The 288,358-nt window shown below is 36.5% G+C and overlaps 2 protein-coding genes and 1 pseudogene across 7 annotated transcripts; 2 read left to right on the top strand and 1 right to left on the bottom strand.

Annotated features, from left to right (window-relative positions):
* Window positions 1–24,999: 24,999 nt before the first annotated feature.
* LOC132419586 (small ribosomal subunit protein uS2 pseudogene) lies at window positions 25,000–25,860 on the bottom strand (annotated as a pseudogene).
* Window positions 25,861–69,151: 43,291 nt separating this feature from the next.
* On the top strand, window positions 69,152–135,717 carry G2E3 (G2/M-phase specific E3 ubiquitin protein ligase). Of its 5 annotated transcripts, none has more exons than XR_009518363.1 (15): window positions 69,152–69,692; window positions 92,595–92,635; window positions 97,621–97,718; window positions 100,411–100,512; window positions 103,149–103,273; window positions 104,294–104,459; window positions 108,450–108,556; window positions 109,236–109,352; window positions 115,443–115,567; window positions 115,674–115,803; window positions 116,737–117,044; window positions 118,868–119,049; window positions 122,767–122,939; window positions 127,164–127,428; window positions 132,369–132,480. XR_009518363.1 is itself a non-coding variant. In XM_060004734.1 (15 exons), the coding sequence occupies exons 1-15, from the start codon at window positions 69,622–69,624 to the stop codon at window positions 132,623–132,625; spliced, it is 2,082 nt and encodes a 693-aa protein (XP_059860717.1). In that variant the 5' UTR covers window positions 69,152–69,621; the 3' UTR covers window positions 132,626–135,717. The 5 variants fall into 5 exon arrangements, 3 of the variants coding, with proteins under 3 accessions (XP_059860717.1, XP_059860716.1, XP_059860718.1); XR_009518362.1 differs by lacking the exon at window positions 132,369–132,480 and adding an exon at window positions 131,302–131,434; XM_060004734.1 differs by lacking the exon at window positions 127,164–127,428 and adding an exon at window positions 131,302–131,492 and having other exon boundaries at window positions 104,405–104,459; window positions 132,369–135,717.
* A 2,161-nt stretch (window positions 135,718–137,878) lies between these two features.
* Window positions 137,879–269,967, top strand: SCFD1 (sec1 family domain containing 1). 2 transcript variants are annotated; one of them, XM_060004730.1, is made up of 25 exons: window positions 137,879–137,969; window positions 141,389–141,459; window positions 150,570–150,658; window positions 151,230–151,320; window positions 170,173–170,295; window positions 171,568–171,655; window positions 176,019–176,108; window positions 178,220–178,275; window positions 179,429–179,514; window positions 182,576–182,675; window positions 192,563–192,702; window positions 195,441–195,531; window positions 196,476–196,549; window positions 197,238–197,319; window positions 216,180–216,276; window positions 226,810–226,880; window positions 229,876–229,955; window positions 239,362–239,424; window positions 241,688–241,763; window positions 249,663–249,716; window positions 253,281–253,333; window positions 255,545–255,578; window positions 256,080–256,145; window positions 263,882–263,950; window positions 269,585–269,967. In XM_060004730.1, the coding sequence occupies exons 1-25, from the start codon at window positions 137,879–137,881 to the stop codon at window positions 269,606–269,608; spliced, it is 1,959 nt and encodes a 652-aa protein (XP_059860713.1). In that variant the 3' UTR covers window positions 269,609–269,967. The 2 variants fall into 2 exon arrangements, with proteins under 2 accessions (XP_059860713.1, XP_059860715.1); XM_060004732.1 differs by lacking the exons at window positions 137,879–137,969; window positions 141,389–141,459; window positions 150,570–150,658; window positions 170,173–170,295; window positions 171,568–171,655 and having other exon boundaries at window positions 269,585–269,965.
* Window positions 269,968–288,358: the final 18,391 nt, after the last annotated feature.

Raw genomic sequence — 288,358 nt, 5'->3', positions numbered from 1 at the left:
ATCTTAAGATCTACGCTGAACTGTCATTTTCTTCCAGAAGTGTTCCCTGGCCCTCCAGTGCAGGTGAGACTCTTTCATTTCACACCTGCCAACAAAACTTGTTTTTTTTTCTTCAGGACATTTATCTCAGTTGATTTGATTCATAGGTTTAGTTCATTAATGTCTGTCTCCTCTCCTTGACTAAAAGTTACCTGACATCATAGACTGTATTTCCTTTTGCTCACCATTGTATCCACCAGTATCTTCAATATGCCAAACAGAATTGGTGCTTAAAAATTTAGTGCTCTATTTACAATAGCCAAGACATGAAAGCAACCTAAATGTCCATCGACAGATGAATGGATAAAGAAGATGTGGTATATATATATATAATGGATTAAAATTTAAGTCTTTAATCCATTTTGAATTTAATTTTATGCATGTGTGAGAGCGTAGTCCAGTTTGATTCTTTTGTGTGTAGCTGTCCAGTTTTTTCCAATACCATTTATTGAAGAGGCTGTCATTTCCCCATTGTATATTCTTGCCTCTGTTGTTCTAGATTAACTGACCATAAGTGTGGGTTCATTTCTGGGCTCTCCATTCTGTTCCGTTGATCTATGTGTCTGTCTTTGTGCCAGTACCATACTGTTTTGATTACTGTAGTTTTGTAATATAGTTTGAAATCAGGGAGCATGATTCCTCCAGATTTGTTCTTCTTTCTCAAGACTATTTTGGCTATTTGGGTTCTTTTATGTTTCCATATAAATTTTAGAATTATTTCTTCTAATTCTGTGAAGACTACCATTGGTATTTTGATAGTTTTTGCATTGAATTTGTAGATTGCCTTTGGTAGTATGGTCATTTTAACAGTATTAATACTTCCAATCCATGAATACGGTATATTTTTCCATGTTTGTGTCCCCTTTGGTTTCTTTCATCAGTGTCTTATCATTTTCTGAGTATAGGTCTTTTACCTCCTTAGTTAGATTTACTCCTAGGAATTTTTTTTTTTTTAATGTGACTGTAAATGGGATTGTTTTCTTAATTTCCCTTTCTGATGGTTTGGTTTTAGTGTATAAAAATGCAACAGACTTCTGTATATTAATTTTGTTTCCTGACACTGTATGAAATTAATTGATGAGCTCTAGTAGTTTTTTGATGATGTCCTTAGGATTTTCTATTTGTAGTATCATATCATCTACAGTGACAGTTTTACTTCTACCTGTCCAATTTGGGTTCCTTTTATTTCTTTTTCTTGTTTGATTGTGGTGGCTAAGACTTCCAATATTAGTAGACATCCTTGTCTTGTTCCTGATCCCTTGACTTCTTCCTGATCTTAGAGGAAAATCTTTTAGCTTTTCACCCATGTGTATAATGTTAGCTCTGGGCTTGTTATATGTGACCTTTATCATGGTGAAGTATATTCCCTCTATACCCACTTTGGTGTATACCCAATGTGGTGTATCACATTGATTGATGGTTCAAATATTGAACCATCCTTGTATCCCTGGGGTAAATCCCATCTGATCATGGTGTATGATCATTTTAATGTATTGTTAGATTTGGTTTGCTAATATTTTGTTGAGGATTTTTGCATGTGTGTTCATCAGTGATACTGGCCTATAATTTTCTTTTTTGTGATATCTTTGTCTGGTTTTGGTATCAAGGTAATGCTGGCCTCATGGAATGAGTTTGGAAGTGTTCCTTCCTCTGCAATTTTTTTGGCATAGTTTGAGAAGGATAGTTATTAACTCTTCTCTAAATGTTTGGTAGAATTCACCTCTGAAGTCATCTGGTCCTGAACTTTTGTTTGTTGGGAGCTTTTTTATTATGATTCTATTTCATGACTGGTAATAGTTTCTGTTTCTTCCTGGCTTAGTTTTGGGAGATTGTCCATTTTTAGAAAGTTGTCCATTTCTTCTAGGTTTTCCATTTTATTGACAAACAGTTGTTTGCAGTAATTTCTTATGATCCTTTGTATTTCTGTGGTGTTGGTTATAACACCTCCTTTTTCATTTCTGATTTTGTTGATTTGGGCTCTCTCTCTTTTGTTTTGATGAATATGGCTAAAGGTTTATCAATTTTTTTTATGTTTTTAAGGAACCATCTCTTAGTTTCATTGATTTTTTTCTCGTTTTTTTGGTCTGTATCACTTATTTCTGTTCTGATCTTTATAATTTCGTTTCTTCTACTAACTGTGGGTTCTGTTTGTTCTTTTTTTTTCTAACTCCTTTAGGTGTAAAGTTACGTTGTTTATTTGAGATTTTTCTTGTTTCCTTAGGTAAGCACATATCACTATAAACTTCCCTCTTAGAACTGCTTTTGCTGTGTTCCATAGATTTTGGATTGTCATGTTTTCATTTTCATTTGTCTCCAGGTATTTTTTGATTTATTCTTTGATTTCTTCAGTGATCCATTGTTTGGTAGCATATTGTTTAGCCTCTGCATGTTTGTGGTTTCTGTAGTTTTGTCCTTGTGGTTGATCTGTAACGTTATAGCATTGTGGTCAGAAAAGGCGCTCAATATGATTTCAGTTTTCTTAAATTTATTGGTACTTGTTTTGTGGTCTAGAATGTGGTCTATCCTGGAGAATGTTTCACGTGCACTTCAATGTGTATTCTTCTGCTTTTAGATGGAATGTTCTACAAATATATATCTATTAAGTCCATCTATTGTAATGTGTCATTAAGGATTGTGTTTCCTCATTGATTTTCTCTCTAGATGACCTGTTAGCAGGGTGTTAAAGTCCCCTGCTATTAGAGTGCTGCTGTCAATTTCTCTCTTTATATCTGTTAATATTTGCTTTATGTATTTAGGTGCTCCTATGTTGGGTGCACATATATATATATATATATACAACTGTAGTATCTTCTTCTTCGATTGATCACATGATCATTATGTAGTGTTCTTCTTTGTCTCTTGTTACTGTCTTTGTTTTAAAGTCTATTTTGTCTGATATAAGTATTGCTACTCTGGCTTTCTTCTTTTTTCCATTTGCATTTCCTTTGTCTTTAAATATGTTCTCTGCTTCTTTCTCTCTCTTCTTCTTCTTCTGGTGCCCCTGTAATGCAAATGTTAGTACTCTCTTTTTTTTTTGTTTGCGGTATGCGGGCCTCTCACTGTTGTGGCCTCTCCCATTGTGGAGCACAGGCTCCAGACGCACAGGCTCAGCAGCCATGGCTCACGAGCCCAGCCGCTCTGCGGCATGTGGGATCCTCTTGGACCGGGACACGAACCCGCGTCCCCTGCATTGGCAGGCAGACTCCCAACCACTGAACCACCAGGGAAGCCCAAATGTTAGTACTCTTGATGCTGTCGCAGAGGTCTCTTAAACTGTCCTCATTTTTTTAAATTCTTTTTTCTTTTTTCTGTTCAACTTAAGTGATTTTCATTACTCTGCCTTCTAGCTTGGTGATCCATTCCTTTGTATCATCTAATCTACTGTTGATTCCTTCTAGTGTATTTTTTTAATTTCAGTTATTGTATTCTTCATCTCTGTTTGGCTCTTTATATTTTCTAACTTTTTAAAAAAATCTTCTAACTTCTCACTGTATTCATCCAATATTCTCCCAAGTTATTTGAACATCTTTATGATCATTACCTTGAACTCTTTATTGTGTAGATTGCTTATTTCCACTTCACTTAGTTCTTCTTCTGAGGTTTTATCTTGTTCCTTCATTTTAAACATATTTCTCTGTCTCCTAATTTGCTGTTTTTATTCCTATGTATTTAGTAATTTAGTTATATTTCCCCTCCTTGGAGAAGTGGCTTGTTGTAGAAGATTTCCTATGTGTCCCAGCAGCACAATATCCTCTGATCATCAAAGCTGTATGCTCTAGGGATGCCCCCTATGTGAGCTGCATGGATCCTTCTTTTGTGGCAGGCTGAATACTGTGAGCGGTCTGGTATGCATGACTGGCCCCTGGTCTAATTGCTTGCCAGGCCTTGCCTTGTGAGACAGCTGATGGCTGGTAGTGGGTGGGTCCAGGTCATGGGGTGGCTGGCTGTAGAGCCCAGAGGGGTCCCAGGACTAGCGTTGGCCCACTAGTAAGTGGGGCCAGGTTCTAGGGTGGGTGGTTGTCAGGGCAAGGGTCCTGGATCTAGTGTCAGCCTGCTGATGGGCAGGGCTTGTTCCTGACATGGCTGACTGTGGGACCTGGGATGTCCCAAAGCTGGTGTCAGCCCACTGATCAGTGGGGCTGGATCTTGGGGTGGCTGGCTGAGGGGTCCAAAGTGTCTCAGAGCTGGTGTCAGCCTGCTGGTGGGCCCAAGGTTCCTGGGGCTAGTGCCTGCCCACTGGTGGGTAAGGCTGGTGCCTGGGCTACGGCCCACCCACTGGTGGATGGAGCTGGGTCCTGCCATCTCTGGCTGCAAGGCCCTAGGGGTCCCAGGACTAGTGCCGACACACTTGTGTGTACAGGTGGGTCATGGTCCCTTTAGTGGGCAGGACTGCATCCCAGGGTGCTGTGGGCTCAGGGGGTGTTAAGGCAGCCAGCCTGCTGGTAGGTGGGGCTGTGTCCCCACCCAGCTAGTTGCTTGGATTGGCCTGAGGCATCCTAGTACTGGTGCAACAGGCTGGTAAGCAGGGCCGGGTGCTGGCACTAATAAGCTAGAGGGATGATTCCAAAATGGTGCTTGCCAGCACCAGTGTCCTCATGATAGAACAAACTCCCCAAAACAGCTGCCACCAGTGTCTGTGTCCCTAGCATGAGTTCCAGTTACCTCCTGCCTCTCCAGGAGGCTCTCCAAGATCAGCAAGTGAGTCTGACCCAGGCTCTTTTCAAATTACTACTTCTGCCCTGGGTCCTGAAGCATGTGAGATTTTGTGTATGCTCTTTAAGAGTGGAGACTCTAGGGACTTCCTTGGTGGTCCAGTGGTTAAGAATCCGCCTTCCAATGCAGGGGATGTGGGTGCAATCCCTGGTCATGAAACTAAGATCCCACATGCCACGGGGCAACTAAGCCTGCACGCTTTAGAGCCCATGCACCACAACTAGAGAGCCCGCATGCTCTGGAACCTGTGCGCCACAACAAGAGAGAAGACTGCATGCCACAATGAAGAGCCTGCACACTACAACAAAAGATCCCACACACTGCAACAAAGATCCCACATACCTCAACTAAGACCCGATGCAGCCAAATAAATAAATAAACAAATAAATATTTAAAAAGAGAAAGAAAAGAGTGGAGTCTCTATTTCCCATAGCCCTCTGGTTCTCCTGAAAGTAAGCGCCACGTCTTCTGGAGGATCATCTTTTCAGTGCAGGACCCCTGAGCTGGGGAGCCCGATGTGGGGTTTGGACCTCTTGTTCCTTGGGAAGAACATCTGCAATTGTAATTATCCTCCCGTTTGTGGATCACCTGCCTCAGGGTATGGGTCTTGACTATACTGTGTCTCTGCCCCTCCTATCCATCTCATTGTGGTTCCTTCTTTATATATTTAGTTGTAGAAGATCTTTTCTGCTAGATTCCAGTCTTTCTCATCAATTAGTTGCTCTGTAAATAGTTGTAATTTTGGTGTGCCTATGGGAGGAGGTGAGCTCAGGGTCTTTCTACTCTGACATCTTGGCTGCATCCCTTCATTTATTTTCCTAAAGCTGCCATTAACTTGGGATCTTGAGAAGTCGTTCTTAGACTATTCCACCACCTACATTACCTGATGTCATCTTTCCAAGTCCTGTTCCCAAGCACAGGGTGGTTATATTTAAGTCTAAGTATAGACTTAAGTCTAAGTACCAGCCTAAATTCCCAATTGCGTTATTTTTCATCAGTTGACTTCACAACTTTAGTGTTAATTAAACGTAGCTGTTTTTGTCCTTGTGCCTTTTGTTTCTAAAAGCTTTAGCTTTTTAAATTTATTTATTTATTTTTGGCTGCATTGGGTCTTTGTTGCTGTGCACGGGCTTTCTCTAGTTGCAGCGAGCGGGGGCTACTCTTTATTGTGGAGTGCAGGCTTCTCACTGTGGTGGCTTCTTTTGTTGTGGAACACAGGCTCCAGGTGCACGGGCTTCAGTAATGTGGCACACAGGCTCAGTAGTTGTAGCTCATGGGCTAAGAGCACAGGCTCAGTAGTTGTGGTGCACGGGCTTAGTTGCTCCACGGCATGTGGGATCTTCCCAGACCAGGGTTTGAACCCATGTCCCCTGCACTGGCAGACGGATTCTCAACCACTGCGCCACCAGGGAAGTCCCTAGTTTTTTGTGTTTCTTTTAAACCAAAGCAAGCCCATTCTCTAAAAACAGTTTTATGTAAATATGCTTTCATTAATGTAGTGATTATCTGATACAAATGGACTTAAGCGAGAAAAAGGATGCCTGAAGGTTTATAAAGCACTAATAACACTAAAACAATTGTAAAATAGTTGAAGCTCAAAATTCTGTTTGAGTTTATGGAGTAGTTCTTTACAACCAGAATTGTGTTGTAACAGGAGGAAATTAAAGTATACACTTTATTAAGCTGTCATCTTCCAGTACTTACTATCATTATAGTTTGTCACATTTTAGAAACTGCATTACTGTTACACATGAGAAATTAAACTGAAGCTTATTCCAACTCCCTCCTAAATGACGTCTTTGTCCATTTGGGCTGCTATAACAAAATACCATGCTAGGTAGCTTATAAGCAACAGAAATTTATTTCTCAGTTCTGGAGAATGGAAGTCTGAAAACAGGTTGCTACCATGGTCAAGTGAGGGCCCTATTCTGGGTTGCAGACTTCTTGTTTCCTTGCATGACTGAAGGGGCAAGGGAGCTCTATGAGGTCTCTCTTATAAGAGCACTGATCCCAGTCGTGAGGGCTCTACCCTAATGACCTAAGCATCTCCCAGAGTTCCCACCTCCTAATACCATCACACTGTGCATTAAGATTTCAACATATGAATAGGGAGAGGGACACAAATGTTGAGAACATAGCAGACAGTGAAGGAAAACAGCATGCAAAGACAAAGAGAAAAGATGAGATAGACAAGAGCTCGGAAGCTAGAAAGAAAGTGGATGATGATACTGATTTAGCAGGCCAAAGACAGTATAAACTTAAGCTTGGAGGAGGAAGCCCGTAAGCAGCAAGTTGGTTCTGACTCGCCCTCAGAACCCCTGATAGGCTTGGGAATTAGAAGCACCTGGAACTTTGCAAGTGGTACAGTATAAGGCTAAGGACTAGAGAATCTGTTGAAGGATAAGTAGCAATGAGATTCCCAGATCTCCTCCCCAAGGAGCAAGATGAGTTCCTCTCTCCCACCCTGGCAGAAATTATTCTCTGGGGAAGTTAAAGCTAGAAAACTCCAGTCTTGGGAGTTTTCTCCAGTCATCAGAAACTGCTAAGGGCAGAGATGCCATAATTAAATCAGAGAAATTAACTAAAAGTCCACACACAAAATTGTAAAACCCATAACTCCCCTCCCCCACTTGACTCCCAGAACATTGGCAGCAAACTTTATAGCCTCCACCACGAGAAATTGGAAGTGACCAGCCCTATAGAAACGGTCTCTTAAGGGCCCCTCAAAGAAAGGGTCAATGCACACCCTACTGTCTTACTCCAGTCAGCAAACGCCAACCACAAAATTTAGAACATCCTGTCAACATTAGAGTGCATCCTTCTCATGTGGACAACCAAGGAGCGTTTGTCAAAATTCTATGACTCTTTCAGGGCCCTCTCAAATGTTTTTTTCTCTTTCTCCATGAGGTTTTCCCTGAGCCATCAATTTAATGTGACATTAACTATAATCTACCTTGCTATGTAGTTATTCTGTTTCAACACTTCTCAGATGAGTGCAGGTACATGTCCCTATATCGTTACCTCCTAAACAGTAACTTAGATAGCCCTGTTTTCCTCAAACTTAACATGTCCAAAACTGAACCCATTATTCTGCCTTCCAAACCCAAGTTCCCTCTCTCACCAAGTGACACTTCCATCTACCCCATTACCCTTGTCAGAAACCTAGCCTCTCATCTTCTTCTTCATATATAATCTTTCAACAAATTCTGCTCATTCTACTTTCTATATGTATCTCAAATACATCTCTCTATCTCCAGTCCCTTACTGAAAATACTTCAGTGGCTCCCCATCTCACTTAGAATAAAATCCGAACTTCTTAAAAAGCCTGATGATACCCTGGTTTCTGCCTTGCTTTTCGGCTTCAAAGACCCCACACTCTCTCTAGAAACAGAAACTTTGCAAGACTTCTTCCCTCTACTCAGAATGTTTTCCCCTCCTACTCCTCTGGCTAACTGCTACTCATCCCTTAAGTCTCAGAGAGGACTTGCCCCACCAGAGTATATCAGGTACACCTATTATCCTTTTGCACGGCACCCCATACTTTCCCTTTAAAGCATTTATCTTTTGTAGCTAATATGTATACTGTAAGATTATTTATTTAATATCTACCTCATCTATGACTCTGCAAACTCCATGAAAGTAGGACTATAGGTGTTTTGCTTGTTATTGTATTCCCAGCACAGAGCATAGTCTATAATAGGCTCTCAAACATTTGTTGAATAAACAAGTGACTATTCATTGAATGAATTGATGATTTGTAATTTACTTGAAAGCCTGGTGAGTACAGGAATGGAAAAAAATCATCAAGCAGGAGAGACATTATCAAAATAGAATCTTTGCTGCATGGCAACAGAATGGATATGAAAAACAAAAGAAGATTGAAATATGGATCTTAGGTCCTCTGATGACTCAGATATAAGTGGGCTGGGGAAAGGACAGGGCCACTGAAATAAGTAGGAAAATTAGAGGTGTTGTTTGGATAAGGAGATAGTGAATTTAGACATGTTGAGTTAGAGGAGCTAATTTCATCTAGGTTGAAACTGTAAGCAAGTAATTAGCAATATAGATCTCTAACTCTGAAAAGAGTCTGAGATTAGAGATACATCCATCTTGGAGTCATTTTAATGGTGTCAAATACTCCATCTACAGTTCGTTCGAGCAGATATATACTCTCGGTGCATCCTGGACTTAACTTTTGTATATCTTCTCACACTTGCAGTAGCTTGTTCAGTGCTGGTCTTCCCCCCACTCAGCTATAAGTTCCATAAAGACAATATTGCTCTTTTCTTAGGAAAGACCCACTAGACTTCCAACAGTGTAGGGACTCTGGGAACAGAGTAATCAGGAAAGGCAGACCTCAAGTTGTTGAATGGAGAAATGCCCCTTTTCTCCAATGGCAGTGATGGCAACCACACTAGAAAAATTTCTGTTTCACAGTGGCCCAGCACTGTTCCACCAAAGCAATGAACAAATTATTTTAAAGAATTTAGTTGGCTTGTAGACAGTTGTAATTAAAATTTGTGGTTCTCATTCGAGTAGCTTCTCTCTGCAACTTGCACTTACAACTGCAACTGCAACATGCACTTCTACTAAATATCTACCTCAATCTACCCTAATATGAAACAGATTATCCCACTATCTCAGGTATGTTATAGATGTAAATTTGCCACTTTTGAAAGTGCTTTAAAGCTTTGAGATACAATCTGATGTGCAGAATCCTAGACGGCTTAGACTTTGAAAGTATCCACCCATAGAGGTCTGCTGAGATCTTCTCCCTCCATTTCTTACTTAAAAAGATTTATATCTTGTCAAGGTCATTAAAATTGGTTCTGAAATTCAAGTTGCAGACTATTTGATTGTGTTTATGGATACAGCTCAAAGAACTTCCCCAGAAGTTCCCCAGGGGACAACAGACAGTCTTTATGATTAATACATCTGCTATTTACAGATAATATGGTAACACTGTGACCTTATTTTTTTTTTACCAACTTAAAAAAATATTAATTAATGTATTTATTTTTGGCTACATTGGGTATTCGTTGCTGCACGCAGGCTCTCTCTAGCTGCGGCGGGAGGGGGCCACCCCTCGTCACAGCACGTGGGCTTGTCATTGCAGTGGCCTCTCTTGTTGCAGAACATGGGCTCCAGGCGTGCGGGCTTCAGTAGTTGTGGCTCGAGGGCTCAGTAGTTGTGGCACGTGGGCTCAGCAGCCGTGGCACAGGGGCTCAGTTGCTCCGCGGCATGTGGAACCCTCCCGGACCAGGGCTCGAACCCGTGTCCCCTGCATTGGCAGGCGGACTCCCAACCACTGCGCCACTAGGGAAGTCCCGACCTTATTTTTAAATTATTTAATTTGATGAAAACATATCAACATTATCTCCCTTTATTAATGATTCTGCTCCTTGACTTCAATGAAATTCACTGAAACATGTGCTTGAAGCATACAGGCACTTAACAAGTATTTCCTAGAATGAACTGAGAAGTACTGTGTTACATCATTCCCCATTAATGGGAGATAAAGTAATACAGAGCCTGCCTTTAAACAAAAATCCAAGATTGCTACCATTAACAGTAATACAGTGCTGATCTACTTCTCATTCTGTTTTACTTTTTGTGAAGTATACTATATTGTGAAACCTATATGCCTAGTTGTTTAGTTTTAGTTGAAAAACTAAATTATATGCCTACATCATATAAATTATTATATGCCTATTTATATAAATTATGTAATTGTTCATACGGTGGGTTATTACAGAATATTGCCAATTCATTATTTACAAAAAACTTCTTTTCCAAAGAGTTATATAAAACACACATGGAATTACTCCATCTTTAGTTTTTCCCCCCACAGTATAAATCATTTTTCTCTGCCTAAAATGTAACTATCTCTCTAGCAGGTTAATCCCAGGAGGTTTAGCAACTGCAATTACTACATTTAAATATTCCGCATATCTGTCAAGATTTAAAAGAATTCCGTGGTGTCAGTTTAAATGTAAATATATATAATTCTAGTTAATCATCACTTAAGGCAGTTTTGAAAACCACGTTACTTACTGCTGCAAATTTCAATGTTATATTGTGTATGTTGTGCAGTTTGCTATATTGCAACCCTCTCTATTGATTTATTGGTTAAGAAAATGTCCATACTGATTCTGCCAGGCATAAGTGTTCTCTTTATACAGAAAATACATAGTTTCTCACCGAGGTAAACTTGTCAGACTCATTTCATCTAATCGTTGAAGAGAAAAGAACACCAGAAAAATCACTTTGTGCTTTACATAGTGCTCAGAGTGAGGTGGGAAATCTCATATAAATACAGTATTTCAAGAAAATGCTAGCAAAACATATTACAGGCTTTTCATTTGTTTCCTCTGCTTCTAAAGGAAAGCTTTATATTTACCAGTGACCATACTAAAGGTCAATAGCTTTCATTCTTCTTTTGCCTTTTAATGTAAGTGCAGATTTTGTGCATTTTGTAATTTCATCTTATACACAGCTTCAATGACCCTGCAATGAAAATCAAGCATTTTGATGGTATAGTAACTACAGCTACATAATTTTACACTGGGATGGGTTATAGGTTTGCTATATTTACCTTTAAGTTACATTTGTTCATGTGTCTGTATTTATTTATCCTACTTGAATAGCCCTTACGGTGAAGATAAAAGTGTAATTATTTTTACAACAATGAAAGATTCAGGGTGCCAGAACCTAATATCCTAGTGCCCAGCAACCAGTGAATAACACTTCAAGGCTTTTAATCTCCATGACAACCTACCTTGCGTTCTTCAATAAAATACCACTTTGCATGCATACAAACATATTCTTTATGCACACAGTCTACTTGTTAATAAATATCACCTGCATAAACACCAAAAAATAACCCTTCCTTTTAAATAACTCTGAGTTCTCCCTATAAAACTAATTAATTGAACTGAGAAAGAACTTAATTTATATCTTTACATCTATAGCACACCCACACAATAAGCCACCAAAAGATTTTCTGAAATAGATGTTGAAACTGATACCTTCTTCGATGTGAAATGCTACAGAGACACTACCCCCAGAAGCCTCTTGGGTGTTGTACCAGTAGTACTTCCTTGTCGTGAGTAGGTAATTTCACTTTAGAGCTAGCTGTTGCTGATGTTCTAGCATGGGGAGAAATATGCTTCTATAGACTTAGGATTTTCTGTTTATTCTCTCAATTGTTAAAGACAACTCTTTAAATTTTAGGGTAAGACTGACAGGTTTGTTGATTGCTCTGGTTCTTTTTTTTTTTCTTTAATTGTTTTGGTTCTTGATGTCTCCTTTAGGGCACAGTTTTTGTTCACTTTGCTCCCTATTAGTTTTTTACAATCAAGAATAGATCAGGAAGAAGTGGAAGAGAAAACCTGAAATTTTCAAGGGGTGATTTCCTCTGCCCACATTACTTAAAGGTGTCAGGGTGAAAGATAAAGTAGTATCTAAAATGAGATTTGAGTGTCTCTGTTGATTTGGTTTATCCACATCTCATTTTTCAACAGAAACAGAACTGGTTTATTGCATAAAACCTTACTTTTTAAAAAAAATTAGAATTCTAAGGAGGCTTCTGCAAAGATCTTTGAAATCAGAGAAACTGATACTCACAATGTGCAGGCCATTGAAAGTTCTGACCAAGATAGATCACAATTTTTTTTTTTTTTGCTGTACGTGGGCCTCTCACTGTTGTGGCCTCTCCCGTTGCGGAGCACAGGCTCCAGACGCGCAAGCTCAGCGGCCATGGCTCATGGGCCCAGCCGCTCTGCGGCATGTGGGATCTTCCCGGTCCAGGGCACGAACCCATGTCCCCTGCATCGGCAGGCGGACTCTCAACCACTGCGCCACCAGGGAAGCCTGATAGATCACAATTTACTTTTTAGACGATGCTCTGCTTTCTTATGAAAATTATTTCTCCTTTCATGTCTCTGTTTCCTTTTTTAAATGGTTTCTTTACTCTCTTGCTTACTTAGCAGACTAAGGTGCTGTTAATTACTGTACAGATCATATAAAACTCTTAGTATATTCAGAAAAAATATTTTGAATATAATAACCCCTATCTAAAGAAAACACTTTAAAAGATACTATAGTCTCAGCTTCTCTAAACTAACATGATGTGGAAGCAAAGTCTAACCATGACTCCTCCTGTCTAGATAATTTCAAATAGGTTGTGCTCATCACGTCCATGAACCACTCATTTTGCCTTTACCTGCACAGGATGACATGTCTATTTTGCTGTCTTTTCTACCACAATGGCAGTATCTTCAGTATCCTGAAGGCTCACTCTACTCATTATCTCACTACTCATTATCTCAAACAGCCAGTGCAGAATCACAAAAGCAGTTATGCAAATACTCTAACAAACTCTAATAACCATTTTATTAAAATAAATCAATTCATTGTTTTCTTTGGATTTTACAAAACAACCAATTTCTGTAATATTTCTTGTTTTACAGTATAACTGGATTGTTTTTCCTGAATTGACTGATGATTTTGGCATATAAAAAGACTTTCAAGTGTAGTAATTATTATATGATAATGGCAGACAACCAGGCCACCTGTTTTTTCAGGGTTCTGAGAGCTTAGACAAATAGGCACACTTTATAAAATATCATGAATCTAGTATTGTTGGGATTTGGGTAGGTCTCTAACAATGGTGGCTTTTTTGTTTACATGACAGCACCTTCAACTGGTCTTTGACCTCCTTGAGAGTCAGCACTATGTGTCTAAATTCAAAACAGTGTCTACCACGTGAAAATATACATCACAAATGTCTGTTTAATCTAACCAGACACAACATTCTCATCATTAGGTTCTGGCACATTTCTTGCTTGGTATTGAGTTAGAAGTCTGCATTTAGAATTAAAATTGGTCCACTTAAGCAATTTCCAATCGCTTTGATTAGTGCATTAAAGCTGAGTATCAACATTTCTATTTTTGTGTCTTTAAATATTGCTATGAATAGTAATAATGCATCCTCAGCAATAGTCTCTCTTTCCCTGACACTACCGTGGTGAGAAAAGCACTACATGGTAAGACCCAGTAACTCTGAGTGAGAAGAAAATACCAGTTCTCTCACTATTTTTAAGTGAATGTAATTCTTACAAAAATATGTCCACCAAAAAAAAGGTTTTATAGGCACAAAAGCCTGAAAGAAACTACGAAAATACCATGTGATTTACCTTCTGCCTTCAGGAAAAATAAAACCAAAACCAAAAACCCAGCATTCTATTATCTGAAAAGTCGTCAAAGAAGGAGGCTATAGGTAATTAATTTCATCACACATTCTAGTGATTCGAAACACTAATATGTAACTCAAATTGCAAATAAAGCTAAAACATAAACTTACCTTTCCTGGTTTAACCCTCACTAAAACTAGTAAGATTTCTTAGGTAGGGAACAAAATAATTCTGAGGTCTCTTTGTGGCTTTGTTTATAGTGAGTCAAAGAATTGAGAGCTGCAATTGCTCTTCTCAAGCCAGAATTTGCTACCGAATCAGCCAGCATTTTAATGTTTTCATTTCCAGTGAGCCATTCACCAAGGTCACTTGAGATTGAGTTTTACAAAAATGAGTGATGTATAAAGGCAACCCTGCCCCAACTCTTGAGTCTCTATGGACTTTCTAGTTGTTTATAGAACCAACTGACTACCCTTTCAGCTCATATGGAGATGCTGGTTGCCTGTACTGGTAAGTAGACTCTCTAAAGCTAAAGCCCTGATTTTTTTTTTTTTTTTTTTTTAATATTTTGGCCAAGCTGCTCGGCATGCTGGGATCTCAGTTCCTCGACCAGGGATCAAACCCACGTCCCCTGCAGTGGAAGTGCGGAGTCTCAATCATTGGACCACCAGGGAAGTCCCAGGCCCTGGTTTTTAATGTTGCCAATTTTCATGATGTAAATGCGCCCACTACAGGCAGATTTCAAGCTACCAGCATGAGATCACTGAACAGGAAGTTGAGAAGAGATGCACATAATCTGCTCCTTTGATCCAGGAAAAGCAGTTCCAGCACATCACAACTGGTTGCTGAGTATGTTTTAAGGATTTTTTTGGTCTGATTATAAAGATAATTGACACACAACATTGTAAAGCAATTATACTCCGATTAAAAAAAAAAAAGCAAACAGAAGCTGTTGGAAAGGCCTATTTGCTTACAGAAATTTCCAGAGAGAAAAAAGTGAGGCCTTTGTTTGCTATTCTTTTCAAATACATACATCATTCGTCATTCAAACTCGGGATCAAATAGATACAAATATATTTTCAGATAAACCACCTCCTCTCCAAACTCTTGCTACTGGTACTATTAGAAAATCAGGAGTCAAACAGATTTGTATAACACAGTATCTCTCACTGTTCAACCTTGCTATTTAATCTCAGAAATTTAAACAATTCAGATAATGAAAAAAATAATTTAAAAATTAAAAAAATAAAGATAATTTGCATGCTAAATTGGAAATGATTAATAGTAAAAAGAAATGGAGGAAATAGCCTAGAATTCTAAAAGCCAGAGATACTAATTAGTATGGTATGTGGTACCAGCACCTACTACAAGTAACCCTTATGTGGAATTCTAGAATATCTGGGTTTATTTCAGTATACCTTTCTGGAAACCATAGAAATTTCAGTATATGTTCAAACTGGAGTCATTCCTAATGGGAACATCAGAAAAAGAAGGATTTGGAACTCAAAAGGAAAATTAAACATATTGGCTAAGAATTAGTACATGATTTAGCAATGAATTCTTAGCTAGCTAAAGCTGGAAGAAAATAAACTCAGAAATTAGAACTGTATTCCTGCATCTGTTAGCTCAAGGGAACTGAGGATGAAGGAAGAACTGAAGACATGTGCTTTGGCAAGATATCATTAAGCCAACCATCAGATAACCTTGGATATTGAGGAAGAGGTTTAAAAAATAACCAGCTAAGCTGAATTAATTATATAATAATGGCCCAAAGATTTTTCCATCTCAAACATCCAAATAGCTATGGATCTCTTTTGGTGTCAACCAAAAACATGACCCTAGAAGTGGGAGTTGACAGTTCTGAGTCATAATATCACAAAGGCATTAAGCACCGAAAAATTTAATGCTTCTTATTATGCATATTATCTGCAACATAGTACTAATTTACACGTATTTTGTAAAAGAACGTAGAAGGAAGGCGATCTCGAAGAGCAAGAGTGGTAATAAAAACATTATTACAAATTCAAGATATATAAAATGAAATTGATTTCCTTATTTATGGTACTTTTTAAAAATATTTTTAAAAATGAAATTCAGAAGCATTTACAGATGATTCTATGGCATAACCTATAATTAAGTTTCACTATGGAGATTTTCAAAAACTTAATTTTTATCGTTGAACATTGCTTTTACATATTTGCCTTAAAATATACTCTTTCTTTACTCATATGCTTTTATTAGTGAAATGATTCATTCATTATAGAGTATCTCTCTAGATTTATATAGGTTGATCCTGGCCCATTTTTATAAATAAACATTATTATTGAAGTATAACATGCATAGAGAAGAGTATACAAATCACAAGTGTCAGTTCCATGATTTACCACAAAGTAAACATCCATATGAACGGCATCCAGATCAAGAAATGAGAAGTTTATTCAGCATTTCAGAAGTCCCCTTGTGCCCTCATCCAGCCCTGTTCCCACCCTCTTCCCAAAAAATAATCACCATACTGACAACAAACATTATTTTTTCATGTGACTGGCTTTTCATTCAGTATTTTTTGTGAGGGACATCCATATTGTTGTACATAGAAATTTTTCATTTCCATTGCTGTGTAGTATTCCATTGAATACTATTTTTATCACTGTTTTTACCCAACATATGTTTTATGCTTATAGGTTGCCTGGTATGTATTTTTTCCATCCTTTCCTTGCAATTTATTTCTGTCTTTTTCTAAAGACTTATCTCTTATAGACAGTATATAATAGTATGTTGCTTTTTTTAACCAGTCTGACAATCTTGGCTTTTTAATTGGAGTATTTAGCCCAATAATGATATTTAATGCTAGACCTAAATCCAACAATATTTAGTATAATTATTCATATGCTTGAACTTAGATGTATCATTCTGCTATTTGTTTTCCAGATGTAACTCTATTTCTAGGAATATGCATCTTTAACTCACCACATCCTATTTAGAGTCAATATTATACTATTTCATGTAAAATATGGGAATCTTGCAACAGTATATTTCCATTTGCCCTCTTATCCTTTGTGCTATAGTTGTTATAAAAGGCAATAATACAGAAAGCAATATTATAATTTTTGCTTTTAATGTCTTTTAAATTTTTTATTTATTTTTATTATTTTATTTTATTTTATTTTATTTTTTTGCAGTACGCGGGCCTCTCACTGTTGTGGCCTCTCCCGTTGTGGAGCACAGGCTCTGGACGCACAGGCTCAGAGGCCATGGCTCACGGGCCCAGCTGCTCCGCGGCATGTGGGATCTTCCTGGACCGGGGCACAAACCCATGTCCCCTGCATCGGCAGGCAGACTCTCAACCACTGAGCCACCAGTGAAGCCCTTAATGTCTTTTTTTAAAAAGAAAATACATGTAACCTTTTATATATAGTCAAATATTTATCATTTCTAATGCTCTTCATCTGTTCCTGAACATACAAGTTACAATTGTGTCATTTCCCTTCAAGCTAAAGAACTTCCTTTAGCAGTTCTTATAATGCAGTCTTATGGTAGCAAATTCTCTGTTTTTGTTTATCTTCAAATGTCTTTATTTCACCTTCATTTTTGGTGGATAGTTTCTCTAGATTTAGAATTCTTGGCTGAGCCTTTTTCTTTTTCTTATTTCAGTGCTTTTAAGATGTTGTTCTATTGTCAGCTGACCTCAGTTGTTACAGATAAGAAGGTAATGAAGTAAGAATGCTTATTGTTGTAAAACATACTGAATGTTGTTTCCCTGAATATAATATATTGTTTTTCTCTGGCTACCTTCAAGATTTTCTCTTAATCTTTGGAGTTCATCAGTTTAACTATGATGTGCCTTGGTATGGTTTTCTTTGTAATAATTCTTTATGGGGCTTGTTGTCTCTTGGATCTGCATGTTCATGTTCATGGGTTTTTTTAATTTTGTAAGTTTCAACCATTAAGTCTCCAAAGTGTTTTTTTGTTAGTGTTTTTTCTGATTCATTTTCAATTCTCACCTTATGGGACTTCAATTCCACGTATACTAGACCTCTTGATCCTGTCCCACTCTCTCCGAGACTCTATTCATTTTCCTTTAATACTTTGTTTTCCCCTAATTGTTTCCAAATTAATAACTTCTATTGCTCTATCTTCAAGTTTACCTACTGTTTTTTTTCTGCTATCTCTAATATGTTGTTAATCTTATCCAGTGAATTTTTTATTTTAGTTAATGTATTTTTCAGTTCAATTTTTAATTTAGTTTTTTTTTTTTTTGGTTTCTAGCTCTCTGCTAAAATTTCCCATTGTTAATTCATAATATTTTCCTTTAAATTTGTATTTATTTATAATAGTAATTTTAAAATCTTATTTTTTAAGTATCTGAATCATTTGGGGACTAGATTTTAATAAGTGCTTTTTGTCCTAACCATGGATCACATTTTCCTATATCTTTGCATATATTGTATTTTTTTATTGTATACTGGACATTATGACAGCCATGTTGTAAAGACTCTGGATTCAGTTATATTCCTCTGAAGAGTATTAATTTTGTTCTGACAGGTAGTTAACTTGGCTAGACTTAAAATCCAAACTGTATTTCCCTTATATAGGCAGCAACTAGAATCTCTTCCCAAGTCTTTTATCTTCCAGCTGCTGCTTTTTCACCAGGCTTACCAGGGTCTCTCTGAGGCAGGTACAGTTTAGTGGTCAAACAAGAGTTTGGGTGAAATTTATACACAGATTATGAGATTCATTTTCTCTGTAGCTCCCTCTCTTCCAGGATTTTCCCCCTGAATTTTCCAGCCTAGAACTCTATTCTTTTTTATCCCAAGCCAGTAACTTTCTGTTACCCAGAACCTGGTGCAGATTGGGATGTACTCTCAGGCAAAAAGGTGCATACTTACAAATCTCACTGATTGCAGTTCTATCTTTCAAGGATAGATGCCCTCTAGTATCTGAGTGCTTTGTTTTTCCCCAGTGCTTTCAAACAGTTAGGGGTTTTATTATATTATGTATATAGTATAATTGTTATCTGCAAGAAGGTTATTCTGGCTCAGTTACTCTGCCATTTCTAAAAGCCTACATCTAATATATTTTCTTACATTCTGTTTTTTTCAGTTAATATATAATTTGTCTTTTTGCAAGGCTATTTATGGTGTGATGTGCTTATATTCTCTGATAGGTATATTCATCATATCTGTCAGTTATTTAAATTCAGAGCCTTTAATGTGATCTTCACGTAAGAAATGTGAAGCTCTCAAGTCATAACATTTTTCTCTGAAGTCAGCTCAGTCTGTAAAACCCAGTAAAGCATTATTAGAAGGTAAAAAAATCACTCATTTTATGTTATAAAGCCAAATTGAGTCTTTCAATGAATTCAACTTTTAGCAATATACTTTTTTGATTTAAAAAAATTTATTAAGGTATAGTTGATTTACAATGTTATATTAGATGTACAACATTGTGATTCAAAATTTTTATAGGTTATACTCCATTTAAACTTATTATAAAATATTGGCTATATTCCAAATGCTGTACAATATATCCTTGTTGCTTATTTATTTTATACATAATTACTTTGTATCTGCTAATCCCCTACCCCTACCTTGCCCCTCCCCCATTCCCTCTCCCCAATGGTTACCACTAGTTCTCTTATCTATTAGTCTGTTTCTGTTTTGTTATATATAGTCTTTTGTTTTATTTTTTAGATTCCACACATAAGTGATAACCTACAGTTTTTGTCTTTCTCTGTCTGACTTATTTCACTAAGCATAATACCCTCTAAGTTCATCCATGTTGTTGCAGATGGCACAATTTTATTCTTTTTTATAGCTGAGTAGTATTCCATTGTATGTATAAACTACACCTTCTTTATCCATTCATCTGTTGGTGGACATTTGGGTTGCTTCCATATCTTGGCTATTGTAAATAATGCTGCTATGAACATTGGGGTGCATGTATCTTTTCAAATTAGTGTTTTCATTTTCATCAGATATATACCCAGGAGTGGAATTGCTGGGTCATTTGTTAGTTCTGTTTTTGGTTTTTTTGAAGAATCTCCACACTGTTTTCTGCGGGGGCTGCACCAATTTACATTCCCACCATCAGTGTATGAGGGTTCCCTTTTCTCCACATCCTCACCAACTCTTGTTATTTGTGGTCTTTTTGATGATAACCATTCTGACAGGTATGAGGTGATATCGTTGTGGTTTTGATTTGCATTTCTCTGATTATTAGCAATGTTGAGCATCTTTTCATGTGCCTGTTGGACATTTGGGGTTTTTTGTTTTGTTCTAAGTAATTAATTTATTTTTTATTATTTATTTGGCAGTGTCAGGTCTTAGTTGCAGCACATGGGATCTTCATTCCAGCACGCGGGATCTTTCATTGCAGCATGCAGGCTCTTCATTGCAGCATACAGGCCTCTCTCTAGTTGTGGTGTTCAGGCTTAGTTGCCCCACGGCATGTGGGATCTTAGTTGTCTGACCAGGAATTGAACCTGCTTCCCTTAAATTGGAAGGTGGATTCTTAACCACTGGACCACCAGGGTAGTCCCCTGTTGGGCATTTGTGTGTCTTGTTTGTCTATTCAGGTCTTCTTTCCATTTTTTAATCAGGTTATTTGTTTTTTTGATATTGAATTATATGAGCTGTTTATGTCTTTTGAATATTAACCCATTATGAGTTGTATCATTTGCAAATGTTCTCCCCCATTCGGTAGGTTGTCTTTTCATTTTGTTGATGGTTTCCTTTGCTGTGCAATGCTTTGAAGTTTAATTAGGTCCCATTTTTGTTTATTTTTGTTTCTGTTTCCTTTGCCTTAAGAGACAGATCCAAAATAATATTGCTAAGATTTATGTGATAGAGTGTTCTGCCTGTTTTTTTCTAGGATTTTATGGTTTCAGGTCTTACATTTAGGTCTTTAATCCATTTTGAGTCTATTTTTCTAAGGTGTGAGATAATGTTCTAATCTCATTATTTTACATGTAGCCATCCAGTTTTTCCAGCACCTCTTGCTGAAGAGACTGTCTTTTCTCCATTGTATGTTCTTGCCTCCTTTGTTGTAGATTAATTAACCATAAGTGCATGAGTTTATTTCTGGACTGGGCTCTCTATTCTGTTCCACTGATGTATGTGTCTGTTTTTGTGCCAATACCATACTGTTTTGATGACTCTAGCTTTGTAGTATAGCCTGAAGTCAGGGTGCATGATACCTCCGGCTCTGTTTTTTTTTTTTTTCCTCAAGATCGTTTTGGCTATTTGGGGTCTTAAATGTTTCCATACAAAGTAATATAATTTAATTATTTAATTCATTAAATAATAGTATGTTTATAGTCACAATCAGTATCTAAACCATTTCCTTGTTTTTCTCATTAAAATTTTTTTTCTTTCCTCTGATTTTAAAAAATTGGTTTTTGTTCTTCTACTCCATAAATTTATGGAGAAGTGTTGTGTTTTTCTGCTTTACTTTTACAGTCCTCAGCCAGTTTTGGCTTAAAAACATTCAGTAGTGTTTTACAGTTTTTGTGGGAACAAGTTCACCTTTCCACAGATCACACTGAAGTTTGTTCAAGGAAGATTTAGCTAAAGTTTCTTCATTCAGTTATTCATCAAATGTTTATTATATTTAAGGCACTGTGTGAGGCACAAGGGATACTAGAATAAATAAGACACCGTCCAGATCCTCCAAAGGCTCATAGTCTATTAGGAAAGATAGAGAAGTAATTTAAAATAGCAACAAATTAAAATGAGTGCTACTGGTGATAAATATAAGAAGAAATTATAAATTCACAGGAAGGATTTAATTAGGCTTAGAGTGATCTAGAAAGTCTACTTAAGGATCAACAATAGTACATGAGTTTGAAAGATGACTGTGCTTGCCAGAAGCAAGAACTCAAGGAAAAAACATCACAGATCCAGGGCACTGCAAGTACTTTATCATAACGGAACACAGTAAGGAAGTGCAGAATAGCAGAAAATGAGACTAGAAGACTAGATGGGGCCAAAAAACAAATAATAATAATGCCCTTGTGAATTATACTTGATATACAAGTATTATATCTGAATTTTATTCTGTGGATTATGGGAAGTCAGTGCAAAATTTTAAGCAGGAGTAATGATCATATCTGAGTTTTTGAAATATCATTCTGGCTGCAGAGAGGAGAAGGATTATGTCAGAGGTTGGCAAACTTTATCTATAGAGGGCCAGATCATAAATATTTTGGGCTTTGTGGGCCAGGCAGTCTCTGTCACAACTACTCAGCTGTGCTGCTGTAGCATAAAAACAACAGTAAACAACAGGTAAATAAATAAGGATAGCTGTGTTCCAATAAAATATTTTTTTAAAAAACGGGTAACAGACTGGATTTGGCCCATGAGCTATATAGTTTGCCAATCCGTGAATTAGATGATTTGTCCCAAAGCAACAAGATCAGTTAGGAAGTGATTGCAGTAATCCAAAGAGTGATAATGAGAGCTTGAACTGAAGCAGTGGATATGAAATTGCAGAGAAGGACGTGATTCCAGAAACATTAAGAAGATAGAAATGTCAGACTTGATAACAAATTGGATGTTGTGGCTGAGGGGGCAGAAGTTGGATTGGATGTTGTGGCTGAGGGGGCAGAAGTCGGGGAGGACTCCAGAGTTTATAGTTTTAGTGATTGGAAAGATCATGTTGCCACCAATAAAAATGGAAAAAATAAAAGGTCAGGAGATTCAGTGATGCAAAGATTTCACCAGGTCATGAGTTATAGTTTTTTTAATTGTTGCAATACAATAAGTATTTTTAATCACAAAATATGTAATAAACATGTCTAATATAAAATTATATTTTTTCCACTTAATCTGTAGACTATTCTGTTCTAGGAAATTAAGTCTGCTCACTTAAGCTGTAAATGAACTCTCTCCCCAGTCCTGTATGACTTAGGTTCCCTTGATAAACAGAAAACTTTAGACTCTCTTGGCCTAACTTTTTCTTTTCATACTGTTTGAGATAAAGAATACTTCTAGCAGTTTCAAATCTACTAAAAACGTGTGAAAACACTTTCTCCTACACCTTGTAGGCCCTGTTTACACAAAATGCTGAATTGATGGACCATAAATCTCACCCAGTTGGCAGTTCCCAAGTTCCTATATAACACACTTGATCTCTATTGCTTTAGTATGAATGAGTATCAGATCATGTGAGAGGAGAATATGTGTGGTGTAAAAACTCAGAGGGTAGGGGCTTCCCTGGTGGCACAGTAGGTAAGCATCCTCCTGCCAATGCAGGGAACATGGGTTTGATCCCTGGTCCGGGAAGATCCCACATGCTGCAGAGCAACTAAGCCTGTGCGCCACAACTACTGAGCCTGCGCTCTTGAGCCTGTGCGCCACAACTACTGAAGCCCATGCACCCTAGAGCCCGCACACTGCAGCTACTGAGCCAATGTGCTGCAACTACTGAAGCCTGCGTACCTAGAACCCATGCTCTGCAACAAGAGAAGCCACCGCAATGAGAAGCTCACGCACCGCAACGAAGAGTAGCCCCAGCTCACCGCAACTAGAGAAAGCCCATGTGCAGCAATGAAGACCCAATGCAGCCAAAAAAAGAAATAAAATTTTTTTTAAAAATTGAAAATAGTACACTTGGTATTAAGAGGGATATGAAAATAAAGTAATAATAGTGTTTTAAAAAATAAATAAAAACACAGAGGATAAAACTCAGAAAGAAATAAAGCTCTGGAAAATAAATCATTACCCTATGTATCCTACTTATAGTGATTGTAATTTATAGAAGTCAGTTGTCAGTAACTATAAAGCCAGCTGGTATTATGTCCACCCTCGTTTCTTCTCTTGCTTTTCTTTTTTCTGTTCTCTGTTAGTTCCTTTCTTATTTCTCTTTTGCCATACCTTTCTTCTCCTTTTCAAGTTTCACTCTCTCTCTTTTCATCTTCTCATCATCTTCCTTATTTCTAGTCCGATTTTTAGCTCCCTTTCTTCATCTAGTCAAACACATGTTTTTGTGAGGAACTATCACAACTTTTTTTAAAGTTAACCTTCATTAACTAAGCGTTCCTTTTAAACTGGAGAGAGACAAAGACAGATTGATGGAGAGAATTGTTTTCTGATTTTTTAAACCTAAAGCATGCTATATAATGAGAATATACAAAAGAATACTACTTTAAGTCATTTTATGAGTAGTATATAAGGGATACATCCAGGGTTGGTGGTGCCTAAAGCTAAATAGTACAAAATTAAGTATGAGAGTAAATAATTACTTTTAACAAAAGCAATCAAAACAGACTGAAAAATTTTTAAAGATTACAAATACTATATACATCTCAAATACCAGAAAAATAATGTAATATTTTTGTGAATTAACTATGTGACACACCTCTATGATAATTTCCCACCCCCCCATCCTTTGGCTTCATATTCTTCGACTCCTTCTTCAAATGGCAATGAGTTTACAATATTCCCTGTAGAAAGAATAATAGTCCAGCTACAAGTTTGTGCCCTAAAACAGGAACATGAAATAAGTCCTATCTCATGCAATTCCTATTAATAAAGAACAAAATGAGTAGTACATTTGCAACTGCCTCTGCTCCATTATCAAATACGTTCCTGACAAGAGAAAAACTCCATTTTGATTGGAGTCTGATTGGAGTGAGTAACAAATCCTATAACTTTTCACATATGATGATTGGAAGAATTTTCCTAAGATCAGTTCTAGTCGATACATTTCCAGCATATTTGTCCTCCACTACCCACATATTACTGGTGGAAGCCTTCCATGATAATTCCAAGCAGAGGGGAAACATTGCAGGCTTAGAGAAAGGGCACGGAAGGACTCTGAACAGTGCTTACTCATCTAATTAATATTTCAAAGAAAGTTGATAGCAAGAAATTGTACTGTCCTGATGATTTACTGAAAATAGTTTACCAGGAGCAACACGCTACTGAGAATCTACTAAACTTCTCAAAAAGCAAACCATTTTCATTCTGAGGAAGGTTTTATTTTTTACATTTTTTTAGAAACTGCTTTTTTTCCGTCAACCTATTTCCATTTTAAGAGTTTGTAGAAGAACAGCTTAAGACCACTCAGTGGCTGTTCCTACTCACTCAGTGGCCTGAGCAGTGGGAGCTGCAGACCAGTCTTCAGTGGGGAACTGCTGAGTAGGCACAGAGGGCACCTGCACACCTTCAGACCAGTCTGCCACTTCAGGTTGGGCAGCAGTGAACTCAGGAGCTAGAGCGGTCCATTCACCCTGAAATTCCTCCTTGGTCACAGCCTTCTCAGCTGCCATCTGCTCTTCCTTTTCAATCTCTTCAGGATCTCTGTAGAAGTAGAGATCAAACATGACCTCCCATGGTTGTTCACAGAAGATGGTGCCACGCATGCGCAGAACTTCCCAGGCAAGCATCCACCACATCAAGCCCACTGAATGAATTCCCTTGTTGTTACATGGGATGGCAATGTCCACATAACACAGAGAAGAGTCTGTGTTACACAGAGCAATGGTAGGCAGGTTAACGTAAGAGGCCTCTGTGAGAGGCTGGTGGTCAGCCCTGGGATCAGTAATCACCAGAAATCTTGGCTCCAGGAAGGCTTCCTGGATATGGTTCGTGAAGGTTCCAGGAGTGAAGCGGCCAGCAATAGGAGTGGCTCCAATGGCAGCAGCAAACTTCAGCGCAGCTCATTCGCCAGTATTCCTGGAGGATATGACACTGACATCAGCTAGGTTTTCAATGGCAACAATGGCATGAGCTGCCAACAGAAGCTTCTCCCAGGTTCTCTTCAGATTTATGATGTAGATGCCATCACTTTTCCTTTTGTAGATGTACTGTTCCATTTGGAAGTCAAGGTTGGTGCTACCTAAGTGGGTTTCTGCTGCAAGGAATATGAAGACATCCTCCTCCTTCATTTGCAGGACATCAAGGGCTCCAAACATTGTGAACGTTTCCATTTAAGTTATGATGGGAATCCAGAACAATGCCATATGGACCCCTGTCTGGGTAGTGGGGAAAGGAACAAGTTTTTGTTTTTAGTGGTGTTCTGATGTCAGCAAGATTTGGGAAAACAGTCTCCAGTAATTCCAGGTTAACAAACTTTGCCTATTTCCCCCCTTTCCTTTGAAAATCCTGCTGACAGGTAACAATTATCAATTAGTGCACACCAAACTCTAAATAACTGAGAAGAGCATTCTTAGTCTGTGTTCCTTGGAACACTAGTTTCCAGCCATGTTAGTCATGTTATATGAAATGCTGCACGCTCTCTCTTCTTTGAGTGTCAAAAGACATATTAGTATGTTAAAGACTCAGTGAATTTTGCATAGATAAACCTATTTAACATTGTTTAACGAAGTTTTTCCCAAATGTGTATGACTGTGGAATCACACACACACACACACACACACACACACACACTTACTTGTGGGGTTAGGGGGGCAGTTAGTGAAATAGCTAAAAGAGTATTCTGTAGTTTGGAAAATGCCCTCTCCCAAAGAAATCAAAACCAGAGCTAAAAGAATGAGACTTCAAGCCTAGAATTTTGGGTGAATGGAGACAGTAGGCATTTTATAGCTCCTAAAATCGTATCAGTAGGCAGTCATTTGTCATTATTCAATATAAAGACCCTGATCAAGGCTATTGCTATGTCAGTAATTGTAAAAGGATATGTCCAGTAGTTCAGTCCATCTGATTTCCCAGGCCTTGTAAATATCTGCTTCAATGTGGTACACAGAAAAGCTGTAGCAGATTGGGCATATTTTGAGCCACAGGCAAAATATTCTAAGTTCAAGCATTTATTGAATTTTACTTGCCAGTTTTCATGGCATGTGTGATATTTTTAGCTGACTAGTGATAGTCATTCAATCCAACAATATTACACATTTTATATGAGAAATGAGCTAGTATATTGACAAAGACTCTCTCCTTGACCAAACTTTAGTCAGGCTCCCCAGAACTCTCTTCTTATGTAGGTCTAGACCTTTGGACTTCCCTGTCTATCTTTATATCACCCAATTTTAGCAAAAACCCTGTTTAGTCAGTTTTGCAGGAATCTCCACCCTCAATATCTGATCAAATTCCTTATTCCGCCATCTTCCCCCAGGGGATATCTGATCACCCTGGCCTACCTTCAGCAAGAATCCTATCAAGTCAGTTTAGCCAAAATTCTCCCTTACCTTGATGTTTCCTCTAAGTAATTTTCCATCTACTGACCCCCACCCTGCTCCTTGGTTATAAATCTCCACTTCCGCCTATTGTTTTTAGAATTGAGCCCAGTTCTATATTGCGGTCTCTTTTCCCATATTGCAGTAGTTCCTGAATAAAATCTGTTTCTACTGCCTTAAGTACTCTCCATCTCTGGTTTTTCCTTGACAATATGCAAGATTGTAATCATTAATTTGCAGCAAAAAGTAAAGAGCACTTGCATTAACTTGGGAAGGCCTTATTAAAAGTACTAGAGTATGTTGAAAAATTAGACTGACAGCTTTGAAACACAAAATCCTCTGTTTATCCATAAAACAGCTATATGATTGCCACCCGCAATTCTAAGCTTCCTTTATGAGTGAACCTCTGTCTGCCCCTTTAGAGAGTGAGAAAAGGGCTCAGACTCCAGACCCGTTCAATTTTTGGCTCCTCTGCTCAGACTGCCAATTAGAGCATCTTGTGATATGGACATCTGTCCACTGGACTGAGACCAGCTCATTTCACAAAGCAGTTGTCAAATGATAGCAACTTTCTGTGACAACCTGTGTTGGATTCAGACCCATGCCCTTGGAGGTTATGTGGCTTCCTCTCCTATCTCTAAATCCTTTAAATGCCCAGAACGTAGGCACACTAATTTTCAAAGCTAACTAACTATAAAATCAGAGTCATCCTCATTTCCCTTAATTCATGGAAATTTTACTGGTGCTTGCATTTATTGTAGAAAAATGATCTCCTAAGCAAATTTTTATTCTTGAAAATCTTGGCATTATTTCAAGTCATTTTGAAAGAAATGTATATGTTTAACATTGTTTCAGTGAGTGCTTTTTGAGCACCTACTACCTGTTAGGCAGTGTGAAAATGCTACCAGTTTCCCTTTTTGTTCCTGAATATATCTACTGAATAGCTGAGAAATTCATTTTAGCTCTTCACTATGACTAGTTTTTTTGTTTTTCTTTTGTTTGTTTTTGTTGTTAATTTAGTACAGTGCAGGATAAGAGGAGCAAAAAGTTTTATAAGGGGAAAGGTAATGTTTGAAATTATATTAGTTTGAATTTAGTTTAGTTCCTCAACTATATATAATTACTTTGAAGAGGAAAAATCATAAGAATAACTTTATTGTTATATTTTTGCCAGTGGGTGTGTGAAGTGATTTAACTTACAGGTAATGATTATGTAATTGTATTGATACAGGGCATACAGCCTACCAAGCTTAGTGAGTCATCCAAACTGACAAGAGGAGGTGTAAAAATTCTGCCTGCTTCTTTTCTGTTTCATATCCCTGTCTTTACAAAGGAGAGAAGTCTTTCTCACAAGTGAGGGAGGGCGGTGGTAAGTGAGGCATCAAAGCTCCAAGATCACAGATATAAATGCATCAAGACAATGTGTCAATTTCTTGTGGTATAATTTAAAAATTAATTGGGTGGTGGTGAAACTACCCAGCCCAAATGATGACTGTGCCGTAAGAGATACAATTCAAATGGCTGTCAAAAGCTACCTACCATTCAGAAATGAAGTTCTAAACTTTACAGAGCGGAATTAAGAGACAAATTAATCTCACTGAACTGTTCCATGTTGTTTGTCCCTGTTTTACCTCTTTAGGACACATTTGTTGCATAAACCCAACCATTTATTTGGACAGGAAAAAGCAACACAAAATATGAAGGTCTAGTGATAGCACTGTATCCTGAGGTAATTAAAATTTCTATTTTTGCAGCCAATGGCCCCTGTAGCCATAGCTGATTAAAAGTACAAAAATTTAGATCTGGAGAATAATTGTGCCAAGGACAATGCTTGACCAAATGTAATTAGCTGAATTTAGATAAATTCTCAATCTGGCTTTCTCTAACTTGAATAGAAAAATCACACACTTCATTGAACATGAATAGATTTGAAAATGAACATTTGGATTATATGTGAGGATATTTTTCCCAGAATAATAGGCCCAAGATTTTTCGATATGCTAAGTGGAAACTCTCTGTTGACCCAAAGACTAGATCAGCCTTCTGTTTTTACTCTGTAGTTCTATTTGCTGATTTTTGTTAATATTTATCATAAGAGAAATAGGAGGCAAGGGAAAGCAGGAGAATAACAGATCCAGTTAAATCCTTACTCTTTGTTTTTTCAGTGCTTCTTGTTCTTTTTCCTAGAGAGAATTAGAGATAAATGGTATGGTATTATATTTGCTCAGATAGCAATACAAAAATGCCTATTTCCATCATTTTCAGTAATAGACTTTCAAGCTATATTTTCCTCAAACTTGATCCTCATTATTCCAGTAATATTTAAGCTATTAATTTCTCCAGAGAGTGCTTTTTGAAAATGGTAAATTATAAGACAAATCCCCAAATTACATTTTCTTTAATTTACAGTATTGTTCAAGCTCTACTGTTAGCATAAATGAATAGTCTGAGCTGCAGTCTGAAATAAAGCCTTGCACGTTAAACAGTTGGCTTGGAAACGGAAACATTAAGAATATGATTGAAATTTTTTACAGAAGATGAAATAACAGCATGCGTAAAAGCTCATTTATGATAATTCTAACATTTCTGCTAGAGTTATATAAAAGTAACAACATTTACCAAAAGGAAAAAAAAAAGGAAGAAAGAAAGGTGAATGGTTTCACTTCTAACCAATTGCAATGATATCAATTTTGCCCTTAGTGAAAAGTGATTTTCACAGTTATATACATTTCATTTTTTTCTAAGCTGTAAGTTTACCCTCTTGAAGGAAGAAAAAAGGCTTTTCAAAACAGAAGTCAATTGAAGCAAAAGTTGTCGTGTTTGATGTCTAAAATGCAGTCATATTACAAACACGCTAAAATAGCAATAAATACAGTCAAAGAACATGTTACCCTGAAAGACATTGAGGTCTACAAAGGTCTAGAAACATCAGTACATTTATCTTATTATAAAAAGACATTAATTATGCTAATGTGCAATGAAATCATGTGAAATTTCTCTCAGAATCTAAAGGTATATATATATCTATATATATATCTATATATATAGATATATATATAATTTTCTTTAATTTTTATTTTTTGCAGTACGCGGGCCTCTCACTGTTGTGGCCTCTCCCGTTGCGGAGCACGGGCTCCGGACGCGCAGGCTCAGAGGCCATGGCTCACGGACCCAGCCTCTCCGCGGCATGTGGGATCTTCCCGGACCGGGGTGCGAACCCGTGTCCCCTGCATCGGCAGGCGGACTCTCAACCACTGCGCCACCAGGGAAGCCCTAAAGGTATATTTTAAATCACTTATTTAGGCAATCTCGTTTCACCCTAGTAGTTATATCTGTTTGCTTTATTTTTGTTTTTCCTTTGTTAGGGGTGGGGTCTTGAGAAAGGAAGATAGAAAATACTTTTTATAAAATTATGAAGAAAGCTGGTCTTCTTAAAGATATTGATAATCTGATGAATTGCCAATGATAACCATCTGAGGTCTAAGCAAGCATTTGTAATTCTTCAAGTGAAAAACTTTAAATTCACTCAGAGACTAAGAAAATCACTTCCTCCATCTAGTGGTAACTGATTGCAATTTCTCCCTAATTCTAAAACACATTTCAGCTTCTTAAAAATGTCATTTTGTTCTTATACCCATGCTTGTGTCAGATCATTGTATTTATGCGGAAAATTAAGCTAAATTTTGTTAGTTTTCTGAAAGACTTTACTACCGTCTGAAGAGATGTGGCATTACTATCTGCAATATTTCACCCTTAAGCCAAAATAAGTAAAGCATACTCCCTGTTTACAATGTAGTCAGGGAGACCTGACATATATGTATAAAGCGGTGGGGGGGGGGGGGATGGATAAAAGAGAGCACTTACTAATTATCAAATGAGTGATAAAGGCAGATACTATTGTACAAGAACTCTGAGGAAGGTGTGGTTTTTGATGGTCACCATTGATTGGAAAAGACTTTTCATCATGGGATGACAGAATACATGGAACTGAAATGACCTTCAAAGAGATAGTAGGAATTACATAACCAGTTAATAGGCAAATTTTAAGGGTTTTGAACAGAAAACTGACATATTGAGCTTTGGGAAGATCCTCTGGCATTGGTGTGTAGGATAGTTTGATGTGGGCAGAGAACTTATTATATATATTTGAACCCATATTTTCCCCCAGCACAAGCAATACTAAGACATCTGCTGGCCTGGTTACATGGTACTTTGTTCCTCACCTCTCTGGGCACATAATACTTCCTTATGAGATGTTATAAGTCTAGAATTAGCTCTATGATAATTTAGACTCATATAAGTGATCCCTTCAAAAAATATTCATAAGCATGTCTAAAATGTAGGTTTAGTAAGTATATCTTCCTCAACACTGATGTCCATTCCAACTGCATTTATATTTGGGATTCAGACCTCACAATGATAGTAGTAATCATTAAAATTTCCATTTGTTGAGGATAATATGCCAGGCACTAAGTTAGGTGCATTTGTTCAGTGAATACTTACTGAGTGCTTATTATGTGCCAGGTAGTTTGTTAGTAATTCTTAGGATAATCTAATGAGTTAGTTATATTCCTCCAATTTTACAGATGAGAAAACTAAAGATTAAAGGGGTTAAGTATCATTCCCATAGTTGATAGCTAGTATATCTTTGATTTCAACCCAGATCTCTCTGATTCAGTAAGATGTGTCAGAGGTAGAACTGAAGAAGTATTTGGCCAGGATGCAAGATTTCTGAATGCCTGTATCTCATTCTTTCATAGCAATACCTTTCTTTTCCCTCCCCTTCTCTCCATCCAAACTACCCTAGCCCCCTTGCAAGGGTTATAGACACAGAGCCCAAAGCCAGGTAAATGTGACTTCCTTATTACTATAAAACTTTTGTCCAAAGCCTCAGAGTATGAACTAAGCAGGAACCAGTAACCACATCCCTTTTCATAGCTTGGTGTTTCTCAAACTCTCTTCCTAAGAAACAGTTTAAAAGATGTTATTTCATTTGCCATTTTAAAGTATCCTGTGACCAAAAATATCATGGAATTACTGAATTGTATATTTTCTTCTTGGTGTTTAAAAATACACATTAACAGATTAAGAACTGAGAAGTCCCACAGGAAAACAAAGATTGGGTAAGTCTGCTAGAGACAGTTTTTCTCAAATTTGTTTGACCAAGAATTCTCTTACCATAAAACTAATAACACACTGCAGAACAGTGTCCCATGGCCCAGCTATCACAATGACAGACTTAAGCAAGCTAAAAATATGCTAAAAATTAATCCCCTCCGATCTTCCACTGGAATTAATGTAGCTCCTTCAGCACCTATAAAATTGAATTTCTCTGACCCCAAACATTTCATGTGCTCACTTCTCGTAAATGCCAGTGATGCAGCATGGTGCATAAAGAATATGATTGCAAGCCTCACACTCACAAAAAAAATTACAAAACACACTTCCAGAATAAATATGACCACTGCTTCAGCAATTTACAGTGCAAGAATCAATTATTTTTGAATAGCATTCCCCAAACAAAACCAATGCAATCAAATCAGGAAATACTGAAATCTAGAACCATGTGATTCTTAACCAGCCATAAACTATAACAAAGAAAACAGAAGAGAGGAAAAGAAAAAAAGCTTCTTGGTTTCAGCTTCACTAGGATGCCAGTCAATCCATGTCACTTGTCTCAAGTCTCCCATCTGTGAACTTAAATTTCACTTGGGAGAAAGAGCCCATGAGGTTAACTCTGACCCTAGAATTCCATATCCTGAGGGGAAAGGGGAGCAGATGGGAAATCCATCATTTATGCACGCTGCTGCACTGCTACTCTCAGAGAGTACTTGAAACACTCCTGTTTTCTTTCAAATTTTAGAAATTGCATTTTGGGCACTACCACTCATAAAGTCTTCTCTGAAGCCCCATTCTCCACCTACCATCTATCCTGTATATCTAAAACCTCAAATTTTCTCTTTCTACCTCTCCTTGGTCCCTGCATTCCTAGCGCCCGAGTCTGAATTGACAGTGGTCTCCCTCTAGGAAACAGCGTCTGTGCTTTCTTATGAGCAAAGAGCACCACATTTATATCATGCAGTTCACACAGTCCTAATCTCCTGTACTTCCTCCTGTGTTTCTTCTCCTCAGTGAGATCCCACAATATGATGGCCTAGGGCTGCCAAGATGCTGCTGCCCCTGCCTTCTCCTCTTAAATTCCTCAGGCCAGTCCTTCCATCTTCCTAGCAGAGGAAGCCCTTTTTTCCCCCCACATTTGCCCCAGCTGAAAAGAATCGCTCAACAGTTTTCTGAACTGGACCTGCTGGTGGTGATGCAGCTTAAAGCGTCTACTGATATATAATATCCATGTGCTCATAATACAACCTAGACCTGAATTGCTGTTTTCACCTGAAGTCCATAACAGAAGTCATCTGGAGAAAGCAGATAGATCCCCCAAAAATGAAAGAGAGAAGCCTAAGACGAACTTCACGCTTTCAAGCTTATGAAAATATTTGTCAAGTTGCCTGGACAAACAAACATCTTTGTGGTGAGAAACTCTAGAAGGAATTTATCATGAGAGTATTTTTATTTACCATTACTTGGCAACTAATGAACAGTGCTTTGATTCTTGTTTTGTAGGAAATACAAGAAGAGCTGATGAGGTTCTCAGCTTTAAAAGACATGGTCTCCCACCTTCCATAATTTATTTTGATACTTATATGTGTCCTACAGTATTTGCTGCTAACACTACATGATGAGTAGCAAGCTCAAAGTTACAATAAATTATGCATAATGTAGTCTCTTGGAAGGTCTATAAATACAGTGTGAAGTGTTCAGCTTGTTATTTGATGCAACATCTGAAATCAGATTGCTTTGATGCAAATGTTTATCTCAATATTATAATTGTGGCATGAATTCTGAATTTATTTTGTTTGTAAAGAACATTTTATTAATTAGTTACACTAGTCTCAAGGGTATTCGATTTTTCTAAAGACATCAGTGTCAAAACTTCTGCAAATATAAAATAATAACTCATTTTTAAAAGAAGAGAAGTTTTATTAAGTGATTTTAAAAATACCATTTGGAGAATGTAAGTACTCCCAGGGGGTATATTTTCTAAACATTTCTAGGCATTGAGGAATTTACTAATTTTATTATTTATTGTTTCTCATTATCATCCCTTGTAATTTCTTTTGACAAAATCAGAGTACAAGGATCTTATCTTTGTGTTCAGTTGTTATGAACTAAAGTATCCAAGAAATTTTCCTTTATGTTCTGATAAAATTATCTGTAATTCTTGCTTCTCTTCCATTCATATATATTGTCAAACTATTGATTGGGATGAATCTTTGTATAGGACAATATTGCCTTCATTTGTTCCCATTTAAGGGTATGACTTTCAAGAATGAAATTGAACTTTATGTATGAACTTTATGTATGAAATTTATTTGAGACTGAATTTAAGGTAAGATTCTTTCAACAGATTTGGGTTTTCCTCTAAAAAATATCTGTGGGGACTATAACCTAGAAGCACTTTTAAAAAAAATTCTCACCTTGGATTTTGGGGGTGAGGGCACATAGATAGTAGGAATTCCTGCTCCACAACCCCACTCTCAAGATCCCTTGTGTCAGTTCAGGTCTTCCAAAAATCAAATGCCCAAACAGGATTAGACACATAAGAAATTTATGGGAAAAACAAACAAAAACGCCTGGGGGATGAGAACAGGGGTAAATAGGGAGAGCCTTCAGAACATATTATCAGAAGATTTCAGATTATAGTGTCATTCTGAGAAAGCCTTGGCCAAACCAATGGTGTGTCCCTGAGCAACAGTTGCCCTTAGAGGAGTTCCATGTTTGGCAGAAATAGCTCAGCTCTAGTACCTCTGCCAAGCTCAGTCATTGACTAAAAGCACCTCTTCGGGAGTGTGACCTCATCATATATGCCACAGTGGATCCAAAGATACAGCAGGTGGAGGCTGTAAGTCAGCTAAGCACCCAAACAACAGATTCTCTTGAAGGGAGATCTGAGAGGTGCACCTCCATGGGCACCTCACAAGTGCTGGGGAGAGTATTTTTCTTATTTCATCATGATGGTGTCTCCTTAATTTGAATGGAAGAGCAACTATGCCACCTTCAGAAATTTTAGAGTTGTCATCTCAGCATTATCATGGGAGCCCAATGAGGTCCCCATAACGGATGTGAAAAATCAAGAAATGAAACATAAACAGGAGCTGTCTTCAAAAGTCTGTGCTCAACCCGGAGGCCAGTTCATGATATTGGTGAAAGCAGGAGAAGACAGAGACAATGCTATAGGGCAGATGTAGGTGATTACCACCACGTGCTAGGACACATGAAACAGCTAGGAATTATCATTGAACCAGGAAGGAACAATGTGAAGCTAGATTTCCAGCTAGTTAGATAAGCTCCAATTGTAAGTCTCTTGTTTGAATATTATTTTATGAACCAGGCTGTGGGCTAGGAAAACTTGGGCTACACATAGTTTTAAATGGAAACCTGTCATTTCCCCTTCAATGTCCCACTCAAGGACCTAGTATATAATACGTAGAACTGAAGAGATTACATCACACACCCACACAAAACAAAGCATACAACACGTATCCTGACCACTGTATCTTCTATCTCATTCAATGGCGTAATCATCATAATCATTATTTAGTCACCCAGCTAGAAAACTAAGAAGTATCCTTCTCTCTTTCACTTTTACTTTGCATAATTTAATCACGTTATCAAATCTTATTAATTCTGCCATAAAAGCTCTTTTGTCTGCTCTCTCTTCCTCTTACACCTCTAATTACAACATTTTCCTGTGTAAAAACCTCATATAGCTCCATAATGCATGTAGGACACACTTCAACATTCTTTATATGGCATGAAGAGTCACAACCCAACATAAACCTCACTTTTCTACATTGACCATCCAACACTCATCCTTCATTCATTTATTCAGCAAATATTTCTTAAGTGCCTACTCCGTACCAAGGATGTATATTAGCCACAGAGTCATCTGAATTTTCCATTCTCTTAGTCATGGTCTTTCATGCTTCTATGTCATTGCACGTGATGTTTCTGATGCCCCTGACTTCACACTCTCAATCATTCAGGACCTAACTTAAATGCCACATCTTCTGTGAAGCTTTCCATGACTCCCTTATGGTATGTTACTCCCTCTTCTGTGCTTCTTTATATATTTGTATATAACTTAATACAACACTTATTACAATAGAATATTCAACTACCCAATGTTTATTGCAGGAACAGTGTTAGACACTGATAATATGTGAATGAGACATGGGCCCTTCTATTGAAGACCTCAGGATCTGTTTGTCTGTTTTTTCTTCATTTGACAATGAGCTCCATCAGGACTTACACTTCTTGGTTCCTGAAATATGACAAGGATTCAGCCATTTGTTGGGGAAACAAATTATCAAGTTTGGTTCTGATGCTTTTTTTTTTAACCGTATATTTCACATGCTTTTGTTCCAAAACGATGTTCTCTTAAAGCCAGGCAAAGAAACTTTGTCCTTTCAAGGCCTAGAGATATTATTTAGGACATCCAGTCTGCCAACTCAGTTTGCCTCAGAGTGTGATTTGACATTCTTCCTAACAAAAAGTGGTGACTAATTCTCCACCTCTTGAATATGGGCCGGCCTTACAAACTTGCTTCTAATGAATAGAAGGCAGCAGAAGGGATGCTGCCTGACTTCTGAGGCTAGGTTAGAAAAGGTGATATCGTTTCCACCTGGTTCATTCTTGGAACCCAGCCACCATTGGGATGCTGGCTCTTAGAACTAAGCCACCACTCTGTGAGGAAGCCAGGTAGCTACATGGACAGATCACATGTAAGCATTCTGACCACAACTGCAGCCAAGGACCCTTGCTGACAGACAGCCTCAAATGCCAGATGTGAGTGACCCAGCCTTACATGATTCCAGCCCTCTTAGGTGATGCCAAGGAAAGCGGAGAAGATCTGAACTGATGAGCCCTGCCAAAATGACAGGTTTGTGAGCAAAAACAAATGTCATTATTTTAAGGGCGATATTTATTAGGGTAGCAGTGGATAACTGTAATGACAAAGAAATAAATTGCAACCCAAATGCTAAGAGAAGCTCCTCAGAGAAGCTGCCAAATGGATACAAAGGCCACTTTGCAGAGCTGCAAACCCAGAAAGCTACAAAGTTTCATGGGTTCAGTTACTTTTTAAATATGCACTTGAATTATATTACCAGCAGAGCACAAGATACATAGAGTTGATCTAAAGCTTTTCAATGTCATGTTATTTATCTTTGTAACAAGTCTCCCTGCTTCTTCTCTTGACCTCCATGCACTCTATTCTCAACACAGCAGCCAAAGTTTTATGTTTAAAACATTAGTCATATAATGTCCCTTTCCTGCTCCAAACCCCTCAGTAGCTTTCCATCTCACACAAAATAAAATTCATATCATTATTATAGCCAAAAAGTCTACATAATCTGACCCTCCAGCTACTTCATCTCCTCCAGCTCTGTCTCATTCACTCTATTTCAGCCAGTTGACACCCTTCCTATCCCTACAACACACCAAGCACATTTCTGTCTCAGAGTATCATTCCCTCACTTTATTCGTATCTGTTTAAATGTCATTTTATTAGAGAGGACGTCAATGATCTCTCAATTTAAAATAAAACTCCCTCCTTTCTATTAATTTGCTTTGTTATATTTTTCTTCACTGCACTTACCATCATCTGACATATTACCTATATAAGTTTACTTGTTTATTTTGTGTCTCCTTCCACTAGAACATGAGCTCCATGAGAATAGGGACTTTGTTTACTACTCTGTCCTCAGGGCTTAGAACAATACCTGGCACTTAATAATCATTGTTGATTATATGAATGAATGAATATTTTTAAAGAGGAGAGCCAAGACATAAATGGCTTTAAATCATGAATTATTAGATTTTGCTCAGGCAAGATTCCATTTATGCTCAGATCATTAGTAAATGATGTTAGTCATATGACTTATATTTCTGTTTATAGAAACACAAGGACTTGTAAAGTGATTTTACTAGGAAACATTGACTATGAATTACATATATGAGATGAAAAAAATCACATACTTAAAAGACATAGCTTGAAAAGCTGAGGTGTAGAAAAATTAATTGGCACTATTTCAGAGGCTATAATAGGAAATGTTTTTTCATTTATTTTATCTATCATAAATTTGTTCGAAGATGCTTTAACTGTACTATAGTTAAAGGCTGAAGAGACACAAGTAATGGACAGTTCATGGAAACAACTTATAATGCTGTGATCATTGTTGACATTGTTTTACACATTTCCAGAACTCTTCATCTCTGTGCATAGATCCAAATTTCCATCTAGTATCATGTTCATGTTCTTTCTGTCTGGGAGAAGTTCCTTTAACGTTTCTTATAGTTAAAGTCTGAAAAAGTTTTGAAATATCTTTATTTCTTTTTCACTTTCGAAAAGGTTTTCATGGGTATAGAACTCTGGGTTGACTGTTTTTGTTTTTGTTTTTCTTTCAGTACTTAAAAGATGTTGCTCCATTGACCTCTGGCGTGTGTAGTTTCTGTGGAGAAGTAAAAAGACAGAAACAGATGTGTCATGCTTACAGTAAGCAAACAAACAAAAAAGCTGTAGTGGCTATATTAATATATTAATAGCATACAGAGCAAACTTCAAAACAAAGATTACCAGAGATATAGAAGACTATTTCTTAAAGATAAAAGGGTCAATCATAAAGATGATATAACAATCCTAAACATGTATGCTATACCTAGTAACAGAGTTTCAAAATAAATGAAGGAAAAACTGATAGACCAGCAAGGAGAAATAGATAAATTCACAATAACAGAGGTTTCAATACCCTAGTCTCAATAGAAAGTGTACACAGAAAATAAGTAAGGATATGGAAGACTTGAACAATATAATCAACTGACTTGACCTAATTGATTTTATGAAAACACTACCAAAGAACTGCAGAGTACATATTCTTTACAAGTACACATGGAACATTTATTAAGACAGACCAAATTCTGGGGCATGATAAAAATCTCAATGAATTTTAAATGATTCAAGTCATACAAAGTATATTCTCTGACCACAGTGGAATTTAATTAGAAATTAATAACAGATGGTACTTCCCTGGTGGTCCAGTGGTTAAGACTCTGTGCTCCCAGTGCAAGGGGCCTGGGTTCAATCCCTGGTTAGAGAACTAGATCCTGCGTGCCACAACTAAGAGCCTGCAGGCTCCAACTAAAAGATCCCACAGGCCACAACTAAAGAGCCCACATGCTGCAACTAAAAAGGATACTGCATGCCACAACAAAGATTCCACGTGCAGCAACAAAGATATCACGTGCCACAACTAAGACCTAGCGCAGCTAAATAAATAAATAAATATTTTTTAAAAAAGAAATTAATAACAGAATAAGATTTCTGGAAACCCCCCAAATATTGGAAAATAAATAGCATAATTCTAAATAACCCATGGTCAAGGGATAAATCAAAAAAGAAATTAGAAAACATTTTGAATTGAATGAAAATGAAAACATACATATCAAATTTTGTGGGAAGCCATTAAAACAGTACATAGGGAGACGTTTATAAAACTAAACAACCATGTTAAAAAAAGAGAAATGTCTCAAATGGCCTCAATATCTACCTTAAGAAGCTAAAAAGGGAGATCAAAAAAGCACAAAGTAAGCAGAAGAAAGGAAATAATAAAGAAAAGAGCTGAAATTAATGAAATAATAACAGAAACACAATGGAGAATGAAACAAAAAATGATTATTTAAAAAGATCAATAAAATTAACAAACCTCTAGCAAGACTGACAAATAGAAGAAAGAACACACATTTTACCAGTATCAGGATTATCTTTACATTACATCACTAAAGATAGTACATATATGTAAAGAAATGTTATGAACAACACTATGAAATAAATTTGACAATTTAGACAAGATGGACAAATTCCTTGAAAAATACAAACTACCAAAACTTATTCAAGAAGAGATAAATAGCCCCCAATTATCCCATATTTATTAAAGAAACTGAATTTGAGGTTGAAAATCTTCCCAGAAACAAAACTTCAAAGCCCATCACTGGTAAATTCTATCAAATATTTTAGAAGAATTAATACCAATTCTATAAAAACTTTCATAAAATTGAAAAGAAGGGAGTATTCCAGAATCATTCTATCAGAGGCCAACATTACCCTGATGCCAAATCTACAAAGACATTACAAGAAAAGGAAACTGAAAAGGCCAATATGCCTCATGACCATAGATGTAAAAATTCTAAATAAAATTTTAGCAAATTAAATTAAACAATATATAAAAGAATTATTCAAGTAAGGTTTTTCCTAGGAATGCAAGGTTGTTTTAACATTCAAAAATCAATCTAATTCAGTATATTAATAAATTTAAGAAGAAAACCATTCTGTCATCTAAAGAGATCATGAGGAGGCATTTGATGAAATCAAACATACATTCCTGATCAAAACTATCAGTGAGGGCTTCCCTGGTGGCGCAGTGGTTGAGAGTCCACGTGCCGATGCAGGGGACACGGGTTCGTGCCCTGGTCCGGGAGGATCCCACATGCCACGGAGCGGCTGGACCTGTGAGCCATGGCCGCCGAGCCTACGTGTCCAGAGCCTGTGTTCCACAATAGGAGAGGCCGCAGCAGTGAGAGGCCCGCGTCCTACCAAAAAAAAAAAAAAAAAAAAAAAAACTAACAGCAGATTAGGAATAAAGGAGAACTTCCATAACCTGATAAAAAGCATCTACCAAAAAAAGGTCATCTAACATCATATTTAATGGTGAGAGACTGAATGCTTTTTGCAGGATACAAAATTGATACATAAAAAAATTATATCTCTAAACACTAGAAATAAACAATTGGAAATTAAAATAAAAACAATACCATTTATACTAACACCAAAAAATATGAAATACTAAGGGGAAAATCTGAAAAGAAGATGTGCAAAACTCGTACACTGAAAACTATAAAACGCTGTGAGATGTATTTAGTATCTAACACCCACATATGTAGAGATATTTACAGTGTTCTGTGTTCATAGTCAGAAGACTCAATATTGTTAATATGTCTACTCTCCTCAGTTTGATCTATAAATTTAATGCAATCTCAACCAAAATTTCAACAGGATTTTCTTGTAGCTACTAGCAAGCTTATTCTAAAATTCATGTGGAGGGACTTCCCTGGTGGTCCAGTGATAAAAAGTCCTTCCAATGCAGGGAACGGGGGTTAAATCCCTGGTCTGGGAACTAAGATCCCACACGCCACGGGCAACTAAGCCCGCATACCACAACTACTGAGCTCGGGCGCCTCAATGAGAGAGTCCGCATGCCGCAAGACTACAGAGCCCACGGCCTCTGCACCCTGCACGCCACAACTACAGAGCCCACGCGCCCTGGAGCCCATGTGCCACAACTAAAGAGAGAAAACTCGCACACCACACCTAGAAAGAAACCTGCGCACCACAACAAAGAGCCCACGCTGCAACGAAAGATCCCACACGCCTCAATGAAGACCTGATGCAGCCAAAAAAATAAAGAAAATTAATTAATTACAATTAAATTAAATTAATGTGGAAATGAAAAGATCAAGCAAGAATGGCCAAAACAACTTTGTGAAAAAAAGAACAAAGTTGGAGAACCAAAGCTGCAGTAATAAAGAGAGTATGGTACTGACATCAAAATAGACAAATAGATCAATGGAATGGAATACAGAGTCCAGAATTAGAACCATATATGTATTGAAAACTGATTTTTGACAAAGCTACAAAGGCAATTCTGTGGAGAAAGGATAGTCTTTTACTGGAACAATTGAATATCAATATACAAAAAAATGAAATTCAGTTCATATTTCTCACCATATATAAAAGCTAGCTAGGGCTTCCCTGGTAGTGCAGTGGTTGAGAGTCCGCCTGCCGATGCAGGGGACACGGGTTCGTGCCCCGGTCCGGGAAGATCCCACATGCCGCGGAGCGGCTGGGCCCGTGAGCCATGGCCGCTGAGCCTGTGCGTCCGGAGCCTATGCTCTGCAACAAGAGAGGCCACAACAGTGAGAGGCCCACGTACCGCAAAAAAAAAAGCTAGCTAAAAAATGGATTACAGAAAAAATGTAAAACCTAAAACTATAAAATTTGTAGAAGAAAACATCGAAAAGAAGTTAGTGACCTTGGGTTAGACAAAGATTACTTTGATACAACACCAAAAGCACAATCTACAAAAAAAAAAATTGATGAAGTGGACAAGATCAAATTTTAGAATTCTGCTTTTCAAAAGACACTGCTAGGACTTCCCTGGTGGTACAGTGTTTAAGAATCCGCCTGCCAATGCAAGGGACACGCATTGGAGCCCTGGTCCAGGAAGATCACACCTGCCGCAGAGTAACTAAGTCCGTGTGCCACAACTACTGAGCCTGTGCTCTTGAGCACACAAGCCACAACTACTGAAGCCCGAGTGCCACAACTACTGAAGCCCGCGTGCCCATGCCCTGCAACAGGAGAGACCACCGCAATGAGAAGCCCGCGCACTGCAAGGAAAATTAGCCCCCGCTCGCTGCAGCTAGAGAAAGCCCACGCGCAGCAACAAAGACCCAACACAGCCAAAAAATAAATAAATAATAATAAAGTTAGAAAAAAAAAATGAAGCTTAGAAGCATAGCATTAAAAAAAAAAAAGGCACTGCTAAGGGACTTCCCTGGTGGTCCAGTGGTTAAGACTCGACGCTTCCAGTGCCGGGAGCGTGGGTTTGATCCCTGGTCAGGAAACTAAGATCCCACATGCCACATGGCACAGTGAAAAAATAAAAACAGAAAAATAAAATAAAAAGACATTGCTAAGAGAATTAAAAGGCAAGTTATATCCTGGGAGAAAATATTTGAAAATTATACATCTGATAAATATAAGTTCAGAATATATAACGAGCTCTCAAAACTCAGCAATAAGAAAATAAGCAACTCGATAAAAATGGATGAAAGATTTGAGCATATGCTTAATCAAAGGAAGAACATACATGGAAAGATGATCCACATTATTAGTTATTAGAAGTGAAGTTCAATACCACAATGAGATGCCATTACACACCTATTAGAATGGCTAAGCTTTTAAAAGACTGGAGTAATTGGAGCTTTCAGTCTACACACCTACTATAATAGGTAATATTTAAAAGCTTGATCATACCACGTGTTGATAAAAATATGGAAGAACTGAAACTCTCATACATTGCTGATGAAATGTAAAAAAATACTGCCATTTTTCAAAATTTAAAAAGTTAAACATACACCTACAATATCCTAGGTATTTATTTTACAGAATGAAATCTTCTGTCCATACTCGTGACTTGCACATAAATGTTATAGCAACTATATTTCTAATAGCCAAAAACTGGAAAAACATAAATGCCTGTCAGTAGGGTAAATTGTATATACAGCGGAATATGCAAAAACAAACAAAACAAAAAAAATAAACCGTGGATGCATCTCCAAATAATTATGCTGAGTGAAAGAAACCATACAAAAAAAAGAGTGCATACTCTATGAATCCATTCTGATAAAATTCTAGAAAACATAAAAAATCTGTAGTGACAGGAAGCAGATCTTCAGTGCGTTGAGACAGGGTAGGACAGTAGAACAGGGAGGAACAGAAGGGAGGGATTACAAAAGGGTATAAGACGAAACTTCGGCGATGGTGGATATGCCCCTGCTGTGTTAATATCTTGATTGTGGTGATGGTTTCACAAGTGTATACATAATATGTACAGTTTATTGTATGTCAATTATACCTCAATAAAGCTGTTAAAAATGGATTTAACAAGACAAAATAATAGCTTGGATTTTTTTTTTTAATTTTCCAGATTTACTGAAATATAACTGACAGAAAATGCTTGCATGTTATTTAAAGAAATACTCTTTTTTAAAATGTATTTTACTTACATATAGTTGATTTACAATGTTGTGTTAATTTCTAATGTACAGCAAAGTTATTCAGATATACATATATATTTTTTTCATATTCTTTTCCATTATGATTTATCACAGGATATTGAATATATTTCCCTGTGCTATACAGTAAGACCTTGTTGTTTATCCATCCTTATATAATAATGTGCCTCTGCTAACCCCAAACTCCCACTCCATCCCTCCTCCATCTACGTTCCCCCTTGGCAACCACAAGTCTGTTCTCTATGTCTGTGAGTCTGTTTCTGTTTCATGGTAAGTTCATTTGTGTCATATTTTAGATTCTACATATAAGTGATATCATATGGTATTTGTCTTTCTCTTTCTGACTTACTTTACTTAGAATGATAATCTCTAAGTCCATCCATGTTGCTGCAAATGGCATTATTTCATTCTTTTTTATGGTTGAGTAGTATTCCTTTGTGTGTATATATATATATATATATATATATATATATATATACCACATCTTGTTTATCCATTCATCTGTTGATATACATTTAGGTTGTTTCCATGTCTTGGCTATTGTAAATAGTGCTGCTATGAACATTAGGGTGCATGTATCTTTTCAAAGTAGTTTTCTCTAGATATATGCTCAGGAGTGGAATTGCAGAATCTTATGGAAACTCTATTTTTAGTTTTTTGAGGAACCTCCATACTGTTCTCCACAGTGGCTGCACCAATTTACATTCCCACCAGTAGTGTAGGAAGGTTTCCTTTTCTCCACACCCTCTCCAGCATTTGTTATTTGTGAACTTTTTAATCATGGCCATTCTGACCAGTGTGAGGTGGTGCCTCATTGTAGTTTTGATTTGCATTTCTCTAATAATCAGTGATGTTAAGCATCTTTTCATGTGCCTTTTAGTCATCTGTGTATTTTCTTTAGAGATATGTCTATTTAGGTCTTCTTCCCATTTTTCCATTGGGTTGTTTGTTTTTTTGTTATTGAGTTGTATAAGCTCTTTGTATATTTTGGAAATTAAGCCCTTGTCAGTCACATCATTTGCAAATATTTTCTCCCAGTTTGTAGATTGTCTTTTCATTTTTTATAGTTTCCTTTGCTGTACAAGAGCTTGTAAGTTTGATTAGGTCCCATTTGTTTATTTTTGCTTTTACTTCTATTGCTTTGTGAGACTGACCTAAGAAAATATTGATACATTTTATGTCAGAGAATGTTTTGCCTATGTTCTCTTCTAAGAGTTTTATGGTGTCATGTCTTATATTTAAGTCTTTAAGCCATTCTGAGTTTATTTTTGTGTATAGTGTGAGAGTGCATTCTAAAGTCATTGATTTATATGTGGTTGTCCAAATTTTCCAACATCACTTGCTGAAGAGACTGTCTTTTCTCCATTGTATATTCCTGCCTCCTTTGTTGGAGATTAATTGACTGTAGGTGTGTGGGTTTACTTCTGGGTGCTCTATTCTGTTCCACTGATCCATATGTCTGTTTTTGTGCCAATATCACATGTTTTGGTTACTGTAGCTTTGTATTGTGGTCTGAAGTCTGGGAAGGTTATGCCTCTTGCTTTGTTCTTTTTCCTCAGGTTTTCCTTAGCAATTCTGGGTCTTTTATGGTTCCATATAAATTTTAGGATTATTTGTTCCAGTTCTGTGAAAAATCTCATAGGTAATTTGATAGGGATCACATTAAGTCTGTAGATTGCTTTGGGTAGCATGGCCATTTTAACAGTATTAATTCTTCCAATCCAAGGTCATGGGATATCTTTCCATTTCTTTGAATCATCATCAATTTCTTTTATTAACATTTTCTAGTTCTCAGCATATAAGTCCTTTACCACCTTTGTCAGGTTTATTCCTATATATTTTTTTGATGTGATTTTAAAAGGGGTTTGTTTTTTTTTTACATTCCCTTTCTGATATTTCATTGTTAGTGTAAAGAAATGCAACTGATTTCTATATGTTAATCTTGTATCCTGCGATTGCTGAATTTGTTTATCAGTTCTAGTAGATTTTGTGTGGAGTCTTTAGGGTTTTCTATGTGTAGTATTATGTCAACTGCATATGACAATTTTATCTCTTCCCTTCCAATTTGGATCTTTTATTTTAAAGAAATATTCTTTAAAAGGATTTTAAAGGGATTGAAGATGGAATTTCTGAAATTAAGGTAATTAAAATGTGTTTGACAAAATAATAGTTATAAATATATGTTTATTATGTAATATAAATATTTATATAAATATATGTATAGATATAAATGTTTATTGTATTCTATTATTTGTTTATTTTAAATTTTGATTTATTTCTTTTCATTATATTGCCAGCCCACTAACAGAAAATCATGAACATTAATAATTAAAATTTTATCTTTGATTTCTTCCTTTCAGTCATGCCAAAATAATAACTTTACACATTTAAAAATGTTTGTTGTAATGAGCAATATATTTCAAGGAGGTTATAATATGTTTTCTTTAGCAGTTATCTCTTAGTCCTAAATCATTTCAGTTGACAATGTGCTAGAAACACTTGTGCTATGTGAGGTCAAGGGCTATGGCCTATTTCAGTTACACCTATTAGGTAGAATGAGATTGAGAAGTGGCAAGAGTCCAGGCCCTCAAACACCCTACTCCCGTTACGTCACAGCTACACTTCATTGCCAAACTCCCCAGGGATGAATATGCAGAGAGGATGATACCAGGCAAATATATACTTTTTGCTCCCATGAGCCTTTTGCTACAAACTCAAAGTCCTCAGTTGAGATGGGCATGCCCCACTGATGTCTTCCTTTGCCTAGGCTAGAAGCAGACTGTTTGACATTGTGATTTATAGTAAGAATATATATATATATATATATATATATAATATATATATATTTGGTGTTCCTCCTGTTTCTTGCATGGAGCTCCTAAAATCCTTAGAGTTCTCTAAGTGACGAAAGCTAAAAGGTATCTTTTGTTATCTTAAAGAAGTGACTTTCAGACCCCCACCTAAGGATGAGGACTGACTGCCAGGAGACCCAAGTATATGATTAGAGGAAAGGGGAGAGGGACTGGAGATTGAATGGATTGATGCCTATGTAACAAAAGCATCCATAAAAACCCAAAATGATATGGTTTGGACAGCTTTCCAGTTGGTGAACACATAGAGATTCCCAGAGAGTGGCACCTGGGGAAGCACAGAAGTTCTGAGCCCTTTTCCCCATACCTTGCCTTATGCATATCTTCGATCTGGCTGTTCCTGAGTTACAACCTTTTATATAAAACAATAATCTAGTGAGTAAACAGGTGCCCTGAGTTCTGTGAGCCACAGGAACCTCTGATTTATAACCAGCTGGGCAGAAGCACAGGTGAAAACCTGGACTTGGAACTAGTGTCTGAAGTTGGTGGAGGACAGTATTAAGGAACTGAGCCCTTAATCTGTGGAAACCAATGCTCTCTTCACGTAGATAGTGTCAGAATTGAATTGAATTGCAGGACACCCACCTGGATCTGAGAGTTGCTTGGTAGTGTTGGAAACCACCACCACCACATACACACGCACATTGGAATTGGGTCCAGAACCTTTAGACCCCTTTGGACATCCTTTATGTCTCATTTTACATCCTCCTGGCTCACTTTTTGGTTCCAAAACTGTTGCCACAACAAACTGTAGGAAGGCGTAGCCTGGCAGCTCCTTGTCTGGGCTGCAGCAAGGGTCTCTTTCTTTCTATGAGACCTTTCTTCTGTCACCACGTAGGATGCCTTTGGAAGCCCTCTCAGCCATTCTGGCACACCTGAAAGAACCCTTGATAAAAGGAGGACAGGAGTTTGAGAATAAATACCCTCCTCTTCTATCTCTCCAGCAGGTAATTTTAAGGCACATTCTCCACAGTTCTTATCTCACCTGCCACATGATGGAGAGAGAAAAATCTCAGAGAAACTACAGCTCAGGAAAAACTTAGGTGGAGTAAGAAATGAAGTTGAGGAAGAGGAGAAGAGCCTGGCATTCTCTCTAGGCTACACACAAACTTTACACATCTTCATAACCCTCCAATGTTCAGCTGAATGTAGCTGGTTAATAGCTGTGTTGAAAAAATGAGTATGTGTACTACAGTAGGGGAAAAGTAAAGAAATACTTTTCTGGCATATATTTGACTAAATTCCTATGGATAATATAATGTATTAGCACTAGAAAAATCAGCTTTAAAATTTTCATTTAAAATCAGGAGCCTTAAAATCCTGCAGCCCGTGAAAGGAAAATCACATTCACAGAAAAATAGATAAGATGAAAAGGGAGAGGGCTGTGTACCAGATGAAGGACCAATATAAAACCCCAGAAAAACAACTAAATGAAGTGGAGATAGGCAACCTTCTGGAAAAAGAATTCAGAAAAATGATAGTGAAGATGATCCAGGACCTCAGAAAAAGAATGGAGGCAAAGATCGAGAAGATGCAAGAAATGTTTAACAAAGACCTAGAAGAATTAAAGAACAAACAAACAGAGATGAACAATACAATAACTGAAATGAAAACTACACTAGAAGGAATCAACAGCAGAATAACTGAGACAGAAGAACGGATAAGTGACATGGAAGACAGAATGGTGGAATTCACTGCTGCAGAACAGAATAAAGAAAAAAGAATGAAAAGAAATGAAGACAGCCTAAGAGACCTCTGGGACAACATTAAACACAACAACATTCACATTATAGCGGTCTCAGAAGGAGAAGAGAGAGAGAAAGGACCCGAGAAAATATTTGAAGAGATTATAGTCGAAAACTTCCGTAACATGGGAAAGGAAATAGCTACCCAAGTCCAGGAAGCGCAGTGGGTCCCATACAGGATAAACCCAAGGAGAAACACGCCAAGACACATAGTAATCAAATTGGCAAAAAGTAAAGACAAAGACAAATTATTAAGGGAAAAACGACAAATAACATACATGGGAACTCCCATAAGGTTAACAGCTGATTTCTCAGCAGAAACTCTACAAGCCAGAAGGGAGTGGCATGATATACTTAAAGTGATGAAAGGGAAGGACCTACAACCAAGATTGCTCTATCCCGCAAGGATCTCGTTCAGATTCGATGAAGAAATCAAAAGCTATACAGACAAGCAAAAGCTGAGAGAATTCAGTGCCACCAAACCAGCTCTACAACAAATGCTAAAGGAACTTCTGTAAGTGGGAAACACAAGAGAAGAAAAGGACCTACAAAAACAAACCCAAAACAGTTAAGAAAATGGTAATAGGAACATACATATTGATAATTACCTTAAATGTGAATGGATTAAATCCTCCACCAAAAGACACAGGCTTGCTGAATGGATACAAAAACAAGACCCATCTATATGATGTCTATAAGAGCCACACTTCAGACCTAGGGACACATACAGACTGAAAGTGAGGGGATGGAAAAAGATATTCCATGCAAATGGAAATCAAAAGAAAGCTGGAGTAGCAATACTCATATCAGATAAAATAGACTTTAAAATAAAGAATGTTACAAGAGACAAGGAAGGACACTACATAATGATCAAGGGATCAATCCAAGAAGAAGATATAACAATTATAAATATATATGCACCCAACAGAGGAGTACCTCAATACATAAGGCAACTGCTAACAGCTGTAAAAGAGGAAATTGACAGTAACACATTAACAGTGGGGGACTTTAACACCTCACTTACACCAATGGACAGATCATCCAAACAGAAAATTAATAAGGAAACACAAGCTTTAAATGACACAATAGACCAGATAGATTTCATTGATATTTATAGGACATTCCATCCAAAAACAGCAGATTACACTTTCTTCTCAAGTGCACATGGAATATTCTCCAGTATAGATCACATCTTAGGTCACAAATCAATCCTCAGTAAATTTAAGAAAATTGAAATCATATCAAGCATCTTTTCTGACCACAACACTATGAGATTAGAAATGAATTACAGGGAAAAAAATGTAAAAAACACAAACACATGGAGGGTAAACAATACGGTATTAAATAACCAAGAGATCACTGAAGATATCAAAGAGGAAATCAAGAAATACCTAGAGACAAATGACAATGAAAACATGATGATCCAAAACCTATGGGATGCAGCAAAAGGAGTTCTAAGAGGGACATTTATATCTATACAAGCCTACCTCAAGAAACAAGAAAAGTCTCAAATAAACAATCTAACCTTACACCTAAAGGAACTAGAGAAAGAAGAACAAACAAAACCCAAAGTTAGCATAAAGAAAGAAATCATAAAGATCAGAGCAGAAATAAATGAAACAGAAACAAAGCAAACAATAGCAAAGATCAATGAAACTAAAAGCTGGTTCATTGAGAAGGCAAACAAAATTGATAAACCATTAGCCAGACTCATCAGGAAAAAGAGGGAGAGGATTCAAATCAATAAAATTAGAAATGAAAAACGAGAAGTTACAACAGACACCGCAGAAATACAGAGCATCCTAAGAGACTACTACAAGCAACTCTATGCCAGTAAAATGGACAACCTGGAGGAAATGAACAAATTCTTACAAAGGTATAACCTTCCAAGACTGAACCAGGAAGAAATAGAAAATATGAACAGATCAATCACAAGTAATGAAATTGAAACTGTGATTAAAAATCTTCCAACATGGACTTCCCTGGTGGCACACTGGTTAAGAATCCTCCTACCAATGCAGGGGACAAGGGTTCGAGCCCTGGTGCAGGAAGATCCCACATGCCGCGGAGCAACTAAGCACATGTGCCATGACTACGGAGCCTGCGCTCTAGAGCCTGTGAGCCACAACTACTGAGCCCTCATGCCACAACTACTGAAGCCCACGCACCTAGAGCCCATGCGCCACAACAAGAGAAGCCACTGCAATGAGAAGCCCACACACCACAATGAAGAATAGCCCCCGCTCACCACAACTAAAGAAAGCCCGCGCGCAGCAATGAAAACCCAACGCAGCCAAAAATAAACAAATAAATAAATTTATTAAAAAAAAAATCTTCCAACAAACAAAAGTCCAGGACCAGATGGCTTCACAGGAGAATTCTATCAAACATTTAGAGAAGAGCTAACATCCATCCTTCTCAAACTCTTCCAGAAAATTGAGGAGGAAGGCACACTCCCAAACTCATTCTATGAGGCCACCATCACCCTGATACCAAAACCAGACAAAGATACTACAAATAAAGAAAATTACAGACCAATATCACTGACGAATATAGAAGCAAAAATCCTCAACAAAATACTAGCAAACAGAATCCAACAACACATTAAAAGGATCATACACCATGATCAAGTGGGATTTAGCCCAGGGATGCAAGGATTCTTCAATATACACAAATCAATCAGTGTGATACACCATATTAACAAATTGAAGAATAAAAACCATATGATCATCTCAATAGATGCAGAAAAAGCTTTTGACAAAATGCAACACCCATTTATGATAAAAACCCTACAGAAAGTGGGCATAGAGGGAACCTACCTCAACATAATAAAGGCCATATAAAAGAAACCCACAACAAACATCATTCTCAATGGTGAAAAACTGAAAGCATTTCCTCTAAGATCAGGAACAAGACAAGGATGTCCACTCTCACCACCATTATTCAACATAGTTTTGGAAGTCCTAGCCATGGCAACCAGAGAAGAAAAAGAAATAAAAGGAATACAAATTGGAAGAGAAGCAGTAAACCTGTCAGTTTGCAGATGACATGATACTATACATAGAGAATCCTAAAGATGCCACCAAAAAACTACTAGAGATAATCAATGAATTTTGTAAAGGTGCAGGATACAAAATTAATGCACAGAAATCTCTTGCATTCCTATACACTAATGATGAAAAATATGAAAGAGAAATTAAGGAAACACTCCCATTTACCATTGCAACAAAAAAAATGAAATACCTAGGAATAAACCTACCTAGGGAGACAAAAGACCTGTATGCAGAAAACTATAAGACACTGATGAAAGAAATTAAAGGTGGCACCAACAGATGGAGAGATATACCATGTTCTTAGATTGGAAGAATCAATATTGTGAAAATGACTATACTACCCAAAGCAATCTACAGATTCAGTGAAATCCCTATCAAATTACCAATGGCATTTTTTACAGAGCTAGAACAAAACAATCTTAAAATTTGTATGGAAACACAAAAGACCCCAAATAGCCAAAGTGGTCTTGAGGGAAAAAAATGGAGTGGAGGATTCAGACTCCCTGACTTCAGACTATACTACAAAGCTACAGTAATCAAGACAATATGGCACTGGCACAAAAAACAGAAACATAGATCAATGGAACAAGATAGAAAGCCCAGAGATAAACCCACGCACCTATGGTCAACTAATCTATGACAAAGGAGACAAGGATATACGATGGAGAAAAGACAGTCTCTTCAATAAGTGGTGCTGGGAAAACTGGACAGCTACATGTAAAAGACTGAAATTAGAACACTTCCTAACACCATACACAAAAATAAACTCAAAATGGATTAGAGTCCTAAATGTAAGGTCGGACACTATAAAACTCTTAGAGGAAAACATAGGAAGAAGATGAACACTCTTTGACATAAATCACAGCAAGATCTTTTTTGATCCACCTCCTCAAGTAATGGAAATAAAAACAAAAATAAATAAATGGGACCTAATGAAACTTAAAAGCTTTTACACAGCAAAGGAAACCATAAACAAGACGAAAAGACAACCCTCAGAATGGGAGAAAGTATTTGCAAACGAATCAATGGACAAAGGATTAATCTCCAAATTATATAAACAGCTCATGCAGCTCAATATTAAAAAAACAAACAGCCTAATCTAAAAATGGGCAGAAGACCTAAATAGACACTTCTCCAAAGAAGACATACGGATGGCCAAGAAGCACAGGAAAAGCTGCTCAACATCACTAATTATTAGAGAAATGCAAATCAAAACTACAGTGAGGTATCACCTCATACCAGTTAGAATGGGCATCATCAGAAAATCCACAAACAACAAATGCTGGAGAGGGTGTGGAGAAAAGGGAACCCTCTGGCATTGTTGGTGGGAATGTAAATTGATACAGCCACTATGGAGAGCAGTATGGAGGTTCCTTAAAAAACTAAAAATAGAATTACCATATGAGCCAGCAATCCCACTACTGGGCATATACCCAGAGAAAACCATAATTCAAAAAGACACGTGCACCCCAATGTTCACTGCAGCACTATTTACAATAGCCAGCTCATGGAAGCAATCTAAATGCCCATCGACAGACAAATGGATAAAAACAATGTGGTACATATATACAGTGGAATATTACTCAGCCATAAAAAAGAATGAAATTGGGTCTTTTGTTTAGACGTGGTTGGATCTGGAGAGTGTCATACAGAGTGAAGTAAGTCAGAAAGAGAAAAACAAATTTCATATATTAACGCATATATGTGGAAGCTAGAAAATGGTACAGATGAACCAGTTTTCAGGGCAGAAATTGAGACACAGATGTAGGGAACAAACGTATGGACACCAAGGGGGGAAAGTGGCGGGGGGGTGTGAGGGGTAGTGGTGTGATGAATTGGGCGATTGAGATTGACGTGTATACACTGATGTGTATAAAATTGATGACTACTAAGAACCTGCTGTATTAAAATTTTTTTAATAAAAAAATGTTAGGAGTCTTAGACGCAAGAGGGAGGAGATATGGGGATGTATGTATATGTATAACTGATTCACTCTGTTATACAGCAGAAACTAACACACCATTGTAAAGCAATTGTACTACAATAAAGATGTTAACATAATAATGATAATAAATATATGGGAACAGATATTCAAGGAAAAAAAATTAGGAGCCTTGAAAAACACCATGTGTAGTATTTGGCTTCTGATCAGAATTTTTATTGGAATAGGCCTATTATTTCTTCTACAATGAAAATTTTTACTTACATCTTCTTTTTGCAAACAAAACTCTAGCAAGAGTTAGCGTGGGTTGATTGGAGGCAAGAGAAGGAAAGCAGGAGGGAACCTGAATAAATGCTGGCAAGGACTTCCCTCCTGCTGATTTTACTATTTTCAAAAGGCAGATGAGGAAGTATGGAATTTATTTAGTGGAATGTTTGATAGTTTTTAAAGAGATTACTTTCAGTTTAAAAACATTGACAAGGGCTATTGACATTAATTTACTTGAATAGATAGAAACATACTGAAACTTTTATTCCAGAATGTTATAAACAATAAATTTCATGTATATTTATTGCAAAATCTACCAAATTGTAATTCTTTACAGTGTATTGTTCACCTAAATTTTCACTGTCATAAAGTCATAGCACATTAAGAGTCTGGAATGCCTGGTATAAATATTTACTAAATGAATTAGAATCAGGAGTAGTTTCCCAACCATTCTGACTCCCTCTGATTCCACCAGGGCTTCTCCATCTATACCATCACACCCAGAGGGACTCTAGGAGGTAAAGGACCCCATCTTCCAATACAGGAAGGAGCTTACTGGTGTTTTGTTAACAAGAGGTAAGTGTTCATTCAGTGCATTAAATTGGATCCTCAACAAAGTCTCAGGGCAGAAGTAGGTGTCCTGAGGAGGTGGCAAGGGGCCTTGGAAGGGATCAAGTATATCTGTATATATTTTAGTCTCTTATCTTTGATTTGGCACTAATTACGGACGTCTATCCTTTCAGGACCCTAATATTTTATTCTTAAGAGACTTAGCTGAAGTCTTAAAAATAATAAAACTTGCATTGATTTCTGCTATTACAGTTTTAGTTTTCCCCCAAGGTAATAAAGATAACACTGTCAACTAGATAGAGAACAAGTTGGGAAGTTCAAGAAAGAAAGAAAAGCACACGGAAAGAATGGATAGGTCAGAGAATCATAAAATCTTAGTGTTGGAAGATGCTGTACAATAGTGGTTCCTAACTACTGGTCAGTGGGCCAATGCAGAAGAGTGAGAGAGTTTTTACCAACCTTTGGTTAATGAGAGAGAGAGGGAAAGAAATAGAAGGAGAGCATAAAGAGGCGTCTCTATTTAGAAGGTTTCTTTTCAGGAAATCACAATATCTTAAAACATGGATTATAGTGATTTTTCAGCAAATCTGTAAATATACTGTCATTACACTGTTTACCTAACATGAGTAAATTTTACAGCATGTGAATTACTTTTAAAAATAAAGATAATTTTAAAAGTTAAAATAAAAAGAAGCAAAGACTGATAAATTCAAGAGTTTGCTAAGCACTGACAAAGTAGAGAAATGCATTGTTCTGCTGTCTGGAGAGATGAGTGGATTTTGAAGAGTTAATTTAGGGTTTTAGAGACATATTGACTAATAAAGAGACCCCCACTTGCACTAGCTTTGCTGGAATGCTCTTCCCATTCTTCCACCCACCCCCACCTCCATCTTCACAAGCCTGGCTCTTCTTTATCATTTCTATCTCTGCTTTAATATCACCTTTTCATAAAAGTCTTCTCTGACTGCTTAATCCAGACTAGCTACCCATTCATTCTCTATCACATACTATATTTTAATTCTTGCACTGCTGTTTTAACTATCTAATGCATTTGTGATTTTAAAAGATGTCTATTGGTTTTAAAAATTGAAACCGTATACAGCCATAAGTTACCGTCTACATAAATATGACTTTACTATTCTGCCGTCTTCACTAACAAAACTTTGTTCCTCCATCTTCATTGACATGGTTTATTTTTTCAGGAAACTCTTATCCAAAAAGATAAAAGTTACAAACAATATTTGTATAGTGGCTTTATTGAGATATAATTTACATACCATAAAATTCACCCTTGCTAGATCTATAATGCAGTAGCAGTTATATTTATAGACTTGTACAAAAATCACCACAATCTAATTTTAGGATGTTTTGGTCACTCCAGAAAGAAACCTTGTGCCCAGTCAATCTCCCTCTCCTCGTGACAGCCTTAGGCAACCACTAATCACTTTCTGTCTCTATAGATTGGCCTATTCTGGACATTTCATGTAAATGGGTTCATATAGTATGTGATCTTTTGTGTCTACCTTCTTTCATTAAAGATAATGTCTTTGAGGCTCATCCATGTTGCAGCATGTATCAGTGCTTCATTCCTTTTAATTGCTAAATAGTATTCTTTGTGTGGATATACTAAATTTTGTTTATCCGTTCACCAGCTGATGGACATTTGTATTGTTTTTACCTTTTCGCTATTATGAATAATATTGCTATGAACATTTGTGTAAAAGTTTCTATATGAGCATATAATCTCACTTCTCTTACAGAAATTCCTAGGAGTAGACTTGTCAGTAACTCTGTTTAACACTGTAGGAAACTGCCAAACTGTTTTCCAAAAAGCTGCACCATTTTACATTCCCACCAGCAATGCATGAGAGTTCTCATTTCTCCACGTTTGCCAACACTTGTTATTTTCTATTTGTTTGTTTGTTTCATTATCACTATTCTAGTGGCTATATTTCTTGTGGTATCTTTTGTGGTTTTAATCAACATTTCCCTGCTGCCTGATATTGAGCATTCTTTCATGAGCTTATTGGCCATTTGTGTATCTTCTTTGGAGAACTGTTTGTTCAAATCTTTTGTCCATCTTTTAGTTGGTTTGTCTTTTTATTGTTGAGTTATAAGTTCTTAATATATTCTGGATACAAGTCCCTTATCAAATTATATGATTTATAAATATTTTATTCTAGTTTGTGGGCTTGTCTTTTACCTTTCTTGTGGTATTCTTTGAAGTGCAAATGTTTTTAATAATGATGAAGTTCAGTTTATCAAATTTTTCTTTTATGCTTTGATGTTGAATCTAAGAAATCATTGCCTAACCTAGGTAATTTTATAAGTTTAAATTTCTAAAAAAAAAAAAAAAAAAAAAAAAAAAAAAAAATTTCTAATTATTTGTTGCTAGTATATAAAAATACAATTCATTTTTGTGTACGGATCTTATGTGCAAAGATCTTGTTAAAGTCATGTATGAGCCCTAGTTGCTTATTTATAGATGCCTTCAGAACTTTAGGCAATCATGTCATCTGCAAACAAAGTTTTACTTCTTTCTTTTCTATCTAAATGCCTTTTATTTTTCTTTAAAGCCCTTCTTCTTAATATTAATTTCTGTGCGTTTAGTCACTTGGTATGAATCTAACACCTGGCTGCAATTTACTCGTGAATTGACTAAAGTATACAATCTTCCTGACTCTTAGGTTTGTATGCATTTTCCTTTGCGAGACACTCAGCTTTCCTTGGCACCAGTTTATTGTAATGAATCAGTTGGTTTCCTGGGCAACTGGACTCAATCATTATGTGAATATTTACATGGTAAACAACATAATAGGCCAGACAGCCATAAATCTAAAATCCCCCATCATACTGTCCCTATGATAGGAATGGAGTTTTGTATCTTTGCTGAAACAATTGGGGTGCTTTCATAGGAGTTAGCTTTTGTAGTCAATTGTTTACAGAAAAAGAACTTCAAAAAGCTCTAGGAGCAAGGAGTCTACTACCTCTTTTTTGCTTTAGATCTATCTCAGCATCTTAGCACTACAAAACAAATAGCATTGCTTGGTACCAGACCATGAGTGATGCCAAAATGTTACCACAGTATTTGACAGTTCTTCTGGGTATTTTGCCAGAAGACAGATCATCAAGTGGCCCTCAATGACTGGTATAGGGTTTGTGGTACAGAAGCCTATGGGCTTTTACCTAATAAATGGACAGGCATTGTACCTTGGTAAAATGATGTCAGACATCATTTGGGGTTCATTTTAGACATCAATACTGCCTCTTGGAAAAGGAAATCTTTAGATAACAATTAAATGAAGAGAAAAACTGGGGCTTAATTTGAGATCCAAACCCTATCTAATCAAGAGGAATTCTGGACTGCTTTCTTTTCACCTCAATTCCCTTGAATATGTGCTTTAAAAAAGGCCAGAGAATTGGGAGGGTTTTACATGCTATGAGTTGGAGAAGAGTGAAAGTGTTAGACAATGCCATCTGGACTATTGAACTCCTCACTTGAGAGGTTCATAAAATTGGACAGGCAGTACTTCAGAATAGAGCCACACAGATATGATATTGGCCTCTCAAGGGGAAACAAGTGCTGTTTTAAGGGAAGAATGTTGTGCTTACATGCTTACAGATCTCTCTTGAATCTTTAACATTACAAAAATGATCAAGGAAATAAACATACAAATCTGTGATATCTTCACATTAGGGATGAGATCTAGTCTCTTGGGTTAACTGTGGCACTTTTGATTCTTGATGAGAAGTGGACTTCAAGCACTGATCATGTGTTTGTCCGTGATGTAGAGTTCATATGTGTTGTCTGCAATGTGTTAAATGATGCTGCATAGCCAATGTGTCATCAAATGATTCAATAAATAATCATGCTAAAACAAAACAAAAACAACAGGGAACCCAGGTATTTATGGAGATTGAAAAACCAAAATCACACCAGAAACCTAATTTGCATGCATGACACCTCAAATAGAGTGGAAAGTGTGGACTGATTTGTCCCCAAATGTGAATGCTCTTCCCTTCAGCTTAGACTGAAAATGACCACAAGGGGGGGATATTGAGAACAGGAACCGTCTACCCAGCTTACTGTCTACATTAATAAGACTTCACTAATATAACTTAACTTTTCCACTGTCTTCTTCAACTTGATTTTACAATTTCAGGCATCTCTTGCCCAGGAAGACAAATATTACAAATGGCTTTAATTTTGTTTCAGAAACTTGCCAGAAAAATACATCTAAGTGAAATCAAACTCTTCAAATTTTCAGTAGATAGCATCAAATAACTATTAACTCACCAAATCTATTTGAAACCCTTGCTTCAACATCATCGCTTTGCTTTATCCACCAGTCTTAAACTGTTACATTATGATCCTTACCGAATCTTAACCAAGTCTCCTCATCTCCATTAAAAGACCTCCTTTTTTGTTGTTTTAATATTTATTTATTTATTTATTTGGCTGTGCCAGGCCTCAGTTGCAGCATGCAGGATCTTCCTTGCGGCGTGCAGAATCTTTTAGTTGCGGCACGTGTAATCTAGTTCCCTGACCAGGTATCAAACCTGGGGCCCCTGCGTTGGGAGCACAGAGTCTTAACTGCTGGACCACCAGGGAAGTCTGAAAGACCTCCTTTAACACATCTCTAAAACCTCTTGCTCTCTTCCTGTGGAGATGGAATGAAGACTCAGTCAAGGTTGTGCCCTCCCTTACTATGGTAAAAATAAATCCAGTTTTGTCCTATCAACAAGTTGTTTCGCAATATTTGAGGAGAGCCTTTCAACAGTTTGAGCATAGTCTTTCTCTTTCACTATTATGTATCCATGACAGTAGAGGCCTTGCCTTGCTTGTTCATTCTGAACCTACAATGCCTAGAATAGGCCCAGCAAATAGGGGAGCTGACTACTGTATACATTGTTCATTTATATACTCATATTACTGTACTTGGGAATTAATGGGAATTTTTTAGAATAATGTTTACTATACTTAATCTTAACCTTCTGTGCTAAATTTAAAACCTAATTCTCTTATAAAATATGATTTCACCAAATTGAATTTCTGCTAAATGATAAGCATATCAAAGTGTGGTCTTCTTAATTCTTTACAACTTTTTTGATGGTAAAATACCCTATATTTTGTAAAAAATATGCTCCTGATAATGATGGAAGAAGTTTCTTAATGTTCTTACTTGGTGTTACGGGTGGAATCATATGCCCCCCAGAATGATGTGTTGGAGTCCTAACTCCCCATACCTTAGAATTTGACTTCATTTGGAGCTAGGATCTTTACAGAGGTAATCAAATTAAAATGAGATCATTCGTGTGGGGCCAGATCCAACATACCAGGCGTCCTTATAAAAAGGGGAAATTTGGACACAAACAAGCACACAGGGAGAATGCCATTTGAAGATGAAGCAGAGGTGCTTTCACAAACCAAGGAATGCAAAGAGAGCCAACAAATCACCAGAAAAAGGGGTATAGTCATAGAAAAGATTCTTCCTCACAGCCCTCAGAAGAAACCAACTCTGACAACACCTTGATTTCAGATTTCTAGCTACCAGAACTGTAAGACAATTAATTTCTGTCATCTGAGCCACTCAGTGTATGGTACTTTGTGAACCGCAGCCCTAGGAAACTCATAACACTTGGAAAAATAAGGAGTGTTGGCTCTCAAAATTTGGGAAAGACTTACTGCTTCTTTTTAGCTTGTGTTTATTGGCCCTAAAAATCGAAAGCCTAGAAATTATGCTTTAGATATTATGTAATTCTTCAGCTCTCAAACTTTTTAGATTTCTTTTTGCTTTCGTAGACTGGGCGCCCCAAAAGTTTTTTGTTTATGTGGTTTACACCTAATGACATTTACCATATTAGAAATTTTAAAATGGGTATTTAATTCATTTAATAATAGTAGTAAACCCATTACATTAATATAAATATTTTTATCTTCCAGAACAAAAATAATTTAGTGAGAAGGATGACATTGTTTTATATTTATGCATTAATGTATGACTTAATAAAAATAATTAGATCCTTATATCAGTTATTGCATTCAATCTGTCACAATATTACACCACAGGTAGCCTCCAGAAAACTCGACTGTACACTTATGACAAAATTCAAGTGAAAAGAAGCAAAAAGTCTTAGCATTATTATGTAAATGGTTTGATCTCATGGACCACATTTTAAGAATTGCTCTAACCTGGTACTGAAATCTTCTCTGTACTAATATTAATAATGCTTTTACCTATATATAGATTGCTATTTATACACCTCATGGTAACCACAAACCAAAAATCTGCAATAGATACAAGCACAAAAAAGAGAAAAGAATCCAAACATAACACTAATGATAGTCATGAAATCACGAGGGAAGAGAACAAAAGAAGAAAGGAGCAAAAAAGGATTACAAAAACAATTAACAAAATGGCAATAAGTTTATACCTATCAATAATTACTTTAATTGTAAATGGATTAATGCTCCAATCAAAACCACAGAGTGGCTGAATGGATACAAAAACAAGATCTATATACATGCTGCCTACAAGAAGCTCACTTCAAATCTAAAGACACACACAGACTGAAAATGAGGGGATGGAATAAGGTTTTCCATGAAAATGGAAACAAAAAGAAAGCCACAGTAGCAATACTTATACAGACAAAACAGACTTTAAAACAAAGACTGTAACAAGAGACAAAGAAGGGCATTACATAATGATCAAGGGATCAATACAAGAAGAAGATATAACAATTGTAAATATATATGCACCCAACATAGGAGCACCTAAATGCACAAAGCAAATATTAACAGACATAAAGGGACAAATTGACAGTAACACAATAATATTAGGGTACTTTAACATCCAAGGCAATCTACAGATTCAGTGTAATGCTTATCAAAATACCAATGGCATTTTTCACAGAAGAAGAACAAATAATTCTAAAATTTGTATGGAAACAAAAGACCCTGAATAGCCAAAACAATCTTGAGAAAGAAGAACACAACTGGTGGCATCTTGCTTCCTGATTTCAAACTAGACTACAAAGCTACAGTAATCAAAACAGTATGGTACTGACACCAAAACAGACACATAGACCAGTAGAACAGAATAGAGAGCCCAGAAATAAACCCACTTGCTTATGGTCAGTTAACCTACAACAAAGAAAGCAAAAATATAGAGTGGGGAAATATAGTCCCTTCAATAAGTGGCACTGGGAAAACTGGACAGCTACATGTGAAAGAATGAGATTAGAACATTTTCTCACACCATTTGCAAATATAAACTCAAAATGGATTAAAGACCTAAATGTAAGACTGGAAACCATAAAATTCCTGGAAGAAAATATAGGCATAACACTCTGACATAAATCGTAGCAATATTTTTGGGTCTGTCTCCTAAGGCAAAGGAAACAAAAACAAAAATAAACAAATGGGACCTAATTAAACATAAAAGCTTTTGCTCAACAAAGGAAACAAATGAAAAGACAACCTACTGAATGGGAGAAAATATTTGCAAATGATATGACCAATAAAGGGTTAATATCCAAAATATATAAACAACTCATACAACTCAATATAAAAAAATTAAACAACCTGATTTAAATATGGGTAGAAGACCTGAATAGACAAAGAGGACATACAAACGGCCAATAGGCACACGCAATGATGCACAACATCTCTATCATCAGAGAAATGCAATCAAAACCACAAAGAGGGGCTTCCCTGGTGGCGCAGTGGTTGGCAGTCCGCCTGCCGATGCAGGGGACGCAGATTCATGCCCCAGTCCGGGAGGATCCCACATGCTGCGGAGCAGCTGGGCCCGTGGGCCATGGCCGCTGAGCCTGAGCGTCCGGAGCCTGTACTCCGCGGCGGGAGAGGCCACAACAGTGAGAGGCCCACGCACCGCAAAAAAAAAAAAAAAAAAAACCACAAAGAGATATCACCTCACATCTGTCAGAATGGCTATCATCAAAAAGACCACAAATAATAAATGTTGGCGAGGATATGTAGAAACGGGAAACCTCTTACACTGTGGTGGGAATGTAAACTGTTTCAGCCCCTATGGAAACCGTATGGGGCTTCCTCAAAAAACTAAAACTGAACTACTCAGGATGTATGAATCAAAATATTGTGAAGGAAAAAGGGCAGGCTTTATATACAAACAAGCTGGAATTAAAATATCAGTTCTGCCTACTGTGGCCTTGGGCAAATTACTTAGTCAAATTAAATCCTGGTTTCATCACCTATTATATTAGTCAGGATTATGTAAATCAACTTTTGGATAGTTTTAGCACAGTGTTTGGAATACAGAGAGTATTGAACAAATGTTAGTTCCCTTTCTCTTTTCCAATTTCCTTTTGTTAGTTTACATTTACAAGAAATCTGATTGCCATTTATGATCACTGTCCACATACTGAAATTTAATATCTGTTACTGTACAAATATCAAAGAAGACACAAGCCACTTCTGAAATACTAGAGTTGCAAACTGAAATTAGTGAAAAGAGAAGGATGTAGCAAACATAACATCTGACTCCCCCAAATTCTCACTATCTACTTGAGCTGCAGATATAGCTTGTTAAAGCTAATCTATTATTAGCTCTGTATATGAACGTGATTAAAATTTTCAGGTTAGCTGCAAAGGTGGAAAGTAGAGAGTGAGTCACTGAGGAATTTACTGTAGGCACTGAAGGGAAGAAGAAAGGAGTGAGGCTAAGATCCACTTGGGAGGAGAGTCCTGGGTGACTCTAAAGTGGACCACCAGCCGAAAGGAACTGGACGTGGAATGCCACATGCCACCAAGGGGAGAAGGAAGGGTAAGTTGACTGTATGTTTTGCCTAATCATAATTATCATTAAAAATATTCTCTCATTTAAAGTTCACAACATTGTTCATAAAAAAGAATGAAATAATGCCATTTGCAACAACATGGATGGAACTAGAGATTATCACACTAAGTGAAGTAGGTCAGACAAAGACAAATATCATATGATATAGCTTATATGTGGAATCTAAAATATGATACAAATAAACTTATTTACAAAACAGAAACAGACTGACAGACATAGAATACAAATTTACAGTTACCAAAGGGAAAAGGTGGGGGAGGGATAAATTAGAAGTTTGGGATTAAAATATACACACTACTATATATAGAATCGATAACCAATAAGGACCTACTGTATAGCACAGGGAACTATACTCAGTATTTTGTAATAACCTGTAAGGGAAAAGAATCTGAAAAGGAATATATATATGTGTGTGTGTGTATGTACGTATAACTGAATCACTGTGCTGTACACCTGAAACTAACACGATATTGTAAATCAACTGTATTTCAATAAAAATTAAAAAAAATAAAGTTCACAACAAACCTGTGAGGTAGTTATTATGATTTACATTTTTTTTAACCAATAGTGATGCTCAGAGGGTCAGGTTGGGTTCTTCATACTTAGCTTGCAGGTAATACTGTTAGCATTTAAATCCCAGCCTGTCTAGATCTAAAGTCCAGGCTCTTAACATTGTACTCTGGTGTCCTTGAAGAATTTTCCCTAAAGAACAGCCATAAAGGTCTAAGCCAAACTTTAAGCAATTGCCTGCTTCCTAAATGGTAATTCTATGTCCTGGACTTTTGTGAGAATTTGGTCTTTTTCCACCTTCATCAGGATATGCTGGTGAGAATCGGGCTCATTATAACTGAATCACTTTATCGACACACTTGAGAAGTCATTTTCCTAGAGTATTCTGGCAGGGATTAAAAAATCAAAGTACACAAAATAAACTGAAAACAGTTTTGATTGCCAGCAATTGTATCCAAGAATTTTTAAGATTCACTTCAAACATGTTGTTCATGACTTGATTTTTTTTCTGGGTGGTATTACCAACGTGTATGCTTACATTTGGAGTTACTCTTAACTGGAAAGAGGCTCTGATTTCTGTGTAAACACTTCAGGCCAAAAGACAGCAATTAAGAAAAGCAATTCGGACAATCATTTGTTTGAAACACCAACGTGGAGAGGAGGAAAGTTAACATAAACATATCATACCTTAGACCTATATTGGAACACCATGTTTCATATTGGCTACAGGCAATCTTTGAGCCCTTTTTGCTAAAAATCATGTAGTTACCCAGCAGGAACGGTATCATTCCAAACACTGCTGTTAATAAACCTGCTTATTATCCAAACAACCCTGAAACAAGAGACCTGAAATTGATGTTTTGGGTGGTGCTTCCTGCTGCCAGGAGGTGGTGTGTTTGATTTAAGACACTGAACCAGGGTTAGATTAAAAATTTAGATCAAAACATTCATGTGAATGGGACATTGAGAAAAAGAATTCTGTTTGGTAGCAAACAACAACCCACGTTTCCTAAAATCTTTTTTTTTTTTTTTTTTGCGGTATGTGGGCCTCTCGCTGCTGTGGCCTCTCCCGTCGCGGAGCACAGGCTCTGGACGCGCAAGCCCAGCAGCCATGGCTCACAGGCCCAGCTGCTCCACGACATGCGGCATCCTCCCAGCCCGGGGCACGAACCCACATCCCTGCATTGGCAGGCGGACCCTCAACCACTGCGCCACCAGGGAAGCCCCCTAAAATCTATTTTGATTCAAGTTCAAAATTGATGTAAAAATACTGGTCAGGCAAACTAATATAAGGAACATTTTAGTATACACTGTGAAAACTCCATTCAGAAATTTATTAACACTGCTGATAGCATAGAATATGCTTGACAAATACTTCTTGATCATGGAGCCATACACTAATAATGGTCATATGCGTATTTTGTACAGTATTCTCATTATGACCTGTTCACGAGGTGATCAGTTAAATCGACTAATTTGTTTTGCAACCGTGGGATGAAAACTCTGTAGCACTAATGCCATAATTATAGATGTTAAATATATTCCAAAGTATTCAAATACTTTGCTGAGAAATAGAGAAGAAAGCTTAAGGAATAGACAAGGAGAGTGAGAATAGAGAGGGTAAGAAAAAAATTCATTAGAGGAGGAAGTGAAAAAAACAAATCTGAGGTAAATATGGAAGCAGTGACAAGATCATGGTAGAGTAGGAATAATTAAAGTTGGGGGAAAGATAATTACTTCTATTTCATGCTTTCAAATGTTTGTTAGAAGTTGGTGAAATAGAATTTTGGGAACAGGGTCCCATGGTAGCCTGTATTCTTAGAAGGGAAAAATTGTGACATATTTTAAACTGTGCTGACCAGTATGGTAGCCATTACCCATGTGTGGCTAATGAACACTTGAAATGCGGCTAGTACAAATTGAGATGGGCTATAAATGTAAAATATATACCAATTTCAAGACTTAGTACAAAAAAATGTAAAATGTCTCAATAATCTATTTGATTGCATGTTAAAATGATAACATTATAGACATATTGGGTTAAATAAAATATATTACTTCAATTAACTTCACCTATTTCTTTCAATTTTTTTAAATATGACTACTAGAAAATTGCAAACTATATATGTGGCTAACACTCGTATTGGGCAGTGATGGTCTAAAGAATTGCTGAGGAGAGACTAGATGGACTCTATTCTAGAGTTCCTGAAAGGAGAAACAGTCACCTTGCCTACCTATTGTTTTTACCCCTGTCCTTTAGATGTTTTAGCGCCATTGCACATAGTAGACTAGTAAGTGGAACAGAGAAAAACTGGCATGTAAGGGACAGGAGTAGGAGGGAGTAGGGAAGCTATTTGTTGCTCCCCTTGCATAGCCTCCAAAAGAAGTACTTTTTTGTAAGGCAGTATATTGACATTAGACTTAAGTCTATAATGATATATTAAAAGATATTGAAGAAAGATGTGTGAAAGCAAAAGTGGGAAACATAAAAGTGTTTTTACATGTTTGCTCACTTCCTCAACATCTACCAACAGCCCCCTCCCTGGCCCCCTCCCCCCTCCCAACACACACCCACATTCCATTTCTAGGTCAAGTATCATGAGAACCTGACTAGGCTGCTAATTAGACTTTTTGAATGCTCCCTTTTATTTTATTTTATTTTATTTATTTATTTATTTATTATTTTTTTCCGGACGCGCAGGCTCAGTGGCCATGGCTCACGGGACCAGCCGCTTCGCGGCATGTGGGATCTTAAGATCTTAAAAGTTCTTAAGTCTGGATTTACTCAGGCTCCTTGAAATAGTCAGTGGGTATTTATTGCAGATCTTCTTCGTTCATGAAATACTGTCACATTACTTGAATACTGATTGTATTCAAATTCACCTGCACTCATTCTCAGTAAAAAAGGGAATAACAGTTTAAATATGCAAATAACTTGATATTCCATTCAATAAACACTAGCCCTAGGCAATTTATACATTAAACCTGACCAGTCCTACGAGAAAAATATGTCAATGACTTTAAGGCGCTCTCTATTGCTGAGGAGAAATTAATCTCATTAGACTGATTGATGGCAGGGCTGCTGGGTGATGATAACTTTGTCAACATTTTGGTGGAAGAAACTAAAGAATTCATTAAGGGTCCTAAAGAAGGACTGACTAAAAAAAAAAGAGGACAAACATTAAAAAAAAAACCAAAACAAAACCTGCTTATATAGTCATATTTTAAAAATCATATACCTAGGGCTTCCCTGGTGGCGCAGTGGTTAAGAATCCGCCTGCCAAGGCAGGGCACATGGGTTCGAGCCCTGGGCAGGGAAGATCCCACATGCCGTGGAGCAACGAAGCCCGTGTGCCACAACTACTGAGTCTGTGCTCTAGAGCCCGCGAGCCACAATTTCTGAGCCCACGTGTCACAACTACTGAAGCCAGCGCGCCTAGAGCCCGTGCTCCACAAGAGAAGCCACCGCATGAGAAGCCCGCGCACCACAATGAAGAGTAGCCTCCGCTTGCCGCAACCAGGGGAAAGCCCGTGCGCAGCAACAAAGACCCAACACAGCCAAAAATAAAATAAGTAAAAATTAAAAAAAAATCATGTATCTATCTATTCTATCTATATATACTATACATATTTTTATGATTGTTTGGGGGAGTTTTTCAAGGGCAATTTGAGTACATTTAACTTTTTTTTTTTTTGGCTGCACTGTGCAGCTAGCAGGATGTTAGTTCCCCGACCAGGGATTGAACCCTGGCCATGGCAGTGAAAGCTCCCAGTCTGGACCACCAGGGAATTCCCTGAGTACATTTAACTTTGTTTTGTTTTGTTTTGTTTTTGCAGTACGCGGGCCTCTCACTGTTGTGGCCTCTCCCGTTGCGGAGCACAGGCTCCGGATGCGCAGGCTCAGCGGCCACGGCTCACGGGCCCAGCCGCTCGGCGGCATGTGGGATCCTCCTGGACCGGGGCACGAAGCCGTGTCCCCTGTATCGGCAGGCGGACTCTCAACCACTGCGCCACCAAGGAAGCCCACATTTAACTTTTGCTTGCAGATTAACTTGAGAATTTAATTCCTGTGAAGGACGGAACTTAATGGTGGGAAGGTGCCAAGAATTATGAAAAATATAGGAAAATATATGACATAGTTTCTGCCTTCAAGGAACTTGAAACAGCAATATATTTAATGGGGCAGTATTAAAAATGTGGGACATTAAATAATACAGCATATTATGAATGACAAAATGTGTGGTCAAACCATTACTATATAACTGCTGAATGAATTGATGAATGAATGAATGGACACAGATTATTCAAACATTATACATTTCCACATTTATTAAACCTGATTCTTCATCCAGAATATACTCAATTTCTAGCAATCTTTTAAAAGCAATTAAAATTGCAAGAGTAAAACATGCTTATTTTAAAAATTCAGCTGGTTATAAAGCAAAAGTTTCTTCCCATCCCCATTCACCAATCTGACTCCCACAGGTAACATTTTACAGTTTATGTATCCAAATTTTGTATGCCATACACATACACATACTTTAAAAGGATGCTATATATATATATATATATATATATATATGTATAGTCTTTCTGAAGCTGATTTTCAATTGAGTACCTACTGATCTACATCATTATTTTTAGTGCCTGCAGTGTCAGTATATCAGCTACTAAATTATCATAACTTACAGTATTTAATCATTTCCTTATTGGTAAACACGTAGGTTATTTTCTACTTTCCACTGTTAAAAACAGTACATCACTTAATAGCTTTACACACCCTTATGTCAGATTATCTATAAAATAAATTCCCAGAAATCTAGTGAATCTTTCAAATTTCAGTTTGATAGAATCTGAAGATGTTGTGTTATGGCTTGGTTTGAACTGATCAGTTTAGGTCAATCAATGCTTTTAGATGTGAGGATGATCTGGTGGTAACGTCAAGATCAGGGCTAGAGAGGTTTTTTTTGTTCGTTTGTTTTTGCCTAACAACATGTTGTCCTTCCTTTCCTTTCTGTAGACTTTTCGGATCAAGGATACATTGTGTGGTCCTTGGCAAAGGAAAATGACACTGTTGTCCCAAGAATCTCATAGGACAACCACATAGTAATCTTGTAAAATGGTCTGTCAGAGGGGGAAAAAAAATTTGTCGCTTTCTAACACTTATCCTCAAAAATGTTATTTGGGACCAGGAACTTTTCCGACCACTCCATTTTCAATCTGTTGCTGGAATAAAGTGATTGGCGCACTTGGCTTTTTGTTTCCCTCAAACGGGGGAAGGAAAGAGGTTAAAAGTCCTGACTGTGCCGCGACAGGTCTCTGGAGATCCAAAGAAACCCCGTACTAAGTATGCGGAGGATTCGTTTCTTCCTTCCGGCTGTAGCTCGTGTTTAGGCGACGGCGGAGGGGTAAAAACGTCCGGGCTCGGTTAGTGCTTTTATTTTCTCCTTTCCTGGAAGTGAAGAAAATTCAGCATGTCTCGATCCATTTAAGAAACAAGAGGATCCTCTCACGAGCCACCCAGCAGCAACACCAACCCCGCACTTCTCTCTGGACCTAAGTAGGGAGAGAGACAAAAGAAACAGAACGGAAAAAGACCGAGCAGAGAGGAGACCGCGCGGAATAAAAGCGCGGGGGTGCCTCTCCCTTCCCCAACTCCCGCGTCGCCGCGGGCCCCCCCTTTCAGGGGGCGGAGCTGAGCCCTCCTTCCGGGTTGCAGGCGGAAGTGGACGAATTTGAATTGTGTGGGCCGTTGGATGGGGCCGTTCCCGGATGGCGTGTGGCGCAGCGCGAGAAGGGAAAAGTGACACAGCCGCTCTGGAACTTCTGCCCAGCGCGCCTCGGTGAGTGGATGGCGGACGGGAAGGAACTGAGTATTCCAGGGGGAGAAGCGGAATTGTCGGATGGCACAGGGGGTCGGGAGGCGGCACAGTATAGCGGGGGCCTCGGAGTGCCTTTGGGGGTGTCGGGTGGGGGGGCCGGACGTGGGGACTTTGAGAAGTCGGGGCAGACGGTTGGTGCATACATGCCAACCCTATAGAGTACTGACGATTCAGAAGCCAGACCGCCCCCGAGATTAAACCTTGTTTAATCTCTGACTTTCTGGTAATCGCAGTTCAGTATTTACGCTAATTCGTTTCGAACGCTGAAGCTTCAAAAGTAGTTATTGAGAAACCTTTACCGTAAGCAAAAGAATCTTTCTTTATTAAAGATGGAAGGTTGGGGGCAGGTTTAGAATGAAGAGATGCTCTGTAGGGATCCGAGTTCCTCCTAAGAGGAGTAGTCTTTATTACTCTGGACCGCAGGGAATTGACAGTCTTTGAAATGCCTGGTGGGGATTTAAACTGAAATCTGAGTATCCTTTGTGTTCAAAACCCGGGTATTTTTCTTTCACGGTTGTCATTTTTCAGGTAACGCAAAAATCCGAGACTCTTGCTCATTTAAACTGGACATGTTGTAACAGCGGTGATTAACAGGGGTCTTAGTTTGCTAACAATAGGGATGAGTTTTAGTTCCACAGACCTGCCTTTTCACCCCCTTCATTCATTGTTGAACTGGGTTATTGGGGAGTCATTTTGAAGGTACTCTACTAATGTTTCCAGCATCGGGTTTTCTCTGTTTCGGTTTTTTGTTTTGTTTTTAATGACTAACTACCTCAGATATCAAACTCTAACCTTCTAACAAAGTCATGCGTTCTGGAATAATTTAAATGTGTACCCTACATGTAAACTATAAGTGAGCATTTAAGTGTGTAGAAATTTTATATCTTGCCTTATTGAAAACTTGCAGAGTAATTTTGTTGCTTTATAGGATCAAATATTTTATGCTTCTTTTAAGATTTTAACACCAGGGTATCTTACCATATAAATGTATAAATTTCTTTTTAAAAGTAGGACTTAATAATATTCAGAATAAAGATTCCTTCATCCATGCTGGCTACTCCTACTCTCCCATCCCTGGTAATGAACTTTTGTTTCGTTATTAGCCAGGAAAAATAAATTTAAATATTCAGTAGTTATCGTTAAAAATTTAAACATTTTGTGTAGGACTGCAGTAAAGATATAAGCTATACTTTGTTAAGCTTTGCTTATTCAAACCTTAAGGTTCTGTTTATTTCATATAAGCTACCAGCAAATGGTAATTTCCAAAAAAAGTTAGTCTCTACATTTTAATCTGTTCCTTTTCCTTACCTGGACTCTTTTCTTTGGATTTTTGCTCTATCTACCTAAGTCAGTGAGTTTCAACTTTTATTGTGCACACATTACCTTGTAGGGTTTGTCAAGTGCTGATTCCTGTATTTCCAGTCTCAGAGATTCTGATCCCATAGGTCTGGAGGATGGAGTTCTGTAAATTTAACTTGAAGGTTAGAAAACTTGACCAGAATTTTTAAAACACTGACTTGATCTTTCCTAGAGAGGCATTGTAATATGTTGGTTAAGGGCAAGAAACTGGACCCAGATTGCTTGCATTTGAATTTCATCTCCATGACTTGGTAATTGCCTGACCCTAAGGAAGCTGCTTAACCTTTCAATGCTTCAGATTCCCTCAACTATAGTGGAGATAATAACAATACCTATCTTGTAGGGCTGTTGGGAGAATCAAATGAATCAGTACTTATTAAAATCTTAGAATAGTGTGTGACACATAGTAAATGATACATGTATCTCCTATTATATTGAGTAAGCATTGTGCAGTATTTACATACATTATCTCATTAATCTTCACAAATAACACTGAGATATGTACTGGAATTTTCACATAAGAAAACTGAGGCTAAGAGGGGTTCTGTAAATTTGTTCTCACACAGCTAGTAAAATGTTTGAACTGGGATCAAAAACTAGATTTAGTTAGAAAATTTATAACTCTTACTGATTGATTGATTGTAATGCTTCCTGCCTCTATCTGCAATCTCTCCTTCCAAATATTTCTCTATAAAAATCTCTGATGGCTTCCCATTGTCTACCATATATATTTCAAATTTTTTAGCTTTTCCTTTTTTTTTTTTTTTTTTTTTTTACAAAGCCCTTCTCAATCTGGTTCCACCCTCTCTTTTTAAGAATCATCTTCATGGGGGCTTCCCTGGTGGCACGTTGGTTGAGAGTCCGCCTGCCGATGCAGGGGACACGGGTTCGTGCCCCGGTCCGGGAAGATCCCACATGCCGCGGAGCAGCTAGGCCCCTGAGCCATGTCCGCTGAGCCTGCGCGTCCGGAGCCTGTGCTCTGCAACGGGAGAGGCCACAGCAGTGAGAGGCCCACGTACCGCAAAAAAAAAAAAAAGAATCATCTTCATAATTTTCCACCATTTTTTTCCAACCTGTGATGTTCTGTCATACTACCACAATTCTCCAAATCTATCCTCTGTCATGTTTATGCATATTTAGCCATTGACCTTTTTTATTTCTCCTTAAAATTTTATCCAGTGGGTTTCACATACTTCCCTAGACTTCCCCCAGTAGAGTGCTTCTTCCTCAGTGCAGTTTAGTTCTAAACAAAATAGCACTAGACTGAGCGCTCCCATCTTCTTTGTCTCTGTATCTGCAATTCTAGGTGCAGAACAGTAATTAAGTATCCTTACAGTCTGAAACTGTGTGTGTTCAGGGAGTGTAACAGTTTTAACACATTGTATCTTATTAAGCTGAAAAAGTTAAAAATTAAAAGATGACAATATAATTCTGTGTAGGTTAGTAGAGGGATTTTAGTGATATAGCACATAGTTTGTAAATTTCACAACTATGGAAAAATAAGTATTGAAATTGTAGGCTCAGAAGACATGTCATATGGGAAAAAATTTAGAGCAGTATTTACTAATATTCACAGAACTCCAAAGGCTTTATACATATTTGTCACTTCACCTTTACAGCCATTTTATTATTATCCCTATATTAAGGTGAAGAAACTGAAGCACTGAAAGATTTAGTAACTTTAAAAAAAAAAGCTTTTTTTTGTCTGTTTGTTTTTGGGGTTTTTTTGCATTTCATTTCCTGTGCAGGATTTTTTTTATTATTATAAGAATGATATATGTTAAGTGTAATTTAAGAATTAACTTTATAACAGAGAATTAGCCTCATTTGTCCATGAGTGTTCACTTCTACAGTAATTCAATTCTCTCTCTCTCTCTCTCTCTATTTTTTGTTGTTGTTTGTTTGTTTGTTTTGGCCACGCCACACAGCATGCGGGATCTTAGTTCCCTGACCAGGGGTCGAACCCGCACCCCCTGCAGTGGAAGTACGGAGTCTTAACCACTGGACTGTCAGGGAAGTCCCAACATTAATTCAATTCTAAATTAAGGAAATATTGGGAAATTAAAACCAGAAAAGTTTGCCTTTCCTTTTCAGTTTGAACAGTTAAGACGGTTACCTGACCTCCTGGCCCACAACCTTTTCTTTAAAAACCTGCCAACGTTGTAGGCACATCATTCTAAGGACCAGTGGGCAGTAGGTAAGGGATTGGACTAAGGAGCAGATGATCCTAATATGCTCTCATCCCACATACCTTCTCCAGCCAAAGTAGCACCATGTATTTGAATCAGAGCTGAATATCTGATGCAGGCTAAACCATTCACATTGTTTCTTCTTGAATTTGGAATTGTGATACCAAGAAACTATTGGTAACCAAGCTGGAAAGGTCTTTATGTGCTGAGATGACAACGGAATGATGAAGAAACATGAATAGTGGGCATAGGGAGCCAATATATAGAGAGGGAGGGAGGGAAAACCTATTTCTGGAGGACTAGCTATAAAGTAAGTCAATATAAACTTATACTTGCTTTTACTTTTTCTTAAGACTATATTTTTATTTTTTATTTTTTAAGACAAAACATATAACTTTTGAATTTTTTTTATAAACACATTTTACATGAAGCAAAAAAGTTTAGGGCTTCCCTGGTGGCGCAGTGGTTGAAAGTCCGCCTGCCGATGCAGGGGACACGGGTTCGTGTCCCGGTCTGGGAAGATCCCGCAGGCCGCAGAGCGGTTAGGCCCGTGAGCCATGGCCGCTGAGCCTGCGCGTCCGGAGCCTGTGGTCCGCAACGGGAGAGGCCACAACAGTGAGAGGCCCACGTACCGAAAAAAAAAAAAAAAAGATGGATAGAAAAGTTTATTCATAACTGTATTAACTAATTAGGGTTTTCAACTTTTTTTTTTTTAATTAATATTTATTGGAGGGCTTCCCTAGTGGCGCAGTGGTTGAGAGTCCGCCTGCCGATGCAGGGGACATGGGTTCGTGCCCCGGTTCGGGAAGATCCCACATGCCGCGGAGCGGCTGGGCCTGTGAGCCATGGCCGCTGAGCCTGCGCGTCCGGAGCTTGTGCTCCGCAACGGGAGGGGCCACAACAGTGAGAGCCCCACGTACCACACACACACACAAAATATATATATATAGGAGTATAGTTGCTTTATAATGTGTGCTAGCTTCTGCCATACAACAAAGTGAATCAGCTATATGTATACGTATATCCCCTCTTTTTTGGAGTTCCTTCCCATTTAGGTCTCCACAGAGCATTGAGTAGAGTTCCCTGAGCTGTACAGTGGGTTCTCATTAGTTATCTATTTTATAAATAGTATCAATAGTGTATTTATCGCAATCCCGATGTCCCAATTCATCCCACCCCCTTTCTTTCCCCCCTTGGTGTCCATATGTTTGTCCTCTACATCTTTGTCTCCATTTCTGCTTTGCTAATAAGAAGGAGTATATTTTTAAAGGAGCAGTTTTAGGTTCACAGCAAAATTGAGGGGAAGATGGTAGAGATTTCCCGTGTACCCCACCCCCACACATGCATAACCTCTCCCATTATCAACATCCCACGCTAGGGTGGTACATTTGTTATAACTGATGAGCTTACATTGACACAAGGTAATCACTCAAAGTCTATAGTTTAAATTCTAGTTCACTCTGGGTGTTATACATTCTATGGGTTTGGACAAATGAATGATGACATATATCTATTATTATGGTATCATACACAGTATTTTCACTGTTCTAAAAATCGTATGTGCTTCACCTACTAATCCCTCCTTTGCCCTTTGTAACCACTGATCTTTTTACTGTCTCCATAGTTTTGCCTCTTCCAGAATATCATATAGGTGGAATCATACAGTATGTAGCCTTTTCAGATTGGCTTCTTTAACTTAGTAATATGCATTTAGGTTTCCTCCTTGTCTTTTCATGGCTTGATAGCTTTTTTTTTTCTTAGCACTGAATAATATTTCATTGTCTGGGTGTACCATAGTTTGTTTATCTGTTCATCTACTGAAGGACATCTTAGGTGCTTCCAGGTTTTGGCAATTATGAATAAAGATGCTGTAAACATATGTGAAGGTTTTGATGTGGACATAAGTTTTTACCGCCTTTGGGTAAACACCAAGGTGCCTGATTGCGTAACTGAGGTAAATCCTGCTTGGTCGTGGTATATAATTCTTTTTATACATTGTTGAATTTGATTTGCTAATATTTTATTGTGGCATCTATGTTCCTGAGAGATATGATCTGTGATTGTTTTTTTTTTTTTTTCTTGTGATGTTTTTGTCCGGTTTTGGTATTAGGGGAATGCTGGCCTAATGGAATGAGTTAGGAAGTAGTCCCTCTCCTTCTATCTTCTAAAGAGGTCATAGAGAATTGGTGTAATTTCTTCCTTAAATGTTTGGTAGAATTTTCCAGTGAACCCATCTGGGCCTAGTGCTCTCTGTTTTGAAAGATTATTAATTATTGATTCAGTTTCTTTGATGCAGATATATTCAGATTGTTTATTTTCATTGTGTGAATTTTGGCAAAAAATGTGTCTTTCAAGGAATTGGTCCATTTTATATAGATTATCAAATTTGTGGGCGGGGAGTTGTTTACAGTATTCCTTTATTATACTTTTTGTTGTTTTTTTTTGGCCATGCTGCGCAGTTTATGGGATCTTAGTTCCCCAACCAGGGATGGAACCGGTGGCCCTGCAGTGGAAGCACGGAGTCCTAACTACTGGACTGCCAGGGTCCAGTACTTTTAATATCCATAGGATCTGTAGTGATACCACTTTTTTCAAATTAATTTCTTTTGGAGTATAGTTGATTTACAATGTTGTGTTAGTTTCTGCTGTACAGCAAAGTGGATAAGTTATACATATATCCACTCTTTTTTAGATTCTATTCCCATGTAGGTCATTACAGAGTACCGAGTAGAGTTCCCTGTGCTATACAGTAGGTTCTTATTATCTATTTTATATGTAGAAGTGGGTATATGTCAATCTCAAGCTCCCAATTTATCCCTTCCCCCCTTCCCCCTTGGTAACCATATGTTTGTTTTCTACATTTGTGATTCTATTTCTTTTTTGTAAATAGGTTCATTTGTACCATTTTTTTAGATTCCACATGTAAGCGAGTGATATCATTTTTTTTGTTTTTGATATTCAGAAGTTGTGTCCTCATTTTTTCTTAGCTTGGCTGGAGGTTTACTGATCTTTCTATAGAACCAGCATTTGGTCTTGTTGATTTTTCTCTATTGATTTCTTATTTTCATTTTCATTGACTTCTGCTCTAATTCTTTTTACTTCTTTTCTTCTTAATTTGGATTTAATTTGCTCTTCTTTTTCTAGTTTCCTAAGGTAGAAACTTAGCTGATTGATTTCTTTTTTTTTTTTTTTTTTTTTTTGCGGTACGCGGGCCTCTCACTGTTGTGGCCTCTCCCATTGCAGAGCACAGGCTCCGGACGCGCAGGCTCAGCGGCCATGGCTCACGGGCCCAGCCGCTCCGCGGCATGTGGGATCTTCCCGGATCGGGGCACGAACCCATGTCCCCTGTATCGGCAGGCGGACTCTCAACCACTGCGCCACCAGGGAAGCCCAGCTGATTGATTTTATATCTTCTTTTCTAATATATGCATTTAATGCTATAAATTTGCCTCTAAGCATTATTTCCACAGGATCCCCCAAAATTTTGATAACTGTATTTTCATCTTCATTTAGTTCAAGATATTTTGTGTTTTCTCTTAAGATTTCTTTGACCCTTGTGTTATTTCATCTCCATATATTTGGGGATTTTCCAGTTATCCTTCTGTTATTGATTTCTACTTTAATTCTGTTGTGGTCTGGAGGCAGACAATGTATGATTTCTATTCTTTTAAATTTGTTAAGGTCTGTCTTATGGCCTAGAATGTGGTCTCTCATGGTGAATGTTCATGTAAGCTTGAGAAGAATGTATTCTGTTGTTGTTGGATGAAGTAGACCATTATATCTAGTTGATTGATGATGCTGAGTTCAGCAGTGTCCTTACTGATTTTCTTTGTGCTAGATCTATCCATTTCTGATAGAGGGGATGTTGAGGCCTCCAACTATGGCTGTGTATTCATCTGCCTCTCTTTGCAGTTCTATTAGTTTTTGCCTCATATATTTTAACATTCTGTTGTTAGGTACATACATGTTAAGTATTTTATACCTTCTTGGGAAATTGTCCCCTTTATCATTATGTAATGTCCTTCTTTATTCCTGATAAATTTCCTTACTTTGAAGTCTGCTGTTTCTGAAATTAATATAGCTACTCCTGCTTTCTTTTGATTAATGTTAGCATGGTATATTTTCTCCATCTGTTTACTTTTAATCTATGTATAAAGTGGACATCTTGAGACAACATATAGTTAGGTCTTATTTTTTTATCTACTCTGACAAATCTTTTTTTTTTTTAACATATTTATTGGAGTATAATTGCTTTACAATGGTGTGTTACTTTCTGCTTTATAAGTGAATCAGTTATACATATATCCCCATATCTCTTCCCTCTTGTGTCTCCCTCCCTCCCACCCTCCCTATCCCACCCCTCTAGGTGGTCACAAAGCACCGAGCTGATCTCCCTGTGCTGTGCGGCTGCTTCCCACTAGCTATCGGTTTTACATTTGATGCTGTATATATGTCCATGCCACTCTCTCACTTTGTCCCAGCTTACCCTTCCCCCTCCCCGAATCCTCAAGTCCATTCTCTAGTAGGTCTTCGTCTTTAAATCTGTCTTTTACTTTTTTTTTTTTTTTTTTGCACTACGCGGGCCTCTCACTGTTGTGGCCTCTCCCGTTGCCGGAGCACAGGCTCTGGACGCGCAGGCTCAGCGGCCATGGCTCACGGGCCCAGCCGCTCCGCGGCATGTGGGATCTTCCCGGACCGGGGCACGAATCTGTGTCCCCTGCATCGGCAGGCGGACTCTCAGCCACTGCGCCACCAGGGAAGCCCTAAATCTGTCTTTTAATTGGTGCATTTAGACCATTGACGTTCAAAATGATTATTGATATAGTTAGATTAATAACTACCATATTTGTTACTGTTTTCTATTTGTTACCCTTGTTCTTTGTTCCTATATCTGTCTCTACTCTTTTTCTGTCTTTCATAATTTTTTTTTAAACAGGATCTGTCTTTTCATTTATTTATTTTTATTTATTTATTTATTTTTGGCTGCATTGGGTCTTCGTTGTGGCATGTGGGATCTTTGTTGCAGCATGCAGGATCTTTTTTTTTTTTTTTTTTTTGCGGTATGCGGGCCTCTCACTGCTGTGGCCTCTCCCATGGCGGAGCACAGGCTCCGGACACGCAGGCCCAGCGGCCATGGCTCACGGGACCAGCCGCTCTGTGGCATGTGGGATCTTCCCGGACTGGGGCACGAACCCGTGTCCCCTGCATCGGCAGGCGGACTCTCAACCACTGCGCCACCAGGGAAGCCCAAGAATCTTTTTTTGTTGTTGCGGCACGTGGGCTCTTCGTTGCAGTGTGTGGGCTTCTCTCTAGTTGTGGCCTGTGGGTTTTCTCTCTCTAGTTGTGGTGCACGGGCTCCAGAGCGTGTGGGTTCTATAGGTTGCGGTACCTGGTCTCTCTAGTTGAGGTGCGCATGCTCAGTGGTTGTGGTGTGCATGGGCTTAGTTGCCCCGCGGCATGTGGGATCTTAGTTCCCCGACAAGGGATCGAACCTGTGTCCCCTGCATTTGAAGGCGGATTCTTTACCACTGGACAACCAGGGAAGTCCCTGCTTTTTGTGATTTTAACTGAGCATTTTATATGATTTTCTCTCCTTAAGATATCAGTTATACTCTTTTAACTTTTTTTAGTGGTTGCCCTAGAGTTTGCAGTACACAACTAATACATAATCAAATACATTGGTGCTATTGTTATTTTGAATAGACTATTAACTCATTATTAAGAATAAAAAAAATAAAACAGTTTATTTTACCTTTACTTATTCTTTGCCTGATACTTTATGTAGATCTGAATTTCTGATCTGTATCATTTTCTTTCTCTCTCAAGAACATTTAACATTTCTCGCAAGGCAGGTCTACTGGCAAAATATTCCATCAGTTTTTGTTTGAGGAAGTCTTTATTTCTCTTACATTTCTGAAAGGTAATTTCACAGGATACAGAACTCTGGGTTGGTTTTTCTCCTCCCTCCCACCCCCCAATGCTTTAAATATTTCACTCCACTCTCTTTTTGCTTGCATTGTTTCTGAGAAGTTGGATGTAATTCCTGCCTTTGTTCCTCTATAGGTAAGATTTTTTTTCCCCTGTAGCTTTTTTCAGAATTTTTTTCTTTACCATTGATTTTCTGTAGTTTGAAATGATAGACCTAGGTGTAGTTTTTTGGCAGTTATCCTGCTTGGTTTTCTGGAACTTTCTGGATCTGTGGTTTGGTGCCTGACATTAATTTGTTATTGTTTCAAATATTTCTCCTGTTCCTTTCTCTCTTCTGGTATTCCTAGAACACTTTTGTTACACTGTCTGTGGTTGTCTTACAGTCCTTGGATATTCTGTTGTTTTTTTCAGTTTTTGTCCTCTTTGCTTTTTAGTTTTCAACGTTTCTGTCGAGTTATCTTTAAGTTCAGAGGTCTCTCCTCAGCCTTGTCCCATCTACTAGTAATCCTATCAAACAATTCTTCATTTCCATTAGTATTTTTGATCTCTAGCATTTCTTTCTTAGAATTTCCATTTCTCTTCTTACATTGCCTGTCTGGTCTTGTGTATTGTCTACTTTATCCATTAGTGCCCTTAGCATATTAATCATAATTTCAAATTCCTGTTCTGATAAATCCAACATCCCTGCCATGTTTGGTTCTGATGTTTGCTCTGCCTTTTCAAATTGTGCTTTTTGCTCTTTGATATGTCTTGTAGGTTTTTTCTTGATAGCCAGACATGAGGTACTGAGTAAAAGGAATTGTTGTAAATAAGCCATTAGTACCATGTTGGTAAGGTGTGGAAGAAGGGGAAGTGTTTTATAGTCCTGTGATTTAAGTCTCAGTCTTTTTGTGAGCCTATGCCTCTGGACTTTGAAGTTTACAAGTATCTCAGCTTTTTTCTCCCCTCTTATGTGGGATGGCTACATTATGCTGGAGTTGGGTGTTTCCTTTTCCTGGGTCACTTAGGCTCTGATAATACCCCAGCAGCTTAGGCTCTGGTTAACTAGTTTCTCTTGAGGGCAGGCCTTATTAAGAAGAACAGAGTGCTTTGATGTATTTCAAAATGGCACCTTTTCCCCTCCCCTTGCCAAAATCACAAGGGGATTTTTCTCTGATATTTACTGTGGACCCTCGAGTTCCTGGTGATAAATCTCACAGTATTGTGAGAGGCCCCATGATTGGATGCCCCTTGAGTTTTTAATTCTCAAAGTTTTCCACACTGAGCCTCCAGCAATCAATTAATCAATTATAGTTCAGGTTTTCCCACTGCAGTGCTGGATCCAACAGCAGTTTCAGCTGGTAACTGCTCAGGTAAGCTGTGACTCCCTGTATTCACCTTTCTCTTCAGTCTTGGAGGCAGTGGCTTGCTGTGTCCTCCCTTCTTACAGATCCAAGAAGTGTTGTTGGTTTTTCAGTCTTTTCAGCTCTTGCTGTTAGGATGGAGGGGTGACTTACAAGCTTCTTACCTGGTACTTTTCCTTTTAATTTAAATAAATATTTTTATTTTTTAATGGTGGTTGTTAACTTTTAAACATCTGTCTGGTAATATAATAGTATAGAATAAAATTAACCCATTTTAAGAGTATATAGTTCAGTGGGTTTTAGTAATTGTATTTCATTATATGAATATTTCACAATTTGTTTTATCAGTTGTCTGTTGATGGGCATTTAGGTTGTTTATGTTTTTGGCTATTACAGGTAAAGCAGCTATGGACATTTGTGTACAGTGAACATATGCCTTTATTTCTCTTGGTTGCATCATATGGTAGATGTCCATTTAACTTTTTTATTGTAATAAAATTCACATTCATAAAATTAACCATTTTGAAGTATACAATTCAGTGCCATTTAGTACATTCACAGTGTTGGGCAACCATCACCTCTATCTAGTTCCAAAACATTTTCATCACCCCAAAAGGAAAACTCATACCCATTAGGCAGTCACTTCGCATTTCCCATTTTGCCATCCCTAGAAACCACAAATCTGCTTTATGTCTCTATGGATTTACCTATTCTAGATATTTCATATAAGTGTGATTATAAAATATCTGACCTTTGTTTCTGGCTTCTTTTACTTAGTATGTTTTTAGGTTCATCCATGTTGTCGCATAAATCAGTACTACATATTTTTTAATAGCAGAATAATATTCTATTGTATGGATATACCACATTTTGTATATCTGTTAATCAGTTGACAGATGAGTTGTATCAGTTTTTTAACTATTGTGAATATGCTGTTATGAACATCTTTGTACAAGTTTTTGTTTGAATACCTGTTTTCAAATCTTTTCAGTAAGTACAGGTTTCCGCAGCCATCTGAAAGTAGAACATTCCTGTGGAACCTTTTGTAGGCTGAAATGGCATAGAGTGAAGAAGTAATTATCTTTTTTTATAAAGGTGAAAATCTTTTTTTTGATTTCTTTGGTTAGCAAAAACAGGTATTAACATAGGCCTTTTGTAAAAGTGAAGTGGCATAAAGGGAACTTTCGACAAGTGGGGAATACCTGTACTTAGTGTGATTGTTGGGTGATGTGGCAACTCTCTGATGTGTTGAGCAACTGCCAAACTGTTGGTCCATAGTAGCTGTACCATTTTACATTCCCATTAGCAATGTATGAGGGTTCCAATTTCTCCATATCCTTTGCAGTGCTTATTTTCCTTTTTTTAAAAAATTATCATCACCTTAGCAGGCATCAAGTGGTATTCTCATTGTTGTTTTCATTTGCATATCCCTCAGGAGTAATGATGTTGAGCATTTTTTCATGTGCTCGTTGACCATTTAAATATTTTCTTTGGAGAAATGTCTATTCAGATCCTTTCCCTATTTTTAAGTTCTGTTATTTGTCTTTTTGTTGTTGAATTCTAATAGTTTCTTACATATTCTGGATATTAGATCCTTATCAAGTATATGATTTTCAAATATTTTCTTCCATTTTGGGGATTGTGTTTTCACTGTCTTGATTACGTAGTCCAGCTTATTTATTTATTTGCTGCTATGATTTTGGTGTCATACATAAGGAACTGTTGCCAAATCCAGGGTCATGAAGATTTACATAATACTATGTTTTCTTTTAAGATTTTTATAGTTTTGACTCTTACATACTAAATCTTGGATCCATTTTGAGTTAATTTTTGTATCTAGTGTGAGGTAGAGGTCCAACTTTATTCCTTTACATGAGGCTGCCCACTTGTCACAGCACCATTTGTTGAGGAGACTCTTCTTTCTCCATTGAATGGTTTTGACATCCTTGTTGAAAATTAATTGATCGTATATGTATGCGTTTATTTCTTGACTCTTAACTTTTTCTCTATGTTTTTCCTTATGCCAGTCCCATCCCACCTTTTTTAAATTACTGTAGTTTTGTAGTAAGTTTTCAAATTGGGGAGTATGATTCATTCAACTTTTTCTTCTTACATTGTTTTGACTATTCAAGGTCTCTTGTAATTTCTTATGAACTTTAGGATCAGGTTTTCCATTTCTACAAAAATGGCCATTGGATTTTGATAAGGATTACATTGAATCTGTAGATTGCTTTGGGGAGTATGGCCATCTTAACAATATTAAGTCTTTCAACCATGAACAGAGTTCTTTCCATTTATTTGGGTTCTTTAATTTCTTTTTGCAATATTTAATGGCTTTCAGTGTACAAATTCTTGCACCTCTTTGTTACATCTATTCCTAAGTAGTTCATTCTTTTTGATGGTATTGTAAACGAAATGGATTTCTTAATTTTCTTTATGGATTGTTCTTTGCTATCGTGTAGAAATTTGTCTGATTTTTTGTGTGTTGACCTTGCATCCTGCCACTTTGCTGAATTTGTATATTAACTCACAGTGTTTTATGAATTCATTAGGATTTCCTGCATATAAGATCATGGCTTCTGCCAGAAGAGCTGCGCTGCTTCTTGCTTTAAGTTTGGATGCCTTTTATTTCTTTTCTTGCCTAATTGTTCTGGCTAGAACTTCAAGTACAATGTTGAATAGATATGGTGAGAGTGAACATCATTGTTTTGCTCTGGATCTTATGTGGAAAGTTTTCAGTTTTTCACCATTGAGTTTGATGTTAGCTGGGTTTTTCAAAGATGCTCTTTATCATGCTGAGGAAGTTGCCTTCTATTCCTAGATTGATGAGTATTTTTTATCATGAAAGAGTGTTGGATTTTGTCAAATGACTAGTCTAGCTAAAGGTTTGTCAATTTAGTTCATCTTTTTAAGGAACCAACTTTTGATTTTACTCTCTTGTTTTTCTTTTCTTTACATTTATCTCCACTCTAATCTTTATGAATTCCTTCCTTCTACTAGGTTTGGTTTTAGTTTGCTCTTCTTTTTCTAGCTCCTTGAGGTATAAAGTTAAGTTATTGATTTGGGATCTTCTATTTCAGTGTCTACATTACAGATATAAATTTCCCTCTGATCACTTTTCGCTGTATACTGTAGATTTTTAGTATGTTATGTTCTCATTTTCATTGGTCTCTAAGTATTTTCTAATTTCCCTGTGGTTTTTTTCTTCCCTCTTTTTCTTGTTTAAGATTGTGTTGTTTAATCCCTACATTTTTTTTTTAATCCCTACGTTTTTGAGAATTTTTCAGTGTTCCTTCTTTCATTTGCTTGTTGGTGATGTCCTATTTCTTTTCTGAAGTGTATGTTCAACTCCCAAGCTCATTTTTTGAGGCCAACATTACCCTGATACCAAAGCCAGCTAAAGGCACTACAAGAAAAGAAAACTATAGGCCAATATCCCTGATGAGTATAGATGCAGAAATTCTCAGCAAAACACTAGCAAACTAAATTCAGCAGCACATTAGAAGGATCATACATCATGATCAACCAGGATTTATCCCTGTGTGCACACTAATGGAAGGAGAAATAAAAATCAAAGTCATCTCAAAAGGTGCAGGAAAAACGTTTAACAAAATTTAACATCCCTTCATGATAAAAATTCTCAACAAATTGGGTATAGAAGGGATGTACCTCAACATTATAAGGGCTGTACATGACAAGCCCACAGCTAACATCATACTCAACAGTAAAAGGTTGAAAACTTTTCCTGCAAGATCAGGAACAAGATAGGGTACCCACTCTCTCCACTCCTATTCAGTATAGTACTGGAAGTCCTAGCCAGGGCAGCCAGGCAAGAAAAAGGCATCCATGTCGGAAAAGAGGAAGTAAAAATGTCTGTTTGCAGATGACATGACCTTATTTATTGAAAATCCTAAGGATCCTACCAAAAAAACTGTTAGAACAGCCACCCAGCTAGAATGAGAGGGAGTTTGGCTTACTTTATTGTGTTAGTTATCTATTGCTGTGTAACAAATCACTCCAAAACTTGGTGCCTTAAAACAACAGACATTTATTATCTGACAGTTTCTGTGGGTCAGAAATTCGGGAGCAGCTTAGCCTTGGGGTGTCCCATGAAGTTGCTCTCAGGCTGTCAGCCAGGCTGCAGTCTTATGAAGGCCTGAGTGGGGTTGGACAATTTACTTCTAAAACGGCTCACTCGTGTGACATGGGTAAATGCCTCAGTTCTTTGCCAAGTAGACATCTCCAAGGAGAACCTTAAAAGAAAGCATTAATGACGTGGCAGCCAGCTTCCACCAATGCAGGTGATCATGACAGAGAGCAAGGAGGAAGTTATAATGCCTTTTATGACCTAGTTACACTTTGTCATTTCTGCCAGGCTTTTTGGTGGAAGTTACTAAGCACAGCCACAGTCAAGGAGAAGGAAATCAGGCTCCACCTTTTGAAGGGGGAGGAGTATCAAACTGCGTGTCACTGACCAAGTGGAGGTAAGCAGTGCAAGAGACTCAGAATACCTCTTGATAGTGGCTTCCTGGAGCTTTCTTCATTAAATTATTAATGATTTCTCAAGGAAGAGGGGAATGCTTTGATATTATTTCTAAGACCAAGACTGTTGTTAAGACTTGGGCTGTTATTGAGATATATACTTACCTAGCATTGTTTTCCTTCTTCCACTTAGGAAGTCTTAAAATTCATGTACTGGAAAGAAAAAAAATGATAAAATCCAACTAAAAATATGTGAGTTTTTTTTTCCTGAAGTTTTGTTTTGGAGACTGTTGATTGAAATAAAGAAATTCATCACCAGGATTTAGCAACAAAAGTTTTATTTCAGATGCTGTGGATTAGTAAGAAAGCTGATGTGAACTAGTCAAAAATATGAATTTTATAATATCTTTAGAACATTATCTGATTCGGGGATAACTTTTTTTTTCTTTTAATTAATTAATTTAATTTATTGATTTTTGGCTGCTATGGGTCTTTGTTGCTGTGCACAGGCTTTCTCTAGTTGTGGAGAGCGGGGGCTACTCTTCATTGTGGTGTGCGGGCTTCTCATTGCGGTGGCTTCTCTTGTTGCGGAGTACGGGCTCTAGGTGCGTGGGCTCCGTAGTTGTGGCTCTCGGGCTCTAGAGCCCAGACTCAGTAGTTGTGGTGCACGGGCTTAGTTGCTCCAGGGTATGTGGGATCTTCCCAGACCAGGGCTTGAACCCGCGTCCCCTGCATTGGCAGGTGGACTCCTAACCACTACACTACCAGGGAAGCCCTCAAGGGTAACTTTTAATTTGATGTAATCTTTTTTAAAAAAATTAATTTATTTATATTTTCGGCTGCATTGGGTTTTTGTTGCGGTGCGTGGGCTTCTCACTGTGGTGGCCTCCTCCACTGTGGAGCACAGGCTCCAGGCGCATGGGCTTCAGCAGTTGCAGCACGCAGGCCCAGCAGCTATGGCTCGCGGGCTCCAGAGCGCAGGCTGAGCAGCTGTAGCACATGGGCCCAGCCGCTCCGTGGCATGTGGGATCCTTCCGGACTAGGGCCTGAACCCGAGTCCCCTGCACTGGCAGGGGGACTCCCAACCACTGCGCCACCAGGGAAGTCCCTAATTTGATATAATCTTAAACTTAGAAAAAAGTTATATGAATAGTGAAAGGAACTCCTATATACCCTTTAAACAGGTTCACCGATTATTTATGTTTTGTGACATTTGCCGTATTCTTTCACCTCTCCTAGCCTAGTCAGCCTAAAACCACCGGGGATAAATCTGTAATCTGATAAAGTTAGGTTTGTTGACTCATTGCAGTGAGAGAGGTCCCTGACCCGAGGAACCACAAGGCTTCGCACCGAGCAAAGGGTAAAATAGATTTCTTATAACATGTTGGAGAAGGGTGGCATTGATGTGAAATTTAAATGAAGTAGTGTTTTAATGGGGTCAAAGCGAAGCCAAGGCTGTGTGTGAAAGAGGCAACATCAGATCTGAGCTACGAAGTGGGCCTAGGGTGTTTCCTTGAAAACTACAAAAGGAAGAGGAATGTTGTGTTCAGAAAGCTCTTATCTGTAGTTCTGTACCTCCGTTAGAAACCGAGATTTCTTCTCTCTATCAAAGTTGCTTACTTACATCCTCTTAGCAAAAGTAGGATATTTCAGAAAGTTTACTTAAGTCATTTCCAGTCTTCTTCCCACTTGAGAGACAAGCACTGTTCTAATATTTTTCATGATAGATTAGTTTTGCCTATCCTAGAACTTCATATGAATGGAATGATGTGGATAAGAAGAGTGTACAGTTTCTTTCACTTAGCATATTTATAAGATTCATCTGTTTTGTTGCATCTTGCAGCACTTGTTACCTTTTCATTGCTAAGTAGTATTGCATTTTATTAATATACTTCAGTTTGTTTATCCATTTTCCTGTTGATGGACTTCTAGGCTTCCAGTTTTGGAGTATCATGAAGGTGGCTACTATGAACTTTTTTGTATAAAGTTTTTTGTCTATATATTTTTTAATTTTTCTTGGATGTATACCTGGGTGTGAAATTCCTACATCAAAGGCTAGGTTCATGGGCATATATGTTTAACTTCTATGAAACTACTAAAACTTTTCAAAATGATTATTCCATTTTGATTATTGTTGATTATTCACATCAACAGTTAATGAGAGTTCCCCGGTTGCTTCATATCCTGTCCAATGTTTCGTGTTGATAGTCTTTTTAATCTTAGCCATTATTATAGGTATAAAATAGTCTTTCATAGTCTTTCATTTTTATCCTCCTAATTACTAATGATGTTGAACATCTTTTCATTTGTTTATTGGCCATTTGTATATCTTCCTTTATGAAGTGTCTGTTCATGTCTTTTGCCCATTTCTTTAAATGTTTCCTTTATATTATTGTAAAAGTTCTTTATGTATTCTGGGTATAAGTCTTTGTCAGACACATCTTTTACAAATATTTTCTCCCAGTGTGTGGCATACATAATTCACTTTTTTTTTTTTTACATCTTTATTGGAGTATAATTGCATTACAATGGTGTGTTAGTTTCTGCTTTATAACAAAGTGAATCAGTTATACATATACATATGTTCCCATATCTCTTCCCTCTTGCGTCTCCCTCCCTCCCACCCTCCCTATCCCACCCATCCTGGCGGTCACAAAGCTCGGAGCTTATCTCCCTGTGCTATGCGGCTGCTTCCCACTAGCTATCTACCTTACGTTTGGTGGTGTATATATGTCCATGCCTCTCTCTTGCTTTGTCACAGCTTACCCTTATCCCTCTCCATATCCTCAAGTCCATTCTTTAGTAGGTCTGTGTCTTTATTCCTGTCTTACCCCTAGGTTCTTCATGACATATTTTTTTCCTTAAATTCCATATATATGTGTTAGCATACGGTATTTGTCTTTCTCTTTCTGACTTACTTCACCCTGTATGACAGACTCTAGGTCTATCCACCTCATTACAAATAGCTCAATTTCGTTTCTTTTTATGGCTGAGTAATATTCCATTGTATATATGTGCCACATCTTCTTCATACATTCATCCGATAATGGACACTTAGGTTGTTTCCATCTCCGGGCAATTGTAAATAGAGCTGCAATGAACATTTTGGTACATGACTCTTTTTGAATTATGGTTTTCTCAGGGTATATGCCCAGTAGTGGGATTGCTGGGTCATATGGTAATTCTCTTTGTAGTTTTTTAAGGAACCTCCATACTGTTCTCCACAGTGGCTGTATCAATTTACATTCCCATCAGCAGTGCAAGAGGGTTCCCTTTTCTCCACACCCTCTCCAGCATCTATTGTTTCTAGATTTTTTGATGATGGCCATTCTGACTGGTGTGAGATGATATCTCATTGTAATTTTCACTTGCATTTCTCTAATGATTAATGAAGTTGAGCATTCTTTCATGTGTTTGTTGGCAGTCTGTATATCTTCTTTGGAGAAATGTCTATTTAGGTCTTCTGCCCATTTTTGGATTGGGTTGTTTGTTTTTTTGTTATTGAGCTGCATGAGCTGCTTGTAAATTTTGGAGATTAATCCTTTGTCAGTTGCTTCATTTGCAAATATTTTCTCCCATTCTGAGGGTTGTCTTTTGGTCTTGTTTATGGTTTCCTTTGCTGTGCAGAAGCTTTGAAGTTTCATTAGGTCTTATTTTTGTTTTTATTTCCATTACTCTAGGAGGTGGGTCAGAAAGGATCTTGCTGTGATTTATGTCATAGAGTGTTCTGCCTATGTTTTCCTCTAAGAGTTTGATAGCTTCTGGCCTTACATTTAGACCTATAATCCATTTGGAGCTTATTTTTGTGTATGGTGTTAGGGAGTATTCTAATCTCGTACTTTTACATGTACCTGTCCAGTTTTCCCAGCACCACTTATTAAAGAGGCTGTCCTTTCTCCACTGTACATTCCTGCCTCCTTTATCAAAGATAAGGTGACCATATGTGCGTGGGTTTATATCTGGGCTTTCTATCCTGTTCCATAGATCTATCTTTCTGTTTTTGTGCCTGTACCATACTGTCTTGATTACTGTAGCTTTGTAGTATAGACTGAAGTCAGGGAGCCTGATTCCTCCAGCTCCGTTTTTCGTTCTAAGATTGCTTTGGCTATTCGGGGTCTTTTGTGTTTTCATACAAATTGTGAAATTTTTTATTCTAGTTCTGTGAAAAATGCCAGTGGTAGTTTGACAGGGATTGCATTGAATCTATAGATTGCTTTGGGTAGTAGTGTCATTTTTGCAATGTTGATTCTTCCAGTCCAAGAACATGGTATATCTCTCCATCTATTTGTATCATCTTTAATTTCTTTCATCAGGGTCTTATAATTTTCTGCATACAGGTCTTTTGTCACCTTAGTGGGGTTTATTCCTAGATATTTTATTCTTTTTGTTGCAATGGTAAATAGGAGTTTTTTCTTGATTTCACATTCAGATTTTTCATCATTAGTGTATAGGAATGCCAGAGATTTCTGTGCATGAATTTTGTATCCTGCTACTTTACCAAATTCATTGATTAGCTCTAGTAGTTTTCTGGTAGCATCTGTAGGATTCTCTATGTATAGTATCATGTCATCTGCAAACAGTGACAGCTTTACTTCTTCTTTTCCGATTTGGATTCCTTTTATTTCCTCTTCTTCTCTGATTGCTGTGGCTAAAACTTCCAAAACTATGTTGAATAAGAATGGTGAGAGTGGGCAACCTCTTGTTCCTGATCTTAGTGGAAATGGTTTCAGTTTTTCACCATTGAGGACAATGTTGGCTGTGGATTTTGTCATAGATGGCCTTTATTATGTTGAGGAAAGTTCCCTCTATGCCTACTTTCTGCAGGGTTTTTATCATAAATGGGTGTTGAATTTTGTCAAAAGCTTTCTCTGCATCTATTGAGATGATCATATGGTTTTTCTCCTTCAATTTGTTAATATGGTGTATCACATTGATTGTTTTGTGTATATTGACGAATCCTTGCATTCCTGGAATAAACCCCACTTGATCATGGTGTATGATCCTTTTAATGTGCTGTTGGATTCTGTCTGCTAGTATTTTGTTGAGGATTTTTGCATCTATGTTCATCAGTGATATTGGCCTGTAGTTTTCTTTCTTTGTGACATCCTTGTCTGGTTTTGGTATCAGGGTGATGGTGGCCTCGTAGAATGAGTTTGGGAGTGTTCCTCCCTCTGCTATGTTTTGGAAGAGTTTGAGAAGGATAGGTGTTAGCTCTTCTCTAAATGTTTGATAGAATTCGCCTGTGAAGCCATCTGGTCCTGGGCTTCTGTTTGTTGGAAGATTTTTAATCACAGTTTCAATTTCAGTACTTTTAATTGGTCTGTTCATATATTCTATTTCTTCCTGATTCAGTTCTGGCAGGTTGTGCATTTCTAAGAATTTGTCCATTTCTTCCAGGTTGTCCATTTTATTGGCATAGAGTTGCTTGTAGTAATCTCTCAGGATCTTTCGTATTTCTGCAGTGTCAGTTGTTACTTCTCCTTTTTCATTTCTAATTCTATTGACTTGAGTCTTCTCACTCTTTTTCTTGATGAGTCTGGCTAATGGTTTATCAATTTTGTTTATCTTCTCAAAGAACCAGATTTTAGTTTTATTGATCTTTGCTATCGTTTCCTTCATTTCTTTTTCATTTATTTCTGATCTGATTTTTATGATTTCTTTCCTTCTGCTAACTTTGGGGTTTTTTTGTTCTTCTTTCTCTAATTGCTTTAGGTGCAAGGTGAGGTTGTTTATTCGAGTTGTTTCCTGTTTCTTAAGATAGGATTGTATTGCTATAAACTTCCCTATTAGAACTGCTTTTCCTGCATCCCATAGATTTTGGGTCATCGTGCCTCCATTGTCATTTGTTTCTAGGTATTTTTTGATTTCCTCTTTGATTTCTTCAGTGATCACTTCGTTATTAAGTAGTGTATTGTTTAGCCTCCATGTGTTTGTATTTTTTACAGATCTTTTCCTGTAATTGATATCTAGTCTCATAGTGTTGTGGTCAGAAAAGATACTTGAAACAATTTCAATTTTCTTAAATTTACCAAGGCTTGACTTGTGACCCAAGATATGATCTGTCCTGGAGAATGTTCCATGAGCACTTGAGAAAAATGTGTATTCTGTTGTTTTTGGATGGAATGCCCTATAAATATCAATTAAGTCCATCTTGTGTAATGTATCATTTAAAGCTTGTGTTTTCTTATTTATATGGTATCTTTTGATGAGTGGAAGCTTTTAGTTTTGATGAAGTATAATGCATTACTTTTTGTTTTAAAACTTTTATAGTTTTAGCTTTTGCAGTAAGGTCTGTGATTCACTTGAAATTAATTTTTATTTATGGTGTAAAGTGTGAATCTCAAGGTTCATTTGTTTTCCATTTGGAGATCCATTTTTTCCAGCATCATTTGTTGAAAAGACTTTTCTTTTTCTCACTGAATTGCTTTGGTACCTTTGTTAAAAATCAAGTGACTGGAAAAGTCTGGGTCTGTTTCTAGGCTCTTTATTTTTGTTCCATTGGTCTATGTGGAATACTGTATATTAATACACTTTGCAAAACTATATAGAATACTTATTAGATTGGTACAAATAGGAAAAACCTTTTCCGTTCACGTTTCGATAGCACTGGAGAGCGTTCGTATGATCATCCTGTAGCCGGTGATATTTGGAGCCTTTTCAGCATGGTACTTTATATATTCCTATGTTACTTTTTTTGTGACATGCGAGATTGATGTTCACTTTTATTCTCTTCTGTTGTAAAGATGAGAAAGCACTTGTGTAGTACGGAGTTCTGAGGCTAGTAAGTAAGAAACTTCAGGTACCTTTCTTTAAATAGCATAGGTGTCTATACATATATTATAAAGATCTGGACAGAACTTCATTTCACTGTGCAACCAAGAGAGATGCCTTGGGTCCTTGTATCGATAGTTTGAAGGGAAAGAGGAGGAGAAGACAGAGCCCCATAGAAATTGTGATTTCCTTATAAAGCAAAATTAGTCTATAACCGTGTAAGTTACCTATATTTTGGAACTCAATCATTATTCTGAATTACAGTAAACTTAAAAGTAAGCAGTAGTTGCAATTCATCTGCACAGGAGAGAGGGGTAAGAAATTAGAAGCTGGAGAGATTGGATCTCAAATACAAATCTGTGTTGTTGGGATACTAACTAAATATTATTTATAAGTTAAAATGTTTATGTTTACTCTAGGTGAAGGACTGTTATCGTGTGTTTATGGAATTTTCTTCAATAGATTTGTGAAACTGCTAGAAATTAGAAAGTGTAGGTCTCTGTTCCTGGTATGTCCTGCAGTCCTGGCTCCTTTCCAATATAAATGCCAGTAGTCATCTTAATCTTTTTGATAACTAAAAAACATTCCCTCCAATTTCAACACTGTCCCCAGAATTTACCACCCTTGTTGAGAATTACTGGTCTTAGATTTGGAAAGGTGAGGAAATTAAGTACTAGAGTAAGAAATGATGCAACGTATTTGTAATCATACACTGCCTAAATCTAATTAAAATGGATAATTTGAGAATTTTAAAATTAAAATGGCTGATTGTATATTCTTATTTTTCCTAGTAAAATGAATGAAAGTAAAACTGGAGGCTCACAGAATCCCAGTAAGTAACCATATTTAAAATATTTTCAAATTTATTTTAAAATGTTAAGATATTTTACTCTTGCTTTTTTATTACAATAAATCTTTTTAGACTGGTACTCAAACAATAGGAATGAATTTCCTGATATTCTTAGTTCATGTTTCTGTATACTAAAATAAAATGCTGTGTGTATTCATTTCAACAAAAATCTGCTAGAAAAGGATAATTTGCCGAATATTATTTGTATTCTCTGTGTATTTATCAAGTATGGTTTGTATCTGAATAAAACAGTATTACTTATTTAATAAATATGATTTTTTTACCTTTTTGTGTGATTTTTTTCTTCTTACAAAAGATAAAATGCAGATGAGAACAGTTTAAACAACATATGAAAGTTTAACATGAAAAGGAAAACTTGCCTGTTAGCGCTCACAGCAGTCTTCTCAAACAGATGTAGACCTTTGCTTTTAGTTGTTTTCATTTATTAGTTATAAACAGTACATATTGATTAGCTACTATGGAAGATGGAAATTTTAAATTGTTACTTTATACTCCTTTGCCACTACTTCTCCCTGATCTACCCTTTATAAAATTTATTTTTTGATTCCCTCTCAAAGTATTACAGTTAAAACTCTGTATCTTGACTCTCACTTATAGAGTATCTGATAACTCCATATCATGTTGGATATGGAAATTTGTGCTCTTAAACCTCCTCTACTTTGCTTTCCTGCTTTTACCTACAGACTTCTATCAACTGTGCTAATAGTTCTGAAACTTAGTAATTCATGGACTACCTTCACATATTTGCCAAATGGAAATACTACCTATTACTGTTATTTACTTAATATTTTTTTTAAGATTGACTCAGTTTTTTACTGACATGAATATGTTCATTTTATTATTGTAACATAACCAGTATCATTTGCTGGAGTATAATAGAAGATGGTCTTAATAAATATAATGAAGTCAGAACAATTTTACTGAATTTTAAACATTAAAATTAAACAACAGCAAAGTACAAATAAAAGAAATAAATAAAGTACAAATAAAATAAATAAATAAAAGGTAACCTACTTATAAAAATGCATGCCTGAAACCTAGTCTGTTCTGTGTCCAAGGGTCTCGGTACTGGGCAAAGGGAGGAGGAGAACAGATGGAAAGCACAGGTCCACAGCATATAGCAGATGCAGCTCCATCCAGCATTCACCTTAAGGACTCCTCTTACATAATCTCAGCTAATTCCTTGTATTCCTCTTCCTCTTGATAGCTGCATGCACACTTACAGCTGAAAGTATAGGCACTGGGGATGAAGAAGTTAAGACAGGAGCTGCTGGTGTAAGAGGTCCAATAAACAAATGGCAATTTGCTGCAATTGATGTGGTCAGGTACTCTGTATGGGGGAGGAAGGGGATCCGAAACCTTTTAAAAGATTGAGGGAAGGGCCTTTCAGTTACTGCTTATTAAGCTGGAGTGAGGGAGGACAAATATGGGGGGATGTTTCACAATACTAAGTATTAGCTCACGCTGTTTCTTTCCAGTCCTGCAGTCTATTTTCTGAGTAGCCTATTAACAGATACAGTATATTTTCAACACATAACATCCATTCTTGATTACATGTATTAGTTAAGGTAAATATGATTAGCTGCTGCAATAGGTAAACCCTGAAGTTTTAATGGTTAATACAGTAAACGTTTATTACTTGGTCAAGTTACAGTTTAACGTGGATTGGTTAGGGGAGATTGGACAGATAGGGAGTTTCTGCTCCACGCAGTAACTTAGATTCACGTTCATTTCATCTTTTATTGGTTTGCCGCCTTGAGATGCTCAGAGTCTTTGCAGCTAGTGATTTTCTTATTGTTTTATTAGTATGGTATTAGAAATTTGCTGAACAGGTAAATATCATAAGATAGAAAGGATTGGTAATTATAGTACTAACATTCAGTTCTATCTGTGTGCCATACCCTTTTAATTATATTGCTGTATACTCTCTCATTTAATCCTCATTAAGGCATAGTTTGAGGTAGGTGCTGCTGTTGTCCTTATTTTTTTTTTTTGCGGTACGTGGGCCTCTCACTGTTGTGGCCTCTCCCATTGCGGAGCACAGGCTCTGGACGCGCAGGCTCAGTGGCCATGGCTCACGGGCCCAGCCGCTCCGCGGCATGTGGGTTCTTCCCAGGCCGGAGCACGAACCCGTGTCCCCTGCATCGGCAGGCGGACTCTCAACCACTGCGCCACCAGGGAAGCCCGTATTATTTTTAAGATGAGGAACTGGAACGATAAAATGTTTATGTGACTTGTTCAAGGTTACACAGCAAGAGTGTGGAGCCAAGTCTTAACTCAGATCTCCCTGACTCTACAATTTGCCTTAAAAAATTTTTTTTATTATTGTGGTAAAATACATATAACATATCAATAGAATTCATCATCTTAACTATTTTGAAGGGTACAATTTGATGGCACTTCATACATTCACAGTGTTGTGCAACCGTTACCACTATCTAGTTCCAAAACATTATCATCCCCCCAAAAGAAAACTCTGTCCATTAGGCAATCACTTCTCATTTCCCCTGTCCTCAACCCGTGGAGACTACCAGCCTGCTTTTTGTCTGTCTCTGTGGATTTACCTATTTTGGATAACGCAATCTATTGTATAAATGGAATCATATAATATGTGACCTTTTGTGCTTGTATTCTTAGATTTAGCATAATGTTTCTAGGCTCATCCGTGTTGTAGCATGTATCGGTATTTCATTGCTTTTTATAGCTGAAAGATACTCCATTGTATGGATATGGTATATTTTGTTTACCCATTCAGCCATCCATTGATGGAAATTTGATTTGTTTTCCTTTTTGGCTATTGTGAACAGTGCTACTGTGAACATTAGTGTACAAGTATTTGAACATCTGTTTTTAATTCTTTGGTATTATATATACTCAGGAATGGAATTGTTATATCACATGGTAACTGTGTTTAACTTTTTGAGGAACTGCTGACTATTTTCCAAAGTGGCTGTACCATTTTACATTTCAGCTAGCAGTATATGAGGGTTCTGATTTCACCAGCTCCTTGCCAGCATTTGTTATTATCTGACATTTTTATTGTAGCCATCTTAGTGGGTGTGAAGTGGTATCTCATTGTGGGATTTGCATTTCCCTGATGACTGATGATATTAAGCATCTTTTAATGTGCTTATTGGCTATTTTATATCTTCCTTGGAGAAATGTTTATTCAGATCCTTTGTCCCGTTTTAAAATTGAGTTGTGTGTTTATTGTTGGGTTGTAATACTTATATATTCTGGACACTAGACCCTTAAAAGGTATATGATTTCCAAGTATATTTAACCATTCTGTAGATTATCTTTTCACTTTGTTGATGGTGTTCTTTGATGCACAAAAATTTTAAACTTTGATGAAGTCCAATTTATCTATTATTACTTTTGCTTTTGGTGTCATGTGATATCTGAAAAACCATTCCCAAACCAGCGTTTTGAAGATTTACCCCTGCATTTTCTTCTAAGAAAGAGTTTTATAGTTTCGGCTCTTATGTTTAAGTCTTTGATCTATTTTGAATTAATTTCTGTATAAGGTATGAGATAGGGATTTAATTTATTATCTTGCATGTGGCTATCCAATTGTCCCAGCCCCATTTGTTAAAGAGTCTATTCTTTACCCATGGAATGATCTTGGAATACTTGTTCAAAATTAATTGACCATAGATGTATGGTCATTCTGGATTCTTTTCCATTGATCTATATGTCTAGCTGTATGTCATTACCACACTTTTGATTTTTGTAGCTTTGTTAATAAGTTTTGAGTCTTCTCTCTTTGTCTAGCTGAAGGTTTGCCAGTTTTGTTGACCTTTTCAAAGAACCAACTTTGTTTATATTTATTCTATTGTTTTCCTATTCTCTATGTCATTTATCTCTATTCTAATCTCTATTATTTCCTTTCTTCTGCTAGTTTTGGGTTTAGTTTGTTCTTTTTCTGGTTCTTTAAGGTTAAAATAAAGTCATTGATTTGGGATCTTTCCTTTTTCATATAGGCTTGCTATATGAGTCTACAAGCCTAAAGATCAGCCAGAGGTGAAAGCTTGGAGTTTCTAGGGTCATTTCTGAGTATGCATCCAGTCCTGGGCATGTGGTGTCCTTCTAGATTCCCTGGTATATTTGGGAGCTTTTCAAAGCCCTTATTTTCCCATGTATCTTCCTTTTCCAGACTCTTCTTTCCTAGCCTTTTTGGTCTGTGACCTGCTTACCCTGTGTGTTATCCTTTGCTTCAAGCTGCTGCCTCTAGTATATTTGTCTTAAATGTTTTTGACAGTCAGACTCCAGCCCTGAGAAATTTCTGAGGCAGGTGAAACAAGGGCAGGCATCTGAGCCGGTCCCTTGGGGAGCCACCATACAGGTCAGAACACACATTTCTTTGACAAGGTCCATATTACCTCCTCTTAGACAATCCACACCAGGAACATGGCCCTAAGGAACAATACACATTGAACATGGGCCTAAGGCCATTGCCCAGCTGGAGAGTGGGGGATGGTTGGCAGGTAAGTTAAAATGCCACAAATCTCTCATCAAATTTTGGCAGCTTGTTTCTTTATGAAGCATTCTTCTGATTATTTTAAGTTTTTAAATCAGATTTCAGATTTTCTGAAAAGTTGATTCTGATGGTTTTGGCAGCATAACCAAATGCACAACCAGCATTTGGCAGGTTTTATTGCTTTAGAGAGATGGAGTTTCAGAGTTTCCTAATCTGTTGTTTGCAATGAGTTGCCATTTAAACAACACACTGGGATTCATCATTAAAGATTAATGAAAAAAATGTAAAGTCACATTATTGTTTTAGAAGTACGTATTGGAAGTTTTAATTTACTGATAACAATATAAAGTGATTTGCTCTCTCAAAAAGAATTGAACACATCAATTGAGAGAAGCACCAATTCCATAGGGTTTTTTTTTGTTTTTGTTTAAAATTTTTTTATATCTATTACTTTTTTCACTGTTAGCTTGTGTTTTCTGTCGAAAAAATGATGACTGTCCTATTAAATATGGAGAAAAGAAAACTAATGAGAAATGGAATCTCACTGTACATTACTATTGTTTGGTGAGTATAATTTTTAATTAAATCCTAGCAATCTGATATTCTTCTAAAGAAGAGAATTCGATCCTGATGGCTGGTTTCTGAGAAATGGATAAGTCATTTAACTTTTCTGGATCTCCTTTTGCTTATATGTAAAAATAAGATTTTTCATTTATCAAATTCTAAGATTCTGAAATTACTTGGTACGTAGAAATACCTGTCATCATTACCTGCTTATTTTTGTCTAACCCTTTAGGGCCTCAGTGGAAAAAACGAGAAAATGGTTAGGTCTCTAAGGGAGTTGTTCATTTTAGTACTTTGTTTTCATTGTTGCTAGTGATAAGTCTCAGAAAAGACTTGTTTGAAGGTTTAAGAAGTAAAAGAAAAGTATTTTATTTCACAGAGAACCTGGAAAGAAAAGTTCTGACTAAAGGTAATAAATACTTGTGTAAAAGGAAATAGGTTAATTTATGTGTCACTCAGAAGAAAGAAAAAATGTCATATTGAGAATTAGTCTCTCATTTGTTCCCCATTCCCTCCACCAGCTTCTCACCTCACTGAATCTGCCTTAAGATATTAGTGGCACCATCACTGCCTTAGCATGCTAAGGTTGCATGAGCACATGCAGCATTTCTTGGCACTTGTATTAGTTATATATTGCTGCTTAACTATTTATCCTGAAATTTAGCAGCTTAAGCAACATTTATTGTCTCAAATGGTTTCTTTTTTAAATTAATTTTTATTGGAGTATAGTTGATTTACAATGTTGTGTTAGTTTCTGCTGTACAGCAAAGTGAATCAGTTATACAGTGAATACATATATTCACTCTTTTTTAGATTCTTTTCCCATATAGGTCATTACAGATTATTGAGTAGAGTTCTCTGTGCTATGTGGTAGGTTCTTATTATCTATTTTATATATAGTAGTGTGTATGTGTCAATCCCAATCTCCCAATTTATCCCTCCCTCCCCCCCACTTCCCCCTTGGTAACCATAAGATTGTTTTCGACATCTGTGACTATTTCTGTTCTCAAATGGTTTCTGAAGGACAGGAATCTGGTATTGGGTGAGCTGGGTGGTTCTGGCTCAGGGTCTCTCATGAGGATGCAATTGAGATGTCAGCCATGGTTCAGTCATCTGAAAGCTTGACTGGGCTGGAGTATCCATCTCCAATGGCTCACTCACGTGGCTTTTGGCCTCAGTTCCTCCTAACTGTTGGCAGAAGGTCTCAGTTCCGTACTTCCTGGGCTATAGGGCTGCTCACAGCATGGCATCTGCCTTCTCCCAGAGGAAGTGATAAAAGAGAGAGACAGAGGGATAGATATACACCAAGATGGAACCATATGACCTAGTTTTTACAGTTGCATACCACTGTTACTTTCGCTTTATTCTGTTAGAGGTGAGTCGTTAATTCTAGCCCACACTTAAGGGGAAGGAATTAGTTCCCACCACTTTAAGGAAGGGGTATCAACAAATTTGTGGACATATTTTTATACCCACAACAGCATCCATGTTAAAACTCTTTAGATGTTTCCTTGAGAAATCATCTAACATAAATTCTTGGTGTTTCTCTAAAATTTGTAGACTGGTCTAGGAACCTACTTACTTTGTACCAAGATTTAAGGGACCATGAAGTTGACATTCCAAACATATTTGTAAGTTAGAGCCTTATAGTCTGCATCACAAAAGAAAACCTTTTCATTTTTCTAAAGAGTGTGTTTTACTTTTTATGTAGTAGAGTTAAGACAACTATTTTATTAGTCAGTGGGTTATTTTTTCATAATTCTTAAGTAACATATATCACTTTTGGGTTTTTTTAAGGATATATTATACTGATTAAAATAAAACTCTGATCACAAATCTGAAGTATGTTGGAGTTATTTAATATGCTTAAGTTGGTCATATCAAAATTTCCCTTATATTCTTTATTTTATTAATGAGTATAGTAATCCTGAAACATACTGACCCTAGGCTCAACACTTAAAAGATTCTGTTTCATTGTGAACACGAAAGTATAGTAATGTTATAAATGGTAATGGAATGTTAGAGCGGAAAGAGACTTGGAAACAACCTAGTCTATTGTTTTTATTTTTGTGTTTAATGTCAGAAACATTAAATTACTTGCCTAGGCTTTCAGAAAGTTGGACACAGAGCCTGGTTTGCAAAGTCAGGATTTCTTATTCACAGTCTCATGCTTTTTCTTGATTCATGTTCCTTTAACATATTTAAATTAAAGTTAAAACAGATTTTTTAAAATTCATTTGCATTAACTACAATTCAGTAGATTCCCTATAAATATGTCTTCTATGATTCAGAATCCAGCGAGATTTAAAGTTAACCTAAAATATCACTGATAATTATCTCCATAGTATTCATTATTATTACATATACGCCTTTAGGTATATGCCACTTTTTTTCCCCTAAAGCTTGATTATAAGTGTTTTTTGTTGTTTTTCTTCCTTTCTTTTTCTGTTATTTTCTGTAATACTTTTTAGAAACCAGTTTGGTTACATGAACTGTTAATATACAGTGTCTTCCAAATCAAAGAATGTGAGTAGCCTCTTACTTTGACCATGAAAAATAACTATTATAGGTAAGAGATACTTAAAATTTGAATTGTTTTATGCCCATTTTTTATTGGAATATTATAGGTATATATTTTTTATTCCAAACTAGTTTCTTAGAGTTTATTTTCTAATTGAGAATATATTCATAGTTGATGTCAAGTGGAATTTGGCAGAGGGGCAAAGAAGAAGAAGGAGTTTATGGTTTTCTAATAGAAGATATCAAGAAAGAAGTGACTAGGGCTTCGAAACTGGTAAGTAAATTATTTTACTCATTACACCTAATACCATAAATATTGTCAATACTAAGGAAGTCTATTCTATCACTTTCTCTACTAGAAATCTGTAAGATATTGTTTTTATGTTCCAATGCTTATTTTTGTCAAATACAGTAAATTTTAGAAGAACATTTTGCTAAACCAACCCTGGATAAGATATGTGACAATACTGATTTCACTTCCTTATCTTCTTCTGACTTACCCATCATTTCATCCACTCTTACCATCAGAATTATGACCATACTTCCACTCAGCTGTTCTTCAGACCTCCAATCCTGAGGCAACCCAACTATTAACTTTCATTCTTATATCTCATTTGTTGGGTTGGAATGAAAGATTGACATGGAAATTACACAACTATACAGACTAATGATTTATGATCTCAACATCTCTTGTGGCTCTTCTGTGACATGGTGTTCTTGTGTTCCATGCCTTTTGTTCTCCAAGATAGATATTCTAAACCTTAACTCCTTATTCATTCAGTTATAATTTGTGAATCTTTTGTGTGATAGCTTACTATGTTATGCAATGAACAGACTGTAAGTCTCCATGTGGCCTGAGTAGAAATAATGAGAGTTAAGAGAATGAGAAGATTGGAAGTACAGGGGTTTCTGTTCAGAGAATGTGATAATGGAATTGATGATTTCCATGGTGGAGCAGTTTGGGGTGATGAGAGGATTCTTCATTACACTGGAGTGGTGATGAAGTGCATTGACACATTTTAGTTGAGGAAGTCAAAGAAAGGTTGTCCCATCAGTGCAGAAGTCATTTAGAATGACAGCAAGAATTAAAATACAGAGAAAGGTGCCAAAGTCTGGAGGTGGAGAACTGACCAGGAAATTATTAGATGGCAGAGAGTAGATGTCATTAGGTTCAAAGGACCATATCTTTTTAAGTCTGATAGAGTAGTGGCCTACAATCTGCCACACAGAACTAAAATAATGTTCTGCTTGTCCTCCTTCCTGCCTCTATCCATATCCCACTCCCACTCCTTGCCAAGTCTGGAAATTAAGGAGGCTGGAAAAATAAGCAGCTTCATTCAAGAGATTCTATAAGGGAAGCATGCAGAGACCTTTCTTTTAGTTGAGACAAAGAAATGGAAGCAATTATTTTTAAAGATGTTGAAGATGCAGAGGAGTTAACGGTAAAATAGAGGTTCTAAGGTACAAGGGAAAACCTTGGGAAAAAGGTTAACAGTGGCATTTATCTAAGGGCCATGTGGAAGTATTAGTATCAAAATTTCTCAATCTTCTGGTGATAGTGAACTTGTCATGAAACATGACCTGTATAGGTCCCCTTGCAGTTTGGAAATGTTTTCTTAAGACATCTGTAACCTCTCTGAGTATATTGTGAACCTTTGAGAATATCTTGATACTGAAGAGGTGTCTGTATTTGTGACCTTACAGTAGAATTCCATACGTCAGTTTACAGGGAGAACCTCAGGTTGGCAAAGTATACAACCTGGTGTTGTTTGACGGGTCAGCAGTATAATCTCTCCATCAGTGGCCATTATAGTTGTCATCTCAAGGGTTCCAAGATATTTTAGGTACTGTTCTGTATTTTACTAATGATTGATTCATCTAATAGTCTTTCTGTTTATATACCACCGTTATATTTAAGTTAGTGGCAGTGGTATTGTATTTGTTTGCTAGGGCTGCTGTAATAGATTACCACAAACTGGGTTGCTTGAAACAGAAATTTATTCTCTCACAATTCTGGAGACTGAACGTTCCAAATCAAGCTGTTAAAGGGATTGATTCTTTCTGGAAGCTCTGAGGGATAATCTGTTCCATGCTTCTCTTCGAACTTCTGATGCCTGCTTGGCAACCTTTGGCATTCCTTGGTTTGTGGCAGCATAACTCCAATCTCTGCTTCCATCTTCATGTGGCCTCCCCCTGTGTGTGTCTCTTAAATCTCCCTCTCCTTTTACTTATAAGGACACCAGCCTTTTGATTGAGGGACCACTCTAAATCCAAGATGAACTCATCTTGAAATCTTTAGCTTTCAAGATACTTGTAAACTAAAGATAGCTTTGTAGATACTTGTAAATCAAGTATCTACAAAGATCTTGTTTCCAAATAAGGTCACATTCAGAGGTACCAGGAATTAGGACTTGAACATATCTTTTGAGGGAATCACTACTTAACCTACTGTGGGTATCTAACACTTTTTCATTTGGTTAGGATAGAGTGATCCTAGCCAATATTTTACAGATTGGTTTTTAGTATTGTTTTGCTGTTGTCCTTAATAAATATTTCCTAACTATGTGTTTTCTATTGAAATTTGAATGACACTTTCATGTATAACCATTATGTTTACAAACCCTTCCGTTTAAAATATTTTAGCAGATACGAAGGAAATGAAGCTTCTCTGGTTAGAGGTGTTTCCTTTACCAGAAATTGTTATGGGAGTGAATCTTTAGTCCCTTTAGATTGTTTCTGGGTAGAACAGGTTTTTTCAGGAAATTTCTTTAATATACTATCTTCACAGCTGTTGTATGATGAAAATAATTTTCAGACTCTCCACAAAGAATATTCATTTATACCTCGGTCTTATCTATAGTACTCAAGTTTTGTACGTGTTATAACTCCTATTTTTATACTTGCTTTTAGAAATGCTGTATTTGCAAGAAAACCGGTGCTTCAATTGGATGTGTCACACCCCGATGTAAACGAAGTTATCATTTCCCATGCGGACTTCAGAGAGAATGTATTTTCCAGTTCACTGGCAATTTTGCGTGAGTTAATTAACTGTTGAATATGAAAGAAAATGTAAAAGAAAAATGGAAAGTGGATCTCCCAATTATATAATTCCTTTGTCAAATTTCTTTTCAAAGCTGCATTGAGGTTTTATGTATACTTTAGATATGTGTGTGTGGGTGTGTGTACATATATATATAATTTCTCTCCCCTTCCTTTATGATCATTTCTATTTGCAGAGTCTGGAGAATTGCAATATCTGTAATGGGCTTAATGATTAATATTCATCTCTAGCTTTCAGCTCTAGAATGTAATATGGAACTGTTAATATACTCATATTCAGTGAAAATTTCCAGCTTACATAATTCTAGATTTTATGTCATTCTTTAGATTTAATAGTTTACTTTTTTTTCACAGGGACATATGTGTTTCTCATTGAGTAAAGTGAAGGCATGTAAATTTGGTGGAGTCCAAAAAATAAATATTATGCCCTGGGATGCCCCTAAAAATATTTGCTTCTTCACTTTAGCTCTAAACATCAAGATTTTATGAATTTTGGTATTTGGTATCATGAGTGTTTTATTTCTTTTAGTCTTTGTGCTCTTGACCTATTTAATGGATTGTTTTCTATGAGAATTGCAGTTTAGAAAATACAAATGGAAATACATTTAGGTTAAGAATAAGTTATTATTTGCATTTTATTTGTTATATTATTAATATATTATTTTTAAGTTTAAGTTCCTTCCTTTGATTTTGTGCAAGGTTGAGTACAATGGTGTGTATACTCTGTTGCTAACAGTATTACGTAGGATTCTCAACATAATATTAGTTACTGAAATTCTGTGAAGTAAATCTCACCAGCAAAAGGTTCACATTTTGAAAATTCAGCTCTCCTTAGTTATAGATAATGAGACTGATTTATAGTGCCGTTGTTCCAGTCTGTTGTAGGTTAATTACGAGAGAGACGAATGAATTTTCCCTTATAAACATGAATTGTAAAGCTAGTCTAGTTGTGCTGTATAATTTATTAGATGTTTTAAAATAATATACGTTTTTAGGTCATTTTGTTGGAACCATCGACCTGTTCAGATAATTACATCTAATAATTATAGAGACTCCTTACCATGCACCATTTGCTTGGAATTTATTGAGCCTATTCCAACTTACAGCATATTACGAAGTCCTTGTTGTAAGAATGCTTGGTTCCATAGAGACTGTTTACAGGTAAGATGTTTTGTCAGCTTTTTCTGGTATAAAATTTGTTGCTTGCTAATTTGAATTTTAAATTAGAAAAAATTGATGTGTATTTTAGCTCTTACTACTTGTAACTTTTTAAAACAGCTTTATTGAATCAAATTTTACATATAAAATTCACCCTATTGAAGTGTACAATTAATGTTTGTTTGGTTTTTTTTTTTGCGGTACGCGGGCCTCTCACTGCTGTGGCCTCTCCCGCCGCGGAGCAACAGGCTCCGGACGCGCAGGCTCAGTGGCCAATGGCCCACGGGCGCAGCCGCTCCGCGGCACGCAGGACCCTCCGGGACCGGGGCACAAACCTGTGTCCCCTGCATTGGCAGGCGGACTCCCAACCACTGCACCACCAGGGAAGCCCTACAATTAATGTTTTAATAAAAGTTTAGATACTACCTTTTAAGGTATATTTACACTTTTAAAATTTTGTTGTTTTAACCTAAGGATTTTGTTTGTATTTCACAATGAATAATACACAAATTTTAATTCCCAAGTTCATTTATATATTTAAGCTTAGAAAACAAGATATGTGAAATAATTAACTGTAAGCTAATTTAATGTTAAGAGGTCTATTTTTTTTAGCTGTAGTAAACACTATCATAACTTTTTGACAGTAAACTGATTACTATCTAATGAATTGATACTAATATTAGTTCTTTGAGAGCCACCTTGTATGTCAAACCTGACGACAAGTTTTCAAGTAAATGAAATATCATAAAACACACATTAAACAATTTAGTTTCTTCAATTCAGAAGATAATTTAAAATTTTTAAAAGATCCCAGTTATTAATAATGTCCAATATATAGTATAAATGTGTGAAAGTGCCAATTGTTAGACAGTTATAGTTGATAGAATGCCAAGTGACACAGGGTTTACTTAAGTTTATACTGTTTTTTAAAGCTTGGCTTTTATTATTGTTTAGTAAAATGAAATGTTATTATTGATTACAAATTAACTACAAAAGTTCTTTTTTTTAAGTTAGGAGATGTAAATCCTCTTATATTTCAACAAAATCTTAAAAGTACTAACAGTAGTCAAAGTAGTAAAGCTTGATTACTTCCTGGTTTTTTTTGTATGAGCCTTGAACTCTTATTCTTAGTATTAGTTAGTTATTATTAGTTATCAGTTAAAAGTGGCAGGATGGAGCCTATTTTGTTGGGTAAATATTAGAAATCCTGTTCATTCTTACAAAGAAGTGTTTGTAAAGGGATCTAGCGTGCAGTTCATAAACATCATGAAGTGCTATCTTTACCTATTGAGGAAGAAGTTCACATTATGTGAGAATCTTTAAAAGGTAATTTATCTTAATTCAGGGTTTGTATTTGAATGAATTGAATGTAATTGCTGCCAAATGTATCATCTTGTTAACTTTGTATAATTTGTAGTAGTATGTTATTTTTCAGGACAAATAAGATTTGCCTCATTATGCATTAATAATGAAACAGAGAGAGGTTCTCAAATTTGACCTAGTATTCATAGGACTTTTTGTGAACTCCGAAAATACCACGTTTCTAATTCTGTCATTAAAAACTAGAAGTAGTACTACTAACAAAAATGTAGGTCTACTTTATGCAGATATAAGGTCATGGCTCCATGGACACCTGTCTGTGATATAAATATTAACAAGCAAGCAATTATTACTTGGTTAGAGCACACCAGGACAGAGCTCATTCTTGAGTCATTGTTCCTTAAAAGAACTCCAGTGGCTTTTCCACTCTGATACAAGTCTTAACTGAAATAGTAAATGGAGTCTACCCTGTTCAGGTAGCTATAATAATACCCAAATAATTTTTTTTAATCTCTGAACTCCATTAATATAAAAGAGTTGAAGGAAGAACAAACCTATGCAGTAGGATGAGAATTGTATGTGGTTAAGCAAATTTCATTTGTGACCACTACAAATGCTATATACATTGGGATTTTGTGAGGAGAGACTATAGATTAATATCAAAGAAATTGACTTTTCACTCTGTATGCAGAGAATTGTCACTATTCTTGTTCAGTTTGGATTTCTCACATCATTGCTGTGGTCTTGTTGGTATCATTCATATGTCCTATGCTGTTTTTCTTTTCTCCATGCTAGACAGTTCTTGTATCATATCCTATACTTAGTAAGATCTTGGTATCTGTGTACAATTGCTCAAAGATCCTTTAGGTTCAGCAGAGATTTCATTAACTTGTTGCTTCCCTCTCACATGTTGTGTGTGTGCTACCTGCTAGTTGTTTGAACCTGGATTCCTCTTTGTCCACTTCTTTCTTCACCATCCACAAATCATTCTCCAAGTCTGTCAGATCTGCTTAATATTTTTGGTGTATCCTTTTTTGTTGCTACCCTCTACCTTAAACCCTTTGTGATTTCACTTCAGACACTTTTTTTTTTTAACTAAACTTTTGCCGGAGGCCACTAACTCCTGCATGCCTTATTCTCTGTCAATTCTTCACACTACTAACTTTAATTTACCTGTCTATTTTAATTACTTAGTTCAGTATGATCAGCGTGTAATTTCTAAGTATATTATTATTATTTCCCCAATCACATGTACTCTTTTGCTATTCCCTCTCCTTGTATTGTCTTTTGTCCTATTTTCCTGGCACACCCCTACTCCTTTCATACTTAACTTTGACCGTACCATCCCTGTGACATTTTTGTCAGGCTCTTACATAAACTTCAGTACTTCTTCCTTTCTCTTCCGTATATACTTTTTGTTTATTTGTTTAGTTATTTTTAAATAAATTTATGTATTTATTTTTGGCTGCGTTGGATCTTCATTGCTGCGCACGGGCTTTCTCTGGTTGCAGTGAGCAGGGGCTACTCTTCTTTGCAGTGCGTGGGCTTCTCATTGCGGTGGCTTCTCTTGTTGCAGAGCATGGGCTCTAGGCACGCAGGCTTCTGTAGTGTGGCACACGGGCTCAGTAGTTGTGACTCGTGGGCTCTAGAGCACAGGCTCAGTAGTTGTAGCACACGGGCTTAGTTGTTCTGCGGCATGTGGGATCTTCCCGGACCAGGGCTCGAACCCGTGTTCCCTGCATTGGCAGGCGGATTCTTAACCCCTGCGCCACCAGGGAAGTCCTAAAAGTATTTTTTAAAAAGTATCTATGGAAGAGAGGGAAGATCCCACATGCCGCGGAGCAACTAGCCCATGTGCCACAACTACTCAAGCCCGCACGCCTAGAGCCCATGCTCCGCAACAAAGAGTAGCCCACACTCGCTGTAACTAGAGAAAGCCTGCATGCAGCAGCGAAGACCCAACGCAGCCATAAATAAATAAATGTATTAAAAAATAATAATACTTTTATAGTATATGCCTACTCACAAGAATTCCTTGAAATAGGATCTAAGTCATTTTATGTTTCTATTTTTGGTACTAGCATAGTGTTTGGCGCCTATATAGTAGGGATTAAATATTTATTAAATGAGTGTGTGCTACTAGCTTTTTAAACTGGTGATTGGCTACGCTTTCTCTCTCTTTCTGCTGCTTCTGTATTTTTATTTGCTGAAGCAGTGAGAATAGGTTTTATGCTTCTCCCCCTTAGGAAGAAAACTTACAGAGATTGAGTTAAAAACAGAACCAACGATGCTTTATATGTAACATTTATTTAAACATCCTTCCTAGATGGAGTAACTAAAGATGTTTACTGTTTTATTCACAGAGAGTGATGGACAACACAATATTTGGGAACAGAAATGACATTAGATACAAAGGGTTGAGAAACACATATTGGTGATAGATGTAAAGAAGAGTCAATTCATTAGCTTAATTTTTTTTCCCATTGGGAGAAATATCCCCAAGTTTTAGCACTAGGGTAACTTAGTTTATCAAAGTTTATGAACCACAAACATAAAAAATAAGTTTCCATAATATATATGTGAAAAGTAGCACACATGTTCTGTTAGCTATCTTATTCATAACCTGATAACCTGTTAAATTATTAATCATATATTTTCTATTTTCCACTATAGGTTCAAGCAATAAATGCAGGAATGTTTTTCTTTAGGTGCACAGTATGCAATAATAGTGATATATTTCAGAAAGAGATGTTGAGAATGGGAATTCATATTCCTGAAAAGTGAGTAACATTTAGCCTTTTGATGAAAAGATGTTTTAAATATAGGATTTAATAACAATGGAAATAATCATTGATGTCTGATTAATTACTCATGGACAAGCAGCCATTTCAAACAGGGAAATGTAAAACCGTCCCCGCCACCTTTCCTCCTCCTCCCCAGATTGCTAGTTCTTGAGAACCAGGTCCTGACTTAAATGTCTCATTAGTTGTTTATAGTCTCTTAATAATTGTACACCTCACTTGTGTACAATATTGATTGATTGATTGATACACAAGTATAATAGGCTTCAAAATGGTATGTATAAATTATTTGAGAGAATCAAGATGTGGTTTAAAATGTATAAGAATTTTCTTAATACTTAAAGGTGAGGAATCCAGAAATATGGTACTAAACTTGAAATTCAAAAAATTGGAAGTGAAATATTAGGAAAAATGTAAGTTTCAGAAAATTTCTACTTAATTTTTCATTTAGCATTTGAAATTCACTGTGAGACTAATTAACTGTAGGATAAAATGACACTAAGGGATTTATATATTGAAGTGAATGATTAATCGTAAAAAGAACAAGTTTCATCCTTGTTCCTAAGTTTGTGAAGAGTTTATAGTTTTAGATTCATTATCAGTCCTTTTATGTAACATTTTAGGCCAAAGTATATTTTATATCTTGCTTCATTTACAGAGATGCATCTTGGGAATTAGAGGAAAATGCTTATCAAGAGCTTCTGCAGCACTATGAGCATTGTGATGTCCGAAGATGTCGTTGCAAAGAAGGGCGAGACTATAATGTGCCTGACAGGTATATGGGGAAGTTCAGTTGTGCTTAGTGTCCTTTTTTCTTTAACATCTTTATTGGAGTATAATTGCTTTACAATGGTGTGTTAGTTTCTGCTTTATAACAAAGTGAATCAGTTATACATATACATATGTTCCCATATCTCTTCCCTCTTGCGTCTCCGTCTCTCCCACCCTCCCTATCCCACCCCTCTAGGTGGTCACAAAGCACTGAGCTGATCTCTCTGTGCTATGCGGCTGCTTCCCACTAGCTATCTAGCTTCCCACTAGCTATTTTACGTTTGGTAGTGTGTATATGTCCATGCCACTCTCTCACTTTGTCACAGCTTACCCTTCCACCTCCCCATATCCTCAAGTCCATTCCCTAGTAGGTCTGTGTCTTTATTCCCATCTTACCCCTAGGTTCTTCATGACATTTTCTTTTTTTCTTAGATTCCATATATATGTGTTAGCATATGGTATTTGTCTTTCTCTTTCTGACTTACTTCACTCTGTATGACAGACTCTAGGTCTATCCACCTCATTACAAATAGCGCAATTTCGTTTCTTTTTATGGATGGGTAATATTCCATTGTATATATGTGCCACATCTTCTTTATACATTCATCCGATGATGGACACTTAGATTGCATCCATCTCCTGGCTATTGTAAATAGAGCTGCAATGAACATTTTGCTACATGACTTCTTTTGAACTATGGTTTTCTCAGGGTATATGCCCAGTAGTGGGATTGCTGGGTCATATGGTAGTTCTATTTGTAGTTTTTTAAGGAACCTCCATACTGTTCTCCATAGTGGCTGTACCAATTCACATTACCACCAGCAGTGCAAGAGTGTTCCCTTTTCTCCACACCCTCTCCAGCATTTATTGTTTCTAGATGTTTTTGTTTTGTTTTGTTTTTTGGTACACGGGCCTCTCACCGTTGTGACCTCTCCTGTTGCAGAGCACAGGCTCGGGACATGCAGGCTCAGCGGCCATGGCTCACGGGCCCAGCCGCTCCGCAGCATGTGGGATCTTCCCGGACCGGGGCATGAACCCGTGTCCCCTGCATTGGCAGGTGGACTCTCAACCACTGTGCCACCAGGGAAGCCCTGTTTCTAGATTTTTTGATGATGGCCATTCTGACTGGTGTGAGATGATATCTCATTGTAGTTTTGATTTGCATTTCTCTAGTGATTAATGATGTTGAGCATTCTTTCATGTGTTTGTTGGCAATCTGTATATCTTCTTTGGAGAAATGTCTATGTAGGTCTTCTGCCCATTTTTGGATTGGGTTGTTTGTTTTTTTGTTATTGAGCTGCATGAGCTGCTTGTAAATTTTGGAGATTAATTGTTTGTCACTTGCTTCATTTGCAAATATTTTCTCCCATTCTGAGGGCTGTCTTTTGGTCTTGTTTATGGTTTCCTTTGCTGTGCAAAAGCTTTGAAGTTTCATTAGGTCCCATTTGTTTATTTTTATTTCCATTTCTTTAGGAGGTGGGTCAAAAAGGATCTTGCTGTGATTTATGTCATAGAGTGTTCTGCCTATGTTTTCCTCTAAGAGTTTGATAGCTTCTGGCCTTACATTTAGGTCTTCAATCCATTTGAGCTCATTTTTGTGTATGGTGTTAGGGAGTGTTCTAATCTCGTACTTTTACATGTACCTGTCCAGTTTTCCCAGCACCACTTATTGAAGAGGCTGTCCTTTCTCCACTGTACATTCCTGCCTCCTTTATCAAAGATAAGGTGACCATATGTGCATGGGTTTATATCTGGGCTTTCTATCCTGTTCATTGATCTTTCTGTTTTTGTGCCAGTACCATACTGTCATGATTACTGTAGCTTTGTAGTATAGACTGAAGTCAGGGAGCCTGATTCCTCCAGCTCCGTTTTCCGTTCTCAAGATTGCTTTGGCTATTCGGGGTCTTTTGTGTTTCCATACAAATTGTGAAATTTTTTGTTCTAGTTCTGTGAAAAATGCCAGTGGTAGTTTGATAGGGATTGCATTGAATCTGTAGATTGCGGAGTAGTGTCATTTTCACAATGTTGATTCTTCCAGTCCAAGAACATGGTATATCTCTCCATCTATTTGTATCATCTTTAATTTCTTTCATCAGGGTCTTATAATTTTCTGCATACAGGTCTTTTGTCACCTTAGTGGGGTTTATTCCTAGATATTTTATTCTTTTTGTTGCAATGGTAAATAGGAGTTTTTTCTTGATTTCACTTTCAGATTTTTCATCATTAGTATATAGGAATGCCATAGATTTCTGTGCATTGATTTTGTATCCTGCTACTTTACCAAATTCATTGATTAGCTCTAGTAGTTTTCTGGTAGCATCTGTAGGATTCTTTATGTATAGTATCATGTCATCTGCAAACAGTGACAGCTTTACTTCTTCTTTTCCGATTTGGATTCCTTTTATTTCCTCTTCTTCTCTGATTGCTGTGGCTAAAACTTCCAAAGCTATGTTGAATAAGAGTGGTGAGAGTGGGCAACCTTGTCTTGTTCCTGATCTTAGTGGAAATGGTTTCAGTTTTTCACCATTGAGGACAATGTTGGCTGTGGGTTTGTCATATATGGCCTTTATTATGTTGAGGAAAGTTCCCTCTATGCCTACTTTCTGCAGGGTTTTTATCATAAATGGGTGTTGAATTTTGTCGAAAGCTTTCTCTGCATCTATTGAGATGATCATATGTTTTTTCTCCTTCAATTTGTTAATATGGTTTATCACATTGATTGTTTTGCGTATATTGAAGAATCCTTGCATTCCTGGAATAAACCCCACTTGATCATGGTGTATGATCCTTTTAATGTGCTGTTGGATTCTGTCTGCTAGTATTTTGTTGAGGATTTTTGCTTCTATGTTCATCAGTGATATTGGCCTGTAGTTTCCTTTGTTTGTGACATCCTTGTCTGGTTTTGGTATCAGGGTGATGGTGGCCTTATAGAATGAGTTTGGGAGTGTTCCTCCCTCTGCTATATTTTGGAAGAGTTTGAGAAGGATAGGTGTTAGCTCTTCTCTAAATGTTTGATAGAATTCGCCTGTGAAGCCATCTGGTCCTGGGCTTCTGTTTGTTGGAAGATTTTTAATCACAGTTTCAATTTCAGTGCTTGTGATTGGTCTGTTAATATTTTCTATTTCTTCCTGATTTAGTCTTGGCAGGTTGTGTATTTCTAAGAATTTGTCCATTTCTTCCAGGTTGTCTGTTTTATTGGCATAGAGTTGCTTCTAGTAATCTCTCATGATCTTTTGTATTTCTACTAGTGTCCTTTTTTAAACCTTCAGCTTGAGAAAGTAGGTTTTCTATTTAGTGAAATGTACTTTTGCTCTTAGGATGTTAGAAATTTTAACTTGAGATGAGGTATATTTATTAAATGCATATTTATATCTGCTTACAGAAATTATTGCAGTTGGCATAATTGGAACTTTTGTGGTGTGTTTTCATGAGGCTCTGTTTTCTAGAGCTCTACTGTGGTAGCCAGTAACCACAGGTGGCTATTGAGCACTTGAAATGTGGCTATTCCAAATTGAGAGGTGTCGTAAGTGTAAAATACACACCGAAGATTTATGTGTATCTTAGAGTACTAGGACTGCCATAACAAAATACCACAAACCAGGTGGCTTAAACAACAGAAATTTTTCTTCTCAGAAACCTAAAGGCCAGACGTCCAAGATAAAGGCATTGGCAGGTTTGATTTCTCTTGAAGCCTCTCTCCTTGGCTTGCACATGGCTCCCTTCCAGCTGTGTCCTTCTGTCTGTGCCTTAATCTTTTTTTCTTATTAGGATACCAGTCATATTGGATTAGGACCCACGCATATGGCCTCATCTTAATTATCGCTTTAAAGGCCCTATCTCCAACTACAGTCACCTTGTGAAGTACTGGGTGTTAGGTCTTCAACATATGAATTCTGGGCATGACAGAATTCAGCCCATAACAGTAAGAAAAAAAGACCTTAAAATATCTTGTTAATAATTTTTTAAATTGATTACCTGCCAAACAAAATGACTGTACTTTGGAAATACTCAAATTTATTTCACCTGTTCCTTTTACCTTTTAAAATCTGGTTACTAGGAAAGTTTAAATTACATATATGATTTACATTATATTTCTATTGGATGACACTGTTCTAGAGGTTAAGAAACTAGGTTAATCTATCAGCGTTTGTTTTGGATCACTATAAGAAGGATTTGGCATTTGAAATTTATTGATTACTCTTTTGTAATATCCGTAGACGTTGACTATAATGTTAACAATCGTTTTTTGCCTTCTCTGTACACTATACTGTGTGGGGTATTAGAAATCAAGAGTATCTTTATTTTTTAAGATGCAGGATAAAAAGTAACAAATCTAATTTTGTTGAAATTTTGATAAATTTTTATCCCTGTTATGTAGTCTTAATTAATATGACAAACTTAAAGTGCTGAGCAGAATATTGGGAGCCTTATCTCTTATGGAAAGTGATTTGGCTAGGTGAGCTACAACTTATTTTGGAAGACTCAGCTGAAGTCTTGCAAGCTTTGGAAAGTTTCCCCTAAGAAGCTCTTACTATTCCTGATTCCCTGTTCTGGGCTGGATTTTCCCTTCCTTGTGCTTGTTACAATAGAGTTGACAATATTTAAATTTGTCTTTGCCATTAGACTAAAGATTCATTAAGGGCGGAGGTCTCATTGAAGATGTCAAGTAATGTGTATTCTTGCCTAAGTTACTTGATCTGGTGACCCTGATTATTCATCTGTAAATACTAATAATACCCTGCTCAAGGGTTGTGCTGAGGTAGAGATGAAATTAATGTATATAAAGTGCTTTGTAGACAGTAAAGCACTTTACAGTTCTAAGAAGCAATATATTCATTAATAATGATATTTTCTAAATTCATTTTAGGCTATTTTGATTAACTAATATACATATTCCTTGTATACCTCTGGTCACCTAATCATTTGCTACCAAACTCCCTTTTCTTTCTGGCAACTACTTTGCCTTTTCTCCTAGGACACAGAATCCTGCTATCTGAATGCTTTCTTTGCAGTCTCACTCCCTCTCATCCTAGTGATAGGAAGGTAACTTGCTGAAAGGCAGCATGGTGGAGTGGTTAGGAGCATGGGTCTGAAGCCAGGTAAACTGGATTGGAAGCCTCACTCTGAGACTTACTAGCAGTGTGAACTTGTTTGGGCAAGCAATTTACCCCTCTATGCTTTGGTTTCCTCTTCTTCAAAATGGAGGTAACTGGTTTTTCCAACCTTCTGAAATTTTTCCAACCTTCTGAAACTTTACATGTAAAGAGTGAGAACTGGGCCTGGTGTATAAGCACTCGTTAGCTGTCATCTTTCTTCCTCTTCATCATCAGTTGGCAGAACTATCTGGGGAAGAGAGGGAGACACAGAGAGGACATACCCCTACACACCCAAGTCCACACAGAGGGAGATTCGCCCACACCTACAAGAGGTGAAGTTATGCAGCTAAGTCTCTTATCACCCACATATCCACACACTCAGGGAGTATATCCATTTCTGTACAGACGGACGTATTCATAACCAAACAAAGAGGAGGCTGCACGCTATAACCCACACCCGTACAGAAAATGTGAATGCTGACTGGTACATGTCACACAACACAGTGGGGAAACATTGGGAGTGGGGGATTGAGGGGAAAAGATGAGAGAGAATATGAATGCGGATCACGTAGTAAGTCTGGATCCTGTTGAGCTGCACAGTACTTGGGGTGTCTGAGCAAGCTTATTATAGGAAATAATTCCTCACCTTGAATGGGAAAGATAGTATTTTAGGTAAGATAATGTATTTACTGAATGCTTCTTCCATATCAGACATACTTTGGGTATATGTGCATGTACATGCTGATATTTAGTTTAGTATTTTAAGATAGAGAATGTTTAAAGGAGGAAGTTACAAACATAATAAATGAAATGGGGGGGAAAAACAACTTTAGGAAAAAGTAATGCAGTATCAAAGCAGATAATTTATTTTCCTTCCTTGGGTAAAAGGGTTGGCTGTGTGTGTGAGGTGGACAGTGAGGTGTGCAGTGGTGCTGATGGTCGGAATTAGACTAAGTTAATACCACATGGAAATAATCTGCTTCTCTTTATGTCCTCAGCAAATGGGAAATAAAGCGCTGTCAGTGTTGTGGTTCTCGCGGAACACATCTAGCCTGTTCCTCACTACAATCATGGGAACAAAATTGGGAATGTTTGGAATGTAGAGGTATTCTTTACAATTCAGGTAATATTTTGTGATTTTGAATAAAGATGTTTTTATTTAAATGCATATTATTCAAAAGTTTCTACCTATATTCCTATTATACTAACATTGGGTTTTAAATCTGTAGGCGATTTCCAAAAAGCCAAAAAACACACATTACCCAGCACTAATGTGGGAATAACTGATTGTTTGTTGGAGGAATCTTCACCTAAATTACCCAGACAGTCTCCTGGAGCCCAGCGTGAAGACCTGCTGAGGTGTGTATTTTGAATTGGAGAAAAATATAAAACTCTGTTTTGAGAAAATTAGAACGGGAAGTAGCTATATACATTTAGAGTATTAGCTGTTCTCAGAGTAGTTTGGAAGGGTATTTTTCAAACTGCAGTCCCTAATTTGATGTAGAAAGAGGATCCTTGGACATTGCCCCTAACAGGATTATTTTGAGTACATTAATTCCAATTACAGATGGAGAAACTGAGGCAGGGAATAATTGAGTTAGTCCAGATAATTGTCTGGAGGTCTTGTTAGGGCACTGGTTGCCTGGCCTCATGCTCAGAGGTTCTGATTCTGTTTATCTGCTGCGGGGCTTAAGAAGCTGCGTTTCTAACAAGTTTCCAGGTGCGGCAGCTGCTGCTGTTGCTGGTCTGGGGCCACACTTTGAGAATTAATAGTGTAAACTGAAAAGTACTATTTAAAGGAGTGTGAATTCTGCTTAAAATATGTAATCTCTTAAAAATATAGTTCTCTCATACAGTGAGCAGAGATTACATTTGCTCTATCTTTAAAGGATCTAGTGAACATGAAATAAGATGCAGTTAAAAGCAGAAACTAACACACCATTGTAAAGCAATTATACTCCAATAAAGATGTTAGAAAAAAAAAAAAAGATGCAGTTAAGCAAGTATGTCCAGAGAGGTAAGAGTTTGAGCTTTTGACTCTTATACCTAAATCCAGTGAATTGTATAACATTAGATGATTTTAATTTGGTAAAAGATTGGGTAGAAGGAATCAAGAATTTAGAACTAAGGTTATCAAATAACTTTTTTGTTCCACTGGCGGCCATTGTTTGCTTTTGGGTGGGAGTTGGGGAAGAACTTCTTTCTATTCTTTTTTTATTTGGCTGTGTAACTGCTGTGACACCTAAAGTACTTTAGAGTACTTACCTCTATGTTTAAATTCATGTTTTATAGGCAAGGCAGCAAATTTAGAAGAGATATTTCAACTCTAATAATAGAGCTAGGATTCCAAATTAAAAAAAAAGCTAAAAGATTATTTATCAACAAAGCCAATATCTGGAATAGTGCCTTAGATGGATTCAGAAATCACAACTTTAATCCTTCATATACAATTGAAATAGCATATGTTAATGAAAATGATCATTTTGGAAAAGAGCAGCCTGGATCAAAGCAAGAATTCCTAAGTCTCTTAATGCAGCAACTTGAGAACTCACCATTGTTTGAAGGGTCCTTGTCAAAGAACTTGTCTCTCAATTCTCAAGGTAACTATTTTATTATTGTACATACTGAATATACCATGTATTAAGAAAGAGATAGCAGGTTAGAATTGATACTCAATACCTGTCAAAATGTATAATCACTTTGTTACTAAAATAATGATAGAATCACAGAAAAGGGGGGAAGTGATGTTTTTTAAAATAAATTTTGTAGTGAAACATTTTTTATTTTAGAATATCCTTAATTTCTTTATAGCAAAATCCTACTTAAAGTGATTCTATAATTAAGTATAACTTCTGAAAAATGTACTTAATTTTAATTCATTTGAATAGAGTGGCCAAATTGGATGAATGAGTTTTTGAGCTCTTCTTGTTCATATATTTGAAATTTGCAGTTGGCATGTTTCTTCACAACCTAGGATTTTTATAACATAATTTTTTGGTTCACATATAACAGATTTTTAGCATACTTTTGCTTTCAAGAGTTTTTTTTATTTATTTAACAGAATTATTTATATGATACTTTTCTGTCTTTACTTCTGGTAAGGAATTAATGTGATTAAAACAGGCATCTCAAAACACTGGTTAATTCTAGCATTCTTTTTTTCGGAGCTTTTATAACCGCTTTTGCTGTAATAGGAATTTGAGAGAGAGTGAGAAGACATATCATCCCATTTGACTTCCTTCTATGTTTTCTTTAGAACTTCCTCACCATTGCCTGAAGTATCATTGAAATAATTGAGAAACTACCAAGGATCATTAGTACTATGTATAGTACACACAGTTTAATTCTACACTCCCTTTAAAAAAAAACAAAAACGCTCCAAGTAATCAGTATGTTATTAATTCATGGCAGTTTTGGTACAGTGGAGAGAGTACATGGAATTTAAGTCACAAAATCTGAGTTCAGTTTGTACACATCTACTTCAGTAGCTTTATTTCCCTAGATTAATTGCATAGCCCCTCTGGATCTCAGTTTCTTCATCTGTAAGATGTGACTACTAATATGTAGTATATAAGGTTATTGTTGAGGAGATTTTATTATTATTTCAGGTATTGTTAATGTTACTTACTAATAAATTACTTTTAATTTTTAGAAAAAATAAAGGAAAATTTACATAATATCTTTTTGAGTTATCGAAGTAGCTAAAACATTTTTAATGACACATTGAAAAATATTGTGATGATATGGTAAGATAGCATATAGTGTTGAGAGTTAATTTGTACCATTTTGTATATCAACAACCTTAAAATTGTTCATATCCTTTGAACCACTAATACCGTATGTAGGAATCTATCCTAATAATCAAAGATATATAAACAAGAATGTGTAAATAGATGTTGACTGTAACATTGTGTCTCATGTAGTTGAAACTGGGCTAGCCAGTAATAAGGGGGTGGTTTACATTGCAGCACATCTGTAAATTAGTTTGAATGCATTCATTAACTGTATATTTGAATAATTTCAAGTAATATTTTAAAAATTTATAATACAGTAAGTGGAAAAAGACAGAAGTCAAGCTATTTATGTATATATTTATATGCATATGAGACATATTATAAATACACCAAAGTGTGTACACTGGTTATTATGGTGGTAGGATTATAGGTGATTTTATAAAAAGACTTTCTGTATTTACATATTTTTCTATAATAGATTGTTACTTTGAATTCAGAAAAAAATTTGTAAAATTGTATATTTTGGTTGAAATTTATATTTTATACATTATTATACCTTCTATGAATTAGGTTATTATACATTTGTCTAAAGCTTGGATTTTAAAATTTATTATATATGTATTAATTACATATGATGGTTATATAATAATAAAAGAAGTGTATTTGATATATTTTATCTGTATTTACAGCTCTGAAAGAGAATCTTTACTATGAAGCTGGCAAAATGCTTGCCATTTCTTTGGTTCATGGTGGTCCTTCACCTGGTTTCTTTTCTAAAACCTTATTTAACTGCCTTGTTTATGGACCAGAAAGTACCCAACCAATTTTAGACGATGTCTCAGACTTTGATGTGGCACAGATTATAATCAGGGTAAGAAATGTACCTGTTTGTTCAGATGTAGACTATGTTCTAGGTGTATTTGAATATAAATGATGGATCTGCAATAGAATAGTACTCTTTGTGGAGTAGTTAAGGGGTGTCATTATTTTTGTTTACCAACAAAGTTAACAACCATTTAATAGACAGATGTAAAGGGCAGGCAGCTAGAGATCAAAGTGCCATGTTTAATGTTGATAAAACCAGTTGGATAATGTGACTTAGATCTGTGGTCAGAATGGCTTGCTAACACTCCTCAGAACTAGGTGGATTTATCTGCCCTGCCAGGGACAACATAAGGCAGGTTCCTTGTTGCATGCTCAAGAGCAGATGAAAGTGCACTTTCCTATCGTCAGGTGGAGCTGAAGAAAGGATGGTTACCAGCAGAAAATTTATCCTTCCTCCTACAGGGAGATATGAGTGATGGGTGGAGAGAAAGACCAGGCTGAATTTCTTCTCTGTGGAAACAGTTGGGGAGACTCAGCATTCCTCCCCTCAAAATATTACCATGGGCTTCCCTGGTGGCGCAGTGGTTGAGAGTCCGCCTGCCAATGCAGGGGACACGGGTTCGTGCCCCGCGTCCGGGAAGATCCCACATGCCGCAGAGTGGCTGGGCCCGTGAGCCGTGGCCGCTGAGCCTGCGCGTCCAGAGCCTGTGCGTCCGGAGCCTGTGCTCCGCAACGAGAGAGGCCACAACAGTGAGAGGCCCGCGTACCGCAAAAAAAAAAAAAAACAGTTACCATTTATTAAGCCCTGTACTACACATGTTATCCGTACAAACTCAGTTTACTTATCATAAGTAACATTGCCCAAGTGTTACTGATTTAGAAAGTAATGAAACAGTTGAGACAATGAAATCCAATTCAACTTTTCTTCCCTTAACTTGTCCCATACTTAAGCCTACTCTATCCATTGTCTCAGTTAATAGGCAGTATAGTTTAATGGTTAAAAACAAATGCTCAGAAGTCAGATTTTAGTTTGAAATAACTGATATAAGCTATGTGACCTTGGGCATGTTGGGTTAATCTTGTTAAACCTCAAGTTTCTAAACCAGAAAGTAAGAAACCTGGAAATGTGTATTTTGCCCAAGACTCCTCATTCTAAAATGGTATTTTAAACTGACCCTTTAACCCTTCAATTTATTTTTTCTTTTCTCCTCTTTATGAGAAAAAATGTACTTTAACTTCATTGTTTCCACTTCCTCTTTCCTACTCATTTAACTTACAGTCAGACCTCTGTTCCCACCACTACTCTTCTGAGTTAGCTAGTTCATTGCTGATATGCAGGGATCTAAATCTCCACATGCAAAGGCCTTTCTTTTCTAATTCCTCATCTCCTCTGACTTCTGCAACCACCACTGTATTTGAATTCATCTCTATTGTTTTCTTTAATATCTACTCCCTCCTACTTTTGACTATTACTGTCTTTTTTAATGCTTCTTCTTCCTACCCCTAAAACTTAGGTAATTTTCAGTGTTGTCTTAACAGTCCTCCTTCTATACTATTTGGAAAGAGTCTCCTCATCTATAACCTTTCTGATGATTTCCAGACCTGTATTTTTGAGCCCCTAGATGTTTATATCCAGATAAGATCTGGGTCTTCCTACCAAATTGAGCACAGCATGTTTAGGACAGAAATAATTTTTTGCCCAGAATTTGGTTTTTTGCCTGATTTTCCTTTTCTTTTCAAGAGATTTATTTCCAAGTTGTTCTGGAGACAGGGTTGTTTTCATTCTTCCATACTCCATTTATCGGTTTGTGTCAAGTCATCCGTCTCTAACAGTGGCCTTTCCTTCTTATTTCTAGTATGCTTACTATACCAAACTCAGGTTATATCTAAGTTTAAACAATTAAGATATTATTCTAATCATCTTCTTCAGGATGATTCTTTCACAAGTACAGGTTTGACCACATTGCTTTCTTCCTCAGGAATCCTAATGGATTCTCATTGCCTATTGAATGGAGTTCAAGTTCTTCATTAGGGCACTTGGAGCTCTCCTCATGGCTTTACTAACTCCAGACTCCTAGCCAGTGTTCCTTCACTGATTTAGTCAACAGATACATATATCTACAAGGTGCTATGTACCCCATATGGTTTTTTGTTTGTTTTTATTATTTATTTGGTTCTGCCAGGTCTTAGTTGTGGCAGGTGGGCTCCTTAGTTGCAGCTGGTGGGCTCCTTAGTTGTGGCATGCGAACTCTTAGTTGCGACATGCATGTGGGATCTAGTTCCCTGACCAGGGATCAAACCCGGACCCCCTGCACTGGGAACGCGGAATCTTAACTACTGTGCCACCAGGGAAGTCCCTGTTTCCCATACTGTTTTATCACTGAAGATAAAGTAGTGAACCAAACAAAGCCCCTGCCTTCTTGGAATTTACATATTAGAGGAACGACAAGATAAATAAATATATAATATACTGTCATGTAGTAAAATATATTATAAAAATAGAACAGAATAAGAGGAAGGATATCTTTTCCAAGATAATGCTTGGGGTATAGTAAGTTAAAGCATAGGCTAAGCTTCTGTAACAAAGAGACCCAAAAGACAATGGCTCAAAAAAGGCAGATATTTATTTTTTTCTAAAATCTAGATTTTAGAGTAGGAGTTGGCAAACTATAGCTGTAGGCCAAGTCTTGCCTGCTGCCTTTTTAAAGTTTTATTGGAACACAAACACACCCATTTGTTATGTGTCTGTGACTGCTTTTACACTACAGTGGTGGAGTTTAGTAGTTGTGACAAGCACCATATGGCCCACAAAGCATAAAATGCTATCTGGCCTTTACAGAAATGGCTCCTGTTTTAAGGTACAGTTGTGATACACCAAGTCACCCAGAGAATTGGATTCCTTCCTCTTGTTGTGTAGTCATTTAGGATATTGTCTTCATAGCTGAAGCTTGCTGTACAGGGAGAAAGTGGAAGTAGAGTGCAGGGAAATTTGACACATTTTCACTCATGTCCCATTGGACAGCTCTTAGTCACATAAGGCCACACTAGCTTTAAGGTAAGTTTGGCTATATGCCTAGCTAAAACTTAGGGTGATGGGTTTGGGAGGACGAGAACATATACGCAACTATTAGAGTGTGAAGGTAGTTTGAACAGGGTAGTCAGGAAAAACTTCTGAGGTCACAGGAGAGATCTGAAATAAATGAGGGAATCATGTAAATACCTGGAAGAAGAGTTTTTTGGAAGAAAGAAATAGCAAGGAGATTGTCCATTCAAATGGACTTTGCCTCCTAATTTTATCTTTCTCCCTCTGTAACTTTGTTCAAGAGCTAACCTATGTGAAAGTGTCTGGCACATAAATGGTTAAGTATATCTTTGTTTATGTTGTTCCCTCAAATACTCTTGAGTGTATCCATTTTTTTAAATCTCAGCTATTCTTTCTTTCATGAAATCTCTGCAGGTCCTCTTTCTTGCCTCTCTAGTGCTATGTAACTGTTCTATATCAGTTACCGCCTTTTATGGAAGTAATTTCCTATATTAAAGTGGCATTATAGTCTAGATTTCTTAAAACCTAGGTTTTGGCAGAAATATACAGTATTTATTAAACTGGATTATCAGACATTTATTCTAGGAAAATAATTCTTAGTATACTTTCACTTCACCCAGGTGTACTCAAGAATTGAGTATAAAGTAATGTGTCATTTGAAATGTAAATATCTTTCACAAGTAAATGAGTAAACTGGGTGTATTTTCTTCTTCATTACAGATAAATACTGCAGCAACTGTGGCTGACTTAAACTCTTTACTAAATGAATATTATAACTACCTAGAGCTTATTGGATGCCTAAGACTTATAACATCATTAAGTGATAAATATAGGTTGGCAAAAGACATACTTGTGTATCATGTAATTAAGAGAGTCCAAGCACCTTTTGAAAGGTAAGTTGTTCATATGTTAAGGATTCTCTCAAATTACATGTTTAAAGTGGTTAATTGTCTTACAATGTGAGATATATTTGATAAAATGTAAATGCTATTTTAAACTAATGCTTTCAAACTAACCTCTTAAGGATGAATACTGTTCTTACATTCTACACAGAATTGCTTAAATGTGTACTGTTTAGGTAGGAAAAGTAATCGTTATCTCAATTTATAATTAATTTTTCTAAATAAAAATTATTTTTATGTTCTCACACGCTGCTGTTCTTTTAATAGTGGGAAACCTAAAATATATATGAAAGTAGGCAGAGTGATACACCATGTAATCACCACCCAGATCTAACAGTTATCAAGCAACCAGTGGCCAGTCTCATTTAGCTAGCCTTCCCTTGTTACTGACTCCAGTTTTATTTTCAAGCAAATTTTAAAATTTCAGTATCATTAATCTATGTATTTAATGTATTCAAAACTGTTATAGTTGGCTATCCTTACTGAAGTTAAGATTGTCTCATCTTTAACCAGTATAAACCTCTTTATGTTGTTTCTTTTGAGTTCTTTTGATGTTGACCCTTAATGGTCTTTGATAGCCTTCTTGCTATATGGTATGACAAGGTGTTTCATGCTCCTTTTGTACATTCTGGCCTAATGAGCTTTGTTTCTTTGAATGGGAAATGGTATTTCAAATCCACAATCTGGATGCTAGGGATGCTTGTTTTTGCCACGTTGGTCATAGTTTCTAGGCCTTTTCAGTGGACTAAAAGAAGAAATATAGGGGTTTTTTGTTGGGTTTTTTTTTATTTTTTTAAGATAAAATACATCATAGGTTTCTACTGATACTTCAGATTCACTACTACAAGATTTTTGACTTTTCCTTTGTCCCATGTTCATAATCCCAGTTCTCAAAGACATTGATGAATTAGAGCATGAAGTAATTCCTTGATTTAATCCACATTTCGTAAATAATAGTCACAGAATGATAATGCCAACATTATCATCAGTAACATAACATTATTGAAAATAGGTTAAACTTGTTTTTCTATTTCTTTTTGTTCTAGGGCTATGCAGTCAAATTACTGTGTTTTAAAGTCATTTGGCATAGTTATTTTCTTTGTTGTTATAATACTAACTGGGTATACATTTTATTTTCATTTTTATCTTATTTTTTCTTTTTATTGACTTTTATTAAAGTTTGATTTTATTTTAAAATTATATAAAATGTTTGCATGATTCCAAAGTCAAATCTATAATGATAGTACATTGAAAGGACTCAGTTCTGTCATACAGATTATGTTAAGATAAGTATAGCTTTCATCCTTATCACACCTACCTTCCATCCCCTATGAAGTAATTATTTTAGTGGCTTTTACTGTTTATCCTTCCATTATTTTTTTTAACTGATAGCAGATAAATATATGAGTATATGTGTGTGTGTATATTCATTTCTTTTATTACATAAATAGTAACATACCATCCACCCTTTTTCCTCCTCATTTTTTACTTGACAGTATATGGTCCTTATTCCTTTTTTAGAGCTCTACAGAACTAAAGCACTCTTCCAAATTAAAATTTAATATGATATCATAAGCTTAAACAGTTGTAAAGGATATAATTTCCAATATATATATATATTTTAAATAAATTTATTTATTTATTTATTTTTGGCTGCATTGGGTCCTCATTGCTGCACGCGGGCTTTCTCTGGCTGTGGCAAACGGGGGCTACTCTTCGTTGCAGGGTGCGGGCCTGTCATTGCGGTGGCTTCTTTTGTTGTGGAGCATGGGCTGTAGGCGCGCGGGCCTCAGCGGTTGCTGTGCACGGGCTCGGCAGTTGTAGCTCGCGGGCTCTAGAACACAGGCTCAGCAGTTGTAGCACACAGGCCCAGCTACTCCACAGCAATGTGGGATCTTCCCAGACCAGGGCTCGAACCCATGTCCCCTGCATTGGCAGGTGGACTCTTAACCACTGAGCCACCAGGGAAGCCCTCCAATGTATTTTTAATACTGTAATTAAAGTAACACTGTTACATAACTGTTTAAAATGTATCCAGTGTCTGACTATAAGACTCTTACATAGCAAAATTTTCTTACAGTTAGAATTACCATTCATAATTATGATTAATACATAGAATAATCCAAACATATTATAAATTTTGATAGTTATTTAAAAACTTATTTGAAATGTATCTCTTAATGACATAGATGTACAAAATATTTTTTTCCCAAGGAATTCATATGCTTATCAGGTGCTTTTTTTCTCATTGCTAAGTTAGATAATTCATTGCTGTTTGTTTATTTTGTGTGTGTGTGTGTGTTTATAGGTATGAGTAGTCTAGTTGTCAGGAAAGGCTTCCCTATCTGTATAAGTGGTGTTTAAATTAAACCCTGATTTATAAATAGGAGTTAGGCAGATCAAGATGAAGAGGGCAAGAGAAAAGAAGCTGAAGACTGATCCCTCCTTTTATGTGAAAGATAAATCATATAGCAAAAAACAATATTTTAAAGCTCAAGAGTCCTGTAGATGTCAGAAATAACAAGGAAATCAAAAGCCATAGTACCTCTTTATTCCCGCCCTGCAACTAGGTTCATCATGGGGTAGGAGGGCGAAGTTGGGGGGAAGTGAGAGTAGCATCGACATATATACACTACCGAATGTAAAATAATTGGCTGGTGGGAAGCTGCAGCATAGTACAGGGAGATTGGCTCAGTGCTTTGAGATGACCTAGAGGGGTGGGATAAGGAGGATGGGAGGGAGGCTCAAGAGGGAGAGGATATGGGGACATGTGTATGCACATGGCTGATTCACTTTGTTGTGCAACAGAAACTAACACAGTATTGTGAAGTAATTATGCTCCAGTAAAGATCTATTAAAAACAAAAAAGCCATGGTACCCTAAATGTCATATGAAATCAGAACCCTCAGTTTGCCCCAAACTTGGGTTTGGCATTCTGAATGGACCCCAATCTGAACCAAAGACATTAACAAAGTAATTGGTCTTAGGATTCGTAGTACTTACAGAGTGCAGGCAAAAGCAAATACGTAACAGTGTTTAGGGAAATTTCTACAGCCTGAGCCTGATGGGAATGCTAAAGTTACATTGCTAAAGAAGAGGAGGTTCCAATAAAAGACAAAACACAACCATCCTAAACAGCAAGTATTGGGAATAGCACATCAAGGATTTAAATAACAGGACAAACTGAGACATAAAAAGTTATTACAGTGATTTAAAAGAAAAAAAAACCCAAACATAAAATGTGAAATGAATCAAATAGTGCTTCTAAGTTGAAAAATGATCATAGACTTCCAGTTGTGGATAACGTGGAATAGACACTCTTCTCTCTATCCTTCCTGATAAGCACAGTTAAAAACCCTGAACAGTGTTTATAAAACAAACTTAAGAAGACTTTTGAGAGGTAGAGAGATGAAAGCAGACCAGCTGGGGATCTCAGCAAGGACACAGCTTAGAGAAGTCTAGACATTCTTATTTGAAGGAAAACTAAACGATTTGTCACCAGCAGATCTACCCTAAAAGAATGCCTATGGGAATTTTTTGAAATAGAAAGCAAATTATTAAAGGTAGAATCTTGTAACATCAGGAAGGAAGAAAGAATAATGAAAAGAATAAAAGCATGTCTCCTCTTGTGTCTACTAAATTATGTTTGATGGCTGAGGCAAAAATTATAACATTCTCTAATGTGATTCATAATGTATATAAAAGAAATACTTAGGAAATTATAAACAGCAAAAGGCAAAGGGACATGAAGGGAAGTAATGTTTCTATACTTGAACTGATAAAATGTTGGCAGCAGTAAATTATTACATTTTTAAAAAAATCTTCACATAGAAATACACTCAAAACACTATAGATAAAAATGGAATCCAAAAAAATAAGCAACCAACAGAAAAACAAGGAAAACGAAACAGAAACAAAAATGATCATGGAAATGAAACTTGGTGGTTGTTAAATGCTAGGCCATTGAAGAGAAAGAGAGAGAAAAGGACTGAAACAAGAAATGTCATGAAAGTTAGAATAAGAGCACCCACACATATATTTGACAAAAGAGACAGAGGCTGGGCAATATTATAGAAAATGCTGCTTGAGAAGTTCTTCAGGTTCACAGGGCTTACCATGCTGAAGTATAGTGTACTTTGTGATGAAATTGTGTTCTGAGCAAAAAGACATTATTGTAAAAATGAGCATCAATTATATTGGACGCCTTTTTTTCAGTGACATCAACGTTGAAAACAGACAGCCAAGATAGTAACTTCACAGAGCTAGTTACGTTATCATTCAAGAGAGAGGAGGAAATAAAGACATTTTGAGACAGGTTTACTTCTTTCCTGGAGAGATTAATAAAATACCTACTTAAGGAAGAAAGAAATTGGACCCAGAAGGACAAAGTAAGATACAAGCACCAGGAGTAAGCAAAGAAATGAAAAAACCTGAATAAATAAAAACAAGCATTGGCCATTTAAAAGACAACTAAATTTTGGTAAGAAATGGTTAAAATAATTAAAATACTAGCTAAAGGTTCATCTGTAAGAAGAGAATGGACATTGTATTTATTGTTTTAAGGAACTTGTATTCTTGAGGTAGTAGTGGGGAAGCATTAATTACCTTAAGATTGTTAAGCCAAGTATGTATATTTTAAGGGAAAACTCTAAAATAACAGGAATAGAGTGTGTAACTTCCAAACCAGTTTGATGGGGGTGGGGATAGAAATAAAGAAAACATATTTAATCATATAGTGAACAGAAAAAGAGGGATGAAAACAAGCAAGGGAAAACACATGCTCAAAGAAAACATAAGATAGAAAACATATAGGTAATTATATTACATGTAAATAGCTTATATTCGTATTTAAAAAACAGAGGATCTTAAATTGCATTGCAAATAAATGACTTTAAAGCAAAAAAAGAGAGAAAGAAATTCTAATAATCTTTTTAAAAAGCCTTGTCCTTAAATGACCCTAATAGTGTTAAAAAGAACAAATTCTTTAGGATTCAGCAGTCTTGAATATATTTGTATCTAGCAACATGGCCTCAAAATTTACTAACAGTTCTGAGGACTGTTTATGAAAGGAAGCAAGGCAGGTAGAACATCAAAAAAAAAAATCTTGCTTTAGTGCACTCCACTAATAGATTAAAAGAGAAAAATCAAACAATCTTCATACAGTTATACATGCAAAAAAAGCAATTGCTACATTTAAACATTTATACATAATTTTAAGCTAACAATTTGAAATATCCTTATAAAGATTAGCTAGTAAAGATTCAGCAAACATTATCCTTAATGAAGTGTGATAGACGTTCCTCTTAAGGCCATGACAAGCCTGGGATACATATAATTACCCCCTTCATTTCTACAATATGCTGGAGGTCCTAGTAGAGCAACAAGACTAAATGAATAAGTGAGTGTTATTAAGGATTGGAAGAATTAAAATTATCATTGGTAGTCTAGATGACTGTCCAACTAAAATAATCTTAGAACTGCTTCTGTAAAGAGTGTAGCAAGGTTACAAGAGGTAAAGGACACTAACAGGGAGGTGTGCAAGTGAGAAGGAATGGTAACGAAAGAAATTTGTTAATTTTAGAGTAAACACTGATTGTACAAAAAATTAATGTTTACTTTGGGGATTTATGATACAAGGTGGAACAAAATGTTTAAGTAGCATAGGAAGAGAGAGCTACCAGAGTTGCAAGTGTTCTAAGGTCTTTGTATTGTTCAGGAAGAGGGTAAATACCTGATTCACTTTAGATTTCAAATATGCCGATTAAAATTTTGAGGTAACCATTTAAAAAATAAGAATTAGTATAACTTTTTAAATAGAAGGTAAATTGGAATTTTGTTTTAAAAATACAAAAATCGGCAGGAAGGAATAAAAAATTTTTTTGTAATTCAGTACAGTTGCCCAAAATAAAGTGACAGAACTAGTTTCCTAAATGTAGTAATAACTATTACTATATAACAATTAGAAAAAATTACTCTCAAAAAAGCAAATTGCAGAAAAATAAGTATACAGTATGGTACCATTATTGGAAAGTTTCAAAACAAGCAAACCAATGCTAGTTATTTTTTAGGGATACATATATAGTGAAACTAAAATGAAATGCAGGCTATAGTAAAAATTTCAGAATAGGTAAATAGCAGTTTCAGATAGTTTTCTTTGTAAAAGGAGAGAAGGGAAACTGATGAATGGGCAGATTTAGTTGAGTGAATAGAATATTTTCTTAAAAATAATCTGAGCAAACATAAAATGTTAATGTCTTTCAAAATCAAGTTTGCAGTCATGGTTTTCTGTTATTTCCTGGATTTTTATATAAGCTTGAAATATTTCATTTTAATTAAAAGTAAAATTATAAAGGTGAACTCAAGTTTGGCTGAAATTTGCTTCAAAGGTAGGTGTAAGGTGAAAGTTAAAAGCAAGCAAGAAAGGCAGCAATTGTATTGTGGAGGACCTTAAAAGCCATGTTAAGGAGTTTGGACTTTATTTCATGTGCAGAGTGTGTATTATTAGTTTCCAAACTGAGTGGCTCAAAACAAAAGAAATTTATTCTCCCATATTTTTGGAGGCTAGAAGTCCAAAGTCTCGGTGTTGGCAGGGCTTCATTCTTTCTGGGAGTTTAGGAAGAGAATCCATTCTTTGCTTCTTTTAGCTTCTGGTGGCTTGTGGTTGCATAACTCCAATCTCTGAATCTATATCACATGGCCTTTTCCTCTCTATCTTTTATAAAGACAGTTGTCATTGGACTTAGGGTGAGCCCAGATAACCTAGGTAGAATGATTTCAAGATCGTTAACTTAGTTACATCTGCCTGGACCCTTTTTCCAACTAAGATCACATTCACAGGTTCCAGGGAATAGGATGTGGACATATCTTTTGGGGGCCTCCATCCAACATACCTAAGGATGAATGACAGTATGGGGTTTACATGGAAAATCAACTTGGAAGCTTACATACCTGGTACAACAGTTCCACTGGTATATGGAGATGTGAGCAGATAAAGGGGATTTCAAAAAAGGAAATTCATAGGATTTGTAATTAGGAGTGGCAGAGGGAAGAGTTAAGAATGACTTTCAGATTTAGCTGTACTAATAGGGTGAATAATGGAGGCATTTGTTGTCACTTACGGTTCTGATTTTGGTAGTAAGATAATTAGCTTTCTTTTGGACTTAATAAGTTTGGGTGCTTGGAATATGTGGTACCCAGCAGTCTGTTGGGTATATATTCTGGGCTGAAATAATAGATTTTATAGTTAATGAACATAAACCTGCTTAAATAAAGCCATGGGATATGGTAAGAAAAAAGAGAAATTTGCCTTGTTACAGATCCATGAGGGACAAACAGTAGCATTTAAGGCAAAGCAAAGAAAGAATAAGCTTTGTAAGAGACTCGGAAGGTTTGGCCAGAGATATAAGGGGAAACCAGGAGACTGATCCCATACATCATTCATGCACTTAGGGCAGTTATTCCTGAGATGTAGAAAGGAGTGGAGGGAAAGTGAATAGGAAATTAAGAAAAGGAGACAGTAAATGTAGGTAAGTCTTTCACATAGGTTGTCTCAAAGGAAAGCAGATGGGATTGAGTGAATTTTTTCCCTTATTCAAAGATGGAAAAGATAAGCATATTTTTGTGCTCTTGAGGAAGAGCTAATAGAAGGGAAGATGAGTCAGTGTAGCAGGGTACCTGAGGACGTGGATAGGGAATCCAGAGCCACAGTTAGGGTTAGTCAGTCTGGTAGGCAAAAATGGTATCTTCTTCATTCTTTGCTTATTAGTGAGAATGTGCATTTTTAAAAATTCATTTGTTACTTGTATTTTCTTAATGATGCATTCATATTTTGTATTTCCTGTTGAGTTCTTTTAGAAAATGATTTGTATTTTTGTTATATTAGAGAAATTAGTGTTCTATCATGTATCAATATTTTCCCACTTTGTTTTGTCTTTGTTAATTTCTTTTTAGCAATACATAAGTTTAAAATTTTTATGTGGCTCAAGTTTATGATTCTTTTTCTTTGCAGTCTTTCATTTTATACTAACTAGCTTTGAAGTGTAAAATTTTAGATATCTACTTTTTTCCTCTTAATAAAAAATTGTTAGCTTAATTTTAAAACTATTCCATAAAGCCAAATAATGTAGGCATGGAAAATATTCATTTTATATTAATACATTTGCTTGTTATTGATTTGAAAATACCATATCACATAAAGTGTATCCATATTTTTCTTTGTTTTTCCTCACCTTTTTTTCCCCACATCTTTTTTTTTCTGTCTTTTTCACACGTATATGTGATAGTAAATTAGCTAGAAATGTTCATTCCAAACACATGTGTATGAATGTTGGCTCATTGTTTTTCTTCTCTTAAGTTTTAAACAGGGTCTGAGAACTCTTGGTGTTTTGGAGAAAATTCAGACTTATCCAGAAGCATTTTGTAACATCTTCTGTCATAAACCTGAGAATCTTTCCACAAAAATTCTTAGTGATCTTTTTACAGTACACACATTATCTGACGTACAGGCTTTGGGGTTTTGGAACAGTTACTTACAGGCTGTTGAGGGTATGTAGATGTTTTATTTTTATTTAACTGTCGTAGAAATTTTGTTTTGGGATATTTATTTCTTTGAGTTTTGCTTTTTATAGTAAGACTTTAATCTAACTACTTATTTACAAAACTTGTTTCAAAACAAGTTTATATGACTGAGTTGAAAGTGATAGGAAAGGTTACATAGTAAAGTTATATTTTTCGGTTGTTTTCCTCTAGGTAATTTGAAGTGAGAGGCATTCTTCCTAGAAAACTTTAAATATACGGGTGATTGCCACAGCACAGGATAGTCTCAAAGCTAGTCATTTACTTCACCTTTTTAAATTTTAAGTTAAATTGAATTATTCCTCATCCATTGATCAGAGCATGGTAATGATATTTATCATTGAGCCTTAGCAATGTAAATTCATTCTGTTTAATATGTTGTAAAACAATTTAACTTTTAGTTGAAAATTTTTTAGCTAGGTTGTTTGGATGTTTTATACCATCTTAGTTTTTTCCTTTGTTGAAATAGTTTATCAAATAGCAATGGTCTAGAATTGGTTTAAAATTGTTTGTAGGATCATATCCCCGAAAGATCAAGTTTCAAAACCTACTGAACCTCTTGGACTATATGATAATTTTATATTAAGGAAGACATTTAAATATACAGTGAGTAGGTCAACCAAATTATTGTATGAGTCCTACTTTGAAATTCAAATAAACATGTATTCAATATACCATTTTCCTATTACTACACTTAGTGATTTAGTTTTCCTCTTATGCATCTCTGTTAATGTGGGTGTCTCTGCTTTTCAACATGTCTAGTCTAGTTGGGGAAGAGTCTATGATGGTAGCAATATATAACACAGATTTTTTTTCTTTTTTTTCCTTTTTTGGTATTCTTTTCAGATGGTAAATCTACAGTAACAATGGAAGACATTCTTATTTTTGCTACTGGTTGCAGTTCCATTCCACCTGCTGGATTTAAACCCACTCCATCAATTGAGTGCCTTCATATGGATTTTCCTGTTGGAAACAAGTTTAATAACTGCTTAGCTCTTCCTATCACCAGTACCTATAAAGAATTTCAAGAAAATATGGACTTTGCCATAAAAAACACTCTAAGATTAGAAAAGGAAGAAAATTCTCACTTCATTGGACATTAACTGTTTTGAACAAAGAGATGCTTCTTTAAAAGCTGCTCTTGATACTTTTTGTTTCAGAAATCTGTCTGTCATCACTTTTGAGCAAACTTGGCCCAATAAAATATATGATATGAACATAAAGGAATATTTTGGCCACTTAAGCTAAAAAGTTTTTTTGTTAAGGTGTACCAAAGTTGATACTTTTCTATTTTCTTAATATACATGCTTCATAAACCTCAATACAAATACTTTTAGAATGGCTGTACAGACTTTCTTCAACTATAGTAGCATGCTATATATAATAAGAAAACTTGTACTCACTGTTTTTGTAAATTGGGATTAGCTATAGGATGCCACAGTGATTTTTCTAGTTTTATTCAATTTTCAAATTATTACTTATTTTATTTTAAAGCATTAAATAGGAAAGCTAAATGATAAATCTTGTTGTATAAATCAAAGTCATATTTTGGGGGGTGTGTTATATGTATCCTTTTCTGGGATGGCACTAAATTAGTTAAAAATGTTTTTAGATTATTAAGTTATGTTAAAATAGATCCACACTGCAATTAGATTATGCCTAAAGGGAAGTATTATATTAAAAAGCAGAATTGCACAAATATTCTAGAATCTATGGACATTCCATAGTCTTAAAACACTTCTGAGGTGGATTAAAATACAGTTGAAAATCCCTAAGTAAGTGTCTTCTTTAAAGCCTTTGGCTTTAATCATAGGATTTTTTTTTTTTTCATGTATCCCATGTGTGGTATTAGACCACATTATGTCTGATCCACATTTTAGGTTATCTGAATAGAATGATCTCTGTGGATTGCCATTTGGTAGGTTTGGCTATTTGACAGTTATTTATTATCAAGATGGTTGTATGAAAGGTAAGCTGGCACCATTGCATTATATAGTTATCTTCTTTGCTTTTGAAAGGTACCTGTTATATAAACAATGTAGAAATGTGTAAGAAAGAATTACAAATAGAATGAAAAACCCACTCTAATCTCAACCATGCAGAATTAACTGTTATCCTTCTATAAACTCTTCCATTTCCTTTTTTAAACTTTATTAATGCTACTAAAAGTCAAAGAATGCCTAGAAGTAACAAGAGATTATGTAATAACAATTTGAAGATACCTAATCCCATAGTTGTGTCACCATATTTGTACTCTTGCAAAAGAAGAAACTGGAAAAGTCTAATGTTCCTAATCTGTTATCAAATATAAATGGGTTTTTCACCAGAATAAATCGTATGAGAGGTAAAATGCTTGGTTTTAAGCACATTTTTCTTGCTACATAAAGCAGGTATCAGCCATATTCTCATCCTCTCCAAGAAGCATCCTTAAATTATTGATAGTTTTAAAGACAAATGACAGGATTGGTTTGATACTGGTAATTAATCTGTTATTAATACCAAAGGAAAACTAAAACATAATCCTAGTAAAATTTTGTTACATTTTCTAACAGACCCAGCAAATTAAAGTTTAACTTTAACATGAAGGTTTTAAAACATTAAACAAGGCATTTCTTTGTCTTGTGTTGAATTCTGTTAAATTATCAAAAGTAATTAAAGGAGCAATTATCAAAAAAGAGGTTTAACCTCACCATACAGCTTTTATTCCAAATGTGTTGATAAACTGGATATTTTATTTCTTAACCTACCTAGTTTTTATAAAGTTTTAAAAGCCATTAAACCAATACAAACCAGAAAACCTAATTAAAGCTATTTTCTGGTTATTTGTAGTTTGAATTCATTTAATTACAGTGGTAATTAAAGCTGTTAAAACTCACATGCTTTTTGGGTGGGGAGGGCTGGTGGGGAGGCAGTGTGCTTGGGTTAGCTACAATTAAAAACAGTGTTTCAATTCTTTTATGTGTAGACAGGGCCTTAGGGATAAAGTGATGTAAATAACTTAGTATATTCACGTTTTAAAGTGAAGTATAAATATTCATATTGCAAAATATTTTCTGGCTTTAAGAATGTTCCATCAGTATGATTTTAGATTAATCTTTACAGTCAAGATACATCAGAGAAACCTGACATAGGTTATTTTCTGCATTGTTACTATGTCAAATGGTTGGTATTACGTTTGTTCTTTTTCTGTTCATTGTTATAGCCAATGCATAGTTCCTACTGACATTGATTTTAAAAAGGAATTATGCTATAAACCTTTATAAATGTGTATATGTATTTCTTAAATATTTCAGTTGTCTAAATGACATATATTTCAAGTTTGTTTTCTGTTACTCTCATTATCAAGAAAAAGCATAAATTCGCCTTGTATGCATCTACTGTTAATGGTCTTAGGTTAGTTTTATATTCATTTTTTTTAATAATTTTAAATTTTTTGGTGTGAGAACTTCATCTGAAGGCATTTATGCAATTCTCTACTATTCTTGTACTTAGTCATTTTACTATTTTAGTATTTAAGGTAAAGATTCTTTAAAATATCAGAAACTAGCTCATGACTTTATACTTTGTAATATTTAATTTCCGTATTACAAATTAGTCATTATTTGTTTGGGTGAAGTAAAAAGCTTTCATTTGATTACTAACTTGAGAATTTACTTTGGCTTCTGCTTTATTCCAAACTTCTTATAATTTTTTCCCCTAATTATATGGAAGCTCTTGGAACTTTTGTACTCAATGCTAAATGTGCAGTAAAGGAGAGTGTAATATAATAGGTAAGTTTTCTCCGTGACTTTGCCTTTTACATTCAGTCATTATAAGAAAATGATTAGAACAAGATTCTATTTATAAGTGTGTAATTCTTATATATAGTGCTTATCACAGCTTTGTTGCTAATTTTACAATAAGCTATTAAACTAGTTTTATGCTCTACGTGATGCAATGTAAAGCATAAAAACACATTGATGGATTACTTGAATGTGTATTACATATAGTTTAGGAAAATTTGCATTGCTTTGAAGAAATCCTATTTTAAAGTTCTCATTTTGACTGTTATCTTTTCAAATTGCCAAACATATTCCAATATCTACTGTATGCCAGGTATTATGTTAGGTGATAGTTTATGTCAGCCTAGTTTCCCTTTTTTTAAAGACTTCAGATACAACAAAAAAAAATGACACTTATAATGAAGTTTTCTAAATAAATGTGTTTCTGCTACTAAATGTGAAGTGCTTATATAAACTAAATCAAGTAACTTGTTAGGATTTAACAAGGTTAAAATTCTGACAATACTGTGTAGATAATAGATCCTTTCCCCATTTGAGAGATCCTGCAAGCAATTATCGGCTGACAGGTAGGAACCTCTCTTGAATGAGCTGTTCTGAGGTATTCTCTGTTAAAACTATCTATCCCCTAATGTAAAATAATAGTTTGCCAGAATAATTATATTATTTTAGCCCAACATCTGGATAGGTAGAGTCAGTTAAACCACTAAAAAAGTTAGGTTAACTAACACTCTAACAGCCATAGTTTAATTCTTTCCTTATTCTAAAAACACATTACAAATACCTTACTCAGTCTTAGCATTACAGGGACTGTTTGTTTACTGCCACTGTTCTGTGGGACATATATTTCCTATACATTTGTTTGCCCACACTGTGTGCACTCCTTGGTCAGGACAGTTTTTATCATTTCAAATGTATATACTGTACACAAATGTTAAACATGCCTTAGTGTTCTATGTCATATGAGTCATATATTTTGGGAGGTCTATGCTGGAGCTCTGAAATGGTTAGGTAGATTTGCATTTGAAAGTAGAAGTAAACAAATGAACAAGATTGGGCTCTCAGATGTTGACAGTGGGAAAGCCTGTTTATTTTATATTCCATGAAGACAAAAAATTAAGTAGAACTTTCCCATAGGGCAGGAACTGTCATTTCTGTTTAATCGCAACACACCTAGTTCATTGGTGATTCCAGTTTTCTTTTTTTTATTCCACATATAGGAAGCAGTAAAAAATCAGCTATAAGATGAGTATGGTCTGAGGATCTAATATATAACGTGACTGTAGTTAACTGTACTGTATAATTGAAATATGCTAAGAGAGTAGAACTCAAAAGTTTTCACCAAAAAATAAATATATATGTGAGATGATAGATGTGGTAAATAAGTGGGGGGAATTCTTTCACAATGTATACATATATATCATATCATCACAATGTACGTTTCAGATATGTTGCCAAATTTATCAATTATACCCTCAAAAAAGGTGAAAAAAATTTACACAAGGAAAAAAAAGAATGTAGGTCCAGTTCTAGGGTGTTCCCTAATGGCATTAAGAATGAGATCACCTGTCAAGTTTCATAAAAATAAACCTTTGTGTTTTGTTTAAAAATTTTGCTCTTTATGTAATCGTTGGGGTAACTTAATTTCTCATAAATTCGAAAAGTTAAGTTTTCAAACCAGTTTTTGAGGCACAGGGTCTCTAATTTCATTTCAGAATTTGGTGAAGCTTCAGAATGAACATATTCAATAACTAATGCAATATCCTAAGTGAACTCTGTTGACCATACGGGAAATGAGTTGTGTCCATTTTTGACATCCAGTAAAAAAATCTATGGATTAAATTAGAAATCATTAATATTGGATACATTTTGTCATCATATGGCTTTAAGTGTACATTAAGACACCTGCACTATCCACTTACACCCCCTGCCAAAGTAATGTTTTGTGATTTTGCAGTTACTAAAAGGAGGAAAATACAAACTGCCATTTTGCGCCTTCCTGGCTTCTGTGTCCATGTAGGCAAAACAACCCCATGCAGCTAGACCATTTTGCCTAACAGATGAGATTAAGAAACCTGCCTGATTAGAGCAATGCTCCGAAGCTGCCTGTTTCCCAGAAAAGGAGCAAACGGGAGACCCCTCCTGCTGCACTGGGGAAACAGAAAAGGGAGCTAGCATTGAAGTGCCAATTTTGTTCCAGGAGCTTCATTTACTTTAGTCCTGTGATCCTTAAGCTCCTAGATTATTATCACCACAAGAGATCTGTAGACGACCAAACTAACAGTTCAGTATTTAGGGTCTTAGCACTACAACACGCTCCTGCCCTAAAGAGCTCACTTTAAAGCAGCTACCCTTTGAGAAGCTGTGGCTTGATTAGACAGGATAAAAATTCCTACTATTACGCCGCTGGAAAGTAAAGACTGCCAGGTGTTCGGGTATTATTCCCACGTTGGGTCTCTTAAGTTTTGTGGAGAGAGCTGAGAGAATGGGAGGTTCACCCTGGAGGAGGCGGGGTTCGGCTTTCTATGGTCCCGCCCCTCCGATTTTTGCTTCCGGGGCGGTCGGGGCGGCCACGTCATGATCGGGCTCCGCTCTCCAGCCGGGCAGTGTATGGTGGGAGCCAAGATGGCGGCGGCCGCAGCAGCCAGTATTCGAGAGAGACAAACAGGTACCGGCTTATTCCCTTCTCTTTCCTGCGGTTTTGTGCTTGCCGTGAGGACGTATTCCTCTTCTTGTCGCCCTCACTCGGTCGCGGTGCGTGCAGTTCGGAGACGGACCTCCAATAGCTTAATCCCGTTCTCAGACCATCGAGAGACCTTCCCCTTTTGAGTTTTTAGGGAAGAGATGCCATTAGCTTGAGAACTCGGCTCTCAGATGTGCCGGAGAAGGGGCTTCAGGGGTGAGCGGGTTGCTGCGGTCCTGCTCTTGTCTCTTTCCTACTGGGCCTCAAAAGGCCATGGCGACCAGATCTGACACCTGGCATTTCCAGCCCTTGCCACTTACGAGGTCTTCGGGTTTGTTTCTGCGCGTGGTTAAGTTCTCTCCCATTTTAATGTTGAGAGTTTCATTTTCGGCACTTACACCACAGTTACAAATTTAGATGCTCTTTTCAGAGCAGATTACACTCTGCCATTTGTCTCCTGTGGACCAGTCTTTGGGGGTACCTGAAGAGAAACGCCTTGTGATAAAGATTTCCGTCTTCAGCATGCGGGAATGGGATATAAGAATGGCAAAACGAATGAATTAATACCTTTCCCATTTTAATTATTTGGCAAATTAGTGTTTTTAAACTACGCCTTATTAGTTTCATGTTTAACAGAGCATGGTTATATAGCTTCCATTTATACCGTGAAGTATGGTTTTAAAAAATACATATTCTTTCCCTTGAGCTTTGATATTTTTTCCACCTTAGATAATTTTAGTTTTGCCTTATTTTTTGGAAACTTCTGATGGCAACTTGGTTTATACCTGTTAGCTAATTGTCTTGAAAGTTGGCATACTATTAATTCTGAGAAGCTAATAGAGATAAGCCATTAAGAATTTGCATATTTGGAAGTTCTGTCTCTTTTAATTATGTTCTTTTGCATATAAATCGGAATAGGAATATAACTGGTTATAATTAATATGACCTACAGAAAGGATTTTGGCTGTACTTGATTCTTTCCTTTGCAATTCAAAGAAAAATTAATGATAGACTTCAATCTACTAACGACACAGTGCGTAATGAGTTGTGTTCTGCATTTCCCCAATAGATAATGTAGTGTAAGCTATCAGATGAAGTCAGGTGTAACTTAAATATATGAAAGTCCAAATAAAATTTGGGAAATAACTGCCATTCATTTTATCTGTGTAAGCAAATAGAAGCCCCACTTGTCTTTGCAGTATGGTTCTGACAGCTTAATGAACCTCAATGAATTAGGTCATACTACATATTAAAATAAAAACATGTTAAGGGAGACTCTGTACCAGTACAAAGGAGCTTTCTGAAAAATGAAATTTGGATGGTAATTTTTATATGCAGAAACTTTGTAAAATGTTAAAGTCTAGTAGTATAATATGGATTTCTGCAGAAATAAACTTCATTGTAGCAAGATTTCACATCATTACTCCATAGGTTATGCCAGGTTTATCAAATTAGTACTCCAGTTGAGTTCTGTCTTACTTTGAGAGAAAGGTAAACTATGTGCTATAGTAGGACAAGTAAACATTTCCCTGATGCCTACTGAGAATGTTTTGGGAAATAAATCACAATTGAGTCTTAGGCCATGTACTTTATTAACAAATCCATTGTGTCAGAATCCCTGTTAACAAGTTAGCCAAGGCTCAGAAATGGGGAAATTCACCAAGATGGAGCTGAGAAGGCAAACGTGGGAATATCTGCTGATATGGGCTTCTTTCAGTTAGCGAAGCTCTGGAGAGCACCATGTACCTGGAACTCATATGCACCACAGGCTGTGATTCTTCCTAGGTGTCCTCTGTGAACTATTGTAATATCTGTGAGCTTCTGAAGTAGGTCTAAATTATGGGCGAAGTTATATATATTTTTTTTTTTTTTTTTTTTTTTTTTGCGGTACGCGGGCCTCTCACTGTTGTGGCCTCTCCCGTTGCGGAGCACAGGCTCTGGATGCGCAGGCTCAGTGGCCATGGCTCACGGGCCCAGCCGCTCCGCGGCATGTGGGATCTTCCCGGACTCAGGCACGAATCCGTGTCCCCTGCATCGGCAGGCGGACTCTCAACCACTGCGCCACCAGGGAAGCCCTGGGCGATGTATATAATTGGCTGGACATTAGGTACTAACATTTTACCAACAAATCACCTCCGTATCTCTATGTATATATAAATATATTACTGATGTGCAATCTCTTATTATTTTAATCTGCTTCAAGAAATAAGCATTTAATAGAAGTTTTTCTAGTGAGTGAATATGCTGTAAATTGATACGCAGGTGATTTGAGTATTATAATCTTCTCTGGTAGGTGTTTAGCTTGTAGATTATTCTGTATTACTTAATAAAACCTAATCCAAATGCTTTTTAAAAATCAACCAAGGGGGCTTCCCTGGTGGCACAGTGGTTGGGAGTCCGCCTGCCAATTCAGGGGACACGGGTTCGTGCCCCGGTCCGGGAGGATCCCACATGCCGCGGAGCGGCTGGGCCCGTGAGCCATGGCTGCTGAGCCTGCGCGTCCGGAGCCTGTGCTCCGCAACGGGAGAGGCCACAGCAGTGAGAGGCCCGCGTAACGCAAAAAAACAACAACAACAACAAAAAAACAACCAAGTAGATTTTAGGATTACCAATCATTTAAACATTTAATCAGATAACTACTACCCTCCCTTGAATATTTGGCCATCTCAACTTCACATAAAAGTGTATCAAGATTTTTATTTCCCTTAGAAAATATTTCTGAGTCTTCTGTAACACATGAACAGATGAGCAGTAAAAACCACAAAATACTATAAGACATAGAGCATAACTGCTATGATTATAGAATTGTGTATTTTTTAAGCAGGAGTTATCAGTTACGTACCACATCTATAGGAAAGTCTCACTAGTGAATCTGACAGGATAATTGGCGGTAGAATGCACTCCAGGATAACTAAAAAATAGATCTGCTGTATTTAGGTTTTAAACCATTTAAATATGAACCAATTAAATATATCATAGAGGATTTTTGTTTTTAGAAAAACTTAAAAATCTATGCTTTCAGCCACACAGTAAATAGACAACAGCACCAGTTATCTATCGAGGCCACTGCAAGGTCGTGATTGACGATTTCTTTTTGCATCTATATAAAACGTAGTGTGGTATCATCAGGAGACATGGAAAAGGCTTCTTCCTGAACATTTTTCACATTTTAATCTGGGCAAAGATGCTTAAATTAGAAAATCTCCCAGGCAATATCCCTTTAGTTGTTGATGAAACTGTCTTACAAAGTCTGACCCTACTTCTACATATGCATTAATATTGATTAATCAGTTTTACTAGAGTGATTTGTGCATTTTGTTTTGAGGTAATAAGTAATAAGTGTGGTGGAAAAGTGAAATCCTAAAAACATTGGTAATATTTAATAAGACTGTTTTCATTTCCAGTGGCTTTGAAACGTATGTTGAATTTTAATGTGCCTCATATTAAAAACAGCACTGGAGAACCAGTATGGAAGGTAAGAGACTTTATGTTAATGGGGATTATTTTCTTTCTCTCGGCCCTTATTGGTGGTGATTAGAGGGAATTTCTTGTTAATACTGAACAGTAGCACATTTTAGTTGTAATGCCTGAATATTTCACTTTTACTTAGCATGGCTTATTAATGTGAATCTTCTTTTTTTAAACTGAAGTATAGTTGATGTACAATATTGTGTTCGTTTCAGGTGTACAGCAAGGTGATTCAGTTATACATACAGAATTTTTTCAGATTATTTTCCATTATAGGTTATTACAAGATATTGAATGTATTTCCATACGTTATATAGTAAATGCTTGTTGTGTATCTATTTTACATACAGTAGTTTGTTAATCTGTACTCCTGATTTATCCCTCACCCCCTTCCCTTTCCCATTTGGTAACCATAAGTTTGTTTCCTATGTCTGTGAGTCTGTTTCTATTTTTTATATAGATTCATTTCTATTATTTTTTAGATTCCACATATAAGTGATATAATATTTGTCTTTCTCTCTCTGACTTACTTAACTTAGTGTGATATTCTCTAGGTCCATCCATCTTGCTGCAAATAGCAATATTTCATTCTTTTTTATGACTGACTAATATTCCATTGTATATATATACCACATCCTCTTTTTTTTTCCCAGTTTTGGGAAAAATTTGATTTTATTTTTGAATTTAATTTTATTTATTTGTTTTTTATATAGCAGGTTCTTATTAGTTCTCTGTTTTATACATATTAGTGTATATATGTCAATCCCAATCTTCCAATTCATCCCGCCACCACGACCACCCCCCTCCCCACCCCGCTTTCCCCCCTTGGTGTCCATACGTTGGTTCTCTACATCTGTGTCTCTATTTCTGCCTTGCAAACCGGTTCATCGGTGCCATTTTTCTAGATTCCATATATATGCGTTAATATACGGTATTTGTTTTTCCCTTTCTGTCTTGCTTCACTCCCTATGACACTCTCTAGGTCCATCCACGTCTCTACAAATGACCCAATTTCATTCCTTTTTATGGCTGAATAATATTCCATTGTATATACGTACCACATCTGCTTTATCCATTCGTCTGTCGATGAGCATTTAGGTTGCTTCCATGACCTGGGTGTTGTAAATAGTGCTGCAATGAACATTGGGGTACATGACTCTTTTTGAATTATGGTTTTCTCTGGGTATATGCCCAGTAGTGGGATTGCTGGGTCATATGGTAATTCTGCTTTTAGTTTTTTAAGGCTGTCCTCCATAGGGGCTGTATCAGTTTACATTCCCTCTAACAGTGCAAGAGGGTTCCCTTTTCTCCACACCCTCTCCAGCATTTGTTGTTTGTAGATTTTCTGATGATGCCCTTTCTAACGGGTGTGAGGTGATAACTCGTTGTAGTTTTGATTTGCATTTCTCTAATAATTCGTGATGTTGCGCAGCTTTTCATGTGCCTGTGGCCATTTGTATGTCTTCTTTGGAGAATTGTCTATTTAGGTCTTCTGCCCATTTTTTGATTGGGTTGTTTGTTTGTTTTTTATATTGAGCTGCATGAGCTTTTTATATAGTTTGGAGATTAATCCTTTGTCCATTAATTCGTTTACAAATATTTTCTCCCATTCTGAGGGCTGTCTTTTGTCTTACTTATAGTTTCCTTTGCTGTGCAAAAGCTTTTAAGTTTCATTAGGTCCCATTTGTTTATTTTTGTTTTTATTTCCATTACTCTAGGAGGTGGGTCAAAAGGTTCTTGCTGTGACTTATGTCAGAGAGTGTTCTTCGTATGTTTTCCTCTAAGAGTTTTATGGTGTCCAGTCTTACATTTAGGTCTTTAATCCATTTTGAGTTTATTTTTGTATATGGTGTTAGGGAGTGTTCTAATTTCATTTTACATGAAGCTGTCCAGTTTTCCCAGCACCACTTATTGAAGAGACTGTCTTTTCTCCACTGTATATTCTTGCCTCCTTTATCACAGCTTAATTGACCATAGGTGCATGGGTTTATTTCTGGGCTTTCTATCCTGTTCCATTGATCTATATTTCTTTTTTTGTGCCAGTACCATACTGTCTTGATGACTGTAGCTTTGTGGTATAGTCTGAAGTCAGGGAGCCTGATCCCTCCAGCTCCGTTTTTTCCCCTCAAGTCTGCATTGGCTATTCAGGGTCTTTTGTGTCTCCATACAAATTTTAACACTTTTCGTTTTAGTTCTTTAAAAAATGCCATTGGTAATTTGATAGGGATTGCATTAAATCTGTAGACTGCTTTGGGTAGTATAGTCTTTTTCACAATGTTGATTCTTCCAATCCAAGAACATGGTATATCTGTCCATCTGTTTGTGTCATTTTTGATTTCTCTCATCAGTGTCTTATAGTTTTCTGAGTACAGGTCTTTTACCTCCTTAGGTAGGTTTATTCCTAGGTATTTTATTCTTTTTGTTACAGTGGTGAATGGGATCTTTCCCTTAATTTCTATTTCTGATCTTTTGTTGTTAGTGTATAGTAATGCAAGAGATTTCTGTGCATTAATTTTGTATCCTGCAACTTTACCAGATTCATTGATTAGCTCTATTAGTTTTCTGGTGGCATCTTTAGGATTATCTATGTGTAGTATCATGTCATCTGCAAACAGTGACAGTTTTACTTTTTCTTTTCCAACTTGTATTTCTTTTATTTCTTTTTCTTCTCTGATTGCCATGGCTAGGACTTCCAAAACTATGTTGAATAATGGTGGCAAAAGTGGACATCCTTGTCTATTTCCTGATCTTAGAGGAAATGCTTTCAGTTTTTCATCATTGAGAATGATATTTGCTGTGGGTTTGTCACATATGGCTTCTATTATGTTGAGGTAGCTTCCCTCTATGCCCACTTTCTGGAGAGTTTTTATCAGAAATGGGTGTTGATTTTTGTCAAAAGCTTTTTCTGCATCTATTGAGAAGACCACATGATTTTTATTCTTCAGTTTGTTAATATGGTGTATCACATTGATTGATTTGCATACGTTGAAGAATCCTTGCATCCCTGGGCTAAATCCTATTTGATCATGGTGTATGATCCTTTTAATGTGTTTTTGGATTTTGTTTGCTAGTATTTTGTTGAGGATTTTTGCGTCTATATTCATCACTGATATTGGTCTGTAATTTTCTTTTTTTGTGGTATCTTTGTCTGGTTTTGCTATCAGGGTGATGATGACCTCATAGAATGAGTTTCGTAGTGTTCCTTCCTCTGCAGTTTTTTGAAGAGTTTGAGAAGGATAGGTGTTAGCTCTTCTCTAAATGTTTGATAGAATTCCCCTGTGAAGCCATCTGGTCCTGGACTTTAGTTTGTTGGAAGATTTTTAATCACAGTTTCAATTTCATTACTTGTGATTGGTCTGTTCATGTTTTCTATTTCTTCCTGCTTCGGTCTTGGAAGGTTACCTTTCTAAGAATTGGGCCATTTCTTCCAGGTTGTCCATTTTATTGGCATAGAGTTCCTTGTAGTAGTCTCCTACGATGCTTTGTATTTCTCCGGTGTCCATTGTAATTTCTCCCTTTTCATTTCTAATTTTATTGATTTGAGTCCTCTCTCTCTTTTTCTTGATGAGTTTGGCTAAAGGTTTATCAATTTTGTTTATCTTCTCAAAGAACCAGCTTTTAATTTTATTGATCTTTGATATTGTTTTCTTTGTTCCTATTCCTTTTATTTCTGCTTTGATCTTTATGATTTCTTTCCTTCTACTAACTTTGAGTTTTGTTTGTTTTTCTTTCTATAGTTCCTTTAGGTGTAAGGTTAGATTGTTTATTTGAGATTTTTCTTGTTTCTTGAGGTAGGATTGTATTGCTATAAACTTCCGTCTTAGAACTGCTCTTGCTACTTCCCATAGGTTTTGGACCGTCATGTTTTTGCTGTCATTTGTCTCTAGGTATTTCTTGATTTCCTCTTTGATTTCTTCAGTGATATCTTGGTTATTTAGTAATGTATTGTTTAGCCTCCATGTGTTTTTGATTTTTACGGGGTTTTTTTTTCCCCTGTAATTCATTTCTAATCTCATAGCGTTGTGGTCAGAAAAGATGCTTGATATGATTTCAATTTTCTTAAATTTACCAAGGCTTGATTTGTGAACCAAGATGTGATCTATCCTGGAGAATGTTCCATGTGCACTTGAGAAGAAAGTGTAGTCTGCTGTTTTCTGATGGAATGTCCTACAGATATCAATTAAGTCTATGTGGTCTATTGTGTTATTTAAAGCTTTGTGTTTCCTTATTAATTTTCTGTCTGGATGATCTGTTCATTGGTGTAAGTGAGGTGTTGAAGTCCCCCACTATTATTGTGTTACTGTTGATTTCCTCTTGTATAGCTGTTAGCATTTGCCTTATGTATTGAGGTGCTCCTATGTTGGGTGCATATGTATTTCTAATTGTTATCTCTTCTTGATCCCTTGATCATTATGTAGTATCCTTCCTTCTCTCTTGTAACATTTTTTTTGTTTTTTTTTTTTGTTTTTGCGGTACGTGGGCCTCTCACTGTTGTTGCCTCTCCTGTTGCGGAGCACAGGCTCCGGACGCGCAGGCTCAGCTGCCATGGCTCATGGGCCCAGCTGCTCCGCAGCATGTGGGATCTTCTCGGACCGGGGCACGAACCCGTGTCCCTGCATCGGCAGGCGGACTCTGAACCACTGCCCCACCAGGGAAGCCCCAACATTCTCTATTTTAAAGTCTATTTTGTCTGATATGAGTATTGCTACCCTAGCTTTCTTTTGATCTCCATTTTTATGGGATATCATTTTCCATCCCCTCACTTTCAGTCTATATGTGTCCCTAGGTCTGAAGTGGGTCTCTTGTAGATAGCATACATATGGGTCTTGTTTTTGTATCCATTCAGCAAACCTGTGTCTTTTGGTTCGAATATTTAATCCATTCACATTTAAGGTAATTATCGATACATGTGTTCCTATTACTCTTCTCTTAATTGTTTTGGGTTTTTTTGTAGGTCCTTTTCTTCTGTTGTGTTTCCCACTCAGAGAAGTTCCTTTAGCATTTGTTGTAGAGCTGGTTTTGTGGTGCTGAATTCTTGTAGGTTTTGCTTGTCAGTAGAGCTTTTTTTTTTTTTAACATCTTTATTGGGGTATAATTGCTTTACAATGGTGTGTTAGTTTCTGCTTTATAACAAAGTGAATCAGTTATACATATACATATGTTCCCATATCTCTTCCCTCTTGCGTCTCCCTCCCTCCCACCCTCCCTATCCCACCCCTCCAGGCGGTCACAAAGCACTGAGCCAATATCCCTGTTCCATGCGGCTGCTTCCCACTAGCTATCTACCTTACGTTTGTTAGTGTATATATGTCCATGCCTCTCTCTCGCCCTGTCACAGCTTCCCTGGTGGCACAGTGGTTGGGAGCCCGCCTGCCAATGCAGGGGATGCGGGTTTGAGCCCCGGTCCGGGAGAATCCCACATGCCGCGGGGCGGCTGGGCCCATGAGCGATGGCCGCTGTAGAGCTTTTGATTTCTCCTTCGAATCTGAATGAGATCCTTGCTGGGTTGAGTAAACTTGGTTGTAGGTTCTTCCCTTTCATCACTTTAAATATATCGTGCCACTCCCTTCTGGCTTGTAGAATTTCTGCTGAGAAATCAGCTGTTAACCTTATGGGAGTTCCCTTGTATGTTATTTATCGTTTTTCCCTTGTTGCTTTCAATAATTTTTCTTTGCCTTTAATTTTTGCCAATTTGATTACTATGTGTCTCAGCATGTTTCTTCTTGGGTTTATCCTGCCTGGGACTCTCTGTGCTTTCTGGACTTGGGTGGCTATTTCCTTTCCCATGTTAGGGAATGTTTTTGACTATAATCTCTTCAAATATTTTCTCGGGTCCTTTCTCTCTCTCTTCTCCTTCTGGAACCCCTATAATGTGAATGTTGTTGTGTTCAATGTTGTCCCAGAGGTCTCTTATGCTGTCTTCATTTCTTTTCATTCTTTTTCTTAATTTTGTTCTGCGGCTGTGAATTCCACCATTCTTTCAGGTCACTTACCCATTCTTCTGCCTCAGTTATTCTGCTTGATTCCTTCTGGTGTATTTTTCATTTCAATTATCATATTGTTCATCTCTGTTTGTTTGTTCTTTAATTCTTCTAGGTCTTTGTTAAACATTTTTTGCATCATCTTGATCTTTGCTCCATTCTTTTTCCGAGGTCCTAGATCATCTTCACTATCATTCTGAATTCTTTTTCTGGCAGGTTGCCTATCTCCACTTCATTTATTGTTTTTCTGGGGTTTTATCTTGTTCCTTCATCTGGTACATAGCCCTCTGCCTTTTCATTTTGTCTGTCTTTCTGTGAATGTGGTTTTTGTTCCATAGGCTGCAGGATTGTAGTTCTTCTTGTTTCTCCTCATACCACATCCTCTTAAACCAGTCATCTGTTTATGGGCACTTGGGTTTTTTCCACATCTTGGCTATTGTAAATAGTGCTGCTATGAACATTGGGGTACATATATCTTTTCAAATTAGAGTTTTCATCTTTTCCAGATATATACCCAGGAGTGGGAATCCTGGATCATATTGTAGCTCTATTTTTAGCTTTTTAAGGAACCTCTGTACTGTTTTCCATAGTGGCTGTACCAGTTTACATTACCACCAGCAGTGTAAGAGGGTTCCGTTTTCTCCACACTCTCTGCAGCATTTATTTGTCAACTTTATGATGATAGGCATTCTGACCAATGTGAGGCGATACCTCATTGTAGTTTTGATATGCATTTCTCTAATGATTAGTGGTGTTGAGCATCTTTTCATGTGCCTGTTTGCCATCTGTATGTCTTCTTTGGAGAGATGTCTATTTAGATCTTTTGCCCATTTTTTGATTGAGTTGTTGGTGTTTTTGATATTGAGTTGTATAAGCTGTTAGTATATTTTGGATATTAACCTATTGTTGGTCACATTATTTGCAAATATTTTCTCTCATAACGTTTTTCACAGAACTAATAATCCTAAAATTTATATGGAACCACAAAAGACCCAGAATTGCCAAAGCAATCCTGAGAAGAAAGAACAGAGCTGGAGGTGTAACCCTCCCAGACTTCAGACAATACTACAAAGTTACAGTAATCTAACAGCATGGTATTGGCACAAAAACAGACAAATAGATCAATGGATCAGAATAGAGAGCCCAGAAAGAGACCCACACACCTACAGTCAATTAATCTGTGACAAAGGAGGCAAGAACATACAATGGAGAAAAGACAGTGTCTTCAACAAGTGATGGACAGGTACATGTAAATCAGTGAAATTATAACATTCCCTCATACCATATACAAAAATAAGTTCAAAATGGTTTAAAGACCTAAATGTAAGACATGACACCATAAAACTCCTAGAAGAGAATATAGGCAAAACATTCTCTGACATAAATCATAGCAGTATTTTCTTATCAATCTCCCAAGGCAAAGGAAATTAAAAAATTACCAAATGGGACCTAATCAAACTTAAAAGCTTTTGCACAGCCAAGCAAACCATCAACAAAATGAAAAGACAACCTGCAGAATGGGAGAAAATATGAATCCTCTTTGATAAATATTTTATGGAATGGCACAGGCAGTGATAATAATATTCATCTAGAGAATTCAGCTGATTTCTTAGGTGGGGCCTCACTGATTCTAGGTCTTTACTCCAGTTGAAGTTTTGTTCCTTAACTTTACAAATCCAGAATTTTGATCTTGCAAGCTTTCTTAAGGTTACTCAGACTTAGGGATACTGGTCCATTTTAACCAACTAATGAGAGAGTGATCTGTAACCCAGAATGCCATTTCATTAATTTATGATATATAAAACTGTCAGTAAAAATGTTAATTGGACCAGAAAGCAATCTATAATCTTTTTCCTTTGAGAAATGCTGGAGAATCTTTTAAAATTCCTATTCTTTGAGCTCCTTCATTCTAAACCTCATGCTCACTGTTTCTTTTTCTTCAAAGAGATTATAATACAGTTGATTAGGTCTAAACTTGTTAGATTATCGTCAGTTTATACTTCTCTCTTTGTAAGAATCAAGAACAGACCAACTTGGTTACAGTTTGGGATGTTTTGAAAACTCTCATGAGTCCTGGTAAGTCCTTTGGGTTAACTCTAAAGGTGATTAAAGTCATCTGAAAAATGATTTATAATTTAAGCTTTAGTGTGTCCCCTCATTTTCCTCTTCCTTCCTGTTTATTTGTAGTCATCTTCTTATTGTCCTTTGCATAAGCTATACTTGTTTATTCTTTCTAGTGCCTATGTTCAGCATTTGAATTAAATAACTTGAGAATTTCTGGGGTGTAGATTTGTGTCAGATGCTTTCCCTACCCATCACTTCTCTATCACAAGATTAATAATACAGATATATTGAGGTGTAAGGAAGGAAGATTTTTGAAGGATATAACATCCAGCCTTTTGTAACTGGAGCAGGAAGATTTTTAGCTTTTCTAAAGGAAATGCTGGCATTCAAACAAACCATGTTTTTGTATGACAGCATGTTTCATCCTCTCATGAGCAATTTCTTACTCCATTAAGAATTATTGATGTAGTAGTGGAAAACACCTATTAGTTGAAGTGTTTCTTTTATTTGCCTTAACTCTAAAACTAGTTCTGAGTTAGAAGACCCAGTTGGAATACTTACTACTCATCAGAGGTGTCAGTTTTAACACTTTCACAATGTGAGGAAATGCATGAGATGCTTAAATTACTAAATTTTCTTTACAGTCTTGGAACTTGTTAAGCATTAGTTTTGAGAGTGACTAATTTTTACTTCTCTTTTTAGAAAGGATATATGTGAATGGGATAGGGGAGTGTAAGTGAGTCTGCTGTATGTTCCAAGTCCTTTATTATAACCTAAGATGAAGATTTTATAGTCTCTGGTATGTTTTTTAACTTAGAAAAAGTATTTTATAAGAAAAAATTTATGTAATAATTTATTTTAGCCCAAGTAATAATGCTTTTAAGAATGGATTACTAGATGAATGGACATTTTGGTAAATAATTATGGAAAATATTAAATTGAGGTAAGTATAAGAATTCAGTATATTAAAATAAAATGTACTTGAACATTATCTTAATATTGGGTTCTCTGTTGACTGTTCACTGATAATAATGTTTAAACAAACGCATGACTTTTGTTTTGCTTCTGCTAGGTGCTCATTTATGATAGATTTGGCCAAGATATCATCTCTCCTCTGCTATCTGTGAAGGAGCTGAGAGACATGGGAATCACTCTGCATCTGTGAGTTTTAACGTGTTTCTAGTAATGGCATCTGTTTTCAAATACATTGTTTTCTTTTGTTTTAATCAATTTATTTGTATCTTATTTATTTTTGGCTGCATTGGGTCTTTGTTGCTGCGCACGAGCTTTCTTTAGTTCTGGCAAGCGGGGGCTACTCTTTGTTGCAGTGCACAGGCTTCTCACTGCGTTGGCTTCTCTTGTTGTGAAGCACAGGCTCTAGGCGCATGGCTTTCAGTAGTTGTGGCGCATGGACTCTAGAGCGCAGGCTCAGTAGTTGTGACGCACGGGCTTAGTTGCTCTGAGGCATGTGGGATCTTCCCGGACCAGGGCTCGAACCCATGTCCCCTGCATTGGCAGGCGGATTCTTAAGTATTACGCCACCAGGGAAATCCCTCAAATACATTTTTTAAAATGTCTTTAGCCGCCCTGAAATCAAATTACTTTGATTTCAGGGCGGCTAAACTGGTCCTTGAACTGGTGAACTAGTTTGAGAAATACTATAAAATTTTTAGCTATCTTTTTAGATAAGTGACTAAGAAAAAGTGAGTTTTATATTCTTTATGTGTCCTAGGCTTTTGCACTCTGATCGAGATCCTATTCCAGATGTTCCTGCAGTGTACTTCGTAATGCCAACTGAAGAAAATATTGATAGAATGTGTCAGGTAATATGAGTTCTTATTTTCCTTATTCTTGAAGGTGGAAACAGATTTTTTTTCAAAAAAAAAAAAATCTTAGATGTCCAGTGTGAAATATCAGAAATTTTCTTAACCCAATTTCCCACTTCGATTTTTTTTTTTTTTTTTTTTTTTTTGGTGGTACACGGGCCTCTCACTGTTGTGGCCTCTCCCGTTGCGGAGCACAGGCTCCGGACGCGCAGGCTCAGCGGCCATGGCTCACGGGCCCAGCCGCTCTGCGGCATGTGGGATCTTCCCGGACCAGGGCACGAACCCGTGTCCCCTGCATCGGCAGGCGGACTCTCAACCACTGCGCCACCAGGGAAGCCCTCCCACTTCGATTTTTGAGACTATCTTTGAATTTTAAATAGACTGAAAGATTTAAAATTTTTTGGCTGAGGAAGCATTATTTTGATTGAGACTGAGTCTGGCTTTAAAAAACAGAAAACCTAACTATATGAGCTTTTAAAAATAAGGTTTTATTTTTCTAAGATAATAGAAAGTCTGAATAGGAAGTCCAGCTTGGTATAGCAGCTCTTTAAAGTAATCAAAGATCCAAGCCCCCTCTGTCTTTTTGAGCTGTCATCTTTAGTTTGTTGTTCACTGTCTTGCTCCTTGCTTCACGGATGCAAGATGGCAGCTGCAACTTTAGACATCACAATATATGTTCAGGGTAAGAAGAAGGGAGAAATTAACTATGCCAGTCCTGACTGTTGATTTTGGTCAGGAAAGCTAAGCTTTCCCAGAAGCTCCCAGAAGACTTTAATTTATGTCTCACTGGATAGAATTAGCGTCAGGGGAGGCCACAAAAGTTAATATTTAGTTTAGTGTATTGTCACCCCCAAATAAAATCTGTATTCTTTTAGCAAGGAAGAAGGGGAAAATAGATATTGGATAGGTAGCTAACGGTGTCTGCTGTTAAGTCACAAGCATCTTTACTTGTTATTGACTGTTGAATCAAATTACTTTGTTTGTTAGTGAAGGTCACATATTTTGTGTCCTATAGAGCTAATAATGCCCAGCTTTCTCTTTTACCCTGCATAAACCCAACAACTATGCCATTTTTAAAAGAAGTACGATTTACCAATCCCTTCTTCTTTCCTTGTTTTAAAACATCTTTATTGACATATAATTTACATACCGTACAATTTACCCAAAGTGTACAAGTTATGCAATTCATTGGTTTTTAGTATATTCGCACAAGTGTGCAACCATCACCATAATGAATTAAAGAGCATTTTCATCACCTTAACTATTACATCCCCAACCCCTGAACCCCCATCCCTAAGGTACTATTTGTTTCTGTATATTTGCCTGTTCAGCATATTGCATATGAATGGAATCATATACATGGTCTGTTGTATCTGGCTTCTTTTTCTTAGCATAATGTTTTCAAAATTCATCCATACTGTAGATGTTATCAGTACTTCTTTGCTTTTTATTGCTAAATAATATTCCATTGTATGGATGTACCAAATTTTGTTTATCCATTTATCATTTGGGTTGTTTCCACCTTTTGGCTGTTGTAAGTAATGCTACTATAAACATTTGTGTACAAATTTCTGTGTAGGCATATGTTTTCATTTCTCCTGTGTCCATGAACACCTAGGAATGGAATTGCCACATTAAATGATAACACCATGGTTAACCTTTTGAGGAATTGCCAGACTATTTTCCGAGGTGGTTGCATCATTTTGTATTCCCTCCAGCAGTGTTTGAGTGTTCCAGTTCCTCCAGATCCTTGCCAGTACTTCTTATTATCTGACATTTTGATTGTAGTCATCCTACTGGGTGTAAAATGGTACCTCGCTGTGGTTTTGATTTGCATTCCCTGATGACTAATGATATTAAGCATCTTTTCATGTGTTTATTGGCAGTTTGTATCTTTGGAGAAATGTCAATTCAGATCCCTTGTCCAGTTTTAAATTGGGTTGTCTTTTCATTGTTGTTAGAGTACTTTATATATTTTGAATACTGGACCTTTATCAAGTATATTATTTGCAGATGTTTTCTCCCATCCTGTGGGTTATCTTTTCACTTTCTTAATAGTGTCCTGTGGAGTACAAAAATTTTTAATTTTGGTTTTAAACTTAATTTCGTTTTTTCTTTAGTTGCCTGTGCTTTTGGTGTCATATTTAAGAAACCATTGCCAGCTCATAATTGCTACTGAACTTGTATTGAAAATACAAATAAATGTGTATTTCTTAGAAAAAGAAACCATTGCTAAATCTCTGTTTTATTTGAAGATTTTTATAGTTTGGGGGCTTGTATTTAGGTATTTGATAGTTTTTGAGTTAATTTTTATATGTGCTATAAGGTAGGTATCCAACTTCATTCTTTTGCATGTGGCTATCCAGTTCTCCCAGCATCCTTTTTTTTTTTTTTGATGTTGGGGGTAGGAGTTTGTTAATTAATTTATTTATTTTTGCTGTGTTGGGTCTTCGTTTCTGTGCGAGGGCTTTCTCTAGTTGTGGCAAGCGGGGACCACTCTTCATCGCGGTATACGGGGCCACTCTTCATCGCAGTGCATGGGCCTCTCACTATCGCGGCCTCTCTTGTTGCGGAGCACAGGCTCCAGACGTGCAGGCTCAGTACTTGTGGCTCACAGGCCTAGTTGCTCCGCGGCATGTGGGATCCTCCCAGACCAGGGCTCGAACCCGTCTCCCCTGCATTAGCAGGCAGACTCTCAACCACTGTGCCCCCAGGGAAGCCCCTCCCAGCATCCTTTTTTGAAGAGACTGTTCTTTCCCCAATGAACAGTCTTGGCAGCCTTGTCAGAAATTAATTAAGAATAGATAAATTGGTTTATTTCTGGACTGTCAGTTCTTTTCCATTGATTTCTGTGTCTATCCTTATGCCAGTACCACCCTGTCTTGCTTTGTGGCAAGTTTTTTATTTTTTTGTTTTTGTTTTTTTTAGTGTGAGAGAAAACAGATGGAAATAGAAAATCAGAGGTTAAGAAATAACCCTATACTCTTAAACTTGAATTGGAAATATCAGTATGAACTCATGATATATTATCTCCTTAAAAAAAAAAAAAAAGGATTTCCTTACTCTGCCCACTGAAAAAGCATAGAAACAGTGACTAACCCATTAGCAGTGCACGTGCTAGCACATAGACTGCTGTTGACCTGAGACAAAAACACTGCCAAATATTTCTCCAGCAAAGATGGGTTTATTCAGTATTAGCAGAGAATTGCAATTTGGGGTCTGCAACCATGCCAAACCACATGCAAGTCCCAGCATGGCAAAGGAAGGAGAACACTTATATAGAGAGGAAAAGGACTTGTCAAAACACCTGGCCAGTAAGATGGGTACTTCAGAGTTCTAGAGGAGTTCCCCAGGTAAGGATAACCTTTTCTAAAAAGACTTTAGCCACAAAAGAGGTAGTCTGTCTTCAAGGGAAGTCATCAGTCCAGTGTGAAAATATACAGACCATAACTAAAACAAAGAGCTCATGGCTTTGCATTGGCTGAGTCCTTGCCAGGCAAGGAGTCTTTCTTCTTCCTGTTAGGTTCTATCATCAGAGGGTGTGAGAGCTCACCCTTCTGGTCTCCCAACTCTATTTAATTGAGATTTTTGTTTATTAATGTATTACATTTTCCTTTTTTAAATTAAATTAATTTTTTATACAGCAGGTTCTTATTAGTTATGTATTTTATACATATTAGTTTATATATGTCAATCCCAATCTCCCAATTCATCCCACCAGCACCACCCCCCACCCCACCCCCACTTGCCCCGCTTGGTGTCCAAAAGTTCTCTACATCTGTGTCTCTTACTTCTGCCTTGCAAACCGAATCATCTGTACCATATTTCTAGATTCCACATATATGCGTTAATGTATGATATTTGTTTTTCTCTTTCTGGCTTACTTCACTCTATATGATGGTCTATAGGTCCATCCAAGTCTCTACAAATGACCCAATTTCGTTCCTTTTTATGGCTGAGTAATACTCCATTGTATATATGTACCACATCTGCTTTATCCATTCGTCTGTTAGTGGTCATTTAGGTTGCTTCCATGACCTGGGTATTGTAAATAGTGCTGCAGTGAACATTGGGGTGCATGTGTCTTTTTGAATTATGGTTTTATCTGAGTATATGCCCAGTAGTGGGATTGCTGGGTCATACGGTAATTCTGTTTTTAGTTTTTTAAGGCTGTTCTCTATAGGGGCTGTATCAGTTTACATTCCTGCCAACAGTGCAACAGAGTTCCCTTTTCTCCACACCCTCTCCAGCATTTGTTGTTTGTAGATTTTCTGATGATTCCCATTCTAACCGGTGTGAGGTGATACCTCATTGTAGTTTTGATTTGCACTTCTCTAATAATTAGTGATGTTGCACAGCTTTTCATGTGCCTGTGGCCATTTGTATGTCTTCTTTGGAGAATTGTCTATTTAGGTCTTCTGCCCATTTTTGGATTGGGTTGTTTGTTTTTTTCATATTGAGCTGCATGAGCTGTTTATATATTTCAGACATAATCCTTTGTCCATTGATTTGTTTGTAAATATTTTCTCCCATTCTGAGGGCTGTCTTTTTGTCTTATTTGTAGTTTCCTTTGCTGTGCAAAAGCTTTTAAGTTTCGTTATGTCCCATTTGTTTATTTTTGTTTTTATTTCTATTACTCTAGGAGGTGGGTAAAAAAGATCTTGCTGTGATTTATGTCAGAGAGTGTTCTTCCTATGTTTTCCTCTGAGAGTTTTAGAGTGTCCAGTCTTAATTTAGGTCTTTAATCCAGTTTGAGTTTATTTTTGTATATGGTGTTAGGGAGTGTTCTAATTTCATTCTTTTACATGTAGCTGTCCAGTTTTCCCAGCACCGCTTATTGAAGAGACTGTCTTTTCTCCACTGTATATTCTTGCCTCCTTTATCACAGCTTAATTGACCATAGGTGCGTGGATTTATCTCTGGGCTTTCTATCCTGTTCCATTGATCTATATTTCTGTTTTTGTGCCAGTATCATACTGTCTTGATGACTGTAGCTTTGTAGTATAGTCTGAAGTCAGGGAGCCTGATTCCTCCAGCTATGTTTTTTTCCCTCATGATTGCGTTGGCTATTCAGGGTCTTTTGTGTCTCCATACAAATTTTAACATTTTTTGTTCTAGTTCTGTAAAACATGCCATTGGTAATTTGATAGGGATTGCATTGAATCTGTAGATTGCTTTGGGTAATATAGTCATTTTCACAATGTTGATTCTTCCAATCCAAGAACATGGTATATCTGTCCATCTGTTTGTGTCATCTTTGATTTCTTTCATCAGTGTCTTATAGTTTTCTGAGTACAGGTCTTTTAGGTAGGTTTATTCCTAGGTATTTTATTCTTCTTGTTACAGTGGTGAATGGGATTGTTTCCTTAATTTCTCTTTCTGGTCTTTCGTTGTTAGTGTATAGCAATGCAAGAGATTTCTGTGCATTAATTTTGTATCCTGCAACTTTACCAAATTCACTGATTAACTCTAGTAGTTTTCTGGTGGCATCTTTAGGATTACCTATGTGTAGTGTCATGTCATCTGCAAACAGTGACAGTTTTACTCCTTCTTTTCCAATTTGTATTCCTTTTATTTCTTTTTCTTCTCTGATTGCCATGGCTAGGACTTCCAAAACTATGTTGAATAATGGCGGTGAGAGTGGACATCCTTGTCTATTTCCTGATCTTAGAGGAAATGCTTTCAGTTTTTCACCATTGAGAATGATGTTTGCTGTGGGTTTGTTGTATATGGCCTTTATTATGTTGAGGTAGGTTCCCTCTATGCTCACTTTCTGGAGAGTTTTTATCATAAATGGGTGTTGAATTTTGTCAAAAGCTTTTTCTGCATAAGTTGAGAGGATCACATGGTTTTTATTCTTCAGTTTGTTAATATGGTGTATCACATTGATTGATTTGCGTATGTTGAATCCTTGCATCCCTGGGCTAAATCCCACTTAATCATGGTGTATGATCCTTTTAATGTGTTGTTGGATTCTGTTTGCTAGTATTTTGTTGAGAATTTTTGCATCTATATTCATCACTGATATTGGTCTGTAATTTTCTTTTTTTGTGGTATCTTTGTCTGGTTTTGATATCAGGGTGATGATGGCCTTGTAGAATGAGTTTGGGAGTGTTCCTTCCTCTGCAACTTTTTGGAAGAGTTTGAGAAGGATAGGTGTTAGCTCTTCTCTAAATGTTTGATAGAATTCCCCTGTGAAGCCATCTGGTCCTGGACTTTAGTTTGTTGGAAGATTTTTAATCACAGTTTCAATTTCATTACTTGTGATTGGACTGTTCATGTTTTCTGTTTCTTCCTGGTTCAGTCTTGCAAGCCTTATACCTTTCTAAGAATTGGGCCATTTCTTCCAGGTTGTCCATTTTATTGGCATAGAGTTCCTTGTAGTAGTCTCTTATGATGCTTTGTATTTCTCCGGTGTCTGTTGTAACTTCTCCCTTTTCATTTCTAATTTTATTGATATGAGTCCTCTCCTTCTTTTTCTTGATGACTGGCTAAAGGTTATCAATTTTGTTTGTCTTCTCAAAGAACCAGCTTTTAGTTTTATTGTTCTTTGCTATTGTTTTCCTTGTTTCTGTTCCATTTATATCTGCTTTAATCTTTATGATTTCTTTCTTTCTACTAACTTTGGGTTTTGTTCTTCTTTCTCTAGTTCCTTTAGGTGTAAGGTTAGATTGTTTATTTGAGATTTTTCTTGTTTCTTGAGGTAGGATTGTATTGCTATAAACTTCCCTCTTAGAACTGCTCTTGCTACATCCCATAAGTTTTGGATCGTCATGTTTTCATTGTCATTTTTCTCTAGGTATTTTTGATTTCCTCTTTGATTTCTTTAGTGATCTCTTGGTTTTTTAGTAATGTACTGTTTAGCCTACATGTGTTTCTGATTTTTATGTGGTTTTTTCCCTTGTAATTTATTTCTAATCTCATAGCGTTGTGGTCAGAAAAGATGCTTGATATGATTTCAATTTTCTTAAATTTACTGAAGCTTGATTTGTGACCCAAGATGTGATCTATCTTGGAGAATGTTCCGTATGCACTTGAGAAGAAAGTGTAATCTGCTGTTTTCGGCTGGAATGTCCTACAGATATCAATTAAATCTATGTGGTCTATTGTGTTATTTAAAGCTTGTTTTTCCTTATTAATTTTCTGTCTGGGTGATCTGTTCATTGGTGTAAGTGAGGTGTTAAAGTCCCCCACTATTATTCTGTTACTGTTGATTTCCTCTTTTATAGCTGTTAGCAGTTGCCTTATGTATTGAGGTGCTCCTATGTTGGGTGCATACGTATTTCTAATTGTTATTTCTTCTTGATCCCTTGATCATTATGTAGTATCCTTCCTTGTCTTTTGTAACATTCTCTATTTTAAAGCTATTTTGTCTGATATGAGTATTGCTACTCCAGCTTTCTTTTGATTTCCATTTGCATGGAATATCTTTTTCAGTCCCCTCACTTTCAGTCTATATGTGTCGATAGGTCTGAAGTGGGTCTCTTGTACATAGCATATATATGGATCTTGTTTTTGATTCCATTCAGTGAGCCTGTGTCTTTTGGTTGGAGCATTTAATCTATTCACATTTAAGGTAATTATCGCTACGTATGTTCCTTTTACCATTTTCTTAATTGTTTTGGGTTTCTTTTTGTAGGTCCTTTTCTTCTCTTGTTTTTCCCACTCAGAGAAGTTCCTTTAGCATTTGTTGTAGAGCTGGTTTGTGGTGCTGAATTCTCTTACCTTTTGCTTGTCTGTAAAGCTTTTGATTTCTTCATCGAATCTGAATGCAGTCCTTGCCAGGTAGAGTAATCTTGGTTGTAGATTTTTCCCTTTCATCACTTTAAATATATTGTGCCACTCCCTTCTGGCTTGTAGAGTTTCTGCTGAGAAATCAGCTCTTAACCTTATGGGAGTTCCCTTGTATGTTATTTGTTGTTTTTCCCTTGTTGCTTTCAATAATTTTTCTTTGTCTTTCATTTTTGTCAATTTCATTAGTATGTGTCTCAGAGTTTATCCTCCCTGGGACTCACTGTGCTTGGGTTTATCCTGCCTGGGACTCTCTGTGCTTCCTGGACTTGGGTGGCTCTTTTCTTTCCCATGTTAGGGAAGTTTTTGACTATAATCTCTTCAAATATTTTCTCAGGTCGTTTCTCTCTTTTCCTACTGGGACCCCTATAATGCGAATGTTGTTTCGTTTAATATTGTTCCAGAGGTCTCTTAGGCTGTCTTCATTTCTTTTCATTCTTTTTTCTTAATTGTATTCCGTGGCAGTGAATTCCACCATTCTGTCCTCCAGGTCACTTATCCGTTCTTCTGCCTCAGTTATTCTGCTATTGATTCCTTCTAGTGTAGTTTTCATTTCAGTTATTGTATTGTTCATCTCTGTTTGTTCTTTAATTCTTCTAGATCTTTGTTAAACATTTCTTGCATCTTCTCGATCTTTGCCTCCATTTTTTTCCGAGGTCCTGGATCATCTTCACTATCATTATTTTGAATTCTTTTTCTGGAAGTTTGCCTATCTCCACTTCATTTAGTTGTTTTTCTGGGGTTTTATCTTGTTCCTTCATCTGGTATATAGTGCTCTGCCTTTTCATCTTGTCTGTCTTTCTGTGAAAGTGGTTTTCATTCCGCAGGCTGCAGGATTGTAGTTCTTGCTTCTGCTGTCTGCCCTCTGGTGGATGTCGCCATCTAAGAGGCTTGTGTGAGTTTCCTGATGGGAGGAACTGGTGGTGGGTAGAGCTGGCTGTTGCTCTGGTGGGCAGAGCTCAGTAAAACTTTAATCTGCTTGACTGCAGATGGGTGGGGCTGGGTTCCCTCCCTGTTGGTTTTTTGGCCTGATGCAACCCAACACTGGAGCCTGCCTGGGCTCTTTGGTGGGGCTAATGGCAGACTCTGGGAGGGCTCATGCCAAGGAGTACTTCCCAGAACTTCTGCCAGTGTCCTTGTCCCCATGGTGAGCCACAGCCACCGCCCGCCTCTGCAGGAGACCCTCCAACACTAGCAGGTAGGTCTGGTTCAGTCTCCTCTGCGGTCACGGCTCCTTCCCCTGGGTCCCAGTGCGCACACTACTTTGTGTGTGCCCTCCAAGAGTGGAGTCTCTGTTTCCCCCAGTCCTGTCGAAGTCCTGCAGTACAATCCCACTAGCCTTCAAAGTCTGATTCTCTAGGAATTCCTCCTCCTGTTGCCGGACCCCCAGGTTGGGAACCTGACATGGGGCTCAGAACCTTCACTCCAGTGGGTGGACTTCTGTGGTATAGGTGTTCTCCAGTCTCTGAGTCACCCACCCAGCAGGTATGGGATTTGATTTTACTGTGATTGTGCCCCTCCTACCGTTCCATTGTGGCTTCTCCTTTGTCTTTGGATGTGGGGTATCTTTTTTGGTGAGTTCCAGTGTCTTCCTATTGATGATTGTCCGCCATCTTAACAGTATTAAATTTTCTGATCCGTGAGCATGGGATATCTTTCTATTTATTTCAGTCTTTTAATAATATTTTGTACTGTGCAGAATGTAAGTTTTACACTTCTTTTGCTAAATTTATTCCTTTGTATCTTTTTAATGCTATTGTGAATGGAATCGTTTTCTTAATTTCATTTTCAGGGTTACTCATTGCAAGTGTATAGATACCCAGTTGACTTTTATGTATTGATCTTACATCCTGCAACATTGCTCAACTTCTTTTGAAATGTCTCCCGCATTCTTTGATCACTGCCTTACTTTTTTCCATAATAAGCTATTCCAGTCTCATCTTGTACTTTCTCTGTCTGAGTCCAAGGTTCAGCCATTTGTCTAAGGAGCGCTGGTTGCTTTTTGTGGAGAATGGTGTTTAGAAATCAGTGTCTGAGCATTAGGTACTCATTGCTGCTAGGATGTCACAGTTCTTGGGTCCTCTGAATGGACAGAACTAAGAAATACATGTATATCAATATTTATACCAATATTTAATGCTATAAATCTTCCTGCTTATCTCTCTATTTAGACAAAGATAGATAACCTCTGAAATTGTTTCAATTCAGAAATACAGGATTCATTCTAGCTTTTCCTTCTCCCTTTACAAATTTATAATTTCTTTCGCTGACAGTGAGAAACATGGCTCCCAACATCCTCAACATAATTACTTATTTATCAATTCTCAATTCCTTAACCAATCTCCCAGTCTTTGTTGAAACAATGCTCTGCTCAGCCACCTTCCTCACACAGGCTTCAGACCCCCAGTTTTTCACATTTCAGCATCTTTGAAATCATATGTATCTTAAAATTGATGGTGTGTTATAGAATTTTATTGGTAACATTCATTCTTCCTTAGTGCTACATAAAATAGCAGTGCCTGTTATAATGACATCATCTTAGATTTGAAGAAATATGCTTATTTAGATATCTATTTGCCTAGAGTCTAAGAAGCTAAGTAAATTTGATTTAAGAATTAACATAAGTTTAAATGACACTGTTTTTGGGTGATTGAGAAGGAATAGTTCTAGAATTTGTCATTTGAATTATAACGTGTCTGTGTACAGTGAAGGAAATATTTGTTGTATCATCACATGACTACAAACAGTATAAGGTAGTGTCTGCCCAATATAATAAGCATTTAAGCTATATAAGAGAGCCACTTCTGGATTTTTTTTTAACATCTTTATTGGAGTATACTTACTTTACAATGGTGTGTTAGTTTCTGCTTTATAACAAAGTGAATCAGTTATACATATACATATGTTCCCATATCTCTTCCCTCTTGCATCTCCCTCCCTCCCACCCTCCCTATCGCACCCCTCTAGGTGGTCACAAAGCACCGAGCTGATCTCCCTGTGCCATGCGGCTGCTTCCCACTAGCTATCTGTTTTACCTTTGGTAGTGTATGTATGTCCATGACACTCTCTCACTTTGTCACAGCTTACCCTTCCTCCTCCCCATATCCTCAAGTCCATTCTCTAGTAGGTCTGTGTCTTTGTTCCCGTCTTACCCCTAGGTTCTTCATAACCTTTTTTTTTTTCCCTTAGATTCCATATATATGTGTTAGCATACAGTATTTGTTTTTCTCTTTCTGACTTACTTCACTCTGTATGGCAGACTCTAGGTCCATCCACCTCACTACAAATAACTCAATTTCATTTCTTTTTTATGGGTGAGTAATATCCCATTGTATATATGTGCCACATCTTCTTTATCCATTCATCCGATGATGGACACTTAGGTTGCTTCCATCTCCTCGCTATTGTAAATAGAGCTGCAGTGAACATTTTGGTACATGACTCTTTTTGAATTATGGTTTTCTCAGGGTATATGCCCACTAGTGGGATTGCTGGGTCGTACGGTAGTTCTATTTGTAGTTTTTTAAAGAACCTCCATACTGTTCTCCATAGTGGCTGTATCAATTTACATTCCCACCAGCAGTGCAAGAGTGTTTGCTTTTCTCCAAAGTCTCTCCAGCATTTATTGTTTGTAGATTTTTTGATGATGGCCATTCTGACCGGTGAGATGATATCTCATTGTAGTTTTGATTTGCATTTCTCTAATGATTAATGATGTTGAGCATTCTTTCATGTGTTTGTTGGCAATCTGTATATCTTCTTTGGAGAAATGTCTATTTAGGTCTTCTGCCCATTTTTGGATTGGGTTGTTTTTTTCTTTTTTTGTTATTCAGCTGCATGAGCTGCTTGTAAATTTTGGAGATTAATTGTTTGTCACTTGCTTCATTTGAAAATATTTTCTCCCATTATGAGGGTTGTCTTTTGGCTAGTTCATGGTTTCCTTTGCTGTGCAAAAGCTTTTAAGGTTCATTAGGTCCCATTTGTTTATTTTTGTTTTTATTTGCATTTCTCTAGGAGGTAGGTCGAAAAGGATCTTGCTGTGATTTATGTCATAGAGTGTTCTGCCTATGTTTTCCTCTAAGAGTTTGATAGTTTCTGGCCTTACATTTAGACCTATAATCCATTTGGAGCTTATTTTTGTGTATGGTGTTAGGGAGTGTTCTAATCTCATACTTTTACATGTACCTGTCCAGTTTTCCCAGCACCACTTATTGAAGAGGCTGTCTTTTCTCCACTGTATATTCTTGCCTCCTTTATCAAAGATAAGGTGACCATATGTGCGTGGATTTATCTCTGGGCTTTCTATCCTGTTCCATAGATCTATATTTCTGTTTTTGTGCTGGTACCATACTGTCTTAATTACTGTAGCTTTGTAGTATAGTCTGAAGTCAGGGAGCCAGATTCCTCCAGCTCCGTTTTTTGTTCACACGATTGCTTTGGCTATTTGGGTTCTTTTGTTTTTCCATACAAATTGTGAAATTTTTTGTTCTAGTTCTGTGAAAAATGCCAGTGGTAGTTTGATAGGGATTGCATTGAATCTGTAGATTGCTTTGGGTAGTAGAGTCATTTACACAATGTTAATTCTTCCAATCCAAGAACATGGTATATCTCTCCATCTATTTGTATCATCTTTAATTTCTTTCATCAGTGTCTTATAATTTTCTGCATACAGGTCTTTTGTCTCCTTAGGTAGGTTTATTCCTAGATATTTTATTCTTTTTGTTCAATGGTAAATGGGAGTGCTTTCTTAATTTCATTTTCAGATTTTTCATCATTAGTGTATAGGAATGCCAGAGATTTCTGTGCATTAATTTTGTATCCTGCTACTTCACCAAATTCATTGATTAGCTCTAGTAGTTTTCTGGTAGCATCTTTGGGATTCTCTATGTATAGTATCATGTCATCTGCAAACAGTGACAGCTTTACTTCTTCTTTTCCAATTTGGATCCCTTTTATTTCTTTTTCTTCTCTGATTGCTATGGCTAAAATTTCCAAAACTATGTTGAATAATAGTGGTGACAGTGGGCAACCTTGTCTTGTCCCTGATCGTAGTGGAAATGGTTTCAGTTTTTCACCATTGAGGACGATGTTGGCTGTGGGTTTGTCATATATGGCCTTTATTATGCTGAGGAAAGTTCCCTCTATGCCTACTTTCTGGAGGGTTTTTATCATAAATGGGTGTTGAATTTTGTCAAAAGCTTTCTCTGCATCTATTGAGATGATCATATGGTTTTTCTCCTTCAATTTGTTAATATGGTATATCACGTTGATTGATTTGCGTATATTGAAGAATCCTTGCATTTCTAGGATAAACCCCACTTGATCATGGTGTATGATCCTTTTAATGTGCTGTTGGATTCTGTTTGCTAGTATTTTGTTGAAGATTTTTGCGTCTGTGTTCATCAGTGATATTGGCCTGTAGTTTTCTTTCTTTGTGACATCTTTGGTTTTCGTATCAGGGTAATGGTGGCCTCATAGAATGAGTTTGGGAGTGTTCCTCCCTCTGCTATATTTTGGAAGAATTTGAGAAGGATAGGTGTTAGCTCCTCTCTAAATGTTTGATAGAATTTGCCTGTGAAGCCATCTGGTCCTGGACTTTTGTTTGTTGGAAGATTTTTAATCACAGTCTCAATTTTAGTGCTTGTGATTGGTCTGTTCATATTTTCTATTTCTTCCTGGTTCAGTCTTGGTAGGTTGTGCATTTCTAAGAATTTGTCCATTTCTTCCAAGTTGTCCATTTTATTGGCATAGGTTTGCTTGTAGTAATCTCTCATGATCTTTTGTATTTCTGCAGTGTCTGTTGTTACTCCTCCTTTTTAATTTCTAATTCTATTGATTTGCGTCTTCTCCCTTTTTTGCTTGATGAGTCTGGCTAATGGTTTATCAATTCTGTTTATCTTTTCAAAGAACCAGCTTTTAGTTTTATTGATCTTTGCTATCGTTTCCTTCATTTCTTTTCATTTATTTCTGATCTGAATTTTATTATTTGTTTCCTTCTGCTAACTTTGGGGTTTCTTTCTTCTTCTTTCTCTAATTGCTTTAGGTGCAAGGTTAGGTTGTTTATTTGAGATGTTTCCTGTTTCTTAGGGTAGGATTGTATTGCTATAAACTTCCCTCTTAGAACTGCTTTTCCTGCATCCTGCAGGAATGGGTCGTCGTGTCTCCACTGTCATTTGTTTCTAGGTATGTTTTGTTTTGTTTTGTTTTGTTTTGTTTTTTGCAATACGCGGGCCTCTCACTGTTGTGGCCTCTCTCGTTGCGGAGCACAGGCTCCGGAGGTACAGGCTTAGTGGCCATGGCTCATAGGCCCAGCCGCTCCGCGGCATGTGGGATCTTCCCAGACCAGAGCACAAATCTGTGTCCCCTGCATTGGCAGGCGGACTCTCAACCCCTGTGCTACCAGGGCAGCCCTGTTTCTAGGTATTTTTTTGATTTCCTCTTTGATTTCTTCAGTGATCACTTTGTTATTAAGTAATGTATTGTTTAGCCTCCATGTTTTTGTATTTTTTAAAGATCTTCTCCTGTAATTGATATCTAGTCTCATAGTGTTGTTGTGGAAAAGACACTTGATACAATTTCAATTTTCTTAAATTTACCAAGGCTTGATTTGTGACCCAAGATATGATCTATCCTGGAGAATGTTCCATGAGCACTTGAGAAAAATGTGTATTCTGTTGTTTTTGGATGGCATGTCCTATAAATGTCAATAAAGTTCATCTTGTTTAATGTATCATTTAAAGCTTGTGTTTCCTTATTTATTTTCATTTTGGATGATCTGTCCATTGGTGAAAGCGGGGTGTTAAAAGTCCCCTACTATGAATATGTTTCTGTTGATTTCCCGTTTTATGGCTGTTAGTATTTTTTTTTTTAACATCTTTATTGGGGTATAATTGCTTTACAATGGTGTGTTAGTTTCTTCTTTATAACAAAGTGAGTCAGTTATACATATACATATGTTCCCATATCTCTTCCCTCTTGCGTCTCCCTCCCTCCCACCCTCCCTATCCCACCCCTCCAGGCTGTCACAAAGCACCAAGCCAATATCCCTGTGCCATGCGTCTGCTTCCCACTAGCTATCTACCTTACTACGTTTGTTAGTGTGTATATGTCCATGACTCTCTCTCGCCCTGTCACAGCTCACCCTTCCCCCTCCCCATAACCTCAAGTCCGTTCTCTAGGAGGTCTGCGTCTTTATTCCTGCCTTACCCCTAGGTTCTTCATGACATTTTTTTTCCTTAAATTCCATATATATGTGTTAGCATACGGTATTTGTCTTTTTCTTTCTGACTTACTTCACTCTGTATGACAGACTCTAGGTCTATCCACCTCATTACAAATAGCTCAATTTCGTTTCTTTTTATGGCTGAGTAATATTCCATTGTATATATGTGGCTGTTAGTATTTGCCTTATGTATTGAGGTGTTCCTATGTTGGGTGCATAAATATTTACAATTGTTATATCTTCTTCTTGGATCGATCCCTTGATTATTATGTAGTGTCCTTCTTTGTCTCTTGTAATAGTCTTTATTTTAAAGTCTATTTTGTCTGGTATGAGAATTGCTACTCCTGCTTTCTTTTGATTTCCATTTGCTTGGAGTATCTTTTTCCATCCCCTCACTTTCAGTCTGTGTGTGTCCCTACGTCTGAAGTGGGTCTCTTGTAGACAGCATATATATATGGGTCTTGTTTTTGTATCCATTCAGCCAGTCTGTGTCTTTTGGTGGGAGCATTTTATCCATTTACATTTAAGGTAATTATTGATATATATGTTCCTATTCCCATTTTCTTAATTGTTTTGGGTTTGTTATTGTAGGTCTTTTCCTTCTCTTGTGTTTCTTGCCTAGAGGAGTTCCTTTAGCATTTGTTGTAAAGCTGGTTTGGTGGTGCTGAACTCTCTCAGCTTTTGATTGTCTGTAAAGATTTTAATTTCTCCATCAAATCTGAATGAGATCCTTGGTGGGTAGAGTAATCTTGGTTGTAGGTTTTTTTCCTTCATCACTTTAAATATGTCCTGCCACTCCCTTCTGGCTTGTAGAGTTTCTGCTGATAGATCAGCTGTTAACCTTATGGGTATTCCCTTGTGTGTTATTTTTCCCTTGCTTCTTTTAATATGTTTTCTTTGTATTTAATTTTTGACAGTTTGATTAATATGTGTCTTGGTGTGTTTCTCCTTAGATTTATCCTGTATGGGACTCTCTGTGCTTCCTGGACTTGATTAACTATTTCCTTTCCCATATTAGGGAAGGTTTCAACTATAATCTCTTCAAATATTTTCTCAGTCCCTTTCTTTTTCTCTTCTTCTTCTGAGACCCCTATAATTCGAATGTTGGTGCATTTAATGTTGTCCCAGAGGTCTCTGAGACTGTCCTCAGTTCTTTTCATTCTTTTTTCTTTATTCTGCTCTGCAGTAGTTATTTCCACTATTTTATCTTCCAGGTCAGTTATCTGTTCTTCTGCCTCAGTTTTTCTGCTATTGATCCCTTCTAGAGTATTTTTAATTTCATTTATTGTGTTGTTCATCGTTGCTTGTTTCCTCTTTAGTTCTTCTAGGTCCTTGTTAAATGTTTTTTGCATTTTCTCTATTCTATTTCCAAGATTTTGGATCATCTTTACTATCATTATTCTGAATTCTTTTTCAGGCAGACTGCCTAGTTCCTCTTCATTTGTTAGGTCTGGTGGGTTTTTATCTTGCTCCTTCATGTGCTGTGTGTTTTTCTGTCTTCTCATTTTGCTTATCTTACTGTGTTTGGGGTCTCCTTTTTGCAGGCTGCAGGTTCGTCGTTCCCATTGTTTTTGGTGTCTGTCCCCAGTGTCTAAAGTTGGTTCAGTGGGTTGTGTAGGCTTCCTGGTGGAGGGGACTAGTGCCTGTGTTCTGGTGGATGAGGCTGGATCTTGTCTTTCTGGTGGGGAGGTCCATGTCTGGTGGTGTCTTTTGGGGTGTCTGTAACCTTATTTTGATTTTAGGCAGCCTGTCTGCTAATGGGTGGGGTTGTGTTCCTGTCTTGCTAGTTGTTTGGCATAGGGTGTCCAGCACTGTAGCTTGCTGGTCATTGAGTGAAGCTGGGTGTTGGTGTTGAGATGGAGATCTCTGGGAGATTTTTGCCATTTTATATTACATGGAGCTGGGAGGTCTCTTGTGGACCAGTGTCCTGAAGTTGGGTCTCCCACCTCAGAGGTGCAGCACTGACTCCTGGCTGCAGCACCAAAAGCCTTTCATCCACACAGCTCAGAATAAGAGGGAGAAAAAGTAGAAAGAAAGAAAGGAAGGGAGGGAGGGAGGGAGGGAGGGAGGAAGGAAGGAGATAAAATAAGATACAGTAAGATAAAATAAAGTTATTAAAATAAGAAATAATTAAGAAAAAAATTTTCCTTTTAAGTAGAAAAACAAAACAAAAACAACAAAAAGGACAGATAGAACCCTAGGACAAATGGTGAAAGCAAAGCTATACAGACAGAATCTCACACAGACACATATACATTCAGAAAAAGAGGAAAAGGGGAAAAAATAATATATCTTGCTCTCAAAGTCCACCGCCTCAATTTGGGATGATTCGTTGTCTATTCAGGCATTCCACAGATGCAGGGTACATCAAGTTGATTGTGGAGATTTAATCCGCTGCTCCTGAGTCTGCTGGGAGAAATTTCCCTTTCTCTTCTTTGTTCGCACAGCTCCCGGGGTTCAAATTTGGATTTGGCCCCGCCTCTGTGTGTAGGTCACCGGAGGGCGTCTGTTCTTAGCTGAGACAGGACAGGGTTAAAGGAGCCACTGATTCAGGGGCTCTGGCTCACTCAGGCCGGTGGGAGGGAGGGGCACGGTGTGCGGGGCGAGCCTGCGGCGGCAGAGGCCAGCATGACGTTGCAGCAGCCTGAGGCGTGCCATGTGTTCTCCCGGGAAGTTGTCCCTGGATTCCGGGACCCTGGCAGTGGTAGGCTGCACAGGCTCCTGGGAAGGGAGGTGTGGATAGTGACCTGTGCTCGCACACAGGCTTCTTGGTGGCGGCAGTAGCGGCCTTAGCATCTCATGCCCGTCTCTGGGGTCTGTGCTAATAGCCACAGCTCGCGCCCGTCTCTGGAGCTCCTTTAAGCGGCGCTCTTAATCCCCTCTCCTCGTGCACCAGGAAACAAAGAGGGAAGAAAATGTCTCTTGCCTCTTCGGCAGGTTCCGACTTTTTCCCCGGACTCCCTCCCGCTAGCCGTGGTGCACTAACCCCTTCAGGCTGTGGTCACACCGCCAGTCCTCTCCCTGCGATCCCACCAAAGCCGAGCCTCAGCTCCCAGCCCCGCCCACCCCGGCGGGTGAGCAGACAAGCCTCTCGGGCTGGTGAGTGCTGGTCGGCACCGATCCTCTGGGCAGGAATCTCCCCGCTTTGCCCTCCGCACGCCTGTTGCTGTGCTCTCCTCCGCGGCTCCGAAGCTTCCCCCCTCCGCCACCCGCAGTCTCCGCCCGCGGAGGGGCTTCCTAGTGTGTGGAAACCCTTCCTTCTTCACAGCTCTCTCCCACTGGTGCAGGTCCCGTCCCTATTCCTTTGTCTGTGTTTATTCTTTTTTTCTTTTGCCCTATCCAGGTACGTGGGGAGTTTCTTGCCTTTTGGGAGGTCTGAGGTCTTCTGCCAGCGTTCAGTGGTTGTTCTGTAGGAGTTGTTCCACGTGTAGATGTATTTCTGATGTGTCTGTGGGGAGGAAGGTGATCTCCGCGTCTTACTCTTCCGCCATCTTTCCCCTCTCCTGGATTTTTTTAAGAAGTATGCTAATATACAAGTATGCTAATTCAAAGCAGTTTTGTACACTACTGTAATTAATAGGATTTTATTGATAATATAATTATATTATCATAACTTTAATTATTAAAATACATGTCAATTATATCTGGTAACCAAGTAACCAGTACCTCTTCATAACTTTATTCTCCTGGGATACTTTTTTGTATCATTTGTATAACCTGTCTTTTAAATATGCATATTATCCTCTAAAACCTTGCTCTATTGCATCTAAAAGATTTGCATTGGTCATTATCCTTTATACTATCCTATAAGAATGAAGTATTCATTGTATTCATAGGATCTTCGAAATCAACTCTATGAATCATATTATTTAAATTTTATTTCTGCTATTTCAAGAAGTAAACTGGAAGATATTGCAAATGCAGCATTAGCAGCTAGTGCAGTAACACAAGTAGCCAAGGTAAGAGGTTTTGGTTGGCTGATAACATTTTGTTAAATGTAAAATTCAGTAATATTCTGAAATCTATAAATAGACATTGGTGTCTAATTTACAAAGGACTGGAACAACCTAAGAAATATTTAGACCCAATACTTCTAGAAAGAGTTCTGATAGTGTAAATTATCTTCAACTTGGACTAGGCAAAATAAACCAAACTAAAGGAACTTATTACTCAGTTAATTTGAAAGACAAAAATAAGAAGCTGAATCAATTTTTGTTTTGGGCTGGGATTTGTATAATTTTTTTAGCTCAGCTTAGAAATAGTTTGACAGTTGTATTGTCATAAATTATTCCCAGAATATTTTGGCATTGTTTTATCAGTGATCACTATAGTCACCATACTATCTTCAGATATTTTTTTAGTTAGGAGAGAGAATCCAAAGGGGCTATATTGCATATTATAAGAAAGAAGGCCAGCAATTCTATATCATAGTCACTTTTAGTCATGTTTGGCTTAATTATAAATAAATCTATAAAATATATTCTTGGTTGTAGCCCTGTTTTGCCCTTTGTTTCTTGAATTTGGACAAGATATAACTGAAAATTCTACAGAATGATATAGGGCGAATAAAAGACTAAACAACCATGCATTTAATTCCCATTCTTTCATTCTAATAGATTTTTCATTCTTAGATTTAGATAGTCCACTACTACTTCTGATTAGTTTTTAAGGCTTACGTCTTATTCTTTCTCTTCCAAAATTTATCATTAGTTTTACATGAAATAATATGAACAGTTTTCGATTTAACTACGTTTAACGTATCTCAGATAGTCTTCTTCATTTTTCTCCTGATTTACACTTCTAAAGAACTAGTGTAACTTTTCCCCGCCTATAAATATAGTTCACAGTGTAAAAACAGTTACTATGACTTTCTTAGAGAAGTATGATTAAAATGAATATAAAAATTAAAATTGTGGTTTTTCTTCATATTTGATATCCATTCCCATCCCAACCACAATTTATTTTAAAATTTTATATGTTCTTAAATTTTGTTTTCTGAAACTGTTACTCTCCTTGATAATTTATTGCCCAGAGTCTTGTTTTTTTTTATTGCTTTTTTATGTTACTTTCTCATTTTTGTCCAATTTGACAATCTACATGCTACATGGTATAACTTTTAGTTATTGAATATAATTATAATTTTATTCATTTTATCATTAGTAGATTAAATCAAACTAAAAGTGCATTCAATATTGTAAAATTGATTTGAAAACCTTTTCTTTTGTTTCTAGGTTTTCGATCAGTATCTCAATTTTATTACTTTGGAAGATGATATGTTTGTATTATGTAATCAAAATAAGGAGCTTGTTTCATATCGTGGTATGTAAAAATAGGAATTTTATAATTCATTGTTAACAAAATGAACAGTGTACTGTAGAAAAACAATAGTAAACATGTTTAGTGCACTCCAGAACCAGCTTTGTTTACAGCCCATAAAGAAAACAAGTCTCAGACTTGAGTTCTGTCACATGTAGACAACACTTACTAAATCTGTTTTGTAAGCTCAATGAAGGACCAATTATCTGACCTTTTAGTTACCCCACAGCAACTTGCATGAGTGGTTCACTCATGGTGTGTAAGACAGTATTTTAGTAGTAAGATTCAGTTAATCTTTTAGTACTTTGATCCTTGGACAAGAACAAGTTTACTTTACTTCTCTGTGCTTTAGTTTCCAAATCTGTAAAACGGGAATAATAATACTATCTACCTCAGAGTTTTTAATGGGAGTTAAATGCATTCGTGTATGTAAAATGCTTGGAAAAGTTACTGGCATATCGTAAGCACTCAGAAACGGTTGGTTAATGTTGCTATTTGTCAAGATCAGACAACAACAAAGAGTCAGCAGCTACTAATGTCCTATTATGGAATGAAGTATTGATATAAGTACCATTCTCAAATATAGGTTGTTAGACACCCTTGATTCTTACACCCTGTTCATGCAGTGGTAGGTTTGAGTATTGGTATTTGATCAAATGCTATCTAACCACCTCTGAAGTTTGTATTCCTAGCTTTGATAAACTGACCATTCCTTGGATGTAGATTAAACTTAACAGATGCACACGCATACACACAGTTAACAGACACATATGCATACACACACACACATGCACACAGGAACATGGACACCCACACCATGTTTTATTGTCTATGCTGATTCTTTTTCTTTGTAAAAACACTTAACATGAGATCTACTCTCTTAACATTTTTAAGTATATAATACAGTATTGTTGATTTAGGTACAATGTTGTACGGCAGATCTCTAGAACTTATTCATCTTGCCTAAGTGAAACTTTGTGCCCATTGATTAGTTATGTCAAATATTTTAAATAAAATTGCAGACTACAAAAGATGTAATTAGCCAATTCATAGAAATAATTATTAATTTGATACCTAAGTATTGAGATGTTTGGGAATGACTAGAGTTTCAGAGGTTCTAAAGTAGGGGCCTCCCATGGGGGCATTTGGAAATGTGTAAGGACATTTTTGATTGTCACAATTAGCACTAGCAGTTAGTGAGCAGGGACTAGGGATGCTAAATCTTCTGCAGTGTGTAAACCATACTCACATAGAAAATCGTTCTGCTCAAAATACTAGTGGTATTCTATCATAACACACTGGACCAGGTGGTAAGCTCCCAAGAGAAGAGAGCATGAATCTTTTGGTTTCACTGAGCTCCATAGTATGCCTTCTTGCTGAAATTAAGCAACATCTCTAAATGGGTGTAAGTATTTGCTGAATTGCCCATGTAAGAGATTTTTGACAGTACTGTAGTTATTTACAGAAGTCTGTTTACATTTAATTGACCTTTAACTTAATTAGCTACTTAAGATACATGTTTAAAACCTAGTTTCCCTTAAGCCTTTAAACTAAACTTGTAAATTTTATTTTTAAGTCTGTTTATTTGAAAACAAGCACCTTTACTTTTTCTTTGATTAACTCAGATTGAACTGACTAAATTATAATCAGTCTCATTTAACAAACTTAGTCAACAAACTTAGTTTGTTAAATTTCCTTAAACAGTTTAAGTTGCGTTTATAAGTTCAACCTATTCATTTTTTAATTATTTGTTTTTTAATTGATGTATAGTCAATGTACAATATTATGTAAGTTACAGGTGTATAATATAGTGATTCACAGTTTTTAAAGGTTATATTCCATTTATAGTTATTATAAAATATTGGCTGTATTCCCTATGCTGTACAATGTATTCTTGTAGCTTATTTTATACATAATAATTTGCACCTCTTAATCCCTACCCCTAGGTTGTCCCCTCTTCCCTCTCCCCACTGGTAACCACTTATTTGTTATCTATAGCTGTGAGTCTGCTTCTATTCTGTTACATTCACTAGTTTGTTGCATTTTTTAGATTCCACTTATAAGTGATACCATGCAGTATTTGTCTTTCTGTCTGACTTATTTCACTTAACATAATACTCTGCAAGTCCATCCATGTTGCTGCAAACAGCAAAATTTCATGATTTTTTTATGGCTGAGTAGTTTTAAGTACTTCAAACACCAGACCAGGCAACTTTATAAATCTAACAAACAAAATCTGCCCAAATATTTAAATAATTATTAAAAATAATTAAATTTATAGGGAATCTAAATTCATTAAACATTCAAGTGTTTATAAATTTGTTTTCTTATATCTCTCAACTTAAAAATCACAAGTCTGAAATTAATAATTATTGAATTAAAAGTATAAATTTAATTTATTAATTTTAAAGTATAATCACATGCTTAATCGCCCAGATTCTCAATAGTATAATTATAGTATAATAATAGTAGTAGATTGCCCTATACACATTTTACAATATAAGCTCATTTACTCCTCAGAATAACTTAATGAAGTAGGAATTAATATTATTTCTGTTTTCTAGATGAAAAAACTGAGGCACAGATACTAAGTAACTTGATAAGGAAATGGCAAAACCAGGTTACTAAATCCAGGCACTCACTCCAGAGTTAGTGCTCTTAATTATTATGTAATTATGTGGCAAATCCTCTCAAACATTGCAAGTGCTTTAATTAATAATCTTAAACAGATTATTCAAAACATAAATCAACCATATTGATACCATGGATTCAATTTTTATCACCTGTTTTCCACGGATTGGGAATTTATCCAATAAAGGACGCGGAGGTGTCACCTTAGTTAGACTTATGCTAATGTCTCAGACAAACCAAGTTGTTTTTGAAAGTGAGTTGAAGTTAGTGATGGACAGTGTTTTGACTGTTGAGGTCAGTGTTTCAGAGGTGTGGGACTGAAGGGTATGGACCTGGAGGGTGGAGGCTTCGTATAGATTTTACCTGAACCAGTGATTGGCAGAATGAGCTGAGTATTTCACTGGATTGGTATCCCCTGAATTTACATAATTCACGTTGTATCCTTATGCCATTTCTGTCATCTGATTTGGATAGATGGCAGTCTGAAGTACTGAATAGCAGCACGTTTCCTCATCCAGATTATGGTTAAAGTCTTTGTTATTTTTATGTTCTCTGCATGTACCATACTTTCTTTGAACACTCTGTTGTATCCAGTTGGATTCTGATTTCCTCTTATGCTGATCACAAGTTGTATTGAATTTTATATTTGTTTTCACATTCAAGATGCTAGGAAATTAAACATATTATATAGATAATATTTTAGTCCAGCCAGTCTTTTAACAAATAGTTACTGGGCATCTACTTGTCAGACACTGAGCCTAGGTACTCTGAGAGATAGGAAGATGAATAAGGCAAGGTCTTTGTCAAGAAAAGTCTTCACACCAATGTTTCTTAAAGTGTAGCCCCAACAACCTGTTTTTCAAATGTGGAAGCCATCGTGTAGTAGAGCAGCCAGGATAGCAAAGTCACTGGTTGTCAACCTAGTGAGTAGGCTTGCCACCTCTCCATTTATTCTTCCCTCCTGGCTAGGGACCATTATTACTCTTACCTTTTAAAAACATTTGACGTGTTGGTTCTTAAAGTTCCAGGAAAGAAATGGGACAGAAAAGAAAAAAATGTGTAGCCCCAAGTATCACCTGAGGTGTTTGTCAGAATTGCAGATTACCTAGAATTATCCCAAATCTATTGAATTGAGTCCCTGAGGGAAAGGGCTAATAGTCTTTCATTTTTAATAGCTTCCAGAGAAACTTCTTTCTCTTCTCTCCTATTCTTAGAATGAGTCTTCTGTCCACTGGAGTTTGAGAACCACTTAAGCACAGTCTAGTAGATCAGAAAAGAAATTTATATGATTTGTTATAATACAAAGAAAATGTATGTGATGTTGGTCTTGCCGTAATTGATTTATTGATACATTGTCCTTTTCTGGCAGTATTTGGATAGTAAGATCAGTAGTTTCTTGAGGCCATTTAATGTTTGTGAATAAAATTATGGAAGTCGATATTTCCTATTTGCGCTGGCAAAAATTTTGTATAATTTATGTGGTGGGTTTTTTCTTATTATTACTGCTCTAATATTGATACTACTCATTACTACTACTGATATTGAGGTGGTATTTTTTTGAAGTATAATTTTTGTGGATACTTGTTCACTTAAAATTTAAAGCATAAAAAATTTTACTTCTTTAACTATTACAAGTATTATCAAACTGAATATTGATAGGTGTTGAGTAATAATTTGAATAAAAATAAGGGATAAATTTTGGTCACTTTCTTCTCTTTTATCTATGTCATTTTAGCCATTAACAGACCAGATATCACAGACACAGAAATGGAAACCGTTATGGACACTATTGTTGACAGCCTCTTTTGCTTTTTTGTTACACTGGGTAAGTTTTCAAACCTTTGTTTATTTCTTGAAAGTAAGTTATTTAACAGCTCATTTTAACTTGTTACACTGCAATATGATCCCTTATTATCTATCTGGATCTCTACAATCCCTCTCTCCAGAGTTGAGATAAAATATGCATTCTGTACTATATAAAACCACAATTCTTCTAATAATTTGATGAAGTTAGCATTTAGCAGCTCTCTTGAGTTGTCACCTTAGATGTCTTTGGTAATTGTAACTTCCTAATATATTGTTTGAATGTTTGCTGGTGGCTTCACCTATGTGCCTGCTAATTTTCTTTTAATAGTTCATTTTGAAAAATTTCAAATGCACTTCTAATTAGAGAGATATATGCCTGGTAAGTATTAAGGCAAACTCCCAAGGCTCCAGGAAACAGTAACTTTACGTAAAATACTTATCCAACATACTCTCAAAATTTTAAACATTTCTTTGGAGTATCTAAATTTACTTACAGCTACATTGTGTTTAATGTCTAATGTATGATTTTATTCGTTACTATTAATAATGTATATGTTTAGAAATCCTCTAATTGCGATTTTAATTTTGCAGACACTGAAAACTTTTCAGTTAAAATGATCCTCACACTACATTAATAAAATTTCTCTCTTTTTCACAAATGAGAAAATTGAGAGATACATGCATAGTTTAGGATATAGACAAAAGCTTGAGGAGAATTTGCATACAGATTTTGCGGGTCCCTCCTTTCAGGGATTTTTCCCTTTAATTTCCAGCCCTGAACTCCAGGCTTTGATTTCCCAGCTCAGTGAGTCTTCTGTTTTCTGCTTGAGCTCTTTCTCCTCTGTGCCATGCAAACTGGAAAGTACCCTCAAGAGGAAAGCTGGTTAAAAGTATCTCTCACTGTTCAAGTATTTCTCTTCTTTCAAGAGTTTTACCCTCCTCCACTTTCTGCTTGCTTTCGATTGCTCTCAGTACCTTCAAATGGAGTTGTTGTTGGGTTGTTTGTTAAAGAACGCACATGTATACCACTTTTAGTCATTAAACAGACATAATTAATCTTTCTATTTTTGCACACAGTCTCCAGAATTTTGCTGAATGCTAGAGTTATTGTGGACATTAAGGTTATTTTTGCTTGATGATAACTATATTTTCAAGGTTAAGGTAGATTGAAAAAGAAGTGTACAGACCACTGAAGTGTTAGAGCCACTTTTATTATGTAGAGTATCAGAAAGTGATTTTTCTTAAAGGAAAAGTTGAAATTACTACCAACCTGACATAGAAAGATATCAATAATAAATTAAGTGGAAAAACAAATTTAAGGATGGTATGCAAAATATCCTGTTTTTGTTTTTTATGCACTCCACACACACACTTATTTAGACTATATGTAGAATATAACCTGGAAACATTCATATCTAATTCTTAATGGGGTTATTTTGGGATGCTTGAATCAAGAGGATTAACTTTGTACATTTCTAATATTATTTGGATTTTCTTAGGACAGACATGTATAGCTTGCCATCAGAAGAAAACAAAGTTTTAAAAAATGTACTAATATTTCACGTTTTTACTTTTACAAGTGACTGAGCATGCTTTGTATAGAATCTAAAATGTAAGAATTTCAGCATATAAGTATTACAATGTTCTTTGTTTTATGAGATTTTCAGTGCAGTTTAATTTTTTTTTCTCATTTTAGGATTTCAGCCTTCAATAAAACTTGGAATAATAGAGAGAAATTAAGAAGTCTAAAATGAGTTGATTTGATAATAAACTGAGGCCAACTTTTAGGAGTATTTTACATTGTGCAAAGAATGTGTTTTCTATTGATATTATCTTTTAAATTAGTCAAAGTGCTGATTTAGTCAGTCCATTGAAAAAATATGGTCACACTGATTGACCCACACAATATAAAAATCATGTTTTTCTGACTCCCTTCATGTTGTCTTTATAAATGGTAAGGTCTATTTCTGAAACCTTGCTTTTATTTTCAAGATTATAAATCCTTTTATGTTTGTAGCCTGAAATTGTATATATCTATTGTATGTTATTATTTGAGGCTGATGTATTTTATAAGTATCCATTTTAATTATTAAGAGCTGAAATCATTGCTAACATCTGTTGTTAAAATAGGTGCTGTCCCTATAATCAGATGTTCAAGAGGAACAGCAGCAGAAATGGTAGCAGTGGTGAGTTCATGCAAATATCCATTGGGGATAAATAATGTGTCAGTTGTTTTCCCTAAATACCTCAAGTATTTTTTTTAATATTAAGTATTTATACAGTTGTTATGGGTTATATATTAAGTGCCAAAGGCAAATATTTTTATTTTATAACATTGGGATTACACCAAAAATAAAAAGTAATCATTGTGATCATGTGATGGAGTAAAATGATCTATTCCAATGTGAATGTGCTATTCCAGCCCTGTTTCTTTTTTACTCAAATAAATATTCCTCATTTAGCTTTGTCTCTCTAAGTAGTATTTTACACTTATTTGATTCCTCAAATCATTTAATATTTAACTTCATTTAGCAAACATTTATTAACAATTATAATCATTTTTAACATGATGAAGTGTATTTTGCTTTCCCATAATACTGGAGTAGAACATTCTGTGTAAAATGAGCATTCAAATATTTGTTTTAAAGATTAAAAAATAAGATATTAGAGAAATTACAGAGTTACTGAAAAGAAGGTAAATGGTATGGGAAGATGGAGGAAGATACACTAACATTTTTGAGTTTTAGTAGCCCGAATGAGTCATTGACAGATAGAGGGCTAGTTTCTTTCACATATTACATTTCTATTCTGGAGCCTCTTGCAACCACCACTATTGAGATAGCTTCCTCGGTGCAGCAAGTTATGCTTTGGGAGAGAGTGTGGGTTATTACTGCAAAACGTTTCCCATACCTAAAGTAAAAATAGTCAACAAAAAGTGATTATTAGTGAAATCAGGTCTGAGTCACAATAGAAAAAGCATTGGTCTTTTCAAGTCCAAGTTAGGATAATATTGAATAGTAAAGAAGCTAAAATGTGAGAATTGCTGTTTTGTAAAGGAATTCTAAATTTCTTAGTTCCAAAATTAAGAATACAATGTGTATTACCCTATGCAAAGTTGTCTGAAACTGTTCTTCAAGAGTTAATGTAGCACAGGGAACTCTACTCAATATTCTGTGATAACCTATATAAGAAAAGAATCTAAAAAAAGATGAATATATGTATATGTATAAATGAATCACTTTGCTGTACACCTGAAACTAACACAGCATTGTAAATCAACTATGCTTCAATAAAATTAAATATTTTTTTAAAGAGTTAATGTAAAACTTCATTTTTCAGAAACTAGATAAGAAACTTCGGGAAAATCTGAGAGATGCAAGAAACAGTCTTTTTACAGGTGACACACTTGGAGCTGGCCAGTTCAGGTATTATGTTAGTTAATACACCTTATATGCTTGAAAATGAAACATTTGTAGAGTTTTTTGGGTTGTTTTTCCTTGTCTGATAGAATACCCTTATACTGGAAAGTCTAGATCAGGGTTTTGATTCAAATCGTTCTTAAAAATACAAATGGAATATTTTATTTAATTTACCTTCTTTTGTTAGAATTTTTTGTTTTTCATTTTTATCATCTGTAGGATAAATTTTTCTGTTTATATGGCTTTTTTTTTTTTTTTTTTTTTTTTTTTTTTTTTTGCGGTACGCGGGCCTCTCACTGTTGTGGCCTCTCCCGTTGCGGAGCACAGACTCTGGATGCGCAGGCTCAGCGGCCATGGCTCACGGGCCCAGCCGCTCCGCGGCATGTGGGATCTTCCCAGACCGAGGCACGAACCGGCGTCCTCTGCATCAGCAGGTGGACTCTCAACCACTGCGCCACCAGGGAAGCCCTGTTTATACGGCTTTTGCAGTAAGAAGCCACTTCCTTTTAATTATCATTAAGCCTCTTGGTAATGAAAAAAAGTAAGTTGAATAACTTGTGATGCCTATGTCTATTTCTACCTGTCTATTAACTGGTTTCCATTTTTACATTAAAATACCGGCAAAGTATTTTTGTCTTTTTTACCATGTCTAGTATAAATAGATAATGCCAAAGTTACTGACTGCTCAATTATTATTGAATAGAAATTTTTTTTAAAAAACTGTCCATTGTAGTATATTTAACTTTTGTTTATTAAAAATAATGGACAAGGCTTCCCTGGTGGTGCAGTGGTTGAGAGTCCACCTGCCGATGCAGGGGACGCGGGTTCATGCCCCGGTCCGGGAAGATCCCACATGCCACGGAGTGGCTGGGCCCGTGAGCCATGGCCGCTGAGCCTGCACGTCCAGAGCCTGTGCTCCACAATGGGAGAGGCCACAACAGTGAGAGGCCCGCATACCACACACACACACACACACACACACACACACACACACACACAAATAATAATAATAATAATGGACAGTATTGGGGTGAGGAAGTAAAGAAACCCACACCAATGGCTGAAAATTATTTCAAGAGGAATAGGCAGTATTTTGGAAAATTAATTATTATCCCTAGTTTTAGGTGAATTAATAAATAAAGCCTGTGAAAATAAACTGATACTCAGTATAACGGCCTTCCAGGAATTATACTCTTATGGTAACCTTTCATAGACTTCATTTTAAGTCAATTTGATGGCTCTTACAGTTTTATATACTATTCCTAAAATTTGCAGTTGATACTAACATTGTGTTTCAATTGTTCATTCAACTGTTTCACCTCCCATGTTACTTTAAACTGTTTTGCAATTTCATCGCTGGTCTAAATATTCTTCTAAATAATGATATTTCTTATTAAGTAGAGCAGAGATATCAAATTCTCATCTGATTTTTTTTTTCAACAGAAGCAACCACTATGTCATACCTTACTGAACAGTTCCTTTTTTATTGTGCTCTTGTATAGGCCTTAGAAACCAATATAAAGGCACTGTTTTATTTAGATAAATTTTTTTTTAGTGTATTCACATGATCATAATATAGTTGTCTTACTTTTAGTTTGTTGTATGCATTTCTAAATTATTTGAATTAGGGGTCAGCAGCCTTGTCAGACTATTTATTGTTAAATGTATTTGAATCCAGTTGTAGGCTAATGATTCTCAACGAGAATTTGGTAATGTCTAGAGACATGTCAGTTGTCACAACTGGGTAGTTGCTACTGGAATCTAATGGGGTGCATTATGGGATGCTGCTACACATCCTACACTTCACAGGACAACTTCCCATAATAAGAAATTATCCAGCCACAGATGTCAGTAGTGCTGAGTTAAGAAACCCTGCCGTAGGCTATCCTCCCTACCTTCCACCTAGCTCTGGAATAATGAACGATGGTAGGTGGTGGTAAGCGTGCCACTCCTACCTTTTTATCGCCAAGTCTTATAATTAATGCAGTTGGGAGTTCACTGTCTTACACCCAGTAGGGTGTAATGAGTTACTGAAATTGTCAGAGGTCTTTCAGGAGAAAATACATATAGTAAATAAAATCAGGTAGCAATGCCTATTGAAAATTGACGTGTACTCTTGATACAGTAGTGCCTCTAAAGTGAAATCTCTATGCCTTTTGGAGACACATGGTAACCAGATGACTTTGTACCTCAATTTGCTTTAAATGTAGTTTATTTCATATCTAAATGATAGTGATGGAGTTAAACAATATATGACATGTCTGGTAAGTGAGTAATTATATAATTAGTTACTGTTGTAGTATAATGTTTTGGTTTCATATATTATAATGGGATAGGGTTTTGTGAGCCTCTTCTCTTGAGTCTGCTTTTTTGAATTTGTGTTTTCAGGAAAAAATTGGAATTTGTAATTTATGAAACGATTGAACATTTGTATAAATTTGTAAGATCCTACTCTCTGTAATTGTTTTCCCTGAACCTGGCAATGGGTTTTCTTTTTTTCCTTTTATTCAAAAATGTAAAATATAAATCTGAGCAAAAGCAACTTATTCTTACTTTGATAACTATAAAAATTATTCTGTAGGGCTTCCCTGGTGGCGCAGTGGTTGAGAGTCCGCCTGCTGATGCAGGGGACACGGGTTCGTGCCCCAGTCCGGGAAGATCCCACATGCCGCGGAGCGGCTAGGCCCGTGAGCCACAGCCGCTGAGCCTGCGCGTCTGGAGCCTGTGCTCTGCAAGAGGAGAGGCCACAACAGTGAGAGGCCCACGTACCGCTAAAAAAAAAAAAAAAAAAATTATTCCGTAGAAGTATTTGTGTAGATTTTTTCCTTTAAGAAAGTTCCCTAAGTAAGACGTATAATCTAGCATCATACACAGGCTCTAGGTAGTACAAAGCATTGCTTTACTTGATTGTACTAGAAAATTTTTTAGAAAGCAAAGTATTATGGAATATCAATATTAGTATACTTATTGTTCATATGAAAATGACATGTACTGAAAGTAGTAGAAGAATGTAGATGTATACACAGGTGTTAAGAGTTACATAACTTTTTTTTTAATATATTTACAGCTTCCAAAGGCCTTTATTAGTCCTTGTTGACAGAAACATAGATTTGGCAACTCCTTTACACCATACTTGGACATATCAAGCCTTGGTGCATGATGTACTGGTAAGAGGCTAAATATACCACTTTTTGTTAAAATGTAGTAACATTCAATGGTCTTAATTTAAAATTAACATCATGGCTACAGAAATACAGATGAGAAGGATGGAGCTGAGAAATAGAAACAAAAAAGGTGATGGAATTTGGTATCACTAGATTGTGGGTGCTGGAGAATAATGAAGCCTTGAGGTTTAAAGTTCCAAATTTATGGTCTTTAAATTACAGGATAAATCAGTAGTATTGTTGGAATGATGGGGAACAAAAGAATGGAGGAAAATGAGTGGCTGGTTTTTTTTTTAATTTTTCATACTGAGTAAGTAAATAAATTTGTTCTACTTGGGGAGAAAAGATGTAATTTCTCCTTTTTTTCCTGGGAATCTGTTAAGCCTCATTTTATGGTAAAAATAAATAGTATTTTTTATATTACATCATATGTTTTTTGAAGTAATTCCACATAGGTAATTTCATGCTTAAAACTAAAATCTGTTTTATCTATGCATATATTGATCTACTAAACATTGTAAATAGCATGTGATATACACAGATAAATAAAAACAGCCCCAATCTTCAAAGGCAATGGAAAGAAAAGATGTATACAAATAATTTCTATAAGACACTATGTAAAAGGGCCAGAATAGTCCCCATTTGTAAGATAGAAAAATTGAGACACAGAAGTTAAAGGATATGAAACTAAATTACTGGCTTTGCCAAGACCAGCACTCTAATTTACTAAATCTTAGCCCAAGCCTCTAGGGATTATAGTATATAATAGCATCATTATTGCAAAGATTGCCTGAAATGTCATACAGAAAGGAAATGAAAGACATGCAATAGATGGTTTTGATTTAATGGTTTATTTCTTTAAAACACAGACTCTAACTGTAAAGTATCTTTTAATAAATCAGATTTTAGGATTACTGATGGAAATTGGCAGTTCTGCACACTTCTCTATCCGAGAGTCCTTTGTGATTCTGGACTCGAAGATAAGTGTCAATGATAGTAGTCAACTCTGATTCAGTAGAGAGAGTGAGAAGAATCAAAGGGACACTGGAGAGTGAGAAGAATCAAAGGGACAATGGATCCAACCCTGAGTAACAGAACATGGAAAGTAGTTTTCATAGGTCAATAGAGGCTGAAGAACCACTATTGGAGTGCCTACTCTTTGACAGAACATTCTAGACCCTGGTTTTAGCAATAAATAAAGTCAATGAAAATATTCCTTTCTTCCTGTATCTTACATTCTAGTAGGAGAGACAGGCAATAAATAAAATAAAATATGTAATATTTCGTAAAGTGAAAAATACTCTGGAGAAAAGTAAAGTAAGTAATGGTGAACAGGATTGCAGTTTTAAAATAGGGAAGACCTCACTGAAAAAGAGACATTTGAGAAAGATCTAATGGAGAGAAGGTAGTGAATTATGTAGCTATTTGGGAGAATAGCATTCCAGGCAGAAGGATGCCTGATATGTTTAAAAGATGGCAAGGCAGCCAAAGTGGCCAGAGCAAGTAAGGCAGGGAAAAGTAGCAGGAGATGAAGTTAAATAGAACACGGGATGCAACGTAGCATAGGACATTAAAGGCCACTGTAAGGATATTGATTTTTAATTTGAGGGAAGCAGAGAGCCTCACATAGTTTTGAGTAAAGGAATGACATCTGATACACATTTTAAGAGTATCATCCTAGCTACTGTATTGAAAAAGACTCTTTGGGGGCATAGGAAGAGTCAAGGAGACCAGTTAGGAGTTGCAGTTATCTTAGCAAGAGATGATGGTGTTTTACACCAGGATGGAAATGGTGAGGGTTGTGATAATCTATTGAATGTAGGGTATAGGATTGACTGATGAATTGGATGTGAGATGTAAGAGAGAGAAGCCAAAGAAGACTCCAAAGTTTTGGCCTTTGCAAATGGACGGATGTTCTTTATTGAGATGGGAAAGACGTGGGAGAAGCAGTTTTCGGGGGAAAACCAGAGGTTGAGTTTTGGACGTGTTAAATGTGAGATGCCCATTAATATATTCAAGTATAGATATCATTAGATAGTTAGATATATGAGCCTGGAGTTAAGGAGAAACATCTAGTCTAGAGAAATAAATTTAGAAGTAGTTCATATATAGATGGTATTTAAAGCCAAGAGGTAAGATGAGATCACCAAGGGAGTGAGTATAGATAGAAGAGAGAAGAGGTCTGAGAACTGATCTCTGAGGAATTTCACCATTTAGATATTGAGGTAGTGAGTAGGAATGAACAATATAATATAGGAAGTAGCAGCCAGTGAGGTATGAGAACTAGATCTGTGTTGTTTTGGAAGCCAGTGAATTAAATGTTTCAAACAGGAGGCAGTAATTAACTTGTACAAATGCTGAGGACTAAGAAGTCACCACTGCATGTGGCAGTGTCACGGTTATTAGTGAATTTCGTAAGAGTGGATTCTGATCACTCCGATACCAAAACCAGACAAAGATGTCACAAAGAAAGAAAACTACAGGCCAATATCACTGATGAACATAGAAGCAAAAATCCTCAACAAAATACTAGCAAACAGAATCCAACTGCACATTAAAAGGATCATACACCATGATCAAGTGGGGTTTATCCCAGGAATGCAAGGATTCTTCGATATATGCAAATCAATCAACGGGATACACCATATTAACAAATTGAAAGAGAAAAATCATATTATCATCTCAATAGATGCAGAGAATGCTTTCGACAAAATTCAACACCTATTTATGATAAAAACCCTCCAGAAAGTAGGCATAGAGGGAACTTTCCTCAACATAATAAAGGCCATACATGACAAACCCACAGCCAACATCGTCCTCAATGGTGAAAAACTGAAACCAATTCCACTAAGATGAGGAACAAGCCAAGGCTGCCCACTATCACCACTATTATTCAACATAGTTTTGGAAGTTTTAGCCATAGCAATCAGAGAAGAAAAAGAAATAAAAGCAATCCAAATTGGAAAAGAAGAAGTAAAGCTGTCACTATTTGCAGATGACATGATACTATACATAGAGAATCCTAAAGATGCTACCAGAAAACTGCTAGAGCTAATCAATGAATTTGGTAAAGTAGCAGGATACAAAATTAATGCACAGAAATCTCTTGCATTCCTACACACTAATGATGAAAAATCTGAAAGTGAAATTAAGAAAACACTCCCATTTACCGTTGCAACAAAAAGAATAAAATATCTAGGAATAAACCCCCCTAAGGTGACAAAAGACCTGTATGCAGAAAACTATGAGACACTGATGAAAGAAATTAAAGATGATACAAATAGATAGAGAGATATACCACGTTCTTGGGTTGGAAGAATCAACATTGTGAAAATGACTCTACTCCCCAAAGCAATCTACAGATTCAATGCAATCCCTGTCAAACTACCACTGGCAATTTTCACAGAACTAGAACAAAAAATTTCACAATTTGTATGGAAACACAAAAGACCCCGAATAGCCAAAGCAATCTTGAGAACGAAAAATGGAGCTGGAGGAATCAGGCTCCCTGACTTCAGATTATACTACAAAGCTACAGTAATCAACACAGTATGGTACTGGCACAAAAACAGAAATATAGATCAATGGAACAGGATAGAAAGCACAGAGATAAACCCACGCACATATGGTCACCTTATCTTTGATAAAGGAGGCAAGAATATACAGTGGAGAAAAGACAGCCTCTTCAATAAGTGGTGCTGGGAAAACTGGACAGCTACATGTAAAAGAATGAGATTAGAACCCTCCCTAACACCATACACAAAAATAAACTCAAAATGGATTAAAAACCTAAATGTAAGACCAGGCACCATCAAACTCTTAGAGGAAAACATAGGCAGAACACTCTATGACATAAATCACAGCAAGATCCTTTTTGACCCACCTCCTAGATAAATGGAAATAAAAACAAAAATAAACAAATGGGACCTAATGAAACTTTAAAGCTTTTGCACAGTAAAGGAAACCATAAACAAGCCGAAAAGACAGCCCTCAGAATGGGAGAAAATATTTGCAAATGAAGCAACTGACAAAGGATTAATTTCCAAAACATACAAGCAAGTCATGCAGCTCAATATCAAAAAAACAAACAACCCAATCCAAAAATGGGTAGAAGACCTAAATAGACATTTCTCCAAAGAAGATATACGGATTGCCAGCAAACACATGAAAGAATGCTCAAAATCATTAATCATTAGAGAAATGCAAATCAAAACTACAATGAGATATTATCTCACACCGGTCAGAATGGCCATCATGAAAAAATCTACAAACAATAAATGCTGGAGAGGATGTGGAGAAAAGGGAACCCTCTTGCACTGTTTGTGGGAATGTAAATTGATACAGCCACTATGGAGAACAGTTGGAGGTTCCTTAAAAAACTAAATATGGAACTACCATAGGACCCAGCAATCCCACTATTGGGCATATACCCTGAGAAAACCATAATTCAGAAAGAGTCATGTACCAAAATGTTCATTGCAGCTCTATTACAATAGCCAGGACATGGAAGCAGCCTAAGTGTCCATCAGCAGATGAATGGATAAAGAAGATGTGGCATATATATATAATGGAATATTACTCAGCCATAGAAAGGAACGAAACTGAGTTATTTGTAGTGAGGTGGATGGACCTAGAGACTGTCATACAGAGTAAGTCAGAAAGAGAAAAACAAATACCGTAGGCTAACACATATATATGGAATCTAAAAAAAAAAAAGAAAAAATGGTCAGAAGAACCGAGGGGCAGTATGGGAATAAAGACGCAGACCTACTAGAGAATGGACTTGAGGATATGGGGAGGGGGAAGGGTAAGCTGGGACAAAGTGAGACAGTGGCATGGACACATATACACTACCAAACGTAAAATAGATAGCTAGTGGGAAGCAGCCTCATAGCACAGGGAGATCAGCTCCGTGCTTTGTGACCACCTGGAGGGGTGGGATAGGGAGAGTGGGAGAGAGGGAGATGCAACAGGGAAGAGATATGGGGGCATATGTATATGTATAATTGATTCACTTTGTTATAAAGCAGAAACTGACACACCATTGTAAAGCAATTGTACTCTAATAAAGATGTTAAAAAAAGTGGCTTCTGTAGTATAGGGGTTAAACACTGAAGTAGGTATAAGATAGATTGGAAGAAGTGGCATAGGTGAGAGAATATAGACAAACCTTGAAAGAGTTTTGCTGTATAGGAGAGCTGAGATAAGGGGTGACTGCTGGAAGGGGATGTGAAATCAAAAAAAGATTTTTAAATGAGAGAAAGTACAGCATGTTTGTGTATTCCCTATTGGGGAATGATCAAAAGAGAAGAGTTGGTTGTGGAGATAAGAGTGTCCTGCAGGTCTGTATGAGGCATTAGTGACCAGGATGACTACAGACCAGGATTTCTCAACCTTGGCATTATTGACATTTTGGGCCTGATAATTCTTTGCTGTAGGGGGCTGTCCTGTGTATTGTAGGATGTTTAGCAGCATCCCTGACCTCTACTCTAGATACCAGTAGCAACCCTTAGTTCTGGACAACCAAAATGTCTTCATTGTCAAATATTCCCATGGGGTAGAGAGGGGTAAAATTGTCTCTGATTAAGAATTACGGTTATAGGCTGATGATGGGAGTTTCAAAGCTGGAGTTGTTTTAGGGAAGAGGACAAGTGAAGAGTCTGGGAGTAACAAGGAAGACACCTAGCCCAATCCTGGGTCCAGTGGTTTGAGATGTGTGTAAAAAAAAAAAAAAAAAAAAAGAGGTTGTGGTCTGAGAAGGCTACAGGAGATAGCCAGTTGGTGTTCAACTAGAGCAAGAAAGTGTTCAGTGGAAGTTGAGAGTAGATGTTCAGAATAGGAGATTTTGCTGAGTACGAGTTCCAGAGGGTAGGCAGAATGGTTTCAGGAATCCAGTAAGAAAGAGAGATGGAATCTGAAAAGGGGTGGCATGATGAGTTAGTTTTGATAGTCTCAAATTAGATTTGGTTGGTGGGTCCCTGCCTGTTGGGTAAGAGCATACAGATCGGGGTCACCTCTTCACTCCTGCCAGTGGTGTGTGGAGGCCATATAGCACATCGAGATACCGGGATCCTTTCTAATTCCTAAACTTGAAGAGTTCCTAGAGGAAATTAAAGTACATGATGCTTTGAGTGCAGGCGATAAGATGTGTGTACAGGTAATTGCAATGTAAAGGAATATGCTGAGTCCCCATTGTCAGAAGAGAAATTGGGAAACACAGGTTATGGCAGACATTCCCCAAAACTAGACAAGGCTAATACTGATTTTGAGGGTTTTACTATTGCACAGTGAAATGAGAATAATAAGGAATATGAAATGAGTTTTTACAACTGACCTTGTATCCTTATGAGATATACTAATTTTTATTTTCTACTATTTGAAGTTAAAATATTATTTTAAAAATACAAGACAGTAAAAGTATATGGTAGGGGTTTGGGGGGCTTTGTTCTAATCTTCTTCACTTCCCAGAATAAAAAGTTGGAAACCATGTGTTTCCAAGGAATTCAATTCAACAAATATTTATTAAGTGCCTCCGCTGTACCAGGCACTGCTGGTCACTGGGATACAAGGTAAACAAAGGAGACATGATCCCTGCTTGCATGGAGGTTACAATAGTGGATTCCTGTGGACATTTGGGTTATTGTTTTTTTTATTTTTTGTTATAAATAATAGAGCAATGCACATCTCTAGTTAACTTTCTTAGGCGAGGTTCTCAGATTCCATATTACCCTTTAAGCCGTCTTTTCTCAGTAACATTATTTTTAAAATATTTAGGTCTTGTGAAAATAGTCTCTGAGAAAATTGGTTATAACAACCTACACAGCTTATATTGAGTTAATCCTGTTCATTAATTTTAATACACTTTCTAGATGTGAAAAAACTACAACTGAGATATCATAACCAACTGTAAGCAAGCCATTTTTTGTTGATTGTTAAAACTGCAGCTTTTGAGGTTTCTTCCGAGCTTTCAAAATTCTTAATAGTTATACCCTCCACCTCCACAAGATGGAGTAAAAGTTGTAGATGGGAGTTTCAAGTTTAACTTGAAATTGGAGCTTGCTTTTTATATTAAATATCTTTGCCTGAAAATCCAGAACATTGATAATATTTATATATCAGGCCCTGGAAACTGCTGTGAAAATTCACACAGCCTCTCTGTGTGTCAGAAAGGTGATTGTTGTCCTTTAACATGGCAGATACACTCTTCTGATGAAAAACTTTGCAGTGTCCCTTTCCTTTTCTCAGGATATAAGAAGCAAAATTAGTAATTAGAAAGTCGTGATTCCTTTTTGTTGTGTCTTGGTTGCAGGGGCTGTGGATTTGATTGTTCAACTGCAATGAGTAGTTTTAGACAAAGGGTGGACATTATTTCATTGCCGTGTCTTGTCCTTTAGTTGGCCTTTGTTTTTTTGAATCTTAGGTGCCCTTGTTTGTGCCTTTGGCCCTCTGCTACTGACTCTCATTATTTAAAATATTAAATCAGAATCTGTACTAATTACATAAGGACTTTAGTAAAGTTTATTTTGTTCTTGCCACTCAAGAAGAGAAAAGGAAGTCATTTCCAAGTTAATATATACTTTTAAAAGGTTATTAGAAAAACATTTTAGAAGAACTCGTTTTCTTAAAGATATATGACATTTCTGCATTTGGTTGATTGTATCTTTGTGGGGTACAATTTGACATTATTTCTCTTTTTCCAGTATTTCCTATAAACTGATCGACCTAGAGACTTAATTAGATTTGGCGCAATTCCTTGCCAAAATAAACGTTACTTTTACTTTGTTTGGCTTTTTTTCTCATGTGAATATAAATCTTAGCTCTGCATAAATAGGTGTTAACCTATATTACCCAAATGTAACTTTGTTAATATTAGCTCTGTCTGCCTCCCCTGGTCTGCTTTAACTCATGGAAGGAAAACAAGACTGCTGAAGACTTACCCATGTTTTCCCAGTGGGATTTACTTATATCTGGTGATTTGGCACACCATTGTCCAGTTTTCTAAGTCAGGAAAGTGTGAATATTAGTGGAAATAGATTAGACTTTACCATGTGAAAACTAATTCTGTTGTCTTCTATACCCATGTCTTCAGTTCCTTTAACATGATTGAGTACAGCACAGAATGTTCTGATTTCCCAATTTTCAAGACTGAAATTATTTTTCCTTATTTGCCTGGCTATTAGTGCAAACAAGGGGAACGTTTCTTGCCGCTATTATGTTATTTCTGAAAACTCTTAACATCTTTGATTCCTTTATCATTTTGTGTTTTAAGTATTCCATCAATACTTAGGTATTAACATGCTATCCTATTTTTAGAGCAGTAATTTTGCTAACAAGTTACTTGTGTTTTGAATGAGCTGTGTGTCATCACCACGGAAATAGTACTTCACTAGAAATTCTAGTTAATAAAGCTTAACTATTTAAAAATGTTTCTTTTCTTCGATATCTTTGTTTTGTTAGATAACTTTTAAAAACAAAGGTTCTTCTCAGATGTAGCTGTTAACACCTGTTTATTGTACTTTCTTCCTATATGGATGATTTGCTGTGCCAAGGTGAGGTTAAGGTATGGGATGGGAAAAGGGATTAAATAGGGTTATATTATGTTATGTTTATCCTATGATAATATAAGGAGCCCATAGGAAAGACATAATACTGACAGGTTGAAATACAATATAGTACACTCTTCTTTGTCAAGAGGCTTGTTACTCTACTGGCAGTTAGACATCTATATATTTTGCACTCTTTTTTTTTATGTCATGGGGGAAAATGACAAGGAAGTAAGCTATTGTAAAGGATTTATTTGAGAAAGTTACAGGGTATGGTCTAAGGATCCAATCTCAGTATTAATGACCTTTTCCTGTCAAGAGGAAATTAAATTATATTCGGTACATTTAATTTGCTAAGACCTAGAAGTTTAATCATTAAGAACTTATATCTTTGAACGAAGATGATTGTATCACAGTCATGCTAGATAATTTCTCCATATAATTTCTTTTGCTCATCATTCATTTGCTTATTGATATCCATATTTTATCTCTAGCTCACTATTCTTCAGAGTAGAGTTGAACCATAAAATACTGCTATTACATAAAGGAACCCACAAGTCTAATGCAAGGAGGGAGAAAGAATAGAAAAGATAGCTCACTTTTGTTTTTTTGTATGTTTGTTTTTTGGGAAAGGGCAAAAAAAATCAAGCCTCACGTGAGTAAAATTATGTCTACGCAGAAAAGCTTAGCAGCTATTAGTATGACTGGCTCTTAGCATTTATTTGAAAGGGAGTGCTGTTATTATTGTAGCTTCTGTTGTAATTTTTTTTTTAATGCAATCCATCAAGTAACAGGTCAGACTGTTAAGACTCTCTAAGAGTTTAAAAATTACATTTAAGGTTATGTTTGTTACTGGAAACAATTAAGCATCAAGAGACGTGGTCAAATAAATGTAGCCAAATATTTGTCTACTATGTAGACATGATAAAAATGAGGTAGATATGCATATTCAAATACAGGAAGAGCTCAAAATATTGATACATTATTAAATGAGAAGATTAAAGTACAAAGTATGTATAATGTAATCCCATTCTTTAAAATTTAAAGGATATGTTTGCTGACATATACAAAAATATTTTTCTAGAAGGATACACAAGAACCTAAACACGGTTTTTTGGGCTTTCTGAAATTGTAATCATATGTATCTACTACTAAATTAAAATACATAAACAATTAAAGGTACCTTTATGTAACGAAACATTGGAAGGAGGTCTTTTAGTTTCAGATCTGTATTTTGTCCTTGGAAATAGTAGAAAAGGCAGTAAGAATCTGTGTTATATTTCTTATTGTAGGCAATGTTCTTAAATTCAGAAAACTGTTATTTAAAACAGAATTACTTTTTCCTAGGATTTCCACTTGAACAGAGTTAATTTGGAAGAGTCTTCAGGAGTGGAGAATTCCCCAGCTGGTGCTAGACCAAAGAGAAAAAACAAGAAGTCTTATGATTTAACTCCAGTTGATAAATTTTGGCAGAAACATAAAGGAAGGTAAATAAGAAAAACAATAAGTAAAAGATTCACCCCCTAAAAAGATATGCAGATGTCATATGACTTAATGGGTTTTTAAAAAAAAAACCAAAACAGGTCACAGTGGTTCATCTACACCATGAATAAGACCTGTAATTAAATAGTCTATGGAGCTCTGTCTTTATTGTTTAATTTCCTAGTTCTTATGTTGCTTTTGTTAGTTGTTTTGCGGGAGCCACTTCCCTTTTCAATAAGTTCACACCATATGATTTTATAGATTTTACAGATAGTCTTTCTCAATTTCATTTCTATCCCCATTGACCCTCTGCAGCACCATTTCTACCTTTCATTAAAATTGGTTTTTGTGATAGGGAAACATGAAAGTGTGATTTTCCTTTTTTGTTCCATGTTTGCCTTCATACAAACCCAATTTTAGATATCTGTGGAGAAAATACCTAAGCCTGAAAACAAGATTTATTCAAAGTACATTAGAAATAATAGGTAAAAAAATTTTAACAATTTGCCATGTGATTTATTATAGGTAGATATGCAGATCCATGTGTTGCTATGACCCCTTAAAGTTGAGGTACTTCATGAGCTTAGTAACTGCTATAAAAGTTATCTAGTGGTCATTATGGCTAGAGGAATCATTCTAAAAAACAAACAAAAAAATCATTCCTCTGAGAGAAAAAGAATGTTGCTCATCAACAATTATGGAAATACAATGTTATTTATTGTAATCTGGACTATTTCAACAGTTACTGTATCTATCTGTCTGTATATATATATGTATATCTCCCTGATATGGCTGTTCTTTTTGGTCTCATTTATGTTTAAAGAGAAGTAGGATATAGACTTGGTTCAATACAATTGGTTTTTTTGTATGCTTTATCTTTTTTTATTTATAACCTTGTTTTTTAAACACTGGAAAATCACATTGCTATAACAAAGAATTGTAGTTTCTCTGCAATGAAAAGTCACTATCTTTCTCTCTCTGACTAATGCAATTTTGGGTATTTTAAATTATTTTCTTCTCTTTGGAATCCTATATATAGTCTACATTTCCTTTTAGAATGGTAAAGTATAAGAATTTACATTATTTACAGAGGATGCAGGATATTTTAAAGTTAATTTTAAATTTCACATTCCCTAATAGAAAAACAAAAGCTTAAGAAAACAATTTCTTTATTCATATATGGAAATTTTGAATATTTTCTTTAGACCATATGTTTAGGAACAACTTAAGGGGTCAGTTGAACAGTAAGAACTTTAATTTTTTGTTTGTTAGGTAGGAATAGCCCTCACTCTGAATGTCATGCTACAATAGCAATGTGGGCACAGATGCTGGGAGACAGCATAGAGTTAAACAAGCTACTTAAATCTCTCTGAGCTTCATTTTCCTCATCAGTGAAATGTGGGATGATACTTCTACCTATTGTCCTATTTCAGGTTGTTGTGAAGATTGACATAATGTAAAGTAACTTGCCCCAAATCATCCAGCTTTCATTGGTAAAACCAGGTATAAAAACCAGTTCTGGCAGATTCTAAAGTCCCTGGTCTTAGCTGGCAGTAGTGTATATGTACCCCACCAAGACTGTGGTCAGAATTAAATGAGACAATAGAGACAGATTCTTAGCATAGTGTTTGTCATACAGTCAGCACTCAATAAATACAAGCAGTTATTATCGTCTGTTAGCCCTGAGACCTAAACACACTAGAGATTTTAAGGATCATTTAGTTCAACCAGCACATTTTACCTGCTCACTGCTGTTTTCTGACAACATAAACTCTGCTGGACCTCCGTTAGGGCCTGCAGTTGTCATGTAAAACTGGACTGTGTTTCTCAAAATCCTTTCAGGAGCTTTTGTCATTTCTGTGCTGATCATTAGTGAAGTGTTATCAAGTGTCAGCGTGGAGGAAGGGGGACGTGACCCTTTCTTTCTTAAAGGAGAAGAAGCTGGCCTCCCCTAAGGCTGTAGATGAAAAATACTCATGTTATAGCACAGGGAGATCAGCTCGGTGCTTTGTGACCACCTAGAGGGGTGGGATAGGGAGGGTGGGAGGGAGATGCAAGAGGGAAGGGATATGGGGATATTTGTATACATATAGCTGATTCACTTTATTATGCAGCAGAAACTAACACAACATTGTAAAGCAACTATACTCCAGTAAAAATTAATAAAAACAAAACAAACAAACAAACAAAAACTGGGCCCATGTTCTATTTTTACCAATGGTGGTCTAGATATTGAATTTACAGAATTAAAAGATTTTTTTCACAGTTACAGTTTTTTTCACAGCATGTAATATTTTTTAGTACATCTTTGTAGTTACATGGACCCTTTGACACTATATGTTAATTTGCCTGGTAATATTTAATTGATGTTTGATATACTGTGGTTTCTCTTACTTTGTTTTTCAGTCACTTAAATATCTTTCTATTTTTTCTAATAATGTATAGGTGAAGAGAAAATGATACAGTTAATGAAAAGAATAGAAATAAAATTTAAATTTGTTTATATATATAAGTATTATGCATTTTAAAGAAATAGTATTTACAATGTAAATAGATATCACAAGGATATATAGTAGTATTTATCCTAAATGTTTTCTGCCTGTGTTATATATAATATACATTCAAATTTAAATGAATACATTTGAAATAATAATAAATCCTCATTGTATATATTTCAAAATTCACACAAAAATCAATCTTCTAATCTCATACTTATAGTTCCTCTTGTGCAATACTGTTTCAGTCCATTCCCAGAAGTTGCAGAATCAGTTCAGCAAGAACTAGAGTCTTACAGAGCACAGGAAGATGAGGTTAAACGACTTAAAAGCATTATGGTAAGATTCTGTTTACTTTCTTGGAAATATAGGGAAGCAGAAGGACATCTGGAGGGGGAAAGAGGTTAACTTTTTTTCCTTACAAAAATTCAAGGCCATTCATTGCTTTAATAACAAAAAAATATATTCCCAACTTACATAAAAGATCTTTTTTAAAAAGAAATCTAAGTTCTAAGGAGAAGAGTGGACTCTTTAAAAAAAATAATATGAATTTATGATTTGAAAAAATATATAATGTGAGTATATTTTAGAGATATATGTTCCGGTGCTGCTCATTTTACTATATTTTTGATCTAGCTTCAAATTTCAGCTGTACTGTTAATTACTGTGTGACCTGTGGCAAGTCTCTGGGCCTACTTCTCTTTTCTTTTTTTTAATAAATTTATTTATTTTTGGCTGTGCATGGGCTTTCTCTAGTTATGGCGAGCAGGGACTACTCTGTTGCGGCGCACGGGCTTCTCATTGTGGTGGCTTCTCTTGTTATGGAACACGGGCTCTAGGCACATGGGCTTCAGTAGTCATGGCACGTCGGTTCAGTAGTTGTGGCTCGCGGGCTCTAGAGCGCAGGCTCAGTAGTTGTGGCGCATGGGCTTAGTTGCTCCGCGGCATGTGGGATCTTCCTGGACCAGGGCTTGAACCCGTGTCCCCTGCATAGGCAGGTGGATTCTTAACCACTGTGCCACCAGGGAAGTCTCTGGGCCTATTTCTTTATCTGAAAATGCCAGCTGGTCCTTTTTTTAGTCATCCAACCATTCATTAGATTGGTGGTGACTAGAACTTTTCTATAACTGTCAAAAATGCAGATGCTTGCTCCTTAGAAGGGAAGAATTATTATCCTGGGTGACCAGAATCATACTGTTTATCAGTGATCTTAGGAATATATTGATTTTCATGCTTGGGCTTGGGATTTCTGAGTAGTTACTGGGACCGTTTTTTCCTTCCAGGGACTAGAAGGGGAAGATGAAGGAGCCATAAGTATGCTGTCTGACAATACTGCTAAGTTAACATCAGCCGTTAGGTAAGTAGGCAGTTTATCCTCTTTGAAATCTTTCTGTTGATAAGAATTTATTTTGGAGGTTAAAAAATTGATTAATATTTTTCATGATAGGAAATAATAGTAATAGCATATACCTTTAGACTAAAGAACTAAATTGTGTTTTTAATATGTTCAAGCTGATTTAAGTTCCCTCCTTTTCATATAGCAGATCATTTGTTCCTTTTACTAGTTAGAATTGTATAATGGGGGTAATTTTGCCACAGAGATAGTATTGCTGATAAAGTAAGGTGAGTTATTGTTAATTTTATCATTGCTGCTATTACTTTATTAGCTAAAGTTTAAGCGGTATCTTTTTCATACTTTAAATGCCATCAAGGAGAGAGAGTTTCGTGTTTTAGAAATTTCACATTAATCTGATTTTATTCTAAACCTCCAAATTTTGGAATCAGAAAGTTAAATGGTAGAATAATGATATTTGGGAGGCAGGTTATTTTAAAATAAGAAGCATTTCAACTGTATTAAAGTGGTAAATACTGTATGTGTTCAAGCCTGGAGATTAAGTTCAGTTGATAGTTTAACATGTAATTTTGTCCCTGTTTTACTGTTCCAAGTATCCTCAGAGGAAGCAACCAGGTGTGTGTTTTATTAAAATTTATGTCATTTCCTTAGAGAATTTAATGGTTAATTTTCAATTTTTTGATACTTGTAGTTCTTTGCCAGAACTCCTTGAAAAAAAAAGACTTATTGATCTCCATACAAATGTTGCCACTGCTGTTTTAGAACATATAAAGGTAAATTTAGCTTTTCCTTCCTCACAATATAGCTACTATTTTTGTAGGGTTTTAGACTTTGTAAGATTCTTTCATATTCATTGTCTTGTTGAGCCCTCACTGTAATGTTAAGAGATATAATTATTGAAGGCAGCATTATTACCTTCATTTTTGCAAATGAGGAAACCCATCCAGGAAGATTAGTGATTTGTCCAAGGTTACATGTTCAGTAAAGAGAAGTTAGCATCTGTGATATTTTTATTACGTTTTATTGTATTACTTTGTTAATAGTAGACCTGTATCTAAACATCAGTAATACAGATTTAGACATCCCTTTTACTATAGTACTATCTAAAATATCTATTAATAACATCACTTCATTATGTAACTTGGTTCTGATCTTTTTAGTTTTAGATTAGTCTGTTAGCATTATTGCTTCTTACTGTTACCTGCTATACTGTGATTTTGAAACAAATGTATTGGGTATTCTGTATGTTGTTATCATAGTTCTTTTTTCTCATTACTTCATTCATGGTAACTCTGTATCAGCTGGACTTAATCCATTCTTCAGTATTCTACTGTCATTTATTCTCTGGACATGGAACTGAATTCCAGTGACAGATTGATGATATACTAGAATGTGGCTATTACTGACCCCTACTTTCCATTTGAGATGATACATTTGAAAAAGCAATGTAAAAAAGCTGAATATGCTTGCTTCCTGTCCAAAGTATTGATAACAACTTGGATTTATGGAAAAGAGGATTAAACATTTTTCTTTCTTAATGATTTAAAAAGCCTTAGAGCATTAGAAAGGAGCTACTATAGATAGATAATGGACATTGTACAGCATAGAATTTAAACCTGCATAATTTCTGTTAAGCTGAGAGCCCGATTTTTTTTCCCCCACATCTTGATAGTGATGCTTGCTATTTTCATGTACCTACAGGAATAGAAACATAATTGAGCAGTCTATAGATGATTTCTGCTGCTGATATTTTCACTTCCATATGTTGCATCTCTGTAAAGTGGGAAAATGCTGATCAAATTTTTTTACCTGAGATCATTGTCTCCTGTGGAGATAATACATATAACCGGTAAAATGCAACAAAGAGCTATATTGAGAATTTACTTCACTAGGAAAGTAAAGGCTTTGCTTACAAGGCTAAATATGAAGACTGTGAATCTAATATAAAAAGTTAAACAAAAATGTATTGCATTAAAACAAAATATAGGTTCTGCTTTACATCTACTGAACTATACTTATGTAATCAAGATCTTATGATCCATTAAACAAATGTTTCTTGATTACATGCTGTTTATGACAGTTGTTAATAGTCCTGTATGTACCTTGAGATTTAAACTGTTCCGTGGATTTTTTTGACATATAGTTTTTTCATTAATTTTTTTCATTATTAAATGTTTATTAATACTTACATTTTACTTTCTGACTTCAGTTCTCACAGTTGTAAAACCAGGAAAGTGCCAAGCTTAGCTTCTACTTCCAGACTGAATTGTGTAACCCAAAGTAACTAATTATCATACCAATGGAAAGTGCACAGTTTCATCTTATTCCTAAAACTTTACAAACAGTATCCTGCCCCAAATTTATATGAATATACTCTAGGTCAGAGACTAGAGCTTATGGTTTGAGAAAATTCTGGTTAAAGTAATTTACTTACTCAATTATGTTAAGTGGCTCTGTAGGTGTTGTGCTGGGCCCTAGAGATTCTGTAATAAACAGGACAGACAAGTTCTTTGTTCTCTTGGAGCTAATATAGTAGTGACAACAAACAAAGTAAGCAAATTAGAAAACAGGATAACGTCAGGCATTTAGGTGATATGAAAACACCAAATTAGGGTGATGTGATATGATAGACACTGGCTCAGAGGGCTGTTCTAGAGTAAGTGAAATCACCATCAAAGGAAATCACCTTTGATAAGGTGATGTTTTAATTGAGACCCAAATCACACGAAGGAGCCAGTTAGTGAAAATTTCAGGGCCACGTATTCCAGGCAGAGGGACTAATATGTGCTGCAAAGGCCTTAAGGCAGGAACAAATTGCTTTGGAAGACCTAGAAGAAGTCTAATGTACTTATAGTGAGGAGAGAAAGAGTGATAGACTATGGGGTCAAGAGAAATAGGGATTTAAGTATGAAGAGGTTAATGCCATGATCTGATTTATGTTTTAACAAGAGAATGGTCTGAGCTGTGTGAGGGATGGGTGAGTTCTGGAAGTAAGTGGAGAACTGGAAGATGGCTATTATACATGACTAGGTGAAAAACGGTGTTTTTTAAGGCAAAATTTAAGGCATAAATTAAATGCTTATTTATGATTGTATATGAGTTTTTGAGAATCACTTTGTCCTAATAGATGCCGTCTGTCTGAGATACTTTAATAAGCCACCATGCCTGACCCAAAAATTCTGCTTTAAGACCTGGGTGCTTGGCTCTCTTTATAAAGGAACTTGTTTCTTCCAGGGCTGCTAATTGTGTGGCAGAGCATCTTATGCTAAGAAACTAATTTGTCATTCAGGGTGTTAAATACTTGTATATAAAATCTACATATTTTGGAATAATTTTTGTGCTGTAACTCAAGGAAGACACCATATTCCTAGTAGGATCTGATATAAAGAAACTATAAAGGACATTATATATAAGGTCATTCACTTGCAGAGGGAAAATAATGTCATGTATAGAACACAGTATTCCTCATTGGATCATTCTAGGAAACCCAATTAATAGTAGAAGTTTTTTTTAAATCATAGATAAAGGAGCATATTTATTTTAAATATTTACATATAAATTATAGTTGTATTTAATAAGCCACATACTCTGAGTTATTCTGATATAAGAAATTCTATTAGGGCTTCCCTCGTGGCGCAGTGGTTAGGAATCCGCCTGCCAATGCAGGGGACACAGGTTCAAGCCCTGGTCCGGGAAGATCCCACATGCCGTGGAGCAACTAAACTCATGCGCCACAACTACTGACCCTGCTCTCTAGAGCCCGTGAGCCATAGCTACTGAGCCCGCACGCCTAGATCCCATGCTGTGCAACAAGAGAAGCCACCCAGTGAGAAGCCTGCGCACCACAACAAAGAGTAGCCCCCGCTCACTGCAACTGGAGAAAAGCCTGCGGGCAGCAACAAAAGACCCAATGCAGCCAAAAATTAAATAAATAAATAATAATAATAATAAAGAAATTTTATTAGTATAGAAAAATTGGGATGTCTTCTGTGAAGAGTCCTGTTTTAATGTTAACCATCTTTCTTAAGTTATTCTCCCTTGACAAAACTAGCACATAAATGCTATTGTTTCCATTTTTTCTCATTACTTCTAGTTATAAAATTTTTTCTTAACGGTTTTTCATAACTATTAAATTTCCAGTTTTAAAATATTTACTTTTAAGTGGCATGTTTATTTGTGCCATTATTATGTTACACCATCTGCCCCTGGCTATATAATGTTAATAATAATTAAAGAAGTATTTTTCTCCATTATCTCTTTTTTTTATTTTTAATTTTTATTGGAGTATAGTTGCTTAACAATGTTGTGTTAGTTTCTTGCTGTACAGCAAAGTGAATCAGTCATATGTATACATATATCCCCTCTTTTTTGGTTTTCCTTCCCATTTAGGTCACTACAGAGCATTGAGTAAAGTTCCCTGTGCTATACAGTATGTTCTCATTAGTTATCTATTTTATACATAGTATCAATAGTGTATATATGTCAATCCCAATCTCCCAATTCATCCCACCCCCCCATCATCTCTTATCTTTTCATTAGAATTTGTTGACCACCTGAGCTTTATTTACTTCTTTGTAAACATTTATTCACCTGAGTAGTAAATACTTATTATTAGCAAGAATATTATGACTTTTAATGCAGAGATCTCAGAACACTTCTCTTGGTATTTGTCTTTACTGCAATTTTGCATATTCTTTTGGGGTGTTTAGATTATAGCTGCTTCTTACATTTCTTTAGATGGTTTTCTGAAGCAGAATACTAGAAGTCCTGGCAGTTATCCAGTAGTTGATGTTTCAGTGGAAAGATAGAAGGAGCACAGCAGTTTGTAACAAGTTTGGCAAATATTATCATGTAAATGTATTGATATTCTAAGGATTTTAGTGGCTTGGGTAGTTAACATTGGTCTAATAGATTAAATTGTTGAATCCTCATTTGTTTAAAGTAAACCTTATCTTTTGCAACCTCTTTAGCAATTTTTTCATTTCTAATACAAATAAGATTTTCCCCCACTTGCTGGTTATTACAGAATGGATTCTGAGATTACTTAAATAATTTGTAGACCAATTTTAATTTATTTTAATTATTGTTGTCTCACCTGCATAATCACACTGAATTAATTACTCTCTAGCTTCAGAAACCTAAGAAAAGGAAAAGTTACCTAGCTGTAAGTCACAGTAGATGAGAGAGAAATGGCATTATATGCTCTTTCCCCTAATGCTCTTACATCTGAATGCTCCTTCCTAAGGTAGCCGGCAAAGAATTAGCTGTTAATAAGCTGTTGTGGATCAAGGCTTCATTGGTGCTGAATCTTAATTTTTGTTCCTCTTGTGGAGAAAGTTAAGAGGTACTGAATTAGATCTAAACACATCATCTGGTCAAGCAAACATGTACTGCCTTAGGTCTACACTCTGAACAAGGTTTAGCCCTTGCTAGCGATGCTAGCTTTTAACTGGAGCCCCTCCTTCAGGGGACTAATTTTTCTTCGATTCAACTTCAGTGTCTTTCTTAGGGGAAAATAAGCTTTCAAAATAAAGTAGAAACTGAACTGATCTTCACTAGTCAACACATCAAATTAGCTGATGCCCTTTATTCCCTTGGTAAAACAGTGGTTGCTGGCCACATTATTGACATGCTGACATTTGACAGCTAGTATGTTTGTAAGTTGAATTTTTTGCTTACCAAAAAGTTATTTGTATTTGATTCCAATCTGTTTATGTCAATGGTATGAGTAGGAAAAGAGGATTGTTTCTATAAAACTAAGTTACATGCCTTAGACTCAATGAAGATGGTGATTTAATTATTGCTTAACTTAGTAGCAGGTAAAAAAAAAAAACACAGAAAACCTGTAAGACATTAGAAAATCTTGAAAAACACTAAAATTGCTTTGTAAATGTTTATAAATTTTTTTATTTCACTTCAAAGAAACAAACTAGAAGTTGTAGGTGATCCCTTATAGGTATGCATTATGCAAGAAAGAAAAAAATTTCAGTCAGTGCACCTCGGTACTCAAGGGAAAGGTCTTGGATCTACGTCAAGATTGACAGACAATTATACATTTTAGACCTTAAGTTAAAAGGTAGTGTTTAAAATGTTTATATAGAACACAGGTCCTTTTTATTCTTTACATTAACTGACTTTGATTAACTGATCACTACTCTCCTGATCACAGTAGGGAAGAAATTTTACTGTAGTATAAATCAGAACATTTCTCTGGCTGGATTTTGACTGATCTCTTTTAAATGATCTCTTGTCCAGTACACATACCAAGTGAATGTTCATATGACCTTGGTGTCTGTTCTTCAAAGCAGGGAAAAATATATCTTGTAGCAGGAAGTCCCCAATGGACATACTGTCACTATCTTCTACCTCTTTTCATCCCAATTATTATTAGTCACTATAAGAACTTAAAGTTTTCTTTACTCCAAGTATGACCAAAGACAGCTCTTGAATGAGTGAAATATCCTTCAGTTTCTTACTCACTATGAATTTCTGGAGGCTACTTCCACATCCTCAAAAAACAAAGTATGAAATTACCTTTTCCTAGCTTTTTGCTCTCACTTTTCTGCCATCTGTTTTAATGAAGATGAAGCATTGTCATTTAGCAGGACTCAGTTTAATAGATTCGTAAACGTTAAATTCATAGAAATAAAGACTTCTCAAAACTCAATAAAGGGGGCTTCCCTGGTGGCACAGTGGTTGAGAGTCCACCTGCCGATGCAGGGGACACGGGTTCATGCCCTGGTCCGGGAAGATCCCACATGCCGCGGAGCGGCTGGGCCCATGAGCCATGGCCGCTGAGCCTGTGTGTCCGAAGCCTGTGCTCCACAATGGGAGAGGCCACAACAGTGAGAGGCCCGCGTACCGCAAAAAAAAAAAAAAAAAAAAAACAATAAAAGGAAAATGAACAACCCAATTTTTAAAAGGGTAAAAGATTTGAATAAAGATTTGACTAAAAAAGATACACGGGTGACAAATAAGTTCAGTGTCAACAATCATTAGAAAAATACAACTAAAACCATAGTGAGATACCTCTATACATCTATTAAAATGTCTAAAATTTAAAATATTGATCCTGCCAACATCTGGCAAGGATGCAGAAGAACTAGAACTCTCATGTATTGCTGGTAGGAATGTAAAATGGTACACCCACTTTGGAAAACAGTATCTCTGTTCCTTAAAATGTTAAACACAAACCCATTATATGCTCCAGCCATTCTACTCTTAGGTATTTACTGAAGATAAATGAAAGCATATACGTTCATTGTACATGAATATTTATAGCAGCTCTTTGTCATAGCCCAAAACTGGAAACAACCCAAATGTCTATCAACAGGTGAATTGAATGAACAAATTATGGTATATCTATACAATGGGATATTCTACAATTAAAAGTAAGGTACTATTAATACATACAGTATGTATTATTGGATGAATCTCATAGTAATTGCACTGAGTGAAAGATGAATCGATGAATCTCAGAGTAATTACACTGAGTGAAAGAAGCCACACACACACAAAAAATACATAATCTATAATTGCATTTACATAAAATTCATTAAAATGCAAGCTAATCTATAGTGACAGAAAGCAGGACATAGAGAATTGTGTTGGAGGGCCAAAAGGAAAGAAGTACATTGAGAAAATTTCCTTGGGTGATGAATGATATGTTCAGTGTTTGGATTGTGTTCATGGTTTCATGGGTATATACATATATTAAAACTTAACAGATTCTGTGTATTGTATGTCATTATACCTCAATAAAAGTGAAAAATTCAAACAAGGCTTAGTGGTCATCTATTTCAGGTCTTTTACAGATAAGAAAACAGATTTTAATTAAGTCATTGAGAAAGCCAAAGACTAATTTTGGTAATGTGGATTTTTGGCATTGTGTTTTAAGTGCCATAGAATATTAAGAAACAGAATATGCTACATAATTTGTGAGTGGGTAAACCTGGGAGTTTTTTACAGACTTTTCCCTTATAGGAATATGCGGTAGGTTAAATGCAGAGAGTAGAAGCAGAGTTGAGATGAACAGTCAAATGTTTAAAATAAAAGGAGAGGACAGATGCATTCCTTACTTTTTTAAATAGATTTCTCACATTTTATTTATTTATTTATACCTTGACTTGTTCTACAGAATTTGAGGTCACTTACAATGACAACACATAGACTAGCAGAATAGAGAATAATTCATGAGCACCAGGGATATACAAATCAAAGTAGAAAGTAAAAAATCAAACATAGCCCTTATAATTCCTCAGTCCTGTAGCACCCACTTTCCAAAGTCCTTCACGAACCTCCTGTGGAACTAGGATTTTCAAGATAGAAGGAACCGTGGGACAGAATTTTTAGTAGATTCCACAAATTAGTGAGGTTTCTTCCTTGGTGAAATAAGGTTAAAAATAAAATTTACTGTATCCCCCTCTTGGAGATTCATAATGCAGTATAATATACACATTTTATTTTGTTTTTTAAAATTTATTTATTTTTGGTTGCATTGGGTCTTCGTTGCTGCACGCGAGCTTTCTCTAGTTGTGGCAAGCGGGGGCTACTCTTCATTGCATAGCATGGGCTTCTTATTGTGGTGGCTTCTCTTGTTGCGCAGCATGGGCTCTAGACGCGCGGACTTCAGTAGTTGTGGCTCACGGGCTCTAGAGCACAGGCTCAGTAGTTATGGCACGTGGGCTTAGTTGCTCCACGGCACGTAGGATCTTCCCAGACCAGGGCTCAAGCCGGTGTCCCCTGCATTGGCAGGTGGATTCTTAACCACTGCGCCACCAGGGAAGCCCAATATATGCATTTTAAAAACTTATTTAGCCAATATTTCTCAAACTCCGTTGACTTTGGAACACCTCTAGGGATTATTTCTTATAACCAACTCTGAGAACTAGCATTCTGCAGAACATGTTTTGTGAAATATTCTTCATTTAATCAGTGAAGGAAATAAGAAAAGAAAAGGTTAAATGTTCCCTAGTTAATGGCAGAGTTGGAACTCAAACCTGGAACTTTTTGTATTTTGTCTTGTTATCTCTTTACCATACCATTTATCATTGTTATTCAGTTTCAGTCTGGTTCAGTTTATCAAGTAAAGTCAAGAAATGTTTCATTTAAAGAAATGCCTTAAAGAATTTTGCATTCTTTTACCTGACTCCTTCTGATACTGCCATTTTTGCTTTCTTTTCTCTATACTTATCGATCACCTACAATGTACAGTTCTGTAGATGGTTCTTATTTTAATCGAGTGAAAATATTTACACCCTGATTGTTATGTGAGTACTAGAGTACCTTTAAAAAACATGTATTTTAAGATACTATGTAAATGAACGTGTTTTTACTACAGTGCCTTATAGAGTGCTTTACACTTCACAAATATTTTATTATCAAACGTAGCATCCTCAGATTATGATTGTTGGCTGAAAAATATGAACATATGATGTATTTTTTTCCTTTTAAAGAGAACAAACTTCTTTTGTGCACTTGTATATCAGATAATTTAACATAATAGATATGTTCTCTCATTCTGCAGAGGAACACGAATCTCAGAGTTACTGAGTACATGACTTGAGACCAACTGCCAGAGCCTGAACTTGAACTTTGGCTTTTGACTTTTAAATCCCGTACTCTGTCTACCGTGCTGTAGTTCCTTAAAACATAATCACCAAAAATGTAATGAGAATGATTTTGCTCTTTTATAATCCCTTTAGAGTAACCATGGGTTCAAAAGTAATGTAAACAAGCAAAAATTAGAAGTAGGGAACCCCAGTTGTCTTATTAAAATATTTGACCATTCAATGTGTTTATTCATTCATTTTAAAAATACTCAGTTGGCCTAGTCTTTTATGTCCATGAATGCTTAAATAGGAAATGAAAATTTAGTGAACTTTTAAATTGTTTCATAAAACAAGTATACTTTTTAAAATAACGGATTTGTTTTAAAGGTCAGTTATGTTGAAATACCAATAAATACCTCAAGAAAAATTCCATGCTAGGGTTACTTATTGACTAGTAGCGAACATGAATACATACAAATATATGTATGTATTATATACTTTGTGTATTCATTGTCAGTGTAAGACTACACTCCTAAAGCTATCTTTTTTTTGAAGCACATGCAAAATCATATCTCTGTTGTTTTCCTTTGGTTTGAGTTATTTTATATAATATCTATGGAGAAGTAAAAGTGAAAGGTGTTATTATTCAAAGCTACACAAATCTTCCCAAGGTATTGCAAACACTCTTTATTAAATGTGCCCCTTTCTTTTGTTTTACATTAGATGCATGTCTTTTTTGGCTTTAGTTTTTTTCTAATTAATAGACTATTTTTTTAGAGCAGTTTTATGTTTGCAGGAAAATGAGTGAAAAGTACAGAGGATTTCCATGTATCTTCTTACCCACCTGTCCCCAGTTTCCCCTGTTATTAATCTCTTGCATTAATGTGGTACATTTGTTACAATTGATAAGCCAATATTAATACATTATTAATACCAACTAAAGTCTGTAGTTACATTAGGGTTCACTCTTTGTGTTGTACATTCTGTGGGTTTTGACAAGTGTATAATGACATGTATCCATCATTACAATATCATACTGTTCAACTGCTCTAAAATCACCTGTGCTCCACCTGTGTATCCATTCTTCCCTCCCCCCAAATCCCTGACAACCACTGATTTTTTACTGTCTCCACAGTATTGTTTTCCAGAATATCAGATAGTTGGAATCATACAGTATGTAACTTTTTCAGAGTAGTTTCTTTTATTTAGTAAAATGCATTTAAGACCGTTCTGTGTCTTTTCATGACTTAATAGCTCATTTCTTTTTATTGCTAATTAATATTCCATTGTCTGGATGTACCATAGTTTATTTATTCATTCAGTTATTGAAGGGCATCTTGGTTGCTCCCAACTCTTGGCATTTTTGAATAAAGCTGCTATAAACATCCATGTGATGGTTTTGGGGTGGACATAAGTTTTCAGCTCCTTCCGGTAAATATCTAAGAGCATGATTGCTGGATCATATGGCCAGAGTATGTTTAGAATTGTAAAAAACTGCCAACTGCCAAACTGTCTTCCAAGGTGGCTGTACCATTTTGCCTTCCCATCAGCAGTGAATGAGAGCTCCTGTTGCTTCATATCTTCACCAGCATCTGGTGTTGCCAGTGTTGGATTTTAGTCATTCTGATAGGTATGTAGTGTGTCTTTTTTTTATATATGATGTCCTGTTTTTTGTACATACTTTATTTTTATTGAAGTATAGTTGATTTATATACAATGTCATTTTAGTTTCATGTGTACAGCACAGTGATTCAGTTATATACACACTGTTTTTCAGATTCTTTTCCCCTATAGGTTATTACATGTACATACTTTTATTATTTACTTAATTTTATTTATTTATTTATTTTATTTTTGGCCGCTCCGCAGCAGCATGCGGGATCTTAGTTCCCCGACCAGGGATCGAACCCACGCCCCGTGCATTGGAAGGGTGGGGTCTTAACCACTGGACTGCCAGGGAAGTCCCAAGTGTGTCTTATTTTAATTTGCATTTTTCTGATGTCATACAGTGTGAAGCATCTTTTCATACACTTACTTGCCATCTGCCTATCTTCTTTCGTGAAACGTCTGTTCAGGTCTTTGGCCCATTTTTAAATTGTATTTTGTTTTCTTAGTGCTGAATTTTAAGAGTTCTTTGTATTTGTTGGGGGGCGATTAGAATCCCTTAATGGATGTGTCTTTGCAGTTATCTTATCCCAGTCTATGGCTTGTCTTCTCATTCTCTTGGTAATATCTTTCACAGAACAGAGGCCTCTAATTTTAATCAAGTCCATCTTTTTAATTATTTCTTTCATGGATCGTGCCTTTGGTGTTCTATCTAAAAAGTCATCACTATACCCAGGTCATCTAAATTTTCTCCTGGTATCTTTTAGGAGTTTTAGTTTTGCATTTACATTTAGGTCTGTGATCCATTTTGAGTCAATTTTTCTGAAAGGTGTTGGGTATGTCATATTTTTTTTGCATGTGGATGTCCAGTTGTTCCTTCACCATTTGTTGAAAAGACTTTCCTCCTCCATTGAATTGCATTTGCGCTTCTGTCAAAGATTAGTCAACTGTATTTGTGTGAGTCTGTTTCTGTAGTATCATTGATATATTTGTCTGGGTTTTTTTCACAAACACCACACTGTCTTAATTATTGCAACTTTTAAGTTAAGTATTAAAATCAGGTGTTGTCAGTCCTCCATCCTTTTTTTTTTCCTCCTTCAATAATGTGTTGACTATTCTGGGTCTTTCCTGTCTCCATATAAACCTTAGAATGAGTTTGTCAGTATCCACCAAATAACCTGCTGAGATTTTGACTGGAATTGTGTTGAATCTATAGATCAAGTGGGAAGAACTGACATCTTGACAATAATGAGTCTGCCTATTCATAAATAAGAACTATCTCTTCATTTATTTTTTGAGTACTAATGAAAATGGTATTTCCTTTAATATCAAAGTTCAATTGTCCATTGCTAGTATATTGGAAACCGGTTGACTTTTGTACATTAACCTTGTGTCCTACAATCTTGCTATAATCACTTATTAGTTCCAGGAGATTTTTTGGTGTTTCTTTGGGATTTTCTACATAGACAGTAGTGTCATCTGCAAACAAAGACAGCTTTATTCTTCCTTCCCAATCTGTCTGCTTTTTATTTCCTTTTCTTGTTTATTGCATTAGCTAGGACTTCTAGTACAAGGTTGAGTAGGAGTGTGAGAGGGAACATCTTTACCTTGTTCCTGATCTTAGCAAGAAAACATCTAGTTCGTTTGCATTGTATTTTCTGGAAGAGATTGTAGAGATTTGGAATGATTTCTTTCTTAAATATTTGGTAGAATTCACTAGTAACTCACCTAGACCTGATGCTTTCTATTTTGGAAAGCTATTCATTATTGATCAATTTCTTTAATAATATAGGCCTATTCATTCCATAAGTGAGTTTTGATAGATTGTGTCTTTCAAGGAATTGGTTCATTTCATCTAGGTTATCAAGTTTATGGGCACAGAGTTGTTTAAAAATTTTTATTATCCTTTTAATGTCATGGGATCAGTAATGATGGCCCCTCTTTCATTTCTGATACTATTTATGTCTTCTCTTCTTTATTCTTAGTTAACCTGGCTAGAAGTTTACCAATTTGATTGATCATTTCAAAGAACCAGCTTTTGGTTCCAGTGATTTTTCTCTAGTGATTTCTTGTTTTTAATTTCATTGATTTCTGCTCTGATTTTTATCATTTCTTTTCTTCTGTTTACTTGGATTTAATTTGCTGTTCTTTTCCTGGGTATATCTTTTGAGAGTTCAACACATTAGTGAGGTAAAACTAAATGCTTCTGAGAGTTATGATAAAATAAGACATAATAGTTTACAGGTGCCATATAAACCTCTGTTTTCTCCAGAAATATTATAGATAAAGCACTTTTTTGTATTTCATTATAATAAGGTTGCTAATATTAGTATTTTAATATTTGTCATCTATGAAGATCATTTCATATACATTTAAAATTTCTTATTACATAGATCATTTTTGTTAGAATTTAAATTTTTTAGTAGGAGTCAATATATAAGATAAATTTATAGATTAAATAAACTTGTTTTCTTATTCTAAAACAGATTTAAGTCAGCTTCCACGAATAGCACATACAGCAAAAATCATGAAGTAGAAACTCACAATTGTTTCTATATAGTTATAATTATAATTCTCAAGTTTGGCTTTGAATTTTCTGGCCACCACAGTAAAGAGATACAATTAAATTCTTGAAAATTTTCTCAGAAAGAATTTGTTTTTTATTCTAAGCAAAGTGTTCCTTAATATTGTGTTACAAAAGACATTGTTCATATTGGGCATTATCTAGAGTAAATTTAGTGATGTAACAATGCAATATTTTAATATCAGTTACTGTCATGGATTTTACATGGCAACTTAATGAACGTTAAGGGCATAATATTAAAATATAATTCATTGAGAGCAGTTTTATGAGTGACCAATGTAATAAAGTCTAAGTTTATACCATTCTAGTGTTTTTTTTCTTACACTAAGAATAGAATTTTTAGTATCTAAAGTGGAAATATTTTGCATTCTTTAAATAATGTAATAATATCACTTTTTAAATTGGCTGGATTTAGATAGCAGAAAAGTTGAGGTTACACCTTCTGATTTGGGCCCAGAATGCTAGAAAGTCAGTGTTCTTGGTAGAGAGAAAAATGCGTATATTTGGAAATGAGATAACTAACTAGTAAGGTTGATAACCTATTGTAGAAATTAAAGATCCTAATCAGGTTCCTCACCTTGACAGTATACTGTCCCATTTCTGCACAGAAGTAAGGTAGAAGTATAATGATGAATTTTATTCAAGATTTCTAAGTCACTGTGGCATATGAGCAAATGTTCCAGAATAAATATTTTCAGCCAGCTGTGCTATAGAACACCTTAAATATTTTCATGGAACATCCAGTTTTAGTGCAACATAATTTTTCACGTTAGCAAACCCATATAAATCCACTGGCATGAAATGCAGCAAAAAATACACCTAAATAACTAAAAATATATTAACATGCTATTGTGTTATATTATGAAAGGCAATTGAGTTTTAGAGAATTCCAGTCATCTTGCGGGGCACAAGCCATAAAGTAATGAACAAATAGCTTAGTATAATCTAGACTTTATACTCTAGTGACATACAGACCACAGACTATTATAATACAGCATACAGAGGCCACTCACCTGGAGGAAGAATTATCCAAAACAGCCTTGAATGATGATAGGAACTGCACATTTAAAAAAGAAAGTAGAAACAAGAAAAGGCTAGAGTATAAAGGATCTTCAACTTAAGATTAGGTTATATCCTAAAAGTATAGTTCTAAGTTCATTTTAGCTTAAGGATATACTTTCCTATAGACATTAACATGGCAGATAGGTCCCTGTCCTACAAACCCTATTTAATTCATAATCTGGAATGTTTCAAATGTTGTGTTGCAGCAAAGAAGAGTTTATCATACCCTCTCTCTCCTGTAAGAAGTACTGGTAGAAGAATATTGGGATTCTTAGTAGTGAAAGGAAGTAATAACTGTCTAATCCCTTCTTGTCTTTACTTTTACTGCTGACTAGGGAATAGAACTGGCGCTTGGAGAAGAAGGAAGGCCAAGAAATACCACTCTAGTCTTTGTCATCACCTCAGTCTATGACTGAGGCTGTAGCTAGCAGTGAATAGGGAGTCCAAGAATGGTGGTGCCTGTAGCTAGGATAAACAGAGGAATGGTAAAAGAGAAGGAAAAAAATCCCCCGCAGTTGTAGGAAGGAAAAAGGAATTCCTTTCATGTCCTGTATGGGTCATCAATAAATCTTCCTACGTAATGGGTTCTCAAAAAGCAAGAAATGCATACTACTTACACATCCCGAATGACTTGAGGGTTTTTAGAAGTGTCCCTTCTTTTGTTCTTTTTAAACCCAGTAGACTATTGGCTGTCACCAGTCAAAAAATGCCATACCCACAGACATATACATAACACTTTATTTCAAATTAACAAAATTATAAACACAGTTACAGGTAAATGACAATTCAGTACATTTAGTTGGATAATATATATAAAATGCATATATGTGTGGTTAATTTGATGTGAATGTTGACACAGTGCACTGAGAAATGAAAAACATCATGCTGATTGTCCACTGATAACTCTGAAATTGGGAGAAAAACACGAGAATTTTTTTTTTTAAATCAGATTCTTCTCTTAGCTCTTCTAAAGGGATTTTTAGGAAATTCATAGCTCTCAGAGTTTATATTCACTAGATATAATTTGTATTCCATATATAGTCCTTTATTTTTCTGTAATATTCCCTTCTTGATAATTTATTCTTGATATTTATTGAAGCTACCAAAAATCTGTTTATTATCTTGACCTTGTTATTTTGTTTTATATTTTTAATTTGTCTATTTTCCATGTAACTCTTGTTATCCAATTTTTGTCCTCCTTTGAATCCATATTGTAGAAGAATAATGGATCTTTGGGACAGAAGTTGTTTCTCTTAGTATTTTCCCTTATTTCAAGAAAGTGAAAAAGGACCGACCTATAGATATTATGTCTCTGGACAAAGTAACCTTTTACCACATATATGTAAATTATGTGTATTACCAAAAAACCCCAAATATATACTAATTGACACATATACTTTCTTCCATAAAGCATATACAAAGGAAGCAATAAGTTGTTCTTGAGGAAAATGTAATTTTCCCTACTCTTTATCTGTGGTGTACATTGGAGTCTGACCTGGATTTGAATCTCAACTCTCTACTACTTCTACTCTGGTAACCTTGAATAAATTTATGTTTCTTTGTGTCTGTTTCTTCATCTTTAAAACGGGACTAATAATTCCTAGCTCATAGTGTTATCTGGAGAATTAAATGAGATAGTCTAAGTTTGTAGTTTTTAAACACTGTTCTCTGGTACCCTAGAGCTCAATAGAGACATTTAATGGGTCACTTGTATCTTTATGTTTAGGGTTCTACAGAAGATTTGGTTTGAGAAAGAGGGTCCTGAGGTTCTCTGTTTAAAAACATTTGAGGGCTTCCCTGGTGGCACAGTGGTTGAGAGTCTGCCTGCCGATGCAGGGGACACGGGTTCGTGCCCTGGTCCGGGAAGATCCCACATGCCGCGGAGCGACTAGGCCCGTGAGCCATGGCCACTGAGCCTGCGCATCCAGAGCCTGTGCTCCACGACGGGAGAGGCCACAACAGTGAGAGGCCCGCATACCGCAAAAAAAAAAAAAAAAAAAAAAGTTTGAAAGCCACAGCTGTAAGTAAAGTGCCTTGCACATAATAGATACTGAACAGATACTAGTTCTTTCATGTAGGTTAGAAAATCTCCACTCCTTTCTCTCCCACATGAGGCTCCCTTCCAATCAGTATATTGAAATGCTATGTTGTTTTTCTTTAACTCCTTTATTGAGATATAATTCACATACCATACAATTCACCTATTTAAAGTGTACAATTTAGTGGTTTTTAGTATATTCACAGAGTTATGCAGCCATAATCACAATGCAATTTTAGAACATTATCATCACCTTCAAAAGAAACTCTACCCATTAGCAGTCGAATTAACTTGTTTTTGAATTGTTTCCATTGTTAATTAGAAGTTAAACTAGGGGTAAGTTAACACATCAAGAAGAGCAAAATGAATCTAATGTCTGTACCTCCATAAGTCAGTGAACCATGTTTCTTCATTGATTTATGTAGGTACAGACATTAGATTCCATTATGGCATTTAGCCTACTTAATTTTATATATTAAGTCACTAAAGACTTGATTCTTTACAGTTTTCACTTCTAGAAGTTCATTTATCTACTTCTATAACTTTTAAAGATGAGTACTTGCTCTGTATATCCTGATCTTAGCTTAGACATTCAACAAATATTTTATCAAGTACTTGTTATGAGCCAGGTGCTGTGTTAGACTCCTAGGGTTAAACAATTAATTAGACACACTTTAAGGAGTTCACAGTTTTAGAAGAGTAACAGGTAAACCAAAGACAGTAATGTGGTGTGATTATTATTATGGAGAAGTGTACAGAGTGCTGTCAGTACACACTTAAGGGATTAATAAATTCTCCCAGTGAAGAAGATTGGGGGAGGGGCAGGAAAGGGAAAGAACAGAGACTGAAGAGTTACAGAGACGCTGCAAAGAGGCTGGACCTTGAAAAATGAGTAGAATTCACTGGGCAGGTAATGGAGGAGAAATACATTCTAAAAAAGCTAAGAGTATATAACCCAAGCCTAATCCTTGAGGATTAAAAGCATACATTACGTTTAATGAAAGTCAGTGAGTTAATTGATGTGACTAGAGGGAACTGAACCTAGTGAATAGTGATGAAAGAGAAAAGTTGGCTGGAGCAGATTGTGAGGGCCCAAAAGTCAGCCTAACACCTTATTTTATCACCTTCCCCCTTCCATTCCTAGCTTTACTCTACAGATAATTAGCCTTTCCCAATTTAATATTTATGTTAACATAGTTCCTACTACAATTATCCTAGTTCCCCAGGAGTTATCTTTGACTTTTTTCACTAGCTTCCTTCCCATATACATTCTCATGTTAATTATTAAGTATCTGTCTCTTCCTTTCCATTCACACAGTCACCACCATTTTCTCTTTCCTAGGATCTCCTTTCTATTTCTTTTGTTCATTTTTGATATTACATTTTCCCATTCCTAGGACTTTACCTCTCATCTACTTCGTTATTCAAAGTAGCTTTATACAGTAGTTAAAATGGTTCCTGTATCAGGAAATCTGAAGAGTATGAAGAGCCATTTATAAAAAGGAAAACTCTGACAGAGTTTATTAACTCTTATCTAGACTTCACTAATAAGGAAGTTCTCCATGTACTGGTTATATCGAGTGAAAACAAGGGACAGAAGAGTATAGTATATTACCTTTTGTGGCAGAAAGCAGAGGGATCTTAGGGTGTAGATACTATTTGCATAGAGAAAGTGAAAAAGTGTAGGAGAAATAAAGAATATCCAAAGAAGCAGGTGGAAATTGGGTGGAAAAGGACAGGAGTGAAGACAGGTCTCAATGTATTTACCTTTTCATGTTGTTTGGATTTTCAAACGGAATATTTCATCTGTTTAAAGCTCTGGCCTTGTGTGCCACTGCAGGGGAGTGGGATTGAGGGACTCTGGTTGATTGCCTGTTGCCTCATATATGAAATCACTCCTGAGTCTGCCACTCAGATCTGTCCACTCTGATTATGCCTTGGTATGATCCCTTTAACTGAAATGAACTCTGTCTATCCATGTCCCCAAAACAATTCAGAACTCATCGCTTCCTTCTCCACAATTGGTTAATTATTTCATTCTATCATCTGAACTTAATATATTTATTTATATTCTATATTTACATTTTGGTTCTTTGTTGGTATCTTATAAGTATTCTCATTTATTTCATGAATGGTTTCTACTTAGATTGGTAATACCTTCAGTAGTAAAGCATGTTCTTTTCTCTCTTGTCTTATTTGAAGCATAATTTAATAGATACTCGGTAATTTTTATTTACCTCGGATTATCCTAACATGTTAATTTCATTTGGATAATTTTAATCAATGAATTTTAAATTAGAAAAGCTGCCATACAGAAAAACTAAGTTTGACTACTTTTCCATTATCTAAACTTCAAAGTATTAAGTAGGAAAATATTTTATTTAAAAACCATTGAAAATAATTAGGGTAACTTTCTGGTTAAGATGAAAATATCTGAATTTACTCACTAAAAAAGTAAACGTAACACGACCACTTGATATTAATTTGCATGGAATACAGTGTTATTTGTATGCTAGTTACTAATTAATACAATAATTGAGATTTGTGTGGTTTTTTGTCTTTGCTAATATATGACATGCAGAGTTAGTTCTGAATTTATAAGTAAAATATGATAAATATAATAGTCAATCTATCTTTTTTTTATATTAACAATGTCAAAAGTAAGAAACTTTAAATTCTACTAGGAAATGAACATTTGTTTTTCAAATTGATCATAGAAACTTGTAAGCTGAGGGTCCTTTAGTATGTTTTTATTACTTGATGTATTCTAATCAGACACTTATTTTGAAACAGGCAAGAAAATTGGATGTATATTTTGAATATGAAGAAAAAATAATGAGCAAAACTACTCTGGATAAATCGCTTCTAGATATAATATCAGACCCTGATGGTATGTACCATGAATTTGAGGTTAATGTAAGTTTTACTTCTGATGAATCCAGCATTTTCAATTTGAGTAAAATCTGAATAGAATCATTGTTTTTCTCACAATCTTTGCTATTAATGAGATAATTAAATGAGCTATTTCCTGTTGAGAAATTTGTAGCATAGCAGTTACTAAGGTAGAAAAATCATTTACATTTTATTTTATTGAACTTTTCTTTGATGGTATGTAAGTGCTTTTTTGGGGAGAGGGAGGTATTTAAGCACTTTTTATATTCATTGTTTAAAGTGATACATTTGAAGCTCAATTTCTGCTGGCTCCAGGAAGACTTGAAGGTAAAATATTCAAAGCCAGCATCTCTAAGTGATGCAGTTTCTAATTACTTTGGTTTCACCCTAAAGAGTTTCCTAAAACGATGTATCTAAAACTGAATTTTGTTTTAAATATTTAGAGAATTCACTTTTTTTTAAACACCTTTATTGGAGTATAATTGCTTTACAATGGTGTGTTAGTTTCTGCTTTATAACAAAATGAATCAGCTATACATATACATATATCCCCATATCTCCTCCCCCTTGCGTCTCCCTCCCACCTTCCCTATCCCACCCCTCTAGGTGGTCACAAAGCACCGAGCTGATCTCCCTGTGCTATGCGGCTGCTTCCCAATAACTATCTACTTTACATTGGTTAGTATACATAAGTCCATGCCACTCTCTCACTTTCTCCCAGCTTACCCTTCCCCCACCCCGTGTCCTCAAGTCCATTCTCTACGTCTGCGTCTTTATTCCTGTCCTGCCTCTAGGTTCTTCAGAACGTTTTTTTTTTTTAGATTCTATATATATGTGTTAGCATACAGTATTTATTTTTCTCTTTCTGACTTACTTCACTCTGTATGACAGTCTCTAGGTCCCTCCACCTCACTACAGATAACTCAGTTTCATTTCTTTTTATGGCTAATATTCCATTGTGTATATGTGCCACATCTTCTTTATCCATTCATCTGTTGATGGACACTTAGGTTGCTTCCACGTCCTGGCTATTGTAAGTAGAGCTGCAATGAACATGGTGGTACATGACTTTTTTTTTTTTTTTTCATATATGGCCTTTATTATGTTGAGGTAGTTTCCCTCTATGCCCACTTTCTGGAGAGTTTTTATCATAAATGGGTGTTGAATTTTGTCAAAAGCTTTTTCTGCATCTATTGAGATGATCATATGGTTTTTCTTCCTCAATTTGTTAATATGGTGTATCACATTGATGATTTGCGTATATTGAAGAATCTTTGCATCCCTGGGATAAATCCCACTTGATCATGGTGTATGATCCTTTTAATGTGTTGTTGGATTCTGTTTGCTAGTATTTTGTTGAGGATTTTTGCATCTATATTCATCAGTGATATTGGTCTGTAATTTTCTTTTTTTGTAGTATCTTTGTCTGGTTTTGGTATCAGGGTGATGGTGGCCTCGTAGAATGAGTTTGGGAGTTCCTTCCTCTGCAATTTTTTGGAAGAGTGTGAGAAGGATGGGTGTTAGCTCTTCTCTAAATATTTGATAGAATTCACCTGTGAAGCCATCTGGCTTTTGTTTCTTGGATGATTTCTTGCATCTTCTCGATCTTTGCCTCCATTCTTTTTCTGAGGTCCTGGATCATCTTCACTGTCATTATTCTGAATTCTTTTTCTGGAAGATTGCCTATCTCCATTTCATTTAGTTGTTTTTCTGGTGTTTTATCTTGTTCCTTCATCTGGTACATAGCCCTCTGCCTTTTCATCTTGCCTATCTTTCTGTGAATGTGGTTTTTGTTCCACAGGCTGCAGGATTGTAGTTCTTCTTACTTCTGCTGTCTGCCCTCTGGTGGATGAGGATATATAAGAGGCTTGTCCATGACTCTTTTTGAATTATGGTTTTCCCAGGGTATGTGTCCAGTAGTGGGATTGCTGGGTCGTATAGTAGTTCTGTTTTTAGTTTTTTAAGGAACCACCGTACTGTTCTCCATAGTGGCTGTATCAATTTACATTCCCACCAACAGTGCAAGAGGGTTCCCTTTTTTCCACACCCTCTCCAGCATTTATTGTTTGTAGATTTTTTGATCATGGCCATTCTGACTGGTGTGAGGTGATACCTCATTGTAGTTTTGACTTTCATTTCTCTAATGATTACTAGTGTTAAGCAGCCTTTCATGTGTTTGTTGGCAATCTGTATATCTTGTTTGGAGAAATGTCTATGTAGATCTTCTGCCCATTTTTGGATTGGGTTGTTTGTGTTTTTGATATTGACCTGCTTGTAAATTTTGGAGATTAATCCTTTGTCAGTTGCTTCAATTGCAAATATTTTCTCCCATTCTGAGGGTTGTCTTTTGGTCTTGTTTATGGTTTCCTGTGCTGTGCAAAAGGTTTTAAGGTTCATTAGGTCCCATTTGGTTTTTTTTTGTTTTGTTTTTATTTCCATTCCTCTAGGAGGTGGGTCTAAAAAGATCTTGCTGTGATTTATCTCATAGAGTGTTCTGCCTATGTTTTTTTCTCTAGGAGTTTTATAGTATCTGGTCTTACATTTAGGGTTTTAATCCGTTTTAAGTTTATTTTTGTGTATGGTGTTCGGGAGTGCTCTAACTTCATTTTTTTACATGTAGCTGTCCAGGTTTCCCAGCACCACTTATGAAGATGCTGTCTTTTCTCCATTGTATATTCTTGCCTCCTTTATCAAAAATAAGGTGACCAGGGCTTCCCTGATGGCACAGTGGTTGAGAGTCCGCCTGCCGATGCAGGGGACACGGGTTCGTGCCCCGGTCTGGGAAGATCCCACATGCCATGGAGTGGCTAGGCCCATGAGCCATGGCTGCTGAGCCTGTGCGTCTGGAGCCTGTGGTCCGCAACGGGAGAGGCCACAACAGTGAGAGGCCCGCGTACCGCAAAAAAAAAAAAAGAAACAAAGAAGGTGACCATAGGAGCGTGGGTTTATCTCTGTGCTTTCTATCCTGTTCTATTGATCTATATTTCTGTTTTTGTGCCAGTACCATATTGTCTTGATTACTGTACCTTTGTATTGTAGTCTGAAGTCTGGGAGCCTGATTCCTCCAGCTCTGTTTTTCTTTCTCAAGATTGCTTTGGCTATTCAGGGTCTTTTGCGTTTCCAAACAAATTGTGCAACTTTTTGTTGTAGTTCTGTGAAAAATGCCATTGGTAGTTTAATAGGGATTGCATTGAATCTGTAGATTGCTGTGGGTAGTACACTCATTTTCACAATGTTGATTCTTCCAATCCAAGAACATGGTATATCTTTCTCTCTGTTTGTATCATCTTTAATTTCTTTCATCAGTGTCTCATAGTTTTCTGCATACAGGTCTTTTGTCACCTTAGGGGGGTTTATTCCTAGATATTTTATTCTTTTTGTTGCAACGGTAAATGGGAGTGTTTTCTTAATTTCACTTTCAGATTTTTCATCATTAGTGTGTAGGAATGCAAGAGATTTCTGTGCATTAATTTTGTATCCTGCTACTTTACCAAATTCATTGGTGACCTCTAGTAGTTTTTTGGTAGCATCTTTAGGATTCTCTATGTATAGTATCATGTCATCTGTAAACAGTGACAGCTTTACTTCTTCTTTTCCAATTTGAATTCCTTTTATTTCCTTTTCTTCTCTGATTGCCGTGGCTAAAACTTCCAAAACTATGTTGAATAATAGTGGTGAGAGTGGACAACCTTGTTTTGTTCCTGATCTTAGAGGAAATGGTTTCAATTTTTCATCATTGTGAGCGATGTTGTCTGTCCGTTTGTCATATATGGCCTTTATTATGTTGAGGTAATTTCCCTCTATGCCTACTACCTGGAGGGTTTTTATCATAAATGGGTGTTGAATTTTGTTGAAAGCTTTTTCTGCATCTATTGAGATGATCATATGGTTTTTAATTCTTCAATTTGTTATTATGGTATATCACATTGATTGATTTGTGTATATTGAAGAATCCTTGCATTCCTGGGATAAACCCCACTTGATCATGGTATATGATCCTGTTAATGTGGTGTTGGATTCTGTTTGCTAGTATTTTGTTGAGGATTTTTGCATCTATGTTCATCAGTGATATTGGCCTGTAGTTTTCTTTCTTTGTGACATCTTTGTCTGGTTTTGGTATCAGCGTTATGGTGACCTTGTAGAGTGAGTTTGGGAGTGTTCCTCCCTCTGCTATATTTTGGAAGAGTTTGAGAAGGATAGGTGTTAGCTCTTCTCTAAATGTTTGATAGAATTTGCCTGTGAATCCGACTGGTCCTGGGCTTTTGTTTTTTGGAAGATATTTAATCACAGTCTCAATTTCAGTGCTTGTGATTGGTCTGTTTACATTTTCTACTTCTTCCTGGTTCAGTCTTGGAAGGTTGTGCTTTTCTAAGAATTTGTCCATTTTTCCACATTGTTCATTTTATTGGCATAGAGTTGCTTGTAGTAATCTCTTGTGATCCTTTGTATTTCTGCAATGTCAGTTGTTACCTCTCCTTTTTCATTTCTAACTGTACTGATTTGAGTCCTCTCCCTTTTTTTCTTGATGAGTCTGGCTAATGGTTTGTCAACTTTATTTTCTCAAAGAACCAGCTTTTAGTTTTATTGATCTTTGCTATCGTTTCCTTCATTTCTTTTTCATTTATTTCTGATCTCATCTTTATGATTTCTTTCCTTCTGCTAACTTTGGGGGGTTTTTGTTCTTCTTTCTCTAATTGCTTTAGGTGTAAGGTTAGGTTGTTTATTCGAGATGTTTCTTGTTTCTTGAGGTAGGATTGTATTGCTAAAAACTTCCCTCTTAGAACTGCTTTTGCTGCATCCCATAGATTTTGGATCATTTTGTTTTCATTGTCATTTGTTTCTAGGTATGTTTTGATTTCGTCTTTGATTTCTTCAGTGATCTCTTGGTTATTTACTAATGTATTGTTTAGCCTGGTGTGTTTATGTTTTTTACAGTTTTTTTCCTGTAATTGATATCTAGTCTCATAGCATTGTGGTCGGAAAAGATACTTGAGACAATTTCAGTTTTCTTAAATTTACCAAGCCTTGACTTGTGACCCAAGATATGATCTCTCCTGGAGAATGTTCCATGAGCACTTGAGAAGAAAGTGTATTGTGTTGTTTTTTTGGATGGAATGTCCTATAAATATCAATGAAGTCCATTTTGTTTAATGTATCATTTAAAGCTTGTGTTTCCTTATTTATTTTCATTTTGGATGATCTGTCCATTGGAGAAAGTGGGGTGTTAAAGTCCCCTACTGTGATTGTGTTACTGTTGATTTCCCCTTTTATGGTTATTAGCATTTGCCTTATGTATTGAGGTTCTCCTATGTTGGGTGCATAAATATTTCCAATTCTTATATCTTCTTCTTGGATTGATCCCTTGATCATTATATAGTGTCCTTCTTTGTCTCTTCTAATAGTCTAGTCTTTATTTTATAGTCTATTTTGTCTGATATGAGAATTGCTACTCCAGCTTTCTTTTGATTTCCATTTGCATGGAATATCTTTTTCCATCTCCTCACTTTCAGTCTGTATGTGTCCCTAGGTCTGAAGTGGGTCACTTGTAGACAGCATATATACGGGTCTTGTTTTTGTATCCGTTCTGCCAGTTGTATCTTTTGCTTGGAGCATTTAATCTATTTACATTTAAGGTAGTTATCAATATTTATGTTCCTATTACCATTTTCTTAATTGTTTTGGGTTTGTTTTTGTAGGTCTTTTCCTTCCCTTATGTTTCCTGCCTAGAGAAGTTCCTTTAGCATTTGTTGTACAGCTGGTTTGGTGGTGCAGAATTCTCTTATCTTTTGCTTGTCTGTAAAGGTTTTAATTTCTCCGTCGCATCTGAATGAGATCCTTGCTTGGTAGAGTAATCTTGGTTGTAGATTTTTCCCATTCTTCGCTTTAAATATGTCCTGCCACTCCCTTCTGGCTTGCAGAGTTTCTGCTGAAAGTTCAGCTGTTAACCTTATGGGGATTCCCTTGTATGTTATTTGTTACTTTTCCCCTGCTGCTTAATATTTTTTTTGTACTTAATTTTTGATAGTTTGACTAATATGTGGCTTAGCCTGTTTCTCCTTGGATTTATCCTGTATCGGACTCTCTGTGCTTCCTGGACTTCATTGACTATTTACTTTCCCATATTAGGGAAGTTTTCAGCTATAATCTCTTCAAATATTGTCTCAGTCCCTTTGCTTTTCTTTTCTTCTTCTGGGACCCCTATAATTCGAATGTTGGTGCATTTAATATTGTCCCAGAGGTCTCTGAGAGTGTCCTCAATTCTTTTCATTCTTTTTTCTTTTTTCTGCTTTGCAGTAGTTATTTCCACTATTTTGTCTTCCAGGTCACTTATCTGTTCTTCTGCCTCAGTTATTCTGCTATTGATTCCTTCTAGAGAATTTTTAATTGCATTTGTTGTGTTGTTCATCATTGTTTGTTTGTGCTTTAGTTTTTCCAGGTCCTTGTTAAACGTTTCTTGTAATTTCTCCATTCTATTTCTGAGATTTTGGATCATCTTTACAGTCATTATTCTGAATTCTTTTTCATGTAGACTGCCTATTTCCTCTTCATTTGTTTGGTGTGGTGGGTTTTTACCTTGCTCCTTCATCTGCTGTGTGTTTCTCTGTCTTCTCATTTTGCTTAACTTACTGTGTTTGGGGTCTCCTTTTCGCAGGCTGTAGGTTCGTAGTTCCCGTTGTTTTTGGTGTCTGTCCCCAGTGTCTAAAGTTGGTTCAGTGCGTTGTGTAGCCTTCCTGGTGGAGAGGACTAGTGCCTGTGTTCTGGTGGATGAAGCTGGATCTTGTCTTTCTAGTCAGCAGGACCATGTCCGGTGATGTGTTTTGGGGTGTCTGTGACCTTATTATGATTTTAGGCAGCCTTTCTGCTAATGGGTGGGGTTGTGTTCCTGTCTTGCTAGTTGTTTGGCACAGGGTCTCCAGCACTGTAGCTTGCTGGTCGTTGAGTGGAGCTGGGTCTTTGCGTTGAGATAGAGATCTCTGGGAGAGCTTTCGCCGTTTGATATTACGTGGAGCTGAGAGGTCTCTGGTGGACCAGTGTCCTGAACTCAGCTCTCCCACCTCAGAGGCACAGGCCTGACACCCCACCAGAGCACCAAGACCCTGTCAGCCACACGGCATGTGGCAGGCAAAGAGTAATGGTCCCCCAAAGACACGGACATCCACATCCCTGGAACCGCCTGGCTGGTGTGGCCATGGGGACCTGGAGCTGCCGGAGGGACAGGGCGGTGGCCTGAGGTGCACAGGGTGACCTAGTGTCCTCGGGGTCAGAGCCGGGCCATCTGCACCACCCGCACCGCCCAGCATGCCAGGGATTCCGCCTGGGCTTGACAGGCGTCTGCACCCCGGATTCACATCTGAGGCCCCTGGGAATTCACTTTTAGAGAAACTCTGTAGACAATCCCTTTATATTTATCTAAGTATATGTTTGTTAGATTTTCTTAAAACAAGATTTAACTATTTGTACTTAGGAAATATAATCTAATCATTGTTTTCAATCATAATAATCATAAGATCTTCACAGGATTTTAGCCACTAAAATTCTCTAAACTTTACAGGCTTAATAATTTCAGAAGAGTTTTCAATTCAAATCTCAGCTGTTTTGAAAAATGAATAAAAAGCATATAAGCTCTTTAGCTTATATTTTACATACAAGCTCTTCGAGTAAATAATAGTGTTTTTTGAGTTATAGTTTTGGTGTGACTTTTAGATTTTATATCACGTTGGAAAGTAAGTTTAAAATTTTTTTTTACTTGTTTGTAATTAAAGGGTTCTATTCATAAAAACTTCTGAGAAGGCATAGTATTTCTCACACTTTTAAAAATTTAGATTTGTGGGGAGAACATAACATTTTGAAGATATGTGTACTTTACAATTAAAAATATGAAAGATACATATAAGTTCATCACTTCCGAGCTATTCCTTGTTATTTACAATAAGTTTTGAGTAAAGTTGAAGCAATTAAGTGTGTTGATTAAAAAAAGCAATGAGAACCTTTCTTTTTCCTTTCCCTTACTTTCTCAAACCATTTATTATTAAAGACATTAAGTAGAGCAGAGCAAGGTAGGCATTCATGCAAAGTAGCAGTGTAGTACCACTTCAGCCCATAACAAGATGTCAGAACCTGAGCAGGATGAGAAGGGCATCCACATATCCGGTAGAGGGAGGGTTGGTAATCCAGCATGAAGTGTCAAAGTCCAAGTGAAGTGAGTGGAGTGTCCACATGTAGGAGCAGTTATAAGGGTATAAGAGTCCTATCAGATTAAGGGGGGTGACCCTGCATAGGACAAACCAAACATTGGCTCAGGTGGGGTGAGAATTATAGCCAGGCATGTGGGTGGGTCCATTGTAGAGAATCAGAGCCCAAGTGGAGGAGATAACGTCCATGCAGGCAGGGGGACAGTGGCAGAGATAAGATATTTGTTACATACAGGGGACTGGATAAATAAGTAAATATATTGGGTAATAAAAAGGGAGCCAGGTTTCCCACTGTCAGAAATGGAAGTTATAACTATGGAAATGAAGAAAACTACAATGAACCCTAGTAATATTGGATTGGAATTGGAGGTGCTGATGTAGACTTGGTGTTTTTGTTAAATACTTGCCAAATAGAGAAATAAATGTAGATATGCATGTGTGTGTGTGTGTGTACACATATATATGTATTCCCTAACTCTGCCAACTGAGCAGGGCTAGGAGCAACAGTTCCCCAGTAGTAAAAATTTTAGCCTTATATATTCCACTTTCCACTAGGACTCATTGGAGTATGGTTGATTCCAGGGAGAGAAAGTACAAAATGAGCCTGAAACATTTTCTTGGGTCAGAAAGCAAGAAAAGTACTTAAAACATGATGGAACATGTCCAAAGGACCCAGACGTCAGCTTGAAGAGGCTATGCTCTGTGCTGCGGATATTAAAAGCACCAGCAGGAACCCACAGGCCCCTAAAACTCTGAGGGAGGGGAACCTGTCTCTCGTATCTTAGGAGCCATTGTTCCAAGAGCCTACAGCAAGCCCCGTTCCTCTTTTTCTTTTTGTCCTCTAACTGCTTTGTCATAATTGCAGGAAATACACAATGGAGCAGTGTACCTAAAGCCAAAGCTTTCTGGCTGGAGCACTAAAAAGGGAAGGCCAAGGAAACTGGAAAGTACCAGGGAGATTGCAAAAGGAAGGAGCTCAGGAAAGCAACCCCATAAAGTTGTTTATGAATTCCTGGGCTCACCTCTGAGTTGTACGTGCATGAATCTGATCCTAAACAGCATTCCAAAGACTGAGAGGTGAAGGACTAGATGACCTCCAAGTTCCTGTACTGGCTGCTGGGCAGTGGGACAGATCCCAGTAGCACTGCAAACATTTTAAAAATAGAATCCATGATGGAAACGGCTCACAGAGGCTGGTAGGAGCTTTGGCCTGAACCTGTTGAGGCTAATTACCTGCTAAAACAAAAATATCAGCTTTCTCCTAGTATTTAAACAAAACCCTGAATCCAGTAACCTACTTCAGTATATCTAAAATACAATATTTATTTGTAAGCATGAGAATGTTGGAGAACCTGTCATTGATCTTTATTACCAGTCTTTGTCATATTTAGGGAGTAAGGATAATTTGAAGATAGAAAATCAATGGGTTATCAGTCAATATGTTTTGAAAAAATTATTCTTGTTTTTATTCTATAATAAAGTATAACAATTCTGAGTTCTTACGTATTGGGACACACTTTGAAGTGAGAATACATATTGGTATTTGTTGAATAGTGAAACTGAGTTACCCATGACCAGTGCCTATCACTTTGCATCGAAGTACACCCAGTACTGAGGGGAAAATAAAAGGATTCTCTGGACAGTCTCGGGCTTTGGATAATAGAAGTAGTAGCTCAAAGGATGCACTGCAAGCAAGAAATTTCTCTGAAATCTTTTGTTTTGTCTTAAAATTTCAGGCAGGTATAATCTGCATAATATAATGGTGTTTATTATACTATAGACATATGGTTTTTCCAAATCTTCATAGACCCTTCAGAAAGGGGAGAAACGTATATTTAGTGGCTCCAATTTCAAAAGTATGACCTTAGGCTCAGTTAGATGATTTTAGCCAGCAGGTTTTCATAACCCAGTACCTAACGGGACCATGCAACTGGTTTCCCAGGATAGTCCCATTTATATACCAGTTGTCCTTACATACTTATTACTAGCATCCCCCTTTTTATCTCAAAAGTGTACTATTTTAGAATTGTATGATTATCCTACCTATACCTTTTTGAGTTTAGATCTGAAACATAAATCACAACACTATAGACAGTTTGGAAGATAGAATAGAGATGCTTCCATAGCTTATCCCTGTAATCCCATAGTATTTAATCTTTTTCCGTATCTGTGGTTTACATGGTTGTAATTTAGTGCCTATAACGTTAAATCATTTGAATCAAGAACCTTAGTTTGTCTTGTCACATTTATGTATGCCTTGAGATTATAGTGTTGACTATAATACATAACAACCAGAATTATGAAAGTCTTTTTTTCCTTATCTATTTTCCCCTTTGTAGCAGGAACTCCAGAAGATAAAATGAGGCTGTTTCTTATCTATTACATAAGTGCACAGCAAGCACCTTCTGAGGTATGTCCTCTGTATGCAGTTGTTGGGAGGAAGGGAGAATACGCGCTTGTTTCAGAAAATAGAAGTAAAAATCACTGTAACCAAGTAATTACTTCATTCCTTCCTTTAAAAGAAAAACAATTTCGTAAGGCTAGTTCTATTTACCGCTGAATATTATAGCAGTATTTACTGTCACCAAGAGAACTATTCACTCATGAAATATCTCACCACTTTTAAGTTGTTAGAATATGAACTGAATTCATGACCACAATTCTTATTTCTGGAAAATAACTATTCTAAACTAAGTTAACCAAGTTTGCTCTGCCTTTTGAAAGATTGATCTTATCATTTCTCATGATGTGATGATCCTAGAAGTTCCATTTCTTTGAGCTATAGCCACTAATACTTATTTTCCTTACAAGGAATTTCGCTTTAACCTAAAGTAAAAGTTTGGTAATATTTTGCTGTTGTTTTAAAACTAATGTCGAGGGACTTCCCTGGTGGCATAGTGGTTAAGAATCCGCCTGCCAGTGCAGGGGGATATGGGTTTGATTCCTGGCCCAGGAAGATCCCACGTGCCGCAGAGCAACTAAGCCCGTGCGCCACAACTACTGAGCCTATGCTCTAGAGCCCGCGAGCCACAACTACTGAGCCCTCAACTACTGAAGCCTGTGAACCTATAGCCTGTGCTCCACAAAAAGAGAAGCCACCACAGTGAGAAGCGCCCGCACCGCAATGAAGAGTAGCTCCCCTCACCACAACTAGAGAAAGCCCACGTGCAGCAATGAAGACCCAACACAGCCAAAAATAAACAAACAAATTTAAAAAAAAAAAAAAAAAAAAAAAACTAATGTCCATTATAGAATATAGAGAAGTCACTTGGAGGAAAATATCTAAATTTCCAAAAGTTATATAAATATTGTATCAATAATTTCCTAAGATTAAACTTCAGATTCACATCTATCATTTGATCCATATAAAAATAAAGTTGAGAGACTGTATTGCAGTAAAAAAGCTACTTTTTATATCAGAATAAATTTCTAAGAATGATTGGAAAATCTATCTTCCTTTCTAGATTTTTTTCTCACTGGAAGAGTAGATTGTGGGATATTTTGTTGTTTTCTTTTTCTTTAATAAGCCATCAATTGCTTTTGAGGAAAAAAATTTTTTTAAGTATGTAGAGGTAATACTGTGAAGGAAAACAGTGATTTTGCTATCAGTCTTGTTGCTGGGTTAGAGACCTGTTAACTCTTTCTAATGTTAACTTCGTATAATTTTACTGGATGAGCAACTAGCATAAGGAACTTGGGAATGACACCTAGAATGATATGGCTGTTGTAAACTCCTTTCCTTTGCTGGTAGCAATTATTTTTCTAATGTCAGTAGATTGTAAGCCTTCTTTTTGTTTGGCATGTTAAAACAGCAAAGTAAACCCAATATTTGCTTTAGATCAATTCTGCTTTATCCTAAGAATACATTTCTTGACTTTTATTTTAATTCAGTAAGGAAGTTCAGTAGTCCCCCCTTATCCAAGGGAGATATGTTCCAGGACCCCCAGTGGATGCCTGAAACCATGGAGAGTACCAAACTTCCCCCCCCCACTACCATATATACTGTTTTTTTCTATACATACATACATACATACCTATGATAAAGTTTAATTTATAAATTAGGCACAGTAAGAGATTAACAACAACTAATAATAAATTAGAATAATTATAAAAATACGCTATAATAAAAGTTATGTGAATGTGGACTCTCTCTCTCAAAATATATTGTACTGTAGTCATCCTTCCTATGATGATGATGTGAGCTCATAAAATGCCTGCATGATGAGATGAAGTGAGGTGAATGACACAGGCATGGTGATGTAGCATTAGGCTACTATTGACCTTCTGACTGAAGGAGAATCATCTACTTCAGATGATCCTGTGTCCTCAAGCCATGATGGTGTCAATTGTTAGATGTCAGGAGCAGATGATGTCAATGGTTGGGGCAGGACTGATCAGGAAAGCACAAGTTTTCATCACACTACGCAAAACGGCACACAATATGAATTGTTTATTTCTGGGAATTTCCATTTAGTATTTTCAGACCTCAGTTGACCACAGCAACTGAAACCATGGAAAGCAAAACTGCTGAAGGGAGGGGATTACTGTATAGTTTTCTTTCTAGAAACATCTCTGTCATTAATGGGGGTGTTCCTTTAAGGGATTCTAATAGCCTATTTATATTTTCTTAGGAATATATGATTTTAAAACTTAATGCAGTTTCCCTTAATTTGACCACATTATTTTATTTCATTTATTTTTGGTAAGAATTATGTCTTTTCATAAGTTTAAGTGGTCATTAAGTGGCTTGACGCAAATTTTGACTACTGATGTAATAGCCCCCAAAATGCAAAGTAGTGAACATCTCTGATTTGATGGTGAGCTTAAAATTTTCTTTCTTTTAAATTTTTAAAATGGAGTCACTGTGATGATAGGCTCCCGTGACATATCTGAATTCAACTAGACTTTACTCATCAGGAAATAAAAAAAGAATAAGAAAGAAAACTATTTAAAAAGTGTAGGACACCTGCTGTTCAGTTAATAAATTTGGACCTCTGCAGTGAATATGAGATGGGATAACCTGAATCTGCAGGTCCCCTAAGTCAACATCATTCCCCTCATGTTTCCAATTTTGGAATATTCTTGATCAAGCCAGATCTTTCATTTAATGCTTATCCTAAGGACAAGCAATCTGTGTCAACAGTGGAGGAAAAACTGTGTTGGGCTTACTGAGGGATGACAAAATACTGTACTTTATAGGTGATTTGGGAGCCTATCAAAGGTAATTTTCATTATACATGATTTTTATCTCATGCTCATTTGGGTACTCCCTTAAGATACCACTCCACTCTACTTAGGTGCTCATGCCTTTAGTCTAACTTTCTGATTAATCCAATGATAACAAACAAAATGGTCTCTTTCATGAAAGTAAAAGTTTTTGTCATATGATTCTTTTCTTATTTCAGGCTGATTTGGAGCAATACAAAAAAGCTTTAACTGATGCTGGATGCAACCTTAATCCCTTACAATATATCAAACAGTGGAAGTAAGTTTTATTTTATTCTTCAGTTCTTACCATTTAAGAGAGTACAATGGAAGTTGAGTTCCCAAGAAAATGGGAATGTTACTAAGAAAACTGAACAGTGCCTTGGTATTTTTTTTTATTCAATGGCATAATATTTCCTTATCTCCCCCACCCTTTCCACAACTTTATATAAAATAGTGATGCCTTTCTTTCCTAGACATATTTTTTCCTATATTTTCTTCAAAGATGTGAGATGAGAAAGTCAAAGACTGAAATGTTGTGGGTCAAATGTCTCAAAAACATTTTTTAAATGTTTTAATTTCACTAATAATCAGAGAAATGCAGATTAATATAATGCAAAGATTTCGAAAATATTGTGCCAAGGATCCAGGAAAATTAACTGATGCATTTATACTCTACTATTAGAAATATAAACTGTCAAAATTTTACTGGCTGGCATAAAAAGTTTTTTAAAAGAATAGCTTTGACCTAGCACTTCTCTTAAGAATTAATCTCGAAGAAGAAATTGGAGTTGTAAAATCTTAGAAGCGATTGTAATAATCAAATTTTGAAAATCAACCTGAATGTCAAGGATTGAAATTATGTCATTTCCACAGGAATGCAACTGAGTCATTAAAAATCATGTTGTGGACGACTTACTCTAATGACCATTGAGAAATGGCCATGTTATGTTACAAAGTGAAATATAGTTTACTGTTCAATGATTTGTTTGATAAATAACTTCCTTTGTCTCAGTGACTAGGGACTCTTCTAGACATTAAGAATACAATAGTGGAGGGCTTCCCTGGTGGCGCAGTGGTTGAGAGTCCACCTGCCAATGCAGGGGACACTGGTTCGTGCCCCGGTCTGGGAAGATGCCGCGGAGCGGCTGTGCCCATGAGCCATGGCCACTGAGCCTGCACGTCCAGAGCCTGTTGCTCCGCAACAGGAGAGGCCACAACAGTGAGAGGCCCGCGTACCGCAAAAAAAAAAAAAAAAAAAAAAAAAAAAAAGAATACAATAGTGGGGCTTCCCTGGTGTCGCAGTGGTTAAGAATCCGCCTGCCAATGCATGGGACACAGGTTCGAGCCCTGGCCCGGGAAGATCCCACATGCTGCGGAGCAACTAAGCCCATGCGCCACAACTACTGAGCCTGCGCTCTAGAGCTCACGTGCCACAACTACTGCGCCCACGTGCCACAACTATTGAAGCCTGTGTGCCTAGAGCCCGTGCTCTGCAACAAGAGAAGCCACTGCAATGAGCAGCCCGTGCCCCGCAACAAAGAGTATCCCCTGCTCGCCACAACCAGAGAAAGCCCATGCACAGCAACAAAGACCCAACGCAGCCAAAAATAAAAATAAATAAATAAAATTTATTTTAAAAAGAATACAATAGTAAACATGGTATGGAAGGCTCCTACTTTCACTGAATTTACATTTGTGTTGAGGGAACAATAAGTCAACAAATAAGCAAACAAATGAACAGAGTTCTGTTAAACCATATTCACCATATTAAGTGATATAAAGAAAATAAAACTGATAAGATCTTAATTTGTTGATTTATTAGCTAAATTTGCTGAGGAGATCAGGATAAGCCTCTGGGTAGGTAACACTTGAGCCAAAACTTAGATGACATTTTTTACATTACGATCCCTATTATCTAACCATTTATCCATCCATTTGTGTGTGTGTGTGTGTGTATGGACATACACATATATACATATAACTGCATAGCTAAAATTCTGTTCACTTAAATGCTAGTAGTGGGTAACTCTGAGTAGTAGAATTTTTTTCCTTTTGGGTTCTTTTCTTTATTTCCAAATTTTCTACAACAGTATATTCAGATTATTTCTTAAAATAATTTTTTTTAAGACTAGAGGATGGAATATGCTTCTGATCTCAAGTGTATCAAAAAAATATGCATAGAAGAGAAATATACCAAGTTGTTAACAGGTGTATCGCTGAGTTATGATTGCATTTTATTATCTATATTTCTGTTTGGTTTTTTTCCAATTTGCTTTTATTTCACTGTTTTCTTTTTTTTGGAATTTTATTTTTTATACAGCAGGTCCTTATTAGTTATCTATTTTTTACATATTAGTATATATATGTCAATCCCAATCTCCCAATTCATCCCACCACCACCACAACCCCCCTCCACTTTCCCCCTTTGGTGTCCATACGTTTGTTCTCTACATCTGTGTCTCTGTTTCTACCCTGCAAACCAGTTCATCTGTACCATTTTTCTAGGTTCCATATATGCGTTAATACACGATATTTGTTTTTCTCTTTCTGACTTCACTCTGTATGACAGTCTCTAGATCCATCCACGTCTCTGCAAATAACTCAATTTCGTTCCTTTTTATGGCTGAGTAATATTACATTGTATATATGAACCACATCTTTATCCATTCGTCTGTCAGTGGACATGTAGGTTGCTTCCATGACCTGGCTATTGTAAATAGTGCTGCAATGAACATTGGGGTGCATGTGTCTTTTTGAATTATGATTTTATCTGGGTATATGCCCAGTAGTGGGATTGCTGGGCCATATGGTAATTCTATTTTTTTTTTTTTATTTATTTATTTTTGCTTTTTTTTTTCTTTTTGCGGTACGCGGGCCTCTCACTGTTGTGGCCTCTCCTGTTGCGGAGCACAGGCTCCGGACGCGCAGGCTCAGCGGCCATGGCTCACGCTCCTAGCGACTCCGCGGCATGTGGGATCTTCCTGGACCGGGGCACGAACCTGTGTCCCCTGCATCGGCAGGCAGACTCTCAACCACTGCGCCACCAGGGAAGCCCCTATTTTAGTTTTTTAAGGAACCTCCATACTGTTCTCCATAGTGGCTGTATCAATTTACATTCCCACCAACAGTGCAGTAGGGTTCCCTTTTCTCCACACCCTCTCCAGCATTTATTGTTTGTAGACTTTTTGATGATGGCCATTCTAACTGGTGTGAGGTGGTACCTCATTGTAGTTTTGATTTGCATTTCTCTAATAGTGATGTTGACCAGCTTTTCATGTGCTTCCGGCAATCTCTATGTCTTCTCTGGAGAAATGTCTATTTAGGTCTTCTGCCCATTTTTTGATTGGGTTGTTTGTTTTTTTTAATATTGAGCTGCATGAGCTGTTTATATATTTTAGAGATTAATCCATTGTCTGTTGATTCTTTTGCAAATATTTTCTCCCATTCTGAGGGTTGTCTTTTCGTCTTGTTTGTAGTTTCCTTTGCTTTGCAAAAGCTTTTAAGTTTCATTAGGTCCCATTTTTTAATTTTTGTTTTTATTTCCATTACTCTAGGAGATGGATCTGAAAAGATCTTGCTGTGATTTATGTCAAAGAGTGTTCTTCTTCCTATGTTTTCCTCTAAGAGTTTTATAGTGTCCGGTCTTATATTTAGGTCTCTAATCATTTTGAGTTTATTTTTGTGTATGGTGTTAGGGAGTGTTCTAATTTCATTATTTTACATGTAGCTGTCCATTTTTCCCAGCACCACTTATTGAAGAGACTGTCTTTTCTACATTGTATATCCTTGCCTCCTTTGTCATAGATTAGTTGACCATAGGTGCATGGGTTTACCTCTGGGCTTTCTATCCTGTTGCATTGATCTATATTTCTGTTTTTGTGCCAGTACCATATTGTCTTGATTACTGTAGCTTTGTAGTATAGTCTGAAGTCAGGGAGTCGGATTTCTCCAGCTCCGTTTTTTTCCCTCAGGACTGCTTTGGCTATTCGGGGTCTTTTGTGTCTCCATACAAATTTTAAGATTTTCTGTTCTAGTTCTGTAAAAAATGCCACTGGTAATTTGATAGGGACTGCTTTGAATCTGTAGATTGCTTTAGGTAGTATAGTCATTTTCACAGTATTGATTATTCTAATCCAAGAACATGGTATATCTCCATCTCTTTGTGTCATCTTTCATTTCTTTCATCAGTGTCTTATGGTCTTCTGAGTACAGGTCTTTTACCTCCTTAGGTAGGTTTATTCCTAGGTATTTTATTCTTTTTTTGCAGTGGTGAATGGAATTATTTCCTTATTTCTCTTTGTGATCTTTCATTGTTAGTGCATAGGAATGCAAGAGATTTCTGTGCATTAATTTTGTATCCTGCAACTTTACCAGATTCATTGATTAGCTCCTGTAGTTTTCTTGTGCCATCTTTAGGATTATCTATGTGTAGTATCATGTCATCTGCAAACAGTGACAGTTTTACTTCTTCTTTTCCAATTTATATTCCTTTTATTTCTTTTTCTTCTTTGATTGCCATGGCTAAAACTTCCTAAATTATGTTGAATAATAGTGGTGAGAGTGGGCACCCTTGTCTTGTTCCTGATCTTAGAGGAAATGCTTTCAGTTTCTCACCATTGAGAATGATGTTGGCTGTGGGTTTGTCATATATGGCTTTTATTATGTTGAGGTAGATTCCCTCTATGTCCACTTTCTGGAGAGCTTTTATCATAAATCAGTGTTGAATTTTGTCAAAAGCTTTTCTGCATCTCTTGAGATCATATGGCTTTTCTCCTTCAATTTATTAATATGTTGTATCACATTGATTGATTTGCATATATTGAAGAATCCTTGCATCCTTGGGATAAATCCCACTTGACCATGGTGTATCATCCTTTTAATGTGTTGTTGGATTCTGTTTGCAAGTATTTTGTTGAGGATTTTTGCGTCTATATTCATCAGTGATATAGGTCTGTAATTTTCTTTTTTGTAGTATCTTTGTCTGGTTTTGGTATCAGGTTGATGGTGGCCTCATAGAATGAGTTTGGAAGTGTTCCCTCCTCTGCAATTTTTGGAAAGTTTGAGAAGGATGGGTGTTAGCTCTTCTCTAAATGTTTGATAGAATTCCCTGTGAAGCCATGTGGTCCTGGACTTTCGTTTGTTGGAAAATTTTTAATCACACTTTCAATTTCATTACTTGTGATTGGTCTGTTCATATTTTCTATTTCTTCCTGGTTCAGTCTTGGAAGGTTATACCTTTCTAAGAATTTTCCATTTCTTCCAGGTTGTCCATTTTATTGTAATAGACTTGCTTGTAGTAGTCTCTTATGATGCTTTGTATTTCTGCAGTGTCCATTGTAACTTCTCCTTTTTCATTTCTAATTTTATTGATTTGAGTCCTCTCCCTCTTTTTCTTGATGAGTGGCTAAAGGTTTATCAATTTTGTTTATCTTCTCAAACAACCAGCTTTTAGTTTTATTGATTTTTGCTCTTGTTTTCTTTGTTTCTATTTCTTTGTTTCTATTTATTTCTGCTCTGATCTTTATGATTTCTTTCCTTCTACTAACTTTGGGTTTTGTTTGTTCTTTCTCTAGTTCCTTTAAGTATAAGGTTAGATTATTTATTTGAGATTTTTCTTGTTTTTTGAGGTAGGCTTGTATTGCTATAAACTTCCCTCTTAGAACTGCTTTTGTTGCAGTCCATAGGTTTTTCATCATCATGTTTTTGTTGTAATTTGTCTCTAGGTATTTTTTGATTTCCTTTTTGATATCTTCAGTGATCTCCTGGTTATTTAATAGCGTACTGTTTAGCCTCCATGTGTTTGTGTTTTTTATGGTTTTTTCCCTGTAATTGATTTCTAATCTCATAGCATTGTGGTCAGAAAAGATCCTTTATATGATTTCAATTTTCTTATATTTACCAAGGCTTGATTTGTGACCCAAGAGGTTATCTATCTTGTCGAATGTTCCATGTGCCCTTGAGAAGAAAGTGTAATCTGCTGTTTTGGGGTGGAATGTTCTATAAATATCAATTAAATCTATCTGGTCTATTGTGTCATTTAAACCTTGTGTTTCCTTATTAATTTTCTGTCTGGATGATCTGTCCATTGGTGTAAGAGAGCTATTAAAGTCCCCCACTATTATTGTGTTACTATCAGTTTCCTCTTTTATAGCTGTCAGCAGTTGTCTTATGTATTGAGGTGCTCCTGTGTTGGGTGCATGTATATTTATAATTGTTATATCTTCTTCTTGGATTGATCCCTTGATCACTGTGTAGTGTCCTTCTTTGCTTCTTGTAATAGTCTTTATTTTAAAGTCTATTTTGTCTGATATGAGAATTGCTACTCCAGCTTTCTTTTGATTTCCATTTTCATAGAATATCTTTTTCTATTACCTCACTTTCAGTCTGTTATGTGTCCCTAGGTCTGAAGTGGGTCTCTTGTAGATAGCATATATATGGGTCTTGTTTCTGTATCCATTCAGCGAGCCTGTGTCTTTTGGTTGGAGCATTTAATCCATTCATGTTTAAGGTAATTATCAATATGTATGTTCCTATTACCATTTTCTTAATTGTTATGGGTTTGTTTTTGTAGGTTCTTTTCTTCGCTTGTGTTTCCCACTTAGAGAAGTTCCTTCATCATTTGTTATAGAGCTGGTTTGGTGGTGCAGAATTCTCTTACCTTTTGCTTGTCTGTAAAGCTTTTGATTTCTCCGTTGAATCTGAATGAGATCCTTGCTGGGTAGAGTAATCTTGGTTGTAGGTTCTTCCCTTTCATCACTTTAAATATATCATGCTACTCCCTTCTTGCTTGTAGAGTTTCTGCTGAGAAATCAGCTGTTAACCGTATGGGAGTTCCCTTGTATGTTATTTGTCATTTTTCCCTTGTTGCTTTCAATAATTTTTCTTTGTCTTTAATTTTTGTCAATTTGATTACTATGTGTCTTGGCGTGTTTCTCCTTGGGTTTATCCTGTATGGGACTCTCTGTGCTTCCTGGACTTGGGTGGCTATTTCCTTTCCCATGTTACGGAAGTTTTTGACTATAATCTCTTCAAATATTTTCTCGGGTCCTTTCTCTCTTCTCCTTCTGGGACCCCTATAACATGAAAGTTGTTACGTTTAATGTTGTACCAGAGGTCTCTTAGGCTGTGTTCATTTCTTTTCATTCTTTTTTCTTTATTCTCTTCCACAGCAGTGAATTCCACCATTCTGTCTTCCAGGTCACTTATCTGTTCTTCTGCCTCAGTTATTCTGCTATTGATTCCTTCTAGTGTAGTTTTCATTTCAGTTATTTTGTTGTTCATCTCTGTTTGTTTTTTAATTCTTCTAGGTCTTTGTTCTTTAATTCTTCTAGGTCTTTGTTAAACATTTCTTGCATCTTCTTGATCTTTGCCTCCATTCTTTTCCTGAGGTCCTGGATCATCTTCACTATCATTTATTCTGAATTTTTTTTCTGGAAGGTTGCCCATCTCCACTTCATTTAGTTGTTTTTCTGGGGTTTTATCTGTTCTTTCATCTGGTACATAGTCCTCTGTGTTTTCATTTTGTCTATCTTTCTGTGAATGTGGTTTTCATTCCACAGGCTGCAGAATTGTAGTTCTTCTTGCTTCTGCTGTCTGCCCTCTTCACTGTGTTCTTACGATAAGAAAAAAGTAGACAACAAACCTTAGTTTAACAAAAGAAACCGAAAACTGTCTTTTCTAATTTTTATAACATATACACTTAAATATTTGGCTGTGTCGTATATGTCATTGTGTTTTACATTATGATTTATGTGGAACTCCCTAATCAAATATTTGGTGTTAAAAGAGGAAAGGCAGTCTTGGGCTTTATTTTACATGGTTACAAAGTATTCAATATATAATTTCTAATTTGTAACATTCTTTCTAATTATAAGGGTTATATCAGTTTATTGAAGAAAATTTTAGGAAAGTCAGAAAGGTATAAGGAAAGTAAAAATTTACCTGTAGTCTCCCCATTCAGAGTCTACCGTAAACCGTATTGTTTATCCTTCTATATGCATATTACATATTTATATTTTTAATCAGGAAATCATTGTTATAGATGCAGTTTGTATTCTAGAGTTCCAATTCCTTTCATTATGCCAGTTTTTCATCGTCTTAAATACAGCTGACCCTAGAACAACTTGGGGGTTAGGGACGCCAACCCTCTGCACAGTTACAAATTAAAGTATTACTTTATAGTGGGCTGGCCCTCTGTATCCCTGGTTCCACATCCATGGATTCAACCAACCACAGATCATGTAGTACTGTAGTATTTATTGATACAAATATGAGTATAAGTGGACCTGCATAGTTCAAACCCATGTTGCTCAAGGTTCCAGCTGTAGTCTCCAATGGTAGTATTTAGTGTTTCCATGATATTCAGCCATATAAATGTAATATTCTTTATTTAACCCTTTATTACTTAGAGATAGTTAGATACATATTATTTATATTTAGATACTACTATTTCTGGTGAAAAATAAATTTTTGTTAAAGACAAAAATTCCAGCCTACTGCTGAAAACAGCTGATTCAAATCCTGCTTTCAGAACAAAATTGTGATTTTTGTGTTTGGGATTTCTCTAATGGTATCAGCAAATTTTGTCCAGGTTGAAATAGAATATTTAAGCATTTCATCTTCCACATCTTAGTGATTCCCATTCTTTTTTTACTCTCATAATGTTTTCTTGTATTTAGGTAGGGTTTTTTTCCATTTACAAAAGCATTTGGAATGATAAGGAATTATAAAAGAATATTGATTCACATAAAAATGTTTATGGCATGCTATTATTAAAATGTTATAGAACAGTATGTACAATATGATACTAATTTTGTTTTTAAAGTATATATGTTGTGTATGCATATGTTCAAAGATTAGAAGAATATATGCCGAAATCCTAACAGTGGTTACTTCTTAGTGGTAGGGTTCTTCTGGGAGCATTCTGTTTTCTGGATTCTCTACAGTGAACATATTCCCAGAAGGAAAATATTTTTTAAAACATAGCTAAGTGCCATATTTTTGCAGAGCCGTCAAGAATTCTATAGTTTAGTTAAAGACATTCTAGACATTCATTTAGAAAGATTTGAAAATAAATGACTATATGCAATTCAGTATAAAAGTGTATATGTAACTATAAGGAAATATCATTGAGCAGTAGAATTAGAATAGTGTTAATGAAGAAAGTGGTGGTTTTGAGCTGAATCTTAAAAGGAAATGTACAGTTTTTTATTGGAGAAGACAGTGAGTTTATACCCTCAAAGGACAGCATCCCAAAGGCATGTGTCTGGGAATGAGAGAGTATAGAAATGTGGAGAATAGTAAAGAGACTAAACTTAATCAGTATGTGATTGTTCTTTTAAAACAGAAAGTCTCTGTTTCATGTTAATGATCAGATATTTAAAAAAGAAAAGAGAAATCCTGAAGTTTGGGGAACTAATGCATTTGTGTTTTTTAAAGAATTTCACTGTTTTAGTACCAGTTGCTCTCTACTTGAACATTATTTTTCATGGTTACAAATTATATAGTCAATGTTTGTATAATTGTTTCCGTGTTAATTTTACTGAAACACTGTATTAGTTGAAAAATTTCTTTTCAAAAACTGCATAGTAAAACTTATGGTTAGTCAGTAGATATTTTAATGCCATGATACTAAATGTTAGCTCAAATAATCAGTGTTTAAATACAACTTTCTTATGTCATAGGGCTTTTGCCAAGATGGCTTCAGCTCCTACCAGCTATGGCAACACTACCACTAAACCAATGGGGTAAGTATTTTTAATAATTCTGATTGAATAAGTCTGGTACTCCAGACCATAATTGGACTTTTGTGCCTTAAAAACACAGTGTGACACTTTGGATACAGAAAGTTTTCATTGTGATACAGAACAAATGTCAGCATGCCTTTAGTTTCCATAGGTAGTTTAAATTCTGTATTTTACCTGGTATGGCTTTGTATGCTTCCTTGTTCTTAAAACATTATGTTTGGGCTTCCCTGGTGGCACAGTGGTTGAGAGTCTGCCTGCCGATGCAGGGGACATGGGTTTGTGCCCCAGTCCGGGAAGGTCCCACATGCCGCGGAGCGGCTAGGCCCGTGAGCCATGGCCGCTGAGCCTGCGCATCCGGAGCCTGTGCTCCACAATGGGAGAGGCCACAACAGTGAGAGGCCCGCGTACCAAAAAAAAAAAAAAAAAAAAAAATTATGTTTTTCATTTTCAGAAGATACATGAAGTTTAAAAACTGTTTTTATATCAATGTTGATAATATAGACTTGAAGCTAGACACTCAAGACCTAGCTTCAAGATGGAACTAGGCATACTGCTAAATGATAGAGAGGAAATCCTCAGGGCTGGGTATGACTTCTGACTTCAGAAAATCCTGTACAGTATGTGTGGTTTTCAGGGGAGCTAAACAAAGTGATTCTAACTGCTGTTTTCCATACCATACTAGCTTCAAAATTCCTAGCTTATTTTTTGGAGCTTAGAACAAAAGCATGAAACTGGAGGAAAACCGGTTTACCTACCCCGAGCTGCCAGTTTTAATGAAACAGTTTCCAAAAAGTAAAAGTACTTGGCCTAAGGCAGGGCCTTGTAAGCGCTTGGCAAAATGAATCCATTTGGCCTCACCTTCAGACAGTGCTGTGCAGGTGAGCCCACTAACTCCCTGAGAGTTACCTGGTACCTGGGAATTGCCTCACAACTGTCCACTCCAACAGAGATTACTTTCTTTTGTTTTTGTTAAAGAAATGATTTCCATCCTGTCCATCTCTTCATTTCAGAGGGGAGTAGGACAAGATAGGAAAAATGAAAATATATTTGGAAAATTACTCTCATGCATTTAATGAAACAGACTTTCCAGTTCTTTGTCTTAAAATCTTGCTGAATCTTAAAAGCCTATTAGATTTCTTATGGATTTTGTAGTTGAGGATTTTAATAAAATGTGTTATAAGAAAACCTTGGATGATTTGAAGGCTTTCCCTAGCCTTTTTTTTAAAATTAATTTTTATTGGAATATAGTGCTTTACAATGTGTTAGTTTCTGCTGTGCAGCAAAGTGAATCAATTATACATATACATATATCCTCTCTTTTTTGGATCTCCTTCCAATTTAGGTCACCACAGAGCATTGAGTAGAGTTCCCTGTGCTAAACAGTAGGTTCTCGTTAGTATCTCCCTAGCCTTCTAATATCAAAATGCAAGATTACCATTCTGTCCCACAAAGCATCCTTTGATTCCATGTGAGAGACTTTTTGAACCACAAATATAAAACCAATATGGCAAGTCATTTGTGTTATTTTTGTTGTTAAAAATTCAGACACTAAACAGTCTTCTGAGTTGAGGTAGAATTCATCAAGTATGTTGTGCTTCACATTTTTATATGATAGGTTTTGTGTATGAGGGGAGAAAGTATACAATTGCAGGATTAGGTCTAGCAGCTATGATATAGAGAACACAGTAACTTTTGACCTATTCGTAATACTTATAGACATATATGTTTTGAATATGCCAGTGTGTTTTGAACTCCTAAAGTGAGTCATCTGAATTACTATCTTTTTTTAATTGAAGTATCGTTGATTTACAATACTGTGTTAATTTTTGCTGTACAGCAAAGTGATTCAGTTATACATACATACACATTTTTTAATACTCTAGATTACTGTCTTTAATTTATTGTTTTAACATTAAGACAATCAGGAAAGCAAGGAATTCTCTTCAGTTAATAATTTGCTTAAATACTATAGCTAAGGCTTAGCAATTAAAATGTTTATATTGAGGGCAGCTCTCAATTTTTATATTTTATTAATATCGACTAGTCAGAAAGTTTTATTACTGTTTTATTACTGTTTTATTGTTAAATAAAATTGTGGCAGTGATGTCCATGGAAGCAGAAATTCTCAGGTCACTTCTGTTTAGTAAAAACAAAGGTGGTAGGCACATAGAGCATCAGCATATATTGTGTAATCAGACAAGTATTCTGTCTGTAACTGGAGAGATAATTTGTACTTAGTGCAGTCCTCTTCTTTTGCACCTAGTCTCTTATCACGAGTCATGAATACAGGATCACAATTTGTGATGGAAGGAGTGAAGAACCTGGTATTGAAACAGCAAGTAAGTACAATTGTTAGAAAACACACTGGTAACTTTTGAATATAAATGTTGGCAGGTTGATTGCTCAGATAGAGCAGCTTCTACATATATTCAAGTACAAATATTAGGAATAAAATAAAATCAAGGCATCCTTTACTGGTATATTTAAGGATGTGAGGGTGTTTTACAGGTATAGTTCACAACTCTGTAATTTTATGCTTTTTTTTTTAATTCGCTAATTGGACTTTACTGACATTTTGATTTCCTTTAACTATTATCAGGTTTGTGAAAGTATATTAATTGAAAAAAAAAGAACTTAACCTTAGAATAATGAACTGTTACAAAAATGCATATCATTTAAGTTTTGACATATATTAGGAGAATATTAATAAACTAATAGCCTTAATAGTTTAAAAGCCTGTGTAAATTAAAATAAAAATATTTTAAGTAGAATATATGTTTTGAAATAATGTAACTATAGCTTGATTTCATACTTCATTTTGGAATAACAGTCTTAGTTTTAAATATAAGACTTTTTTTAATGACTTTTGTATTTTTGTTGTTTTCCTGTTATTCTTATATATAGATATTTCTGCTTCAGAGTCATCATTAATTGATTTGGTTTCAAACTGGACTTGTTTTTAACTTTTTGTTATGGAAATTTTCAAATACACGTTAGTATGTCAAATACTCCTGAGCCCTTCACCAAGCTTCAATACTCAACATCGTGCCATTCTTGTTTCATCTTCCCCACTTATATTTTTTTATTTGATTTATTTTTAACTGGGATATTTTAAGGCAAATCTGAGATATAATATTTCACACATAAATACTACAGTTTGTAGTGAGAAGGATTTTAAAGGCCAAATTAAGAAAAGAAACAGTTAATTATCTGTTATTCAGATCTGAATATTAAGTGTTTACTTACTTGTTTTCAGAATAAACTAGATCTTTTGTTTCTCTGAACTTCTTCCACACCTTTTATCTTTCTTATGATGTTTACCTGTGGTATTTTGTATTAACATTATTTATATTTTACTTCTTTTTTTCCCAGTTTTATTGAGATACAATTGATATATATTGTTTTACTTATTGATGGCAAAGAATTTTTTTCCCCATCTTTGAATTTTCCATAGCAGTTTGAAGAAAGTAGGTATTCAATTTTTGTTTGAATAAGTGAATAAGATTTTATTGTAAAAAAACATGTAGTGTTAATAAAGAACAGTGAAAAATCCTAATTTGCTGTCTTTAACTAAAAGGCTGATTACTTCCTAACTTTCCTTCAGAGAGATTCCAGATTGCTTTATTTCCTAAGTACTTGGGAAGAATTTTTAGCTTCATTATCACTCTTAGGAATTATTTTCAGTCCTTCCCATTCTGTCTCTCTTCTGGTAAGAGGCTACTACTAAATACTTAATCCACTTTTTTACTGGTTCACGGTACTTTCCTGAGTCAGTTTATCTTTGCTCTCTTAGACTACTGAAGGTGAAGAGACATAAAAATAGGAGGTTGGGCACATTAGTGACCAACATACTGTACTTACAGTTTAACCTAGCACCTGTTAAAGAAAAAATTACTCATGACACTCATTAAAGTACAGTAAGGCAGACTTTATTCAGGGGGACCATTGAGAAAGATGTTGGGACCATCACAATGGAGTTTTGAAGTCTGGAAGAGAGATTGGGCTTAAGTACAAATACAAAAGTGGGAATTTATAGCCAAGGAGCAGGGTGTAGGGAATCAGTGGTTGGAAAATTACCAAGAGGAAATATCAGGGATAAAGGGGGATCCTGGCCAAACCAACCTAACAGGATTCTTGCTGAAGGCAGGCTAGTGTGATTGGACATCACCTGGGAGGTGGTAGAAGGTGAGGAACCCGATGAGATACTGAGGGTGTTTAGATACCGAGGATGGAGGTGCTGGCTATAAACTGACTTTAGCAGGATTCTTTCTAAAATTGGACAATGCAGAGATGGACACAGAAGTCCACAGGTCGAGGCCCAGTTGAAAAAGTTCAAAGAGCCTGAGTAGAATCTCGTCTAGGAGAGAACCTTTGTCATAGCACTCTATTCATTATCAACTATGGACAAGATGATTTCATATGTGAGACAAAGGGGGAACCACCAGTTTCTAAGACTACGTCTGCCTTTTGCTAGATAGACTGGCTATTGTATAACTACGTATAGTTAAATTTAGTTTTAAGGAAAAGTACATATTTTACTTAACATGTCACTGTTAGAAGGAAATCCCAGTAGTAAGATTCCCTAAACAAAGGAATCCTTGTCACAAATAACTGATAGCATTGAGCAATTACAGGCTTTAATCTTTATTTATTTATGACTGCGTTGGGTCTCCGTTGCTGCGTGCAGCCTTTCTCTAGTTGTGGCGAGCGGGGGCTACTCTTCGTTGTGGTGTGCGGGCTCCTCATTGCGGTGACTTCTCTTTGTTGCAGAGCACGGGCTCTAGGCACACGGGCTTCAGTAGTCGTGGCACGTGGGCTCAGTAGTTGTGGCACACAGGCCCTAGAGCACAGGCCCAGTAGTTGTGGCGCCTGGGCTTAGTTGCTCCATGGCATGTGGGATCTTCCCGGACCAGAGCTCGAACCCGTGTCCCCTGCATTAGCAGGCGGATTCTTAACCACTGTGCCACCAGGGAAGTCCTTGTAATCTTTTAAATGATCAAATTTACTTTTTGAACTTATTACCTTAGTGTCACATGATATACATCCCCAAATGATGCCTGTAAGAAGGGTCTAAAGTGATCGACTTAAATATTTTATTGTGCTAACACAACAGTGTGTTTTATTTAAAGTTAAGTTTATAAAATATAAAACAGATTATCCTCTGTGACCTCAAATCCTTTTGCTTTTCTTAACATTGCAAATAACATACTGCTTTGATATAGGCAGTTTCTCACTTACAGAAGTAAAATTTGAAATGACTGGTGGTTACCTCTTTCTATATCACATTTCTATCACCGCTGCTAAGAGAGCCAGGCCAGTTTTTTAAACAAATGTTAATAAGACTTTTTAGGAAATATTTATTGATTTGGGGGACACTGGTTACTGATTGGGGGATAGTGGTTCATTATATATTGTGAAGTAAAAATAAAAGTCATTATAAAACAGTAAATTCAATATGATCTTTTTGTTTTTGTTTAAAAAAAGAAAAAAAATAGAAGATACTCAAGGATATATAACTAGGTTTTAAATGTTAGTTTTTCTAGGTGAGAGTATTCACCTCTGATTAATTCCATATGATAAATTATTAGACTTCAATTATGGAATCAAAAGAGTGAACATTTCTAATTGTTCTTAGTAAATGTTACCAATGTTGCTGTCCAGAAAAGTTGTACCGATTTGCAGTGATTTACAGCACCTGTTTCTCTATATCCCGCCCAAACTTGGACCTGTGTGTATGTGTATGTGTGTAATCTTTGTAAATTTAATACTTTTAAAAAGTCTCTTGTTCTAGAAATATTTAAACTCATAGAAAGCCATTTTTAAAGTTACACAGTCCTAACGTTCTAAAATTTAGAGGAACTGCTACAGGTAGATATAGGGCAGGTTGGGAACTGAAAAAAATGTCAGAGAAGAGACTGGAAAAGATGAATTCTTTGTTTCACACTTGTAAAATTCTGTTTAATTTATGCCTCTTAAGTCTCTAAGTATTTGTTTCGATTTTTTATCTGAATAAACATTTTAAGCTATAGAAACATTAGATAGAATAGGATGTCTTGTCATGTCCAGTTTTCTAGGTCACTTATAAGAGCCTTTTATACTTTTTTGTTTCTTGGGCAGCATAAGTTTTATGTATCACAAGTATTAGCTATCACATAAAACCATTTGAATGATATTCGCAGATTTGAAATATACTTATGTGAGGATAATTGTACAAGAACGTGATGATGAATAATGTAGTACTAAGTTGCATAATTTAAAAGTCTTCTATTTCACTTTCTTTGGCTTGTTTGCTTAAATAATCACTCTTTTAAAAATGAATTAACAACAAATAAATTGCAAGCAGTGGAATTCAGTAGATTAAAAAAGACTTAAAAGATATATCACCTAATTGCAATACATAGCCCTTATTAACATTATAATTTGAACAGTGAAACTGTAAGAAATAAATTTATGGAGCAGGAAAATTTTGATACTGACTAGATATTGAGCTGTATTAAAAATATTTGCTGATTATTTTAGGTGCAATAGTAGTGTTATAGGGGTTTTTTTTTCTTTTAGGAGTTCTTATATTGTGGAGATATATATACTGGAATATTTATTGCTAAAATGATTTGATACTGGGAACTTGTTTTAAAACAGCCTAGGGAGTGGGGAGTGAGAGTATAAATAAAATAAGAATTTGCCATGAGTTGATAATTGTTGAACCTGAATGATGGAAATTGATGTGTTTTATTGGGTCCAGGTAATCCTGTTTCTTGATTTTATTGCCATTAATATGCTATGGTTTGGGGAAAAAATACCACTTTATATATTTTATTCTTTCCTCATCTGTAAGATGTGGATGTTGGATTCACTCTGTAGATCCCTTCTGATTTATAATTTTTAAATTTTGGAAATAGATGATCCATCCTATTCCCCTTCCTCCTATCTGCTTCACTGACAACTTTCCAACATCCGCATACTCCATCTTATTCTTTACTTGGCTAATACAGTCTTCCAGATAAGTATTCTCTTCAAGAAAGTACACATACTGCTTTTCATTCTTCAGAACTTTGATAATCAAGACAGCAGCGACTCTTGTCCCAACTTCACTGCCTAGTTCATCGTCAGAGTATCATCCCAAACCCAAGGCTACCCAGGGTAGGGCAGGGGCGGCGGGGTCGGGGGGGGGAGTTGGAAATAGTCACCATAGACCAGATGGCAATACAGGGCAACAAGTGGCTAATCCTAGGAGAATTAGAGGGGAAAAATGTTTTTAACTGTTTTGGATATAGGCCTGTATTATGTTTTTTAGATTGTCTGTTTTTTAATTTCTTTGCATATTTTATTTTAATTTTGTTTTTAAGCAATTATGCCATCAGAGACAAAAATTAACATTGTTTTTATTTAAACTTTTCCAGTGACTAAAATCATAAAACGTGACTATGGTCATAAAACTATTAAGGATTTCTAGAAATTAATTTCTCACTGTATTTTTTTTCTCCCAGTAATATTTCTAGTTCATATATTTGAAATTTGAACATCTTGGAAATAGTGATCCTTAATTTAGGATATTCACATGTATGGGATTCTGTCTCTCAAATCTAAATAGATATAGAGGCTTTCTACTAATAAAAATTTAGTTAGTAACCTAGACAATAATATTTTTCATTTTATTTCTGAAACAGTTTCTAAAAACAATGAAATATATGCTTGGGAATTTTTAAAATAATGGGCTTTCATTTGATTAAATTTCATTTATACCTCTGTTATTGAGGTACACAATTTTTTTGTGTCTTTAAAGATGAGTGAACAGACCATTTGTTGAGTGAAGAAAATTGTATGGTTTTGTTCTGCTGTTTTCTCTCTGTTAGCTGCCACAGTTCAGTTTTTTCAATTAGTAGAACTTAGTTATCTTAGATATAAATTATTATCAATATAAAATTCATTTTAAAATGATTAACTTAAGTCTTCGTATAGGCCAGATAGAGCATTAGTTGATGACAGAGCTCTCAGAAGTTGTTTCCTGAAGTACTCTTTCTTAGGCCTTTAAAGACATTATGTATTTCCTTTATCATTCTCTACACTGCAAGTTTTCCTTAATGTGTGACAATGTGTGAATTATTGTGTGGTGTGGCACTGGTAGATGACTCTTTTGGTGTTATCTGTTTGTAAAGACCAAACAAAAACATAAAGAATCGTCTCTGGGCTGTTAAACTTCTGAACTGTACTGCTAGAAAGAAATTTTTCTCGTGTTATTTAATGACCTATTCACTAGCAGGCTTATCTTCAGATACAGCAGAGATATGAAATGCCAAGTAAAATTTAACTACCTTTTAGAAAAATCTTATTTTTATACTAAATGAAATATTCAAATTTCCAGTTATTTTCACAAATACAATAAAAGTAATATGACTCATATGGCTTTATCAATTATATAAAATCTTTTCTGAACTTTTCTCCATTGCACATATCTAATACCATAGTACAATTCAGAGAGCTAAACGGAGAATTCAAAGCAAATAGAGGGGCTTCCCTGGTGACGCAGTGGTTTAGAGTCCGCCTGCCGATGCAGGGGATACGGGTTCGTGCCCCGGTCCGGAAAGATCCCACATGCCGCGGAGCGGCTGGGCCCATGAGCCATGGCCGCTGAGCCTGCGTGTCCGGAGCCTGTGCTCCACAACGGGAGAGGCCACAACAGAGGCCCGCGCACTGCAAAAAAAAAAAAAAAAAAAAAAAAATGTAAATAGAGAAATGGATATAAAATTAATTTTAGTAAAATATTATAATTTATAATGTTGCCTTGCTCCAGAATTCTTTTTATTGTTCCTGTTATGTTGCAAAGTACTTCATCTTTTGTTGGTGTTACTTAGAACAAATTTGTAACTGTAGTTTTTTCTTTTGAAAGCATTTTTATAGATTTAAATCTGTACCCAGTTATTCTTTAGAGAAAGTTATGGTTTAGACTTACATTCTTAAGTGAACAAACTCAAGTTTATTTGAACCAAAACTTAAAAGGTAAAATTTTGAGCTCTCTTTTTCAAATTCTAAATAGAATTCAGGAAGTACATTCAGTCAGCTTGAACATTTGGTGCTTGTGTTTATATTAAGAAGTTCCTGGCCAACAAAAATATCAGAGAATAATGAAATAACTTTAATTTTACTTGCCTAAGATTATCTTGAAAGATTTTTACTTGCCGATCTAGAGAAAGGAAAAGGAAAAAGAAATGCGTATTTTCTGCCTGGGCAAAGCAGCATTTTCCTTAGTGATGGTCCATTTTAGTAACAATAAAATGTTTTATGACCTACAGAAAGTAAAACTTGTAAAATAGTAATGTGTTATCTACAGTTATTTGAATAATGAGATTTAATGTTGCCTCTGTTGTATGAAATCTCTAAGATACAAAACTATTCTTTCCAGAATATTCTGTACAGTTCACAAAGGAAATATCAGTTCAAAGTGGGCAGAATACCATCCCAGTAGGAAGGTACTTTGAATAGGCATAATAGTCACTTAGTAAATTTTCTGTACCCAATGTGTTGTTACGTTCAAAATAATGGTTAAAATGGTCAGATTGAAACATAGCAATAGTATTTCATATCCCCATGCGTGTAAGCATGTCAAGGGGCAATCTTCTGTCAACACCAGTGTTATACATTTTATGTTCAAAGTGGAATGTGTTTTGTAAGAAGATAATATAGTATGTCATTGAAAATTTGGAATTTATCCCAGGCAAAATTAAAGCGGTCAGTAAAGTTGTGTGTGCATCCATTTCCCCATTTTTTCAAAGAACACAAGTATCTTATTGGCTAGAAGAATATACATTAGAAATGAAAAAACTGTTAGGTCATTTAATCTCATATATTTCTGCAAACTTAAAGTACTATTTTTTAAATAAATCTGCAGAAAGGAAATGAAAAAAAGGGGGTGGGGATTCTTACTCAATTAAAAGCTTACAATTACGGGTGTTAAAAAGCAGACATCCAACAAAGTAAAAAGCCCAAATATGTATTTGTACTAAAACCTGGATACACCTACACATTTTTAAAAATTACGTTTTTTCTATGGAAACTTGAATAATGCCAAGGGTATTTACAACTATGACACCATTCACAGAATACTTAATCTTCGAATGTGTTTAATTGAAAGGTAAGCATACTGAACTATAGAATGATTAGGTTGTTTTGCTACTAGAGAAGAATTTTGGTTTGTTATTTCTTCTAATATTTAACAAAATACTCACTGATCTCTTCCACAGAATCTACCTGTTACTCGTATTTTAGACAATCTCATGGAGATGAAGTCAAACCCTGTGAGTAGCATATAACACTGTACTTGTAAGTTCTTGAACATACCAGACTATATACAAAAAGTGATAAACTCAGAGTTTGTTGTGGGCTTAATCACAGCAGACTACATGCTGGAAAGGAAAGAGTCCATGTTCTCAAACAGCCTTTTTTAGCCATTATCACAGATAAATGGGAATTGGTTTCTCAGCTGCTACATCACTCTGGCCAGCTTTCATCCAAAGTAAATGTAGATTATATCCTATATATGTCCTAAGGAGCAAGTTTCTATAAATAAAAAAGAACTAGTGAGCATCAGTTGGTGTACTATAAAGAGTACCAGATCAGTTTAATTTTATGAAATTAAATTAGGAGAGGAGTGCATAGTAAAAATTTTAAGTGCATGTATTCAGATGGCACCAAGTTCTTTGGGGCTGAAAGGTAAATTGAGAGAGAAATTGTTTGATGAAGAGCTAAATGGGTAAATAAATATGAGCATTTACTTAAAGAATGGGTATTCAAGCTATCTGTTTATAATTCAAGAAAGGAATGCAAAAATCATCACAATCTGTTTCATAAAAGAGCCCATCCTGTTACTGTGGCAACTAGAAATAGAGTGGTTATCTGGAATAGAGAAAAGCCGCATGATCAAAACCCTCATCTGGGTTGATCTGAATCACTATAGACTTGGCATCAAGACTTAGGATACCAGGCTGAGAGAGAGAGTGAGAACAGAATCTTCAGTTAAATATGTCATTATTTTGTAATTGTTAAAACATTATTATAACATTAAAGGAAATTAACAAAAACAAATTTTAAAATCTGTCCATGTGAAAACAAAGATATAGTGTTATAAAAAAGCCCAAAAAGGGGCAATTACAGTTATGAAAGGAATGAGAGAATTGTCTATAATGATAAGCTAAAAAGGATTGGATTCTTCTATCTGGGAATCAATATAGAGAAAGTGGTATACAATGTAGTAAAAATAGATTTATTACTACATCCTAGAATATATGAAGAAGGAATGCTTCTTGAAAAGCCTGAGAGAAGTATGATTTATGATTAATTGTCTTATAGACTACTACTTCATAATAGGCAGTAAATTTCTGGAAGATATTACCCCAAACAATAATAAAGATTAAAAATATAAACAAATGCAAAACTTTAGACACCATATCCACAAGGGGTTAGGCAAGTTCAGGATATTTTGTTGCTGTCCCTAATCTAGAAGTCGAGATGATGGATAAGGACAGTAATAATGATAATAGCTAACATTTATTGTGCATTTCTTTAGCCAGGAACCAGTCAAAACATTTTTCATATAGCTCATTTAATCCTCATTCGAACCTTCTAAGAAAAATACTATTTTTTTAAATTATTCTCATTTTATAGATGAAGAAACTGTGGCACAATTAACTTGCCCAAGGACACACAGCTAATAAATGGCAGAGCTGAACAGGCCACATTTTTCACCACTGTGCTATATTGATTAGGGCAAGAGCCATGCCCTTCGTAGAATCATAGAACTTTAGAGTTTAATGAAACTGTAGAATCTTAACTGTGAAGGAGAGGAAACCAAGAGATATTGTGACGTTTCCCAAGGCACACTATTTTTAATAACAGAATTGGAACCAAATACCCACTACTTCTGAATTCCTGCCTACTACTCATTCCAGCATATACACACCTTCCACATATCTGTCATAGACATACAGATGGCTAAATTATAGGTCTTATGTTTCTCCAAGTTCTGTAAGTTCATTTATCAGTTCTATTGACTTGGACTTTATAACTGAAGGCACATTACTACAGACAGATATTTTTTAATTAATTATAAAAAGTAAAATTTTTCAGCTTTGAAAGCATTTTTTCATCCATCTGCTAGATGAGACAGATGCCTGCTTCCTCTCTTATCCCTGTCTTGTTCCCATATTGACAAATTGATTTGGAGGCTTTGAAGAGATTAACAAAGTGTACTAAGTTAGACCTGACTAGTCATCTTGAATATATCGTATCTCAAAGGCTTTAAGATGCTATAACCTAATTCTAGATGAATTCTTATCACTAACGTTTATTAAGTGTTCTTTGATTTGTCTTGATTGGATATAATGAAAGAAAGGGATTAGGCAAGATACCAGGTAAATTTCATCTTCCCTTGTACATCTGGCTAGTAGCGGTTTCCTAGAGCAAAGTGTTGAAGGATTATGGCACTGCCTTTGGGTTCAGGGAGAGTTCTGTGATTGATTAGCATCGTCCACCATTGAATGCAGGACTAGGTAGTGGCAACAATGCATGGTTTGTCATTGATCACGTTTGGGTAGGTTCATCCAGAAAAGAACCAGATAACGTTTCAGAAAAGAATGAGTTCCTTTGGCTGATTGTACCATGGAGGGCAAAGGAGGCAGAGATTAGGAAGTGACTACATTATAAACAGTAAAGCAGTACTTTCCAGCTCCTTTAATATCAAGAAGCTAGTTTCCAATGTAGTATGGAGGTCAGCAACCCCTTATCCACAACTTCTGAAGTCCAAGAGTTCTGAAAACTAAGAGATTTTATATAACTCATTTGGTGGCAAAACCTAACCTTAACTCAAGTTGAGGTTCTTCGTACTTTTGATTTATCCTACTTTATGTTAATATTCATCTGTTTAGCTCCAGAAATATTAACGTGTTAGATGATGGGATGCTGCCCTCTATGAATATTATATATAGTTTATGCATGATACTATCTATATGCAATTTTTTAAATTCAAAATTCCAAAATACATCTAACTGCAGAGGTTTCAATTATGAGAGATTGTGAACCTGTATTAGGTATTCTGGACATTCAGTAAAATCATAGACATATAATAATAATATAATAAATTCTAAAAGCAAGAATATTTAAGTACATTAGGTTATAAAACAGGTATATTATTTTTCTTAGTTACTTTTTTTTGAAGTATAGTTGATTTTACAGTGTTGTGTTAGTTTCAGGTATACAGCAAAGTGATTCAGTTATATATATATATTCTTTTTCAGATTCTTTTCCCTTATAGCTTATTGCAGAATATTGAATATAGTTCTCTGTGCTATACAGTAGGTCCTTGTTGGTTATCTATTTTATATATAGTAGTATTCTTTTGTTAATTCTAAACTCCTAATTTATCCCTCCGCCCCTTCCCCCCCTTGGTAACCATAAATTTGTTTTCTATGTCAAAACAGGTATATTTTTGAGAAGCAATATGCATAGTGGTTAAGAGCTGGGGTATTGAAACTAGACTACCTGGGTTCAAATCCTGGAGTTCCCACACTTACTTGTCATGTGACTTTAGGAAAGTTAAAATAAATAACTTCTCTGTACCCCAACTTGCCCATCTGAAAAATAGGGATAATAATAACTACCTCATAGGTGATAGGGGATTATGTAATTTTACTTAGAACAACGTTTAACACATAGTAATTGCTCGGTAAATGTTGATGGTGGTTACCCACTCTACCAAATTAATAGATTCATTAGTAGATTCATCAAGTATTCTTAAAATAAGCCAAACTTGAACTTTCTAAAGAAAAATTCCATAGTCATGGTAGAGTTCTCTTTTTTTTTAATAGGAAACTGATGACTATAGATATTTTGATCCCAAAATGCTGCGGGGCAATGACAGGTAAGCAGCTCTTGTCTTGTACAATTTGTTGTAGGTTTCCCCACCCCCACCAAGAACGGAAATAACTTTACTGATTTTTTGTTATACATCAGTAACTGCTTATTATTAAAAATTCAAACTATATAGAAAACTGGTAAGTAAACAGTATGTATAATCTCTTTACCCAGAAGTAATCACTGGTAATTATACCTAACACTTTGATGCTTTTCCTTCCAAATGTAACATGCAAAAAAAATACATTTTGATGTTTGTTGTTTTTAATGAAATGATGGGGGTATTACAAACTATGTGTGGGTGAAGACAATTTGGATAATCTGTGTGTTTTTAAATGAATATTCTTATTGGACCAAATGAAAAGATGGGAGCTTTATGTTGGATACCAGTTGTTGGCTTTTTATTTAACTGGTCCATAAAATCTAAGCCCCTGGGAATCATTGCTGTGAATACTTCCTTATAGCAATTAAACATTCTGCAAATAATTTATATACTTTATGACAAACATGGTATGGTAAGGTATTTGTTAACTTTATTTTGGATATTATTTTTTAAGATTTAATCCATGGTGGTATGAAGAATAGCCTACAAGATACAGAAAAAGAATAGGCAGAATTAGGAGGGAAAAACCTTCCTGGAGGGATGGTCTTTAGCACCAAAACTTGGGTGAAGCTTCTTTATTGCCTATACCCTATGTTTGGGATCTTTAGAACTTTGTCTTTGCTCTATCCCAAGCTTTCACATCTTTGTAGGTAGTCAGAACAGATAATCTAGTCACTAGAAAGTTGATTATTAGATTGTTTTGGTAACCTAAAAGATTATTCTTTTTTGTGAACTTATCAGAAACACTACCAAAGTTACAAAAGAAGCTGCTGGTAGCAACTGCAGCTGGCAAGAAAGAATTTGACAAAGAATAAATTATAGAAGGGAGAGAATGAGGAGTGACAACTAATGGGTATGGGGCTTCTTTGGCGGGTGATTAAAATGTTCTGAAATTAGACAGTGGTGATGGTTGTACAACTCTGCAAATATTCTAAAAACCAGATTGTACACTTTAAAATGGTGGATTTGCAACTCTTGATGTTCTCGAGCTTACAATTTTTCCTTCCTTGTGTTTGCATCAGTAGATATATTTTGCATTTTAGAAACTTCTGAGAAATTCTTTTAATCTTCCCTATAGTTTATGCATGATAATGAGGAGGAATATTAGCATTGATAAGACAGTGAAACACAGTTTCATTTTTTAATAGACTCAGCCTTCTCTTGAGCTGTCTCATCACAATTAGATCTTGGTTTTTAATAACTAGTAATGCTGTGCTATTTAAGTCTCACGTCTCCTCATCTCATGTCTACTCTTAGAGGAACTTAAAGCACTCTAGAAGGAAGTTTGTGAGGCATTTCTGTCAGGGCAGCTACTGGCTTCTTCTATGGAATATTGACACAGGCCACAGAAATGAGGAAAAGATGGAACTGTGGAATCAGCCTGTGAATAATTGAGAGGTTATAATAGCTCTCTCCCCTTGGTTGAGATTTTCAAAAATGGCTTGTGAGGAAAACCTAAGTTATCTTTGTAAAGCCTATTTTAGCACTCAAAACAAATATATATTTGACTCACAAAAGCTTTGAAAATTGTGTTTATTAAAAGATCTCTTTGACACCAAGAAAGTATTTTTGAAATATATTACAAATATATAAATATGTAATTAATATATAAATATTAAAAAGCTATAGCAAAATACACATCCCTTCTTCCATCCCCTCTTTGCTTCCTAAATTGTTATCCTTCCCATACATGTGTTTGCATAGTTTTTTCACAAATGTAGATACCCACAAACTGTAATCTGTTGAGTATGGTAAAAATTTTACATAATTTACCACTAAAGTATATATTTTATTAATTCACCTTATACCCCGATTTCCACTCCTCGTGGGAACTGTTGCTCAGTCTTTCCTTTTCCCTCTCAGTCTTCTCCTAGAATTTTATTTTGAAGTCAACAAGTTGTCCCATTCCCTTTTAGACACTGAGATATGTACTTCATCTAGCTGTTCCTCTGAATCCCACTTCACTACCTGGCTCAAAGAAGGTGAAGGAAGAAGAATTGTAAATACATAGCTAATAGTGCGTGCGTGTGTCTGTGTGTTTCCCATGCCTATTTTATCCTTAAGTGAAGCTTTGGGTGAAATTTTCGTGTGTGTTTTTTGTTGTTGTTCTTACAGCTCAGTTCCAAGGAACAAAAATCCATTTCAAGAGGTAAGTTCATATAAAAATCCTCTGTCCCTGAAATGGAAGGATGAAAGGTAACCAAGCAGTCTTGAAGAATATCTTTGTCCTAAACATAGCTTTATGATGATTACTGTATGGCAGTCTTGATAAATCCAATTCCATGTACCTAAGATTCTTTATAAATGACAAATTCAAAGATAACTTTTGGAAAAAGCCCTTTGGATTTATTTGGTATTGTTTAATTGAAGGATGAAGTTTATTTTCCTCAGAATTGTTTCTGAAAAATCTCCACTTCATTTTACTACTCGATAGAAATTAGAAATTTATAAATTTATAGACTTTTCTAAGAAATAAATTTCTTTATAATTGAAGTAGCATCAGGCACTTAGGTAAAAAAATACTAGCCAGCAAGGGATCACATCCTAAGTTGTGGAATGGACTCCAGACTATACCCCATGTTTGAGAGTTAAAATACTGTTTTAACTATTTCTTTTAACTTACCTATTTTTATTCTGTTTGCATTTTTAGGCAATTGTTTTTGTGGTGGGAGGAGGCAACTACATTGAATATCAAAATCTTGTTGACTACATAAAGGTACATTTGACCTTTATATTCTTTTATCATTTGAGGTTTCACAGTTGTTCCATGTCTTTAACATACTAACATTCTCTGGTGGCTCCCCTGATTCTTACATAACCCCTTTTCTAGAGGTAGTTTAAAAATCCAGCAGATAGGGAAAAATGTCCATATGTTCATTGTTTTCCTGTCACATTTCTGGCCTAAAATTTTACTTGATTTGGAAAATAATGTACCTTATTGATGTAATGTACTTTGCAGCTATCTTATTTTGACTTTAAATGTTCAGATACCTCAAATAAGCCCCTGTTCTAAAAATGTCTTCCTTGGTGAGATGATTTACCGAACCCCATTTACCTGAATAATAAGCACTTTTCTCTCATCTTATTGACCTAAGTCAGCAACATACTTCGAACAAACTTGGAATGTCTGCTTTTTCAGCAAACAGGTGCTTTAGAGGTAGCACGTTAAAGTGGTGTGCTATTCAAAACTGACAGCAGCAGGGAGTGACAGACAACTAAGCAAAAGAATATGAAGGGAAGGGTGTAACTTGAAGAGCAAAAATACCATTTAAAATGTAGAGGCAACAGAACTAGTGACTGTTGCAATGACATTTTGTAATCTTCATTTAATTCACTTAATATTAAATAATGATTATTCCTTATGTCCTGTATTACATAAGACTTCAATAAAGGTAGAGGTTTTGGTACAGCAGTAGAAAAAAATACATAGGCAGATGTCACAGAGCTTCAAAACCACCAGGTACCTCCAAGGATCCTAGCTCAGTTGCACATAACATGCTTCAGAATGTGAACCACCACTAAGATCTACACCTTGGTCTCAGGGGAGCATCCATCTTATACTAGGAGAGGTCTTTTATACCCCTCTCTGTTCATATAGCCAGAATCGGGCTGCATGACTAGGCTCAAAGGCAAAAACGAAGGGAGCATAACAGAAACCAGGTGTAAACCATCAATCTGTACAATTTTTAAACAGTGCTGACAAACTAGTGCAAGTTGTCCCTTGGTCTGTCTGTGAACCTTGGGCAGGACTATATTAATCTATTTCGTTCAGATTTGGCCAAGGGTCAACAACATGATTGGTTCCAGGTGTGTTCCCAAGGATAAACACAGGGTTACAACAGACCAGCTGAAATTAATCCTGTACTTATATCCCATCCTTGGTTAAGCTTTCTTAATTACATTTGTCAGCATTCTTTCTGCTTTTTTCTTTTCTTTTACATTATAGGACAGAAAAACAGGAAGGATAAAAACCAAAATACTAACAAATACTAACCATTTGTTATACCTGAAATGCAGGTATAACTTTAAAGAAACATTGCAGTTTACCAGATATTCCAGTGCAAACTTGTTTTTAATCATGTGTAGGCCTCACAACTCTTACCTCTCTCCACCACAGAAATTTTAATTTTGTGAAGTTGAATCAATGTAACAATTAATTGTTTATTAACTAAGTCTAGTTCTTTCTCTGATCAATCACCTCCATCAGAACAACATCAGGGTTATTAGTGGTAGATATGTAAGCCCACCAAGTTATTCTTTACTTGGTTTCAGGTTACAAAATATTTTTTTTACCTTGATTATTACCCTCCACCCACTAAAACATGGTGTATAGGCAGTAGGGCACATGATACTATGACTCATCAGGCATGTAACAGGTATTTTATGTCCCTGTATCCAGGCACCTTTCTTAACAGATCATCACTCAGGTTCATATTTACACAATGGTCTTTGGCTCTTTTGTTGAACAGATTCTTTTGTATGCCTTTGAGCAGCAACAATATCCTAATTTTGCCTCCCAAAAGGGGTCCTCTGAAATATATAAAACCTGTAAAATGAGAATACGTAAAACAAAAGGAAGCATTAGAATTATTCTAGGTGTTTATCCCCTAGATGTTATTGGCATCATCAAAACATAGCACGTGAATAAGCCCAGATTAAATCCTTCATAAACCTCCAAGAACCCATCTTGGACCTTCAGCTTCAAATAAAGGAGGCTATTTCTGCAGGTGTTATGGGCATCTATAAATATAGGTAAAAGTATTATTCTCTTGCTCTCAGCCTCTTGCAAGGTACCAAGATAATATTAGCTTTTTTTTTCTTTTTTTGGTATTATTTACTTATTGGTTACATTCCTAAGAATCAAGACTTCTCCATCGTCCATGTGTCATTAATTCTTACCCAGAATTTGGCCCTTGGTTTAGAAGACGATCAGATTCAGCAAGACGCCTGATCCATAGAGCTGGCAACAGTATGAGATTGGCCAGTACTTTCCCCTTTCTTCATTCCCAGTCATAGGAAGCAGGTTGGATAAGTGCGAGTTTATAGGACTGTGTTATCCACTGGTTAGTACAGATGCAGAAACTATTAATCCCAGTTTACACAGATGAAAAGAAGAAACATCCCATTCCATCATTCCTCAGACAGATTTAGAGGTATTGTCTTGATGTCTTGTTTGCAGTTAATCCTTTCTTCAGACCTTATAAATGTGATTCATGTCCCTGTACTACAGGATCAGGCAGAGAAAAAGAAACATTTTTAGAAATGCAGGAGAAATTTTTAGTGGTTTCTGTGTTACTACCCCACTTCCTCCCTCCCCTGTTTCTCCTACAGTATCTCAACAACCTCTTCGCTGTTGATTCCCCCTTTAATTAAATGCCTGTTATGTTTTAACACACATTCTGTCATGCAAGCCACTCTTTCTGTCTCTTATTAGAAAGAGATGTGCTTAATTTAGAAAGCAGATGTTTCAAATGTCAGTTTCAGTTTTCAGTCAGTCCACTACTTTGTGTTTGGTAAGGTATATGATGTCGGTCTATTGTGTATGCTTCTTAGCATGCTGTTGAACTGCACCTGCAGCAAAATGGGTTTCTTTGTCAAGTGATGTATATAAAGGAAGTCCAAATTGAAACAGTTTCTGCTGTGATGTTAAAGGTGTTAAAAGTATTTGCTTTAGTCACCAGGTGTGTAAGTCCAAATCCAAAATGAGTGTCTATTCTGGGTAAAACCTATTGCTGTCCACCTGGAACCATAGGTAATAGGCCAGTGTAATTCTATGTAAACATGTATTTGGAATTGCTGGGTCATAATAACTGTGTTTAACCATGTGAGGAACTGCCAGATTGTTTCCAAAAATAATGTAAAATGCACCATTTTACATTCCCACCAGCAGTGTATGAGGGTTCTGATTTCTCCACATCACTGCCAGGACTTATCCGACTTTTTGATTTCGGCTGTACTAGTAGGTGTGAAGTGGTGTCTCATTGTGGTTTTGATTGCATTTCCATGATGACCTAAATGATGTCAAGCATCTTTTCATGTGCTTATTGGCCATTTATATATCTTCTTTGGAGAAATGTTTATTGAGATCCTTTGCCCATTTTTTAATTGGGTTATTTTGCCTTTTTACTACTGACTTGTAAGAGTTCTTTATATAATCTAGATACAAGTCCCTTATCTTGATATATGATTGCAAATATTTTCTCCCATTCTTTGATCTTTTCACCTTTTACCTGGTGTCCTTTAAAGTACAAACCTTCATTTTTTTCTTTTGTTGCGTGTGCTTTTGGTGTCATATGTAAGAATTCTTTGCCAAAGCCAAGGTCATGAAAATTTACTCCTGTGTTTTCTTCTATAGGTTTTATAGTTTTTGCTCTTACATTTAGATCTTTGATCCATTTTGAGTTAATTTTTGTATATAGAAAAAAGTCCAGTTCATTCTTTTACATATGGGTATCCAGGTTGTCCTAGCACCATTTATTGAAAAGACTATTTTTCCCCGCTGAGTGGTCTTGTAATAGAGGGAGGCAGTATGCAGCCCTTAGCACGAAGCCTTTGCTCGGTGCTGTTACTGGGCAACCCATTACCAGGCAACAGTTACTGAGAGACCACTAACTAGAGCCGGGGTTAGGAGGTCCCGCTCAGTCATTGGTCGGCAGAGTGGTGGTCAGGCGGAGCGAGGTAAGAGGCGGATCCTGGCCTCCTCCCTGGGGCCCTCCAGCTCACCTAGCCTCAGGCCAGTGGATGAGCTGGAGGGCCCCAGGGAACAGGCTGGGGGCTGTGTCCACAAACCATGCAGGTTTAGAGCCCTTGCCAAGGCCGCCCACTGGCCAGGCACAGGCCTTGAGGCGGCGGTGAACCTCTCCCCCATCCCTACCTCCATGACCTGATGGCGGTGGCAGTCTGCATGGGACACAGTCTGCGGGACCTGGCCCCCGCCATATGGGCGGCCTGAGGAGCCTGAGGGCCAGTTGAGTCCTGGGTGCCTGGCTCCCTCAGTGATGACAGCTAGGCAGGGTCTGGGGACCTGGCCCTGAGGGAGCCACCAACTGAGATCTGCCTCCTCTTAGCCAGGACCTGGACCTTGGAAGGTGAAAGTTGTGCCTTGGGACCTTGCCCTTTCTTGTCAGAACAGAGAATAACATTTGTTTGGTGGAGATTTACAGGAACATGGTTACCTAACCATGACCTGACCTCAAGAACAAAGGATCTGACACCAAGAAGTTTGCAACAACCAAGCCCTCCCTCACTTCTCCTATAAAAGGGTATTCGCTGGAGCTTTCAGGGAGTTTGGGGTTTTAAAGGCACGAGCCACGCATCTCCTTGCATGGCCCTGCAATAAACCTTTCTCTGTTCCAAACTTCGACGTTTTGGTATTGTTTGGCCTCACTGTTCGTCAGGCTCATGGACTTGTGGTTTGGTAACAGTCTTGGCAGGCTTGTTGAAAATCAGTTGACCATACATGTGTGGGTTTATTTCTGGACTCTCAACTCTATCCCATTGATCCATAGGTCTGTCCTTGAGCCGGTACTACACTGTAGTGAGTTTTGAAATCAGGATGATTTGAGTCTTGATATGAGTCTTCCTACTTTATCCTTCTTCAAGATTGTTTTGGATTTTCTGGGTTCCTTGCAATTCCGTATGAATTTGAGGATCAGCTGTTAATGGCAGTTGGATTCTGATAGGGATTGCGTTGAATCTGTAGATAAGATGAAAATACTCCCCAAAACTTAACACTATTAAGTCTTCTAATCCACGACATGGAATGTTTTTCCGTTTATTTAGATCTTTTTCTTTCAACATTTTTTGGTTCCTTTGCAGTTTGTTGTTATTTTCAGAGTTTAAGCTTTGTATTTCTTTGAGGTTTATTCCTATGTATTTTTTTATGCTATTATGGATGGAATTGTTTTCATTTCATTTTTGCAACTATATAGAAATCTGATTGTTATATATTGATCTTGTGTCCGGCAACCCTATTGAACTCATTTATTAGTTCTGATGGTTTGGTTTTTTTTTTTGGATTTTTAGGATTTTCTATATACAAGATCATGTTATCTCTGAATAGAATTAGTTTAACTTCTTCCTTAACCTATCTGGAATGTTTTCCTTGCCTAACTACCCTGGCTAGACCCTCCAGTACAATATTTAAGAGTCTGGAGCAGACCTCTTTATCTTCTTCCTGATCTTAGGGACAAAGCATCCAATCTTTCACCATTAAGTTTGCTGTTACCTATGGGTTTTTCATACAGCCATTAATGTTTAGTAGCTGCTAAGCCATGTAGTTTAATTATCCTGAGAATTCTTTGTTTTTTAATCCTGTTTGGTCTTACTGTTTCCTTTGTTCTGAGTCATCTTCATCTTCATCTTCTTCCTATCATTCAGCCCCATTCAGGGGAAACTGAGCTAGTAGGTCTATGACAGCCTCCCTCATGACATCGGAAACCCATGTTAGTGCAACCTTGTAGTATGAAACAAAACTTACGGCTTATGCCTACAAGAGACTTGTAATTGAGAATGTATCTAACATGGCACTTGATTTATACCAGTTCACAAAACAACGGGCAAGTGCCATTTTTGTTGGGAAGGCAAAGAAAATACTATGATTCTAGGTGATTTATTTAGTAATGATGTTAGTCTAACTTACAATGTAACTGCTATTTGGTATAACACTGATGTATTTGATAAAAATTAAATGGATTGATTTTTAACAAGACATTTGATAATACTGATATCAATGACCAAATGTATTGGGAATTTTACTTAAAGCCACCACAAGTTGTTCTTTTGATGGAAGGTGATTGGCTAGAGAATTAACTAGATTTAGTTAATAATTAATTGTTACATTGAATCAAGGTATTAGTACATTAGTTCAATTTTTAATGGAAGGAAGAAATATCAAATTTGTGCATAATTAAGAATAAACTTACACTGAAATATTACTAAACTGAGGTGTTAAAAATTAAGGCTATACCTACCTTACTGGATGATCAAAAGATTATAATTTTTGTGTTTATCTTTGTTTTTATATTCTATAAATGCTATAAAAGATGAAAAATGATGACAAATAATTAGAATTAAGCAAGCTTGTCAAGGGTGGAGAGGGAATGTACTTATATAAGCACAAGATTAATCTCAACTAGTTAATATACCCTGTGCTAATGTTAGGCCAACCCTGAATGAAATGTATTAACTAGTGTTTAAAATAGGCCTGTGCTAGGGTCCAAGCTAGACTAGGGGGCAACTTGCACTAGCTTGTCAACATTCTTTAATGGAAAATGTAAAGATTGATTTGCACCTGGTTTCTGTCATGTTTTCTTGTTTCTGCTGTTAAGCCTATTCACGCAGCCTGATTCTGGCTATGTGATCAGAGAGGTATAAAAAACCCTTCCTTGGACAAGACTGGGGCTCCACTGAGACCAGGGTATCTCCACTGTATCTTGGTGGTTCACAGCTGAAAATGAAATGTGTCATATTACTGAGATGGGGTCCTGGGAGCTGTGCCTAGAAGTTTTGGACCCCTCTAATGTTTCCCTATGTACTGTGACCTCTACCCTTTTGTGAGTATAGCCTCAAGAATCCCAATTATATGACCCTATTTTATGGCTGCACATACCATCTCATTTTGAAGAAAAGGAGAGTGAGGTGTGACTCTCGTTTTACTTGTTCTCAGAGAAGGTCAGCTAGAACATTTATTCAGCCAGCGATGTTATTCGGCTCGTACATCACAGAGAAATGTCCTTATCTTGTATTACAAAGCTGTCATTCTTTTTGTTCCTGATTAATTAATCATATTTGCTTTGTTATGGAATAAACTTTTTACTTTACAAAAAAAACTTACGAATTTACATTCAAGTTCACAATACATGTAAGAATTTCAGCATTAAGAACTTACCAAAATTCTCCAGTCAAAAAGTTTGACTGCTTGTAATTGGGTTCCAACATTCTGTCAAAATTCAGAATGAAATTCATAGAGTTACAGAATGGAATAGGGTATATTAAGACATAAATACTGTATTATCACAAATGAGTCTGAAATGACAGTCCATGCTACTCACACCATATCCTACTTTCAGCGTTAACAAAACTTGAAGAATGTTTTCTTCAAGTAGTTACAGATCTTACATTGGAAGAATGTTGGCCTAAGATTTTATAAATAATTGTGGCTCCCATGAAATGTGTCAGTAATCACATTCCTTCTATTTTCAGTGTAAATGGCACTAGAAGTGTACCTACCACCTATATTTTGAAGAAAAAAAAAAACTATGCCCATCTCACTCCTTTATTCCATGTAATTTTAGGATAGACATGTGTACACTAAAATCCAATACTCCCCCCCAAAAAATTAAAACTTTTAAGAATAACCAAAAGTCTTATTAGGTTTAACCCCTCTTCTTGGGAATATTGAAAATATTACTTGTTACTTGTATCTGAGTTCTGTATCTGATTTTTTTACAGGGGAAACAAGGCAAGCACATCTTATATGGCTGCAGTGAACTTTTTAATGCTACACAGTTCATAAAACAGGTAAAGTGTACTTTTTAGTTTGTTTCTGTTAACATACCCTAAGTTGCTGTTGATATTTTTCAGAAGAGAGCAAGATAATCATGTTCATCTGAACCAGCTGAAACTAAAAGCCATAGAGCTAAAAGAATGTAAGGTTGTACCATGGACAACTATAAAGGAAACTCTTATAAGTAACATTATTTCCATTATCCCAAATCTATGAAAAGGTAAATTTAATTCAGAAAATTTTTAATTGGAGTAGTGTTACTCACTTAGGCTAAATTCATTTCAGCATTTCCTTGACATACTGTCCACATTTCTGACTTTGCCGAGCTGAGAAATTAAGTAACCTTATTAAGGGGTTGTATGTGCTCAGTTGATACAGCAGAATTACATTCACCTTGAAAGTTAATGACAGCAGTAGCTGAGGTGTACAGAGTCTTTACATTCTTTTACTATTGTTTCCATGACTGTTCTCAGTAATTACATTAACTTCAACTTTTTAAAGCTTAAACTACCTGAGAGGCTCAATAGGCTGACCAATAATATCCATTCACCCTTACCTTGGCTGCCATAAAAATCATAACTGTAGCCTGTGCTCGTTTTTAGCAGCTCTTCCTAGCATCTTTTTCTAGCACAAGTTTCTTACCCACATTATATGGTTCTTGTATTTTTAACCTTAATGAGGTGGCCCAGTGGTATTGTGAGAATTTCAGACATACAGAAAAACTGAAGAGAATTTGCACTGAACACGTGCATACTCCCCATTAACATTTTATTGTACTTGCTTTATAAGATACCTGTCCATCTTTCCATTCTTCATTCTATTCCTTGCTCCACCTGTATTAATTTCAAAGTAAATTGTAGCTATCAGTACACTTCCCCCTTAATACTTCATTGCCAATATCATTAACTAGATTTCATTATTTGTTTAGTTTGTTGTTGTTTTACCTTTGGAGATAAAATTTACAATAGTGAAATACACGTATCTTAAGTGTACATTCCTAACTTTGTCAGATGTTTCGTTCACCTGAGTATAACCCAAACCCCTATCAAGATACAGAACCATTACACCACAGAGTTCCTTTATGGCCTTTGCCAGTCAATCCTTGCTCCTAGTCAAAGCCTGCTCCCAAAACACTGTTTTGATGTTTTTCCACCATAGATTAGTCTTGTCTATTTTAGAACATCATGTAAATGGAATTTTTCTTCGTTAGATTAACTAGAAGATTCTCAGTATTAATTCTTTTAATGAAGCAGATGATGTTAATGCTAATTTTCTCTATTTGTTTTCTTCTTTTTAACCCTTGAATTTTATTTTATTTTTTTTGAATTTTATTTTTTTTACACTGGAGGTTCTTATTACTTATCTATTTTATACTCTATTTGTTTTCTGTTCCTTGCTTTCTACTTTTTATTACTTCCTTTGTGTTGATTACTTTGGGTTTACATTGTTCTTCTTTTACTAGCTTCTGATATTGGATAATCATTAAGTCATTAACTTTAGCTTTTCTTTTCTAAAATAAACATTGAAAATCATAAAATTTAAACTCTTGCCAGACACTGCTTTAGCCACATTCTACAAATGTTGATGTTATGTTTTTATTACCATTGTTGGAAATATTTTTAATTTACCTGGTAGTTTATTCTTTAGCCCATGTATAGAGATCTATTGTTGTTTCAAGTATTTGTGGGTTTCTAGATATCTTACTCTTACTGATTTCTAATTTAATTCCCTTTTTGTCATAGAACATTCTATACATGAGTTCATTATTGCAGAATTTATTTAAATTCCTTTTCTGGCCCAACATATGGTCTATCTTGTTAAGCACTCCATATGCACCTAAAAAAGAACATGCATTATGCAGAAGTTGAAGGAAGGGTTCTATAAACATTAATTTGGTCAAGGTAGTTGATACCATTACTTAGATCCTCTATGTCTTTATTTTTATTTTTATTTTTTTTGGTGTAGTTCTATCAGGTATTGAAAGATTGGTATTAAAATCTCTGACTGTGATTGTGGAATTGTCTCTTCCTTTAGTTCTGTCAATTTCTGCTTTTTGTGTTTTTAAGTTCTGTTATTAGGTACATACAGACTTATTATTGTATATTCCTGATGAATGGATTCTTTTATATGCAGTATTCCTCTACATATCTGGTAATGCTCTTTGTCTTGAGGTCTGCTTTATCTGACATTAATATAACCACCCTGGCATTCTTACACTTAGTTTGCATCTTATAACTTTTCCGTCTGTTTACTTTCAACTTGTCTATGCATTTATATTTAAAGCATATATCTTGTAGGTAGAATATAAGTGGATCTTGTGTTGTTTTTTTTTAAACCATTATACAGTCTCTTTTAATTGGAGTCTACTGGTCTATTAACATCTAATGTAATTATTAATATGATTAGATTTAGGTCTAGCACTTTACTGTTTCCTCTTTCCTACCTTTCTTTGTATTATTTGAACACTTTTTAGAATTCCACTTTAATTCATCCACAGATTTTTTTTTTAGCTATATCTCTGCATTACAAATTTAGGGTTGCTCTGTTATGCCACTTGCGTTAAATGTAGAAACCTTGCAACCATACATACCCTCAACATTTATGCTGTGATTGTCATATTTTACATCTACATACATCATTAACCTCACAAGACAGTGGACAGTGTTACCATTTGTGCTTCAGTCATGTTTATAACAAAGACATAAATCTTTGCATTTATATGGATATAAATTCCAGTGCTCTTCATCCCTACTTACAGCTTCTTTTTTTTTTTTTTTGGCTGCATTGGGTCTGCATTGCTGCATGTGGGCTTTCTCTCGTTGCTGCGAGTGGGGTCTACTCATTGTTGCGATGCACGGAAATTCTCATTGCAGTGGCTTCTCTTGTTGCAGAACATGGGTATTAGGTGCGTGGGCTTCAGTAGTTCTGGCACGCAGGATGTAGTGCACAGGCTCAGTAGTTGTGGTGCACGGGCTTAGTTGCTCCGCAGCATGTAGGATGTTCCTGGACCAGGGCTTGAACCTGTGTCCCCTATATTGGCAGGCAGATTCTTAACCACTGTGCCACCAGGGAAGTCCCCCTACTTATAGATTTTAATTTCCATCTGTTGACTGAAAAACTTTTAGCATTCACTGTAGCTCTGGTATGCTAGCAGTGAGTTCTCTTTAATTTTTTATTCGATGAAAATGTCTTTATTTCACCTTTATTCTTAAATAATTATATATATATATATATATATACACACACACACACACACATCTGTACATATATACATATATATAAATACTTTTTCTGGATACAAAATTCTGGTAGACAGTTTTTCAGCACTTTAAAGATGTCAGTCCGCTGTCTTCTGTCTTTCATTGTTTCTTATAGGAAGTCAGCAACCATTCAGATCAGTGTAAATTTTTTTTTAACATCTTTATTGGAGTATAATTGCTTTATAACAAAGTGAATCAGTTATAATATACCTATATCCCAGTATCTCTTCCCTCTTGCGTGTCCCTCCCTCCCACCCCTCTAGGTGGTCACAAAGCACCTAGCTGATCTCCCTGTGCTATGAGGCTGCTTCCCACTAGCTATCTATTTTACATTTGGTAGTGTATATATGTCCATGCCACTCTCTCACTTTGTCACAGCTTACCCTTCCCCCTCCCCATATCCTCAAGTCCATTCTCTAGTAGGTCCGTGTCTTTATTCCAATCTTGCCCCTAGTTCTTCATGACCTTTTTTTTTAGATTCCATATATACGTGTTAGCATACAGTATTTGTTTTTCTCTTTCTGACTTACTTCACTCTGTATGACAGTCTCTAGGTCCATCCACCTCACTACAAATAACTCAATTTTGTTTCTTTTTATGGCTGAGTAATATTCCATTGTATATATGTGCCACATCTTCTTTATCCATTCATCTGTTGATGGACACTTAGGTTGCTTCCATGTCCTGGCTATTGTAAATAGAGCTGCAGTGAACATTTTGGTACATGACTCTTTTTGAAGAGTTTTCTCAGGGTCAGATCAGTGTAAATTTATATGTAATGCGTAATCTCTCTCTGGTGCTTTCAAGATTTTATCATTATCTTTGGTTTTCAGCAATTTAATTATAATGTATCTATGCATGACCTCTGTGTACCTTGCTTGGGGATCACTGAGCTTCCTGAGTCTATAAATTTATACCTTCACCAAATTTAGGGAATTTTCAGCTGTTAGTTCTTCAAGAATTTTTATGCCCACTTTTGTCTCTCCTTTTGGGACTCCATTTACATTTATGTTTAACTGTTTATAGTGTCCCACAAATCCCTGAGGATTCTGTTCTTTAACGTCTGTAAGTTGCTCTGTCTTCAGATTCAATAAGTCTTTCTTCTGCTATCTCCATTCTGCTGTTTGATGTATTTACCAGTTCTTTAATTTTCACTTGGATTTTTTTAAAATGTAGTTTATATTTTTATGTTGAGATTTCCTTTTTCATTCATTGTGAGCCTATTTTTCATTATTTCATTGAAGATATTATCCTAGCTGCTTTTAAAACGTGGTCTACTGTGGGCCCACCCTTGGGGTCCAGTGGTTAAGACACTGCACTTCCAATGCAAGGGGCACAGGTTCAATTCCCTGGTCAGGGAAGTAGGATCCCATATGCCATGCGGCATGGCCAAAAAAACCCCTGGTCTATTAATTACTACACATGGATCATCTCACTGTTGGTTTCCATTGTCTTTCCCCCTAGAGAATGGCTCCATTTTCCTGTTTCTTCATATATTTACTAATTTTAGATTGTATCCTTTACATTTTGAATGTTGTATTTTGGAAACTGAATTCTATTTCTCTGAAGAGTGTTGGTCAGACCCAAAGTTCAAACTCTGTCTCTTGGGCAGCAGTTCAAATCTCACCTGTTTGTTAGTCTGTACAGTCTGTTGCCCCCAAACTCTTTCCTCTGGTTTTTCAGTCCAGAAAGACTGCAGGTTTTCTGTCAGTTTTAGCTGCCAGTATAGCACCAAGTGTGGCCTGCCTTCAGGCTACGAGCCACAGAACCAGAGAACTCAGTCCGGGCTATTCCCTCCTTCCAAGTGTTGATTCTGTTCCAGAAGCCACCTGCTTTCAGTTGCTCCCCATTGCCTACAAGTAGTTGGTTTTTGTATTTGTTTAAAGTTTATAATTTCTATCTCTCTGTCATAGACTTGGTGCAATAGTTTACCCAGCCTTCCAGAATTGAAAGCCTTTTCCCTTCCTTTTAATGATCTTTAGAAATACATTAAATATATTTCTAAGTTCTTTTAGAAATAATATAGAAAAATGAACTGTCAGGAGTAAAGTCACACATGATGTTGTTTTTCTTTACATTTTCATAGTGAATTAATATTAATTTTTTATTCTCAGATTTTTGTTTTCTATTACTTGAATTTACTCCTATATAATGTTTACACATCTTTTTGCCATGACAGTTTTTAAATATCTACGAATCTTAAACATTTGAGTTAGTGGTGAATATTGAATGAAAATGTATTATTCTAGAAATGCAGTGCATGAAATAGAAAGCCTGGATTTTACCATGATAAAAGTGTGCATTTAAGGTGTTTACAAATATAATTCAAGCCCAAGTTTCTTTTGTGATTAAAAACAGTAATATTTATGATTTTATGTTTTGTTTTAGCTGTCACAACTTGGACAAAAATAACACAGAAGAACCTTAACATGAGAATCTATTTAGAACTTGGATAAATGTAAAAAGTCAAAAGAGCCAGATGTTTCCATTCTTCATATCAATGTCCTAACAGTGAAACTTAGAGTTATTTGTTAATTTTTAAGGAAATTCTATACTTAATATAATGTGTACTGATTAAAACAATAAAGCATTTCAGAAATAAATTTTAACATTGTACATTATCTCTCCTGTTATGTTTGACAAATGAGAAAGAAAGTGCTTTGGAAGGAAGGAAAGCTCTGTCTGAATATAATGTTAAAATATTAATATAATAACCAATATATTATGATTGAAGCTAGTAAAAGTTTAAGAATGTAATATACAAGTGTTATTTCATTGGTTCATGAATCTCCTACATCTCCTAAATTGTATGCATTTTAATTGTAAAACTACCTTCCCATGGTTTGTTTCCCATGTTGCCTCTAGATTTTATAGCCACTTTAATGTCTCTTCTCTGTCTGGCACAGCTACGTACATTTTATCACATAAAATCCCTCCTTTATATAATGTCAAAAGTCAAATATTAACAACATCTGGAACAGACAAATACAAAACATTTATCCTGTAAAGTTCTAAATAATATGTAAAAGTAAGTGTTAAATTTGATTCTAACCTTCCTATCTGCCTGGCACACAGCACTAAAAAGGAATGTTGATCAGTCATATATCTCAAGGCAGTCATATAAAACCAAACCAATCGCTCCAGAGAAAAGAACTGTTCCTATTATAAAGGCCAGGGAGCTTTTCCTCCTAATGAGCCTCATCAAGAGAAATCTGTAGTGTTACAGACAACATCCTGATAATAGATAAAACAACAAATTAATTAACAGAACCTCTTCTTTCCACACCCCCACCTACCATGAGTCAATGCTATCGTACCAAAGCACAGGTCAAGAAAAATAATTCTAGGTGGGTAGTGGTTGGCTAATGTGACTTATTCCTGGGATGAAATTTAAAGCATGTTTGGACTGCTATAACAAATTACCATAGGCTGGGTGGCTTATACAACAAAGTACTTCTCACAATTCTGGATGCTGGGAATTCTAAGATCAAGGTACCAGCAGATCCACTGTCTGGTGAGAACCTTCTTCCTGATTTGCAGACAGCCATGTGTCCTCACATGGTGGAGAGTACAGAGCAAGCTCTGGTCCCTCCATCCCCTTTTAAAGGCACTAATCCCATTGTGGGGACTCCACCCCATGACCTCATCCAAACCCAGTTACCTCCCAAAGACCCTACCTCCAAATACCATTACATTGGGGAAAAGACAGTCTCTTCAATAAATGGTGCTGGGAAAACTGGACAGCTACATGTAAAAGAATGAAATTAGAACATTCTTTAACACCATACACAAAAACAAACTCAAAATGGATTAAAGACCTAAATGTAAGACCTAATACTATAAAGCTCTTAGAGGAAAACATAGGCAGAACAATTTTTGACATAAATGGCACAATATCTTTTTTCATCTGTCTCCTAGAGCAATGGAGATAAAGACAAAAATAAACAAATGGGACCTAATTAAACTCAAAAGCTTTTTTGCACACAAAGGAAACCATAAAAAAAATGAAAAGACAACCCACAGAATGGGAGAAAATATTCGCAAACATTGTTACCAAGAAGAGATTCATTTCCAAAATTTACAGACAGCTCATGCATCTCAATATCAAAAAAACAAACAACCCAATCAGAAAGTGGACAGAGACCTGAATAGACATTTCTCCAAAGAAAACATACAGGTGGCCAACAGGCACGTGAGAAGATGCTCAACATTGCTGATTATTAAAGAAATGCAAATCAAAACTACAATGAGACATCACCTCACACCAGTCAGAATGGCCATCATCAAAAAGTCTACAAACAATAAATGCTGGAGTGGGTGTGGAGGAAAGGGAACATAAATGTCCCTAAGTGCAACCTAAATGTCCATCAACAGAGGAATGGATAAGGAAGATGTGGTACATACATACAATGGAATATTATTCAGCCATTAAAAATAATGAAATAATGCCATACTGCCATTCACAGCAACATGAATAGACCTGGAGATTATCATAATAGGTGAAGTAAATCAGAGAAAGACAAATATTATATGATATCGCTTATATGGGAAAGCTAAAAAAAAAAAATATACAAATGAACTTATTTACAAAACAGAAACAGACTCACAGACTTAGAAAACAAACTTATGGTTACCAAAGGGGAAAGGTGGCGGGGGAGGGATAAATTGGGAGTTTGGGATTGACATATACACAGTACTACATTTAAAATAGACAACAAACAAGGACTATGTAGCACAGGGAACTCTGCTCAATATTCTGTAACAACCTAAATGGGAAAAGAATTTGAAAAAGAATAGATATGTGTATATGTATAACAGAATCACTTTGCTGTACACCTGAAACTAACACAACATTGTAAATCAACTGTACTCCAATACAAAACAAAGATAAATACCATTACATCGGTGATTAAGACTTCAGCATTTGAATTTGTGGGAGACACATTCAGTCCATAGCACTACATCTGTCAAAGTGGCTGGCACTCAGGGCTTCAGGAGAGACCATTATGCAAAGACAATAAGGCTAATCAAGGTGATAAGCTACAGAGGAGAAAAAGCAGTGTCCCTGTCTCCTTAGAAATGGAGAAGTCAGAATCTAAATAAATGTGCAGAATGCTCTTTTCTTGTTACCTTTGCATTTTAAAATGAGGGTCAGAATGGCCATCATTAAAACGTCTACAATTGAATGCTGGAGAGGGTGTGGAGAAAAGGAAACCCTCCTACACTGTTGGTGGGAATGTAAGTTGGTACAACCATTATGGAAAACATTATGGAGGTTCCTCAGAAAACTAAAAATACTGAATACAATTACCATATGATCCAGCAATCCCACTCCTGGGAATATACCTGGAAAAAACTCTAAGCTACCTGCAAAAGAATGAAATTAGAACACTTCCTAACAACATACACAAAAATAAACTCAAAATGGATTAAAGACCTAAATGTACGGCCAGACACCATAAAACTCTTAGAGGAAAACAGAGGCACAACACTATATGACAAATCACAGCAAGATCTTTTTTGACCCACCTCCTAGAGTAATGGAAATAAAAAATAAATGAATGGGACCTAATGAAACTTAAAAGCTTTTGCAAAGGAAACCATAAACAAGATGAAAAGACAACCCTCAGAATGGGAGAAAATATTTGCAAATGAAGCAACTGACAAAGAATTAATCTCCAAAATACACTAGCAGCTCATGCAACTCAATATCAAAAAAAAAAAAACCCAATCCAAAAATGGGTGGAAGACCTAAATAGACAGTTCTCCAAAGAAGACATAAAGATTGCCAACAAACACATGAAAAGATGCTCAGCATCACTAATCATTAGAGAAATGCAAATCAAAACCACAATGAGGGATCCCTCACACTGGTCAGAATGGCCATCATCAAAACATCTACAAACAATAAATGCTGGAGAGGGTGTGGAGAAAAGGGAACCCTCTTGCCCTGTTGGTGGGAATGTAAATTGATACAGCCACTATGGAGAACAGTATGAAGGTTCCTTAAAAATCTAAAAATACAACTACCGTATGACCCAGCAATCCTACTACTGGGCATATACCCTGAGAAAAACATAATTTAAAAAGATACATGTACCACAATGTTCACTGCAGCACTATTTACAATAGCCAGGACATGGAAGCAACCTAGATGTCCATTGACAGATGAATGGATAAAGAAGAAGTGGGGCTTCCCTGGTGGCGCAGCGGTTGAGAGTCCGCCTGCTGATGCAGGGGACATGGGTTTGTGCCCCAGTCTGGAAGGATCCCACGTGCCGCGGAGTGGCTGGGCCCATGAGCCATGGCTGCTGAGCCTGCGCGTCTGGAGCCTGTGCTCCGCAACAGGAGAGGCCACAACAGTGAGAGGCCTACATACCACAAAAAAAAAAAAAAGAAGTGGCACATATATACAATGGAATATTACTCATCCATAAAAAGGAATGAAATTGAGTTACTTGTAGTGAGGTGGGTGGACCTAGAGTCTGTCATACAGAGTGAAGTAAGAAAGAAAAAAACAAATACTGTATGCTAACACACATATATGGAATCTAAAAAAATGGTACTGATGAACCTAGTGGCAGGGCAGGAATAAAAACAGACGTAGAGAAGGGGCTTGAGGACATGGGGAAGGGGAAGCTGGGACAAAGTGAGAGAGTAGCATTGACATATATAATATGTCAAATATAATATGGATGGCTAGTGGGAAGCTGTTGCATAGCACAGGGAGATCAGCTCGATGCTTTGTGACCAGTTAGAGGGGTGGGATAGGGAGGGTGGGAGGGAGGCTCAAGAGAGGGGATATGGGGATATATGTATACATATAGCTGATTCATTTTGTTGTGTGGCAGAAACTAACACAACATTGTAAAGCAATTATACTCCCATAAAGATTAAAAAAACTAAACAACAACAAAAAAACATAATCCACTGTTTGAAGCAAATATAAAACAGTATATTAAAAAAAACCAAAAAAGCAAAAAGATTCATGCACCCCTGTGTTCATAGTAGCACTAGTCACAATAGCCAAAACATGGAAACAACCTAAAGTCCATCAACTGATGAATGGATAAAGAAGATGTGGTACATATACACAATGGCCATTAAAAAAGAATGAAATAATGCTATTTGCAGCAACATGGATGCAGCTAGGGATTATCACACTAAGTGACGTAAGTCAGAAAGAGAAAGACAAACACCATACGATATCACTTATATGTGGAATCTAAAATATGGCACAATGAACCTATCTACAAAACAGAAACAGACTCACAGACATAGAGAACAAAATTGTGGTTGCCAAGGGGGAGTGGGGGAGGGAGAGGGATGGACTGGGAGTTTGGGGTTGGTAGATGCAAGCTATTACATTTAGAATGGGTAAACAGCAAGGTCCTAATGTATAGCACAGGGAACTATATTCAATATCCTGTGATAAACCATAATGGAAAAGAATATAAAAATATATAAGTATGTGTATAACTGAGTCACTTTGCTGTACAGCAGAGATTACCACAACACTGTAAATCAACTCTACTTCAATTTTTAAAATTGAAGAAAAAAATGAGTTAGGAAAATAGTCTTGTCAATGAATGTAAAATAATTTCTTTCAAGCTTGCCTTAAATTCATATAAAATATTCTGATACAGAAACCTTTTTGTGGGACTATAAAGGTTTTGGGCCTTTAAAGAAATCTCTGGGGAAACTTTGGTCTTTCTCAAACTATCCAAGCTTAGTCCCATCTGTCCTGACGTGCATTACCTAGCATGCTCATCCACAATATTGCCAGGGTCACAGTTGCTGGTATCTTGGGCTAGGGAGCCCAGCAAGTCTGAACCAGCAAGGCCAGAGCTTGACTGATTCAGAAACCAGTTTCATCTGTCTCCACAAGGGTTATTCTCTTCAGAGGAATTGATTCCTGCCCCGAGAAAGCTCAGATGAGAGGCAAAGATCAATAGGAAAGGGAACTGCTCTGCCAGGTGATTTACAAAAGTTGCATGCATCAATTAATCCTCACAACAGCACTGTCAAGTAGGTGGTACAGCTCCAATTTTATAGATGGAAACAAAACTCAGAGGGTTAAATACCCTGCTCAAAGTCATGGCTGGTACGTGGTGGAGCCAAAGACAGCATGCACATCTCTCTGCTCCAAGTCCCACCGCTGAAAATCTCCTGGCTGAGGAAGCAGGAAGCTTGGAGTCTTGCCAAGCCACTCCTCACCGATCAACCTGAGTCAGTCACTTTACCCCTCTTTTTCCTCCTGTGCATAATGAGTGGTACAGAGCAGGGGCATCTAACATGGGGCCCTCCAGGCAATGCAGCTCACCTGAACCAGCCAGCTCAGGACGTTCAACAAAACAAACACCTTACCGATGAGCTCACACACAGGAACTGGCAGGCTCAGCCGCCTGTCTGAAAGAATTTGAGTAGTTTGGCATAAACATGGGAAAGGTCAGATGGGGCTCTACAATGAAAGGGAAAGGCAAAATTATAAAGGACTGAGAGGAAATTCAAGTCAAGATGGAAGTTTGCCCTGAAACGGAAGCTTCTGTTTCCTCACCATTGGGTACTTTGTGCGGAGACAAACTGTAAGACAGACCCCATTGCAGTGTGATCTAAACTGTGAATTTTCAACTCATGCTCTTAAAATTCACAATTTTTAGGTAATATTCAAAAGAAGGTGAATAGAAGTTGTGTGAAGACTTTTAAACTTACTTAAATAGACCCAGATCATCGCACCATAGACATTTGGAGAAGTTTTTTCACGATTTTTTAAGATTGCAAAGCACAGAGCAGCCTGACTCCAGGGGCTGATGAGACTGTACTGAGGTGACATGTGACTAAAGAAAACTGGAAACTGAATTTCTGATTTGTTATAGTGACCACATCAAAATAGACATAGACTTAGCAGAGAGAACTAGGGACTATTCAACTTCGCTTTGTTGAATTGCCCTGGGTTCAACAGAATCATAAATCTCAAAAGTTTATATCCAGCATTATTTACAATAGCCAAGACAAGGAAGCAACCCAAGTGTCCATCAACAGGCGAATGGACAAAGAAGATGTGGTACATATATACAATGGAATATTACTCAGCCATAAAAAAGGATGGAATTTTGCCATTTGCAGCAACAGGGATGGACTTGAAGGTTATGCTAAGTGAAATAAGTCAGACTGAGCAAGACAATACAGTATGATATCACTTATATGTGGAATCTAAAAATACAACAAACTAGTGAATATAACAAAAAAGTAACAGACTCACAGATATAGAGAACAAACCAGTGGTTACCAGTGGGGAGTGTAAAGGGGAGAGGGGCAATATAGGGGTAGGGGATTAAGAGGTACAAACTATTAAACTATTATGCATAAAATAAGCTACATGGATATATTATACAATGCAGGGAATATAGCAAATATTTTATAATAACTATAATGGAGTATAACCTTTAGAAATTGTGAATCACTATACTGTACACGTGTAACATATAATATTATACATCAACTATACTTCAATTTTTAAAAGTTTTAAAAAGTTTATATCCAAAGAAGTTTCTGGATGTTGATGAGTGTGTACCAGGCTTTAAATGTTTGTAGCTGCTTTTATCATGGAAACCTCAGGATGATTCTAAATTATGAATCATCAACCCCATCAATGTGGCTCAGTTTCAAGAGGAACAGCAGATTTTGCTAAAAGAAAGCTCTATGTATGAAGATGACACAGTATCCTAAGAATCCAGAGACAGCTACATCAACTCCAGGACTCTCCTAAAGGACCATGGCTAAGTGGCTGTAATAACATGTTGACTTTTCTGCCAGTATCCTTTTCCCTGATTTTTGTCACCCCAATCCTTTCTTCCTCTTCTTTCACCATGTGACTCAGGTGGAGCTGACACCATTCCTGAAAGTAAATGGTTAAGGGATAGATAAGTAACCAAATCCAGCCAAGGAGAGGCAATTAGATTCCTGCTGAGACAAAGCAGGGCCACTCTCTTTTCTGCTGGACTTAAACTGGAGGGCCTTAAATATGAGGTTGTCGATATTGCCACAAGATGCATGAGAATGAAACCAATGCAGAGCCCAGAGATGTCCTAATGACATCATTTGAACCCGCTGGGTTCAAATCTGAGTGTTGGAGCCAGAGGCAGACACAGTAAAATGCAACGGATGATTGCAACATCCTTTGAAAGCCAAAGAAATGTAAACCAGACAAAACATAAGAAACAGTGATTTTTCAGACAATGGATGTCAGGAAGCACAGGACAGGGATCCCTAAGAGAAGAAAACAAACAAGATGAGCCCTACAATTGCACCAGCTTACTTCCTGGAGAGACTTTTTTCAGGGTGCAGCACAGGCAGAGCTGGTCCAGAGGAGACAGAGTTGGACATCTGGGAAGGTTGAGGCAGCTTGAGGTCATAGGGTAGAATAATGGAAAGAAGAAAGCTACACAGGTAGAGAGTTCTAGAGGTCTTCAGAGGGTCAGATGAATACTGATCAGTACCTGTGTGTGAAGAAACTACCCAAGGTAGGGAAAGAACTACCTAAAAGAGTTATACAGGGAGCAGGAACAATTGTCTTTGCTCATGTGGGGTCAGAAGTAGTATCTGTTCCCATCAACCAATTACTTCATAAATCATGCAGGGATTGGCAAAGTACTCAAAAGGGTTTTGCCTCAGTAGTGGGGAAAATTAGCCTGACTAAATGCTATTGTGGTCCCATCTAACAAACCTTAAAAGCAAGATTCAAAAGGATTGTTTCTAAGTAACTTAACCTTGTGCGAAAAAGCTCAAGAATAGAGAAATACAAACATATCTAAGCCACCAACAAGATAAAAGTTACAGCATCTAATAAATCATACTAATGTTTTCTTAGGTCAGTCTACCAAAGCAATAGAAATAAAAGCAAAAATAAACAAATGGGACCTAATCAAACTTATAAGCTTTTGCACAGCAAAGGAAAGCATAAAAAAATGAAAAGAACCTACGGACTGGGAGAAAATATTTGCAAATGATGTGACCAATAAGGAGTTAATTTCCAAAATATACCAACACCTCATACAACTCAACAACAAAAAACAAACAACCCAATCAAAAAATGGGCAGACGACCTAAATAGGCATTTCTCCAAAGAAGACATACAGATGGCCAACAGGAATATGAAAAGATGCTCAACATCACTAATTATTAATGAAAATCAAAACTACAGTGAGGTATCACCTAACACCTGTCAGAATGGCCATTATTAAAGAGTCTAAAAATAATAAATGCTGGAGAGGGTGAGGAGAAAAGGGAACCCTCCTACACTGTTGGTGAGAATGTAAATTGGTGCAGACACTATGGAGAACAGTATGAAGGTTCCTCAAAAAACTAAAAATAGAGTTGCCATATGATCCAGCAATCCCACTCCTGGGTATATATCTGAAGAACACTCTAACTTGAAAAGATACATGCACCCCAATGTTCATAGCAGCACTATTACAATAGCCAAGACATGGAAACAACCTAAATGTCCATCAACAGATGAATGGATAAAGAAGATGTGGTGCATATATACAATGGCTTACTACTCAGCCATAAAAAAGAAGAAATAATGCCATTTGCAGCAACATGGATGAACCTAGAGATTATCATACCAAGCAAAGTAAGACAGAGAAAGACAAATATCATATGATATCACTTATATGTGGAATCTAAAATATGACACAAATGAGCTTATCTACGAAACAGACTCACAGACACAGAAGAACAGACTTGCAGTTGCCAAGAGGGAGGGGAGTGGGGAAAGGTTGGATTGGGCGTTTGGGACTAGCAGATGCAAGCTACTGCATATAGAATAGATAAACAACAAGGTCCTATTGTATAGCATGGGGAACTATATTCAATATCCTGTAATAAACCATAATGGAAAAGAATATGAAAAAGAATATATATATATATATATGTATAACTGAATCACTTTGCTGTACACCAGAAACTAACACAACACTGTAAATCAACTATACTTCAATAAAAAATAATTAGTATCTAAAATCCAATCAAAACTTATCAGATAAGATTATAGGACAATAAAGCACACAGTGAAGAGAAAAATTCTCAATAGAATCCTACCCAGAAATGCCAGGGCTGACAGAATTAATAGACAAAAACATTAAAACAATTATTATACTACATTCCATATATTCAAGAAGGTAGAAGAAAGTTTAAACATTTTCAAGTAGCGATGTAGAGGATATTTTTTTTAAAAGACCCCAACTGAGCCTGGAGGGGTGGGATAGGGAGGGTGGGAGGGAGGGAGACGCAAGAGGGAAGACATATGGGAACATATGTTTATGTATGACTGATTCACTTTGTTATAAAGCAGAAACTAACACACCATTGTAAAGCAATTATACCCAATAAAGATGTTAAAAAAAAAAAAAGAAAATCAAAAAAAAAATAAAAAATAAAAGACCCCAACTGAACTTAATAGAAATAAAAAATTCAATGTCTCGATTAAAAATTTGCTAGATATATTTGTAGAATAATCATATTTATAAATTGAACTTAAAGCTCAAGAAGACCTGGGCTTTTTCAGTTTGGGGTTTAATAAACCAAAAGTCAACTTTTTAAACAAAAGTGTTTTCTATGACCAAAAACTTACAGTGACAGCCTTAAGACATACCTGAAGCTCTTTTATGCCAATTACCTGAGTCAATAAATTCACTTTTTGGCTTAAGACAGTTTGGGAGGACTTTCTGCCATTTGCAAAACAAAACGAAACACAAACAAAAACATCATGAAATAGTTGCCAAATTCTGGAAATTATATCAGTCTAACTGATTCTGGGAAAACACATTCTCTTTCACAGAACTGCTAAAGCCAATGCTGACACCTACTATCAACAGAAACGTGGATGTAGATTCAGAATTGAGATGTGTCTGCAGAATACAAGCCATAAATCAAGAACTCCCTAATCTGTTAGATATAAGAATTCTCGTTGATTTTCTTTTTTTTTTTCTCATTGATTTTCATATTTGACCAGTTACTTACACTAGGCCTAAAACTATGAACCTTTGTGAGAATAAAATTGATTAAACTGTTTATGGACTATTTTCTGTTTGTGCTGCTAAAATGTTTTTAATTGTTAATTCTGTGAGTAATTTTTTATATTATGCAGTTTACACACAAACAAATTTCTGATCATGTATCCTCTACTTAAAAAACAAAAAACGACTTGGATTAGACAATCCTCAAGTGCCCTACCATAATTAATATTCTAAGATTACAACCAAACTTACAGAAAACTGATTTATAAACCTGTATTCCAATTTATTGATAAGTTAACATACTAAAAATCAGCAGTGGTCAATTGCATGGGTCATACCTTATGAGAGGCAGAAGACCAAAGAAGAGGAAATTAACAGCTTTAAACTTCTGTTATCAGACAAGGACTTTCTTAGGTGTTTTAAATATTAGCTCATTTAATCCTCATAAAACCCCTAAGAAAATAGGTAATACTATTCCTGCTTTGCAGATGAGGAAATATAAGTTCAGAATTCAGCCAGTATACAAGGTCGCTCAGTTAGTAAGTGGTGGAATTTGTACTGCTCAGATCTGAGTCTAGAGCCTTTTCTTTTGAAATGAGGAATTAGAGGATATTAGGAAAATTAGGATATTAGAAATTAGAGGACACAGAGGTTAGAGATACTTCTACCAAGTTATTTCAGCCTGATGACTTGTCTAAGTACAGTTGTCCCTTGGTATCCATGGGGATGGGTTCCAGGACCCCCATAGATACCAAAATCCATGAATCCTTAAGTCCCTTATATAAAATGGTATAGTATCTGCATATAACCTAAGCACATACTCCTCTATACTTTAAATCATCTCTAGATTACTTATAATACCTTATACCATATAAGCGCTATGTAAATAGTTGCCAGTGTGCAGCAAATTCAAGTTTTGCTTTTTAGAACTTTCTGGAATTTTTTAAAAAAATATTTTTGATCCACAGCTGGTTGAATTCACAGATGCAGAACCAGAGGATATGGAGGGTCAAATGCGTATGTTTGCTTTATAACCAGGACTGACTAGCAGAGGCTGGTACTTACAGTAAATGTTTGATGGGAGGTTAGATGATAGATGAATGAAAATTCTAGCCACAAACCCTCATTCACTGACTCTGTTTCAGAAATCCAATGTGGCCCTGTGCCCTCATTCATTCATTCAAGTAAACAAACATTTATTAAAAGCCTCTCATGTGCAAAATACTCTGGGGATGCTAGAGTTACAAAGTCAAAAAGACACAATTATAACTTCCCTCATTTCCCAAAAGATTGGAGACAGTATCTTGACTTCTTCTAGCCAGTGTATAAGGAGTTACACCATTTTCAGAAATGAAGTTTCTAAATCATAGTGCAGGGTGGTAGGTTGTAAGAAAACCCTTGAGCAATAAGCTAGTTCTTGTTGGGTTCAATTAGACCTGGTACAGGCAACCCTTAGCACGTGAATGGTCCTCAGCTCGATCTACTTCCTTCAGATAGTTGCCTTTCTGTCCTTGAAAGAGAAAGTCCTTTCCAGTATCTCTCCTAGTTGTTGGTGCTTTTTCAGGGCAAGCTGAAAACATATCTTCATTAAATAAATGAGAACACATCCATACCGTGGAACCCTGTGCAGCTGCAAAAAGTAATAAAGAAACTCTTGCTGTACTATTATGGGATAGTCTACAAGAATACAGATATATTGTTAAGTTATTAAAAAAAAGATGCAGAACACTGCATATAGTATAATATTCTATGTGTAAAAAAAGAGAAAAGAAAGTATGTACACTTATTATATGTCTATAGAGTAGCTCAGGAAGGATACACAAGAAATTGATAAGTGTTTGCTTCCTGGAAAGGGTGCCTGGGGTACAGGTATGTGAGGGAGACCTAGAGCTTTTCATTGTCTACCTTTTATATATTTTGAATTTAGTACCATATGTGCATTATGTATTTCATTAAAATTGAGTGGGGGGAGAGACCCTTTGTGGTATACCAGGAGACAATAGATTGTTTCAGCTCACAAAATCTAATCGCAAATCTGATAGGATCTCTTAAGTTCCCATTTTACTTTCTGTCTCCATAGCATTTAACATTGTTGTCTACTCCCTTCTTAAAATTCTCCTTCTTTAGCCTCCATGACTTAATAATACCATTTGATTTGCCGTCTGTTCCTGTTATTCCTGAGATTCAGACACCCTGGATAAGAATCAAGGGAAGAAAGTATCATTGGCTTTGTCATAGAATACTTTGTATAGGAACAGCTGGTTTTACCACATCTTGCCACTTGTGAAAAATCAAGAACAGCTATGCAACACTACACAGGTTGATATTAACATCTATATTAAAAAATACTAATCTACAAATGAGCACCGGAGCCAGACTGTCTGAATTCAACCCCAGCCTTATCTCCTCTTACCTGTGTGGCCCCAGGCAAGCTCCTTAATTTCTGAAAGCTTCAACCTCCTCACCTCTACAAAGGGGAAATAATTTTACAATGTCATAAAATTGTTGTGCAGATTAAATGACATAATCCATGAAAGTGCTAGTTACAAGGTCTGAAGCTCGGTCCATGTCAGCTATGACTAAGTCCCACGATGTAAGTTTCTCGAGGGCAGGACTCTGTGATCCACTCGGGACAGCTAACTGGTCCAGCAGAGACCTTTCCTGCCACAAGGTGCTATGAGTACCTTGGGAGTGGTTCTCACAAACAAGAACCCAGGAGCCACGCCCTCAACACTGCAACCTTTGGGCTCCACGTGGCTACATCAGGGACGTGCCCGAGACCTTCCTAAAGATTCTGGTGTCACTCTGTTTTTCAAGAAGCCTGCTGTGGCCAAGACACAAGCCCTCGGGAATAGGAGCAACATTATATAGACAGCAAAGCAAATTTCTCTGCCCCATTCTACACTTCTCTCAGCTGCTAAAAGTTGGTGTCAAAGGTGCAGCCCTCCTCTGTGTACACAATCCTATTCCTCCAGTCAGGAAGGTAAGACCCTCACCAGCCTCTCTGTAGGCAGGCATCTGTTCAAATATCTCCTCTTGGAGAACAACAAAATGTCCCAAGTTGTCCCCCATGCTGTAGTAACAGGAAGGAAAGGAAATAAATCAACCAATTTTCTCATTCCTCAGATGTCATCTGTGATTTGCTCTGCCTCTTTCCTGGCACCGTGTCTAACGGTGACACCAACATGACACCAAGAGGCTGCTCCTGTGTCTCAACAAAGACCAGGATTCAGCCTCACGATCCCCGGCATTCAGATGCCCTGAATTCAGAGAAATGTTTGATGGCCCAAGACCCTGATGCTGACATCAGAATCCAACCCTGGAAACAATCCTTTGGCTCCAGAGTGCTTGGTACTCAGGTTTCTAATAAACTGCTTGTGTTTAGAAGGAAAGCTGTCCAAAGGCGAGAGTGAAAGAGACCACTTTGATTTTGAAGTTGGTAAAAATAAGGAGAATAGTTTACAAAATGTAGAAATAAGCTCCCACTTCAAGGAGACCTTTGTCCTTTGTCCGCTTTAGGCAAACGCCCTTCTCAGCTGATGTGTTCTTTCCTTCTTCCACCTCCTCACAAACCCCACCTTTCATATCAATAGGGAACTCCAAGGTTGATAGATTTAGCCCAAATATATCCAGAAAATAGATGCCCACAGGTAAGAAAAATTAAAGAAGCTTTTCCCAACTGCTTTTAAATATTCCAATTTAATTTACCTTCTAACTCCCATGTCCCTGTGCATGCTTACTAAGGAGCTAGAGCATTGTATCTTCTGACCTCAGGCTATGTCCTCATCTCTGCCCATGGGGACTGGATGTCTTGTTTTCAAAAATTATAATGAAATTATTTCATTTTAAAAGAAGGAAAAAGAGAGGATGGGTAATAAGTGAATAGAGAGCATTGGGGTTTGGGAGCCATTGCCTTATTCTCTCAAATGAAAACTTCTGGAACTGTAGGGCAGAAGAAGCTCAGGATTGAAGGGGGCTCCAAGTGGCCCAGTCTAACTGTTCAAATCCCCTCTATTATACCTGCACCAACACGGCCCCCACCCAGCCCAGCAGTCCTTCAGGGTCAGGGCTGTACCTTCTTTCTGAGGCAACCAGACACATCCTTAGACAGCTGAGCCAGACTACAGAAAAGCTCAGGAAATTCCACCTTCACACATGCACGAGCAGGTCAAACTTCTGACACCATGCTTCTTTTCACCACCTGATTATAAAGGTACCAACCTGTCTTGAAGGAAATGCTTATCAACAGCCATCAGAGAGCAGGCAATCTGAGAACTGCTGGTGCACACATAAGCAGAAGTCTTCTTAAAGAGAGAAGCCTCACTAATTCTCCGAAAGTCTTCACTTTCGAAGCCACCCTAGATCCTGACACAGTGTTTATGAGTCCCACGTACTAAAAGCATCTCTTCTGAAGAGTAACACGGGAATACACAAAGAATAGCATCCACCATATTCATATAATAAATAGGTCTGCTGGCATCTTCCCAGATGAAAGGCACTCACCACGAGGAGGCAAACACTAGGAAGGCTTTGTCAGCACAGTAAAACTCAGGCATCAGATTGAAGCCAACCTTCCTTTTGCCTGTCTTTTGTTTTCTGTGGTGCACCCATGTACCTAAAGAAATGGGCCTTGTGAGGGGCTTCCCTGGTGGCGCAGTGGTTGAGAGTCCGCCTGCCGATGCAGGGGACACGGGTTCGTGCCCTGGTCCGGGAAGATCCCACATGCTGTGGAGCGGCTGGGCCCGTGAGCCATGGCTGCTGAGCCTGTGCGTCTGGAGCCTGTGCCCCACAAAGTGGGAGAGGCCACAACAGTGAGAGGCCCGCATACCGCAAAAAAAAAAAAAAAGAAAGAAATGGGCCTTGTGGTCATCAGCAGGCAAAGACCACAGGAGGCTCAGCATTTCACTCACTTTCAATTTCAGTGGAGATGTTCAGTTGTGTATAAAGGAGAAAAGAAAGAGGAAAATCCAAATACCCTGGAAAAGTTCTGCCTATTCTTAACTCTAAGGTTTCTGTCACAAGAAATTATATCAGCTAGACACACATACACACACAAAATAAATGATGAAGATCTTTCACTTAATTCCTCCTTAAGAAATTTATGCCTCATATAAGAGTTGCTAAAGTAATAAAAGCTTAATATAGACCACCTACAAAGCCATGAAATACACCAATGGACAGATCACTGAGACAGAAAATAAAGCAGGAAATACAGGCCTTAAATGACACATTAGAACAGAGGGACTTAATTGACACTTATAGAACATTCCATCCAAAAGCAGCAGAATACACTTTCTTCTCAACTGCACACAGAACATTCTCCAGGATAGATCACATCTTGGGCCACAGATCAAGCCTTGGTAAATTAAAAAAAAAACTGAAATCATATCAAGCATCTTTTCCAACGACAACACTATGAGATTAGAAATAAATTACAAGGAAAAAAACACAAACACCTGGAAGCTAAACAATATGTTACTAAACAATGAATGGATCACTGAATAAATCAAAGAGGAAATTTAAAAATGCCTAGAAACAAATGAAAATGAAAGCACAATGATCCAAAACCTATGGGATGCAGCAAAAGCAGTTCTAAGATGGAAGTTTATAGCGATACAGTCTTACCTCAGGAAACAAGAAAAATCTCAAATAAACAACCTAACCTTACACCTAAAGCAACTAGAGAAAGAAGAACAAACAAAACCCAGAGGTAGTAGAAGGAAAGAAATCAAAAAGTTCAAAGCAGAAATAAACAGAGATGAAGAAAACAATAGAAAAAAATCCATGAAACTGAAAGCTGGTTCTTTGAAAAGATAAACAAAGTTGATGAACCTTTAGTCAGACTGATCAGGAAAAAGAGGGAGACAGCTCAAACCTGTAAAATTAGAAAAGAAAAAGGAGAAGTTACAACTGACACCACAGAAATACAGAGGATCATAAGAGATTACTGCAAGCAACTATACACCAATAAAATGGACAACCTAGAAGAAATGGACAAATTCTTAGAAAGGTACAACCTTCCAAGAATGAACCAGGAAGAAAGAGAAAATATGAACAGACCAACCATTCGAAACTGTGATTTTAAAAATTCCAACAGGAGAGAGACCTTCAAGATGGCAGAGGAGTAATACGTGGAGATCACCTTCCTCCCCACAAATACATCAGAAATACATCTACATGTGGAACAACTCCTACAGAACACCTACTGAACGCTGGCATAAGATCTCAGACCTCCCAAAAGGCAAGAAACTCCCCACGTACCTGGGGAAGGCAAAAGAGAAAACAGGAACAAAAGAATAGGGACAGGACCTGCACCTTGGGGAGGGAGCTGTGGAGGAGGAAAAGTTTCCACACACTAAGAAGCCCCTTCACTGGTGGAGATGGTAGGCGGGCGGGAGGGAAGCTTCAGAGCAATGGAGGAGAGCACAGCAACAGGGGTGCAGAGGGCAAAGCAGAGAGATTCCCACACAGAGGATCACTGCCGACAAGCACTCACTAGCCTGAGAGGCTTGTCTTCACCCTCTGAGGTAGGGCAGGGCTGGGAGTTGAGGCTCGGGCTTCGGAGGGCAGATCCCAGGGAGAAGACTGGGGTTGGCTGCATGAAAACAGCCTGAAGGGGGCTAGTGTGCCACAGCTAGTAGAAAGGGAGTCCGGGAAAAAGCCTGGACCTGCCTAAGAGGCAAGAGACCATTGTTTCAGGGTGCGCAAGGAGAGGGAATTCAGAGCGCCACCTAAACAAGCTCTAGAAACGGGTGTGAGCCACAGCTATCAACATGGACACCAGAGACGGGCATGAAATGCTAAGGCTGCTGCTGCAGCCACCAAGAAGCCTGTGTGCAACCACAGGTCACTATCCACACCTCCCCTCTCAGGATCCTGTACAGCCTGCCACTGCCAGAGTCCCGTGATCCAGGGACAACTTCCCTGGAAGAACACATGGTGTGCCTCAGGCTATTGTAACATCATGCTGGCCTCTGCCACCGCAGGATCGCCCCGCATTCCGTACCCCTCCCTCCCCACAGCCTGAGTGAGCCAGAGCCACCTAATCAGCTGCTACTTTAACCCCGTCCTGTTTGAGCGAAGAACAGACACTCTCAGGCTACCTACATGCAGAGGCGGGTCTAAATCCAAAGGTGAACCCCAGGAGCTGTGTGAACAAAGAAGAGAAAGGGAAATTTCTCCCAGCAGCCTCAGGAGCAGCGGATGAAATCTCCAGAATTGACTTGATGTACCCTGCATCTCTGAAATACCTGAATAGACAACAAGTCATCCGAAAATTGAGATGGTGGACTTTGGGAGCAACTATAAACTTGGGGTTTTCTTTCTGCATCTAACTTGTTTCTGGTTTTATGTTTATCTTAGTTTAGTATTTAGAGTTTATTATCATTGGTAGATTTGTTTATTGATTTGGTTGCTTTTTTTTTTAATATATAGATATGTATGTTTCTTTCTTTTTCTCTTTTTTTGAGTGTGTATGTGTATGCTTCTTTGTGAGAGTTTGTCTGTATATCTTTACTTTTACCATTTGTCCTAGGGTTCTGTCCATTTTCTTTTGTTTGTAGTATACTTTATTTATTTATTTTTTTTCCGGTACGCAGGCCTCTCACTGTTGTGGCCTTTCCCATTGCTGAGCACAGGCTCCGGACGCGCAGCCTCAGCGGCCATGGCTCATGGGCCCAGCCGCTCCGCGGCATGTGGGATCTTCCCGGACCGGGGCACGAACCTGCGTCCCCTGCATCGGCAGGTGGACTCTCAACCACTGCGCCACCAGGGAAGCCCTGTAGTATACTTTTTAGCACTTGTTATCATTGTGGATTTTTCTTTTTGGCTTAGTTGCTCTCCACTTTCTTTCTCTTTTATTACTTTTTAATTTTTTAATTTTTAATAATTATTTTTTTATTTTAATAACTTTCTTCTCTTTCTTTCTTTCTTTCTTTCTTCCTTCCTTCCTTCCATGCTTCCTTCCTTCCATCCTTCATTCCTTTCTTTCTTTCTTTCCTTCTATCCTTCTTTCTTTCCTACTCCCTTTTCTTCTGAGCCGTGTGGCTGACAGGGTCTTGGTGAACCAGCTGGGTGTCAGGCCTGTGCTCTGAGGTGGGAGAGCCAAGTTCAAGACCTTGGTCCACAAGACACCTCCTGG

Source organism: Delphinus delphis, chromosome 2 (assembly GCF_949987515.2).
Source record: "Delphinus delphis chromosome 2, mDelDel1.2, whole genome shotgun sequence".
Taxonomy (NCBI): Eukaryota; Metazoa; Chordata; class Mammalia; order Artiodactyla; family Delphinidae; genus Delphinus; species Delphinus delphis.
The sequence above is the reverse complement of the archived record's forward strand: the minus strand, read 5'-3'. Positions and strand labels throughout refer to the sequence as shown.

Excerpts from the sequence above, each read along its gene's own strand:
- G2E3 (XM_060004733.1), top strand. The coding sequence starts at position 69,622 with ATGGCGTGTGGCGCAGCGCGAGAAGGGAAAAGTGACACAGCCGCTCTG. Across the intron at positions 92,636-97,620 it reads TGGAGGCTCACAGAATCCCA|CTTGTGTTTTCTGTCGAAAA; the intron begins GTAAGTAACCAT and ends TTTCACTGTTAG. Across the intron at positions 100,513-103,148 it reads TGACTAGGGCTTCGAAACTG|AAATGCTGTATTTGCAAGAA; the intron begins GTAAGTAAATTA and ends ACTTGCTTTTAG.
- SCFD1 (XM_060004730.1), top strand. The coding sequence starts at position 137,879 with ATGATCGGGCTCCGCTCTCCAGCCGGGCAGTGTATGGTGGGAGCCAAG. Across the intron at positions 137,970-141,388 it reads TATTCGAGAGAGACAAACAG|TGGCTTTGAAACGTATGTTG; the intron begins GTACCGGCTTAT and ends TTTCATTTCCAG. Across the intron at positions 192,703-195,440 it reads TGGCAGAAACATAAAGGAAG|TCCATTCCCAGAAGTTGCAG; the intron begins GTAAATAAGAAA and ends ATACTGTTTCAG.